This window comes from Mercurialis annua, linkage group LG1-X (genome assembly GCF_937616625.2).
Source record: "Mercurialis annua linkage group LG1-X, ddMerAnnu1.2, whole genome shotgun sequence".
Classification (NCBI taxonomy): Eukaryota; Viridiplantae; Streptophyta; class Magnoliopsida; order Malpighiales; family Euphorbiaceae; genus Mercurialis; species Mercurialis annua.
In genome coordinates, this window is record NC_065570.1 from 56948935 (window position 1) to 57225931 (window position 276997).

Below are 276997 nucleotides of genomic sequence, written 5' to 3' on the forward strand. Positions count from 1 at the left end.
TTCTTTTCATCGTTCGAAGTATTTTCGCAGCGGAACAAGTGGTTAATAGAACTTATGGGGTATGATTGGTGCTAATAATTCTTCACACTGGAATTCATCCTGTTTTTAGTAAATTTGTATTTAAATTTATATTTTTATTTTGTTTATTTTGTATATCGATATAGTCAGTTGTTTTTTTATTTTTTATATTTTGATCTATGATGTACTTCAACGGTAAAATATAATCTGTTAATCTATCAATATTACTACCTTTTGACAAAAAAAGAGAGAGTTAATGTTTTATTATTTAGTTTAATTTTTCTCAAAGATATCTCTCTAAAAAATTTCTAAAAATGAATATTTATAACTATATGGATTAATGCCTTAAAAAATCCTGACCTTTCATACCCTTTTCAATCCTACCCTGACGTTGAAAATTTGTCAATTTTATCCTATTTTGCATTTTTTCCTTTTTAATTGTACCCTAAAACATAAATTTGATCTTTATTTATTTGACAAAATTTCAAAATAATTCTTCAAAAATGGTCAATTTAATATAAAAAGTTAATTTACTTCAAAAAGGATCAATTTAGAGAATTTTTGCCAAATAAAAAAAATGTCAAAATTTTATGTTTTATGATACAATTGAAATGAAAAAAAATACAAAATAGGGTAAAATTGACTAATTTGCCACGTTAGGGTAGGATTGAAAATGGAATTAAAGGTCAGAGTTTTTTTAAGACATTAGGCCTAACTATATTATATATCCCTCCGTTTTTATTTAGTTGTCTATTTAGCCAAATAAATTTGTCTATAATTCGTTGTCCATTTAGAATTTCAAGATACCATTAGCTATTATTTTCTAAATCTATCTCTTTCTAATAAATGATTCTATAACTCAATTTATAATGCATTTGCTACATAATATAGTCATATTAGTACAATTTTAACTAAATGGACAACTAAACAAAAACGGAGATAGTAATATAATATACTATTACCTACACATACATCATTAATATTCAATTCTAACCAGGTAATTTATTACTTTTTAATTATAATAAATTTTGGAAAATTTTAATCCAAAATAATAATTTTTTTATCGAATTTCAACTCTGTTTAAAAATCACAATATAATTAATATATTATAATATTTTTTTATTTCTTTAAGTTGTCCATTCAAATAAAACTTGTTAATATTAAAAATATATCTTCTTTATTTTAGATTATAAGTGTAAAAATTAATGTAATCATATTAATTTTGATTTATTTTATGGAGTATATTTAGTATTTTCTAAAAATTTAAATTTAAAAAATATATTATTATAGTTATTAAAATTTAAAAATAAATATATTATTTAGAATAAATTACTATAATTTAGAGCTAACTGTATATTTTTTTATTTTCAGTTAAAATTATAGTATTGTAATTTATTGATATGATTTATCTCGAAATAATAATAGGACACTTTTATTACGGAGCATTACGGAGTATTATGTTGAAATCGTAGGTTAAATTTAAAAAAAAAATGAAAATTGGGTGTTTGGTAATTTTGAAAAGAAGATTTTGAAACTAAAAGCAACGGAGTTTGTTTTCTGGAGGGACATAGATCCGAAGGGCAAATTCTCTTTTTTTATTTTGGAACATAAACTGAGAAACAAATAAGGAAAGAGAAAGTAACGCTGCAGTCGGACCGTAACGGACATCCGAAAATCATCAGCGGGGTCCACGTGCTATATAATCCGCTAGCTGCCGTCGGTGTTGTCTTATCCCACTTTTGTATCTACCTCATTTCCGTTTCCTTTTTTCTTCTAAAATTTCAAAGTTAAAAGAATAAAATATCGCCGTTTTCTTATTTTCCCCCCATAAGTTCCCGCCATAATAGATCAACATTAACCGTCGATTGAGGATGATGAAATTTACATCCGTTTGATAGTTTCGGTGTCTTTGTAGCCATTAGATTGAAAAATCTTTATCTCAAACATAATAAATAAATAAAAGAAAAGGACATGTCACACACATCGAATCAAATAATGAAATTGTAATGATTTCATTTTCAAAGTTGGAAAAAGAGTGAGCATTTAATCAAGTTTTCTTTAAACTGGTCTGATGATCATCAATGCAGTCCTTTGATTTAAGAGTGCACCACGATAATAGATGGAAGAGCGCAGCAGGGTATAATTTCTCGAATACGGACAAAATAATAAACAGGTTTCAAAATGGCAAAAGCCAAAGCTGCAAGCAATATAATGAAAGACAGTGAGTATCCTGTGTTAGAGATTTAGCTGAATTTGCTGACTATTGTGGGCCGAGTCCAAACTTGTATATTCATTTTCATTTTTCATCAAATTTAACTGTTCCTCAAATTATATTTATGTAATTAATTATAGTAAGATTTAAATTAAAGCAAGAAATACTTAAAAGATGTCCCACATTGATTAAGGAAAATAAATACCAAGAATTTGTAAATTCTTATCGTATTATATATAAATTAAATTACTTTTAAGCTTGGTTTTGTTGCTATATTATGAACAGAGGAGACAACTAGTTGGTAGTTAAGAATGTTTAATCAAACTTTCGTTTGTTTTTACATGTATTTTTATCCATTGGCATGTGAGGTTGATGGTACAGTTGGTGGAAGTTTCCAAATTCCACGCCATTAAGCATCCACATCGCAACAAAATAAATCATAAATTTAATCAATTTTATTTTGAATTAATTGTTTTTCCAATGTTCTTGTTTAATTCTAATAAAAATGGGATACTAATATATTTATTGGCTCATGAGTTTCTCTAACATTTCTTATTAAAACGAAAGGAACAATTTGCATATAAAATTTAAATAGAATTGGGCAGGATAATTATAAAATTTAAATAGAATGCAAATTGTAGAATTGTAATTTTTTTTGGCGGCCTCTTATTAGATGAAAATTAATACTGAATATGCGGGAGCGGAAAGTCTGTGTAGAAAGAAATCATCGTAAATTTGTTCATGTATACTTTGCTATTCCTCTTGATGTTTGTTTTTCTTGCGAAGCATAAATGGCTACTATTTTTTATGTGATCCATGAGGCTTGGGTTAATAGGTATAATGACAATATAAGATAGGGCTAATTTAATAGGTAAAAGAATAAAGAGCATTTTAAATTTAGAGATTTATCTTTTTTAATTTTATTCCAATAAACTCTCTAATTTTAACTCTTTATTTTAGTTTTTTTCAATAAAAATTAATTAAATAAATTTTTTATTTTTATTTTTATATTAGATTAGTAAAAATTATATATATTTAATTTAATTTTAAAATTAAATACAATTGTAAAATACGAATTAGAGAGTGAAAATTGTATAGAAAGCCAAACTCACTCTCTTCTCTAAATATACACAATAACTAGTTCATTGGACTTGTAATTTATTGTTGCATTTTATAATTTATAGAGTTTGACTCTATTAGAAAATCCCTCGGAAATGCTCTAAGTAGACATGTGCATGAATAAATTAGGTAAATAGTCATATTCGAGTTTGCTTATTTCTGGTCATACAATAGTTTCATAATTAGTTGTTTGGTGCTGTTAGTTGGGTTATTAACGGAAATATTGTTGCTGCCTGCAAATTTTATTTGCATTGATATCTATCTATCTATCTGGTCCCATGAACTTTATAGTATACATCTTCATCATTGTCTACAACCCAAAAGATTTTAAAAGACTAATAATTTAAGCCCTGTATGTCACTCCACTAAGCTCTTCATGATGATATTTTTCACATAATATTTTTAATTTTTATATTGAAAATTAGAGTTTTAACTGATAGTTTTATCACACTTACATCCTTTTTATTTTATTTGAACTTTCATTTGATCTTGTGTGGTTCTTAAACGTTATGATACTAGTTTATTTGATTTCTAAATTTCTATTTGGTTTTATCTGATCCTTTAATTTTAATTTTTTTGTTTTTCCGGATTCTCAAACAGATGAAAGTTCAGGGATCAGATAAATTAAAAAATATAATGTTTAGAAATTAAATAAAATCAAATGGAAGTTTAAGGACCATATAAACTAAAAATATAAAGTTTAAAAATTAGATAAAACCAAATGAAAGTTCAGGGACTATATAAATAAAAAATGTGAAGTTGAGAGACCTTAAAATGGGGCAATCCTTTTAAAACTGAAACGACGCCGTATATCGGAGTACTGTGGCTCATTATCGAAAGAAGCAGCTATCAGTTATGATCATAGAAACCGAGCTTACGCTAATGGAGGACAGCAGTCGATTATCTGAATATTGGGAAACAGGGATTTACCGGTTCGAAAATTCAAAAGTTGTTTTTATGGATCCAGTTCGGGTACTCAACCGTTCATATACCCGGTTTAGGGTTTCACCATCTGGCTACTACACTCGATTCTTCGACTCCAAACCAGAAACTAAGCTCTCTTCAACTTCTAAGAAACGAAAGCGAAAACAGGAAAAACCTTATTCCTTGAACGAAAGAGAAAGAGCAGCTGATCAACGCCACCAGGTAATTATTCGACACCAATTTGGTTTACTTACTAATTTATATGCTTGATTCTAATTATAGTTAATAAAACGTGGCAGCAAGTTAAGCCTATGCTGTTGAAGGCATTGGAATGTCTAGCGGTGGATACTGATCTTTTGGCAACAATGAGAGATTTAAGGACTGATTTTTGTTCTCTGAAAGAATTGTTGCCGGTGTCTGATAATGATGAGCCGTGTTTTGTAGACCTAGGCCGTGTTTGGCAGGCTCCTCTTTATGAAATTACTCTTAATTTTCCTTATCCAAGGAAAGATTCAGGTTTGTGTTTGTATTATCTATAATAATTTACTACATTCTATTAAAAATGTGTTAGCTAAGGTAAAAAAACAGTTGTATTTTGTTGCTTAGGTTCCTCATTGGATCAATGCAGAGACCAGAGAATTATTCCTGTGTTTAATAATTTGGTTGTTAATGAGACGTGTGAGGATGTGGAGGCTGAACTTCTGAATATGAAATATTTACTACCTAGACAGAGTTGCTTCTACATGGTAAGTTATGTTGTAATTATTACTGATATCTTGTGTTATTCTATGTTTAGTTAAGATTATTTAGTATGCTCAACTAAGATATGCATGCATTTTTGCGTGTTTCTTTTCTTTTTCTTTAATCTCGAAGTCTGACCTGGGGCAAATTCGCAATCTTATTCCTGGTAATTATTTTTTCATTCATGTTCATGGACTTTTTTTTATATGCTTGAAAGAGCATCAGTGTGACTAGAATGAAAATCTGAAAATCTCAATAAATTTGGTTGTTTCCAATCAAGATATATGCTGTTTAAGCCACTGTTTGAGAAATGTCATGTTACTCTTGTGATCAATATTTGATTGCTGTTTAAATGCCTCCATTTTTTTAAACATTATATGATGTTTATGCTCCACAACTGATAGCTTCTACTGATTGTAGTTTATGTGAGAAAGTTCTTGTTACTCATACTCTGAGATGATATGATTTTTCACTTGATTTTAAATGCAGCTGAATCTGATTATGGCTTCAATCTAATAGTCATCGACCCACCATGGGAAAATGCCAGTGCTTCTCAAAAACTCCTGTATGTGATCTTCAAAATCATAACTGTGTGCCAATGAATCGTGTTGGTATACATGCCATTCATTTTTCTGTATTGAGATTCTCTATAGAAGATGTATACATAACTATGCTGTTGCTGTAATTAACATTTGACGTTTCATTTTATTAATCTAAGACACGCACTGGACGTTTAAAATTTCAATAAAAAACAAGCATTTGACATTTAAGTATTCATGTGCAACTGTACACAGTTAATAATTTTCTTGAGTGAATATCGAAAATGTTTATCATAAAATGACTAGCTTATGGAAGGTTTCTTTTTTTGCACGTGATAGTGAATGGTGTTTTTAACAAATGTCCATTTGACCTGTGTATGTGGCCTTTCTGTTATCTGCTATGAAGTCCTTAATCTGCATTAAGACAAGGTTTAAGCATTAACTGTATTTAATTAAATGACTCATTTTAAAAACTATGATTGAAGCGAAGTAATAGTCTATTGTAGATATAATAACTACAGTAGTGTTGATTTTCTCACTGACCGTTATAGGTACCCTACATTGCCAAACCGTTACTTTTTATCACTTCCCATCAAGCAACTTACGCACACAAATGGGGCACTTGTAGGCTTATGGGTTACCAATAGAGAGAAATTACGTATTTTTGTTGAGAAAGAGCTATTTCCTGCATGGGGAGTCAATTATGCAGCTAGTTTTTACTGGCTGAAGGTGATCTCTCTCTCTCTCTCTATTTATCGCACTTACAATGTTTGAAGATGACTGCTTTTAGAAGTTATTGGGTCATTAACTCAGTAATGCTCAGTGCTGCAGGTGAAAGCAGATGGTTCATTGGTTAGTGATATAGATCTCTTTCATCACAAACCTTATGAGTGCCTTTTGTTGGGCTACTGCCATCAGGAGGTGAGACTATGAGGATGTGGTGGACTTTATTTCACCATGATCCTATGGCTTTAGACTATTCTTCCCTTTGTCATATTGTGAAGCTTATCCTCCGTATTTTTTCAGGGCACTAATGTAAGACCTAATTCAAGCTTGAGAACTGTAGAACAAGATAAAGTCATCATAAGTATCCCTGGTGATTACTCAAGGAAACCCCCAATTGGAGGTAATGCTGCCAAATTTTCATTTGGGTTTCCTGCATGTGCACGAAGTACCCACTAGGGACTATTGCCAAGAATGAGGCTACAAAACTGGACGCATGTGTGCTGACTTACTAACAAATTCATGCTCTTCTTAACTCGTTTAGCAAAAAAGTATTGTTTTTTAAGAATGGGTTCTCTGATTTGTTCAAATTGAGAAGGCATGATAGTAGCCTTGGCATACGAGATTAATAAAAAGGTCTGTTTAACTTTTGATTTTTTGTTCTTCATTGTATTTGTAGAGTTACTGCTGGAGCATGTTCCAGGACCTAAACCGGCTCGATGTCTGGAACTTTTTGCCAGAGAGATGATGGGAGGATGGACTTCTTGGGGGAATGAACCTGTTCATTTTCAAAATTTGAGATATTTCAAAGAAAGATAAGGATAACGCATCCGTATGAAGGCCTTTTATCGTCGTGAATTACCAGAAGGAACTGAAAATATTTAGCTTGCCTATTTCCAGCGACATAATCCTGTAAGTTATTCCTGTCCTTTTCCAAGTGTTAAATGCTGTGAATGGGGGTGCATATGCATTCCACTTGCAGTATCATATTTGCATACGACATTAGTGAGGCTCTTGATTTTTTCTGCCAATGATCCTTCGATGGCTTCGGCCAATCGCTATAACCAGACATTATACTTATCTAAGGAAGTTCCTTAAATCTATAAGCTTCTTTATTCAAAGTAATTCGTGTGATTAATTGACATATCCATTTTCTCTTGCTCAAACTTTTGAATAACGTTTGACGTTTCTTTTGATTTTGCAGGTGATAACATAATGAACTAGTTGGTGACTGACTGACGACTGTCCAATTTGGACCTAAACAAACTAGTCCAACTCCAGTGGCCTACTTAATGAAGCTTGTGCTACTGGTGAAAGCTATTTTCAAGCTGAGCTAATTACAGCTTCAACATTCGTCAGGCAGCAGGTAGATAAAGAGGTGGTCATAAGTAGGGATTAGAAAATATTCCGAACTGGTTTAGTTTTTGTAGCAGTCTGTCGGAGGCTCTTAGTCTTAGTATTTGTCTTTTGAAGATTGAGCTTTGGTGCAAGATATTTGATGTTATGTGTAAACTATAACTGCAGAATTGCTATTTATCAGAAAAAGAAAAAGAAATGAATGCAAAACTGCTTTCATAAAATTTTCAACCTAATGAGAAATTACTAACAGAGAAACAACGGACGAGATTAGTTGGCTGCTGATACTTCAATGTTACACTTGTTCACAAAACGGATATTAAACTCTTTAAGTCACTGAGTTATTCCAATATTACAAAAAGGGTACCAAATTTCAAATTGTTAAAAAATGGTCATTAAAGACATCTCCAATCACATGCCATCACCTAATATTAATTAGGTGATTTATCACCAAATTCACTCCAATCACAATCACTTTTTCCTACACTAAAAAGAATATTCATTTTCATTTTTAATATTTTAATCATTTTTTTACTTTAACATTTATACATTTTTATCAATGATACCCACAAATTTATTTTTGTTACATATGTGTTTTATTTCAATGACATTTCACTAATATTGGCGGATCTGATACCGACCTACCAGATTATTGATGTAAAATGTGTTTTGTTTCGTTATCATGTAATGTTGTAGTATGTTTCGTTTCTAGATTATTGTCTAATTTATGTAATGTTTTTATATTACCGTATCATATAATTATTTATGTAATGTTTTTGTGTTCTCATCCCGTTAAATTATTGATGTAATAATATTTTTAAATTATTGTCTCATAAGATTATGTATATAATATTTTTATGTTAATTTTAATAATTTATGAAAAGTAGATGATTATTATATTTCACTTGTTTTAAAACAAGTGACCTGCATTGGAGATGAAATGTCACTTGTTTTAAAACAAGTGACTTGCATTGGAGATGGCCTAAGTTGTCAAATTATTTCACGAAATGTCACTCGAGGCAAAACGCACCAATTATTTTGGGTTTTATCCTACGTTACATGCCATAATTACAAAAAGGTGTATAATTCAGTATCATATTTTTAATAAAATGGTATAACTCACCCGTTTTATAATTTGTGATAAACTAATGACATGCTTTTAAGACGGTGACCTCCCTGAGAAATAATTCGATAACTTAATGACTATTTTTTAACGATTTGAAATTTAATACCCTTTCTATAATACTGGAATAATTCAGTGACTCAGGGAGTTTAATATCCTTCACAAAACTTATTGTTATTGCATGAGGTATCTGAAAATAGTTGCTGTGCTGTGCAATGGCAACGTTATGATGCTTAAAATGCACCAGTGCGGTGTGGTCGTTTATAGTTGAAGAAGCGAAAGATATTTATGTAATTGACTTGAGTTAGAAATATTATCAAGTTTCAATTTGACTCTATTGAATGCAATTTGTTTAAGATATTAATTAAGATAAACTATTTTTAAATAACAACTACTTTAATTATTATTTTATAATCTAAAAAGATAAACTATTTCAAATAAAGTAAGTACTATTTTAATCACTATTTGATAATTTATTAATAATTAATAAATTAAACTAATTAACAAAAAGTTTATCATTGTTTCGTCAAAGATAGAATCACAAAATAATCTATATATTGATTATAAATAAAATACAGTAATATAACTACAATAAATTTAACTATATTTATTTCTGACGAAAACACTAATTAATTTAATATTAATTATAAATAAAATAAATTAATATAGTTATAATAAATTTAATTAACCATACTACGAGCCATGTGCGTAGTACGTAATGCGAAACTAGTAAAAAATAAAAGATAAATCACGAGCCTATATCTAAACACTACAATTGACTAAACTAATTTGATGTTGGGTATTCTTTTAGACATATTAAAAAAATGATAGCTTACTGTCATCAAGTCGTTGTAGTATAGTGGTAAGTATTCCCGCCTGTCACGCGGGTGACCCGGGTTCGATCCCCGGCAACGGCGTTTTTCTAAATTTTAGACCCATAATTAAAAATGGGCCTAATTAATTTAGGCTGGCCCAACAACAGTAAGCGCAAACCCAACAAGAGAGATCCCTTTTTTTTGTTTTAAGAAACAAAATAGAGATGGGAAACAGGAGTAATAAGGGAAACCGAGTAGGAATGGAATTACCGAAAGCATAATGCTATATATGAGGTGGTACCTAATGGAGACCAATCGAAAATTATTAAATTTGATATCAACTTCCTCAAATTATTCTCTGCTTCTTTAATCGATCAGGTTAGCTTCTTACATAGATGACGATTTGCTTTTTATACTATGTCAGATTTTGTCTGCCTTGCCTCTTCTTTGCTATATGTAATTGATTATATGCTGGGATTTATTATTTGTTGCTAAACCTGTTTAATACCATCTAATTTGTTTATGGGATAGTCTTGAGGTTTAATTGGAGTTTGATTACTTTTTACTTGCTGTTTTTTTTAGTAGGAATAATGATAAGATTTAACAAGATAAAGCAGCAGCAAAAGGAAGTTGCTTCCAATGCAAACGGGAAGCCTATAGGGAAGAAGCAGAATGCCGGAGAATTACGTATTTTGAAAGGTTTTCTTTTTGATAATCATTATTTAATTGCATTTATAGTTCATGAATTTCTGATTACTTTGCTTTAGTAATAAGTAGCGCGGAGTATGTTGCCCTAAAACTTCTCGAGTCCTGTGTTCTGGTTTAATTTTCGTATTCGGGAACACTTCTAAAATGTGAAACTATATTTATTTAATATATATTCTTTAAGAAAATGTTGTTTTGCTGTTTTGGTGTTTTTCCGTTTCCGTTGCGAGCAATAACATTCAATAAAGCTCAACAATGCTAGCTAGCTGCTAATATCCTTCTTGGATTAACAATACTCACTTTAATTATTTAATTCAATATTGGGCTGCAGATATAAGTGAGTTGAACTTGGCAGAAGCATGTAGCATATCGTTCATCAATGGACCGGATGACCTGATGAATTTTGAGGTCACCATTAAGCCTAATGAAGGATATTATAAGTATGTATAAATAAATCCACGGAGCTTATTTTCTGCTGTCATATGATTTGTTTTTCTAGACTAGTTTAATAAATTTCTTACAGGGGTGGCAAATTTATCTTTTCCTTTCAAGTACCGGTCCTGTATCCTCACGAGGCACCAAAAGTCATGTGCAAGACAATGGTATGTATGGCAAATCTCTTTGTAATTTGTATTCCCAAGCGTATGAACATTTGGTGACCAAAATGGCCATTCTATTTGCAGGTTTACCACCCAAACATCAACTTGGAAGGGAATGTATGCCTCAACATTCTTCGCGAAGATTGGAAACCTGTCCTCAATATAAACACTATCATTTATGGGCTGCTTCATCTCTTCACGGTAATTAATCTCCTTTTGTCTTAGGTGATACACTATATTGCATGGAAACTTATTGAGTTATGATTTTTTTATAAAAATGCTTCCGAAACTCTAAAATTTATATTTAAAATATACTCTAGTAAAAAACATCGTTTTGCCATTGTTTTTTGTGTTTACTCAAAGCCCGTAAACGTCCATTGAGCACCTCGTAGCTATGTTAAAATAGATCCGAACACTTACCCATGGATTGACTTCTAGATCATAATGTCTCTATAGAAAGAGTCATTGGAAACAACAGTTTGTTTCGTTTTTATTGGTTGGTCTGGTCTATTGGTTTTTCGTTTAAGTATTCCCTTCTCAACGTTTCCTTTTCTATACAGTATTGGTAATACTACATGCGTGTCTATCTGTGAGTTAAGTTGGGGTATATAAATGCAGGAAACAAATCATGAGTCAAGTTTGGTCACCGATTGACACCCCTACTCATGAGCTTATCGAGCCGAGTATCATGATGTTTGAATTCAACTCAGAATTCAACTCGAATAGCTCGAATTTGAGCTTGATTTCATTAAAATTGAGTCAATTTTGATTTTTTTATCTGCATATAGCTCGCTAGTTAATTTGAATTGGTTACATCCCTTGTGATACTACATGTCTCTCTATGAATATGAATACAGGAACCAAATCATGAGGATCCTTTGAATGGTGAGGCAGCTGATGTGTTGAGAGATGATCCACAGAAGTTTGGTTCCAATGTAAAGAGGGCCATGGCTGGTGGTAAAATTGGAAATACCTATTTTGCTCGCTGCATTTAGCAATATATAGCAACTCTGCAAATTTACCTATTTTTCATCATTGTTTATATGTTTGTAAGCCTTTTTTTTTAAATACAATAAGGGTAAAGAGATTTAAACTTGACTAATAGTTGCATGTCAATTTCTTACATTTAGAATAAGCTATGGGATCAGTTCAGACGATTTAAACAATTTTGTTTCTTAAAAACACAAAAAAACTAAAGTGGAGTGTTGAATTTGATAGACCAAACTATTTTTTCAAATTTTTGCGTCTTTTATGAATTATGATCAAATTTTTTAGTTTTAATAATTGTGTTCCAATATGAAAGAATTGTTTTATAATTATTTTTAACATTTTGAAATTTATTTTTTATATCTAAATTTATGTGTCTTTTATCATTGTTATTAAGTTTTGTTATGAACTCTTTTTAAAAATTAAATAATATTTTTAAAATTGGATCGTAATTAATAGAAGATATAAAAGTTTAAATTTTAAAAATGAGATTCAATTTTTTGCATATAATTTGCAAAAAAAATCTTTTAAATTAGACAATTATAAAATTTAAAAGTAACTTTGAATTTAAAAATAATTATGCCAATTATGTATGCAAAAATGTATGGACCACTCTTGGAATAAATTATAGAACGAAACATAGCATCGGCTATGTCTTAACAACTTCATAATACAATGTGATGATCAAGAGTAGTGTTTTTATTCTGAATTGACTAGAATTTAATTTTATCTATATTATAAATAAAATAAATTATTTTAAGTGACTGCTGGATCAAGTTTATATGTTAAATTTATTAAATAATTTATTCTTTTTATAAACCGCACATTTAATCTTTTTTATTGTAAATAGTTAAATTTTAAAGTTGAGCCGAAAATCAACAATATTTAGTGTAGAGATGTAAATGAGCTGAGTTGAATTATGCCGAGTTCGAATTCGAATGCTTTGTACAAGTTCGACTTCGAATTTGGACATTCGAGTTACTAAAAAACTTGAATTTAATATTCCTTTTTTATTTTTAATTGTTTATTTTTAACAAAACACACATATTAGAATAGTCATTAGAATTTTATATAAATGACAAAAGAACCTTAAATAATGTACTATATTAATAATATTATCTCTATTTTATTAAGTGAAGTAAAAAATAACAATGAAAATATATTTAAAATTTACCATAAAATTTAGGCTTATTTACCAAAAAATGCCAAACCTTTGCGGCTTGTGTCAATTTTAGCAAAACCTTTAAAAATCACCATATTTAGCCAAATCTTATATGTTGTGTTTCTTTTTCAGCCATTTTTGAATCGAACCGGATTTTGTGCCTACATGTCATCCATATCACTGCCAACTCAGCAAAACTAGCTGATGTGGCACATTCTAAATCATTAACCCAAACCTAACCAAATCAAAAATAAAATCAAATCCAACTAAATCAAATCAATTCAATTTAAAAAAAATATATATTTAATTAAAAAAATATTAATTATCTCAACATTTTATTTTATTCCGATTAAAATTCACGCCGACTAATAATTTCTATATAAATTTTACTTAGTTAAATAAAAAATATAAATTAAATTATTTAAAATTAACATAAAAAAATCTTAATTACCCCTAACTTTCTCCCGAAACGACGATATTCCGCCCGCAAAAAAAAATGACACCGATCGCGACCGGCGGTCGTCTTCCTCAACCTGTTCTTCCCATGGAAGAACAGACTTCGATCTGTTCTTCCATAGGCATTTAAAAGAATACAGAAGGAGTATTGGTAAGAGTTTATCATTGTGTTTCTAAATTTTTGAATAAATCAGCGTGTAGTTAAACTCGTTTACGACGTACTAATTTCCGTTGCACCGTAATTAAGGTAAGATAATGGGCAGGTCAGTTTAAGTTACTAAAGCAGTGTGGGACCCAAATAGTCTAACTGACATGGAGCCCACAATAAGAAATTATTAGGTCATTACGAAGACAAGAACAATAAAGGCACACAAACTTACACGTGGTTTTTAATACAATTAAACCTTGTTCACAATATCAAATGATTGATTTCATTTTCCGTTTCTCTTCTTTAAAAAATAAACTAAACAAACAAAATCTCATCAAAATCAACAAACCAACGTTGATTAGGAAGTCCTTTCGGTGTACCTGCACACACCCTATCACTTCAAGAAACAGCCTTTTCTTTTTCTTTTTCTTTTTCCAATAAAACTCACACATTTTCTCTTTCTTTTCATTTCTTATACACTTCTCCTTCTTCTTCTTCTTCTTCTTCACCTAAAATAAAATAAAAAAGCTTGTTCCTCGTGACTTCTTATTTTTCCGGTTGGGGTTCAAATCCTCTGCTACAAGTTCTCCACCGGAAAATGACGTCAGACGGAGCTACATCGACGTCAGCTGTAGCGCCACCGAGAAGGAAGCCGTCGTGGAGAGAAAGAGAGAATAATAGGAGAAGAGAAAGGAGAAGAAGAGCCATAGCTGCTAAAATATTTACTGGATTAAGAGCTCAAGGTAGTTATAATTTGCCTAAACACTGCGATAATAATGAGGTTCTGAAAGCTCTTTGCTCTGAAGCTGGTTGGATTGTTGAAGAAGACGGTACTACTTATCGTAAGGTACTTTCGATCTGTTCAATTTGTTTTAGATTTCTGTTTGATTTTCTGGTTTCTGTCATTTATTTTGGAGATTAATGGCTGTTTTCAACTAGATCAAGCTTCTTTATCTTTAGTTTATGTTGTTGAGTAATTGATTTAGTTCTGTTCCTTGAGATTTTGCTTTAATTCAAGAAGAAGTTAGGTTTGATTTTTATGCAATTCAATTTGAAATAGATGAATAAAATCATAATCTGATTTGGTGCGGGAATATGTTTGATTTTTGTTGATCTCAGGGATGCAAGCCACCGCCGATTGATATAGTAGGTACTTCTACAAGAATTACTCCGTATTCCTCGCAAAATCCGAGTCCTATGTCTTCAGCATTTCCTAGTCCAATTCATTCTTATCAAGTCAGTCCTTCATCTTCTTCCTTCCCTAGCCCGACTCGAGGCGATAATAGTAATTTTAACATGAATGCTGCATCCAATTTCCTTCCTTTCCTTCAAAATGCTATACCTGCGTCTCTTCCGCCTCTCCGAATCTCCAGTAGTGCACCTGTTACTCCGCCTCTTTCGTCCCCAACCTCGAGAAACCCTAAACCGATTCCCAATTGGGAGTTTATCACGAAACAATCTATGGCTTCGTTTAATTATCCGTTTTATGCTGTTTCTGCCCCTGCTAGCCCAACTCACCGACAATTTCATGCTCCGGCTACAATACCCGAATGCGATGAGTCTGATTCGTCCACTGTTGAATCTGGTCAGTGGATAAGCTTTCAAAAATTTGGGCCTGCTTTGGTTGCTGCAATGCCGACCTCTCCGACTTATAATCTTGTGAAACCTGTGGCTGAGCAAATTCTTGCGAATAATGTGATTAAAGAGAATGGGAGAAGTATGGAGTTTGAGTTTGAGAATGGGAATGGAAATGGACAGCAAGTAAAGCCGTGGGAAGGAGAGAGGATTCATGAGGTAGGAATGGATGATCTAGAGCTAACGCTTGGAAATGGGAAAGCTCGGAGTTAGCATCTGTTAATGCCGCTGGATGAAATCATTGCGAGGAAGTATTAATTAGACTCCAAGTGAAGACATGGTGACGAGATGTTGCAACAGATGAATCGTTCTTGCTCGAATTTGCAGTTCTTCGAGAATGGTATTAGAAGAAGTTGGAACACTGCAGGTTATGGCTCTATTGCTTTGATGGGAAGAGCATACCCTGAACCAGTCTTTAGTTCTTAGGAGGAATCAATTTTTCATGTTTAATCTTATTATGTTTATCGAGTTTCATTTTATTGTTTTACCCATTTAACAGTCGTATTTGCCTGTTGAGTTGTTTGCATTGTTGTCACAATTATTACATGTAGATAGCATGGAATATTTCCAGGACTGAGAGGTTCAACATGAGCTGATAAAATGAAAATCATTTCTTGTTATTAACTCATCTAGTTTATTTGTCCTTGCCTTTTTTTCTTGTATGCCGATCGGCGTATCCTTGTGGAAGCAATGAGCATAATTTTTAGATGAATTTCATGGTTGTGGTGGTGGTGGTTATGGTGGTCGCATCACATAGAACCCCGGTGCATGGTGTGGTGGTGGTGGTCGAATCGCATATGGCACCGGTGCTCATCAAAGGGGGGCTGGCTTTGGACTTGCATTCCCCGACAACCCCCACGTTCGTTCATGGAGACATTGAATATAAAACAGGGGAATTTACCAATGTTTTTAAAACCGGACCGGAGATCGAACCGGCTTCGTCGGGGGTTCACGGTTCGACCGGTTCAACCGGGTTCAACCGGATTTTTTAATTATAATAAATATAAATTATTTAAATTAAAAATATGTATCATAACTATAAAATATGATAAAATATTTAAATAAAATTATCTTTAAATAGAATTTATTATCAAATGTGTGAAATATAATAATAATTGATCAATATTTATCTGTGTATAGAATAATTATATGTATGAGAAAAACTATAATTTTTAAAAAACATAACTTTTAATTTAACTTATCATTATATTTTAATTTTAAAATAATTTATTATGAATATAATTATATAATAATATTCAAGAGATAAATATATAATTTTTAAATTTTAATAATTAATAATATTTAAATAAAAAATATAATATAGTATGTTATAAATAAAAATATGATAATATGTAAAAAAAAACAATTATAATTTTTTTCATGTAATATAATTATAAATAATTAATATTTAAAAATATATTTTCTTGATTTATATTTAAGAGTATATAATAATATTAGAGAGAGTTGGTGTTTTTTTTAGTGAAAATTTTATTTCATAAAAGTTAAAATGACATGTGAGAGAGAAAATAGTAAGAGTAATTAATATGAGAGAGAAAAATCAATGCACATGGGTGAGAGAAAGAAAAGACACACATGGTAGGGGCCACAAATGTACTTTCTAGCCAAAAAAAGTGTTTTTTTGCCTATTTTATTAAAAACCGGATTTGTCCGATTTTTGGGCAAAATCCGGTTTTTCCGGTCAAATCCGGTTTTGACCGGTTTTGACCGGTTTTTTAATATTCCGATTTTAACAGAAAACCGAACCGGACATCCAGCCGGTTCCCGGTTAATCCGGTCCGACCGGCCGGTCCGGTCCGGTTTTCAAAACATTGGAATTTACAGAAAGGAAAAATATAACAGGGGATTTAATTATATAGATATGCTCTTTAATTATCCGTATCTCAATCTCATATTTCTACTCTGTCTATCGTTCCAGGCCACGTGGCCTTGGTCACCTTGTTGTCTGAAATGAAACTAAAAAAAAAAAAATTACTCCTTCCGTCTTAATATTTATCGCATTTAAAAAAATTTAATCCGTAATATTTATCATTTTAGAATATCAAAAGAGTATTGATTGTTATTTTCCATATTTGCCCTCCATTAATTTATTAAAATAATACAATCAACAAATAAAATAGTAGTAATAAATGCAAATAAGTTTCAATGCAGGGTTAATTTGGTAAAAGTATTTATAAATTAAAACATATTAATTATTTTTTTAATTCTTGTGTTAAAGTCAAATGCGATAAATATTATGAACATGAAGGAATACTAGTATCACAGACTCACAGAGTATTGTCAAAGGAAACTTTCATTACGTTAATATCTACTTAAGGTCAATGATACACATAGTGGAAGAAGAAAGTATGCAACTAAAAATTACAGAAGCAGTAAATACTAAGTTACCGAGAAGATCTACTACTCATCTCTTGTAATTATTGCAGAACCGTAATTAGTCTTGTGGGTCGGGTAAATAGTTACTGGGATAATAGGCATGTGCTTTCTAACGCTTTAGCTACTCTCGCAGCTGCTTCAACCTTAGGGTCGTTATTCTTTTTGACATTTGCATTGCAATCTTGGTATCTGAAGCATTTTACCAGATGGTCGTTAGCAATTCCAGCCACCTGCATGAATGAATAAACCACAGTAGGTCCGACGCAGCGGAACCCCCTTTGCATTAGATCCTTGCTTATTAATTCTGATTTTGGTGTCTTTACTGGTACTTGACGTGCATAGCGGAATCCATTTTTTAATGGTTTGTGGTTCATAAACCTCCAGATATAGTTGCTGAATGAACCAAACTCTTGCTGTACCTGCAAATAATAAGCAATAGGTGGAAATTAACTGTCTGAAAGAATTTTGATAACTATTTCTGAAACATGGTTTTATGCAAACCGAGGTGATTCCTCGAGCTATTCACTTCATATTCACCATATCGTAACTACTATACGATTAAATGTTACCTTGAGCAGGAGTTTAGCGTTCTCCACGATAGCACGAAGCTTTGGTTCAGATAACAAAAGAATCCCATTCACTTTCAGTGAGAGCAGCCTCTTCTCAGTGAACTGCGCAACAGATGATGGGTCGAAGTTGTTGAAAAGTTTCCTGAGATAAGTCGGAATGAGACGATATCAGATGAAGACAATTTTCGATTGATGTGGATTGACAGGAAGTGAAGAATGACATACCTGAAAACGTCTCTCATGTGAAGAATTGCTGGCCAGCTCATTTCTGCTAAAGCTTGTGAACATACTAGTAATTCAAATAACTTCCTATCGTCATGAACTGGAACTCCCCATTCTTCATCATGAAATGACATATAAAGTGGATCTGAAGTGAAAAGTACCGAAGATTGAGCCATAAAGATGGAACAAATTGGTTCTGTCTAAAACCTCAACCATAGACTAAGACACGGCATTTACTATGCCATTGTCAAAGGGTTAGCATAATTAGTGGTGATGGTCAATAGTTTCCTATCTTGTAAAGATCTCATAGTATAGCAACTCCTATAAATTAGGCTTATGATTTATTCATTTCCTAAACATCCCTGTATCTACTTGTATATATATCCTTCTCATTTACATATGAATGATATACAACTATTCAAATCCATTCTCTGACTTGGTATCAGAGCCTAACCTTTTTTCTTTTTTTCTCTACTGCAAATAATGACTTCTTCCTCTTCTTCAACAACATCAGCTTCTTCCCCATCAACCACCTCTGTACCCACAAATCCTATTCCGTCTCATCTATCTATGATAACAACCACTGCAACCCCTACCCACATTCAACAAACCTTTTCTATCAAACTCAATTCAAAAAATTATATTCCTTGGAAATTGCAGTTCACTCCTCTTCTTAATTTCTATAATCTACATGGAATTCTCAACGGCACGGATGTACCTCCGTCCAAATATATTCTCAATTCCGACTCAAATCAACAAGAAGTTAATCCAACATATCTAACATGGTTAAAAATTTCTTACCCGCTGCAATCAGGTACCTTATCAAATTCTTTTTCTCATATTCCTAACCTAAGTCAATCTGTTTCTCCAACTCAACTTAATTCCCCAACGTCTTATCCAGCCAATTCTTCATCTTTTCACACTCTCACACGCCCTTCAACTCCAATCCCTTCCGCTTCTAGTTCTTGTTCCCCAACCGAATCTCCTCCACAACCAGAACCTAATCGAACACATCCTATCTATTCTCTACGTCCTTGTCCAACAAAAAAAGTACCGTACGTTGGTTTGGTCACTTCTCCTTCTTCTTCATCTAACACTATGGAACCCAGAACTTTCTCTCAAGCAGTTAAACTCTCTGAATGGCGTATTGCTATGGATAATGAGATGGATGCCTTACTTAAAACAAATACATGGACCCTAGTGCCTCCTCCTCCTGGTGCTAATGTGGTCGGAAATCGCTGGATTTATAAAATCAAGCGCCATGCTGATGGTACAGTTGAACGGCACAAAGCCCGTTTAGTGGCTCAAGGATTTACACAAGAGTATGGTGTGGATTATATGGAGACATTTAGTCCTGTTGTGAAGCCTATTACGGTTCGTACGGTGATATCTGTAGCTGTCTCTAGAGACTGGGTTATCCGGCAATTGGATGTCAGTAATGCTTTTTTACATGGTAATCTAAATGAACAAATATACATGAGGCAGCCGCAGGGATTTGTTGATCCATTACATCCTAATTATGTTTGTCTTCTCCATAAGTCACTTTATGGACTTAAGCAGGCTCCTCGGGCATGGTATCAACGGCTGAGTAATTTTCTTTTTCAGGTTGGTTTCAAAGGTTCTCATACTGATTCCTCACTCTTCATCTACAACAAGGGATCTGATACATGTTTTCTTTTGGTCTATGTTGATGACGTCATTCTCACCGGTAATAATTCGACCATGATGAATAACTTAATTGCCAAATTGCATGCTGAATTTTCGTTGCGAGACCTTGGTACTTTGAATTTTTTTCTGGGTATTGAAGCTATTTCTTGTCCTGCTGGATTGATTTTGTCTCAAAAAGCATACATTCAAACCTTGCTCAACACTGCTGGTATGACATCTTGCAAACCCAGTTCCACGCCAATGGTTACTGGAACTACTTTGTCATCTCAACTTGGAAAGTTATTGCCTTCTGACGAAGCTCGACGCTATCGACAATTTTGTGGCAGCCTACAGTATGCTACCATTACTCGTCCTGATTTGTCATTTGCAGTCAACAAGTTGTGTCAATTTATGCATAAACCCACTGATGTCCATTTTCAAGCGCTTAAGCATGTCCTGCGGTATTTGAATGGTACTCTTTCAAAGGGTTTACTTATTACCAAAACGCCTTTGACAGATCTAGTTGCCTTCAGTGATTCAGATTGGGCTGGTTGTCCCGATGACAGGCGCAGTACTGGGGGTTTCTTAATTTACATTGGGAGCAACTTACTCGCCTGGACCTCCAAGAAACAGCAAACAGTGGCGAGGTCTTCGACGGAAGCAGAATTCAAAGCCATTGCAAATGTCTCTGTTGAGCTCAAATGGCTTAGCAAACTTTTAAATGAATTGGGTGTGCTTTTGGCTAATCCTCCACTGGTTTATTGTGATAATGTTGGAGCAGTTTTTTTATCTTCTAATCCTGTTTTTCATGCTCGTACTCGGCATGTGGAAGTTGACTATCATTTTGTTCGGGATCAAGTAATGGGCAAAGAGCTACAAATCATTCCGGTGTCTTCGAAGGATCAACTTGCTGACATTCTTACAAAACCTTTAGCTAAAGAACAATTTTATAAAATTTTTTCCAAGCTTCGGTTACACTCTCCTCCACCTTCAGCTTGTGGGGGAGTGTCAAAGGGTTAGCATAATTAGTGGTGATGGTCAATAGTTTCCTATCTTGTAAAGATCTCATAGTATAGCAACTCCTATAAATTAGGCTTATGATTTATTCATTTCCTAAACATCCCTGTATCTACTTGTATATATATCCTTCTCATTTACATATGAATGATATACAACTATTCAAATCCATTCTCTGACTGCCATCATCAAAATGATACTATATTAATTGAATTTAATCTAATCCAGCAGCATATCATTCTACTTCCATAGTGTAAATGCTAATATGCTGCACAGGCTAATTACATTTGCATGCTATTACTGAATTACGACCAAAATGTTAAATTAGCATAATCTGTTTTGTGGGCTAATCAAAAAAATCAAACAGCCTGAGGCAAATATTTTGCACATGCTATGTAGTTTGATGACCTGCCAATACAATTTGCTGATAAGAGCATTAGCTATCTTGAAAGAAGTTATTCTGTAAGCCTGTGTACTGGATTCTAGGATTTGAGTATGATACCAAAATCCTGAAGAGAGAAGAATCATTCGGTCAACCAACTTGTGCTGCGGAATAAAATAGATCTAATTTGATTAATCAAGGTCAAATTGATCCAATTCTTTCAAAGGGTGCAAATAGAGATGAAATAATGAGAAAATTAAAAGGTCGAATTCATAAACTTCCGAGTCGATTCGACCTTAATGGATGAAATTGGACCAAGTTGACCGAAATGACCCTTCTCTCAAATCCTGAACTGGCAATGTGAGAAAATATACCAGAACACTTCGAGAAGCCAGACAAGTGATGCTATCTCTGATAATGTAAAAGATGAAAGTAAAGTTTCCACATTGAGCACACAATATAAAAGCATCATTGAGCAATTATAGCACAAATTTATTTCAGGTTGTTAACTGTTACTACCATGTTAAAGCAATAAAGACTTGGCAACTAACTTCAAATACGTAGGTGGATAGTTTTTTCCTTTTTCCCCTTCAACTACCTTAATAACTTGACTATCTACATCATTTTTTTAATTTCCAAAAATAACAACTTTACTTAACGCAAAAATTACCCCAAAAAATGGCAAAATAATTTCGTAATGACTCACCAGAGTTGGAAGTGATCCAATCACATCTCTTCACCGGCATGTCCTGCTGGGTAAGTTCAACCTTGAAGGAACTTACTCCGTTACGCTTCGGCTTCAGAATGCGCCTTGAACTTGCCAATTTCGTAGAAGACCAAGTAGAGGAAGAAGAAGAATAATTGGAATCGGAAGAGCATGAGCTTTCAACGGACAGATTCTGCTCAACCGCTGCCTGAGGCATTTCCGAGAGCGCTGCAGCTGGTTTATTTGGCTTGCGTTGCTGCTGTGGCTTCTTGAACACCTCAACTTTGATTTCCATAGCCTTAACTTTGTTTCCACTTACTGCTCGCTGTTCAGGTACATGTTTGGTTGAGGATTGTACCTCAGTAGCAACAGACATTTGCAACTAACTGACGCTTTTGGGATTTGATAATTCAGTTAGAAAATGATGAAAAATTAGAGTTGAATGGTGAAATGCAGGTGTTAATTAAGAATTAGGGTGTGGAGGAGCAGAGCATGGCAGCGCAGAGGGAAAGAATGAGAAGAAAGGAAGAAACAAGAAAAACTGAATTCTGTTTTGGCAGTTTATGAGTAAGCCTACCGGCTATACCCGCTTTTCCCTTCCAGCTGTGGGTTTTCCTAGTACCCCTTTTTTCGGGTTTTTACAAGGACGATTGCTCATTTATTTCCAAATTTGTCCCCTTCCTTACTTTATAATCCCCCAAATCAATGATTGAACTAACAATTTGCCATTCCAATCAATATATAAATTAATTTTATAAAAGATTCGGTTATAAATTTTGTAATTATGAAAAATTAATCCTTCTTTAAAAAAATTACCTTACAAATTGAGAAGATAAACTGCCAATCTCGTAAACAATTAACTTACAAGTTAAGAGAAATTGCCGAAATAGGGTTAATTGCCCATAATCACCAAACTCGTGACTGATTTACCCACAAAGTGAATTTATATGTTAATTGATTATTACTTACAGGTTGAAGGAGCAAATTGCTAATTAAGTCCCAAATCAATTGTTTATTTTATATTGTAATAGATATTTAATTAACAAATGTATAAGAATGCAAGTTAATTTAAAATTATATAAAATATTTAAGATATACAAAATAAAAATAAAAATTATATAATAAAAATCTATATTAATATATTGTTAATCGCATTGACAAAAAAATTAAAATGTGCAATTTGATGATCCGCCCGCTTCACTCGATATTGTTTTAAATCATAAATCAACCATTAATTTTTAAATGAGTATCTGAAAGACCATCAAAGATATAATTCTCATTAATAACAATTTAAATCTTCGTTCCACCAATATATTCACAAAAAATAACAAAATCTACAGAATAAATATTCATATTAAAAGATTAAAAATCCATAAAACAAATTGAAATTTGTGTTTATTAAATGGAAATTAAATTGTAAATTGATGGAAAAAAGTAGTCTACCGCTGATCAATAAGCGATGGCCAAATTAATAAAGTAAAATAGAAAATTAAAAAAGGAAAGGAGGTGACTATCTTTTAAAAAAAAAAACAGTTATTTTTGTTACTATAAGAAAATGGGGATTTTATCATTTAAAAAAGTTCAATTAAAATATTAATAAATATTAGGAATTATTTTTCAAAATTTATTTAAATTTTTTTGAAAAAAATAAGTAAATTCTTTTCTCAACAAATTTACTTAAGTGATTTTATCAAATGTTAGGAGAACTTTTTTTATATTTTTCTAATGTGAAAAGAGAATAAATTGGCATAACCTCATGAGATTTTAGTAATTATTCTTATAGTTCATAATTTTATAAGGATCTGTAGATTTAAGTCAATCATTAGTTGTTAAAATAAAATGATAAAATCCATCTATTTTAAAAAAACAAGGTTATTTAAAATCTCACATATTAAGTAACAAATATAAAATTATTTTAAAATTTAAATATTTCAAAACTATTCTTATAATTTTTAAAATTTTATATCCAATTCAAAAGGTGGAATTTTAAATTCTTAAATTTAATAAAATCCACAGATTTTAAAAATAATAAATTCAAACAGGGTCGAAAATCAATAAATTTTTTTGAAGAAAAACGAACGAACTCTTAGAATCACTGTTAATTGATCTTTGAATAAATTTTAAGAAATCATGTGTCATAAATTTGTTTAATAATAACTTAAACTAATTTAAATCACAAGAAATAAAATAATATTTTGAAATCATAACAAGAGATATATAGGTGCTAATTTTGTTGGATGTTAGATGTTAGATTGTATATTTGAAACGCAGTTGAGCTAACAAGCTGTAGAGGCCGGGATGGAACCCGTAATCTCTAAATATACGGTTTGAGAGTCCATCGACTAGGTCGGACCTGACTTGCACATTTAAATATTCATTGCACGTTTATCTACCATATACTTTTAAACTATAATACACCTTATGATTGTATTTTAAAAATTGCATTATCACAATCACATATTCCAAATTATAAAAAAGATCACGACTATTAGGATCATAATATCACAATAATAATGAGTGATAGTTACCTTTTTGCTAAATAAAGATCAATAGAGAAATCACAAAATCAATATTGGAAATTGCAACATTATGAATCATGCAAGATTGTAAGAAAGAGGTTGCATCATTTTGCCAAAATAAAATTCAATAATAACACATCCACCTAAATCATCAAAAGCAACACCAAATTGACATGGTAAGGTTTATACGAAACCATACCTTTAAATCATAGACATTAATTGTAAGAAGTTGATGTAAATAATAAAAATAGGTGGGAAGGGCATAAAGGGAATTAGAAGGTTGCTAATGGAAGTTGGAGAAAAAAGAAGTGGCCGTTAAGAAGGAGCAAAAAGGACACAAAAGCTTAGGCTGAGTGTCGTATTCGGTTGGTAATAAGGAAATGGCAACAACAAAACAATAACGCTTTATTGTTACCGTTAAGATAAAGAATCCAAAGGAAGGAAGTAGGAACCATTCAAACCAAATAAAGCTGATTATGATGGTGGCCGGTAACTTTCACTTCGTCCATCCACAATGGGCTGCCCATATTCTCAAAATCTCGGCCCAGCCCTCCTTTTTGATAGGAATGAAAATCTAATAAACTTCTAAAATTTGATGGGCTTTTTACATAAACATCTAATATTTGCAAAAATATATCTTTTATACGGGTAAAAGTTTTCAATATGAAAACTACCATCCACGCTGGAGATTATTACTTTTATACGGAAAAAATATATTTTCTACTCCAAGTCAAATCCTCATAAACCAAATAATTTTCTCTTTCCTCAATTTTCTCTCTCCTTTCTCTCTCTCAACTCACTTTTTGTTCTTCGCACCAATCCGCCTCCGCCGTTACATTTCCATCGTTTCTCTTACATTGTTCCACCTCCGTCGTTCTACCTCCGTCGTTCCACCTCCATCGTTCCGCCTCCGCCGTTCCGTCTTCGTCTCGCCGTCATCTTTCTTTTATCGTTTTGATTTCAGATTTGAATTTTTTTGTTCTTTTTTTTATTTTCAGATCTGTAATTTGTTAATTTTTTACTGTTTTTTCACCATTAAACATGTATAAAAGAGTATCTTTATATAATCTAATACTCATTTCATGTTATGTAGAATAATTTTGTGATTTTATGGAATAAAATTATGTTATTTCTGCATTTTTCTTGTGTTTCTGCGTTTTTTTTAATTCTGCAAAACGATTTGTTGATGATGATTGATTGCTGAATTATTGTAATATCACAGCGTTTTTGATTTTATGTTGACTTTATGTTGATATTATGTTGCTATCAACTGATTTTTTTTTATTTTAACATTGGCAAATAAAATAATATTGTCTGTGAAATAAACTAAAAAATTAAATTAAATTAGATTGAGACTAGATAATGATATGGTATCATCATGGAAGAAGACAAATAACGAAGTTGAATTATTGTAATGATATAGTGTTGACATTGTGTTAATTTTCGGTTGATATTTTGTTAATTTTAGCATTTGTGAAAAAGAAAATAATGATGTTAAATTATTATAGTGTTACAATGTTAATCTTATGTTGATATTGCGTTAATATTATGTTGATATTTAGTTGATTTTATCATCAACGAAAAAAAACACATTATATGTGAAAATAAAATAAAAAAATTGAAATTAAATTGAAAAAATGTTGAAAAAATAAAAATTAGTATAAAAAAGATTGAAAAATTTGAATCAGTTAGTTTATTACATATGTTGATATCAACATAACATCAACACAATATCAACACAAGATCAACATTATAATATTATAATAATTCAATATCATTATTGTTTTTTTCACCAATGTTAAAATCAACAAAATATTAACCGAAAATCAACACAATTTAACCATTGTAACATTATAATAATTCAACATCTTTATTTGTCTTCTTTCCCAATGCTAACATATCATTATCTAGTCTCAGTTAAATTTTTATTTTTTTAGTTTATTTCACGGACATCATTATCTTATTTGTCAATGTTAAAATCAATAAATATCAACCGATTATCAACATAAAATTAACATAAAATCATCAACACTGAAACATTACAATAATTTTATCAATCTACCATCATCAACAAATCGTGCTGCAGAATTAAAAAAACGCAGAAATATAACCAAACATAGTAAAACTGCAGAAATAACATATTTTCATTACATAAAATCATAAAATTATTTTATGTACATGAAAATTATTATTACATTCCTTAAAGATAATCTTTACACATGTTTAATGGTAAAAGAATTATTGTGACTTAAAAACAGTTAATAAAACAATTTCTAGATCTGAAAATGAAAAAGAAGAATAAGAAGAACGGTGAATCTTTTCGTTTCAAAATCGGATCATATGCCTTTAAATTTTTTTTAAAATCGTTAAAAACTTTTGATATCTATTATTCCTTCCGACAATAAACTCTGGTTCAGATCTGAAAAAGAAAACACAAAAATAAGAAAACGGCGGCGGCACAACGAAGGCGGCAGTGGAGCGGCCCTGGGACTTGATGAAGAGCGACGACTATCAGAAGAAGAAATCGTGTGGAGAAGAAGAAAAGAAACCGCTATTTTCAGAGAAAAAAGAAAAAAAACCGCCAATTCAGAGCTAAGAGAAGGAAGTTCGTAAAAAAGAGAAGAATTTAAAATTCTAGGTCAACAAAGTAATAAAATCCGGTATGAAAAGTAAAGAAATTGTTTGGCCCGTATAAAAGATATTGGGCTGAAAAAACCCGTAAAACATATAAAAAGCCCAAATTTAATTGGTTGGGTATATGTATTTTTATTTCAAAAACTAAACCCGATAACCTGATTGATTCGTTAAACCCTTCAAGATGCTGCATGATTTGCATATCTTACTTACGAAAATAAAAAATAAATTACTAACTGTTTCGCTAATTAAGTATATTTTTCAATCAATCTTTGATCAAACTTGTCTAATTACATGCAAATTCATGTCATCTGATTCAACCATCGCCTTATAAGCCCCTCATAAAAAAAAAGGATAATCCACAATGGGCTATCCATATTCTCAAAATCTCGGCCAACCTTCCTTTTTGATAGGAATGAAAATCTAATAAATTTCTAAAATTTGATTGGTTTGATATATGTATTTTTTTTAATTCGTCAAATCTCACTAAATCGAATATGAAACAGTTACATTTGTAATAAGTTCAGGATAATTCAAAAACTAAACTCGATAACCTGACTAATTTGCTAAACCCTTCAAGATGCAGTCTGATTTGCATGTCTTACTTACAAAAATAAAAAAATAAATTATTAACTTTTTCGCTAATTAGGTGCATTTTTCAATTAATTTTTGATCAAATTTCTCCAATCACCCGCAAATTCATGTCATCTGATTCAACCATCACCTAATAAACTTTTTATAAAAAAAGGATAACAATCCTTTCATAAAAAACGGACAAAAAGAATTAAACTTCCAAAAAATAGACAAATAATGAGAAATAAAAAAACTAATATAGCTCGAAACGGTGATATTTTCTTGTTGAAAGATCTTCATTCGCTTCTCGATAATTAAATTTGATATGCGCTTTGTTGATATATTTTAATCCATAAAAAAAAAGTGAAACGAGTTGGACATATGTATTTTTATGTCCAACTCTAAATTTTTTTTCCTTGCTAAAAAACAAAGCTCAAAGCGTTAGGGTTTTTTAGCAAGGAAAAAAAATTTAGGGTTGCTACCCATCAGCTCGAATGTTGGAATTAAATCAACATAGACATATGTATTTTTATGAACTGAATTTGGATGGAAAAAAATTGCCAATTTATTTAATATAAAATGTTTTAGACTTACCGATAAAAGAGGTGAAACGACCTCGATAAACTTAAATGTCATTAAGTCCAACAATAGCAAAACTAGCTCAAAGATAAATGATCGATAAGAAAACCCAATTAGAATACTAAAGGAGCGTTGAAATACCCTAACTCGACAAAGTAAACTTAGGCCATAAATTAAACAAGCCCGATTAAGCACCTTTTCCAAACACTTTGAGATATGAATATCTTGAACACTACACACTAATTAAGACAGGAAGGAACCACCGAAAAATCTTTGACACACATAAAGTGTCTGATCCATCCTTCAAACAAATAGTAAAATATTCCAGTTGAGCAATCAACATGAAGATCAGAAAATAAACACCCAATAATTGACATATATACCATATAAATCACCTTATCGTCAAACTTAAAAAAATGCTTTTTTATATCCATTTCTCTCTTTTCTCTTATTATCTTTATTAAACTAATTTAAGTGCCGGGGTGAACTTCGAATTTTTTTGGCATTTTTTCTAACCTCATTGTTCTACAATCACCCTCCAATCGCCTTCTGAAAAATTCGAAACTTTGAGTCCAATGCATTCAGAAAATTTAACATCAATGTTCATATATATTTTATCTATTTATTAAGTTTGCAATATATATGTGAAATACTTAATAATATATTTATATTTGGGTTATTGGCAAAAAAAATCCAACGTTTCCATTTTGTAGGGATTTAATTCCAACATTTAAAATGTTACGAAATAAATCTCAATCTTTCTTATTTTTGCAATTTGTAGTCCCAATCAGTTTTCCGGCAGTTTTGTCTCCTTTTTAACCTACAAAGTGCAAAAACACGAAAAAATTTATTTAAAACTTTTTTGAAACGTTGAAATTTAATATGTCAATACATGTATCTACTACGACTGCTACGTAAGCACAAATTATCGGAAAACGGTTGGGGCTACAAATTGCACAAATAAGAAAGGTTGGGATTTGTTTCGTAACGTTTTAAACATTATGATTAAATCACTAAAAAGGTGAAATGTTGGAATTTATTTTATAAATATCCCTTTTATATTTTTCAAGTGTGCAAACAATAAAAATCGTTGTCATAAATTTAAGAGAAGAATACAAAATATTTATGTGCAAATGAAATCTAGTCAAGTTGGAAGGTTTTCCAGTTGCATTTTTAGAGGTCATCCAACTATGAATATCTAAAAAGATGCATTTTCTGGAGAAATTTTTATATGGATCAAATTCAACACGTACAATTATAAACCATACAGTTAATGTATGACATGTGACATGATTATTTATAATGACCCATTAATAAAAAACACATTAATTTTAAGTAAAATGCTTTATAACCCATCTTTTTAATCCAACTCTTTTAACCCACCTTACGTAGCAAATTTTCATTCGTCCAATCCCCACCCAAAAGTGTATATATCAAAAAACAGAATTTAATCAATTCACTCTTTGATTACCACGTCAGGCGGTACAAAAAAGTGGGTTAAAAGTGTTGGATTTATAACATTACTCTAATTTTAAATTAAACATATTAAAAAATCATTAATTAATGTGCCTTTCATTAATTGGTTGTTGTAAATAATCAAACCACGCGTCACACATTAAATGGATAGTTTATAATTTTACGTGGTGAACTTGGTTCACCTAACAATTTTTCCATTTTCAAAGGTCAGCCTACGAACAACAGAAAAAAGTAAAAAAATTATCATCTAAAAAAGGAACTTCATGTAGAAGCTAAGCAATGAAACTCAAATGCATTACAAATACATGTGCGTAGAATGAAGTAGCTCAATCACAAGACTTGGAGGCTCTATATAGATCTGTGTTAGAGCAAAATGTAAGCAGTGGGTGAAAGCATGAGAACACTAGAAATTATAGTCTAGAACCCGACAACTCAAAGCTCCACTTTTGTTTAATGGAAGAAAAAGCTATATCAATCAGCAACTACCTGCTAAATGATACCAAGCAAGAAGAATCAGCTTCTTATTCTAATTCTATGGCAAATTTAATTTACCATTATCAAAACGCATTATATATTATATTCTCTCTAGCACTACTACTACTTAAAGCATCGAACAATCTGGCAATGGTAGCTGCCTATATTTAGCATAAACCTCCACTCAACTTCTGCAAACTAAAATGGCAGTAGCATCTCAAACCTCAAAGTCTCACATTGCCATCCTACCAAATCCAGGCATGGGCCACAATATCCCTCTGCTTGAGCTAGCTAAACGACTTGTCGTGTGTCATGACATGCACGTAACTTTCCTCGTCATCACCACCAATGAACCCTCTCCCGCCCTCGACAACCTTCTCCGATCACCAAATCTTCCGGCTGGCCTCGATATCATTGAACTCCCTCCTGTTGACGTATACTCTGTCGCCACTGATGATATGCTTCTTACACGCATATGTGTCATTGTTGATGAGAGTCTAAAGTCTTTAAAATCTGTGCTTTTGGAGATAGGCAAGCCTAAAGCTCTTGTTGCTGACTTGTTCTGTACTCAAGCTTTTGATGTCTGCGAGGAATTATCAATTCCTGTTTACGTTTTCGATTCTTCGTCAATTTCTTTGCTTGCACTTTCTCTTTATCTTCCGGTTCTTGATCGTGAAGTTGAAGGAGAATTTGTTGATCTTCCTGAACCAGTTAAGGTCCCTGGATGTACTCCAATTCCAACTGGAGACCTGTTCGACCAGATGAGGGACCGAAATAACGATCAGTATAAATGGTATTTACTTCATGCAAGCCGGTGGTCTTCAGCTAAAGGGATAATTCTCAACTCTTGGAGAGACCTTGAACCAGTGGCTCTTAAAGCTGTAACAGAAAATCCATTCTTTAAGCAAATTCCTACACCACCTGTTTTCCCAGTCGGGCCTTTGATTAAACAGGAAGAAGCAATAACTCATGCAGATACAGAGTGCTTGAAATGGCTAGACAAGCAACCGAATAACTCTGTTCTCTATGTATCACTCGGCAGTGGAGGCACCTTGGGAGCTGAGCAACTGACTGAGCTGGCATACGGGCTAGAACTTAGCCGGCAGCGGTTTATATTGGTTGCTCGTGTTCCGACAAACAGTAGCGCCTGTGCTGCATTTTTTAAATCAGGAAGTGATGCTGTTAATGATCCAAAGGCTTATTTACCAGAAGGGTTTGTAGAGAGGACAAAAGAAAGAGGACTGGTTATGCCGTCATGGGCACCGCAGGTGGCTGTGCTTAAACATGGGGCGACAGGAGGATTTCTGTCTCATTGTGGATGGAATTCAGCACTTGAGAGCGTAAGTTATGGCGTGCCGATGATTGCGTGGCCGCTCTATGCAGAGCAGAGAATGAATGCTACCATATTAGCTGAGGAAGTTGGGGTGGCAATCAAACCGGGTATGGCAGAAGGAGATAATAATAATAATAATATAGTGAAACGCGAAGAGATAGAAAGAGTAGTGAAATGGGTGAGAAGGGAGAGGTTATGAGGCGGAAGGCTAGAGAGCTGAAGGAAAGTGCTGCAGAGGCTTTAGATGTTGGTGGCTGCTCTTATGAGGCTCTTGCTCTACTTGCCCACCAATGCAAACGTTAAGCCCATCACTACGGCTTCTCTATCAACATTTTTACGTATTTGTGTGTTTACTTACACTTTGGTGTTGGACTCTTGGGCTTATGCCTTTTAATTTTATTTAAAGTGTGAATTTACCTAATGAATTAGTTAACACGAAAATTATTTATCTTTATCAATTATTTCCTAAATTATGTTAATTTTCATCAACTAATCTCTTAAATCCGATATTTTTTATCAATAGTATATAATTGATAGATCTAGGACATATATGAGATATCTGATTAAGTGGAGATTCAATCATTGTTTCTTCTAAAATTTACGAAAGAAATGAGTTCATATTTTTAAACCTGAAATCCTTTCGGATGCTTATATCAACAAGGAATTTGATATAAGCAAACTAAATGAATTGATAAAGTATAAAAAGAAAAAGTGACATCGTTATCCTTTTTATAGACTTTTCTGTGTTGTTTTTTTTTTGTTTCTTTGGCGATGTGGAATTTTATCACATTCTATTAATAATAATTTATTTATTTTTAACATGTTAAATATATCAATTTCAAAAATAATTAATTAAAATTTAAAATAATTAATTAAATTTAAGCTATTTAACAAAAAAAATTTAATGAAATTCACGAAGCAAGTCAGTATGTAAAAATATTTCCAATACAGTGCTAAATTGGAGTGCTAATGTCATAATTTTGCATTAAATCTTATAACGCAACTCCAATGCAGTGCTATTATTTATGCTAAATTTAGTATATGCAATATTTTGTGCCAAATTTAGCACTAACTAGAGCATATACTAGACTAGTATAACATTCAATAGCAATTCATTATTAAATACAAGTTCACCACGATTTTTTTAAATTTTTTATTTTAACATATTTTTTCACGTTTCTTTTAAATTTTGTGCTTTTTTTTTAATTTTATGATTTCGATGGATTGTTTTTTATAATAGTAGACCATACACCAATATAATTATAAATATAATAATTTATTTTTTTAACCTTCACCAATACTTTTAATAATTTTTTTAAAAATCTCATTTTTATATTAAAAAAATGCATTTTTTTTGAAATATATAATTAAAAAGATTATCAAATAATAAAATTAAAAGATAATTATCATAGTAAATAATTATAAACACATTTTTTTAATTTTTTTGTATTGGAAAAAAAATTGGAATGCTATATTAAATATAATATTTTACTATTTTTTATCTTAAATTTAACATAAAAAATACCAATGCATTGGAGTTAATTTCATTTTACTTTTCGGGCTATATTTGAAAAGGCCGGCCGATGTATAGTATCCATCAGCCAAAGTTTTATGTATGGGCTTTCCCAGTAAAGATAAGATACATAGAGGTACTCCTGAACCCAACTAATAACTGAATACAGTTGTTGTTTCGTTCAACTTCCTATCATGATTGGGTATGGCACGCACAACAATGAAGAAGGCAGACTTCAATGTAAACGAAATAGAAGCACACGTCTCAAACTACTTGCAGTTTTTTTCGGTCGCAAACGCCTCCGTATAGAGCTAAAGCGACACCGTTTCCAATTCTGAATCCTCCTCTGCGCAGGCATCACCATGGATTCCGACACGTCAAAAACTGCCGCCGATTCACAAAAAGCTGCAATCCCTAAGATCCAAACGCCAATTTCACAATCACCGTCAAAAGACACAGATTTTCTCAACCACCTCGAAGCTTACCTCGCAAAACGAGACGGTGTTGATAAAATCCTGAAAATTTCCCGCTACGCTTCCAAAATCATACTATCATCCAATACGCTACCCGAAACCCTAATTTTAACACAGCGATTGAAAAGCTTCGAATCAAGCGTAGGATTGAGTCGCAAAGCATTCCGACTGGGAAAATTTGTTCAGGACATTAATTCTATTAGAAACTCTCACTTTGATACCAAACAAGAAATCTTACTGTCTGTAATTGCTTATGGAGGCGAGGGATTGTATTATTTTACCGAACAGCTTGTTTGGCTGGCTAAAGCTGGTTTGATCGATAGCAAACACTCAAAACAATTGGGGAAAATTAGTGCCTGGGCCGAGTTTATAGGATATATAGGGAGTATTTCTATAAAATTTAGGGATTTGAAGAAATTAAATGAAGAAGAGGCATGTTTGGCATCAAGTATTGAAGTTGCTGGTTTGAGAGGGAATGGAGTTGGAGAGGAAGAGAAAAGGATGGGGAAGTTAAGAGAGAAGCTTGTGATGAAGAAGCTTTCAATTGTGCAGGATTTTGCTGATGGATTAATGGCTTTAGCAGATATTAGAGATGGAAAAGGAAGGTTGTCGGCTCCGCTTTTGTTATCAAGTGCAGGGCTTTTATCTGCTTTGATTAGCACCCATAAGAATTGGATTTCTTGCTGAGTTTGAGCTATCGGTTTCAGAAGGTATATCCATTTTCTTTTCCAGGGGATGCTAGATAAAAGTACAAATAAAAAAGCTTTATACTGAAGATTAGAAAAGCTGAGATGTTTTTTTTTAATATACAATAATAATGCCAAAGATTGAATGAGGATCAATATAAATTTATGCTGTTTTCTTGCTTGGTTGTGCAGTTGTTCAAGTCATTTTTTGTATTTGATGTGTTCTAAATTTCCTAATGTTTAATTCAGAAAGTCATTTGTAAATGAGTTCTTGCAAGTAAAATGAATTTTAGGTTATAGTTTAACCAAATATTATAGTAGTAAAACACTAAGAGTAAAATTATCTTGTTTGCCATGGGACTCCTTTGCCCCTTCCGAGTTCTAGAGAAACGGGCATGCATATGGCCGTCTCTCCTTTGTAGAATAATAGAAATTGTTCAAATAAGCAGTAAAGATTTCAATTTTGTCATTGCTGTGGCGTCTCAGAACTTTCTTTGTTTCTTGAATCTGATGTAATTTATCGCTGCTTTGTTATGTGCCGATGTCCAACAAAATTCGAGTTGCATTCATGGTATCTTAATCTAGCTTAATTGCTGTAGATGTCTTCATTTTTTAGTAGTGTTTGTGCTAAGATCTTTACTCCTTCGAGTATTTGGAAATAAGAATACAATCCACGATCCAATAAATTTGTGTGATATTTTTGCACTCGTGTCAAATTGTTAACATCAGCCAAGTTCATGATTTATTAGCAATATGGCTGTGACTGAAAATATTCAAATCTGATAGTGGTGAGTTATTGTATCAGAACAGATCTTTATTTTGGCAGTCAGTGATAAACTTATGCCGAAGAGTAACCCGCATTTGTTTCATCTTGAACTATTAGTAAGAAATGAGGTGCTCATATTATACATGTACTTCAATCAATCAATCAATTAATGTGTATCTGGCTTTGAATTCCATGGCTGATAAAAGCTACATCGATTAATATAGCTGTAGAACTCCGACATGCTAATGCTGCTTTGTCAAGTTCTTTTTCTGGATTGCTTGTGGGACATGAAGACGGTAAAGTGAAGTATGAAAAAGTGAAGTATGAAAAAGTGAATACACAAGAGGATAGCCAATAGCATATTCATGGGCTCTCAACATGTATCCTTGTTTTTTTTGGGTCAACAATAGTAATCTACACTTTACAGTCTTAATTGTTAGTTGTTAGTTACGGAGGTGGAATATGAACTTACAACCTCTCAATGCATTTAGAGGTGTTTTAGCCATTTAAGTTAGTCCCACATTAGAACGTGTATCTTAGGTCGAGAGTTCGAATCTTGACTTTCAACTGGGGAGGGTTGCCTTTCATTGTGCAGTCCAATAATTTTTTCAAAATATTTAAGCTGAAATTCCAAATTTATTCTTTGTTAATTTTAATAATTTATATGTATATTTTTTTAGTTATTACTAATAGTCAGGTAATTGATTCTGAAGATCATTAAACTTTTAAATTTTTTCATTTCAGTCATTAAACTATTCTTTTTTCCTTTTTGATCACTGAATTTCAATTTTTTTCTTTTGGCATTTTCCGTCCAAAAATGCTTAGGTGGCAGTCGAAATTAATTGTTTTACTTAAAAACTTGCCATATATGCATAATTTGACTTAAAAAATCATTTTAAAGCGAAATTATGTATATGTGATAAATTTCAAAGTAAAACTAGCAAAATTTGGTTGCCATATGTTAATTTCCAGCTGTCACATAAGCATTTTAGTTATTACTAATAATCACTATAACTAATAAAAATCTTAATTGTGAATTTAATTTTTTAAAATTTATATTTAGTTTTAAACTAAAATAAAAAAACTAATTAATTTAACTATAATATTTCAATCTTCGTGTAAATTAAATTTTGTCTATATTTATAGGACGAAGTTATTAGATTGCATGGATTTGTCGAAAGATAATGTTATAAGCGCTAGAAGTTTCATGGAAAGTTGAGGAATGGGAAAAAAGTATTGCAGAATTATTGAAGTGCAATGCAAATTGAATTTAAGCTGTAAAAACATGACAGCGACTCCCCAAACTCTGCCCTAAATCCAAAATTGTGCATTTTAATTTAACTGAAACAGAGCAGTTTTCCTCTTTAAAAAAAAAAGAAAAAAGAAACAGAGCAGTTTTTGGTATTTAGTCAACTCCAGTGGTTGGGTCACATAATTTTGCTGTTTGCTGGCTTTCAAACCAATATCAGTTCGTTCATTTTCAATCCAACGGCTATAATCCGATCAATCCTACTGTAAATGTAATACAAACCACCTTAAATCCGAGCTCATCATAAAAAGAATAATTCAATTTTAAAGCAATTCCGTATCCGCAACATCCTTGAATGGAGCAAGAAACAGATAGAGACCATGACACTTAGCTCTATCCTACTCTTACTCAGATCTGCCATGTTTATTCCATTCAATCAAAATCCCTAATTAATACTTATCAGCCGCTAGTATATTCGAAATTATTAAGTTGAACAGCAAATGGAGACGGAGCTCAAGCCCATGAATCCAGAACCGCAACCCGAACTCGAACCAGTTCGCGGCAGTGACGACCGACCTCTCCTTAAATCCGATTCAAATAGAATGCAGACGGAGAGTATCGAAGAGCTGGAAAAGAAATTCGCTGCTTACGTTCGTAATGACGTGTACGGTCCCATGGGACGCGGCGAGTTGCCTTTGGCAGAGAAGATTTTGCTAGGGATATCGATGCTGACAGTGTTGCCGATAAGAGTGGTATTAGCGACCACAATTTTGTTCTTATATTACGCGATTTGTCGGATTTGTACGATGTTTTCCTCCCCCAATCGCAACGAAGAGGAAGAGCAGGAGGATTTCGCGCATATGGGAGGGTGGAGAAGAGGAGTAACCGTGTGGTGCGGGAGGTTATTGGCTAGAGCTATGCTTTTCGTGTTTGGATTTTATTGGATTCATGAGACTTATCGGGTTCTAGAGGACCAGGTATTTTTTCACTTCTTATTATTCCATAATAATTGTGAATATGTGAAGATTGAAACATTTAACTGACTTTTTAGATTGTGTATCTGTCAGCATTCAATCAAACTTTTGCTAGTTAATTTCCTTAACTCTTATAATTAATGCTATTTGGATTTTTTTTGTTGACAAAAATTTCAGAATGAACAATCAGAAGAAGAGGCAGAAAGACCAGGGGCCATTATATCTAATCATGTGTCGTATTTAGATATTCTGTATCACATGTCTTCTTCTTTTCCAAGTTTTGTTGCCAAGGTTTGTTCTACTTCTTTTTTTCTTTGTTTTACTTCTCTTGTTTAGTTCTTGCATGATTTTTTATTTTCCTGCGTCACTGATGCTTTTTCTGTTTTAAATTTTATTTATTTTTGATCCTGGATTTTATTGCTGAAGAGATCGGTGGGTAAACTTCCTCTTGTCGGTCTCATCAGGTTAGTTATCACATACTTCCAACATTCTCTAATTGTTATTTTATTGAATTGCACTTAATGAGGTTGTGCTGGGTTTTAATTGTTGTGGCTTCGTTGTGGCAGCAAGTGCCTTGGTTGTGTCTATGTTCAGCGGGAGTCAAAGTCATCTGACTTCAAGGGTGTTGCAGGTAAATGAAAGATACTTGCATTATGTCTTTTGACTTGGTCATTGCATATGCGATAGTTAATTGTCTAGATTGGCCCACATCAAACTAAGAACATAGTATTTAGATGATGGGCACTCATCACACCCTATCTCACTTCAAAGGTGTTGCAGGTAAATGCTAAAAGATACTTGCATTATGTCTTTTGACTTGGTCATTGAATATTTCCAGAGTGTGATGGGTGCCCATCATCTAAATATTATGTTCTTGGTTTGATTTGGGCCAATCTAGATACTTAACTATCTGCATCCTTACTCGTGTTTAATTGGGGATCAGAGAACAAACTTCAGATGCCTTCCTGGTAGCTTGGCAAGATGAATGGATAATTTTTTTCTAGAAATTTGATTTATGTTTGATCTGCATTAAAACGAAAAGAAAAGGTAAGCAGCATCAATACTAGATTCTGTGTTGCCTGGTTAATGACATACCAAAGGGTTGCAAGCATGTCAATCATCCAAACCATTTTTTTCTAAGATGAGAAAGGAATTTTATTAAACCATTTACTTTTTAGAAAAAAACTTACCTGCGGTTCCTTTTAGCTAATTAAACCCACATTTTGAGAAGTTCTTAGTATTTTGTATAAAATGAGCATGCTTTTTGCTGGCTAGTTTTTAATTCCATGGGCTCCTTACAGGTGTTGTAGTTGAAAGAGTTCGAGAAGCTCATCAGAATAGGTCTGCTCCTATCATGATGCTTTTTCCTGGTTAGTATCGAATACATTGCTCTCCTAGAGCATCCTCCAATTTACAACTGCATGTTTAATGAATTTGTTATCGGTAATATTTTTTTAAATTGTCCAAGTTGGTGGTAAAGTTTTGTTACTCAAGTATGTATCAGTATTGAAAATTCATTGCTTAGATAAAACTAGGGAAAAGTAAATCCATGTTCTATGTGAATCTTTAGCACCGTGCATATTTGGCAGTCAAACATACTTAAAGTTACTCCGTCGTCAATTTACTGCAGAAGGCACCACTACAAATGGAGACTTCCTTCTTCCATTTAAGACGGGTGCATTCTTGGCAGGAGCTCCTGTGCTTCCAGTCATTCTGAGGTATCCTTATCAGAGATTCAGTCCAGCCTGGGATTCAATATCTGGGGTGAGTTTTTTCCCCCCTGCACATTAAGATAATAAAGTCTGATTTATTTCTCAATCTAATTAGGTTTCGTGATATATTGTCATCTTCTAAACATTTAAAGGACCTTTTTTGTTCCCTCTGTTACGCGTAGTGGTTTAATTCTTGGAAATCCTTTCAATTTATTCTACTTAGTAAACAGGCCATCCTAGTGCTGGTGAGAAAAGTGTTCTGAAATGGCATAGAAACTCGCTCAACTGATTATGACATAATTTAAGCTGAGATAAATCAAAATTAGTTGTCTAAGATGCCACAAAGAAATATTTAATCTACATTAGGAAATGATCAAATTTAATGCTAAAGACACTTACTGGGAAGTCAAAAAAAAAAGCAGCTTGTTTTCTGGTGGTAATGAGCAAATAGTCAAAAGGTTTGCTTGAACTTTTCCCTGGAAATTTTTGCTATTTCTCATCTTGTTGCTGAAAGAAATGATGCTTAAGCAAAATCAGATTTGTCAATTTGCACAGCTGCACTTATGAATTTCATTTAATTTCTTTTATGCACCAACCATGCAGAGATAATGTCTTATTTCCATTTTGTACTTTTAGTTTTGGTCTGTGTCTCAGTTTGTATTTTTTGTTGCAGGCACGCCATGTGATTTTTCTCCTTTGTCAATTTATAAATTACATTGAAGTAACGCGGTTACCCATTTACTACCCATCACAAGAAGAGAAGGATGACCCAAAACTATATGCCTATAATGTCCGGAGATTGATGGCTCGTGAGGTATGCATCTCCAGTTACTGCATAATACTAGTTAAAACATATAGAGATGCATGTAAGAATTTGTATAGGGCTTGACTGACCAGTAGTATGAATAATAGTTACCTTCTAAGTAAAGGTTAAAATGGTATCACATTATGCAAGCGATAGAACTCAGATGACATGTCATCCTTGAGGCACTATTAATGTGTCATAGATATACTTGTATAGTTGTATAAACTTTGAAAGTTACCGTATGATTTGGTAAAAACTTTTGATAACCACACCTGAAAGATGTCAATACAAATGAATTCGGTGACATACTTGGATAATATATCAATACTTAAAAAGTTTGATGACACTTGATGATATCATTACTTCGAAGTAGGAGTCTTCCAAATGCGTAGTAGAATTTTGTTTTTGAAGTTTTGAACCTTCTGCTTATTTTCAAGTAGGAAGTCTCCCCTCAAATTCTTTTTGAACCGTGAGAAAGTTATATGCAGTTCTAACTTTTCGTATCTTAGATGTTGACTGTTATGTTATTCTCTATATTGACCTGAAGCACATCCAAATTTTGCTTTGTATCATTGGTTGAATCAAATTTTGGCAGTTATGACACCATTTGCTCGTGTTGTACTTGCAGGGTAATTTAGTGATGTCAGATATTGGATTAGCGGAGAAGCGAGTATACCATGCTGCTCTCAATGGTAATAATAGACTGCCTAGTGTTTTGCATCAGAAAGACGATTGATAATTACATGGACTCGCTCCCAAATGATAATCTAGTCTCAGTTGAGCTTCTTAGTTTCTGTTGTTATTTTTCCAAAAAAATAATGTCTTTGTAAATTCCAAAATGGGAGTTGTGGGCATTGGATACATTTTTAATGTGATGGTGTATAACTTTGTCATATAATCTGATTTCTGATTTTGAGAGCTTGGGATTTTTATTAATGGGTGTTGTATATGCATTTTCCAAAGAGTAGTAAATGCCTTGTAAACCTTTTAGAACATTGCATCTGTAAATCTGAAGCATCTCTTTCCTGTTTCTGCAGGTTTGTTTTGACAATGCTAATTCGGATACGCCGTCTGTAATATTTCCATTAATGATTCTATAATTTACAGAAAAAAAATTAGAAATATAGATAACCTGCAGAATCAGTGTTCATAGTTGGAAAATGTATCTGCCGACGTAGGCGTTTATGTGGTCTTTGCTGAGCTAGAGCAGCTTTTAATTTTATTTTTTTGAAGCAGGGAATCATAATTTCTCAGGCATTGTTATACTGCTTAAATTGAATGGAATTGCATACAATTTAGATCGTAACTTCGTGGGCAATATTTTCAACTGTTATGCCACAGAGTAATGCAAATATTAGCTTCTCCAGATGCACACTTGAAATATCATTAGCCATCAACTGTTACAGAATAAAATTACATAGCAATGAATCATGAAGCTGACAAAAACAATTCACTGGCGCATACAGACGTGTCATACTTTATACAATCATGTTAGTTCGACGGACAGAAGGATCCATAACTTCGATAGACTCAAAACATATCACCGAAGAAGATACTTGACATCGTTGATCGGGGAGTTCCTTCTCCTGCTAAGAAGAATCAATTAGCTTCTGAACAGTTTTCACAGCAGACCAGGGACTTCATCATGATGTACAAAAACCAGCGATTTTCATGGTTCCATCAGCCAATGGACATAATAATATCCATAGATGCTAAACAGCTTCTGCAAACAGAATTTCTGTGAAACACTATTTCATCTTTCTTTTAAGGACCCATTTAGAGACCTTTTCAATTCCCATGGTAGACACCCTTTCAAGGGTGATTGTAGAAACATTGAAGAAGTAGAAAGCTGCTTTTGTCTCGTTGAGATAGACGATAGGCAGCTGAAAGCACTTCTTAATTTTCTCCTTTCACTATCATATGGTTGGCCGTTGGGATTATGCTGCACAGCAGATACCTTGAGCGATTGCGGAAGAATGCAGTTGCAGATCGAACCTACAATACAACCACAGATAATCTGAGAATGATACACAAATATTATCGATGTTTTGGAGGTAACATCACTTGGCATCATCGCATTGAACTATATGAGTTATTAAAGAAAGTGGTACTGAAGTTATTCGTTACATTAGAATATAATAGGGAACATAATAGTGTGATTGCTTTCTGTTGCTTTTCATTTTCCAGCTTGCTAGCAGAACCAAATCATGTCAGCTAACGCCACGTATTTGTCTTAAATGGGATATTATTCCAAAAGAAATTGCAGGAATTGAAATTATATAATATTTATGAACTTCCGCAATTTTCCATGGGAAACTACAAAAAGTACTCTGGTTATTAAAATCTTCGTATATTGCAAAGAGATGTAGCAGTAGCAGAAGCAGCAGTGTCAAAAAATGGATATTGTGCGCATAATGTTCAAAATTATCACATAAATGAAATGCAGCAACTTGGTTATAAGAGAAGTACCTATTTTTGCTAGCCGATTTACCCATTTTGGAATCGGTTTCCCAGTAAGCTTGTAACTCATGTCTCTGCAGAAATGGTTGCAATTTTTGACAATCAAGTGATACGTATCACCATGGTAGCTTGCAGCATGTCGCTCCATGAACTCCCTGACCTGAATGGGATCCAAGCACGTGGTCCCTATGAATATTGACTTCCTGAACTTGAAGCCTGGACACTGCCGAGGTTCCACTTCAAAAACACCACTTGTTGGATAGTCGTGAGCTCCAAATGCATATTCTACACCATGAACTGTAAAGTGGAGACCAGACAATTAGAAAATATAATTTAACAAGAGTAGAAGGTCTTTTCTGAAAAACTATTTCGGATTGTAAACCAATGTCAACATCACAATTGATGTCTTTTGTGCTTCAAAAGACTTTAGCCCACAAAATTTATTTAGCGGACATTACCTTTAGAAGAAGAAAACTTTCCACTTATTGTAATTCAAAATAGTATAAACATTTAGTACTGAAGAGAAACTAGATTACAAAAGTGAAGCATTAATATTTTGCAAGCAAGAAACATATCTGGACAAGAAAATGAAAACATCATGTTAGAGATTACGCATTACCTTCCACACCGGAGTGAAAGATGCCAAGGCCAGCCCAATAGACATATCCATTCATGGGTGTCAGGTCATACACGTTGAGATAAACCGGTGCACTACCTGGTGCATAGCTAGATGACCTTGGTTTTGGAAATAAAGAGAAGCGGGTGGCTGATTTGCCTTTCAAACGAAGGGGCATTAAGGATTTCCATCCTTTCTTTGTCCCAAATTTCATATTTCCCAAAGCAGGATACCAGAATTCACCAAATGCCCGTCTCCAACCTACAAATATGACAAAACATAAAATATGAGCCCTCGAAAGACAAATGGAAAGGGATCGTTAATGGGCGCATAGTATGCATATGTTAAAATCATGACCCAATTATCCCACAATTTCAACAACATCAACAGGTATGAAATCCTCTGGATCTCTTTGAGCTGCTTACTGTTAGATTGACCACCAATTGCTCTAACTCAAGAAGTTCCAGAAATAAAAAAGAAGAAGATAATTTCAGATAAATATTGGTTTTTAAGAAATAGAGAATCTGCAGGCTGGAATTGCAAAAATGTCAGAAAGCATCTGCATCAGCTTGAGAATGTAATTATAAATAATTAGTGAAAGCAACTATGTTGAAGACTACTTTGCCAGGGGAAGTGATGACAGAGTCAAGTCAAAACTTCCAAAAAATTATCCAACTAGATACAGTTGGCAAACCAAAAAGAACAATAACCCAAAATATAAACAAAGCCTGATAAGCAAGACAGTAGTATTAAACAGAACACTCAATATCAAGTAGTTAAGCAATAAATCCCATCAAATCTACAGTCTAAAACTCAAGAGTGGTCCCTTTCAAGTAGTGAAATTTTGAGAAAATGACCAGAATTCTACACAGATAACAAGCTAATATACATCCCAAGTACTACTTCTTCTCAATATCATCTTATAAACTTTACAGAAACAAATTACTGAATTCAGCAACTTTTAACTCTAAGCCTCAACAATTAGTTACTGCATTTTTCATATGTTACTAAATAGTAAATACAAACAAATTAAACGTCAGGTAAAGTGAAATTGCAGAGTAGCTTTTAATATAAGAAGGAAAACTCTAATTGGGCCTTTAGTGACAGATTTAGAATTTAATAATATCACAAGTATTACCTCAGATCTACCTAAAATTACTACTTTTACAACACAAAAATGAAAAGATCAAATTGGGTAGCAGCAACAACTAAGAAGTGAGATAAAAAGCAAAGTGAATGAACTTGAGTTGTGTGTTGAAATTCAAGGGAAACAGGAAAACTGTGAGTTAAATGCAGCATATTCCGTTCTTTAACTTGAAAATTTGCAGACAACAGAAAAGCAAAAGAGAGTTCAAATAAAGAAGAAGAAGAAGCACTTACAGATTTAAAGGAAGCAGCGGGCATTAGAAGCCATGAAGCAACAAAATGCAAAAACTAAGAAAAGTGAAGGTTGAAAGCAATAATGGGAGCTACAAATTATAATTTAGAAGAAGGTTAGGGGCCTATCACTATGTCTATGTGATTCTGAAACACTCACTTACCATATCTGACACACAACAACACAAAATAAAAAAGAAATTCAGAGAGAAGCAATCCCACAATAACAATGCTACGGTAACACAAAGTTCTGAGTTTTTATTCTAATCAGAGAAAGACAAAAACTTTGTGGTAGTAGAGAAAATGGGGAATGTTAGTTTTCTGAGAAAATGAAGAGGCTTATGATCTTCTCTTCCTGCATTTGTACGTCTGCCACTCTCTCTCTCCTTCTTCTTCTAATACTAATAAAATTCACTCTGCTTTTTTACTGCACTTAGAAGCATCATTTTTTAAAGATCAATCCTTCAATAATCAACAAAACCACAATTCAGTACTTGTTACACCTCGCCTTTTTATAAAGCTTTCAAAGATATTCCTTACATAAAACTATAATTTATTTACTTTTGACCAATTTGCAAGGGGAGCACGATCTTAGTAAAATAATTTATATCATCAGTTGGTAAAAATTAAATATTAAACTAAAACCACTTTGCTCAATTTTATATTAAAAGCATTTTTAAAAAAACAGAGGTTATTCAACCAATTTATTTAAATACTAAAAATTAATCTGATTTAATTTTAAAAAATAAAATATATTTAATCTGTTTTCATTAGAATCAATAGATTCAATCTATTTTCATTAAAACTAATACTATATAAAATCTATTTTTACGGTAATTGATATTGAGAGTACTTAAAGCATCGTTTTTTTTTCTTCATCTTGCAACTAAGTTTTATTTTTTTATTTTGGTTACTCTATTTATTTAGTTTCTATTTAATTTTTTTTTCATACAAAAATATTTGAATGGCAGTTAAAATATATTTATTGTTTCATCTCAAAATTTATCACATATTCACATATGCATATTTTGATTTAACCACACTCAAGATTAATTACTCCTAATCTCACTACAATTGTCCTTAACCACTTGATTATAAATAAAATTTGATGGAGCAAAGAGAGGATGGTAATGATAATGAAGTAGTTAATAATGTAGGGTGTTAATTAGGAAGTTGTGGTGTCATTTCTCCAAAAATGGGTCAGCAAATGCACTAACCACCGTCGAAGTGGTTTCCGCAAATGAGTGTTGTTTGCTAATTGCTATACATTAACTCACTTTCTTTTCATTTGTAAAATTACTGCATGCCTCCCTTTACTTTCTTTTCATTCACTCTTTCCCCAAAATGGATGTACCTAATTTTGTATTATCTCAATACTCAACCTGCATAATTTCATCCTATCTCAATTACACTATACTCTTTTCTCATTTCAAATGATCTTTTTATTTTCTATTTGAAAATTTATTGTATATTTTTAGTATTTCTTTTTATTCTTTATTTTTCTGATGGCTAAAATATTTATAAAACAATTACTTAAACTATAGTAGTAATTGATAAGAACAGTGGGAGTACGACACTTTCTATTCAAAAGAATTCCTTCCATCTTTATTAAAGGTACATTTGTTATTTTACACACTGTCCCAAATTATCATACACTATTTTTTTTTCTAAATTATAAAAATTAAATTATTATTTTATTAATTAATTGTTAAATTTATCTTCATTAATTACAGGATGGTTAAATTTTACATTAAGATTAATAAACCATGACAATATTTGATTTTGATTTATTTATTCTTACTATTAATTATCACACCTAATAATAAACTACTTATATTATAAATTAAATTGCATTTAATACATATTTAAAATTACTAAAAAAATAAAAATGAAAGTTTAATATACATTGACGCATAAAATAAGATATGAATTTTTAAGATGGAACATGAAAAACTAAAATATATTTTTTATTAAACGGACTAAGGAGTGATATATAATCCTTTAAAACATCAATGAAATGAAGGGAACATATTATATGAGTAATTAATAATACTATTGTAATACAATTTTTAATTTTAGCTATTTTTTTTTATCAAAGATGGTAATCGACTCTTTCGAGTCTCATTTGTTAGTTGTTAGTTAACGAGGCGTGGTTCGAACCCACAACCTCTTGATGCACTTAAAGATGCCTTAACTATTCAAACTAGGTCCACATTGGCTAATTTTAGCTGTTAAAATAATAAAATATGTATAATTTGATATCGGACTTTAGTAGCAAGTTGCCCCTTCAACTTGTAAGTAATGAGCAATTAACACTTAAATTAATTTTGTTGGCAAATCAGTACACAAACTTGGTAATTATAGACAATTAGCCCATCTTGACAAGTAAACTTACAAGTTAAGGGGGCAAATTGCAATTTAAGAGACAATTAACTTATAAATTGAGAAGTAAATTATTAAAATGGGGCAAATTGTCCATAATCACCAAGTTCGTGTATAGATTTCCACAAAATTAATTTATGTGTTAATTGTCCATTGCTTATAAATTTAGGGGACATATTGCCATTTAAGTCTTTGATATTGTGTCTGTTTTTTTTTATTTTGGATGAAAATTTGATATTGTGTCTAGAAACGAATTAAATGCGAAAACTCAGGTCTACTGTATCATACGTTTCCGAGGAGTATTTTAATTTCCTTACGACACCTCCAAGTCAACGTTACCATATGATAGTACTCCTAAATGCAATAACACAGATACAGCTGTTTCTTTTTTTGGTCTACTGCCATAAAATTATCTACACTATTTCATCTTCTTCTCGTGTTTTTACTTATGTCTCTAACTTTATGTTGCTACAACAGAGTCTCTTTAATCTTATCTTACTTTCTAGAATATGGATCGGGCGGCTTATAAATCTACTCGAATAGAATTAAAATTAAAACTCTCGTACCAACGTTACTTTATTTATTGTTGTGTGCTAAGATAATATTTAACAGGATTTTTGGCTTAATTTTTCTTTCATTTCGATTGAGTATTTACTTGTATGTTTTGTTGTTTTATAATTATTGTTAGATTTGAGTTTGAAAAATTATATATTTGCAATAGTTATATGATTTTTGTGTTGAACTTTAATGATTTAATTATTTTTAATGAATTCTATCTCTTGTAAAATTAAAAAAAATCTTAACTTTTTAGCAAATGTTTTTTGGCAAAGGCAAATACTGTTGCTAAAAAGTTAATATTTGTTTCTACTCCCTCTGTCTCACTTTAGAAGTTTCATTTAACTTTACACACAGATTAAGAAAATATTAATTATTCTTGCCTTTTCATATTTTTTCATGTTTTGCCTTATTTAATGGAAAAATATTTTAAAAATAATAAAGGGACTTTCTAATGGGACATTCCAAACTGCAATATAGGACTTTTTAAACGAGATGGAGAGAATATTAATGATAATAAACTTAGAACGACAAAAAAATTCGTAGTTAAATATCTGTCACTAAATAATAGCAAAAGAATGCCATATTTGGCGGCCAAGATGTTGGAAAGACCAAAGATTTGCAGTTTTTGGTCTTCAGACCGGCCAAAAAAGCAAAAATGTAATCTCATCTTAGAGCAGAAGATTAATTGCACATATGTGGCTGTGTATATAGAATTATTTTCTTAAAAAAATGGATGGAAAAACTAAGTAATACTCCCTCCGTCCCAATAGAGTTGTCCACTTTGAGAATTTTTTTTGTCCCAAAACTCTTGTCCACTTTCAAAAAGTAACTAATTTTACACTTAATTTTTCTATATTACCCCTATTTAAAATCCACTAATAAAAGTAAAGTGCAAGTGTACCCTATATTAAATAGGGGTATGACAAAAAAAGTAAAGAAAATTTTACAAAAACTATAAATAATGATTACTTTTCTTAAACTGTGTAATAAAGGTAAAGTGGACAACTCTATTGGGACGGAGGGAGTACAATTTTGTGAGTCTGTCCAATTTTGAAGAATGCGATTCATACGATTTTTCGACTAATTTTATTGAAAAAAGGCTAACGGTCGATTTATGTTTATACTTAATCTAATTATTTTTGTCTAAAGTTTTTTATAATTCAGATTAAAATTCTGTTATTTTAATATTTATATGTTAATTTAAAACATTTTAGAAGAGTTTTTGTGTTTATTCCTAATTTCCTAATTTTTGAATTCAAAAACAAAAGGGAACTTTAAGTTAAAAGTTTTTTTTTTACATAAAACAACATTATTGAACAAAAAAAGAGTTCAAGTTCCATTAAACTTTTTTAAAATAATTTCATATATATAATTGGAAAGGAGGGTGCTGGAAGGAATTGAAATCACGATCTTAATATTCTACTGCCTAGCTTATAACATTTGAACTACAGCTCGTTGGTATATATAATTATATTAATACGTATATAAGTTTCAACATTGGTTCTCTAAATCTAAAGAGTTAGTTTAACTTTTCAAGTATTTTAAAATTTGATATGTTAGAACCATTTAATTTATAATATAAATATGAAGAGTAATAATATTTTAATTAATTAAATTATTTTATACAAATAAAAGAAGAAATTTAAGGACCATTCAGTCATTCACCCGGGTGGTACGTTGCAAAGTTGGAACATAGATCAAAATACTAATAGATATGTGGGACACATCTATTTGTCTGTTTTGCAAATTTCAGAAATCCAGACAAGGCAACGTGAGATCTGCATCGTAACCTGGAAATTTTAAATTTTCTCACGCCACCTATATATGTAATGTACCATAACTTTAGATGACAATGTTTTTTCCATTTCAAGCAAATGCCAAACCAAATACAGAAGCTCTACTGCTAGTCCAACGTAAACCTCATAATTTTAACACCATACAATTAAATGATATGATACCACACATAATGAAATAGTATTATTTAATTTAATATAAAAAGTTTTGAATTATAAACAAGTTAATTCGTTATGACACGACTAATTTTATATTTAAACGGACTATACACATCTAATTCGTTTATACACAATTAACTATTTTTGAGGTTTAATAGTGTCAAAAAAGTCCAACTTTTTTTACTTTTTAAAAATATCTAAACATTTCAAAAATTCTAAATTTTCCCCATTTGTCAAATTGGCCGGAAATCTTTATATTTTTTCAAAATCAATTTATCTGAACCATATGACATTTTTTTGATACAGGGTTCATAAGGTTTTTTGAACGAGTCCCAACTATGAAACGGCACCTTTAAGCCTTCCATATTCAGATTAATGCCCACTCAAGCCGTGTAGGTCCCTTGCGGGAGGCAAACTCTGATCCCGAATTTTAAACGGATGCATACATGAGTACGGTTCGAACCCGCGACCTCATTTAAGGTAGAAGAGCGCCTTACCAGCTCATCTACACCTTGGGGTTGAACCATATGACATTTCAATTTTTTCTTTTCAATTTAAAATTATACATTCAATTGCCACATAAGTATAATAAAATTAATTTTTAAAAGTTAGATAATATTCATATAATTAAATAAGTTTAAATATATTCTTTTGAGAAAATTACTACAAGACTCATATTTATCATAATTCACACTTTAATCCCTCCTATTTGAAAATCAAACGATATGGTCCCTCACTACTGTTTTCGTCAACAATTTAATCCCTCTATCCACTTTTGGTGTTAGTCAACGAAATTAAAAAACTTAGGGGTATATTAGTTTACATAATGGACGAATTCGTTGACAAAAACAACAATACAAAATAAAAATCGTTGATAAAAATAAAAGTGAAAGACCATATAGTTTCGTTGACTCGGTTGACTAGCATTTAACATAGACAAAAAGATTAAATTGTTGATAAAAATAAAAATGAGGGATTATATTACTTGATTTTTAAATGTGAAGGACTAAAATGTGAATTATAATAAATATATGAACAAAGGGTCAACGCGCCCCCTGAACTTGTGACACAGGGTCATCTAACCCAATTTATACTTTTTTGAGCAACTAACCCCAAAACTCTTCATTTTTGGGTCAAATGGCCCGATAATTGTATTTTTAAAACGCGTAAAATACAAATCGGATGTGAGGAATGAAAAAAATAATTAGATACTTTTCTAATTATTGCGATATAGTTATCCTAAATTTATTTTTTAAAATATAAATATAAATTATCGGGTTATTTGACCCAAAAATGAAGAGTTTTGGGGTTGGTTGCTCAAAAAAATATAAACTGGGTTAGATGACCCTGTGTCACAAGTTTAGGGGGCGCGTTGACCCTTTGTTCAATATATGGAGCCTCCTAAGAATATGTTCTTTTTTCTTTTCCGGTTGAAACATACGCCAAACGACAAGTGCATCCTTCTGCAGTCCGTCAGTGTTGCTACACCCCACTCTACTTTTTACCCGCACGCTCTACCTGCCGTCACTTTTTCTAATTTTGACCCATCAGTCAAATCAAATTGTCGCAGTAAATTTTTGTTTTTTTTTTCTCAAAGTAAATTTTTGTTACTCTTAACACAAAGAAAAAGAAAATATTGAGAAAAATTGAAGCGTGAAGTTGAGATGAGATGTTTTTGATGATTGCATTTGGGTTTTCACTTCACCTTTATATCCTTTTTATGCTGAATTCAAATATCAACAGTATTTTCGGTTTAATCCTTTTAAAAAACTAAAAATATGATTCAAACGCTTTAAAGGATAATTATACCAACGCAACGGTTGTGACACATCATTCGTGGAACAAACCAATATGTGCAAATATTTAATGATAGAAAGATAAGCAACAATTAAAGATTTCATATTGCAAATGCTCATTGATTTGTTATAAAAATGACGTGGCACAATGCTACATGAGAAAAACACTCCGCTTTAAATGCCAAAAAAATCATACAAACCGGTGAATCGTTGAAGCAGTTAAATAGTAATAACCCAACGATTTTTATAAGTTTGAAATAGAACCCAAACTCATCTTGAGTGTAACGGTAACACATAGAAGGCAAACAAGTATGTCCAACACAAAGCAGAACACCACACGAAAGAGGTATGTACAAACCAAAATGTAGTTCTCTTACAAAAAAAGGAAACTTCTAATTTCTATATTGGGTAGCTGTCTTCGTCCAAAATACATCAAATTGCAATTGCCATTAAGCATTCATATTGGTCACACTGAACCAAGTGAGTTGAAATGAGTCCATGCTTCCTGTCACACAATTTTCAGATTAATCCTTTTAACCAATATACAACATTATTTGAGTTATCATTTTCTAATTTCCTAACCAAAAATGAATAAATTACGCAATTATTGACTTCAGAAGCTTCGTGGTTTAGTTTGTTTCATTTTGTGACGCCATTTTTATTGACAGTCAAAATTTGTTATAAAGCCATCAAAAACATCAGCCTACCTGAAGAATATCAAAAACTCTCTCTGCCATGTACTTTTGCTGTGAGGTAGCGCCTTTTTGTTGTAGTTTATCTGGGTGTAGACTGAGTAAAGCTTTTTGATATGATCTTTTCACTGCATTTCCTTCTATTATATCAACCAGTGGCACCACTTTCCATCCACTTTCAGGCCAAAGAACCTGCATGCAGTGTTATCGATCAATGGTGCTTATTCCTGAATATATTATGGCTTAAATCATGATGAAATGCACTTTCACTTGCTAAAGAAGGAACAATTATAACTGAGATCACCAAATCTAACTCACATATTGTAAAGTTGACAGCAGAGAACGGATGTTCCCCTCCTTTCCATTTGACCACTTTCGAATTTTAGCATCGATGACCTACAAAATAATAAGATCTCTAGTTAGAATTTCGGCACAATCAAAATGGCGGATGAGGCTGAATTTGTGTATGTCTCGTATTACTTGGAAATCTTCTTGGTCACGGACAGCTTGTAGCAGTTCATCTTCATCTTGGGGCAGTTCTTCAATCTATGACGCAATCCAAATCTATATTAGCTTGTCAATCAAAAAGTGCAACTAAATAAAATTTAGACGATAGGCGTAAAAGAGTTCCTGTATAAGCTGTACTCCAAATTTATACCAGCTTGTTTCTTTTTGAAGCTTAAAGTCTACACATTCAGAAACCGAAAAAAGGTAGTAACAAATCACCAGAATATTCCCATGGAAGTAATCATCTGAATCTCCAACAATTGCTTCCGGGCCGTCAGGGATAGATGCTGAAAACAACACTTCAATGTATCATATATATCTTAACAGCATAGATTCTCTGTTCCAATTTTATTGGTAGCTAAAAGTACTTCAACTGCTCCAAATCAGTTATCAGAATGAAAATTGGCTCTGACACACATACCTGTACTTGATGATGTTCTATCCTTGAGTCCAGAAGAAAAATAGGCTGCCTTATTGGCTGGCTCAGAATGTTGTTTATCGAACTGCTTAAGAACTTCATCTTCCTGAAAGATTATAAGACTATTTCAGATAAGATCCACAAACACTCTTTTTCAGCATTCAAAAAAATTATCTGACTGTATGTATTCTTTATGGATTATAAACAAGGAGAGCAAAATTTTCTTTAAGCCAAGTACCCTGATGAAAGAGGCATCGGGTTTTCTGTTCTTGTTTCCATTAGACAAGTGCACTTCCTCATCTTCTTTCGGTGTTTTAACAGTTGGAATATCCTCTGCCATGAATTTTCCTTTCTCCTTCCATCTAGAACTCAGATTTTGAGCATCCACGGTCCTTGTGGGTTTATTTGAAGATTCATGGTTGAAAATCTTAACAAATTCTTTGACCTTTCCTCTAGCTCGATTCTTTGTGAGGCCATCTTGTGAATTTCTGGCCGAACCTGGCGATTTGTCCTTTTTATCTGTTTCTTTACTATTCAGTGTAGATATTTTCTCATCTTGTTTCTTTACTTTCTCGCTGATATTTAAAAGGGCTCTTGATTTTTTAACGCCATTCACGTTGATTTCTTTTGATTCCTTTTTGATAGTTATCTCATCAGTTCCTGCATAAGAAATTCATTTCATCGTTAGATACTTCACAGGAGGATCATTACTCTTCATTCAGAAATGTTTGTCCTTATGTACAGTACAATCATTACCTGATATAAGAGAACGTAGTGTTTTCGACTCAGCCTTAGGATTTTCATTTTTAACCACAGGAATTGTCTCCTCTACGGTTTTTAACTTGTGCGTGTCAGCAACGGAAACCGTTTTTCTGTCTCCTGAATCCTGGAAAATGATGTTACCCGGAATATCTTGCAAATTTTCTTGATATGCGATTTGATTTTGAGGTTCAAATTTAGGAATAACTGCCTCTCTAACAGACCGCCCTTGTTCTACTCTACCAGTAGTAGTGCCTGTACCGCATAGGGAATCATTCTCTTTATTATCGAGTTCAATCTCAAAGGACCTAGTGTCTGAAGAAATGCTGTTACTGAATAAGGCATTTTCAGTATCCTGTGAAGTTATTATAGGCAAATCCTTGGCCATACCTTCGCATGCTATACGAGAAGCACTCGAGCTTCTCTCGAATTTCATTCTCTCTTTCGATTTTGAACTATTTCCTCCTCTAAGAGGCAATGCTATGGGCACCCCTTTGCTTGCCCATTTATAAATAGAGAAATGGAAGTGCTTGCTATTGCTTTTAGCTTCAGGAGTATTCGAATCCTTCTTCAAATTGCTGCCTTTATCCATCTCATCAGGTTTAGTTAGTCCCGATGACTCTAAACCGCCAACAAACAGCTCTGTCGACAAAGAACTCTCCACACAAGCATCAATTCTTGATTCTTCCTGAACTTGATTTGAAAATCTGGACAGAGGAGACTGCACATAAAAGCTGAAATCATTTGAAGTAGCATCCTTCATTTTGTGATGATTACGGGAACTTGATGCAAATGTCGGCAAGTCTGTCCCTTTATTCATTTGGGCAGGAAGGCTGCAAAATTTAGTTTAGCTTATATAAGCCTTACAGAAATCACATAAGAATCTGCAACACATTATATACAAGAAAGGCGCAGAATTATATTATATCCATCTAGTCAAGTATTAGTCAAATATATGATGTAGATGTCATTGAAAGAGAAAACTACTGCAAACTGATGATCAAGTTTAGATTGATTTTTTTGATATTGACTAGAATTTAAGTATATACAGATAGAAATATAAGAACGATCATTTTAACAAAAATTAAAACCACTTAGATGATGTTGTTCAATCGAAACAAACTAAACTGGAAAACAAACAGTATATACGAATGAATCAAAGACCTGAATTGTGCTGGAAGTGAAGAACTTGCAAAGGGCTCAGCAGCTCTCGGAGGCGAGGGACGAACAGGACTTAAAGCTCTCGAACCAGGATTCAAAGAAAATGAATCTAAATCATTTTTTCTAGAAGAAAAACTTGAAGATTCATTGCCTCTAAAAATATCATCGAAAAAATCATGGCTTGGATATCGCTGTCTGTTAGCACTTTCATCTCCAAACACAGGCTTTTCGCTTAGAGCAGACCATGTATGGCGATGATTTGAAGTACTTGTTAAACCATACGAGTCTGCATCAGATTCTGCAAAACTATACCTTGTCTCCTGAGCTGAAGACCTTCTTGGAGGTCCACCAAAAACATCATTGAAGTCAATATCAGGACTATTTGAAGAAGAAGAAATTGGATGGTTATCTGTACAGGTTCTTTGAGGAGTATAACCTAAAAGGATACTTTCTCTCTGAGAAAAAGTTTCCATTTATTACTGTTGTTTATATACACATAAGAAACCAACGTCCTCTCTTTTCAAAAGATAAAAGAAAAGAAAAAATGGCGGGAAATATTTGTGCAGCTAATAATGATCTTGAAACCTGAAAATGGGTTAGTGGGTATCTCTTGATGAAGGAGAAATAGCAGAGGTTAATGGGATTTTGGCAATCTAATAGTTAATAAGAGAGGTTTTGTGGATGATGAGAGAATAAAACAATAACGTAGGAGTAACAGAGAGAGGTGGGGTGGGGCTAAGGTTGGGGTAGATGAGTGAGGATTGGAGGACACAGCATAAGAGATCTCTGTATGTGTAGATTATGGATAAGGAGAGTAATAAATTCCAAATGAAATTTGTAAATTTTGTCTTCAACTGGAATGTTTCGGAATTTCATTTCTCTTGGTGACCGTTAATTTTGATTTTTTGTGATACAAGGTTGGTTATGGGTCAGTTTCTTACTTATAATGACAGCCCGGCAAATGACTAAATAGCATACTTTACTTTTTGGACATAAGTGCTTACTTTGAGAAAGCCTTCCTCTATTTCTGTCCACCTAATTTATTTGGAAAACCAAAAGAATTGAGCCAAAAACACACACTAGAAACCCAAAAATCAAAGTAGGAAATTAAACTGTTTTACACAAAAATCTGCTCTTTTCAGCCAAAGATACAGAAATGAGAAATACCCTTCTCTTGCAACTTTAATTTTGTGAAGTAACATGTTTTAAACATGATAGCTCACTCAAAGCCAAAGTAGAGAAGATAACAATAGGCAGTAGTAGCTCAATTTGACATGCTAACGGCTCAACAACCGCAAGCTAGTTGAGGAGAAATTCTTATATAAACTCTGTTCACCACGTCATTTATGGATTACATTTTACAATTTTATTGACTCTAACCATAAATGACACAGTAGACAGAGTCTATGGAAGAATATCTCGGCACTCGGCAATTGAGAGCAACTAATCCCTCGTACAATCAGAAGTGTAAGGATTCGGTCCACATCCACCAATGTTAATTCGGTCCATGTTTAATGCATATTATCAGTCAATCTCTGATCACCAGCCAAAAATGATCTTATTTATGAAGTAGGAAGCAAAATCTTGACAAGGAAAGATGCGAAAACAAGATTCCTGTCCGCAGAATATACCACAAAAACATGCCAATGAAGTTGCAGAAGCAGTACAAAAATCAGACCTCAAAGCATCTCCTAGGAAACATATATAACATTGCCTTTTAAATGTAAATTCACATTAGCCTACCTGTATCATATAAAGTATAACAACAAATGGCACTACAAGGAAACGGAAATAATCTATAGCAAGTGAAATGATGAGCGTATCTGCGAGATGAACCTAATTGTTGCTGTGATCTTCTGAAGTTAATACCCCTACCAATCAGATCCATCAGGGAAAGTCTCCAACGCATCTTGCTTACCGTTAACATAGAATTCTACAACTGCTTGCATTCTTGGAAGTTTATCAGGATGGTAGTTTATATGAACGATTACTGGCTTTAGCTTCTTTAAGTTAACATCTTTCCTCACAGTCTTGAAGAGGATCTTACTGTTCATAAACATATAGAAATCCATAGTTCTTTTGGAAGCATGGAGACCATCATACCCGGGATGCGAAGGGTAAAACAACTCCTCATTAAAAACGGCTTGATCCCATGAGTTTGGTTGTCGAGACAAGCGATCAGCAACACGATCCAAAAGCTCAATTGAAGGAATTGTAGGTCTTATATAAAAGAAACCAGAGTTGTAGACCCATATCCTCATTGTATGAGCATATCGAGCCCAACCCATAGCAGGTTCATCGAAGACATCATTATATCCATAAGCTGTCATATTATCGTGCCCATCAGTCATAGATTCAACATCTGAATCTCTGTAAAGATGATCAAATGGGTTCTGCAAATATACTATATCAATATCCGAAAGCAGCACGCTGTATCCCAACTGCAAGAATTCTCTCAAAATATTAAACTTTAATCCAGAGACAGCATGATTGCCCCCAGTTCTCGCAACTGAATCAATACCTTCATCTGGATCTCGTTTGTAAACAGGAACATCGTTCGACTTACAAAAGTCAACGATGTGATCATCCAATGCTATAACAAGATAATTAGGAATACCAACTCTCTTGATGCTAGTGAACCATACCTCCAACATGCTTTTCACATTTGAATTCGCAAGCGCAACTATAAGCTCATTCTCAACAGCAATCTCCTCCAAGAGTTTTGCCAATCTCGAATTGACAGACGAATCGGGAAGAACAGTTGGGTTAGTCCTCATACTATTAACAGTACCAAAAGGTCCAGCTTTGAGCTGTTTACCCAGCACCAAAACCTGCTTCTGAGCATTATCTTTTCCTTGTTCAGCTTGCTGTAGCTTTTCATTGAGTTCCCTTGCTTGCTTCTTTAACTCCGCATTCTTTTCGGAGAGTGATATAATATCGGATTTAAGCATTTTAATTCGTTCAGCTGATTCACACGAAGACGCGCCAATCTGACACAAGACGGTATATAAGATAAGCATAAAATTCTCCTAATTCAAGTTTTAGAAAAAATATAATAAGTCCCAAGAATTATCACAAATTTTAACCTTAAAAGCAAATTAGACAATAAATATAGTCAAATAACAAAAGTCAACGTTGATCAGATAGATAAGACAGAGTTAAAACAGGGAATTAGGTTTAGGACCTGAAAATTGGATGTAGAAATTGTACGATGGACGGCAGCGGAATCGGAGGAGGAAAAGAATCCATGAGGATAAAAAACGGCAAAGACGCAACCCAGAAGAACTCCGATCAAAATGGCTACAGCAATTCGAGATCCGCGAAGCGGTTGGCCCTTTTCTTTACGACCCATACTCGCCATTGCCTACTCTCTCTATCTCAGACTCGCTCACTGTATTGCATAGACAGAGAGAGAGAGCAAGGAAATGTAATTTTGGATCTTATTCAAATTTGATGCTTCCGTACGCTCTCAACTACTACATGGATTTTTTGCCAAACTACTACATGGATTTTTTGTATAAAAAAACATATAGAAATTAGCGTATGGGTTTTTGCTGGTGTATAAAACAAATATAAAAAACATACTCCCTCCGTCCCAAATTGATAGGCATTATTTGCATTTTTTCTGTCCCAAATTATAGGCAGTAACTTATTGCTTGAATGTTTAATTGTCATATATACCCTCATTAATTATAGTTGAATGCATTGAAAATAACACAAAAAATGCTAAAAGACAAAATTGCTACTATAATAAATGAGGGTAAGTGTGGTATTTGTTTATAAACTGCCTATTAATTTGGGACGGAGGGAGTAAATTCCAAGAATGGTTTTCGTGCGGGGTAGTTGTCTTTCTAAATTTTCTATCTGAAAAAAAAAACCTTGATTTGTTAAGAGAAGGCATTAAAGTAAAGTACGGATTTTTAAAGTAAAGTAAAGTACCGTAAGGGACGGTAAATGAAGGTAAGAGTTGTGCATAACCCTTCCATGTTTAGAAAAATAATAAAATAAATGAAGGATTTATAAAAAAAATCAGTTAAAAATAATCCAACATCCCAATATAAGGGGTTGGCATATGAGGGTTGAGGGGGGTTGGAAAATATTTTTCAAACCCTCAAAACCTTTAAAAAAAATTTGCCAAACAAGAGTTGAAATTTTACAACCATTCCCTTCCCTTACTTTCCTTTCTCAACCCCTAATCCAAACAATATGTATTAAGGGTTGAATTTATATTTTCTTGAATCACTTTTTTTTTTTTAAGAATGTGAATAATATTAAAACATTACATATGCAATAGAAAAGGCATTTTCAAAAAAATAAGATGAACCACAATATGCGTTCATCTCCTAATAAACTTAATCTTTATCAGCATTTTCCTTTATTATTTAGGATCACACCTTCCAACAGTAATAACAAAGATGGTGATTAGGTATAACAAAGTTTGAGATTAATCACAAATCAAAATGAAATTAAAGAGTCATAAATTCATTCAGCTATCGATTGCAGTCGGAACTACATAGACCCTTAAGGCCCGGTTGAGGTATATCATAGCAAAACAAAGAAGTGCGTAACAGATGTAGCAAGAAATGGTTTATTTACATCAGCTAAAGATTTCCCAGTAACCGCACAACAAAATTATCTGAACAAAAATAACTGGATCAAATGCAATCCTTTTAAGGGTCCGTCTCTTACAAAGAAGACTTTTGATGTTCCTGCAAAATTTAGAACAAAATATCTTAGTTTAGATCCCCAGAAAAGAGAAAATGAGGAAGAGACGACTAAATAATAGGTTTAAACACAACTATTCATCAAAAAAAAATATAGACACAACTGATAATATGCATCAGAACATATCAACATACTGCATATTGCAAGACAGATCGAAAGAGAGAGACTTACGGTATGAGCACTGGTAATAAAAGAAACAACAACAGTAATGTCATCAAGTTTGCCACCATAATAGCGAAATCCAGCATCTTGAGCAGCAGTGGAAAAGGGGGTCTGCCGATTTTTATCTTGTGCTCGTTGACGTGCCAATGCTGCTATTTTCTGAGCTGTCACCTGTGGCTCTAAGCCAGCTCTAGTGGCATGTACCACCACCGCTGTAATCTCATTGTTGTACAAATTGTCAAACAACCCATCTGTTCCAGCAACTATAACATCCCCAGGAGCAACAGGAATTGTAAAAACCTGAGCCAATAAGAGCTCCATTAGTTTAGTCGTACCACAAATCAAACTGATTCGAATCATCAATGATAAATGGTACATATTCCCATTACCCTAACAATTTGGGTTGGATGTTTTTTTGGGTCAGCCTAATTTATAAGCAGAATTACGTGGGTGTTTTAGGGTCGGGTTGGTAGATCAAGACAAACTTTGCAATCTTTAAATTGGCAGTGCAACAAGAACATCCACAAACTAACCTGACCAGAGCTAGGTAGATCGCCATTTTCTCCACTCTCAAGTTGGTAAGTGAAATTAAAATCATGCTGCTGCACAGGAGAGCGAAATACAGTGCATCCATCTCGAACCACTATGAAACCACTATCCCCTAAATTGATTGCATGGAGACCCTAATCAGATCAAGAACATTATTACCAATAAGTCATTAAAATTTTGTATTTGTCTGAAAAGTAAAGAATTAAAAGTTTCATGATGTTGAAAAGTATAGTAGTTACTAGCTAGAAGAGTGCAAATTCATCATGTAATCAACTCAAACAGCCGGGGAAGAAAAATCATTACTAAATGCCCACATACCAAAAAGGTGAGAAATTATCAAGTTCTTGTTAAATAATGAGAATGTGAAATTAATAAATTTATGTATAATTACTTTATAGGGGATATGGTTTTCACATAGAAGATGTCATCTCAAATGACACATCACACATCAAATAATGATAAAAAAAATTCCAACAATATGAGCAACTATTGGGCAAAAGATTTCACAAAATATTGAGTGAAAAGAACGCAGCATTGGTTACTCCATGATGTAGGACAATAAAAACAATACTTACTCCGACCTGCTTTCACCAGCACCTGGCTGCAACTATGAATTTAACAAAGAAATATGTCTAAATGAAAGATTATCTCAAGTTAACTGCAAGTAGTATTTCAAAAAAAAAAAAGTGAACAACGAATCATAGTTTTCATAACAATTATGAACTAATATTTTCAGTCAGACCACAAAAGCATTGCAACATATTATGCCAAAATCTAAATGGCATACCTCTTCTGCCAGTGCTATGATACATGCTGTTGAGGAGCCTTTTGCTTTTGTACTAGAATGAGCTTTCTCCAAGACTCTAGCTGGGTCAATTGAACCCTTCGGTTCATCTTGAATTGCAGAGACTGAATTTGACATGAGTTCACGGGAATATTTCCCAGAATCCACACCAAGATCTGCCCAACCTCCCACACCATCAGCGACACCTACCGCTTGTTCATCTGTACATATAAAATGAGCATCCTCCCCGCCAGTTTCTTCTTTATCAGGATGAGGCAAGTAGCACGATCCTGATATTAGCTTAAGTTTTTTTCCAGCAGAAATCTTCCTGAAATCAGTTACAATCAGAAAAATAAGAATAGTGCCAAAAAAAATTATTGTATAACTTGAAAAATTAATGCCTCTTGGGTGTAGTATTTTCAAACACCTTATTAAATCAAGTGAGAAAAAGAATCGTATATTTCTAAATCAAGCTTCAGAGGACATCATAAAAATTTCAACAGCATAAAGGTCGAAACATTGAGGAACCTACTGTTCGGAAGAAACTGAAGAAGTTTCAAGCTGTTCTTCGCGACCAGAATTTTCAAAGGTTACATCTGGAGCAGTTCCAGCTGATAAACATGCAGGAGACGAGCTATGAATATACCTAGATCCTGACTCTATGTGTGGGGAAAAGCTACGCCATTTCTTCATGACATTAAAGACAAAATATCCATATTTTGGAGAATTGGTGGATTGCCCTTGGTTCTTCAAACTCATACTAATGTTTCTGCAACTCTGAGAAGTTTTGCTGCCATACGAGATGCTGGCATTGTTGCTTGAAAATGAAAGATGGCCACCCCTAGAGTTTAAATTCTCAAGAAAACACCCACCGACAGTAGCTTTAGGTGAACAAGCAGCCATAATTTTGTTCTGCAACTTCCCACTGTTTGATATTTGATAAGTATCACTAAGGGCACGATCGATGTGATACCCACAAACCTGAAATGAAGGGCCTGACACAGATGGTACAGAAAATGTGCGAGAAAGTGCTCCAACAACAGAGATATTCCTCTTACGGTGAACCGATAACGAATCAGACCGAGCAGCAAAAACAATATTAGTTCCCAAAAGTGCTTGTATACCTGCAAAGGATTCACTTCGTACAGAATGAAACAACCTATAACTGAAAAGTCGCGACTTCACTTGCGCAAATAGAAATTCAGTTGAATCTCGAAGCCCACCATCTTGACCGACAACTGACCGCCGAATTTCAATCTGTGCAGCAGCTCTTAGTCTTGTAAAATACGTAGATGGCATCTTACCCTTTTAAGCAAAAAAATGTTGATGGAACCCAGATGTCGCAAATAACACAACTGCTACCACTATATACAAAGTACAATTTCATAATTTTCAGCTCATCTATCTAAATACCCTCCAATTTATCTTCTTTCACACCTGAATATAAACATAAAAACAAGCAGATTACAATCATAAGCATATCAATAAACTAAATCTTTAAAAAAAGTCAAAGCCAGAAATACCTATTACCATTAGCATGATAACCACATCCCTTCAGCTCAAAGAAAAATTTAACAAATGAAATTCTCTTATAAAACTAAATCAATAATTCACTAAAGAGTAAATTGCATTTTCTGGTCACCATTTCCAATACAGTTAAGATTAATCAAGCTGAACAACAAATAATCACCAATTGAAGCAACCAAACACAAAAATACTTGAAGAATTCCAGATTGAATGAAAAAATTTCAAGAAAACCTAATAGTCAACATCAACAACAACAATAATAATAATGAGTAATAAAAGATAAATAAAAAATAAAAGAACCGAACATTTAAGTGGACCAACCGGAAGAAGGAACCGTGGAATCGGATCCTCTTACAATCAAATACGCGTCAATTAACCAAACCTCCAGAATGGCAGATAAAGTGTTGATTTACAAAGAATTTGTCCGGAGGTATTCTACTTCTTTGTCAGCTCTTTCCTTTTTTATACGGCAGAAATAAACGGATGATTCAGCAAACAATCTTCGTCCCCAAAATAATTGGGGGAATTTTCTTCTTCTTTTTGAAACCCTAACGACGCAGAAAGTGACCACTGTGGTTAATTATATGAGTAGTTTGAATGGGTGATAATGAAGGCGCAAAATGAATCATTTTGGACAAGTTCCTCACCGCCATGGAAGGCTATAAACGGTCCAAGTGAAGTCGTTTTTGCAATTCAGTTAGGGATAGATTAGTCTTTTTGAACATTAAACCACTAATGTCCAGGTAGATTATTACACCCCCATAAGTTTGACTTCGAGGTAGACGTTCGACTCCCCTGAATTTGGATGGTAAAAATAACGGTAGAGAATAATATGTCAGTTTAAAAATAAAATATTAGAAAATTTAATGTTATAACTTATAACCAATAAACTAACCCTTTGGTTTGATTATCATGTACTCCCTCCATCCCCATTAGGAAGGGACATATCCTTTTTACATATAAAATTAAAAAAAAAAAATTTTAAATTTTATCCTTATTGATAACGTAGCACATCTAGTAGGGGCGAAGCAACCTCGCCAGGAACGAACATCGCTAAGTCAAGCATTTCACCGACCTGGTAACAATGTCCGACCTGCTTGAAATCATAGAACGCATGACTTGGGGGGTCACCGGATCGATGGGAATTCAAACATCATCCGAGACAATCATGCCTGATAAGGTCGGACCAAGAATCCTACCCGAGCCCTGAAGTATGTTCAACTCAGACCTAAGCTGAGCTCCGAGCTCCTGAGCCCGAAAGACTGGACCATCTGGTTCGAGCTCTGAGCTACTCTCATATGCAAGAACCATGATAACTTGACTCCCAAGTTATCCGGGCTTCAAGGCTTGACCGGGCTCCGAGGTCCTGCCCAGGAGCGCTCACTCGTGTACCAAATCCTGGGACCACAGAAGATCTTCTGACAGGTACGTGAGGAATGTTCCCTCTGACACACCTAACAAACCGTGCCTCCCGCAGGGATATTCTACCACGTCAGCATAACTGATTTCTGGGACTACTGGGCTCACAGCCTGCCAGCAAGGCAGGTTTGTCCTTAAACCCTAACTATAAATAGAGGGTTTAAGGACAAACCCTAGGTAATTTCTTTTTCTCTACTGAAAACACACTCTTTTCTCTTCTTCTTCTTCCTCTACTTCAAAACCTTACTTGAGCGTCGGAGTGAACGTCCGGTGACCCCCACCGGAGTTCCTTCTTACCTCTGTTTGCTTGTGGTGTGCAGGTTGGTAAAGCTCGGATTCAGTTTGGTGATTCATCACTTGGCGCCGTCTGTGGGAAATCGTTTTGTATTCCCCTGTTCTACTCTGGTTCTCTTGACGTTGCTGATCAGATCTTGACAAGAAACAATGGCTGATGATCCTGTTTTGAACAGGGTAGACCCTCTGGGTACTACGGCTACGGACACCAACTTGGTTGGTGGAGTTTCTGCTAGTGGTCGGACCTCTGTGATCACTGGTTTAACTCCTCCGGCGAATGCTCAGGTGGGAGGATCCAGGGCCTCCGGCAGTGGAGCTGGATTCGTGCCTCTATATGGTTTGGAAAACTATCCAAGGGCAAACCCTTTTGCTTCAGATCCAAGTCACACCCACTTATCAACCCCAGGAACCACCGTGCCTCAGAATTTCCTCCACAATACCTTGTCTCCCACTCAACTCAACTTCCCGGTAGACGCTACACTGGTGGCTACGGGAACGGGAACAACTTCTGGGCAGGATATACCTCCGGCGGTCTTACAAGCTCAAGAATATTTAGAATACATGGCCCGCCAGCTGCACCAGGCCCAGCAGATGCACTTTGCAGTCATGTCCCAGTATTACCCAAGTTACAATCCCACGGCCACCCCCGTGGCCCCTCCACCCCAAGCTGCTGAGTTTCAGGATGGTCGTCCTCCGAGAGAAGAAGGTCGGAGCGATCACCCACGACCCAGACCTAGGGGTCCCACAGAGTATCAAGCACCAAGAGGCGAAGATCATCGTGACACCAATTTGCCGAGAGATGAAGGTCGGCATGATCGCCCTCTGCCGAGAGACGAAGGTCGGAATGATCCTCCTCCTCCTCGAAGGGAGGGGGTGCAAGACGAGAATCTACCACCGGGGACACAGCGCGGAGACGCTGGTTTGGGGAGGGGAGACCCAGACCCGGAGGCAGATCCTCTGCGGACCGCGAGAGCAGGAGCTCCACCGGTCAGGAGAAACGGGGCGGAAAGTGTTCATAGCTCGGGTGCAGCGTCACAGCATCAGAAAACTTTGCATGACGAGGTTACTCGTCTGGTCCAGGCCGAGCTAGATAGGCACAAAGGGCACAAGGCAGAGTCTCGACCTTTTACTACCTGTGGCATTGCTAGCCCCTTGTAAAAGGCTATATGGGATGACCCATTCCCAGATAAGTTTAAATATCCGCCCATTGACAGATATAACGGTAAATCCGACCCGATGACTCATTTAAGTTGCTTTCAGGTTGCCATGGGAGTTCAAAGTGTCTCGGACGCCACAGTGTGCAAAGTGTTCCCCTCAACGTTGAGTGATGCGGCGCAAAAGTGGTACCAGAACCTCAAGGAGGGCTCTATTACTAGTTTCAGGGAGCTTGCTATGGCTTTCAAAACTCATTTTGCCCCGAGCATCGAACGAAAGAAAAGATCCAGTGATTTGAAGAAGTGCTTTCAAAAACCGGGAGAAAGTTTAAAAGCTTACATTGCTCGGTTCAATGCCGAGGCGATCATGATAGAAGATTTGAATGATGATACCGCCATCGATGCTATGAAAGATAACACCAGCATGCAAGTCTTCCGAGACAGCCTGATCACCAACCCGGTTGACACTTACACCGAGTTGATGGACAGGGCTTGGAATTATATCAATCTTGACGAGGAAAGACAGAGGAAGTCTTATGGGACGGCTATCCCGGTTCCCAGTAAAACGCAGAATACTCAGGGATCTAACCGTAACCAAGATCGGTACCGACCTCTGAACGAGACTTCGGGGTACAGAGGTAACAAGCCATTCAATGCTCAGACCAGTCCGCCAAGTACGGGGCCTGGTACTAAGCCAAGTTTCAGTATTGGAGGAGGATCGGAAGGATATGTGGATCGAGCAGGAGTACCGAGACAATACGTGCCACTTAACACACCAAGGGAGCAGATTCTATCCTGGATCAAGCACAACAACGAAGAGATTCGTTATCCACCGAGGCTAGTGAAAGATGGAGACCGATCCAAGTTCTGTGATTTTCATGATGGTTATGGCCACGAAACGGAGGAATGTGGACGTTTGCGAAGCGAGATAGACAAATTAGTATGCCAGGGGCGATTACAACATTTTGTTGTGGCCAAGGAGGGCCAGGACCGAGGAAATACGAGGGTCAACTCGGTCAGGTCGGAGCCCGGGGGGAGTAGGGAAGCCCAATCCCCATCAAAGAAAACACAAGTCACGGGAGTAATCAACACTATCTCAGGAGGAACCTCAGAATCCGAGTATGGTCGCAAACGCAGAAAGAAAAAGCAAAAGATGGTCATGTCGGTATCTACTGGGTTGCCATGGCCTAACATTGTTTTCGGGCCAGAGGATGCGAAAGGAGTAGACTTTCCTCATGAAGACGCTTTGATTGTATCGGCCATCATTGGATCAAAATGGGTAAAACGATTGCTGGTGGACGATGGAAGCTCGGTTAACTTGTTGACTCTATCAGTTTTTTTGACAATGGGCGGATCCAAGACTGACCTCAAGCCTGTGAACATTCCTCTCCTGGGGCTGGGGGGAGCTCCAGTCACCCCAGAGGGCATGGTCGAGCTAGACTTAGAGCTCGGCATCGAAATACCTCAGGAGGACGGAACAGAGGGAATCCTGGCGGAACCAACACGGAAGGTACGTTCACTGTTCATGATAGTTGACATGCCTCTTGCTTATAATGGTATTCTTGGTAGACCTATGTTATATAGCACAGGTGCAGTGACTAGTATTCGTTACTTGATGATGAAAATCCCAGTGGAAAACGAGGTCATAACTATTAGGGGAAACCAAACCCTATCTAGGCAATGTTACATGGCCACTATGGGCAGCGCGGTGGAAACGATGAACATCGATACACCCGAGCTGCTCATCAGAGAGAAAAAAGCTCAGAAACCCCGAGAAAACTTAGAAACGATTGAACTTACAGAGGGATCCGAGATGTATGTAAAGCTGGGGGTAGACTGGCCAGACGAGCACCGGGAAGCTATCATAGCTCGGATAAAACAGTATGTGGAAGAGTTTACCAACAAACCAGAGGATATTGGGGGGGGGTAGACCCTAAGATCATCTCGCACAAGTTAAACGTGGATGCGAAATGCAAGCCTGTCAAGCAAAAGAAAAGAACTTTCTCTCTAGAGAAACAGATTGCTATCCGAGACGAAGTGGAGAAGCTATTGAAAGCCGGGTTCATCAGGAAAGTAGACTACCCTGAATGGCTGGCCAATGTAGTCTTGATCAAAAAGTCCAACGGTAGATGGAGGCTTTGCATAGATTTCACTGATCTAAACAATGCCTGCCCAAAGGACAGTTTTCCTCTGCCAAACATTGACCAACTGGTGGACGCGACGTGCGGATTTGCGGTCTATGCCTTCTTAGATGCTTCACAGGGATATCACCAGATCCCGATGAGTAAAGATGACGAAGAGAAAACAGCTTTCACAACGGATCTGGGGACCTATTGCTACAAGAAGATGCCTTTTGGTTTAAAAAATGCTGGGGCAACCTATCAAAGACTCATGAATCATGTTTTTAAGGATCAACTGGGCAAGAATGTCGAGGTTTATGTGGATGACATAGTCGTGAAATCTAAAGGGATCGAGGAACATGCAGAGGATCTGGCAGAAACTTTTGAAAAGCTGAAGGGTTTTAACCTCAAGCTAAATCCAGAAAAATGTGTTTTCGCAGTCCGCTCCGGGAAATTTCTAGGGCACCTCATCTCGGAGAAAGGCATTGAGGCCAACCCGGAGAAAATCGAGGCAGTAATGAGCATGAAAGCACCCAGCTCGGTGAAGGAGGTACAAAAGTTGAACGGGAGAGTAACGGCGTTGGGTAGATTCATGAGTTGCTCGGCCAAACGATGTTTGCCATTTTTCAAAATCCTGAAGAATACAAAGAATTTCAAGTGGACAGAGGAGTGTAACGCAGCTTTTGAAGAGCTGAAGGTTTACCTCAGCACACCCCCGGTGCTGGGTAGACCTGAGCCTGGGGAAATCTTATACTTGTATCTCTCGGTGAATGACGAGACAGCAGCGGCAGTCCTGGTGAAGGAGGATAAGGGTCTGCAAACCCCGGTTTACTATCTCAGCAGGGTCTTGAAAGGCCCGGAGGTCAGATACCCAAAAATTGAGAAATTTGCTTTGGCATTGAAGGTGGCGGCGGAAAAACTAAGGAGATATTTCGAGGCTCACATCATTGTAGTACGTACGAACCAACCTCTGAGAAAGGCGCTGCAGAGGCCAGAGATGTCGGGACGGCTGGTCAGCTGGTCGGTCCAGCTGGGAGGATATGACATCCGGTATGAACCAAGACCGGCTCTGAAAGCACAAGTATTGGCAGATTTCATAGCCGAGACCACAGCAAGCGACCAACCTGAAGAACCTGATGAACAACTTCTACGGTGGGTCTTAGAAGTCGACGGGGCATCGAATCTGGAAGGATCCGGGGCAGGCGTAGTCTTGAAAGGCCCTCACGGAGTCACACTCCGAAGCTCGGTAAAATTCGATTTCCCGGCATCCAACAATGCCGCGGAGTATGAGGCTTTGTTGATCGGTCTGAGAATGGTAAACGTGGTCAAGGCCGAGCACGTAACAATAAGGAGTGATTCTCAGTTAGTCGTTTGCCAAATCTTGGGTACTTTTGAAGCTCGGGATTCGGAAATGAGAAGATACGTGGACAGAGTCAAGTTCTTCTTGAACAAGATTCAGGAACTCGGAGGAAAATGGGCAATAGAGCAAGTTCCTCGTTTGGAAAATCAAGAGGCCGACGTACTAGCCAAAGCAGCAACAGTGAACGAGAAGATGCCGGGGGTCCATTTCTCTGTTCAAAAGCATTCCAGTATCGACAACCATGAAACCATTTTTCTAACTCAGCCTTTGGAAAATTGGATGCAAGGTATAGCCCACTACCTGATGGATGGAACTCTGCCAGAAAACAGAGATAAAGCCTACAAAATCTTGCGACAAGCCCCGTACTACGTGTTCCTCGACGGAGTCTTGTACAGAAAGTCATTCACCCACCCGTGGTCGAGATGCTTGACGGCAGAAGAAGGGGAGTATGTGTTGAGAGAAATACATGAAGGTATTTGCGGAGCACACATAGCTCCTCGCATGTTAGCAAAGAAAGCAGTGTTGCAGGGCTACTACTGGCCTCTAATGGTCAGACAAGCAGAGGAGATAGTAAAGAAATGTGAAAACTGTCAGAGGCATCAGAACATCCGACATGCTCCCACTACAGAGCAGTGTCCTATTACAAGTCCTTGGCCATTTGCAACGTGGGGAATTGACATCCTGGGTCCTTTCACGCCAACCACGGGGCAGAAAAAGTTCTTGATAGTGGCAGTAGATCATTTTACTAAGTGGCTCGAGGTAGAGGCAGTGAGCACCATCACAGAAGCTCGGATCCGGGATTTCTTCTGGAGACAAATTGTGTGTCGCTTCGGTATACCCAGAGCGTTGGTAACTGATAACGGAAAGCAGTTCAACTGCCGAGCCTTCAAGGAATTTTGCAGCGACTTGCACATTGACCTGCGCTTCACGTCAGTAGTTCACCCGCAGAGCAATGGGATGACTGAAGTAACCAACCGGACGATCCTAAAAGGGCTCAAGGCCAGGCTAGGGGAGTTCGATAGACAGTGGCTGGAAGAGCTACCGAAGGTCATTTGGGCTTACAGAACCACGCCAAGGGCAGGCACAGGAGACACCCCGTTTTCTCTAACATATGGGTGCGAGGCAATGATACCAGTGGAAATCGGGATGCCAACTCTAAGGGTCCAGTTCTTCGACGAGGCTAAGAACGAGGAAGAACAGAAATTATGCTTAGACCTGCTGGAAGAGCGAAGAGAACAGGCAGCGCTAAGAATCGAAGCATACAAGCAAAGAATGGCTAAGTATCATAACAAGAGAGTTAAACCCTTGAGTTTCCAAGTCGGCGATCTGGTCCTACGACGGGCAGACATTGCAAAGGGAAATGCTGGAGTGGGAAAGCTCGAACCTAACTGGGAAGGCCCCTATCGAGTCACTGAGGTCGGACGAGCAGGAGCTTATAAAATAGCACACATGTCGGGCAGAGTGCTCCCGAGAACTTGGAACTCCCAGGTTCTTCGGAAATACTATCAGTAGTTACTTGTTTTACTTTTCGAGGTACCTAGGGGTTTTTTCACTTATGTTTGAGTTAGGCCTTTGTAAAACTCAAACATAAGTTTTTCCCCTCAATGAATAAAAAAGATTAAAAAGAATTTATGTCTTTTCCAAAACCCGAGCACTCTACTCGGTAAAAAATCCACGGGCTATGTGCCATCCACGGGCTATGTGCCATCCACGGGCTATGTGCCATCTACGGGCTATGTGCCACCAGCGGGCTATGTGCCACCAGCGGGCTATGTGCCACCAGCGGGCTATGTGCCATCTACGGGCTATGTGCCATCTACGGGCTATGTGCCACCAGCGGGCTATGTGCCATCTACGGGCTATGTGCCACCAGCGGGCTATGTGCCGTCTACGGGCTATGTGCCATCTACGGGCTATGTGCCACCAGCGAGCTATAAGCCACCAGCGGGCTAGGTGCCACCAACGTACTACGAGCAATTCTCGACCCCGAGCAACAACAACTCCGGGTTGTCCCAAGACAATAGGCTATCCACGCCGAGCAACTTGCTTAAACTTGGTCTATGAACAACTAAAAACCTATCCTAGTATTTTTTAAATCCCACGCCTAAGTCAAGAACCAACATATGAAAACAAGAGGCTAGAAAAGAGTCCACACTACTGGAGCCTGCTCGGAAACTAGTTTGCGTTAAGCATGCAAACGTGTTGTCACATACTTAACCAAAATTTTCAAAGATAGAAAACAAAAACATCATTCAAAGAAATAACACGAGTGTAACAAAGAGAACATAGGCAAGTAAAAAACAAGATATATATAGTAAAGCCAAAGTGACCAAACTTTGCAAAAATATTCAAAGCATAACAAAGGAGCTCGGAGCTCAACATTACAAAAACAATGGAAAAATTCATTCAGAAAAAACAAGTATATACGGAAGAAAATATCCAAACTTACAAAAGAGAGCTCGAGGCTCAATATTCCAAAAAATACAAAAGAAAACATTGTTTGAAATTTACAAAATAAAACTATCTAAGTTAAAGCTATCTAGGGGGGTCGGAGCTCGGACCCTGATCATCGGCAAGGTAGTCCTCGATGTCGGCAGGCACATCATAATCTTCAGGCAGCTCCTTGGCCCGCCGACCCAACTCCTCGATGTCCAGCACGAAGTCGGAAACATCCAGCTCGGCTCCGAATCGACCTCGGACATATTCACCCGCCTGGACCTCGCTGACATAGAGGATGCGGCGAAAGTCGTCATAGATCTTCTCTTCCCGGCTTGTGACTTCCTTCACCTCGGCCTCCGCCCTCTCAGCCCGCTGGGTGATCTCATCGATCTGCTTCTTCTGGTCGGCCACGGTCACCCGAAGACCCTTAGAAGCCAGATCGTTCCGAGTTGTCAAGTCGGCCAGCTGCTTGGTGAAATCGTCCCGGGCCAGGACTCTGTCATTCTCGAGTTGAGTCACCTCAGCTCGCAGCTTCTCCAGTACACCGAGATCCTCAGCCCGGCGATCCTCGGAGCTCTTCAATTGAGACTCCAGCGTAGCAACCAGGGCAGCCCCCTCAGAAGCTTTCTTCTCTGCCTCGGAAGCCCTCCTCTCGGCTTCCCGGGCCCTCTTCTTCTCGGTCAGAAGAAGGTCCTTGGCCAGTGTCAGGTCGATCTCCACCTTGCTCTGGTTTTGATCGGCCATGTAGGCCATCTGCGAGGCCTGCAATAAACAAAAAACACAAGTCAAAATAAAAACAAAGACAAAACAAATAAAAAGAGGAGAATACAAGATATTTACCTGGAGGCAGAAGGAGGAAACTGCAGCCCACAAGTTCTCAGGCTTGTGGGACTTGTAGTGCTCCCGGTCAGCAGGAAGAGTGGTCACACGAGCAACGTCGCCCGCAATGACCAGATCATGCAAGGTCGCCCGCCGACCATCATTATGCCTGCTGACCCACTCGGCAAAGCTTGCTCGAGTGATGGTCTGAGGACCCGGAGCCGAAGCACTCGACCCCGACGAGATCTCTGGGAGGTCCGGCACCCTGGATGGAGGAGCTCGGGAACTCTGCCCGACGGGCACGGGAGTTTCTCCCTGGGGATCAGCTGGGCCCCGAACTGGACCGTCCACCGTCTCGGTGGAGTCCAGGTTCACAAACGGGATGTCCCCCACTGGTTCGGCACCCGCCGGCACCTCGATCCCCTCCGGCAAACGAACCCGGAGGGGGATAGCATCAACACCCCGTAGGGGCTCTTCAGGAACACCCTTGGCAGCAGGTGCCTCGGCAGCCGGCGACTTAGGCACCTCGGCAACTCGGGAAGGGGGAGGAGGGGCCGGTGTCACACCTCGGCTCGCCGGCCTCTTTCTTTTCTTGCCAGCCAACTTGCTCAAGTCAATATTGTTCACTGCGATAAAAACATACACAACAAAGTCAGTACTCACACAAGTAACAAAGTTCAAGGTAAAAAACAACAAGACAAGCTTCGGGCACGTAAAAAAAAAAAAAAAAAAAAAAACTACAGAGCAAATCACAAACCCCCAGCACCGGGCGCCGAATTCTTCCAGTAGTCAAAAGCAAGCTTCGGGCACAAGTCATCAGCTTGTGCTTTTTTCCCCGGGGGTGCATCATCCCGAAGGGCCGCGATGTCGTTATCCTCCAGAGGTCCCGGGATGTGGAACCACTTCTCCGGCTTGTAGCATTTGGTTACCCACGAGGTACCCATCCCATCAAAGGCCGAAGGATGGGAAATTAGAAAGTAATCTTCCTTGAAATCCCGGAGTGAATCAATCACTCCGGAGATCAACCCCCCGGGAACAGCTTTTCTTTCACTCCGGAACCGCAGGTACGCGAAGTGGTTCTGGTCCTTCAGAGACATGAGGTATAAACAGCAGAATAACCTCATGCTGGGAACCACCCCAGTCTTCTCGCAAAGCTTCAAAAAGCAACTGTAGTGTCGAACCCCATTGGGGTGAATCTGCGACAAGGGCACCTCGAAGTACCGGCTTAACTCCTTGTAATGCTCGAGCAGTGGAAACCGAATCCCGGACTGCAAGTGCTCCAGTGTCAGCATGATGGAATTGGCCGGGGGAACATCGTTCAGCCTCTTTCCTTCCGGGACCAGAGAGAGCTCGTATTCAGCAGGGATGCCAAAAGCTCCTCGTACAGCTTGCAAGAAACCCACGGTGCACCGCGAGGCCTTGATATCGCGATCACCGGCCTTCTCACCAGTGTCCGGGATGGTATCTTTACTTTTGCCTCTTCCGAGCTGAGGAGGTCGAGAAGGACCGGTCTCTTCTACATCCGGGGTATTACCTCGGAGAGGGCGGATAACCACGAACTCCAGGGATGGTTCGTCCGTGCCCATGTCTTGATCGTCATACCCCATCCCCTCTTCACGATCTAAGGTTTCACCCGACATACCTAAAAGACACAGAAACTAGCTCGGATGAGACGAGTTCCAAATGGAAAAACTAGACAAACGCGTAGAAAAATCAAAATTACAGATCAAAGACAGAATTCCTAAGGGGTGAAACCATCAGAACATGAAGAACATCGAAATGAATTCCCAGAAATTCTGGAAACTCATTCTTCAAACGAAAAACATAAAACTCAGAACACACAAAAGCAAATAAAATACTGGAAATCAAGAACATCACTTAGCAGTACATGTCATCACTCACAGACACTAAAACAAACAAAACGAGTTAATCCAAAACTCTAGAAAATCAAAAATCCCAAACACGAAGAACACAGAAGAATTTCCAGATTTCTGGAAATTCCTCTCCCAAACAGAAAACACAAAACAGAGAACAGAGGAAATCACAAAGAAAACTAAATCAAACACAGCCAAAATACCTAATCCAGAATCAAATACAGTAACGCAGAGAAATTCACAAGGAAAACAGAATCCAAAACATCATGCAACGGAATATCACCAAGAACACATACATCTAAACCAGAAATTACAACACAGAAACTAAAACAAAATCAGAAACGCTTACTTGTATATAGCACAGAAAAATCCTTAAGAATAAATCGAGAGAGCAGATAATCCCTTGGCAGAGGAAGCACACGCAGTAACAGAAACTTCGGTGAAACAGAGTCAGTCCCTTCAACGGTAAAGGATAAGAGCAGAAAACTTGACGGCTCAGGGAGATTATGAAATTTGGAGAAGACGAAGAACAGAGAAATTTCTTCAAAGCAAAATACAAAAGTGAAGAACTGAGAGAGAATGTAAAAAGTCTCTAAGTTTTTGAAAAATGCATTTTATAACTGAAAAGAGAGGGAAAATGAAAGGACACGCCTTTAATTTTTCTCTCTCTTTCCACTCATAACGTCTCCTAGAAAATTGCACTAGCAATAACTGTTAAACACGTGGCTGAGACGTGCGTTGAAGCACAACCGCCATTTAAGATACCCACCCAAACAGCTGTCAGGCACGCCAACTCGAAAGGACAGGTCTTTTCACATAGCCGTTTCAGCTCACCCATCTTCCTGACAAGCGGCTCGGTGTCAGAGATCACCCAAAAACAAAGTAAGCACGCCCAGAATCACGTGACCTAATAATCCGGATAAAATCACCATCTCGGACATAAATATCCGACGCACTGGGGGGGGACTAGTGATAACGTAGCACATCTAGTAGGGGCGAAGCAACCTCGCCAGGAACGAACATCGCTAAGTCAAGCATTTCACCGACCTGGTAACAATGTCCGACCTGCTTGAAATCATAGAACGCATGACTTGGGGGGTCACCGGATCGATGGGAATTCAAACATCATCCGAGACAATCATGCCTGATAAGGTCGGACCAAGAATCCTACCCGAGCCCTGAAGTATGTTCAACTCAGACCTAAGCTGAGCTCCGAGCTCCTGAGCCCGAAAGACTGGACCATCTGGTTCGAGCTCTGAGCTACTCTCATATGCAAGAACCATGATAACTTGACTCCCAAGTTATCCGGGCTTCAAGGCTTGACCGGGCTCCGAGGTCCTGCCCAGGAGCGCTCACTCGTGTACCAAATCCTGGGACCACAGAAGATCTTCTGACAGGTACGTGAGGAATGTTCCCTCTGACACACCTAACAAACCGTGCCTCCCGCAGGGATATTCTACCACGTCAGCATAACTGATTTCTGGGACCACTGGGCTCACAGCCTGCCAGCAAGGCAGGTTTGTCCTTAAACCCTAACTATAAATAGAGGGTTTAAGGACAAACCCTAGGTAATTTCTTTTTCTCTACTGAAAACACACTCTTTTCTCTTCTTCTTCTTCCACTTCAAAACCTTACTTGAGCGTCGGAGTGAACGTCCGGTGACCCCCACCGGAGTTCCTTCTTACCTCTGTTTGCTTGTGGTGTGCAGGTTGGTAAAGCTCGGATTCAGTTTGGTGATTCATCACTTATTAATTACTCTTCTCGTCTCAAAATAATAGTCAATTTTTCTCTTTTTTTGTCCAAAATAGTTGTTGACATTTTTATAATTAAAACTTAAAGTGGTGATTTTTCTATTTTACCCTTATTTAATATTTATTATTTATTGTTATCAACCTAAAAAATCAATTAACATAACATTTAATAAGGGTATGATAAGAAAAATAAAAATAAAATTATAGTATTAATTGCATTTTTTAAACTGTGTAAAAAGAAAAAGTGGAGTATTATTTTAGAACGGATAGAGTATTATCTTATAATTTGTATGTAGAGTATTAGCTTTAATTATATAAAGAGAAAATGAAGGCATAAGAGAGAATTTTTTGTAAAATGGCACAAACACTATAATTTGATCTTCTTATATGGAAAAGAAAACAATTGAGACATAATCCTTTCTTAAACGTGACGCAAGGAGTATAATTTTTTTCTCATAAATAAAATTCTTTTTGGTTTTTTTTAACTGATATGGTTAAAGGAAGTTAGTAGGATTAAATTAAAAATACAATTTTTTTTACTCAGCCTACTGACTGTAAAAAAAAAAGAGTCGAATCTACACCCTTAGAGAAATGCAACATGAATATTATAGCCAACCAGACTAAACCTGTTCATGGGCCGGGTTTGGACGGGCTCGGACCGGGTTTAGGCGGGCTTGAATTTTTTAAAGGCAAGCCCAAGCCTGCCCAAGCCTGGTTCGGGCTTTAAATATACTATCCAAACCTGGCCCTAATACACTATTTTTATGGCTCGGGCCGGGCTTGGGCGAGCTTGTGTTGATTTTTTAACGATATTGAAAGCCCGAGCCCGCCAATAAAAAACAGGCTTTTTTCGGGCTCGGACTGGACTTGGGACTAAATATTGGTGTCCAATCCCGGCCCTAAGAGGATGGGCTTGGACGGACGGGCCAGGTATCCAAACCCATAAACAGGTATAAACCACTTGATTGCTAATCCAATATCATATTTATTATTTAAAATTCAATTCAAATTTCATAAAATAAATTTATCTAAATTCTAATAGAATTGTACATTATATATATAAATTTTTTTGTCCTTTTATATAAATTGCAATATTTAATACAAGAGCATCCACAATCCATTGCTAAATTAGCATGTTAATGTTATAATTTAATATTAAGACATAAAAACCAACTTTAATGCAATGTTATACTCCATACTAAATTTAGTATATGCTATATTGCATGTTAAATTTAGCATCCATTATAACACATGTTAAATTTGAACAACCAATCAAAATTTATTTTTAATTATAATTCTACTATTATTTTCTTTATGTTATTTTTTATTTATTTTTATTTTAAATTTTATGCTCTTTTTTTATTTTTACGATTTCGATTGATTAAATTTTTTAATTGTAGACCACACGCCAACATATTAAAATATTTTATTTTAACTTACTGATTCATATAACAATTCTATTTTAAATAGCTCATCATTATATCAATTAAAAAATAATAATTATTTGTTCCATATTGCCAAGTCGAAGGATATCAATTCTGTACGTGATCGAAGTATATTGCAAAAGATTATAAAACATAGAATTGAATTTTTTATAATATAATAAAAAAAATTATCATAGTAAGCAATTATAAATACTTATTTTAACATTTTACATTGGAGATTAAATTTAAAAATTATACTAAATTTAACATTTTTTTCATTTTTTTTAATGCTAAATTTAGCATAAATAGCACTGGATGCTCTAACTTTTCTATATTATTCATGTTTAAAGTCCACTAATTAACAGTTTTATTGTTGATGTCCTAAAACAATCAAATTATTAATATATTTAAAAATAATAATAAAAAAGTTTTTGTTATTATACATCTTTATTTTAGCATTTTTTTCCGGTTTAAGTACAATCTAAAAAAAATCTTAAGTTGCATCCCAACTTTTCATCCTATAACTCAGTTTGTGTAATATACGTCATTTTTCGTAAAAATAATATCGTTTTGGCCGTGTGGATAACCAAAATAATACTCCGTCCCGTTTAAGAAGTCCCATATTCTATTTTATGATGTCCCATTTAAAAAGTCTTATTACTATTTTTAGAATATTTTTCCATTGAATACCCTATTTTACCCTTATTTTAGTTATCTTAAAAGAGCTCTATGGAAAATTCCACTATCATTAATAGGGGTAAAACATGAAAAAACATGAAAAGACAAAAATAATTAATGTTTTCTTAATCTGTGTGTAAAGTCAAATGGGACTTCTAAAGTGGGACGGAGGGAGTATCATATAAAGCACTTATGGTGTGTATGCACAAAATGAAAGGTTAAGACAAATGGTGCCATGCTTTCAAAATTTTGTTTAAATCCAAAAAAAAAGAACATAAAAAATGGAGATCTATTAACAATCACCTTGAAACAAATAAACAAGAATCTATTGGAATTACCAATACGAGTTCGTAATTGTAAATACCCATAAACTAAAGTAAAAATATTTCTATCAAAAATTTAAATAAAAACATTTAAAATATATTCAAAAAGAATTTGTTTACATATTTTAGAACAATCTAAATACCTTTCAATATTTATGAAGAGGGAGTATATAACAGTGAATTATATATTTTAAATCATTCATCCATAAAAGATTTATGTTTTAAAAAATTTAAAAATTAGAATAATTAGAATAATTTAACTATAATACTTAATTTTAAAATTTCAATAAAATTCAATTTTTTATTATTTAAATGAAAGAGAGAATAATATACATTTTCTAATATATATAATATATTCATAAATATAATATTATATCCTTTTTACAATTATTGTATTTATTATAAAATAAATATTATTTTATTTAGTTATCACATTCAATGAATTTTTTTTACTAATGAACTGTAGCTCACATAGTAGAAGCGCTGGACAACAAACTATTAGGTCATGGGTTCATTTTTCCCACAAGCCCCCTCCCCCCCTAAATCATATATAAAAAAAAAAATTCTTTTTTATTCAATGATAAAATGAAGGCTTAAATGCACCAAAAATCAATACGAGAAGAAAAAATTAGATAAAAAATGTTAATCAACCCTTATAGTTATGGTCTAGGAATATTTAAGTTTTTATAGTGAATGGAGTCTTATTTAAGTCCACGTATTGTGGTGCAAAAAACCATATCATTAACACCGTCCATGAAAACCGTTAAACCTATAAACTTTGCACAACGATCTGCTATTTTATATGGCAGCCTTACAAGCAAATAGCCCACTTGATCACATTTTGTGTGAACTTTGGAATTAAAGAACAATAATTTCAAGTTTCAAACTCAATAACTAATTATTTCAAGATAATCATAATACAACATTCAAATAGGACAGAAGCACGTCAACTTGAAATTCTATTGAAGATGATTTGCGCACCATGTTGAGGCATCAAGCTTATGAACTGCATTGGAGCATGAACATACGTTGGTGACAATCTAAAAGAGAATTGTTTGATGATCATAGCTAACACAATTTTGGCTTCAAAAAGGGCTAAATTTCGACCAGGACAAATTCTGGGTCCTATTCCAAATGGGAAAAGTGAAGCCAAGTGCCTTCGAGACTCGTTAAATCGCAAAGGATTGAACTCGTTAGCATCTTCACCCCATATATCAGGATCATGGTGGATTGCCGCCATTGGCAAATAGAGTTGTGTTCGCGCAGGAATATCAATATTTCCGAGTTGAGCACTTCTATTACCAACCTGCCTCACTAATAACGGAGCTGGTGGGTAGAGCCGAAGTGTTTCATCGATTACGGAGCTTACAATTTTAAGCGCGCTCAGATTTTCCGCAACCGGGAAGTTATTATTTCCGAAGGTTCGAGAAACTTCTTCGCGTGCCTTGTCTTGCCATTCGGGGTGTAATGCTAAAAGAAGAAGTGCCCATGTCATAAGGTTGGCAACAGTTTCTTTTCCTCCAAAATAGACCGTCTTGCATTCATCTATAATCTCCTCTTCTGATAATCTTTCTTCCTTTTCGTCTTGATTTTTGTACGGAGACATTAGCGAAGTAAGTAGATTTCTTGCATTCTCTTTTTCTCTAGTGTTAGTTCGGATCAAAGTCCTTATCGCTTCACGAGTTTCCTTGTTTATTCTCCACCTTTCTTTATTCTTATTGGTAGGCAAGAACCTGCATACACATGAACCATGAATTCACATATGAAAACTGAATGTTTCGACATTAATAAAAATCCTTCTAAAACTCCGGAACTTTAAATTTGTAAACTATTCTTATATGAAAATATCATTTCATCATTTTGTTCGTTTTAGCATATAGTATTTATGACTCTAGGCATATAGAAATTAAGAAAGAAGTAAATTTATGTATGGTCGCGGGTCACCTAAAACCAGGAATATAAACACTTCTAACAGCCAAAGAATGAAGGTGCGTAAGTCGATCTTGTGATGCAAATATATGTTTGCCTTGTTCAAAATTGCTACCAAAAGCAGTTCTTGAAATAACATCTGCCGAAAGTTCATGAAGTTCTTTATTCACTTCCATCTCAAATTCATCTTTGTCTCCCATTATTTTTTTCCATTTTCTAATCATCTCCCTGGTGCTAGCCACAATATCTGGCACCCATTCCTGCCATTTAGCCATAAAATTTGCATCAAATTTGAATAGCGTACAATCACATAGTAGTTTTTAGGACTATTTAACATTTGATCCTTTTCAAAATGGAATTAATTCATGTTGAGCACAATTGATCATTCTTTTTAATTCGGGTAATTGATCTGGCCATCATTGAACTTTCGAGTTTTTTCATTTCAGTCACTAAACTATTTTTTTTATTTTGATCACTGAACTTTCATTTTTTTTCATTTCGGTATTTCAGGCAAAAAATGCTTAACTGGCAGCCGAAAGTTGACATGTAACAACCAGATTTTATAAGTTTTACTTTGAAAATTTATCACACATATAATTTCACTTTGAAAATGACTTTTTAGATCAAATAATGCATATATGGCAAGTTTTCAGGTTAAAAAAAATTAATTCCGGCTGCCACCTAAGCATTTTTTGCCGGAAAATACTAAAATGAAAAAAATTGAAAGTTCAGTTATCAAAATAAAAAAAAATAGTTTAATGACTGAAATGAAAAAATTCAAAAGTTCAGTGATCTTCAGGATCAATTACCCTTTTAATTTATTAGAGGATAGCAATTTGATGTCTGCGGATATAGCATTTGAACTATATTTGGTTAAAAATGTTTGAGAGATATACCTTAACCCGCTCCATGTTAAAAGCCTGGTTTATATATTTTCTGTGAAAGGCCCACTTATCACCTTCAAGGCCCACAATTCCTTCACCAAACAGCAACTTAGCCTGAGGGTTTCGGTCGACCATATGAAAAGAGCCACCTGAGTTCATCAAAACATTCTTAACCAAGTCCGGGTCGAACACAGCTAACATTGGCCTGCACCCGAACCAGTAAACAAATGTCTTCCCATACACGCTCGACCATTTGTAGTAAAATGGAAGTATACGATCAACCACATCATGATTAAACAACGACGTCGGCTTTGAGTTTCCCTCGGCTTGTAAACGGCGCATCTCTGCCGTGTTTCCGAAGATCAGACGGTAGGCAGGGCCTCCGATGCCTTGCTTCTTGAAATGGTGTTGAATTCTTAAAGGGACCCATATGATTGAATAGATAAACTTGAGGGTGCAAATGAGTAGTAGAAAGATCCCAATTTGAAGCAGCATGATGACAGATGTAAACTAAAGACAAATGTTTTTTTCCTTTTGTTCATGAGATTTTCAGAAAGGTGATATTTATAATGGATAATAATTACTACATTCTAACTAAATGTCACGAATGGAGAGGCTGATTTCATGGTATAGTTTGGGAGACTAAAGATAAAGCTCCACGGCCACATCAATCAAATGAGAGCCACAGACCATTTTTGTATGAATATATATGAAGATGATAAATTCACATCAAATAACATAAACATTTAATCAGGCGTACAACGTGCTGCTTTAATTAACATAATGAGATAATTGATTATGAGAATCAATGAATTTTTATTTTTATTTATTTTAGTAGCTAAATTTTAATAAGTATTAACCCATTCTAAAACCTATAAAGTATACGTTTTTTATTTAAAAAATCCCTCAAATTTAAATTAACTCTTTCTAGCCCATATCTTTTCATTTTTTTTGTATTTATAAGCCCTTTGATGGAAATCCGTAAAAAAAATTACAATTGTTTGATAGACATCCATCGAAGAGCCTATAAATACGAAAAATGAAAGAATAGAGGCCAAAAAGAGCTATTTGAAGTTGAGGGGCGTTTTAAACAAAAAAACGTATACTTTAGGGTCTTAATGGGTTAATCATACTTTATTTACATAAACTAAATATATCTTTGATCCTTTCTTTTACATTATCTTCATGTCATTTAATATCTCAAATAAAATTTTGACGTGTCTCAACAAATTTTTAAAGTTCAAAAATCATTTTACTTTTTCAATAAAATTTTAGGGATCTTTTCAGACTTTTAAGAGCTTAATTGAGATCGAAAATTTAAAAAGAGACTATTTGCTCCACGTCCTAAATTATAGGGCATTATTTGCCCATTTTCCCTTTTAATTTTGTTTTTTTGAATTCTAAATTAAGCAAACTGAATCATTCAATTTTAATAAATTTCAGTAACTATATTTACCAAACCGACTTATTTAATTCAATATTTAAAAAAGTCAATAATTATTATTTTCAGCATTTAATTTTCAGTTTTATCAAACGCCACCAAAGTCTCTATACTTTTATCTTTTATTTTACTTGGTTTTTAATAAACTTTTTACATTTAAGTAGTCTCTTAACTATTTAGTTTGTACATTTCTGGTCCTTTGCTGATGAAATAATAAAAAGACGTCGTCGTTTTAATTACATGAAACGACTACGTTTTATAACTAAAAGGACCCAATATGTACAAAATAAATAGTTAAAAGATCACTTAAATGTAAAAAGTTTGTCAAGTACTAAGTGAAATAAAAAGTAATAGTACAAGGGTTTTAAGATGAGTTTAGCCTAATAAGTTTGCAAAGAAACATACATAAAAAATTATCAGGGTAATCAATTCTGAATGTTATTATGCTTTATAATTATTTTAAATAGGTGATTGTATTTTAATTTGTTTTAATTTGGTTACTAAATTGTAATTTTAGTGATATTGAGAGGGCTTTAAGTGATTTTTGACTAAATATGAATTTTAGATTATGTAAGCTAAATTACCTGGTATTGTATGTAAACATATCAACTGAAAATCAACCTGACATTTAACATTTATCCGTGGAATAAAGAAACCTCAAAATGATAACAAACAAAGAAATAAAAATAAAAACAGGAAATCACCAATTTCATATTTCTCTGAAGAAAATTGGTGCACCATGTTGAGGAAGTACCGTCAGGAATTGTATGGGAGCATGAATATAGGTCGGCGATAGCTCGAAAGTGAATTTCCTAATGATCATAGCCAAAACTATTTTCATTTCAGCCATGGCTAAGCTTTGCCCAACACATATTCTTGGTCCTAAACTCCATGGAAAAAATAAAGATGACAGTTTTCCATTTTCGCTAAATCTCCAAGGATTGAACTTGTCAGCATCTTCACCCTATATTTCGGTACTCCGATGAGCAGCATGGCCAAATAAAGTTCTGTATTAGCCGGAATCTCAAGATCTCCAAGATTTACATCTTTTCTTGCTTCCCTGATCAACCCCACAACTGGAGTGTAGAGTCGTAGAGTTTCATTGAGAATCATGTTTATCTATAAACAAGAAAATTCGGGTTAAATTTTTTTGCGATTACCAAACTAGTTGTTTTTACAGAACGATTACCCACTTTTAATTTCTTTTATTTGGGTAATCAAACTTTAATTCTATCAACAACAACATGTCACTAAAGAATTCATACGAAAAATGGCTAACATGGCCAACAAAGAGTACTGCCTTTCTAAAATTTTGCATTTAGAAATATATATCCTTTTTGAAATATAGCAACTAGTTTCATAACCTTAAAATAAATAAAATATGATGACTATTCGCCGACTAAATCATTTAGGGGCCGTTTGGTTTAAGGTTGGGAATGAGAATCGGAATGGGAATCGGAATGAGAAGAAATGGTAATGGGAATAATTGTTTTCATTTTTTATTGGTAAAACACTATCCATATCCATAAGTAAATCACTATAGTTCAATTATTAACCATAAAATTCACTTAGATATCCATATCCATAAGTAAATTCTCAACTTTCAACCTTAGGAAACAAAGAATAATGCTTTGAGAAGTTCAAAGTTGAACTTACAATTTTAAGATAAGCAAGAATATCTGCAGTTGGAATCTCTCTATCTCCGCAAACCCCAACTACTTCTTGTCTGGCTTTGACTTGCCATTCTTGATTGATGGATAAAACTTAAAAGAATGAGTGCCCAAGTTAAAGTTTTGGCACTCGTTTCCTTTCCTGCAAAGTAAAATGTCTTGCATTCATCAATAACTTCTTCCTTCTCTAACTTCTCGTCTTTATCATTGTTATGCTTGTAAGGAGACATCAACAGGCTAAGTAAATTTCTCGAGTTCTCTGTTTTTCTGCTGTTAGTCTCAATTACTGTCCGAATTGACTGCCGGATTTCCTTTTCTAGTCTCCGCCTCTCTTTGTTCATCTTCGTGGGCGAACATATGTTATATCGTCAAGAACGTAGAAGATCGAGATCACTGCACTTGCAATCGGAATTGTCTAAAATCATCAGTTTGGGAAGTTATAACTCACCGGAATCCTGGAATGCGGGCAGTTTTAAGCGGGAGAAAAGCAAAGTGCATTTGCTTTTCTTGTAAAATGAAGATGTTTCCTTCTTCGAAACTGCTTCTGAAAATCGTTCTGGAAATTATCTCTGCGGAGAGATCATGAAGTTGTTTATGCACTTCCATCTCAAAGTCATCTTTTCCTAATCCTCTTTTTTCCTCCCATTTCTCCAGCATTTTCACAGTACTTTCAACAATTTTTAGTACCCATCCCTTCCCAGTAAGAAAAAATATATCAAGTGACAATTGTTTGATCTAGTAAACATAAAGTGTAATTGCAAAACAAATATCACTTTCAGAGTGTTTTGCAATTTTAACAGGAACTATGAAACACCTAACAATTTTCATATATAAAAACGTGGACATGGATGCTGAAACAATGACACATGCTGATATATACTCCAGCATTCAAATCAGCATCTCTTGATCGGGAAATTTTTCGGCTTTCAAAATAATAGAATGGTTGCCCTAAACATACACAAGCCCCAATCAAGTGCTTACCTTGACTTGCTCCATACTTAAAGCAAGAGCAGCTATTCGCCTGTGAATCGCCCATTTCTCTCCTCTGATTGTAGCAAGTCCGTCTCCCAACTGTAGCTTGCCTAAAAAATTATCAGGCTTATCAAATATCCCACTTGTATCCATGAGAATTTTCTTGATCAAGCCTGGATCAGTGATGGCTAATCTTGGTTTTGTCCCATACCAGTACAAAAAAGTCTCACCATACATACTGGCTTGACCACTTGTGATGAACTGGAATCACTCGAGGTAATATGTTATGGTCTACTAACATCTTCAATGACCGGGCCTCTTCGGTCATACGGCAAATCTCCGACGTGTTGCCAGAGATCGGAAAGTAACCGGGCCCATAAACTCCTTGTTTCCTGAAATGAGCTTGAATCTTATAAGGAACCCAGAATCTTATAAGGAACCCAGAATATCAAGCGTGCGAGTTTCAGAAGAAGGATAAAAATAACTAAGAATATGATGAGAAGCATGATGATCTCAATAGAAGAAAATGCCATGGCAGGCCAGAGCTGGTGAACTAAGAGTATTTTACTCTTGACATTTTGTGCAAGACAATCATAATATAGCTTTCACATACCTAACCATGAGAACTTCGATAAATTATTTAATAATACAAGATTCCTTACAATTATTGAGTTCTTTTTTAATTAACAAAAAAATGTTTTCACAGTAAGTAAACTTCAAGTTGAAATTCTGCTAAAGATGATTTGCGCACCGTGTTGAGGCATCAAGCTTATGAATAGCATCGGAGCATGAACATACGTTGGCGATAATCGGAAACAAAACTGTCTGATGATCATAGCTAACATAATTTTGGCTTCAACAACGGCTAAATTTTGACCAGCACATATTCTGGGGCCTATCCCGAAAGGAAAAAATAATGCCAGGTGCTTTCGATTTTGAGACTCTTTAAATCTAAAGGGATTGAACTCATTAGCATCTTCTCCCCATATATCAGGATCATGTTGTATAGCCATTAATGGCAAATAGAGCTGCGTTCCTGCAGGAATCTCAAGATTTCCGAGCTTAACCCTTTTATTACCTACTTGCCTCATTAACATCACAGCTGGTGGATAGAGCCGAAGAGTTTCATTGATTATCAAGCTCACCTGTTACAAAATGCAAATAATCATAACAAGAAGAGGGAGGTAAACGCAAAGTTTTGCCACAGAAACTGCCGTCACAAAATTTTGTAGCAGCACTTTCTATCACAATCCATCACAAAAGTCCATCAATCCTCACAAAATTGTGAGGAAAATCCTACACAAAGACTGACAGTCACAAATTGACAGTTTTTTATATAGTGCAGAAATTTGGGCCTTACAATCTTAAGCTCACTCAGGTTTTCTGCAAGTGGGAATTCGTTCCTTCCGAAGATTCTAGAAACTTCTTCGCGTGCCTTGTCTTGCCATTCTTGATGTAATGCCAAAAGGAGAAGTGCCCAAGTCAAGAGACTAGCAGTAGTTTCTTTTCCAGCAAAGTAAAATGTTTTGCATTCATCTATAATATCCTCTTCCGATAATCTTTCTTCTTCCCCGTCTTGATTTTTATAGGAAGACATTAGCAAACTGAGTAGGTTTCTTGAATTTTCTTTTTCTCTAGTGTTAGCTCTTATCAAAGTCCTTATAGCTTCACGAGTTTCCTCGTTTAGTCTCCACCTTTCTCTGTTCTTCTTAGTAGGCAAAAACCTGCATGAAATGAAAATCAAAAGACCTAATCAAGAAACTAACAGTTTCCAAAAATAAAAATAAAGAAGAAACTAATAATCTTGATAGTGTCGACGAAGAAAAAGTAGGTGACCTAAAGCCAGGAATGTAGATACTTCTAACAGCCTGAGAAAAAAGGTTCATTTGTTGTTCTTGTAAGGAAAATATATTTTTGCCTTGTTCAAAATTGCTACCAAATGCAGTTCTTGATATAACATCTGCTGATAGTTCGTGAAGTTCTTTATTCACTTCCATCTCGAACTCATCTCTGTCTCCCATTATTTCTTCCCATTTCCTTATCGTCTTCATCGTGCTAGTCACAATCACTGGCACCCAAGCCTGTCATCATTAAACTTGAAAGCTATCAGATTCAAAACAATTTTTATTTAATTAGGTCCTGCATGTTAAATACACAAAGTGCAATTTACATACTATTTCTCAGAAGTCTTTATCAATTATCATCACAGTCATTGCATCAATTGAACCACTTTCAATTAATTAAATTAACTAAACTAAACATCAAACATTTGATCCATTTCAAACTGCAATTGATGCAGGTGGGGTCAATGATCTAATTATCACCACATGCACATTTTTTGAATACTTAAATATCAGTTTGCAGGGCTAAAATTATTTATTTATTAATCATAAACTCATTAATTTTTCTAAATTAATCTAAATATTTGATCAATTAGCCCTGTTTCTGAAATTGATGTTTTTGATCTAATAGATCAAAGTTGATAACTTTAATAGACTAATTGATTAAAAAGCTAATTTTAATATTAATTACCATTGCGTACAAGTTAAGGTGACAACTAGGTAAAGTTTTGAGAATTGAAGAAAGGCCAAATGTCGTAAAAAGGCCAAACCTTTCATAAAAGTTTCACAAAAGACCCGACCTTTCAATTTTGTCGATTTTGGCCAAAAACAAATTATTTGGTTTCAATTGTGACCAACTCTCAATTTGATTTCAATTTGCCTATGTGACGCCTATGTGGCGCCTATATGGCATGTCAAATATTGAAAGGTCGGGACTTTTGTGAAATCAAATAATCCATTTTTGGCCAAAATCGACACAATGGAAAGGTTAGGACTTTTGTGAAACCAAATAATCAGTTTTTGGCCAAAATCGATAAAATTAAAAGGTCAGGACTTTTGTGAAACTTTTGTGAAAGGTTTGGCCTTTTTACAACATTTGGCCTTGAAGAAATAACTTACCTTAACCCGCTCCATATTAAAAGCCTGGTTCGCAATTCTTCGGTGAAGGGCCCATTTGGCACCGTCAAGCCCCAATAGTCCTTCACCAAACAGCAACTTAGCTTGAGGGTTCTGCGTTACTCGACGAAAAGAGCCACCTGAGTTCATTAAGACATCCTTAATCATGTCCGGTTCGAACAAAGCCAGCCTCGGCCTCCAACCAAACCAGTAAACAAATGTCTTCCCATACATGCTCGACCATTTGTAGTAAAATGGAAGTACACGATCGACCACATCATGATTGAACGACGACGAAGACGTTGACTTCGATTTTCCCTCGGCGTATAAACGGCGGATCTCTGCTGAGTTTCCGAAGATCAGACGGTAGGTAGGGCCTCTGACGCCTTGCTTCTTGAAATGATATTGAATTCTTAAGGGGACCCATATGACTGAGTGGATAAATTTGAGGATGCAAATTAGCAATACGAATATCAAAATCTTGATAAGAAGAAGCAGAAACATGATGGTGATTTAAATTAATTAAGTTAAGTTTTTAGTGAGAGTTTATGAGAATAGTGACATATTTTTAATGTTTGGTTCATTGTAAAATTCAAAATTAATATATAGTACTTTTGTTTTTATCTATTATAGTATTATAATATGTACTAGCATGTTATCCGCGGGATGCCGCGGTAGATTATTATTTACTTCATCTGTCTTACTTTAAAGAATTATTTTATTTTATAGAAAAATATTAATTAAAATATATTTTCTTACTTCATTTTTATTAATGGTAGTATAATTTTTATAGCATTTATTTTCACATCGCTAAATAAGATAGATAAAAAAAGTAAATATAAAATATTTTATAAAAAATAGAACTTTCAAAATGGGACATCTTAAAATTAAAAGTGATACTTTTATAATAGAACGAAAAGAGACTGTATTAATATTATAGGTTTAATATTTTTTTATAATAGAAAAGGAGGAGCGCCTGTTGGAAAAATTGACTGCACAATCTAAAACATTGATGTTAAACGCTTATATTATTTCAGCTATAACTTATCGATAATTTTATAATAATTTTATTTGTCATATTTAACTATAATTTTATTATTCTATTTTCTTGATAGAAATATTCTAACATATTTTTAAAATTTTATATTTAATATAATTATTGAAAAGAACAAACATAATTTTATAAAATATGATGTCAATTTCATCAATATTATCTACCATAATTTGTTGCTTTTATTTTTGATATTTATGAATGTCGAAAATAGAATACTAAGTTAGTTATTTTAAACGTAACTTTTAAATAGGAATATGGTGAAGTTCTAATGGCTAGCTATAGATCAATGTTCTAAAATTAAATTTAAAACTAAAAAACATATTGGGTTGATAAATATTATTGTGGAAATTGTAGTATAAAAAAGTTAGAAAATAAATTTTTATAAAACTTTTAATATTATATACAATCTAATTCAATTGCCAGTATTCTGAGTTGTGATCTAAAATATAAATTTATACGATATGAAAATCTTTGGAAAAGTAGAAATTTACGTATTTTTCAAAGGAAGTGAACTTCAGTGGATGTAGTTTTTGATAGCTTTATTATTGCTTCAAAATTTCAAATTATTAAAAATATTCGAATCCGATTTTTGCTTATTTTAGTTTGGAGTTGTTTAAAAATTCAAATTGTATTTTATTTGGATGATTTCTAAGAAGCACGGAAACTTCGAGAAAGTTGCGTTTCCCGTTTCGGAAACGTTTCGGAAACCGGAAACTCTTGGACACCCGTACGAAACGTTTCGGGACGTTTCTGTAAATAATAAAAATTAAAATTTGTAAAAAATTTAAAATTATTACCCACAAATAAAAAAATCTAACTAGTTACCCATAAATTTTACATTCGCATTGCCCACAATATAACAAATATACTTATTTTGTGTTGAATTGTATTACATTTTTTATATATTTATAAAATTTTAAATATTTAGTACATTAAATTGAATTATTTTGTTAATTATCATAAATATTTAAATAATATTTTTATAAATATATCCCTAAATTTTTGTTATTTACACGTTTCCCCCGCGTTTCGTGTCCTTCATTTTGAAAAACTTTCGTTTCCCCGTGTCCGTTTCGTATCGTTTCCGTTTCCCGTTTCCGTTTCCGTGCTACTTAGGATGATTTTGCTTTATATTTGCCACACTCTTTAGTTGCATTTTTATATCTGAGTGTTGGTTAGTCATTTCTTTTGCCTTTTTAATACAACTTTCAGTCATTAAAAAATTAATTATATTTTATGAAAGTTAAATTAATTTTTTTGAGCTATTGCATATTTTATTTTTAATTTGATTTATTGATTTCATGTTATTTAATTTGTGTAATTGTTGATGTAAATTTGACTTTATATAAAAATTATTTTAAATAGAACAGTTTTTATATAGACTTTATCCATCAACTTATTTATGGATGGAATAGTTTACCACATTAATAAAATATTACTAATAATATAATTTAATTTTTTAATTTTTTTATATTTAATAATTAACATGATAAAATATTATTGATTATGTCTACACATAATTTGGTGGAAAAAGTTTATAAAAAAATTTCTCTACTTTTGTTTTATGAATTGTCTCTATTTAATAATTATATTTTAATCACTTGAAATAAAAAGACAATGATAAAAAATAATACAACAATACTTTCTCACAGCTCTTAGAGTAGTTAAACGGTTAATTAACCATCTTCTTTTGGCTTTATTGGGTTATGATAGATAAGTATTCTCTAAAAGTATTGTAACCTTTGTTGACCGTCCATTGTCGTTTCCTATCATTTTACATTTTCATCAATGCGTCCAAATCTGATAGTACTAAATAAGCGGTAATTTTGGCTCAACGACATTCCGTTTTTCCCATATAATTATAATTCTATTTTTTTCCGTCGTTTAGATTTTGATGTCGTTTTTCTTCTATTTTAATGTATAGTATAATATAATTCTTGCGAAACTTTAAGGTCACGCACTACGTATTAGTGCGTCAATCATGAAGACAAATTACAGAAAAGTCCACTCAACTGAGATTTCTTCTGAAAAATGTTATTATTGTCATCATCAAACTAGTATATTATCTGATCATGAGATTAAGTATTTCTTTTTTGAAATCCATCTGATGAGATTAACTTAATTTTTTTAATTTTTTTATGTCAAAGACTAAAATTTTCATTAATAATAATGAAATTACATAAATGAATAGTTTTTCATCAATTCGAAAGAAGCTATTCTAAAATAATAATGAGAGTTGTTTTAACACAGTCATCGAATATGACTTTTTCAACCATCAAAAGGTTACCCAAATACATAAATGGTTCAAATATTAAGACTATAATCTTGAAACCGCTTGATTCTTAAAGTTTCAAACTTTTCAAATCTAATCTTCAATACTGATCCAAAAGTTATCTTTAGATCGTTAGATCCATTGAAATATCATGTTTTCCGAACTTCATCTTCAAAGAGATTTTGAAAAAATAAACTTTCATCTTCAAACATACCTTTGATCTTTAAAATAAAAGACAAATAAACACTACAACAAAACTTAATAAAATCTAGATCAAAAAATTTCAAATAAATATCTTTAAAGATTTTTTTAAACAAGAGTGATAGATCTACAGTAAATATTATTATGGGCGGAGAGAAGATGATTTTCCGTTTAACCGGAAAAATCATCTTCTCCCACCCTCAAAAAATGATGAAGAAAAAAGACTTGTTTTTTTTGGTAGAGGGAGAAAGACTTGATTTTAGAGAGAATGGGGAGAACAATAGAGAATATCGCATTCGCATATATAGTGTATAATCTCATAAGACAGACATTATGATGGTTAACACTGCCAGTTAGATGTTAATGCAAAAAATTTAGTGTGTAGTGTTTGAAATTGAATGCGTACTTGTTTTTCAAATATCACATGAAGAACCGAATTTATCAAAAAAAAAAACATGAAGAACCAAATATATTAATAAATAAATAAATAGGCAAAACTTTGGTGGATGCACTAATTTTTGTAGTACATTTTCATAAATTAATTTTGAATTCTTGTTTATTAAGGTATAGAGTAGTGGACAAAATACTCGTTGTACATTTCAAATGTTAGAAATTCAAATTCTATGTTGCGCGATATAAAAATGTATGTCCTTTGTATGTATGTATCCATTGTATGTCGAAATAAAATTGAAAATGATAAAAATCTGCTATGTCAAGAGGCGTTTTTTTAAATGATTTAATACAGAGTAAATGTAATATACTTTACCTTTGTTAAAAAAAATGTAATATACTTTAGAAAAAAATCACACCAACAATGCCTAAGCTTTTTTAAATTTTCTATTTGGTGTTCGAACTTATATTCTTTTATACTAGCGTTTTAACTTTTAAAAAGCATATTAATGAATTGTTTTATCCATTTTCTTGTCATTATTGTGCTAAAAGATAATACAACCCTCGTTTAATATTGAATCATATAAGTACAAATAAGTGATGATTGTGTGTAAATAATACACCTGTATATGTGAAATTAAAATGGCAAACTATATTTATAATTGTTTTTAAAAATAGCTTTATTAACAGTCTGGTGACTAAAAAATTACTAAAAATACTCATTTGACATGCATTTAAAAAATCGAAACACTAATATAAAAACAATAAAAGTTCAGTGGTATAAATTTGATTATAAGGTATAAATTCCTATTAGTTTTTCTTTTTTCTGAAAATGACATTTTTCACTAGTTTACTAAAAATTTGTATTAAACTTTAATAATTAAAAAGAGTAAACACAAAAAATTAGATTATATATTAGTAAAAATTAGATTGAGATTCCCTCAATTTCATTTAAAATTGAGGGGATCATGTTCACGATTCATACCGTTTATTATAAAATGAATAGTATAAATTAATTTGATTAAAATTATATTTTTGTTTATCTATACCGTTTATCTCACAATGAGTATATCGTACACATGATCCCGCTAAGTTTAAAATGAACTTGAGGAAATTTCAATATGTAAAAATTAACTAGTGTAATAATTGATCAAGACAAGAAATAGAAATTAAAAAGTAAACAAGCATTTCAATTCTGATTCAGTGGGTAGGGTCTTACAAAAAATGGAGAATAAAATTAGAAACTTACCCCAATTGAGCTCAGATAAGCCCCTACACCATAAATGAAAGAGACCCACACGTGATGACACGTAGACAGTTGCCAACTCACACACCTATTCAATAAACCCTGCAAATAAGTTTGACCATCAAACGAACCCCTCTCACTCACTCACTCTTATGTACTGCACTCAGTTACCATATTTGAATAGTGACCCCACATTTAGCCATAAATTTATCCTCACCTACTAACAATTAACCCTCCATCCTCACCCATCATTCTCACTTCATTAAAACGCTTCTGCCCTAACATTTTTAATGCCCATTTCTTCATACCTAAATTTCTAATGTTTTTTCAGTCTATCCAGAGGTAATTTCCACTATTTCAAGTAGTAGTCTATTTACTTGAATACAAGTGTGCAAATATTCAGATATTATCTTAATACTATTAAAAAATTCAATATATTTTTTGTCGAACAAAGATTATGGAATAATTATAAAAATATCCATAACCTTTTATATGTTTTATACTTATGGCAAGAACAGTGTATAAAGACAAAGACCGCCAATTTTTTACTATTCAAAACTCCAAATATTTTCGGACAAATTAATGCAAATGTGTTGCGAAAACAATATATACTCTGATATCCAAATAAACATTATTTTCATCAAAAAATAGTTCATTCCCGAGCTTATAAAAATATAAAATTCATATAATAACTACCGAATAAAATACATGCTTTACTCAAAAATCAACCAAATGCACTAATTCAAGTCAAAAACAAAATAAGACCTTATAAATTCAGTTTGATTCATTCAATTTAACGGAATGCGCACCCTATACAATAGTTTTAGCACAACAGTTTTAGCAAGGTTAAAGATGAGCCTATAAGCAAAATTTGTATATTCATATTAAATATATATGAAAGAAAAACTATAAATAAAAATTATAGTCTTCTACCCTTTTAAGAGCTATACTATATCTTAGCCTTTCTATATTCAGCAACAAAATGTATACCAAAGACGACATAAATTCATGGGAGCAAGCGAGAGAGAGCTCAATCTGTTTTATCCGTCACTTAAAAACCTGGGGAAATCAGTACTAATTCTCTCTCTAATGCGTGCTAACCAGGCCCGTTCAGCTTTTTCTCCACCGCACCGTCCCATGTCTCTTCAGAGCCACCACCCCCTCCTCTTCCATAAGGAGCCACTGCTCCAACGGAGCTGAAGCTTCCACCGTAGGAGTTAAGTAAAGCTGAGCCACCGCCTATACCCAGTCCAAAAAGATCGAGCGTAGTTGGTTTACTGGCAAACAATGGCGAAGAACCCATCATAAAATCCCCAGAATGGAGTCCAAGACCGAGCCCGGCAGCCGCCATAGCATTTGCATTTGGCTTAACATCCCATTGATTGTTATCTTGACTACTGGAACTCGATACTGACAATCCTAAGCCACGGAGTAGCGACGTGTTTGATGATGTGGCTCCCATTTGTGCGGCTTTTTGAAGCAATGCGGTGGCTGACATGGCTGCAGGTTGAGTGGACTGAGTGTAGTGTCGATGCTCTTGGTCTTGGAATAGAGGAGGGACATTGTTGGAGAGATACAGAGAGGAGGAGAGTGAAAGTGATGGAGGCTCTAAAACTATATTTGTCGGAATTTTAGTGGGACAATCAGGCGGAGTTAAGGCGGATAGAAGATCGGAAAATGAAGACGGCGACGCTTGTTGTGAGATGGCTGGTGGTGTTGAAGATGCGAAAACACTCGCAAATACATTGCTGGTTGTGGCGCTTGTAGAGTTGGTGCTTGTGTCTGCCACAGTCAAGCACGTTGCTACTGCCGCTGGTGTTGCTGTTGAAACACCAGCTGGGTTCTCTGCTAATTCTGTGACCACGAGAAAAAGAAAATGAAAAGATTACACTTTTTTAATGAAGATTGCAAAAACCTAAAACAATAGAAAGAAAAGAAGTGTTAAAAAGATGGTTACTTTTTGAATGATAAAAAAAGACTGGGTGCATGAAAGCAATAATGGCGTCCTTTGTCTCATATTTCAAATTCTTTTATCAGCTTTTTGATCTTTGAGCTTTTTTGTACATTTTCTTTGAATCACAACCAAAAACTCCTTAACATACACGCACCCAACACATGTTTTGGTATTATTTTCTATAATATCAGCCTAAGATCCACACGAGAACAACGACTTCAACAAAAGACAAAATCATTTATTTAAAAATTAAGTCTATAACACATGATTTCAAATTCTTGTTTGACCTATATAAACTACTAATTAGCTAGGCAATGTACATATATAAAACAATCATAATACCATATCTACCAAACTAGCAACTTTACCTGAACTTTGAGCTGACACACCCGGAGACACCACAGTAGTAGAAGGTGTAAGAGGCGGCGGAGGCGGCGAAGCAACAGCAGCAGCAACCGCACTTTTCTCATTACTACCGTCCTTACCCACCACAATAGTTAGGGTTTGTGCTCTCGCACTCTCCTCGGCCAAAGCATCACAAAACGCACGATGGGTAATAAAGCTATCCCTCCTGAAATTCCAAAGAATACCAAATTTAACAATCACTATTGTTCAGTACTATATAAATATGTATTAAAAGAGAAGACCCGGAAAGAAGAATAACAACAATAATGGCAGAATCAAGAAATGATGAGGAAAAAAGTTCAAAAAAGGAACCTTGAAAACAAAGTGCCACAATCACATTTATACTCTCGAGTGCCACAAGTCTTCATGTGGGCTTTCCAATCAGATTGAACTGCATATTTCTTTGAGCACCTTTCACATTTCCATTTCTTTTCACCATGCTTTCTGCAAAAGTGTTTCTTGATTCCAGTTAAGTCACCGAGAGCTCTAGCTGGGTTATGATGAACGCATGTTGTTTCTGGGCAAACGTACACTCTCTTCCTCGGCTCTTTACTGGTTCGCTGCTTTAGTTTCCACGGCAAGTTATGTCCCCGCCGGTGAAGCTGCAGGTTCTGGTCTCTTTGGAAGCCTTTATTACAGATCTCACACACAAACCTGTTTGTGGCTAATAAAGCCTTTGGTGATAAAGCAATAACTTCAGCATCTGGATCTGAAACAAAAGATTTATTTATGACATTTCTTTTCTTATTATGGTAACAAATATGAAAACTCGGGTCTTTAAATTATTGGGTAGCTAATACCTGGCATTCCGGGAAGATTTCTCTTCTTTTTCGGCGGAGGTAGAGAAAGCGGCACCGTTTCATTCTCATGTAGACTAGCGGTGCCTTCTTCTCCCGGAGTATTAGCAGTAGAAAGTGTCATTTCTGAGCAATTTTCAACTTCTTCCATTATACCATTTTTGTTCAAAGGCGTATTCTTTTTTTCTTCAGAACCGCACCAAATTGCAAATTATCCTATCTTCAACCTTCTGTGGTTTTCTTCTATATGCTGAATTTTAAAAGAAAAGAGGGTTTTAGGGTTTCAAATAAAAAAGAAACAAACTGAACTACCCAGCAAGAAAATAATGGTGAAAAACCAGCAACACAATTCTAGGGAAACACGCACTAATTTGACTATAACTCGGAAAGATTCTGATTGTTTCTCAGCCAGTATAACGGATTAAAAAATACAAATGAAAGGAGGCCAGCTTTGTGCTGTAAGTTATGCATGAACGAAGCTAAGAAGGCCGAAAAAGAAAGCACCCATTCAAGTCTCAGTGAACGGAGCAGCTGCTATAGCTTGACAATTCCAAAAGGCGGCTGCTTCGATTCAAAACCCATTCTTTTTAGTCAGGAGAAAGAATGAGAGAGATGGGGTAGAAATGAGAGAGAAGATAATTTAAAATGGTAAGCGAGGAAGAAAGTAAATTAAAAAAACAAAGGAGTTAAAAGCGGCGGCAATCAACCATGGTTAAAAATCAAAAAAACTTCCTCAACTGTGGTTAAGCTGCCTCAATGACAAATCGGGTCTCTCTTCTTGCGGCTGTTCAATTAAAATCTGATCCTACACGTGTCATGATCTCCAACTTGCTGACATTTGTCGGAAGAAATCAGACTAGGCGGTGCTTGTCGTTTAGTGATAAAAAGAGGAAAAGGAATTTTTTCTTACTTTTTTATTTGTGCTACATATTTTTTAGTGAACTTCTGAAAGAATGTTAAAATGAAAAGACTAAAATGCCATGATTTGGACCTAGTGTGATGCAAAGAAGGCAGGGACAGCCTGGGGTTTTCGATAAGAACAGAACGTGTAAGCAACGAGGAAAATAGTGTACTGTATACTGTGGTCATTGCCTCGACTACTGATAAGCAGCGAACCGGACAATTTTTTACGGTTATTGAAATGATTTTCTTGTTTGTTAATTAAAAACATCTAAAATTTTACTTTAAGAATGATTAATTTATTGGAAAAAATCAAACTCTTAAAATATATTTAGTTATCATCTCATTTGTATAAGCTTTCAATTATACTATCAATTTTTCAGGAAAAAAAAATACTTAATCTTTTGAAATTTCAATCTAATTATCAAAATTACTCTTTCTAACTATACCAATCCAATTGAACTAAATTTTTTATAATCAACTTAAGAAAATAATCTATATATTACAATTAAAAATTATTAAATCACTTAAATTATATATATATATACAATTCAAAATTAAATATATATATATATATATGTATATAAAATAATTAAATATCATATTTTTATATAAATATTTTAGTACTATAATTTTCTAAAAAATTAACACTAATAATTTAGTTAAATAATTTATTTTCGAATGACCTCGTGAATTAATACATACTCCCTCCGGTCTATAATATTTGTCGCATTTGGAAAAAAAATTTGGTGCATAATATTTGGCATGTTAGAATATCTTCACTTGAAATGAAAGGGAGAGAAGGAACCCGAGCCAACAAGTCGTTCGGTTAGAAAGCGCGTGGACAATTCCTAAACCCAGGGAAAACTATGGGAACGAGACTCAGTCCCCCCCTTACTCTAGCCTTCCTTGCTATTTTTCCATATTTAACCCTCATTAATTTATTGAAAAAATACAATAAACAAATAAAAATAGTAGTCATAAATGTAAACAAGTTTCAATTTAGAATTAATTTAGTAAAAGTGTTTATAAATTAAGACATATTAATTATTTTCTTAGTTTTTATGTCAAAGCAAAATGCGATAAATATTATGGACCGGAGGGAGTAATTGATTTAAAAAAAATCAATTTAGATTAAGTGGCTTCCACATCACCAATTTTGCTACGAAAAATATGCTATATTTATTAATATTAATTACACTGAAAATATATAACATATTTTTGATGTAATTATTTTTAAAAGAATAAAAATACTAGTCTTAAAATTAGTTTTTAAAAGAATGGTAATTAGAAAGTCACAAAATTAGTTTTATAGTTAAAAATAACTAGAATATCTTAAATATGGTGATAAAATTAATTTACAAACTTTTGAAAAATTGAAATTTTTAATTAAATCTATTAAAAATAATGTCTTCATATGAAACTTTTTTTCTTGAGAGAGACTTCATATGAAACTTATTAGAATGCTTATTAATCTCTGCAATTGTAAATTTTATCATATTTATTCTTAACCTTATCGTCTTATGTTAAAAATTAATATAGGGACAGGATTATCCATGGCTAATTACAGCTTCGTGTGCAAGCAAAGGTTGCAAGGCGGTAGACTGGTAGCTGACCTCAGTGGCACTTTATGTAATAACGGTTGAATTTGAATGGTATTTTGGAGATACTAATACTATAGTAGTAGTATAGATTGTCTGTATATGACAGTGAGTACGTTGCAGTACTCTACTAATGACAAACGGTCCTTCAAGTCCTCATGTCCAACGTCTCCCTGAGAGTCCTGATTCCCTACAACCCTGCTCATTTGCAGCTTGATGGTATCGCCACTTGCACAACTCAAAACCAGATGCATTTTAAAGAAACTAGTTTCAGCTGTATAATAAAATTACTTCAAGCCTTTCTCCTTTTTACCTAAAATGATTATTTCACTTTTGTCCTTTTATAAATTTTACATCTCTGTTTATCCATTCCATTATGATCAAACTAAAGACAATGGCCATCCTACATACTAAAAAACTTTCAAGTTCAAAATGATTACTAAGTAGGGGCATTTTAGACTTTTGCACAACGATATATGCTACCAATCATCCCTAATCTGGCTTCCACCAACTTCCACAGTTCCACTTGACTTGGCCATGTGTGCAACATTAGGGGGGGCCACAATGGACTTTTAAAATAAAGAACAAGGTAAAACATTAATTAAGCACTTGATTAATTTAGAGAGTTTAAGCTAATGATAATTAGTAGTGGCATTTAATAAGGGGAATGAGAAGAATACATCAACAATTTAGCTTACTTTTATAAGCCACAAAATGTGAACATAAATCCCTTTTAAAGGTTACTCATTAATGAATAATACAATGTAAGGTGCCAAACTTAAAGAAGTGGCAAGCAAAGACTCATGAACCCATCATGGTCTTTGTGTGTAAAAGCTAAAGCTAATTGTAATCTAACCAAAAAGTCAAGTAATCTATATAACTTTTTTTATTTTGGTGTTCACCCTTTGTAACTTATATGATGATGATGATGATGATAATGATATTGAGCTCTAATCTTCTTGCTATGGAGTTATGATCATTAGATGGATGATAGAACAAGAAATCTAATTTAGGGTTAAAAAGGAGTTTGACAAAGGAATAATAGATGTAAAAATTTAAATCTTTTTTTTTTCAAATCTTACCCAAAAAAACATAATTTTTGATAATTTTAGCCTAAGTATTTTAAAAGTTGATGATAATTCTAATCTATTTTTTTAAAAAAATAACTGTGATAAATGCATTACAAAATAATTTTTTTACTAAAATTACATGAAAAATTAAACAATTTATATAATTTGTATAGATCACAATTTTTTTTTTTAAAATTGGGTTAAAATTATCAAAATGGACAGTTTTTGAATCACTTAGGGTAAGCAGAACTTTTAAGCACCCAAAATACTTCGAAGCTCATTTTGATTAGATTTATAAAAGAGAAAATGTTTAGATTTTTGAACTATTTTGATTATATTGTATTGCTAGGTGATTGATAAAACAGCAATGAAGAGTTCAAAATTAGGTTGATTACGTTCGAAGAAAGCTAATTGGATATAATGTAGGAATATGATTTGGAATGAGAAAATGTGACAGGAAGCAAAAGGTAAAGTTGGATGTGGCTAAAATTCAATTCCTTTTTCTTACTCATCAATAAACACATTGGATATTCCAGTGATGTCTTTTGGGTTCCGCGAATCAAATTAAAGTAGTGGAAAAAAATTCGAATGATTTTAATCTTATATTTCTATGGAAAGTGATTGAAATAATGACATCATACTATGTGGGTATTCGATTCAAATAATTCGAATCCAAATTTTACTTTTATTCAAAATCAAACTATATTGAATTTATTAAAAAATTAATTGCATATAAAATCATGACCTTTGCATCAAGTTTCAAAAATAACATTATCTTTAAAACGTGTCAATTATAGACACCACCTTTCATTTTTTTTTCAATTTCATCATGGGCATATTTTTTGGTGAAATTTTGCTGACTTGGACAGCCGATGGGTCTGCCACGTGTCATGCCACGTCAGCAAAATTACCACTAAAAATCGCCGATGTTATTTTTGAAAAAAAATGAAAAGTGGTGTCTATAATTGACACGTTTCAAAGGTTATGTTATTTTTAAAACTTGGCGCAAAGGTCATGATTTTATATGTAAATAATCCTTTATTAAACTGTAAAAAAAATAGTCAGTTCAATTAATTTTTGAATACACTACTTTTAGTTCACTTTATAACAAAAGTTAGAATATTTTTATATTATTAAGCTGAATTGAACTGATTGATTTAATTTGATTTTTTTATTTAGTGAGATCCTCACACATGCCTACCATCAAATTGTTTGGATATTTGTGTCTATTTACCTGAGAGAATCAGGTAAAAAAAAATTTACCTGAGAGAAACACAATGTCAAGGGACTATATGCATGAGCTACAAGTTTTTCTCTTAATTGATTCAAAGAGTGGCGTTTCACGGTACTTCACAGCCTTAACAATAACTTTGTTATCAACATAAATATAGGGCTAATAATCACCGACGGTCCTCGACCTTTACTCTAAGCTTCCGTAAACCCCCCGACCTTTCAAAAGCTTCCCTAAACCCCCCAACCTTTATGGCGGCGCTCATTCACGGTCCTTATGGACGAAAATACCCCTAAGCGCCGTCTTTTTTTGGCGGCTACAATTCTAAAAAAAAAAACGGCGCCACGTGTCATCTGACATGTGGCAAAATATCTAAAAAAAATTGAAAAACCCAAAACACCCTTACAACTATTAAAATTTAATTAAAACAAAAATAAAAAATCAAAGCAAATCAACCCATTCAAACCACTGAATTATTGAAACCGAACCGCCACAACCGAACCCGCCTCCGGTCATCTTCTCAGGTGAGAAAACGACCAAGCTCGTCGTCTTCTCACCTGAGAAGACGACCGTCTTCTCAGATCTGAGAAGACGAGATGCTGCTCGTCTTCTCAGATCTGAGAAGACGAGCATCAGCTCGTCTTCTCAGGGGAAGACGAGCTGCTGCTCGTCTTCTCCGGTTGTGAGAAGACGAGCTGCTGCTCGTCTTCTCCGGTTGGGAAGACGGGCTGCTGCTCGTCTTCTCTGTTTTTGAGAAGACGAGCAGCAGCTCGTCTTCTCTGAGAAGACGAGCTGCTGCTCGTCTTCTGCACATCTGTTCTTGGAGAACAGATGTGCATCTGTTCTTGGAGAACAGATGTGCATCTGTTCTCCCAGAACAGATGTGCATCTGTTCTCCCAGAACAGATTTCAGATCTGTTCTTGGAGAACAGATCTGAATCTGTTCTCCAAGAACAGATTTCAGATCTGTTCTTGGAGAACAGATCTGAATCTGCTCTCCAAGAGCAGATTCCGATGGGTCGGCGGCGGGCGGCGGGTGGTGGTCGGCGGCGGGTGCGGTGAGTGGTTCGGGTTGGCGGGCGGATTGACCGTGGGTTGGGTTTGATTAAGTAAATTTGATTTGGTTTAATTTTTTAGGGGGTATTTTGGGTGTTTCAATTTTGTTTTGACATTAAATGACGTGTCAATTAACATGTGGCGCCACTATTTATTTTTTTCCAAAAAAAAGGACAGCCGCCAAAAACAAAAGGGTAGTTTCGTCTATAAGGGCCGTGAATGGCGCCGCCACAAAGGTTGGGGGGTTTAGGGAAGCTTTTGAAAGGTCGGGGGGTTTACGGAAGGTTAGGGTAAAAGTCGAGGACCGTCGGTGATTATTAGCCTAAATATAGGGTGCTTTGCTTTCTACAACATAAATATACTCTCCATAGGCATAAAATCATGTTCACTAACTCAATTATCTAATTTTTTTATGAATTAGAAATTTGAGTATTACCAACTATATATTTCATACTAGAATTTCAATTTGTGTAATCAAAAATTTAATATTACTTTTAACAGAGATAACTAGTCATTTTCTGATCTAATAGGTCAACCGAGTGAAACATATTTTAAAGAAAAATGAATGAAACATATTTTTAGAATATACTGCTATATTAATCATCGTCAGTTGTTATCCAGCATAATATTTTAAGAAACAGTATCTGAATCTAGTGACACTTAGATTTATATTGTCCTAAAAACAAAGTAAGCTTTTAACCCATCAAAAGTTAAGTTATTAAAAATGCAGTTGCAGGCTATGAGAAAAGTAAAGTGAAAGATAAAGAAAAAAAACGAATGAGAGGTATGCAAGTAAGTAATGATCACCAATTTGATTATCTTTTGAGTAGCTTTATTTTTGTTTCTTTTTCTGAGTTTCCGATTGTAACAAAACCTCTCAGCAACTTCACTAGCTTAGAAAATGACCAGGCCATGTCAGCAATCCAAGTGAAGTCTGCACTAAGCAATCACAGTGCTTCATTGATACATCAGCAAGATAAACAGGATAGTGTGTTAGTTTGATGAGCTGGATTATGGCACGGGTTTTTGATGAGCTGGATTATGGCACGGGTTCAGTGTGTTAGTTTGTATGAGCTGGATTATGTCACGAGTTCAGTGTGTTATTTTGTATAGCTGGCATAAGAAAGTTAGTTATAGTAGAGCGGTTATTTTTTCTGCTTCTTGTATAAATACTGAGCTAGTGCTCCTTTGATCATTAATAAAGAATATGATTTTTGCTCTCAAATATTCTGTTTTCTATTATGGTATCAGAGCTTGAAATGCTCTCTGTTTTCTCAAATGCTTGTGAATGTTCTTGATTTCAATCATCTTCGTTGATTCTTATCATTTTTTGCTTCTAATTGATCCTTGATTCAGTTAACAATGGCAGAAGATCAGCCATCCAGTCCATATTACCTCCATCCTAGTGAAAATCCATCACTTTTGCTAGTTAGTAATGTTTTGACCGAAGGAAATTATCATTCATGGTGTAGAGCCATGAAGAAAGCTCTAATCTCGAAGAATAAGCTCAAGTTTGTTGATGGAAGCATTCCTATTCCTAACAGAAATGATCCTTCTTATTCAGCATGGGAGAGATGCAATACAATGGTGAGTTCTTGGATAGCTAGAGCTCTTAATCAATCTATAAGTGATAGTGTTTCCTGCATTGATAATGCTTTTGATATTTGGGAGGATTTGAGAGAAAGATTTTCTCAAATAGATGCTGTGAGAATCTCTGATTTACAGGAGGAAATTTATTTCTTTAAGCAGAACAATTTGTCAGTTACAGATTATTTCACACATTTGAAGATGTTGTGGGATGAATTGTCAAGTCTTAGACCTATACCAAGCTGTACCTGTGATCCAGTTTGTACATGTGCACTTGTTAGAACAATCAAGGATTATTTCTCAAATGACAAAGTTATTCGCTTTGTTAAAGGACTAAGTGACAATTTTGGGGCTATAAAACTTCAGATCATGATGAATGATCCATTACCACCAATAAACGGGGTGTTTTCAATGGTTATGCAACATGAAAGGCAGTTGGGAATGACTACTGCTGGTGTTGATTCACAAGCATTTCTGAGCAAAGGAAATTGTTACAATTCTGAGAATGCTTCTCAGTATGAATCAAGTGCTTGTTACAGCAAAGGAAATCAATACTATGGTAATTACTCAGCAGGTGGAAGCAATTCTGGTTATAAACCAAAGAAGTACAATTACAGTCAAGGAAAAAGGCCAATATGTTCATTTTGTGGAATGGAGGGGCACACAATTGATATATGCTATAGGAAGCATGGATTTCCACCAAATTACCAGTCAAAATACAAGAAGAATACTCAGAGTGCAGCTAATCAAGTTGAATTTCAGCAAGATGAGTACAATGATGATAATGCAGATGAAAACTTCTGCAAAAATGACAATTCCAACAGAAATGAACAATCAGAAGGGAATGATGTCATGCATTTCCCATTTACAAAAGATCAGTATTCAAAGCTACTAGCTATGATCCAACAAAGTGGAAATTCAGCACAGGTCAATCAAATTTCTACTCATTTTAAGCAGGAAGGGCAATAAGGTACCAATGTCTCTTTCTGTTTAATGTCAAAAGGTTTTAAATCCTCAGATTGGATTATTGACACAGGAGACACTGATCACATAACCTGCAAATCTGAATTGTTCAAAAATAGTAGAGCAGTAAATAACATGGTTGTTAAATTACCAAATGGTCATCAGGTTTCAGTTGAAAGTGTTGGAGATATACAACTTACTGACAATCTGTTACTCACTGATGTGCTATATGTTCCACTATTTAGTTTCAATCTCATCTCTGCAAGCAAATTGACTAACAATCCTCAATTATGCTTAATGTTATACCAAAACACATGTCTCATTCAGGATCTGGTTCTTTCGAAGAAGATTGGATCAGCTAGAAAGAAAGGTGGTTTATATGAGTTGCAACTAACTGAGGGCTCTAAGTGCAACTCATGCTCAATCCAGTCCATATCTTCTGCAGATTTATGGCATTTTAGAATGGGACATCCATCCACACAGAGATTGAAGAAGTTACATGAAGTGGATTCTGCTATTACTTTCTCAAATAAATCTGTTTGTGAAATTTGTCATTTCAGTAAACAGAAGAAACTCACCTTTCCTGTTAGTGAGTCTTCTACAAAATGTACTTTTGAGCTTATACATATGGACATATGGGGTCCAACTCAGAAATCCACTGTGAATGGCCATAGATATTTTTTAACAATTGTGGATGATCATAGTAGATACTCATGGGTATTTCTGATGCAAAACAAGTCTTAAACCAGAAGTTTCATCTATAACTTCTTTTCTTATGTTGAAACATAGTTTTCAAAAAGAATAAAGACTGTGAGAACAGATAATGGAAGTGAGTTCAATATGCAGGATTTTTTCAACTCCAAAGGGACTATACATCAGAAGTCTTGCACATACACTCCTGAACAGAACAGTGTTGTTGAGAGAAAGCAACAACACATATTGAATGTTGCAAGATCACTCAAGTATCAATCAGGTTTGCCCATCTCTCTCTGGCACCATTGCATTGAACATGCAGTTTATCTCATTAATAGGATTCCTTCTCCTGTTATTGATGATAACTCACCTTACTATATGCTGTTCAAAAGTCAACCCTCATATCAAAACATCAAAGCTTTTGGATGTTTATCATTTGCTGGTACAATTTCTGAACTAAGAACCAAATTTGATCCTAGAGCAATCAAATCTATCTTTATAGGCTATCCAGCTCATGTAAAGGGTTACAAACTATATGATAGTGCTTCTCACAAAGTTTTTGTTTCTAGAAATGTCATTTTCTATGAAACACAATTTCCCTTATTCAAATCATCATCTCTTACTGAAAAAGACCAACCTTCTTCCATACAGCCATCTTTTTCTTCAACCATCAATCCCATGTCAGATATACCATTATCTTTGCCACCACCACCACCACCACTATAACCTATACATCCACCAACTTTACCTCTTTTTACTGAGGCAGATTTTCCAGTATTAAGAAGAAGCACTAGAACTATTAATCCTCCTGCTAATCTCAAAGACTACCATTATAGTCTTCCTTCTTCTCACTCTAAATCTACAGCTCTCATTACATCCCCTCATTCCTTAAATTCTGTTCACACCTATTCTAATCTTTCTTCTCTTCATAAAGCCTTTTCAACTCAAATAACCCTCCTTCAAGAACCAAAATCATATAGTGAAGCTGTAAAACATAAGCACTGGCAGGATGCTATGAATACAGAACTTCAAGCTCTTACAAGAAATGGTACATGGGAGTTAACTACTTTACCTACTGACAAACATCCAATTGGATGTAAGTGGGTGTATAAAATAAAATACAGGGCTGATGGTCAAGTTGAAAGATTTAAAGCCAGGTTAGTGGCAAAAGGTTATACACAACAGCCAGGACTTGACTATTTAGAAACTTTCTCCCCTGTTGCAAAAATGAGTACAGTCAGAACACTTTTAGCAGTTGCATCCATCAAGAAATGGCATTTACATCAACTTGATGTCAACAATGCATTTCTGCATGGAGATCTTCAAGAAGAGGTTTACATGACTGTTCCTCCTGGTTTCAAGACAGATTCTGCACAAGTTTGCAGATTATTGAAATCCATTTATGGTCTGAAACAAGCCAGCAGACGTGGCATACAAAGTTGACCAATGCACTTCTTGTTAATGGTTTTTCATCTGCTGCTTCAGATCCATCCTTATTCATCAAGACTACTGCAGATTCATTTATAGCATTGCTGGTCTATGTTGATGACATTATCTTGGCCAGTAATTCAGAGACTGCTATTTCTGCAGTCAAGAGTTATCTTCATAATCTTTTTCAGATTAAGGATCTTGGTACTCTTAAATATTTTCTTGGTCTTGAAGTTGCAAGAAATAAATCAGGGATCAATCTTTCTCAGAGGAAGTATGTTCTGGATTTGCTTAGAGACACTGGTTTTTTGCAATCCAAACCAGTCCCAACTCCAATGATACATTCTCAGAAGTTAACATCCTCTGATGGTATCTCTCTTTCAGATGCTCTTCCTTATAGACAGCTCATTGGAAAACTTCTTTATCTGTGTACAACCAAGCCAGATATAAGTTTTGCAGTCCAGCAATTATCCCAATTTATGTCAAATCCAACTGATGTACATTTAAAAGCTGCTCATAGGATTTTGCGGTTTCTTAAGACATCTCCTGGCAAAGGTCTATTTTTCTCAGCATCGTCTTCTCTGTCTTTGCAAAGCTTTGCTGATTCAGACTGGGCTGCCTGTACAGAAACAAGGAGGTCTGTTACTGGTTTTTGTGTTTTTCTTGGTAATTCTCTGATTAGCTGGAAATCAAAGAAGCAAAGTACTGTTTCCAGATCCTCCTCAGAGGCTGAATATAGAGCATTAGCTACACTGACATGTGAGCTACAATGGCTGCTTTACTTGTTACATGACCTGCAAGTTTCTCACAATCAAGCTGCTACAATTTTTTGTGACAGTCAGTCAGCTATTCAATTAGCTCATAACCCAGTATTCCATGAAAGAACCAAGCACATTGACATTGATTGTCATGTGATAAGAGAGAAACTTCAACAGCAAGTTATCCATCTTCTTCCTGTCTCTTCCAACAATCAACTTGCAGACAATTTTACTAAAGCACTCCCTCCTGCATTGTTTTCTCCTGCTATTCTCAAGCTGAACCTACAAGACTTGTATGCTCCAGCTTGTGGGGGGATAATAAAACCTCTCAGCAACTTCACTAGCTTAGAAAATGACCAGGCCATGTCAGCAATCCAAGTGAAGTCTGCACTAAGCAATTACAGTGCTTCATTGATACATCAGCAAGATAAGCAGGATAGTGTGTTAGCTTGATGAGCTGGATTATGGCACGGGTTCAGTGTGTTAGTTTGTATGAGCTGGATTATGTCACGAGTTCAGTGTGTTATTTTGTATAGCTGGCATAAGAAAGTTAGTTAGAGTAGAGCAGTTATTTTTTCTGCTTCTTGTATAAATACTGAGCTAGTGCTCCTTTGATCATTAATAAAGAATATGATTTTTGCTCTCAAATATGCTGTTTTCTATTAGATTGGAATAGATAGGCACTTGCTCACCCTCACTCCCTTAAGCTTTTCTCTTTTGCCAAAAAGCATATCCTATTCCTATAAAAGCCAATCTTGCTATTCTGATAGTGGGCCGTAGGATGCCTTTTGAGTGCACAGGTCAATGCCTATTTCTACTATGTTTAGAGGCAAACCTTCTATGGCCATTAACAGCAAATGAATGCCATCTAAGTCCAGTACCACTTAACCAACATTCATATTTTGCTCAACAAACAGAACGAAAACATTCTTATCTCCTGTTTAAGACACTAAACATTGAAAACCCAGTGAATAAAAATTCAAGTATTCCTACAATTTAATTGGATTTTTGCGATTTTCAATTTTTAGAGGTGGATCGAACTTCACTGACCTTCGATTCACGATTGAACCAATTGAAACTGCTAATCCGGTTCAATTCTTAAAACAACTGACAAAAATAATATGGAACAAGCCACTTTTTAAATCCAAACCGGTCTTCTATAAATCACGACCAATTTTTTTAATTATGTCTCAATTTGAAAGCTTTGTTGCAATTGTATTCATTTTCGAACCAAACCACTTTTTTAAATTCAAACTTTTACATCATCTTTCAAAATGCAGTCCAAATTCGAAAAAGAATTACTATTGTGAAAATCTAATTAATATTCACATTTAAAATACAGTCAACCCTCTAATAATTAATACACATGATGGATTAATTTTTTATTAATTATTAGAATTATTAATTTATTGAATATTATATAAGACGTAATATTGAAGTTGGCTCCCTAAAATTTTATTAATTATTAGAATTATTAATTTATTGAGTATTAATTATTAGAGGATCTACTGTAGTAGGTTTGTTCGAAAATAAACGTAATTGCAACAAACCTTTTAAATTATGACATAGTTATAAAAATTAAAAGATTTGGCAATAATTGATAAGAAAATATCTCCCAGTCACAGAGAAAGGGTGATCTTAACAACTGAAGAGCCTGCTAAACAGGATGCCTCTCTAAAAGGAGCGAGACGCAATGATTCTCAAAATGTCCCATCTTTTTCTAATTACTTTTGCCTCTGCACTGCCACTATAGTACTATATGGAGATGAGCCTGGCTACGTATTAAAAGTCGAAAACAATTTCCGCAGCTATTTTTTACTTTTTTCATAATACAAATATTCCTACATATATTTATATGTACCATAAAAGAACCAAATGAACTCAGAGCAAAGGTAACAGCTACTCACTACCGGCATGGCATGACTTGTAAATCTCACCCCGCATCAGATCAATTGGCAGGTGCTCCAAGGTGTAACGTTCGGGACCTAGATACACACCGGTCTTCTCCAATAGAGCAATCCCTTCATCTCTCCCATGTCTTGAAGAATAGAACTTCAAGTACTCGATGTCCTAGCACAGCAAAAGGAGCTTAGAGAGTCGACCAGACATAAGCTATACTAAGTATAAAGCTAAAACCATGCAAATTGAAAATTCTGTTTCCAAATAGACATAACAACAAAGGATTGAGATTCTCTCAAGTTCAAAATAAACTTAAGGGGGTCATGTTCATGATCTACACCGTTCATTGTAATATGAATGGTGTAGATCAAAAAGGTACAATTTTAATCAAATTAATCTACACCATTCATTTTACAATGAACGGTATGAGGTTCCAAATTCAGTGCAGACAACATACGAACAAGAGCGATGTGCAGAAAGAATTATCGATGCAAACACGAATATGCACATCAGCAGATGTAAATCTGAATACAAATATGCCTAACAATTATATTGAAGGATAAACCTGTTGCAAATATAAGAAAAAAAGGCCTAATAACTCAAAAATACCCCATATTTTCGATTTTATTTTTTTCATTTATATCCCAACATTTCAAAGATGTCAATTTTGGCCTAATTTCGATAATTACATTTCAATTATAGCCAATTACTTATTTTTTTCCAGAAAAAAAACAAACCTTTTCGGCTTTTTAATTTACGAGCTGACTTTTCCTTATTCAATAGAAAAAACTTTTTAAAATTAGACTACGACTGATTAAATTAAAAGATTTGGTCATAAATGAAATTTTTGAAAGATTTGGCCTTTTATTAAAAAAAAATTGAGTAATGGAGTAATTGACTACAATTGAATGTAATTACCAAAATTAGGCCAAAACTGATGTTTTTAGAAGGCTGAAATAAAAATGAAAAGAGTCGAAAAGGTGAGGTATCTTTAAGTGATTATGCCAAAAAAAATCTGCATTTGTCCTTACAGTGAAATGCATTCACAAGAATCAATAATGTCTTAAATAAAGGTCAGTGAAGCACTTCAGAAAGACATAAAATACTTTCACCTCTTGTAAAGTATTCATAGTAACAAGGAGTCATGCTGTAGATGTAGGGTAAATAATCCGACTTACCTGCAGGCCACTGAGAATGCGCTCCAATCTAAGTGAAGCAATTGGTTGACGTGAAGACGAGAACACTTCACCAGGATAGAATAAAACACCATCACCAGGGGGTAGACCGCGCCTAAATCGTATCTGCTCATAGAAACCCCACCCTCCGTTATCAGGAAAATGAAATGGAGTACGAAAAATAATTAATAATTAAAGAGAATCATTCAAGATTGTAAGGGAATCAGAAGCTAAAGAAGTACCTCTGCGCTAGGAAATATAGCCTTCTCATAGCAGTTCGCACCCCAGTATAAAAATCCAGTTCCACCTTCTTTCCATGCACGCCACATGACAGCTCGGTGCTGGGTACCTCGCATCCCCAGATGCCAATTTGGATGAGGATCAGAGGGTCCAAGGCACACATATGGCCACCATTCCTATAGACGGAACAACCTCACTACCTTTTGCATGATATTTACTTGGAATCTTCATAAAACATCACATTTTACTATTTTTTAACCAAACATTTGGTAAATTTCATGATTAACAGAACATTCATAACAGTAATATAGTCACCAACAAAAGGTATTATCAACTAAAATAATCCATAAACTAATTAGTTGTTGAAATTTCAGAATTCCTGGATCACTTTGTTTAAATTAAACAATGAATACTATGAGTGGCAATTAATCTTAATCATCAGCTTATGAATTATGACACAATCCAGCCATCAAAGAGCTGAAAACAGAAATAATAGATTTAACAATCTACTATCAGTCACAAGCTATGTTTATGAGATTGTCCTGTCACAATCAAATATTCTCACCAAGTTATAAAACTATAGATAAGAAAAGGGCTAATGGAGTTATTTTACCTCACCATTCTCTGGCTGCAACTCGGAGATAATGTCTTTAACCAGATCGTCTCGATTACCAAGCACCCACTCACTGCAAAAATTACGAACATGCTTAAACTGAAAAGAAATAAAAAGGCATTTTAATATATACTTCAACTGTCATGTAAATAGACAAATGGCATTCTCAGATCACCATTTGTGACTAAGGGAATGGATTAGGTACACATTCTGCACATCACTGACTGAAGGAATAGTTGATCTTGCAATAGTATACAGACAAAAGAACCAGAAAGCCATCTTTCACTCTTTTCGGTATAACAAGTTCTGTACTTACGTTCAACCAATAATGTCTAAGCTTTAAAGAATCTCAATATCATATTCAGTCTTAGGGCGTGTTCTGTATAGGGCTAAAGGAGGTTAAAGCTTGACTTTTAACTTTGTTTGCACATCAGGAAAATGGGCAAGTATTCAAGAGTAAATATTCCCATCAAAATGGGGATTAAAATGTTACCCTCATTAGAGATGGTTAGAACTTAGAGATTAAAGGAGGCATATGGAAAGTGAATCCGGCAACTTTTTGCTTTAAAAAAAAGTGACTTCTATTGTTTTAATTTTTCTTTTTTCTTTTTTGCAAAAGCCAATAAGGATGTGGGTCCTGTTTATTTTTTATATTATTCCAATACTTTTAACCTCAAACTAAACAGAATTAGTTTTCATCCTCTACAATATTCTCTCACCTCCATAACAATTCTCCTTTACATCTTAATCTTATACCCTTAGTGGCTAATAATCATCGACGGTCCTCGACCTTTGCTCTAAGCTTCCGTAAACCCCCCAACCTTTCAAAAGCTTCCCTAAACCCCCCAACCTTTGTGGCGGCGCCATTCACGGTCCTTATGGACGAAAACACCCTTACAAAAAAAAAAAAAAATAGCGGCTGGCGGCGCCACGTCATCTGACATGTCATAATTTTTTAAAAAAAAATGAAAGTCCCAAAATACCCCTAAAATAAGCTAATCAAACCAAAATTCAATCATATTCGATCCAACCAAACCAAAAAAAAAATGAACCAAACTAACCAAACCACCATCCACCATCCACCCGCCGCCGGTACAGTCGCCGGTCGTCATCTCCGGCGACCATCTGTTCTAAGAACAGATCTGAAAACCCAGATCTGTTCTTAGAACAGATCTGGAACAGATCAACAGATCTGTTCTTAGCTCCCTGGTCTCCTAGGTTTTGGTTGAATCACCACCGCCGCACTGCCGTCATTTTTCACCGTGTAACCCTAAGAACAGATCTCCCTCGTGTAACCCTAACCCTAACAATCCTTTATCCTCATCTGAAACCCTAGCTGCTGCTACTAGTGGCGGTTGCGGTGCTTTCGGCGGCCTCCCTGGTCTCCAAGGTTTTGGTTGAATCACCACCGCCGCACTGCCGTCATTTTTCACCGCTGATATCTCCTGACCTTTTCGTCTCGGATTGCGTCTCAACTGAGACGGCTTCTCCTCGTCGGTCTCCTCTACCTGAGTAAAAAAGTGAACGAGAATAGAAGTTTCTTCGCCGAGCTTCAAAATGTCGCCGTGATGGATAGGGACGGGAGTGAAAGGAGGAACAGGCGTTGAGTTGATGGTTGTTCCGTTGGAAGACTTGAGATCTTCGACTAGCCATTTACCGGCCAATGAGGAGAATTTGATGATTAGGTGCTTGGAGGAGATGGCCAGTTCTTTAATGGTGAGATTGTTGCCTCTTATGAGAAGACGAACAGATCTGTTCTTAGAACAGATCTGATTTCCAGATCTGTTCTAAGAACAGATCACATCTGTTTCTGTTCTTCAAGAACAGATGTGAAATCTGTTCTTGAAGAACAGATCAGAACAGATTGTGGCGATCGGAGGTGGCGACCGGAAGTGGCGGCTGAGGTGGCGGCCGGAGGTGGTGGCCGGACCGGCGGCGGTTGTTGGCCATATGGTCTGATTAGGCTGTTTTTGGTTTGGTTAGATTAGACTAGGGTGTTTTGGTTTGATTTTGATTTGGTTAAATTAAGGGTGTTTTGGGGTTTTTGAATATTTTTGGACCTATGATGACGTGGCGCCGTCAATTTTTTTTTTTTTTTTGCGCCGCCAGCCGCCAAATTTTTTTGTAGGGATATTTTCGTCCATAAGGACCGTGAATGAGCGCCGCCATAAAGGTTGGGGGGTTTAGGGAAGCTTTTGAAAGGTTGGGGGGTTTACGGAAGCTTAGAGCAAAGGTCGAGGACCGTCGGTGATTATTAGCCACCCTTAGTTTTTAACCCTTACCCTTCAACCAAACAACCCCTTAGAAATGACAAAGAACAAATCGATTGTTCAAATGGATCTGAAATCTGAAGCGATTATCTGCAGAGTATGTATACTAGATAAATGACGCCCTTGGGTGAGCCAAAGACCCCATACATCATACAGAAACCCTCTTGGTTACTAAAAGAACCCAATAGGTTAAGACTATCCCAGTCCCAACTCAAATCAACGAAGCCTGCAATCAAGCATCAGCAATACCTTGTACAATAAATTTGAACATGAGGGCGCATGAACTTTGGAACTTTTACAAAAGCCTCAAAAGGGGTAGGCGCAAGCGGTGCATCACTAGGTCCTACGCAAAAACACATGAAAACAGCGACAATATAAGGGACAAATCAAACTAGGTAAAGAACAACAGTGGAGCATAATTGTCAGACTAAGGGTTCAAGTTCAAAAGCCAATCAGAGTACAAATAATAATAATAACAATAATAATAATAATAAGGAATCAAGGAAACGAAGTGAATCTATACCACAATAGTACGTAGTTAATATACGGGCATCAGGAGCATAAGCATGGATCTCACCAGCCATATTACGAACTGAATTATAATGATCCAAGTTCAGAGGCTGCCAGTAGGAAGATTAATTAGGAAGAACATTCATTATACTGGAAAGCAACACATAAAAGAACTAAACAAAGGTGATATTGCAAAGAAATTCATATTTATTATTGTGCTCCCATCACAGTTGCAAAACATAGAGAAAGTTTCTCTCCTGCACACAGCAATATTTTGATAAAGCTACTCCAGAATTGAATGGATTATGGGCTAAGTATCAGAGGCAAACTAAGAAATAATCTGACTTCAGTGGTAACTCTCTTATTTCATTTTTATTATTTCTTGTAAGTAAGAGAGTTTGTTAAAAGAAAGGAGGCAGCTAGCCATTAAATAAAGTTAGAAACAAGTACATGTTATAGAAAAGTCCTCCCTGACTGGAGTTAAAGATATTGTTCTTACCTCATCCCACAAGTACAGATAGGCTTTCTTCCAGTGAGACTTTGTTCTCAACATCTCAATTTCTTTCTGCAAGTAATCCTTCTCAGCATCATTACTGTTGCACATCAGAGTCCATCAGTTTTAAATGTAAAAGTACCTGATTAAACTGACTGCGGATAACTGACTGACCAAGAGACTGCTCGGCTATATGGTACAGCATATGCAGCTAATCTTGGGTCTGACAGGTATTCATCTGATTTCGGATGATCAGCTGCAATAAAGCAAATAAGAAGATACAAAAAGTCAAGTATACATTTGGTATTTTGCAAAGCAATTAGACAGCACGCACAAATATGCTAAACCAAGACCCTTAAGCATTTCTAAGCACTACCTACATGCTTTTCCTCTTTTAGTTACCTGGCCATGGGCAGGTGTATGCAAAGACACGCATGCTGTCTCCCCATCTGCAAAAGTATGGGCTTATTCTATACTGAAGAAGCCATTTAAAATGCTGTTCCAATGCGTCATACCATTCAGTAGTTCCATGTTCAACACCAAAACGATCTTCAATTACTGTATCAGATATCTAAAGTCATGATTAAAGAAGTAGACAGCTAAATCTTCTGACACTCCCCATGTGTATAACATGTCAATACATAAAGACTGATACATAAACATATGTCTCCAAAACGCATCCACGAATATGATGCCACCAAAAAGAGTAAGCAGCCAAACTCCACACACTGTAGAATCCATTTAGCTCTTTATCATGCCTGTTGCTTTATTTGGTGCAGTTAATCCTTCAGCACACTAAACAGTATGAACAAGGTGGGATAGAGAAAGGCACATCCTCCATCAGTGTAAAATAAAATTAGCCTTTGACTTTAGATCTACAGAGTATAGTTCTGTCTTAGGTTGGCGTAATGTTCAGATTTACTAGGCACCCAAATTTTTTCTGACCTTGCTTATCCTGCTTCTCTCAGAAATTCCTTTTTTGAAATTCTGAAAGGCATCTATAATGGCTTATATTAAGACCAAGACAAAGTAAACATTCAGAGAATATCACCAATTTGAATGTGATACATAAATAACTTCATAAGTAAAAGGATACACCAAATACAGTAGGAAATGAAGGAGTTATTGGAACTCTGAAATCCCATACGGTCAAACTAATCTTAATGCGAACTGAGAGATTTGAAACGGCATCTTCGTCCATCATATCAACTGGCCCATTATCTGAAAAGAACTCTGAAAATGATGGAGACAGAAGAACTCTTCTTAAAGATGTACTTGCAGATTTTACTCTTTCTACCTAAAAAAAATTGTCATATAAATGGTTTGTAGTAACCACGTCTTGACCTAAATGATGGAGGAAAAAAAGAGGAGAAAAAAAACTGGTCCATATATTTTACCACTTCATCCAATGCTCTTCCTTCAATAGGCTCCACAATGTCTAGACAATTCCTTAGTTCCATATATAATCCATGCTTCTCAGCTTTGTTGAAGCATTGTGACTGAGATCTGTAATCAAGGCGTTATTATATCAACTCGATGTCCAGTGCAATAAAAGTTAAAGAAGCACTGAGCTCATAAAACTAATGAACACTAAGGATAGTGGACTTTTATAGACTATAAACAAGCAACACATAATTGCTAATGAATGAATGTGAAAAGACAGGCATTACTCTGCCCCTGCTTTTATAGCAGTGATGATGAACTCTCCTTCATATTGCCCCGGTGGCTGTGCACTTGGAACGTCTATGGAAACCCATATTGCACTTGTTTCTCTGGAGCAAAGCCAACAACAAAACCACTTGACTTTAAGTCAACTATGAATCAACTGGTATTTTTTTCCAGACAAGTCAAAATACATACTATTTGAAAATGAATGAAAAAGACTATACCCAGGCACTAGGCTTATCTGACTAATTGGATGATCCAAAGGCACAAGTGCATCTGGGACACCTAGTATGGGCACAACTTTCCTCAATAATATCGACTGTCCAGCAACCAAGCTGCCAATAGATGATAACATTAAAATTAAGCTAAATGAGTAAATAACTGAACTGTAAACAGAATATGTAACTTCAAGAAGCTCACCGATCACCAGAGGTGGAGGATAAGTCGGTGCATTGAACCTGTACCGTACCTGCACCACCAGAACTGCTCCAAGAAACTTTTGGGCGTAGAGCAATTTGAACACTCTCTCTTTCATTTCTAGCTGCCAGAAGATTTACCTTCAAGATAGAAATTCACTGCCCATAAACAACAGAACTTGAAACACCTATTCAACTTTTAAATTTGATTCATGAAATATGTGACTCAGAACATCACGATTGCGGAAAAATAACCTACAATGACAATTTTAATCCCTTTTACAAAAGCATGAGAAGCCATGAGAAGCCCAAAAATAGAAACAGTTACTATTCATGTGACTATAAATTAATGGCAAGGCATTGAAACAAATTTAATGAGAAAAAAACATATTCATGTGCGCACCGCATGCTAGCAAACTAAATGTCAAATGACCAATCCATCCAAAAGTTTAAGCAATTAAGTGAAATTTCAACTGTGGTTTTATTAACTCTAACACGCACCCGCATGCGAATGCCCATTGCACTTGAAGCGTGAATAAGCACACTCGTTTTACCTTAATCTATTTAATTAATCAAGCAGGATTGCTAAACTCTAGACCTTTTAATTCTATAAGCTTTGATTACCATGTCAAATAACGAATCTATCCGAAAGCTCGGCCTATTAGGTGAGACTTCAACTATAATTTTATTAACTCTAACCCTTAAAACAGGCCTCCTTACGCAAACTGAAAGAAAAAGTAAAAAATGATCTAAGCTGAACGTACAGGCTCCAAATGTCGAGGCAACTCTTGTGCTCCAACATTTGCAGTGCTTGGCATGCACCATACATGCACTAGCTCAGCTGTTTGAACCTCTGACAGGTCACTTAATCCCTTGGGCAGATTGGAACTGTATAAGCCTCCATCAGTCCAGCCATATGCTGTCCCTCCCCCCGCAACACCCTCAACTGGTGGTGCAAAATCTTGAGAATTCCCTCCTGAAAATTTAAATGCACAGAGCAACATAAAGGATAATTCCAATAACTATAGTATGAAAATTCTCGACGTCATGGATGATAGAGGAGAAGAAAATAGTGATGCTAGGAACTACAAGACATGGAGGTGGTAAAACATTGTTCGGGATTCTATAAAATGAGATTGATTTAATGGAAAACCAAGCAATAATAATAAAAATTAGTATAGAGAAGCTTTATTTCATGGGCATTACATTTTTATTTCTTTTGAATGCTGCGGACGTATCAATAGCATGTAAATGCACAACCCTTGTAGTCAACAAGTTTAAAAATGAAAAGTATCTGGAGAAGGAGATAAACAAGAACACATATATGTAGTTAACAGTGATATGCATGCAATGATCCAACAAATAAACATCAATTGCCAGACCCCCCCAAACCACATCCCCTTTCTTTTTGCTACAGAAGAATCAAACTATATCCAAAATAATTTTAAAATAAAATTCCTTAATTTCAACATGACTTTTAATTCCAAAGCATACTAAATAGTTGCATAAGAGATAAATAGAAATGAATATAATATGATATTAATCTACCATGAAGATGAGCAGTGTGTGAGCACATAATTGGATGGAATCCATGCCTTCAAGCCCTCACAACATGCAGCTATCTCTTCCACGAAAAACAAAAACCTAACACATAAAACCCATTGAAACTCAAAGCTAGTTACCGTGTTCAAAGCTAAAATACCAAAATTGAAGATAAAATTGTAAAATGTATTTCCTCAGTCTCATTCTAATTGAGAAGATTCTTTTTGCACATTGTTTAAAAAAAACTTAGTAACTTTACTTTTATATCCTCAAATTACATTAAATTTATCACATCTTCCTAATATTTTTTTTTCTAAATGCATTAATTGAAGACGGTAAAAAAAGAATATTAGCGTAAAAGGTATTCTATAAATATAATTTTTTAATTAGATTGATACACTGAAAAAGGAAACTGTGTTCAATTATAACGGGGCGGAGGGAGTATAACCTAGTTTCTTTATATAGAATACGCAACCTCAAATAAAACTCCATCACTCAATTTAAGAAACAAGTCAATCAAATTAACATCCTAAAATTCACACATTCATAAACAACATGTTCTTGCAAAATCATGTCAGTCGGGGCATCATTTCATTAATAGAAGAAAATTGACTCAATATAATATAATTAAATTGAATTGTTACATTAGCAGATTTTACAAACACTAAGAATTACATGATCCTGTAGAAGAAGTAATATACAAATTCAAACCATACAATTGCAATAAAAATCAGTAATCAGTAATCAGTACCCAGCTTATAGCATAAAAGTTATTGCACTATATTCACTAAAAAAAACAAACAGAGAATGGAGTATTAAGATAAAGCAATTAATCTGATATGGATACTATAAGAGCAAAATTTCCAAAAAAAGTCTTGAGAAGCTAAAAAAAATTAGAAATGATAGAACGAAAATAAAAAAGTTCAGTGACTAACCGGTAATATCCATTCCGGCACGGTGGTTGTGACTACAAAGATCTCGATAGCGTTTGTTTTTTTCTGATTAAGGTAAAAGACTGAGAGTCGCTTGACACATATATATGATCGCTTTATAAGAGCAAAAGTGAGAAATGTTGTTTGTTTCGAATTTCACTTAATAATATTGAGAAGGGTAATTTTCATTAACATCCTCCACTTTCTTCCCTTTTCCAATTTTACTCTTCAAATAATGAGTTGGTAAATTTTACTAAACACACATGATAAATGGGTTAAAATTTTCCGACATTAAAAGACGTTTAATAACAAGTTAAATTACATGATGACCTGATGTTTTTCTATTTCCAGTTATTTTTAACCAAAAAACTTCAATAAAGGTTCATTTTACTCTCTATACTTACTCAAAAAATCAGTTAAGGCCGAGGTTATGGTTTCAAAGTAATACACACTAAACTTGATATTTTGGCTCGTTTTATCGTTTATGCGAGGTGTCAAAAAATAATTGGAGCATTATATACAAATTGAAGCTAAAATTGCAAAAGATTATTGAATAATTTGAAGTTGGAGAGGTAAAACAAACCATTAATCAAAGTTCATGGTGTTTTTATTCAAGCACATTGTGCAAAAAATTATTCGACAATTAATCTTTTTTGCTAAATTCAAAGGGTAAAATAATTTTTTGTTGAAAAAATCTCAAAACTGTAAATAGTGGGTAATTTTTATCGAGAAATTATTAGGTAGAAGACACGTCATTAAAATAATGGCACTACCGTAATATTACTATTAAAAAGTGTAAAAAAGTAATACGCAAATTCACAATAGTGCCACTATTTTAATGACGTGTCATAATGTGATAGGCTAGTCTGCGGATGACATGGTAGACTAAGAATCTCTCATTTTTATCTGCAATCCCTGAACCTTTTTATCAACAAAAAGATATATGTGTCATTCATTTAAACAAAAAAAATCATTAAGAACTGCCGACTTTATGGCTACAGATTGGAATGAAAAAATTTTGATGGAAAAGAGTAAAAAATCTGAGTGAAAATTACATGCAAATTGTATAATAGTTTCACTTATTTATTGATTTTTTCATATTTGTTGGCTTGAGCTGGGCTTTCTAGTGATCTCGGCCTGTTGTGCTATGAAGCTGAAAATGCAGTTTACCATCAGCAAAGGTGAAAGCCACCATTGTGTCATATCAAGTGAAATGTTGGAAATTTTGCAAAACACAAATGTGAACAACTTAGATTTAGTACAACAAAGTAGGATAAATTTTAGACAAGAATATTGCTAAAGATTATAGGATTGATTTAGTATGATCTAGGAAGAACTAACAAGAAGAAATTTTTCAAGCCAATGGACGAGACTTGCCCGGAGACGGTTCAAATATTCTGCTCCACCATAACACTTCTGATAATCTTTACTGCAGATACCTGAAATTGAATGAAATGTATCAGATAGGCAATCTCCGTGTATTATACAATACCTTGCTTAAGGTTATAGCAATCTCCAATTATTCAAAAAAGAGGAAATAACATCAACCCAAGAAACAGATCCAGACTCTAATAATTTAGCAGTGCAGTGGCAATATAGTATTGTAGCTCTTACAGCAATTAAACATGAAAACAAACACCGAGTTGCACAATAAAAGTGAATTTGCTAAGACAGAAGATTACTTAACATAAACCCAACAAATTCACGCATCCAAGCCAATTGAACTATTTAGCATTAATATTGTCCTAGGCAGGCCAAGTAGTACGAAAACGAAAACGCAGAAACAAAAAACTTTGGAACAACAGTTAAACGAAAAACATCGAAATAATATTTATTTTGTAAAATAAGTAGTGTATATAGAATTTTGGAAATTTTATAAATATTTCTGAAAACAAAAAGTAAAACACCGAAATGTGAAATTTGAGAAGTTCCCATTCAATGCAACATAGTAAACATGTAATGGTGCATGGCAGCTTGAGAAATCCAGAATACGGCGGGCTGTCCTGCATCAGAAATGATATGCCCAAAAGAAAAACAATAATGAGGCAATTCCAGCTTATGAGGCTATCAAACCAGTTTTTCCAGGCTTGGAACAATTAATAAGAGTTTCTGAAAATTGAGGTAAACAGGACTAGGAGAAAGAAGCTCAAGATCAAATGAAAAGGGGTAACATTCTAATAACTAACTAAAAATGATATGAAAGTTATACTGCGCCGGAACGGAATAAATGTTTAACTTTTTATAGGTTAAAAATATAAAATTTTCGAGTTCCAAAAACACGGAAATGAAAAGCCAATATATAAGACTCGACAAGTTTTCGTGCAACATAGTATGAAAGTCATAGAATGATCAATAAAATCCACTTGTACATGAATCCTACTAAGCTAATGAATTTCCTCAATCACATTGATGCTTATCAGTTATCAATCACACAAAAAACTTAGGATCCATCAAGAATTCTAACAATGAACACACGACCACAGGGAGCTATTAGGGATCAACTTAAATAATAGGTTTCACCATTAATTTTCTACAGATTATTCAAGCCTTACTGGAAAATTGAAGCAAGAAACTAAAAAAATTAAACTCCTGCTATTATGAAATTCTTAAACATGGTAACAAATGAAGATGTTTCTGAACACAAATAATAGCCCAATGAATAACAATAAAACAATATGCACCCATATTACCTCTTGTAGATATCAGTGACATATCTTGAAGTATTGTAAAAGATGAACCACATCAACACAACCATCAAAGTATCTGCCATATTAAGTTAAGGAGTGAACAAAAAGGCTAGCTATACAAATAATTGCAGATTAAAAGAAAACGGGAAAGTTTAAAATCTAGAGTCCAATTCTATGGTGATTCGAGAATAACAAATTGCGAAGGAAAAAAAAAAAAGGATACTGAAAAGGTAGCGCTCCCACCAATCCAACATAAAGAGACCAAAAGTGACATTATAGAGATAGATCTTGCGTTGGATCCAGTTCATGGCTATTTAAACCCAAGGGTAAAGATCTGAAAGACCCAGGGGAAAGTTGATAAGCAAACAGCGAATTAAATGCGGAAGAAAATTCAATATGAGGAAGAAGAAGAGAATAACAATCAACGATCTTCAAATTCTCGGCAACGGACAAGACAGTGCTTATAATCTACTTTTAACTGAGCGATCAATTTTAGTGATGTCTTATTTCGGGTTCACAACGGATGGCGGGTACAAATTCGGATCCAAATAATTATGATTTTCTTTTGTTGGGCTTTTCTAATTCGGCTGGCTGGGGCTGAGAGCGCGGGAATTAGTTTGCCCCTTTATCAAGCAGAGTAGCCAAGGGTCTAATCGGGTGAGGTTTTCTTTTCTTTTTTTAATCTATTATTATTGGATTAATTCCAAAAAAATAATAATTCCGGCCCTTACTATGCATATATGTGGAGCCGAGTTTTTTTAGGGTATGCATGAAAAATTATACTCCCTCTGCCAAAACAATAGTCCACTTTCCTTATTTTTTTTTCCAAAACAATAGTCTATTTTTCTCGTAAATTACAATTTAAAATATTTATTGTCCTTATTGTTAAAGTGTATCATTTATTACTATTAGCCTAAAGTCATAACATTTAATAAGGATATAATAGAAAAAATGAAGATAAATTTGTGAAAAGTTAGCGCATTAATTGTGTTTCTTAAACTATATGAAAAAGAAAAAGTGGACTATAGTTTTGGGACGGAGGGAGCAGTAAAAATGAAAGTCCGAGTCTCCTTATAAAATAGAAAAAATTATTTTGAACCTTGGACCAAATCAGAAATAAATAATTAGAGTTTAAATCCGCTCAAAGCATAGAGGTCTAGGCGGACCCGACCACTACACAAGTCTATGAACATGTTAAGTTTCGGGATTTAAGTCACGCGTTTGAGATATATTGATTGGAGATTATTTGACGTAAATTAAAAGAGTTTGAGATCTTATAAAAGAGTTAAACATGGCGTATTTGAACCGAAATATTGGAGATCTAATTGACTTTAAAAAAATTAAAAATGACTAATTTATTTCTTTTTGGCGAAAAAGAAAAATAAGTACACGTGTGGAGCATTAATTTGGTGGAAGAGAAACGCTATAGTAGGATGTAGCGTGTCAAATAAAATCGATTTGCAAGACACACACAGATCAGCACGACTTCACTCCCTACCGTACCCGAAGAAAAACAGCGGTAGCACTCAGCTAGCAGCAGAGGAAGCCGAAGAAGTTTCTCTCTGCAAATTATTTTAGGGTTTCGGTTTCGGAAAAAAATTAGAGAGACCACAGTGAAAAGGAAGAAGAGACTATTGCAAAAGACCTAATAGCCATGGAGAGTGCCTTCGCGAGTGCGTCTGCAATTACTGACCAGAGGCAAAAGATCGAACAGTATAAGCACATTCTCGCTTCTGTTATATCATCAGACGACATCGTCCAGGCCAAGAAGTTTATCGATCACAGTACGTTTATAATCGTTTCAATTCTTTTTTTTTTTTCTTCTTTTGTTATTATTTTCGCCTAGGGTTTTTGTTATTTGCTTTAGGAATTTTTAGTTGAACAACGAATAATAAAACAGAGTATGCATTTTGCAGTGTTATCGGATGATGTACCATTGGTAGTTTCGAGGCAATTATTACAGAGTTTTGCCCAAGAATTAGGGAGATTAGAAGCGGACACTCAAAAGGAGATTGCTCATTATACTCTTTCTCAGATTCAACCTCGTGTTGTTTCGTTCGAAGAACAGGTTAATTTTTTATTTGTTTTGGTAACATTAAACTTTGATTGTGTTTTAGGTCCTGTAAATGTTTAAATAATTTTATTTTGATTATTTAATTAATTTGTAGGTTTTGATCATCAGAGAGAAGCTTGCGGAGCTATATGAGTCGGAAGAAGAATGGTCTAAAGCAGCTCAGATGCTCAGTGGCATTGATTTAGATTCTGGAATGAGGTCTGAGTGTAAGATCCTTTTATTATTTTGCCATTTGAAATTGCATATTTTTTGTTTTTGTTTCCCGGCTTTGTTTCTTTTTGATGAATCATAAGTTTATTTGACAATAGTTTTAATTCTGTGATTTCTATTATCAGGGTTATTGATGATACATTTAGGTTATCAAAGTGTGTTCAAATTGCTCGCTTATATCTTGAGGTATTTTTTTTAATCTTTTAGTACCCATAATATTTCACAACTAGGTGCTTTTATTTTTATTTTTAAAATTATAAATGCATTAGAACCAAGTGAAGTTGTGTGATTCATACTAAAATGTTAATGGTAATAATTTGGCTGTTTACTATTAGGCTTTGCTTTATTGTACCAAGACCTCAGGCTTAGGTGATAATGCTTTTGATCCCCTCAACTCGTTCATATATTAATACACTGATATTGTAAAAAAGGACCAAATTGATTTAGTTTCTACTAAAATGCAAAGTAGAAGAAAATTTCTTGTAATGACTTCTTTTGTTTTTTTGCTTTTATATTTTCAGGATGATGATGCAGTTAATGCAGAAGCTTTCATTAATAAAGCTTCCTTTTTGGTTAGCAATAGTCAGCATGAAGTTTTGAACTTGCAGTACAAGGTGTAGCATGGCTCTAAATTCTATAAGGGTAACTTAAGTGCAAGGTCAAAAACTTATTATCTTATGTGCTGTTGTCAGGTTTGTTATGCAAGAATTTTGGATTTGAAGAGGAAGTTTTTGGAGGCTGCACTGCGTTATTATGATATATCTCAAATCGAGAAGAGACAGATAGGAGATGAGTATGTAGAACTGGATGCTCTCTGTTAACTTCTTCTCTTCTTCATATTATTGTATTGCTTTATGCTTTATCCTTTTTTGATGAAGCATCTGAACCTGTAAAGACTGTTAACATTTTAAATAATTTTGTTTGTATCTGCGATTTTATTTCACCTTCACTATATGCTATTGTGATAGGATAAATTCCAAAAAGGATATGATTTAACATCCAGGAGTTTGACTGGGAAACTATTAATCTACTACTTTTGCTAAATGTCATAAAAATGCATTCCACATCATGTTCTTCGACATTAATATGCACATATTGGAGTGCGTAGAATTTGCAAATTTGACGTTTGCTTTTATGCTTTGGTTCTTGTACAAATGTCTTTCCACTCATTTACTCCTCAACAATAGTTATTGGACTTGGAAAGACTATTTGCATCTGACTTCATGAAACAACTATTAGTTTGCATTATGTTACTCACAAAATGAAATATATTTTATTGTCTCACCTTCCTTCACTCATTTTTTTGTGCGGAAAGGTGCTTAGAAAAAAGTTATTTACCTCTCTGTTGTGTTCATTGAAGAACCATTGATGAAGAAGCACTGGAACAGGCACTCTCTGCTGCTGTGACTTGTACAATCTTGGCTGCTGCAGGTCCGCAACGTTCTCGTGTCCTTGCTACATTGTACAAGGTAGATGCATGTTCTGTATAGAAGATTCTTATCTTAGTGAGTTTGCTTTACATTTTTCTGTTGCAAGAGATATTGATCCTTTTGAAAAATGGTCCAGGATGAACGGTGCTCAAAACTAAAAATTTATCCAATATTGCAGAAGGTTCTCTCTCTCTCTCATGTGCATGCAGCATGCAGCATGCCTATACTGTCTTTCGTTTTACCTTTTCCTAAAATCTTATGATGTTTAATAATGATTACTAGGTCTATCTGGAGAGAATTTTGAGAAAACCAGAAATTGATGCATTTGCTGAAGAGCTAAAAGCACATCAGGTATTGTGTCTTTACAGCTTGTTTAGGGATAATATATTATTTGAACAGTGTATTGATGAATGCCTTCTCTTTGATGGCTTACCAGAAAGCTCGTCTGCCGGATAATTTTACTGTTTTGGACCGTGCTATGATTGAGCACAATCTTCTAAGTGCAAGTAAACTTTACACAAACATCAGGTTGGCATGCTGCTTTCAGATTTCTTTTTTTCTCTAGTCTCTTGTGATCTTGTACTAAGTTATTGATATGTGTTTTTGTGGAACTTTATCGTTTCCATAGTTTTGATGAGTTGGGCACCTTGCTTGGAATTCCTCCGCATAAGGTACAGCTACTCCTATGCTGATTTACTTATATTCTTAAAAGTGGTGTTCTACTTTTGTCTTGTGTCATGCTAGCTTTTGAAATAGTTGCACAGCTACTCTGCTAATTAATGTTGCATCTTCTTGTTTACAATTTGATTGGAATTGAAGATTCTTATGAACCTTTTGCTATATTTCTTAGTTACTCCATAGTATGTCAAGATTCTAAACTCTGCAGGGTTTATTAATATTAGTGCATCTCAAACCGTGATTTTAATAATTCTTACAATTCCCATGCTTACATCTATGTGATATCACTAATGTTACATAAAGAATGCATGCAGGAACGGGTCATGTCTTGGTTCATCTTCCCTAAAATTAGAATACTCTGTTGTTTTTTCTTGCAGGCAGAAAAGATAGCGTCAAGAATGATTTATGAAGACAGAATGAGAGGATCAATTGATCAGGTATGAACTTCAGCATTCTAATTTTTCTTACTAATTTAATTTTTTTTGTGGATCCAGTTATAACGAGTTCTTGTTACAAGGATAAAAAAACCTCGATCACAGTTTGCAACTTGTGGACAACTTTTGGCTTTTGGATTTCAAATTCTGTTTTCAGAATTTTCTTGCTGCATGCCCTCCTTTTTTTTGTCTTAGCACTTCTGTGTAGTGATGAATTGCGAAATTGGACAACTTGGTTCTATGTGCTTTCCTCATTCTACTACTAATCCAGTAATTTCATTTCACAACATCTAAAACATTCAACTAGCAAATTATACTAACAAATCAAATCGAGTTCTTGCTTTTGTTCACATCGGTTTCTGGCGGCATTGGTATTGTTTCACAAGTTGTGGAATTATGTACCTAAAAATGCTGATTCATTGACATTTTGTTGACGGGGATCAGGTGGAAGCTGTCATTCATTTTGAGGACGATACTGAAGAGCTGCAACACTGGGATCAACAGGTTAATATTTGCCCTGCCCTGCCTTTTAATTACATGGAAATTGTGTGTATTAGACGATTGAACTGAGATGATAGCTTAAGCTTTAGCCGATGGGGATCTGAAATTATCATTATCCGACTGTAATATTTCATCACCTCTTATCTTTTTTTGTCATGGACTGCAGATTGTAGGTTTGTGTCAGGCATTGAATGATGTATTGGATAGCATGGCAAAGAAGGGTTTGTCAATCCCCGTCTGATCTGTTTTTTTGGAAGACGGAAAGCTACTACTTTCAAATATTTATGCACAAAGCTTAATAGCCAAGTTGTCCGTGGTGAATAGCATTATTTTTGTGAAGTGAACTTTTGTAGCTTTTACCTTTTTTTCTTCTGAATAGTAAACGGAATCATTTACTCTCTTTTGCAACTCCATTTTTAGTCATTAAACATTTATTTATTTATTTACCAGCTTGCTTTCCTGGGTACCCATGTTTTAAGCTTTTCTGGTTCCTGCATATTGTTTTCTAATACAAAATAATCTGTTTGCTGCCCACTTTTTTTAATTAGAAAAAACTTTAATATGCAAAGTCCGGTTTAAGTCACCAAAGTAATAATAATACCAGTAGTAATGTAAGTTTATGGACCCCCAATTCATGAAAAATGTGACTGCATATTTTTACATTTTTCAAGGGTCCATTTCGATTTATAGGTCTTATCAGAAATTACTTAAATGAAAGATTCAGAGCAACAAAATGAGATTGAGTATTCTACTTTTTCTTTGATTTTATGTACAAAGAAAATTATTAATTACATGATCATAATTATGACCTCTAAAAGAAAAAAATACTATTTCTTTGTGTCCCTCTTTTGGGGTACTTATCAATTCTTTTTCTAACTTACTAGCACCTAATCCCTATGAACAAATTACCTGCAGAATATGTTTTATAGCTGATGATAAGCTATCTGTATGGAGCTCTAGATGGAGAATTCTTGGCTGATTCTTGTAAGAACAAGTCATGGTTAATGGATGCTAGCTGAGATAGATTCTGCAAACAAAACTTCAAGTTAAACCAAATGTAAAGATCATAATATTGCTTCATTTGTAAGGGTGGGTGGTGGCTCAATTGTTGGTTATGTGACGATAGTAGTCTGGTGGGAATGCAGAATCTGGGGATCCTTGACATATTAGACAAGATACAGATATTGTGCAGCATGCAGTTTTGGGAACTGAATGTGTGTATAAGAAATCATGTAAGTACTAGTTTCCATGTTCTCATTTCCATTTTGTCTACAGGCGTGGAAGACTGTGAAGCTGTTCCAGCCCCCTTTTATTATTTTTTTATATGATCTTTAAAAAATATATCGAGAGTCGGTGATTGAGCTAGCATAGAAATCCAAGAGGATTCAGTCCGAGTTGGTTCTAGGGTTTAAACTAACGTATTGTACATATGACAGCAAAACGAAAGGAGTTGTCACAACATTTTATCTGAGGCAAGTAGATATTATTACCTTGAAAGAGAAATTTATCAGGGAGAGATCAAGCGGAGAAGAATCAAACTCTGCCAAATCACCACATTCGTCCATCTGAACAGAAGGAAATAGATAGATGATAGGTAACTATATTAACATCAGAAACTTGAGTAAATAGTCGATTAACACAAATTTATAATATTGGATTCTCCGTCACCAATACCCCATCCTCTCCCTTTTTCCTGAGCTGAGTAAAGGAAGCAGATTCGTTACATCAATGTTGTACTCACTTCATTCCATTTTAGAAATTATCCTTTTCCTTTTATAATTCCCATTTAAGAAGTCCATTTTGTATTTAGAGTATTTTTTTTTTAATCTTAATCTCTCCTTTACCCCTTACTTTATTCTTTATATTTGAACACAATTTACAAGAAAATTAATGATTATAAAATGTTTAGTAATGGTAAAATAAGAATAGAAAAAACATTAATTAATGTCTTTCTTAAACCGTGTTTAAAACAAAAAGGTGACTTCTAAAATGTGACAGAGAGAGCAGCATTCAAGTAAGCCTACTAATGTCTATGAAGAATCTACTATGGTTGTATTTAGTGCACTTTTAGAAGAAAAATGATTGTAATAGGAAGAAATTATTTCATTGCCGTTGGCTGATTACACTAATACCTAGATAAAACTCCAAACTTAAGTGCTTGGAATATTAATAAGTGTACCTCTACTCCAGAATTGGAGGATGAGTCAGAAGCATCAATATCATAATGGCTACTGTTATGGTCATTTGGGATTCCACAAGATAGTTGAGAAAAGCGCGACACAAAGTAGCTCGTGTCATCTGCACTGTCAAGGCTTGGCACAAAAACAGCCTAGCAACAAAGTTAAGAAAAGGATCAATATTTATTTACTAAAGTCAAGAAAAGGGGGGAAAATAGATTTGTTAGAAACATGTATCAACTATAAACATTTTTGGAATTTAGACTAATAAAGCACTTTTATTACGCATATGTTAATGCCAAAACCCTAAACCCTAAACCCCAAAACTATTCAGGTAAATTCAGAACATCCTGTGACAGGAAAACCTCTGAGGGAAAATTTAACTGATTCAATAGTTTCTCATATCTTGAATTTGAGGTGCAGCAGGCCTTGTAAGCAATATTTTTCTCTAGATGTCCTATCTATCAACAAGATCCCGTTTCCTCCTCGGAAGAGCAGCATAAGAGAACATACATATTTGCTTGGCACAAAAGGACTTCATTCAATCACTCTCAGAATTATTTATTGATTATCCATATTCATACCGATAAGTCACGGAGGAACTGATGAAAATAGTGACTCTGATTTCTACTAAGAGAAGAACGAATTTATACCTTTTGCAATGCAAGATTGTCCCAATCTACTCCTCTAAAAAATGGATGGGACTTGACCTATAAGGTAATCAGGAAAACATGAAAGTCAGTTAGGGAAATAAGTAAATTCTCTTTAAATTCTCTTTCAAGTATTCATGATACACAAAGATGTTACTTTATCAATGAACAAAGTTTAGACACTGAACTACAACCTCCGACGACCCGTTTGCTCCCAAGCGTTGATCTGGATCGTGAGTGATCAACCTGTAAAATGGATTGAGGTTTAGTACCACCTTTTCAGACAAACACCGTACCAAATTAAAAAAAGATCAGACAACCTAAAAAAAAGCTCCACACTGAAGTGCTAACCATGTGCATTAATTGTGAATGCTAGCTGTAATATATTTGTGTAAATAGATTACCATGTTTGAATCAAATATTTGGATGTAATTTGTGTAAATAGATTACCATGTTTAGATTCACATTAATGACCCAAGTACAAGTTATTAGAAGACGAAAAGTATGTAAAATAAAATGATTATGGTTTAGAGAAACTCTGGTGTTTGCCAAAAAAGAAAAGTTATGCATGATGTCAGACATAAAATTAGGGAAAGCATGAGAAATTATGAAAATTTTATACTTTAGTTCACTTCAGGAGCTTTATCTACCCTGCGTGATATGCGAAAAGATGGATAAGTTAATTATTACCAGAACTTTTTACTGTAGCCATTAAAAAATATAGTAATTTGCTTAGATGGTAAGGCGATAAATTACAAGTTAATATGTTCACATTGTTTATGTAAATATTTTTGTCCCCCTAAAAGATAATTTGAGGATTACACAAGTGGGACACTACGTTCGCGGATCCAGCAGAGAGATTCAGATAATATTGCCGACCTGTTAATTAAGTCCTGGGCCTCATAAGACATGCTCTCTGGAACAGGCGGCCAAGGGATCTTTCTATTAAGAATGTTATCAAATATTATCTGCACAAAAAGAAATGTTAAATCTTAAAACAACTATAGGAGAAATAAAAGTTGTACTTCAAAGAAAACAAGCCAGGCACGTGAATGTGACTATAATTCTGCCAGAGTCACCATAAACACACTTTGAAAAATTGAAGGCGGAGTATATCTCTAATATCCATGATCTACTTGAGTGGATAATTCTTTCATCATGTTATAACTCTGCCCAATATAAAGTGAAGTAGGGAGAATTTTATACAACCGCTCATTTTCCTATTAAGATATTCATAATCCAAAACTCATATTCAGTTGCATTTCCAATGTAGAACGTGGTATAGAGAAGGTTATTATTCCAAAAGTAAAGGCAGGTCAATCATAACCAAGAAACCAATTGTAACATAAGGATCCAAGGGTCATTGCATGTAGAAGATTGAAATATTTGTCAAATAATGCAGAGAGTTAAGAGCAACTTAAAGTTTCTTTTATGCAATCGTGTACATGATAGGATCCACAGAGCTGTTTATATTGGACCTTAGCATGGAATTTTAAAAGAAATGATACTTATTAAATTGGTTAAATACTTATACCAGTAAACTTGCAAAGGATAGCTATCATTCCCAGTCACTGCTATATACACCATCAAGAAAAAGAGTTGAACATGAATGATACCTCAGGCCTTTCAGCAGTGAAAGGAGGAATTCCTGTTATAAGTTCAAACAAGATTATCCCTACAGACCACCAATCAGCAGCATAACCTGCATGAATGACCAAAAGGTTAATTCAACACCCTGGAAAACTTGGGAGAAATCAACATTCAGGTTTCAACCATACCATGTACAGTTCCAAGAAGAATTTCGGGGGCAAGATAATCCGGTGTTCCAACAGCTGATTGCCGATTTGTGTCTTCTATTTGTTGTGTCTGTGGATTGAAGACATCTGAGACTTCATTTCTATTTATCTCTGGTCCTGATAACTCAATAGTGCTGTTTAAAAGGCCAATTTTTGATAGCCCAAAGTCTGTAAGCTGATAATATGAGCAGTCATCAGTCATCAAAAGATGCACGTAACGAGATTGATATAGAAAGGAAACATATAGGGCTTGGTAATTATTTTTACTGGATTACATATTTAATAACAAGTATGTGGGTATGTAAAAATGGAAATATATTACTCCCAGACAGATTGTTCTACCCACTTAGTTCCTCCAAGAATTGGCAAAATTGTAGATTTTACCCTACAAGAGTGGGTGAATGGGGAGGGGAAGAAAGGGAGGAGCAGATGGAATCTTTTCTTGTTTGGCAGCACAGGAAAAAGAGGGGAGAAGAAAAAATAGGTGATTTTGAACCTCTGGCACCCAAAAAACTTTTCTCCTTATTTTGAGGTGAAAGTGATTGGAAAAATGAATGAAATCATTTTTTTAAGTTTTGATTTTATTCAAGAAAGTAAAACTCATTTAATTGAAGAACGACCCAAAGATTCAAATTTTTAAAAATCATTTTAGCGTTTATTGTAAATAAAATGTTTATTTCTTCTCACGATATCCCCCTCCAACTTCACCTCTTTCAAAAAAAAATTGAAGGAGTGCATATTTCCTATCCCTTCATTTTCTCCCTCATCCCTTTATCCCTTGCTTAAATAGCAATGATTGAACTCCAAACCTTGATATGCCCATCATGTGCGATCAATATGTTGTCTGGTTTCAGATCCCGGTGCACAATTCCAAGAGAATGGAGATACTCTAGAGCAAGAACCTGTGACAAATAGAATCAACATATATACAAATTGAAAGAAAATCTATTCTAACAAGCATACATGGGTCAAATATGAATTAAATTTAACTAACCAGTTCTGCTACATATATACGAGCTACGTCTTCCTCAAGGCAACCAACTTTTCTGAGCAAAGAATATAGATCACCTCCATTGAGATATTCCATAACCAAATAGAGGTTATCTCTACAAGTGAAGGAATAAAAAAATCGAACCTGTAAGGGAAAGACCGCATATTTATTTGCAAAGTCTTCAAATTTATAGCTTAGAAATAGTGGCAGTAAGCATACATTAACTTATTCAAAAAGGCTACAAATGATGATGTTGTCCTGGTTCAAGGAGAAACAAAGTGGTGAACACATGCAATAATTGGTAGCTCAAACAAACATTAAGAGTGTGACAGGGCCGGCCTTAGATGAACCGAGGCCCTAGGCGAAGTTTTTAATATTATTTTATAAAAATATTAATTTTTGTGAAATTGTTTGTAAAAATAAGCTTGTCACAATAATACATTGTTTGTCACTTTATTTTTACAAATGAACATTCTCAAAAATATATATAGAGAATTTAACCACTTTAGTTTATAGATTTTTGCAAAACGTTCTATAGAATTTAACCACTTTAGTTTACAATGGTGACGAAATTGTTGCAAAACGTTCTATAGATTTTTAGTAGATTTTTATAATATTTCTCTATAAAAAATATATATTTATAAATAAAATAAAGTAAAAATATACATAGAGTAATTTACTCTTTTTTTCTATTAGATAGATTAATAGATAGAAAAAAAAGATAGATTAGGCCCTAATATTATGTAAACTATATATTATTTTTATTTGTATTACTAGTTATTATTAAAGAGTCTAATTAATTTTTTTATTTAAATTACAACACTCATCACAATAAAAGCCTTCTAAAAGTTATTCCTAATTATTAAAAATCTGATTAAATTTTAAAAGAAAAATTACATCTATTATAATAAGAATTAATAAAACATTTAAAAAATTTAATATAACATTAGTTTTTCTAAAGGACCCCATATAAATATGGGGCCCTCTAATATTTGTGGCCCTAGGCATAGGCCACTAATGCCTAAGGCCGGGCATGAGTGTGCAGCATGATAAAATTGGTTATTTTGGAAATAATACACATGAAAAAGCAGGGTTTCACAGTTCACTCAAATCAAGAATGTCAACAGTTAGAAGTGAACTTGATTATTACCACAAATGGGTTTCTAACTGTTATTAATATGTTGCGCTCTGCTAAAATGCGCTGAACATCATTCTTCCGCAACATGTCCAGTTTCTTCAGAACCTGTAGAAGCAAACAACTGTATTATCATAGTATATGTATACAAAACCAATTAAATATCTATTAATCAAAAGGAGTTGCAAAAATAAGGAGGACAAATTTATTTAGAAATATATTGTTCGTATTTGCAGTAACATACAAATATCTTGCAAATAATCAGACAAAAATGTTGTGATAATCAATCAGACAACGGTCACTGGTGGGTAGAACCCTAATATTCTATTAAACCATTTATTTATTATTTATCCAAACTGTTCTAGCAGGAGAGCGCAAGAACTAACTGAACGCGACAATAATAACTTAAGCAAGAGAGGATTGTGGTGACATCGCATGCAGAGAGAAACACACATGTACAGAATGGCACAGTAAGTTCCTCAGAATTCTCCTCTAAGACCACCAATATAACATGGTCAGTGTGCCATTTAAACTTTCTTTCGTGATTTTGTTGTCAAATTTAACTTACAGTCACTTTATACAAATCCATGGTCAAAAAGAGTATTGGTAACGAACAAAGAGAAGCCTCAAGGTTCACTTTTTTTTCCGCAGAGCACATATTAACAAAAGATACTTGTTTACCTTAATTGCAAAAAAATCTCCTGTTATCCTTTTGCGTGCAAGAAAAACTTTTCCAAAGGCACCTCTACTAATTGGCTTAATGATTTCAAAATCAGCAATACTTGTCCGCTCTTTATGGGATGAATGTATAGGAGTTGACACAGCACTACTTTGAGATGCATTATCCAAAAGAATCCTAGAACTTTGCTTTGGCTTACCGTCACTTTTAGGACTTTTAGCATCCACTACGTCACAAGCAAGTATGTATTTTTCCCTGCAGATATGGTTAGGAAACGAGGATGAAAATATTCAACGGCTTTGGCAAGATGTATTTGTAGTAAGAAAAGTATTTGGCGAGTATAGAGTACCGCAGAAGATTTTCTATCCGGCTGCCAAAAGTGTCTATGACAAGAGCTTTGAGCTTGCTATGCTGTAGAACATCCTGAAGATCTTGCAAACAAGAAAGCAAAAGATCATATGACCCTTCCTTTGAGAGATCTGTACTTGCTACACAGCGGGCTATGTCTGCAAGATCAATCATCTGTTCAAGGAAAAGAAAACAAATAGATCAGGGACATATTCAGCATTACATTATAGAAAAATAACTTTAATGCAGATTCTCCAATTACTAAAAATACAATGAAAGACAAACAAACTTAGAACAGCAAAAATGTTAGACAGTTCCACCAGACAATGATAAAGTGCCATCATTAGAACTTAAGCAGAAAGCATAAGTTACCACATGTGGCCTAATTTGGGAGAAATGAATATGACCTCCTTCTCCACTAAAGCCTATTACTGGGTCAATACTGATGATCGGAAGCCTCAATTTATTAAAATTCAATAATAGAGAGACAGAAATAATGTAAACAAACTATATTACATCTACTACTAAAATTTAACCAGTAATTCTGTTATATAAGGCAGTATACCGTGACATACTATTAGATGCCAAGTCATCCTATGGAGACTCAGAAAAAATGAGTCATCCAACAAACCAATCGCTGGAGAAAGCAATGGAGCACATTGTTTTGAACCATGATCCTAAAGTAAACTTCATAATGCAACATCCTGTTTAAAGTTTGACTAACTAATCAGGGAAAGTTTGAGATGGTAGAAATCATACGAAAAAGCTTTGGAATCCAGATGCTTCTTGATCTGGTGTGAAATTTCACACAGACCAATGGATTTTACTGAATCTCAAGATGTCCAAGTAATTTCACTGGTACCATATCAACTCACAAAGCACCAACCCTAATAAATAACCTCCCAAATGCAAGATAGAAATGATTCAACTAATAGCATAGCTATTAAAAAAAATTATGGTTTATAAAATAAAATTCTTGCCAAAGTTATCAACGAGTTAATGCTGTCAGCGAAAAATGATTGTAGAAAAGAATATTATCAGCTATTAGATTTTCAAGTAAAAAGATCTCCCACAGGAGTGACTAACCTGTTGAACATCCTCTAGCTCTGAAGGATTATTGTGCTCTAACCAGAAAGAATCAAAATGGCCAGCATTAGGGGTATTTGTAGAGGAAACTGACGTCATACTCCCAGTTGAGGAAGGTGTTCCATAATTGCATAACTTTATACCAAGATGGGACTTTAAATTAACAGGGGGCAGGTGAGAATCATCTATAAAGGCAGTATCCATTTCATGTATATCCTCAAACATTCCTTCCACGCCTTTATTGCGCCATTCACTTATCTTGGGAGAGCAACCTTCAGTTGTGACATTTGCTATCTGTGCTCTTGAATTTTCTGGACTGTCATGTGCTTGATGAAAATTCATATTTCGTGACTCTACAATTTGTTCCAATATCTCTGCAAGGCTTGAAAGGCGTTCATCTACATCTAAACTATTTAGGTCACACTTATCTGCATATGCACATATATAAGAATGGGATTCTAGATGTGAAACAGGAACAATTTCTTCACATATCCTACACATAACTAAATCAGATCCATCTAACACTCGCTCTTGTTCATCAAGAGAATCACCTAAGATATTTTGCTGATCATGAAATGAACTAACTAAATTGTCTATGGAATTTCTAATGGGACTTTTATCGGTTTCACTAAACAGATTCAATTCTGAAAAGGACTCATTTCTGGACTTCTGAAAGGTCAACTTTTGTTCAAAATCCAGAGAGTCCTTCCCAGAAGTTGCTCTACTCTGATCATCGGAGTCTTGTGAAGCACAATTTGTTGCTTCAGGAAGAGAAGATAAATTATTCTGTTTCTGCAACTTTTGCTTAATATCACTTTTCTGGTTTAAACCAGGACATAGTTCAGAATCACCAATTACATGGTTGGCAACCCAGCTATCCACAGAAGGAACACTTTCTAGACATATTTTGAACTTACGAAGTGATTTCTCATCAATAGGTTCAGTATCTTTCTGAAACTGCAAAAGTCTGGTGCAGCGGGTCAATATAAAAAGCATACGAGTATAGAGCCACTTTAAAAGTCCTATTTGACACTGATGCCTTTTCTCAGTGAGATCTTGAACAATTAATTTGCACTTGGCACGAAACTGAGAACAGGTCATCTCCATACACTGATGAGCCAGAATAAGAAGATCCTCTGCCATTTTCAGCTCTTCTTGCAAGGAAGAGTCAATTTTCTCAAGTACCTCCATGGCATCCCCTGCAAAACTGGCCAGTTCTGCATTCACCACCTCTTTAGCTGCATCGAATCTTGAATGCAAAGAACCCAATAACTCCTATCATCAGCAAAAGAAACAAAAAAGGAGTAATAAGTTTACATCAAAAACTTTGACAGTGGGTTAAGTAGTGATCCCTTTCAAATACAGGCATATAAACATAGAAAGAGATGACAATTTGTTTGTCAGATGCTATAAGTTATTTGGTGAAAAGAAGTCTTGCAATGCTGCAGCCATTCTGTCTTATATCATACACCAATAGAGTCATATAGTATATGGCACACGCAATGACTTCAAAAATATTAAATATATGTTAGAATACACCTCAGACAACTAATGTATTAAGGAATTATACATACATTCATAAGAGGGAAATCAATAACCAACAGAACTTCAAGCTAAAAGCCCGATGTGGCAACCAAACATGAGATAGCATTGATCACGCCTACACCATGCTTATTTAGCAAATCCATTGTGACGTAACATACTGATTGTGCTAAAAAAATCTCAAGGTTTCTAAATATCTTGGATGTAATGGAAGTGGAACTCGTCTTTAATTTATCTTAGTATTGCCAGTGAATGAAAAGCAAGGTTCAAACAAAAATCTTCATTAATAAACTATCAAATGATACCTTCAAATCACTGTAACTATGAGCCCGAGGTTGAACAGGTGGTATGCCGCCCTTTGGTCCTAATTCATGTGAAAAGCTTTTTAATCCTTTTGACCCTTTACTCCGGCTTAGACTCTCCAAAGAAGGCTGTCCTCCATTAAGATGATTCTCCACGTTGGATATTTTTATTCCTCTTTCATCTGTTTTGTCAAATGTCCTAGCTTCCACCCTTCTCTCCTGTCAAATTAGCAGAGTGGCTTATTTATTCTTTAGGTGAAGTACAGAGTATTACCGTCAGTATAATTATTGCAAATCAGCAGATCATGCTTGCACAAGGCTCACCTCAACAGTTGCAGGAACATCACTGGTAGCTTGACTAGAATTCTTGGAAAAATATGACGTGAGCCATCGAGTTATCTTCTTTCCTTTATGAAATTCTTCTACAAAATGACATTAGTAAATTCATTGATTGTACATTCATTTTTCAATCGCTAATCGGAAACAAGAAAATTAAACAAAGAGAATGTATTTTGGATGAATTTTCATTTATTACTAATATAAATTCTTAGTATGGATAGAAGAAGAATGAGATATCAGTTCTAATAAATCAAATAATAAAACCTCAGAAAAAAAAGTCATGAGAGACGAATGAATCGAAACTTATATTTAACTTGCCGCGTGTCAATCTTTAGACTACATTTGATATTCAATTACCAGAACCAGTTATTCAGAAACTCAATTAAAAGAGTTATTCTTAGAAAGTCATTGCTAATGGTTCAGCAGAAAGAAATTACAACACTGTTAACACCAACAGTCAAAGAACATAACCTTGGAAATATAAAAGATTATCAAAACGATTTCAAACTTTGGGAAGTCTAAAATATTTTGGATGTATGAACAAGTAAACATGAACACTGCTGGTTCATCAAAAAGTCAAAGCATACCTTTATCACGTCCCATTAAAGACAGAACCGACAACTTTAATTTTGTTGGAGCCATAAGCCATGTTGAGATTTTGAGTTTTAGTATAACTTCTCATTTAGCTTAACCATTAAATCGATCAAGACATGAAAAAGATTGAGCAGGAATACTTTCATAAATGCTTGGTTGGTCATCAATTTTTCATCAGTCGAGAATCGTCTACATAAACATGAGGTAAGTCACCCTCATTGACAAGCATAACGTGATGAAAGATGATCATACAATCATGTTACCGTTGACCATATACAGCAACAAACCGAAAGAAACAAATAAAAAGTCAATCCAACTGTTTAAGGCTTATTTGTTAACCATAAGCAAGATCCCAATACCATTAACGTTTGATGTGGAAAACCGTTTGAAAGGGGGAAAAAAACACTAGGTTGAAATTGCTAAATTAATCAATCTTAAAGATTCTAAATGCAACTTAAATTATGCCAACCTTTATCTCTTCTGTCTCTACCTTTTTGTTATCTAACTAATTACTTTTAAAGCAGTGCCAGTCAACTAATTCCTATTTTGATATATCACACAGTTTAAAACCCTTATTTCACAGTTTGTACAGAAACAAAAATAGCTGGACTTATCAAAATTAAAACTCTAATTATAACTCTAAAATTGACTAATTACAATTTTAAACTACTTAACCACCAAAAAAAAAATCACGGCAACTAAAAATAAGCCAAAGCTAAATAGAGGATATAAGACAACCAAATAAAGGAATTTCGATAAATAAATAAAACAAAACAAGAAAATACTGAAAAAAGGCAAAAAGAATCAAAATCAAACCTCCTTTTGAAATTCTTTGTCCCTGAGAAACTGTACTAACGTGCTGCTTTCCCTTCACAGGCGGCCTTGAATTTATCGTCACATATTCTTCTTCATCAGTTCTTCTCTGAACTCCGCGAGTCTTTATCCGATTCAAAGACGACGGTATATCAATCGTCGACGACGATGATGAACCGGTTCGTTTCGGTTCGTTCATTTTCATTGATTTTACAAAATTGTTCGTGAAGAACGAAACCGAAACTGTTTTATTTTGAAGTTGTTCATTAGTCAGTAGTACATAGTTGCTTGCTGAACGAGAGAAACTATTTTTTATTTTTATTTTAATTTAATTTGAAGGTCAGGCGTTAACAGTTTTCAATTTAGTACTGGTATTAGTGGAACGAGTCTTTAATTTGTGGTGGTTGGTTGATCTAATCAGATACGCTTATTTAGGTCATCAGTTTAGTTTAATTATTTTATTAATATAGTTTTGACTTTCTTAAAAGTGGCCTCGAATTTTAGGAGTAGTATTATTATTTAGGTTGGGTCAATGGGGAGCCAATCTTGCTCCTCTCACTACTTTTGTTAAACTATGGAACGGGATCTTCAACTCCATTATTTTGGGTCTAATTTGATTTGTACACATATTAAAAAAATTAGTGCTAATATACATAAAATCATAATTTTTTATTGTTTTATTAAAAAACAAACCAGAAAATATAAAAAATATGGAATTCGTATCTTTTTAATATTATTAATTTTATTTGTGTCATATTAGGATACTCGATTATTTCATGTCATATATCACATAGTATTCATATCACCTATTTAAAATAGTCATATGTCATGCTGAAAATAAATAATAAAATAAAAAATTGCAGGCATTAGTATTACAACGAAAGAAAATATTACAAACATTTTATTCTAATTTAGAATGTTTTAAATGGTCTTATTTATCTAATGTGACATATGACGTGGAAAAATATAGAGAAAACATTCTTTAGTTGCCACATCAGAGAGGAGGGGGTCGAATTTTTTGATGTAAAATAAAAATAGAAGCAACAGTCTCAAAAAGAATATAAATTAAAATTACGGTAACAATTAAATAATCTATCTATTTAGAAGAAAGTTTATAATTACCATCTATATATTGAAGATAAGGAAATAAATTATTTCCAATTGTGCAGCTGGTATGACTTATTTTATAGCCTCCAAAGAATAAAAAATAAAGGAAAATGCTATTTAACCCACCATTTTGTACCTCTTTCATTGTCACTCTTTACGTGTCAGCATTTAATTTGTCCAATTCTCCTCCAAAAGTGTATATCTCAAAAAACAACTTTTAATGCATCCACTAGTTTGTTGTCACGTCAGGTGGGTTAAAGAAAGTGGGTTAAAAAGGAGGATTATATAGCATTATTTAAAAATAAAATAATGGAATGTTCATAAAGTTAGGGGTTTACTATTCGCCGCCCCAAATTACTACCCACCGCCCAAGTTTTGACTGAAATGCCCCTTATATAATTTCAATTCAAAAACAAAAATCCTCTCAACTCAAAAATCTCTCAAACTCAACCTAAAATCTCGACGATAACCGGAGCCGATTTATGTCGCAATCAACGGAAAATAAAAGACGGGAACCTCCGGTAATTAATTTTTTTCGTTTTTAACTGTTTTAATAAAAAAGAATTTTTTTTTATTTTTTTTAAGGGCCATCGCCCGGCGATGGCGATGGCCCTGTGCACCATCGCCTGGCGATGGCAATGGTGCACAGGGACAATCGTTCCCGAGGGACGATTGTCCCAGTGGACCATTGTCCATGAGGGACGATGGTCCCAGTGGACCATCGTCATCTTCTGGCGATGGTCCACTGGGACAATCGTATTCCTGGGACGATGGTCCACTGGGGCAATCGTCCCCCGAGGACGATGGTCCACTGGGGCAATCGTCCCCCGAGGACGATGGTCCACTGGAACAATCGTCCCCGAGGGACGATGGTCCCAGTGCACCATCGCCATCGCCAGGCGATGGTGCACAGGTCCATCGCCATCGCCGGGCGATGACCTTTAAAAAAAATAAAAAAAAATAAAAAAATTAAATAAATTAAATAAATAAAAATCGATTATTCACTGGAAGTTCCGTCTTTTATTTTTAGTCGATTTGACATTTTTATTATAAATTCACTCGGATATTCGTTGGGTTTTTAATTGAACTGAGAGAATTGAATATTTAAAAAAAAAAAACTGAAAATGGCTTAGGGATATTTTGGTAAAAAGTCGGGCGGTGGGTAGTAATTTGGGGCGGTAAATAGTAGTCCACTAAAGTTATTACTAAATTCACCTATGTGTTGTGATGCTCCATGAGAGTGGCTTTGAATGAAACAGTTTGGCCTTTGGGATATTGTTTTTTCAATTGGAAGATGGCAGCAGCCAGCAGCCAGCAGCCCTGCACTCGTTGTTCTAAAACAACGTGGAATTTAGTGGCGGTGACCGAGTAAGCATTCTAATCCAATTGCATTGTATTCAGTGACGGAGCCACTCATAGTCATAGGTATGCCCACCCTCATCGGAATTTATTGGAAGTGGAACACAATTTGTTTTAAAGAAAAAGTACAATTGAGCTTAGTATGAAAAAATTCTCAATCAGAATGCCTCCCTCACGCATTTTCTCTCTCATTGTATCTAAATATTGGCCCAGATTTATGTGCAGGATTTTGTGTTCAATCTCCTCTGCTTGCACGTGCGACTTTCAGGTCACTATTACAGGATTTTTGGCATTTCCTTTAGAAAAATATATTAATTCCAGTGCACAATGCAAAAAAAAAAAAAACTTGAAAGTTTTGAAAAGCATATGACTCATATTTGTCACAGTACAACAATATGCCTAGATGCAAGAATTTTATTAATGATTCATTTTCATGCAAGTTAAAATGATCAAAGTAGCTGCACATAACTTAACTGCTATCATCAACAGCTTGATTGTTTCCGTACAGATTCTCTCTTCTTTTAGTGAAACCTGCTGGTTCCAAATTCGAACCCCTGTATTTTATCTCAGAAGGTGGTCGATAATTAGAATCAATAGAAGCAGGTGGTCTAGGATTAGCATCTGCAGAGCTCGGCCTGAAGGACCCGCTTGCTCCTCCTTGATACCTCGAAGGAGAAACATACCTCCTCGTCGAACCTCTCAAACCACCGGATCTTAAGTCCATGTGATCATCTCTTCTCGAAGAAGAATCAACAAATGATCGGTCCGTAGAGCTTGATCCTACCGGAGGAGCTCCACCAGTTGTTGCAGATGCTGAGCTGAAGGGATCATCAGGTCCCCATGATGTAAGTGCTTCCTTCTTCTTTGCAAAGAACTGCCACGCTCCGAAAAGAAATAATATAAAGAACAACACAGGACTAGTCCACATCATTGTACTGAATTCTCCTTTAGATACCGGAAGATTCGAGCGGTACATTCCGACGTAACCACTCCCGAGACCAAGAACCACAAACTTTTCACGGTCACTAGCTATTAAGGGTACTAGCACCCTTTTCCTTACAGGTAGTGTATCAATAGCTTGATAATTTAGAAATGACGATCTTATCTCATTTATACCGGTAGAGAAAAGAAGCCGAGGGCCGCCTACTCTAACGTAGTGTTGAGTGGAAACATTATATGCGAAAACTTTCTCTGCATTGATGGCAAGCAAATACCCCTTAATTGCTTGAAATACGATAGGTTCATCCATGTCAACCTTTCTCTTGGATCTAACTCTGCATTTGAAGTTCATTATATCTCCCAACAACATTACATGAATTAAATCACCCTCCGATGTATAACCGTAGGCTTTAGACCGTTCAGTAGCATCAAAAGCGTAATTCCGAACAAGAGTATGGTTCAGTCCTTCGCATTCGGATTCCCTAACTTTCATGCTCCTTAAATCCAACGACCCTGCGCCCTTCTCAGTCAAAAATAAAAGCCTTTGCTTTAGGAATGCAACTGGTCTACTCGTCGGCACAACAGAACCATGAACCGTTCCATTTTCCCTAAGAACCCGAATCTTCCCACCAACATCTGTTGACAAGATATACCTTGACCTCCCGACATGATGCACTTCTAAAATAGTTAATGCTAAACCTTCTTCATTAAGGTCAGTGGGTGTAAATCTACCTACAGTTTCCATGGTTAACGTGCCCCATTCCTCTCCGTTCAACGCTTCAAGAATTTTGTGCACCATAACGACACCATTCTGATGACCCGTCGCCAAAACACTCTCATTCTTATAAACAGACAAGTATGAAACCATGGCAGTAACCGGAGAATCACATCCGGTATAAAAATCAATCAGAACATCCCCATTTCTCGATAACATATAAACTCTACCGTGATCATCCCCAACAGCAACATACTTAATAAAGCCTTCAAAATCTCGGAAAGGCAAAACATTGACACAAGTTGCATCTGAATCTAGTTTCACAGCAGACACAAATTGAAACCTCTCTGACCAAAATGGACTATATTTAGTAACAGGAACAGCTCTTATCTTATCTCCATCTCTAGGTTTACCATCAATTTCCTTATCTTGGATTTGAATAACTGGCCTTTCACCATCCAAATTGATTTGATCAACTCTATCCTGTACTTGATTAAGAAAAACATCTGAAGCTGTCACTATTTTTGTTGACTCGGACAATCTTTTTTCTAGTCTACCAACTACTTCACTGAGATTCCTCACTAATTGTTCAAGTTTATTCAACAAAAGTTCTTGAGGGTTGGTTTCAGTTCTAATTTCAGGTTCATGATAAGGACAGTGGTGTTCGTCTTGATCTTGTTGAATTTGAACTGAGCTAGAGTAGTTTATAGAAATTGCAAGCAAAATGAAAATAAAAGAAAGCAACTTGCCTTTCTGGGTATCTGCCATTGAAGAAGCTCGAATTAGTGTGTTGTTGCCATTCAGATCTTTATGCTTTTGGATCCAAATTTTGGAGAGAATTTAGGCGGAGATTATGCTGGGATTGCTGAATCTAGAAGAAGAGAAAAATAGGGATTTTAGATCAAAATGGAAAAGGATATATTCTTTTTATTTTCAATTCTTGACTTGGGTCTGCGTTGGGTGTATATGTTTAGGGCAAGAATTCAAGACTGAAAATACTCGATCGGACAAGTCAGTTACTGTGTAATTAGTAGTAATAAGATAAAGGAAATGATTCTCTCAGGTAGCTTTCACTAAACTTATTTTTTGATCTGCTAATAGTTGGACACGTGGCGAATCTTTTCCATAAAGATCAAGAAATTGGAAATATCTATTTATTTCCTTTATTGGAAACCCTCACCTTTCATATGCTGTCGCCTGTTGGCTAAAATCCATAAGAAAAATAAATCCGGATACAAATGAATTATTTGGTGATTCTAATTAATCACAGTGAATTCAGAAGATATTGAGATAGAAAAATTGGATCACGGGGTAATATTTAATTTAGATTCTACATCATCAGTATAAGGGTAATTTGAAGCCTTAGGATATAGCAGATTCAATTTCAACCATATATAAAGCCTACCATTCTAATTTGAGCCTCAGCATTTCTTAGGAAAATTTGAAAATTATAGTCAATACCCTTCATTTGTTAATACAAATAGCAGCTTAATTGCCTTTAATAGCTTTACAGATGCATTATTTTTGCCACATCCTTAACTGGAAAAACATAATGTAAGGAATTTTGGGGATACTGAACAAGTAATATCATAATAAGCCTACGCTGTTCTGATAGATGAGGCACGTTCTTTCTTCACCAGATTTGGGTCCAATTTAAAAGAAGCATATATCGCTTCGACTTGGCTAGCCATGCTACCACGAGAAATGTGGCTAGATTGCAGTGACTGGTACCTTAATATCTCATGTAGTGAAGGACCGGAACTCTTTTCTGCAATAGTTTCTGTGTTTTGAGAACTGGATCTAACTTGCGAGCTACTGTACTTGGCGGATGCAGATTTTTTCGGTCTGTTCTCTCTCTCTGCCTGCAGTAAAACAGATTACCATCAGCTTACAAGTAATTCTGAAGATGCAGCAGCATTAAGATATTGAATAAAAATGATTGACATAGCATATCCATTATTCAACCAGAATAAGATCAAAAATTAGTTGAACTTATTAAGCTAGCAAAAACAAATTCAGCATTGGCAAGTAAAATCTTCAAACTGATTGCAACCGAAAGTAGTGTGTAGTAAAATCATATGCTATTGACCCGCGCAAAATTAGAGTTAACTTGAATTATGAAAATCTCCTTTTTGTTTCACTTGCCCAGACAAAGAAACCGAGTTCCCCTAAACTAAAAGATAGAAACTAGCAAACTACTTGGGGGGAAAACCCCTCCAAATCCAACCAAATTATAAGACCCTAAAAACTCTCTTACTTGAGCTTTCTAAGACTTAGCAATAGAGCTTACCGAATCTAATGAATCCTTTGACATGGTGATTGCACTCCTGCTATTGCTGTCATCTCTTTCGAAAATAAAAGAACGAACTGTGCTTGATCCATTTTTCTGGAATGATGGCAAAGAACTTCTTGACCTCCGACTTACAAAAGACGACTGCAATATTTGTTCAAATAAGTTACAGTCAGTTTGACGAGATATAACTTTGCACTATTGACAGCACTGCTTCATTGTGATGTTTCTCTATTTGATGTGATCCATTACTGGTGTGCATTCAACGAACCAGACTAAATTTTTTATTTAATTCAAAATCACACTATAACAATTTTATAAGAATCTTAAATATTTCAAACTGAACCGAACCAGCCGGGTTTGGTTGATTTTTTCTGTTTGTTTGTATCAAAATTGAATTGATTTTTTTCCACCACCAAAACCGAACCAAACTTAAATTAACAGCTAAAATAGGTTAATAAATTTTTGCACACCGCTGTAACCTATTGCCAGCATTTACTATAATCATAAAATTTCATAACAAAGATCTAGAGATAATGAGACGGAAAAAAAATACAGACAGTATACTGGTACTTGATGTATTTCATTTTCACCATATATCTAAGCTCAAAACCAGTTATAGATAAAATAGTAAGACTGACTAAATTTCAAATTAAGGTATAATTTACCATTGATGATGCAGTCTTGTTTCCTCCTATTGTAAGTGCATGAAAATGGGCTGCAAAATAAATGAAGAAACATAATAAAAAGACATTAAAGTAAAAGTAAAACTCAGCTGCTCAAAAGCAATATGCAGCATATTCTTTTGAGTCTGTAAAGAAAGTGAAAAATATATGAAATCGTACATGTTATTTTGGCTCTCCTCCTAGTGTCCGGCTCACTATTCAACTTTTTTATGAGACCAAAGATATCTTTGGAGCCTTCATCCTCTGCTGGTGACAAGAATTTAGCCTGCTCTACCTGTTCCAAATTATAAATTTTGATCACCATCTTCCCATTTAAACCATTCAATACATGAAGTCGGGAATGAAATTATAAAATCAGAATTGAACACTAACTGAACAAAAAACAATAATTTAATTCAGATTGCTTAAAACACATGATAAACTAATGAAAACTCACAGTTTTGTCCGAAAGATGCTGCTTAGCAAACCTCTCTTCTGTTTCCTCATCATCAGAGGACACATACACATCATTATTATCTGTGAACATTTGGCAAATCATTTCCTTTGCTTTCCTCAAGTTCATTCGCACGGCATTTCTTGAAACAAAGTTTTCTGCAGGGTTGTCAAGAAACTCTTCGTCAACCTCCTCACTCTCTTCATCTTCTTCCTCATCAGTCAAGGACATTTCTATCTGTTTAGAATTGCATTTTAGTTTCTGCATAAGTTTTTCTGTTCCAGCAGCATCTTGCTGTTCAAGCCACTTTTGATGAAGTTGGTTGCGCATTTCATTGTCCATTGGCTTTTCTTCATATCCAGTTGCTATAATATCATTAAGTTCCTCAGGGTCCATAATATCCTCATCTTCGTCATCATCTTTGAAACGAGCAAGATCATTATCGCTATCATCTTCTTCCTCAGCTTCATCGTCAACAAAAGCTCTCATAGGATCAACTATTCGAGATGAGGGTGACTCAGCTAATCCTTGCAGGTAGGGATCAATGTTCTCCTTGTCATTGTCTTCTTCATCAGAAGAGCTGCAAAAAAGCAAAACAATAAATTTCAGCTCTACATGAGTGAGCTACAAAATGGAACTTCAGCATAGTTAGAGCAGAAATGTCAAACTGGTTTCACAGTTTCTGATTTGAATATTATGCACCAAACTGAAAGTAATGCACAAGCTCGAGAATAAATGATTATAGGCGTAAATGTTTTGAATGCATAGATAAAGGAGTTCTTTGTTAAAGAAATTAATGAACGAGTAAAAACTATTTGTGGACAGTCATTGGAAACCAAAGGCAAAAAGTTTAAAGTGAAAAATGAAGATATACTGAAAGAGAAAGACTGTATTTAGAGGACATACAAGTCATCAGGAGGAGCAGAATCAAGCTTCAAGTTCATTGCAAGTAATGAAGGTGCCATAACATCTTCCAGCGGACTGCTGGGCAAGTCATCTATCAGCTCATCTTTGGAGTCACTTGTTTGGGAATCAAAATCCAGATCCTACAAAATCATTTTGACTATCATTCAAAAACCGGTTAACAATTTATTGAAGATGGCTAGCTAAGGTGCGATATAAAACCTGAGTATCATCAACAGGAGCTCGAAATGTTTGTTTTGAACCTTCTCCCAAAGCCTGCAATACATAATTGTTATATCATTCAGTTCCTCTCCTAGTAGGTAATAAACCTTGTCACTTGTAAGCTTTTCAGAAGTGCAAGAATCAAATAAAATGAACAAAAATTGTTGACTTGACTAGAATATTCTATTTCCTCTTGCATCCAAATTGTTTCATTCTGCTTGAAATTGAAAGCGGGTAGTGATCACACATGAACTTTTAAAATAGGCTTAATCATCTAAAAATACCCCAACTTTTCAATCTTTCGTTTATAGCCACACCTTTCAAAATTTTGAATTTTAGCCCATTTTTCAATTTTCACTTTCAATTATAGTCATTTGTCAAAATTGAAGTGGAAAAAAAAAATTCAAATATTACGTTTATATTACTTCACATTGTTCCAATTTGCAATTTTGTCATATAAATTTCAAAAATGGAGCAATATAAGAGGTTTATTTGAACTTTTTTCCACTTCAATTTGAACAAATGGCTATAATTGAAAGTGAAAATTGGAAAATGGGCTAAAATTGAATATTTTGAAAGATGTGGCCATAAACAAAAAAATTTGAAAAGTTGGGATATTTTTTAGTGATTATGCCTTTAAATTGTTACAGTGATACATAGAGTTACTTAAAGAGATCAATATTAGAAAAACCGGCACATTCATAACACATGCTAAAATGAATCGATATTGAGTTATATTTTCAACTCACAGTTTGAGAAGTTGCATTTTTATGACTGTCATTAGAAGCCTCTTTCGATCCTAGTGCTGTCTGAGCACCCAAAATGCCCACCACCTCAACAGAACACATAGTTGTCTCTTCACTATCTGCGTCTATAACCCTGTGGCCTGTGTTCTTAGAAGGAAACTCTTCAAAGACGCTTAAACTAGCACCATTGCCATCAACAGAAGAATTTCTGTTTGTGAGGACAGATTGACATGCATAAAAGAATAATGTCATTAACTAACACATCAAAAGGAGGAACACTGAAATGAAGTGAATTTAAACCAAAAGGAACATCACTTACTTCATAGAAAGTTCATGCTTCCTTTTCCGAATCTTCTCCAAAACAGAAGATACCGACTTTTGAACAGAAGGCACAGGTTTAAATGATGCATCTCTACTTTCTAGCCAATTAAGAAAAAGAGTACAGTACAATATCAAGAAAATGGATACAAGAATCTGAATATAGTTATTAAAAACCGCTGAGAACTAAATTTAAAGAAAAGGAATTAAAAAAAAAGGAAGAATCCATACCTCTCAACAATCTCTGAGATTCACAACTTAGATTCTTTATTCGTTCTCTCCTTTCCTGTTTAATCAGAATCAGTTATAAACATAAAGAAATAAATCATGAGATATATAAATAAACGACACAAACAGCTTAAACAAATAATATAGATATGAAAATGAACAAAACCTTGTCTCTCATTTTTTTGGTGGAGGCAGCTGAATAAAGATTAATTCCATCAAAACCATCATCGCTGTTCTTCTTGGCTCTTTTCTTCTTCTTCCTCTCCTTCTTCTTCTCCTCAGATTCGCCTAAATTAGTTCTCCGCTTCTTCCCTGGCGCTAAATCCAATCCCAAATCCGCTCTCACTTCCTCATTTTGTATTTCCACATCATAAGCCGCCAGATCCTCATCCTCAGTGTCGAATTCTTCAGCAACAGGCTCAAACTCCAGAGTTCTCCTAGCGCCGGTTCGATTTTGCTCATCCAGACCGTCAATTCCCACTTTGAAACCCTCAAATTGAGACTCATCTAGCCCGGCATCCAGTTCCTCGATATTCTCCCCATCGCTCTTTGTTTCTTCTTCTAAATCTTCAGATTTGGATGAGTTTGAGTTCACATCGTGAAACGACGGCGATGACGGCTCATTGTCTTCAGATGATTGATTAGGGAGATTATGTTTCGGGATAATATGGGTAGATCTTCTAAGACGTTTGAGTTTTCTTTGAGGGAGAGGAGATGGCTGCTGATTTTCCGAGTCTGAGAATTGCAGAGTGAAGTCGTCTTCACTGTCCATCTCTGTCCAGAGTCGGAGAGCGATCCAGTGGATTAGGGTTTTGTTGCTTTGGAAAGTGGTAGTTAGTTGTATAATGATACTTGAGTCTTGTAATACAGCCTCAGGCGCCAAATGTTTTAAATAAATTCAAGAAATGCCGCTGTATCGTATTCACATTTTTCACCCCGCCATGATTTTTTATTCAATACGTGGCAACAGGGTAGGATCCCGCCCGCCCGCCCGCTACTTTGGAATATGGGCTTCCTATGGACTGTACTGTACTGTTGTCGATGGCAAAGAGTACAAGAGGAAATTATAACAAAACTTTTAAAATTTAATACTTTAAAGTAAACCTCTGCGAAATAGAATAAAATTTGTATTTTTTTATCAATATCAGAATAAAATCGTAAGGGGGCTAAAAGGTGAGACTTTTTTAAAATATTAGCCTGTATATTTTTGATGGAACTATGTGTTATTTTAACTTTCATTTATTAAAGAATGTTTCTAAAAATATCTATTAAAATTTTACAAGAACTGTATTTTTAAATATAAGTTGGAAAAGTCTTTTTTGTGATAAAAATTAAATAAGCGGATTTTTACAAACCGTTTGACAAAAAACATTTTTGTAAAAGTATTCAAAATATAATGGATGACGCCTATGTTCAAAGAGCTATGAGAGTTCAATATTCAATCAAACCCGATTAGACTGACCGAGCTGGATCAAATTAATTAAACTAAACATCTTAAATAAATTGTGTCCTTAAGATAGCAGTTATTAAATTGTTTGTTTAACTAAAATGATCAAAATGTTATAAAATATATATATATATTAAATTTGAATCAGTTTTAAAGATAGGTGTTAGTTTTGTCATCGGTTGGTTATGTTCAATTTGGTATGGAATCGGGAAAATATACCAATTGAAGTAATCATTTTTCAAATAGAATCACATCAAACAATAAGTTCATATTACATCAAACTGAACAAAAAAATTCAGTCTGATTCAGTTAAAACCAACTTTTAAATATATTTTATTTGTTATTTTTGTTATTTTAGAATTAAGTTGATCATTACAAAATTATTGTCTAATAATTATCTTTTTACATACATATATTTATTGGCATATTTATCTGCTCAGCTGTATGCAATTTATTAGTTTATATATTAATTATAATTAAAGAATAAATTACAAGGGCTAAACAAATATAAATTTATGTATCTGCATTGATCTTTTAAAAAACATTTTTTACATTTTTTGTTCAATTGTTCGGTTATTTCCGTTTTCAAATTTTTTACACCGAACCAAAAATCGAATACTAAACTTTATACAATTACAAGCCTAATTAAATCGTTAAATAACTAACAATAATTAATGGTATAAACGCTTGACAGCAATATGTTAGTTCGTGGGATCGATTCCCCTCACAAACGCTCCCCTCCCCTTAATTATATAAAAAAAGAAAAGCATAATTGCAATCTTTCGTTTGGTTCAATTTTTTCTAACCCCTATTGGGTGAGCTTCCTTTTTGTGTGATGTAAAAGTATCAACAGCTCTATATATTTATATCTGCAGTTTAAATACAGACATTAACTATTAGCAATACTCTAGTATTCAACCACCTACCTCTATCATTGATCAAAACGACAAATGATTTACATGATTCTATTGTTGTTAGTTTTATCACACATTTTGTCTCTTAGATTTCACCTTTGTATTTTGTTTTCTTCATTGTCCTTGTTTATGATAGTATTCGTTTTAGGTTGTAAATGGAATATAGCTTATTCTTTTGTATTGAACCAAATTATATTTGCTAAAAGAAACGAAAAAAAATGATTGTTGAAGAATATAGTAAAAAATAAAAATATATAAGTATACAAAATATTACTGAAGTAAACTTTCAAATGGATTGTAAAATTATGATTATTGTTAGCCTTCTGTTTGTTTTAAGTATTTCTTTCATTGCAATATCCATTCACTTGTAAGATTGCGAATATGAAAGTCCAAATGGCTAATACTCTCTAAGAATATCTCTAATACTATAATCTAAACTTGATTCTATAAGTGTACATTTTTTATGTCATGATAAAAATCTAATCATGTTTGTGATTTTATCGCAATTGATAAAAACACAAAAACTTATATTGGAAAACACGATGCAAAAATTTAAACAAAATTGCAATTTGCAACTAAAGATGGAGGCTATTTTCTTGAAGAATGAAGATGGAAGACTACAAACTCAAGCCACGGAACTTGAGGCTATGAACATCAGTTCCAACATCGTTCCATCAACATGAATCGTTAGGTGATCATATCTGGAGACGACGGGATAAATTGTAAATAATACTTATTGTAAATAGTGGATATCTTCCTTGTACTTTATCTCGGGGAAAAAATACCTTTCAAATTAGACATAATTATAAAATTAACAAGTTGGTCCCCAATTCACATAAACATAAATATTTGAATTTTAAAAATATTTTGGCCATAAATGATATTTTCGTCGGCCACTTATGAAAAATTCCGGGTTAATGTAACTCCTGCTTACTTTTTCTGCTGTCCTCGAGGTATATGTGCATCCAATCCATATAACTCCCCTCCCAAATCCATAGCCTTTGAAACTCTCTCCGCCATTGCAGAATAGGTAAGAAGAGAAGATTGTAATAAGATGGAACCAGTGGGATTAAGCTAAAAAACTGTAAAAAGAACGTTTTGACAGTTGACATCATGGAGCCAAAAATAATCAGCTCAGTTACTATTAAAAGCAATATTTCAGTTCAAGGGCAAAAAGAAGATCAAAGCTAATAGGAGCACAATCAATGGTGAACAGAACATTTCTCCAAATTTTAGAGATTTTGATTGAATATTATTACCATAAACTGGATTACATTTCAAAGTTCCATGTACTCTCAGCACTTAATTTTGGCACTTTGGATTCCTCAGCCATGTTGACAGATGCGGAAATCTAAAATAAACAATTTACCAATGTCAGAAAATAAATTTTGAATCTTGGGTTTCTACAGCCAACTAACACATTCAAATTGTTGATAGTTCAATACAATAAACATTTTGCAGTAGAATATAGATCTTTATCAAAATGCAAAGCAAAAAAGAAAAATAAAAAGACAGCAAATCACCCTTTTCCCTATTCTAGACTAGATAGGGAAAATTCTCTACTTCTATCACCTATTTGTGCACTAACTCCTTGGCAAAAGCCCTCGTCTCTGTAAGAAATTTCGCCACAGAAAAAAGCTTTAATGAAACAGCACTGAACTAGCTACTATACTATTCTCCCTCGCTTCCGCTTACCTATATGTTTTATTAGGTCAAATGTTGTGCATGGTTTATTTTATACATCTTATTTTCCCGGAAGTTGAGGGTCCAACTTCCCATTAAATAGGGAAATATCTTTCCTAGCAAAACTTAAATAAGTTGTACTTCTCTAATTAATATTATTAAATAGATAGTAAAATACAGTAATACTCTTAAATTTAGTTATTCTAATTCTTTAATAAAGACTTATTGTCTTCAACATTTAATGTATAAAAAGTGAAAATAAACTTTGTGGGAAGTTGAAAAGCAAACCAAGCAAAAAAAATTACAACTTCCTGAGTAATTTAACATCCTTAGTAATTAACATTACTTCCCCGGAGTATATATTTATGTACTAAGGGGGCCTAACTTCACTCCTTAGGTATACCTACTTAGAGGTGGCCATGGGCTGGATTGAACCGTGAACCGGTCTGGAACCGGCCGGTCAAACCCGGCCTGAAACCGGTCAAATCCTGAACTGTGTCTTAAAAAGCCAAGTTCGGGCCGATTCAATATTTTTTGGAACTGGAACCGGTTCCGGTTCCGAACCGTACATTTTCTAAAATATGTACTTTAAATTATTTATTTTATATATATACATATGATTGATTATTAATATAGCATACTATATTTATTTATAATATATAGTACTATATAAATTTTTTAATTTTTTATCTCTTTTAAGTACGAACCACTAATTTTGTTTTACTTTTACAGCAATATAATGATTATATCAACCATATAAAAATAATTAATTATCAAAATTTATGATAAATTAAATGTAGTTTTTAATTTTAATTTTAATTAATCATTTATATTAAGTAAAATTTCAATTTTCACTTGATTTAAAATATTTAAATTAATTTTTATGAAATTTTTTAATTTTTCAAACCGTCAAAACCGGAATCGTAAACCGGAACCAGTTCCGAACTAGCATGGAACCGCCCAAAGGGAAATTTAGGGTCGGTTCAAATATTCCTTGAACCGTGACCCGGCGGCTCCGAACCGAAACCGCCGGTTCATGAACCGTGGCCACCCCTATACCTACTCTTACGAATATGGTCACTATCAGAACAAACTTTAGACCTCTCTAATCTCAATCACCAACTAACCATTCTGAATATCACTACATTTCCTTTCACCCTATGGAATTCAGCAAAGCCAAACTCTTGAACCTACCCCAATGTCCGTTCACCAAGGTAAAACATTTTGTTCTTATTTAAAAAAATTGTCCCTCTCTCGCCGCTAACAAAAACGCGGACATACAACAGGACATCGAACTCGCATCTCTTGAAGTATGTCTGTACATGTCAAGTTTCACCCACCAACCGAAGAAAATTATTTCAAGAAAATTAAGGCTTCAATTGCTGTAAAACTTCTAACAAAGTACAATTTGACAGCTTAAGACATTGTATTGCATACACTATATCTTGTAACATTAACATTTTAAATTTTCCTCACATGTTAGTAATATTACAAGATTGTTCTTCCTTGAAACAAGATGCTGCATGATGAGAGACTACTCACATTACAATGTAGCGTTTCATGAACATATAAATCATGATCAGGTGAATTAATAGACCACTTCATATCCTATGGTCACTCCCTTATCATAAGCACTAAATAATTCAACATCTGATGCCTAGAATATTCAAATCCTCTATATCCTACTAAAACAAATGTCTGGTGAGTGCTAATTGGAAACCTCAATTTCCCTCGTTCATTTCTGTTACTTAGTTTCTCTATCATAAATGAAGAAATAAAATGAAAGAAATCAATTTCTTGTTATTCAGTTTCTAGAAATTCTAAGTGATATACGATGAAGACAGAAGTTATTGAAAGATTTAATCTTCCTTCATTCAACAAAATAAATTCCAATTTGGTGCTACTAGCAAAACTCTAGAATAAATCCAAATTTTATGGAAGTAACAGACTCTCTGGTATCAAGCACAAATGTGCCCATGCATACCATCAGCATTTATTCACACCATAATTTTGTTTCTAGAAATCTAAGTGATATAGAAAGAAGACAGAAGTTATTGAAAGATATAATCTTCCTTCATTCAACAAACTAATTCCAATTTGGTGCTACTAACAAACTCTAGAATAAATCCAAATTTTATGGAAGTAACAGACTCTGGTATCAAACACAAATGTGCGCATTTGCATACCATCAGCATTTATTGGCACCATAATTCAGTTATCTTGGCCCTACCTACTTTCATAATTTAAACAGAACCATTTTAACCAGTCAGCTTTGTGCTTACTATTAGATTTATGACAAGATCCTTTATAATTTACCTAAACAAAATAACAACGAGTAGTAGACTAGACAACAAATGGAAATCAAGTAACTGGCATGCTAAAGATTGCAAATCAGAGGGTTAGCTTCTCTTTCTGAAGCTCAAACATTAATTTAAGCAAATTATGAAATTCAAGTAAATAAGAATCTTGGATTCACCTTGAAATTCCCATTGAACTTTGAATTCCTCGACCATTCCATTACCAAGGCTTTGCTGGATGTTTGATATGTAGCCTTTAGCACATCATCAGCATAAACCTTTTGCGAGACGGCAAAATCCCAGGAATTCTTAGCCAAATCATAAGATGGTTCAAATGTGGTAAGCCCACCGTGCACATAGGTGTACTTCAACTTGCAATTCCCTGAACCAAGAACGTGATTGGCGGACACTTTATTAGCCGAATCAATCACAAGTGCACCATCTAATAACGTGCGGTTATCCCCTCTGCTATGAATATATGTCAATTTCAAGGGCTTATCCGCAACCTTTACTGTGCTCATAAACTGAAACCTAAAATCCTGCACAACACCACAGGAACCATAAGTACTATAAAATGAAACCCTAGACTCATTTCAACCATAATCAGTCATTGTTTTCAAGCTAATTACACTAATTTTAATTCTAACTTCAATTCGATTTTGCTCATAACAGTTTCTCAGCAACCAAAACAGATGACAATTATAAAACTCTATGTATTTGTCCCTACCTTTTTGGGGACGTTATAGTCGACCATAAAGAAACCGGGTTTCTCAACGGCTAAAACCAAGCCGTTTATGCTGGGGCCTTTGACGACGGTTGCGTCAGTCATAGAAGCACGGAACTTGACATCGCCGGCGTTGAAAGCTACAGTGGCAGCTGCGCTACTTTTGTCAGTTTCATACCTGCCTTTCAGAGATGCCTTCATCATTTTGTCTGCAGCGGTGGAGGAGTGAGAGGGGCAGCTCGAGAATTAAAGTTCCAATGTCGATGATTTTGATTCGCGAAATGTGTTTCTACTGTATTTATCGGTGCTTACTAAAATAAATTGTGCTAGTCTTCGCCTTCAAAACAAGACAACTTTGTGTCTTGCGTTGAATAAGACACGTCATAGGAATGTCTTAAACGTGGCTTGTGATATGGCATCTGAATCACTGACATGGCTTCGGCCGTTTATCCAGCCAATGTGGCATCCGCCACATCATACTAGTGATGAGGAAACTACTAGAACTCCCCAAGTTTTTGAATAATTATCAAATTAAAATCTATACTAAATTTTAGTACAAAAGATACCTTAATCTTTCAAAAAATATCCCAAACAATCCTATATGTCTCTCAAGGGCGTTTGAATACAGATTGATTTGAATTTGAGTTAATTTTTTTGTTTGGATTAAAAATATTAAGAATTTTTTTAATTTGAGTTAAATCCAAGCTAATCTTCACATGTTTGAAATATTTGTCCAATCAACATATAGTCTGACTCAAAATAAAAAAATTAATAGTGTCAATTTTGACCTATATGATAACAATTTAAACTGATAGAAAAAATATAAAAGATTATATAAAAAAATCAAGCATAAAAAGTACTTTAACAAATCGACCAATCTAATTCTTTAATCCGGACATGTATGTTTGATATTATCAAAAGTTATCTATTTTTGTTTAGTTCGATTCTAGACATAAAGGATTTACTTAAATTTTAATATAAATCAAGCCAAAATAACCGAGCAAAAAATTAATTGAGTCGAAACGATCAATTTGATTTGGTTTAAATTCAAAAATAAATAAAAAATTGGTAATATGGAGATGGATATATTGCCAAAATAAATTTACAAGTCTTTTTGCTTTGATCGTTCCAATTGGCTACAATCTCTAGGAATGGAATTCTCTCAAGTTCATTTTGAACTTGAGGGGGTTATGTTCATGATTTACACCACTCACTATATAATGAACGGTGTAGATAAAAAAAGATACAATTTTAATCAAATTAATCTACACCGTTCATTTTATAATGAACGGTGTAGATCGTGAACATGACCCCTCAAGTTCAAAATGAACTTGAAGGAATTCCAATCCCAATCTCTATTATATGTAGCTGTAAGAATATTCTTATTGCTGGTATGACATTTTCCTTTCAATCTTAAATTTATAACGATGGACTAAATAGTTAATTTTTTTCCTACAATGTGGTTAAATGTATATATCTTAATAATTTAAAAGTATATTAAAAAATTAGTATTTATTTTGTAAAGAGAAAGTAAAGTTATATAACTTTTAGGGTTAATTCTTAAAAAAATCACGAACTTTACACGAAGTTTCATTTTAACCATGATCTTTAAAAGTTGTCATTTAAAGACACGAACTTTCATATTGTTTCAAATTCATCATTTCAGTGTATTTTTATTAACTAAAATCTTCATTAAATTATTAATAAAAGCCCCAAATTATTAATTAACATCAAAACTTATTATCTTTCAGTTAGAGTATCTAGGATTATGAATTTTTAGTCAGATAAAATAAACCGAATTTTACTTTGGTGATAGATTTGAAATAAAATGAAAGTTCGTGCCTTTAAATGACAACTTTTAAAGGTCATGATTAAAATGAAATTACGTGTAAAGTTCGTGATTTTTTTAAGAATTAACCCTAATTTTTATATACTAATATTTTTATGAGAATTAGATTTGTAACTATATTCATGCTAGATTGAACTCACCTAGAGCAAGAGCTAACTAAATCGAGAAGAGCATTTCAATAAAGAAGAGTCAATTCTTGCACAGAAGGATAGAGCGGATCTCAAAACAATGTGATTGTTTTCAATTACAAACAATTATAAATCATATAAATTCTATCAAGTAATTTTTTATTTGAAACAAATTATAAATTTATTGTAATTAATATAATTTATAAATTATATACTGATAGAGATTAATATACAATAGATTTTTTAGTAATTAATATACATGATAAATTAAATATCATTAATTTTTTTAAAAATTAGTTTAACGAATATGACATAAAAAAATATAAAATATATGTTAAACCCTTTCTATTTGCAGGGCTACTGTTGATATGATATTATAAAAAAGTCAGGCGAATATACTTTACTATCTCTCTAAAACATAACCTTTATCTTCAGTCCAAAATTAATATTATATTTAACTCAAAAAATATCAAGTTGACATTCAATAAAAAAATAATCATCAAAAACAATATTCGCAAAACAAAATACTTTAATTTATAAATAGTACATAATACAACGAGCTGTAACTCAAATGTTATAAATTGGACAAAAAACTGTTAAGGTCGTGAGTTCAAATTATCCCACAAGCTCTCCTCTTTTCCAGTTATCAAGAAAAAAAAATTATAATACATAATAAAATAAGTATTAGATAAAATTACTTTGATTATGTTCAAAGTATAAATTAATTTATTTTTCGTGTGTGTGTTCTTTTAGAAAATATAAAAATGGATATTTGTATATAATATATTTTAAATTTTATAAATTGGTAAGTAATAGAATTATTAATTACTCGACATAGAACGAAGAGTCTCTAAAATTTTAATTAGTTATTAGAATTATCAATTTATTGAATATCAAATATTATAAGGTCTACTATAGCTACTTTTGAAAACTAAAAATGAGTAAAATGAGTAAAAATGATGATAAAAATCAATAAAATTAAATAGTTGGATGGATTTGATTATAAAATTTAAAATAGTCTATTTATACAATTTTAAGTTATTACTAATTTATTAAATATCAACTATTATAAGGTCTACTATGGCTACTTTTGAAAACTAAAAATTAGTAAAAGGAGTAAAAATGATAATAAAAATCAATTCAAATAATTGTATGGATTTGATTATAAAATTTATATTAATTTTATTTATAATTTTATAATATACACAATAAGTTTGTTTTTACTTTGTTTTAAAAAAAAATTGCAAAATTAAATTACACATACTAATACTTATATAAATAGAACTAGGTCCATTTTTAGTTATGATATAAATATAAATATGAAATATAATGAAAATACGAATGATTTATTCAACTTATTAGTCTAATTTTTTCAACAATCATCACTTTTATAAAATTTAAATTTTAAATATAAGATAAATATTAAATATATTAAACTTGTGTATTTGATTTTAAAAATTTAAAAATTTAAAATTTTAAAAACATACTTTTAGATTGACTTAATCACCAAAAAGAAATACCAATTTTTTGTGAGTTATGTCAATTATATCCAAGCCTACAAAAGGTACTAAATATGCTAAAACGGACTAATGTGACGATTTTTAAAAGTTTGAATAGAACTGATAAAACTTGTAAAGGTTCAATATTTTTTAGTGATAAAATCTTTTTAGTTTAAAAAATCAATTGGCTGGAGCTAGTATAATTTTATTTTATTTTAAAAAAAATTATATTACATTACAAATAAAAAATTTATTATATTTCTAAATAAAAAGACTGACCTATTTTATAAAAATATAAAAATTAATTATTTAGTTTATTGTTATAAATTGAGGATTTAAATTGGTTTTGTTTATTTGCTCATTTATCGTTGTTAGGGACAATTATTTTGATATATTTTGAGAGAAATTTTTATATAGATTCAGTCTATTACGTCATTTATGGGTTAAGCCAATCATATCATAACACCTCATTAAAATGGGGATATTTTTGTAATTTCATTTACTATTTGCATACACTTTTGAATAATGATATTATAAGAATATCCTCATTTTAATGAAGTGTTATGATATACTCCCTCCGTTCTAATAGAATTGTCCACTTTACCTTTATCACACAGTTTAAGAAAAGCAATTATTGTTTATGGGTTTTGTAAAATTTACCTTACTTTTCTTATCATACCCCTATTTAATATGGGATCCACTTACAATATACTTTCAATTTACTCATTAGTGGATTTTTAATAGGGGTGATGTAGAAAAATTAAATGTAAAAGTTAATTATTTTTTGAAGGCCAAATGTTGTAAAAAGGCCAAACCTTTTATAAAAGTTTCACAAAAGTCCTGACCTTTCAATTTTGTCGATTTTGGCCAAAAACAAATTATTTGGTCTCAATTGTGGCCAACTCTCAATTTGATTTCAATTTGCCTATGTGACGCCTATGTGGTGCCTATATGGCATGCCAAATATTGAAAGGTCGGGACTTTTGTGAAACCAAATAATCTATTTTTGGCCAAAATCGACAAAATTGAAAGGTCAGGACTTTTGTGAAACCAAATAATCAGTTTTTGGCTAAAATCGATAAAATTGAAAGGTCAGGACTTTTGTGAAAGGTTTGGCCTTTTTATAACATTTGGCCTTTTTTGAAAGTATACAAGAGTTTTGGGATAATTTTTTTTTCTCAAAGTGGATAATTCTATTGGAACGAATGGAGTAATTGATTTATTCCACAGATAACGTGAGTCTACCTAAGTATTTCTCCTATTTTGAACGATTATGATTTATTTTTTCTGTGTATAATTTAGTTTGTTCATATAATGAAAAGGCTAAATGTTATAAAAATGCCAAACCTTTCACAAAAGTTTCACAAAAGTCCTGACCTTTCAATTTTGTCGATTTTGGCCAAAAACTGATTATTTGGTTTCACAAAAGTCCCGACCTTTCAATTTTGTCGATTTTGGCCAAAAACAAATTATTTGATTTCACAAAAGTCCTGACCTTTCAATATTTAGCATGCCACATAGGCGTCACATAGGCAAATTGAAATCAAATTGAGAGTTGGCCACAATTAAAACCAAATAATTTGTTTTTGGCCAAAATCGACAAAATTGAAAGGCCAGGACTTTTGTGAAACTTTTATAAAAGGGTTGGCCTTTTTATAACACTTGGCCTAATGAAAATGATACTGTGGAGAAGGTATGTCATCGAGCAGGCAAATCACAACTGACCTACATGGCAGTAGCCTCATTATCAACAAAACCCACATGGCAGTAGCCGCATAATCAACATAACCCACATGGCTACGGCCATGTCATCCTTCTGATTCATAGGGCTATTGACACATCATCAACTCAGCACATGTGGCATGTACACATCCTCAATGGGGTGATGCGGTGTTCCCGTATGCGTTATCTGCAGCCACCTGATATCTCACGGCGGGTAACGCCACGTCAGATGTATTATGCGGTCACACAAATCTCGAATGTGCCAAATAGACGGTAGATACTAAGGCTTATACACTGCGCACAATACGAACGAAAACACTCAACCTTTTCCTTCAACCCAAATATGTCGCCTTTATTTAATGTTGAGAATAACTCAATTCGCGCCAATATCAATTTTGGCGCGCTAGTTATTCCCTCTTATTTCAGTAGCAAATCCCTAAATGGCTAAACCTATCGCACCACCCAATTTTCTTTTTGCCGGATTATTATCTCTCTTTCTCATAATCTCGATCGCATTACCCTCCAGTCTGTCCTCTCATTGAGACGGATTAGCTGAGCGGTGAATCTAAGGTGAGAGCCGCTAAATAGTCATTTATCTTTATTTGTTACTGCTAGATCTGCAGTTTTTTAATTTTATATTGCTTATTTGTTTGCTTCTTCGTAATTGTGTTTTTTTTCTTTCGCAAATGAGTTGTTCAGTTACAAGGAATCAGTGCTCTAAGCTGAGATTTGATGAGAACTTTGATTTGCCTCTTTGCCTGATTGTACTTGTTCGAATTATGGTTAATTCATTCAATTTTTAGCTGAAATACTTGATTTGCTGTGGTAGCTGTAAAACCCATAAGATAACATGTGAGTTCTTCGTGTTTTTTCTGTTTCTAATATTCTTAATTTGCTCAAAAATAGGGTTTTTCTTTTGTCAATATGCATACTCTTTTCTGTGAATGTGACTTAACATCCGATGAAACTATAGAATTCAGTTGCTGAACATCATTATGAATTTTGGAACTAGAATTGGAGTCACAACTGCAAATCTATATATATGCTTAATAAGTGTAGAATATGGTATGAAGACTTAAATCAGATTTGTTATCTACAATTTTCAGACCTCAATGACTTCATGCAATTACTCCCATTTTTATTATTGTTATTTTTGCTCCAAACTGTAGTCGATAGTTATGTAAAATGCAGTGGCTAAATGGTAGCAGATTTATTGCCTGTTTTTATAATTGAACATCTAGTGATTCTGGACAGTCCATCAGTTACAATTTTCTTGTGGCTAAATCAAAGCTGTCACAGAAGGTCATAACTTTAGCCACTGTGTATGCCTATTGCCTCCATTTTAAACTCTAAATAACATGGCTGTGTATGAAGTTCTACAAGCTCGATTATTTTCATCGGCAAGTGCAATATGAAAATTGACATTCTATATTAAAATCATAACCTGTTATGTTCTCCATTTTAGGCTTTTTTTTCTTCATGTTGTTGGATTATCTATACTTGATGATTAATTTTTCTCTTCTTGCAAGGTTGTCATTTTGCAACCATCTATGCAACAGTAGAGAAGTACTTTTATCCAATGAAGTTAAGGAGCTGCAGTCATTTACACTCTTTCCAGGCCATTAAAGGTGGTTTGGTGACAAAAGTCTTGAATGTCTGTCATGGGAAGCCAGCTCTTAAATTCAAGGCTGTCAAAGATATATATGAAACTGAAGATACAAAAGATTTTGATCTAATTTCAGTGATTAGCCGGAAACTTAAGTTTGTCGACACTACGGTTGAATGTGATAGGTCAATGGATGAAAGTCTAGATATACTTGGAGGAGAAAGAAAAGCAGTCAAAAGTGAAGAAGAAACTTCAGAATCTAGCTGCAAAGACTGTGATGGCCAAGCAGGAGATTTAGACGAGCTTAACCTTGCGAATATGACACTGAAGCAATTTAAGGATAGATGTAAAAAAGAGAGGAAATGTTCCAGACATGTTGATTCAAGTAAAAGAACAAAAACTTGTTCACTTGGAGGCCAAGACCATTTTAGCTCCCAACCCAAGAAGGACGAGTATGATATCTTGGAGCCTCTCAGCTGTTGGAAATCTAGAATTTTAAAGAAGAAAAAGATAGAGAAAAGGAAGAGAAGAAATAGTGTCTCCGGCTCATTTCAAAATGCACTATCAATTGTGAAGTTTGGAGACTTTCTCATTGATCAAGTTGTGTTTCAGTACAGTGAAAATTTTCCAGTACCTATTCCTATCAAAGTTGAAGTTCCAGAGCATAGTTATTCAGAATGCAAAGATATGATCACTTTTGGTTTGGATTCCTCTTGTAATTGTGATGAACAACTGACGTGTAGAGGAATGATATCTTACGAAGAGGGGACAGCTGATGATAATGATTGGGAGAGCGATCCTCTAACATCTCTAATAGCCATTGAAGATCTTGATACATCTAAAGATTGTGTTTCCGAAACTGGGATGACTGAGATATGCAGTGAAGAGTTGGAAACTGATGCCTGTGGGTTTGAAACTCAGATCCCAACTCTGCACAGTGATGAGCCTCAAAGCTCTACTGTTAATGAACAATCCTATGATAATATCGAGCATGCAGACCCTAAAACAATTATTGGCATTCAAGCTTCAGATGAGGAGATAAAGACGGAGGGTTCAGAAGTGGAGATAGTAAAAGAAGGTATTGCAGAACTGGTCAGTCAGTTTCCAGAATTGTCCATAGTACAAGGTGTAGATGATGAGTATTCTGCCATTGGTCAAATTCCAAAATCCAACTCCACTGGAACAGTTTCTCCTAGCAATGATCATAGCCCTGAGGCTGAAATGTACCATGACACCAAAAAATTTCCTTGTGTTCATGAGCAGTCTCAGAAAACTAGCAGTAATAGCCAAGTTCAAGCGCCTGAAATCAGATTTAATTTTGAATGTGTGGAATTCAGCGAAAGAAATGGGTCATGTCTTACAGATCATGACGCTAAAAATGATATATTTCATGCAGAAACCAGGATAATAAGCACACCTGCTAGAGATTGTAGCTCACCTCTTACTTCAAATCTATGTTTAAATTCACAAGACTCTTTTGTTTTTGTTCCTGATCATTCTACAACTGAGGCAAAAGGATCACATTCATCTCTTGGTGCTGATGCTGCTAGAGATGGATCTACAGAGATTCATTTTTACATTGATGAGCCTGTGATATCGAAAAGGTTTGAGGGGTGTCATCAGTCAAAGCTGCAAAATCATCCTGAAAGGCTCTTGTCAACTAGGACGGTGAGTAACATCTATCACAGATTTATTTACTTTGCATATTTTGTTAAAATTAATGAGTGTTGGTTGCATTTTCAGACGATATCCCCAACTTCCCAGAAGAGCCTGCGTGAAGCTCAAGAGTGCACCAAGTTAGATGCCGAACAATATTACAGTAAGTACATCCATATTTCATTTGGATTTCTGGGCGACTTGTCTATTCTTTATCAGTGAAGTGATAGAAACATTGATCATAAAACCAAATTAATTGGGGCTGTGTAAATTCTTCAAAAAAAAGAAATCAGTCGTGTAAAAGAGAAGAAGTCATATGAATTGGCAGAAAACATCTTTCTTTAGTATCCATATGCAAAAGGGTGCTTATGTATGTAGTTACACATTAAATTACTCTTATTTATTAATGTTCTGACTTTCCATTTGGGTGATGTTTCCGGTCACTGTATGATTTAGTGCTTGGGGTCAAGATTTTTTTTGTGTGTCCAGTAATCTTGATCTTATCTAATGATATAATTTGTGTTGATTCTGATGATTTCAGAGTATGCAAGGAAATTGTGCTACAGTAAACAAATTGAAAATAAGATTGGCAGACCTGAAGAAGGCAATCAGATCAAGAGAGCTGAAGTCATTTTTAGCCCTGATAAAGTTGTCAAAAAACCTAAGATTCATAAGAATGGATTTCATCAAAATGACAAGGTTCCTCGTCCCTCCCGTGCTGCACAGCGCTTTAGTACTGGGTGCACCTCCATCCAAAGTTGTTCAGAGAGTGCCATTTTATTCTCACAGCAGCAAATGCTTGACGTTACATCCATTACGAGCAAACTTGCAAGAGAGTTGCAGTCAATGAGGGAAATAGTTGAAGAAACATTACAGTCCAAGTTGTATCCAGATAAATGCGCAAAATTTAATGCAGAAGAGGTAATAAATATCCTACATCCTTAGTACCTTTTTCTCTTTCTTGTCACAATTTTTTGTCATACAATTATGCATATTAGGTAAATAGTCCTGCAAAATTTGCCTTGTTTCAATTTTATTTCTGACATATCTTAGTAGAATTTGGCAAATCTTATGAAGTATGTGCAATTAGTACATTTCACTTAGAAAACCAAAATTTAAGCATGCTAGATTTCAGGTTATGCAGGTTTTACTGAATATGGTGTTTTCTTTATGCCAGTTGCATAATCTTTTAGCATGTCTAAATGAATGCACTTGCAAATTATTATTGTGTATTGTTAATTTGGCAGATGAAGAATTCCGTACAGAATGCCACTAGAGTTGAAGAAAGTGCAAGAAGATCTCTTTCTATCATGGCAAGGGACTGCAATCGTTTCTGCAAAATCATGGTTTGTTTCTCATTTCTCTAGATCCTGGTTATGATTTCAAAGAAAATAAATAATTATTGACTAAGTCGGCACAAAGAAAAACAAATGACTAAATTTATTTGTTTGGCATTTCACTAATAGTCCAAACTGTCTCAGAAATTGGCCGAGAAGGGTTCTACTACTTCCCCAAATGCAGTTCGTAAGAAGAGGAAGATTGTGTTTGCTGATGAGGCTGGTGGAGATCTGTGTGATGTCAAGACTTTTGAGGAAGATATATTTTGTATGGAACCTAAGGGTGAGAATATAGTAACTGTAGATTAAATTAGGTTGAAGACTTTGCCAATTATGTATTTAATTTTTCTGTACAATAGCTAATTTGATTGTAGAATAGGTGGTTATTATGCGTGGGGCTGCTAAGACACGAGGCACGCCGGATGTGCAAATTGAATGTACTGAGTGTGCAAAATAAATCCCTTCACATTAGGCAAATCAAGCTCATCTCTGTTCTAAGCTAGCTCATTCTTTAAAGCTCCAATGTAAAATCTTTTCCTGCTTCTAAATATATGCTTCCAAAGTTGAGCCTAGTAGTTACTCTGTACCTGCTTTAAGACGATTGGTTCAATATATTGACACATCCATCATTTGATTCATTAGCTTGAGGAGGCTCTGCTGCTGTAAGAAATTCCACAACTTGGAAAAGCCAGTTAAAAAGAAACAAGCCTACTGCAGAAGGAAAAAAATCAAGAAAATATCTTGATATCCAACTTTCTTGTCGTCGTCAACAAAAGTTTAATTAATTTACTCCCAGTTTAGTTAAATATGTTTCTATATTCATTCTAGCTCTACTGTACGATTCTAACATGCCACATGATTTGGCGTTCCAAAATTTGAAGTCCCATTGACTGGAAGAGAGCTATTGAAATATGAAACTCTTCCACTGCTGAATAACAGCAGTTAAATCTGATTGGTTTCCGATGACTCAGTGCTGGTGAACTTATTGGTACTGATCTAAAAATCCACATTTCCATTTAGGATCCGTTTGGGAAACGGATTCCCTGGCCATATTACATCTGTATCCTAAAGTCCAAAAATGTTTTACTTTAGATTAGCACAAAAGCTTCAGAAGAAACTCTGATAGAATAGGTGCCTGGCTTAAAATGTGTCCCATAGAGGACTTCCAGTGATTATGAAGTTATATTCTAGCTTAAGTACATCTCCAAGAAACTCTTTTGTCCTCCGCATCATCCTGATAAAAGCTAAAGACATGAAGTAAATGCTCCTTGCTGTTGAAATCCACACCGTCAGTTTCGAGCTTGCAACAATGAACAAGAAAAAAAATACTTACCCCTGTGTTGGAGTGAATTCTAGCACTAGTGTTTCAGGATTGGAGTCATTTATGGTCATTCTATAAATCTTCTGGTATTTGCTACATGTTAATTTGATATTCATATTCATAATTTCATTATGGTTTAACCGTTTACTATTAAAATATAAAAGGATATATCAATCAGTAAGAAACTGAAATGGCACAAGTAAAAAATATACAGTTTTTCTGTTTTAACCATCTTCAAGCTTTAAGTTTCACAGAATTCTTCTTCTTCACAGGAGAATCACAGAACAAGATTTCCCAAATCTCTGAGAAAGCTTCAATAATAACACCATGATACTGCCTGGAATTCAATGACAGAAAACACTGCAACAGTTCTTCTAACTCATTTTCCTCAAACATTTGCTTCTCCAATATCATTTCTAACATTGACCTTTTAAAATCCTCATAAGGATTCTCCGATTTCTTCACCACCGCGACGCTCTCCTTCACTGTTCCATCGGTCTTGTTGTTCGTCATCATCATCTTTTTCAGAACTGATCTTCGCAATGGAGAACTAATTACGTTTTTCTCCTTTGATACCTGACGCCTGAGTTTCCGAATTCTTGTTTTACTTGGTAATTTTTTGCTTGCATGTTCTGATTTCTTGATTTTTGTTTTTACTGGATGACAAAAATCAAAAGAGGAATCGTACGAGAAGCTTCCTGATGGAAAGATTAAGGTTTCGGTTTCAATACTTTGATCTTCGGGTTCGCTGCTAAAACAGCAACCATCGTATTCTGATGAAACACAAACGCTAGTTTCATCATTGATTCTGTTCTTCTTTTCTCGAGTCTTGTTTTTCGGGTTTGCAGTTATTAAAACAGGCGAAAAACTGTCGAAACTGTCATCGGAAAATGAGACAGCACTCCGACTCTGCGAAAGCCTGTGAAGTGTGCTGGTTGGGAACTTCACAGTACTTCTGTCAGCTACTTTCTTGAATGCCAAGTAATCCGGAGATCCAATGCTGCAATCAGCTAAGTAATGTGCGAGAGGTCTTGTTTGGCGTCTGGTGCAGCCGAGTGATGATTTTTTCCGAGAAACACGGCGTTTGATGGATGCTAATTCCGGTGTGGTTGGCGGTGGGTCTGGAAGTTTAGGGTAACTGATGTCGTATGATTTACGATTGAAAGTTGAGATCCTGAAGATAGAAGGAACGGGTTTGTCGGAATCATTTTTGAGTCTACAGATTTGAAAAGAAGGCATGGCAAGAGAAAGCTTGAGTTTGAATCGCTTAGACATTTTGGAAAATGAAGTAGTTAGTATAATGCAGAGACAAAGCTTATATAATAGAAGGCCGGCCTTGAAGAAGAAGAAGCGTACAAGTATACCAAATTAAAGAATTATTTTAAAAGACCAAATCCACGTGATGATGAATAGTTTTACACCTGAAAGCTACTTGGAATTCCATAGTTCGAAAATGTGTTGAACAATTATTATAAAATTGAGTAACTCTTTGATAAAAGAAATTATATATGTTCAACACCAGCTCGAATTAGTTTGAATCGAGCATGAACAACAAGATCAAAGACCACAAAAACTCTTTGAAATACTCTTAAAAGCATAATTCAACATCAACATATGGATTGATGAGGAGAATTCTACAGGTCACTCGACCTCCTATGCCATGCGTACTATTTAAAAGATAGAATACTAAACACTGATTAGAGTGTGTAGCGAACTATCGAAATTCCTTTGCCGTGTTTTCAAACGTTTGTTCATTTTTAACAGAATTCATCAAATGCTAGAATAATATGAAGCAAATGATGATGACAGTAAAAACGGTTGAAATAGTTTAACTAATTATTGTATCACTGGGATTTAATATCCAGAAATTTGCATATATATAATTCACTGTACCACCATTTTGGAGATTTGTATGTCTTATTGTCCACCTCAGATCTAAAAGACAACAACACAATCAAAGCTGAGTAAAGCGACCATTCAGAGACTACATTTATAATGATACATACTAAATGACTAAGACCCTAAAGAATAAGTTAGTAATGCAAATTAAACATCAAACGAACCTCAGTTAAGTTTTCTAATTATAAGTTAAGTTCTAATTAATTAGAGTGACAACGACAAGGGTGTATCCAGCCATATACACCAATACATTGACGCAGTCCACAAAATCTCAAAATAGTATAGTTTGAAACTATAGTGTTCATCAGGTGATAACAAATTAAAAGAAGGAACAAGTAATTCTCATGGCAGCCATATAGTTGTCAACACGTGCACATGAACACAATCACTAAACTACAAACTGGAAATTTCCGCATCACTAACCACGCGTTTTGACATCTTCACTAATACTACTATACACTAAGCTCAGCTCGCTACTTGATTTATTTTGTTTTTATATCTAATGAATCTCCGAGTTACTACATAATTAGAGATTAATTGCAAATGCATAAACGAACTTTATTCTAATTTGTAATTATAACATAAACTTTAAAATTTGGCAATATCAGTAAACAACTTTCATTTTGTGGCAAATTGGTACACCGACCAATCACGCAACGACACATGACAGTATATTACAATGTCCACGTTAGTATTTTTCGTGTTTGTTGTATTAATTTGCCAAAAATGTAAAGTTAGTTATTAACATTGTCAAGTTTCAAAATTTATGTTGTAATTGCAAATTAGAGTAAAGTTAGTGTATGAATTTGCAATTAACCCTAATTAGAAATAACTAATTACTAGTATTTTATATTTACAACATCTTTTTTTTTTTGGATAAAAGGTAAGATTTTGTTCATGGATGAAAAATCGGTTGTACGGTTATAAAAATTAAGATTTTATACTAAAATCGAGATAATTACTTAGCAAATCTACCTATTTGAAAAAGATACTGAAACCATACAAGACAAATAAAACCTATAAAAAATATATAAAATTCATAAAGAGAAGATGAACCTAATAAAGTAGATGAAAACAACAATAACTAATAATCTAATACAGAAAGTTAACTAATTTGCTGGAAAATGAAAACAATTTAGGAAAAATTATTAAATAGACTTAGTACACCATGTCATTCGTGGACTGGGGCAATTACATTATAATACGTCATTAAAATGATGATATTATGTGATATTATTATTAAAAAGTGTAAAAAAAATAATAAATAAAATTACAATAATGCCTTCATTTTTAATGACGTGTTATAATATGATTAACTCAGTTCACAAATGACGTGTAAAATTAAATTTATCTCCAATTTGGGGGTTTGAGCAGTGTTTTAAAACCGGACCGGCCGGTCAAACCGAGATTCGGCCGGTGGTCCGGTCTAAAACATCAAAAAATCGGATTTTTTGGTTAAACCGGATTGAACTAGATTAAAACGGTAAAAGCCGGTGTTGAACCGATAAAAACCAGTGGACCCAACTTTTTTTATATTTTTAAAAAAATTATTAAAGCGGTTGACCGGGAACCGGATGTTGAACCGATAAAAACCAGTGGACCCAACTTTTTTTATATTTTTAAAAAAATTATTAAAGCGGTTGAACCGGGAACCGGTGGCCTCTTTGGTTCAGTTTTTAAAACACTGGGTGTGAGGTAATTTTTAGCCAGAAAATTGTCAAAAAACATCCCATCCCACAAGAGAGCATGCGGCTAGAGTTTGGTAAGTACGGTCAACTAAATTATCTAAATATCTTATATTCTTATTTTTATATTAATTTTAACCGATAAAAAATACTGAGTCGGCTCGGTTTTGTATTTAAATTCAATTAAATGAAGTTCAGTTAAAATTGACAATTTAATCAATTCTATTAAAAAGGTAAATAAATTTATTAGTTTACCTTTAATTTTTAACCAAACCACCCTTCCTTCATCGCGAAAATGATACCCCAATGGACATTGTTTCTGCCCAAACTATCATCTACTACTACTAATTAGCTGCATCTGCTAATTGATACTGAAATTTCTTTTTTCAGAAGCTAGCGAATTCGAATTCGAATTCTGATTAACTGAAGCTATTACTGATTAGGGATAACCTTAAAATAATCACAAACTCATCAGTGTCATCTCATTACTCAATCACCACAAAAAAGATACGTAACCAATTATGAATCAAACTAAACTATCTACTTCCAATTACACCCTTTTCCTTAAGTTAATGTGTCATGCTGCAATTGCAATTTGTTAGGATATATATATGGGTACATATATATCTTAATTTGTGATATATAAATAATTTTGTGTGTAAATAAAAAATAAAAAGGAAAGAAACCCTAAAATCGTGCATACACGTATAATATTATACAACACCTACAGATAGGGATAACCTTAAACAATATCATTGATTTTCCATTTTTCATTTTCCCAAAAGCTCCATTTAATTAATTTATCTCCATTCAAAACGAAAAAAAAATCACATTAGAGGGAAAGAGGAAGAAGGATTTGATTAATCCTTTAATTTCCTCTTTCCTCATTTTAATTTCTCCATTTTTTAATTCTTTTTCTTGATTATAAAATTTTATAATTTCCTATGAGGAAACTGTGTCCAAATTTTGACCGGGAAGATGCGCTCGATACGGTGTTGGAAGTTCCGATACCGGAGGAGATGTTTACGAATATGGGTCACAGCGGTGCTTCACGATGGGCTAATATGCGGGCATTAATGAAAGCTCAATCGGCTGATAAATCGTCTCATTTACAAGCTAAATCTAATAACGAATTTATGGCATTGCTCAAGCTTGTTGGCTCTCCTCTTGTTCCCTTTCAAGTTCATCCTGATCAGTCTGTTGCGTCTCGCCCTATGATCAAAGATTGTTCCATCGTATGTATTTTAAATTCTTCTTAATTTTTATGTATTCTTAATCAATATTTCATTGGATTGGGTAATAGCTAATTAATGTTCATTTACGTGATTCAATTTCTCAACAACATTACATAATAATTAGAATTAATTACTATTACCCGTAAGATTAGGTCAAAAGCGACTAAAGAACATCAAATTACCAATAAGATGTAAACTCATGAGAGCTTTAACATTTTCTATCGTACTTTGTCGATAAAAAAAGCGCCAATCAAGCACTACAATTTATGATGAATCCTTAAATAAGGTAAATGTGGCGCGGTAAGTGTGCCAAAAAAATTACTATAAGGGTAGAATTTAAATCTGAATCTGCAAACATCAAAACATATTGAATTGAAGCTTTAATTATTGGATGAATAAATGATCAGGAGGCTTCGACGGCTCAATATATAGTAAACCAATATGTAGCAGCGACAGGTGGGCCAATGGCGTTAAATGGGGTGAGCAGCATGTACGCAGTGGGTCAGGTTAAAATGGTCGGGTCAGAAATGCACGAAGGCAATGGCAACGTCCAGACCAGAGGGAATTCTGAAGTTGGTGGGTTTGTGGTTTGGCAGAAAAACCCAGACCTTTGGTACCTTGAATTAGTTGTTTCTGGTTACAAAGTTAGTGCAGGCAGTGACGGTAAGGTTGCTTGGAATCAATCTTCTTCTCAACCCTCTCATGCCAATAGAGGACCGCCCCGACCCCTGAGACGATTCTTTCAGGTATCTAATCTTTTCCTAAGAGTTTAACTTTTGATTGCTATTTAGGATTTTAGTCTAGCTCGAATTTATTGGACATTTTTCCTGTTAGTATTTTCATTAATACTTTCACCATTATCTCACCTCAGCTTGACAATTCATAATTTTAATTGTCAAATGCATATGATCAGGGATTGGACCCTAGGTGTACGGCCAATTTGTTCGTGGATGCAATTTGCATAGGAGAAAAGAACGTCGACACAGAAGAATGTTTCGTGCTCAAGTTAGAGTCAGACGCCGTCACCTTGAAAACACAATGTTCACCCAACACAGAAATTCTTCACCATACAATATGGGGATATTTCAGCCAAAGGACAGGATTACTTGTGAAATTTGAAGATACAAAACTTGTGAAAATGAAACCTATAAAAGGAAACGACAGCGTGTTTTGGGAAACAAGTATGGAGTCAGTAATTGGGGAATACAAATATATAGAAGGCATTAATATAGCACACAGTGGAAAAACAATTGCAACATTATATAGGTATGGAGGGGCAAATAATCATAAGAGGAAGATTGAAGAAAATTGGAGAATTGAAGAAGTTGATTTTAATATTTGTGGATTGTCAAGAGATTGGTTTTTGCCTCCTGCTGATCTAAAGAAAGATCAAGAAGGTGTAGAGTAATGACAATGCTAATTATATTTATGCATTTTTTGCTTATAATTTAGTTTTTATTGGTAGGGAAGAATTGAAACTTGAGGCGATTTGATTGTATATATATAGGTGAAGGTAAACTTGAATTTTGCTTTGTTCAATCTACAATATATTTTTTTGGTTATTAGAAATGTCTTTACAAGCCTTTCAAAAAATGTAGTTTACAAAAGCAAGAACTTTCTAACTCGTATTTTATATGTTTATGTGAAAATGAAGATTTAAACCAATGACTTTGATTCTCTTTTTCTAACTTGTATCTCATTTTTGTAGCAATTGAACTATTGGTATTGGTCGTGGATAAAATAAACATTCCAGCATATGAGTTTTTTTTTAATAGAATTTAGAGCTATTAACATATTTTTCATCATAGAATGAGATTTTAAGTCAATATAAAATAAATTGAAGAGTATCAAATTAAAAGAAGACAAGTGCTGCTTATTTTTTGATTACTTTTCTCATGTATGTATAAGACCGAACTCGCTCGATTTTTTATTTTTCAAAGAATGTTTATTGTTTTTATTTTAATTGAATGCATGATAAAAACATATTTTTCCATTTAATCAAGATTACTCTCCCTTTATGTTCAACAAAAAGAATAGATGAATTTAGATTTTTTGAAAATATATACAGTAAATAAAATGACTTTTTAGTTGAGTACATATTTTCATACACAAGAACTTAAGGGAGAATTTTATTTACATACCTCGCTATCTGGCAGGAAATATGTATAAGATAGACACCATATATAATTATATTAAAATTATCAATTATGAAAACCACAACAATATTAAGATAACAAATAATAATTAATTATTAATAAATGGGGTTTCCATCTTTTGGTGATTTTAACTCAATTATATCACGTGTTTATAATTTTATATAGTGAATTTAAGGCATGTAATTATTTTTTTTATGTTTGATATATTTAGTTTTTTTTTGTCATAGGCTAAATTTCCATTAATAATAATGAAAATACAATAAACGAACAGTTTTTCAACAGATTGAAAGAACTATTCTACAATAATGATGAGTGCTGTAAATACAACTGTAAATACAGTCATCGATTAGGGCTTTTCAAACCACCAAATGGGTCGCCCAATACATTTATGGTTCCAACGTTAAAAATACGATCTTGAAGCCGCTCTATCCGTGAAACTTCAAGCCTTATCTTCAACATGAATCCACAAATTAGATCTAATAAAACACAAATACAACACTAAAAAATATTAGGAAAAAGCAACCATAAAGACTTTATTTTTCAAGTTGAGGATTTAGATCCGATCAAAAAAGTTTTAAACTTTTATGATTCGAGTAAAGATCCGTCAAATAGACTAAAGAAAAAGAGAAGAAAAATTTCATTAATAGATTTTTGAAGAAAACCACTAGTTAAAATGAGAAGGTGGTTTTCCGGCCACCAAAACCACCTTCAAACTATGGTTCTTCATCCATTTATAATAAAAGGATCTTCTTTATTCAACAATCACTAAAGATCACTAAAAAAAGAGAGTAAAATGATGGAGGAGGTGGTTTTCCGGCCAAAGGCCAAAACCACCTCCTCAAAACTATGGTTTTTGATTTGGGTTTTTTAGAGAGAAGGGAGAGGATTTTTCCGATATATTTAGTTGATGGTATAATATATTTTAGATATAAATATTTCATGTTTTAATATGAGTTTTTCCAATAAAAGAAGTTTGGACTAGACAAACTAAACTGGCCACAAAGGTTCGGTACAATATACTTTGTAGCTAGGTTTTAGGCCCAATTGCCTCCACTACGATTAAACCCTACTTCATGCAAGTTCTATATAATGCCCGCTCCCGATTCTTCTACTCATATCGCCGTCTGTGGTTTGTTTTTAGTTGACGATCACCCATGGGTTTCCTTTATTATTCAACAGATGATTTATCTTATTATTTGAACTGATTTTTGTTTAAATTTTTCAAAGTTTTATTTTCAGTTGTTTAATTTCACTGTCGAATTTGTAAATTTGAACATTGCATCTGATTTATCCATTCCTTACATTGCCATAAATAATGAAAATGGCGGAGGAGATAAAACAGATGCATAAATCGAAGGTTGGCTTACCAGCCCATCGTATCTTTCCTTATTGCTATGGTGTCAAAAGCTTTACCAATATTCTTTTCGATTTGTATTTTGCGAGCTTTTGAAATTAGGGTTTTTGTGTGAAAATGGCAAGTGATGAATAAGTTCTTATCCTACACACTGAATTTCTTGTGTTGAATATATACTCCGCTTATTATCTGATGCTGTATAGTGATTCCATATCTTTGATTTTGTTTTTGTTTTTGTGTGTTTTCGTATAGTGATTCCATATCTGATGCTGTATAGTGATTCCATATAATTTTTTCTAGATGTGAATAAGGTAAAGTGATGGAATAAATTCTTATCCTACACACTGAATTAAATGTGGACTCAAGAACTCCGCTTATTATCTGATTCCTTGTTCATAACTGTATCTTTTTAATTTTGAAACAGATTTGTATATATTGTGTTCTTAAATGGGTTTTAGAATTTAATGTGAGAAATAAGAAGTGAACTATGATGAGAATAAGCGGACGGGCGGTCAGAACCTGATGCCGTGTTGAATGTCTGCAATTTCCATTAATCTAATGGAGCTTCTCTGAGTCTCATTGCTTACTTATATTTTTTATTGATTATTATTGAATTTTCTCTAGATTCGAAAAGAATTGAGTATTTTCTTTTCTAGTATTTGATTGCAATGATGAATATGCTAAAATATGTCTGGACTTATGAGAATTCTATGATATGATATGCATCTTCTGAGCAGATAACTGTTGTTTTTGAAGAGTTTTAAGAATTTTTTTGAAGGCTGAAACTTTTACAGAAAATGATATTGTAAAATTTTAGAATGAAATTGGAACCAAATAACACAGTCAATTGATCCCCTTACGTTTAATACTGTGGCTATCGAGATTGGATTTTTGAATTTAAACCTCGGTACTGATCAATATAAATACCAAGAGTAAAATCATATCTTAAAAATGAATACAAGTTCACTGTGCAATCTTGTTTAAGGAACCAGATATTGTGTTTGCCATGTGAGAGGGTGGGCGGACTGTAACCAGAACAAGTTGCTTATGACCTATTGAATCAAATAGGGCTTAATACATAGTTTAACCCTTGAACTTGTACCCTTTTACCCATCTAACCTATGAACTTAACGGTTAACCTATCGAACCTCTAAACTTGTTAAAATAATCCTTTTTGACCCCTGAATTTAATAATTTATAAACGTTTAACCCCTATTCATCCACCTGGCTTTGGCGCGTGTGTTCAAACAAAAATTGGCGCGTCAGTGCAGAAAAGCAAAGTTTAGGTGGACAAAATAAATTTGTTTAATACATCGCTTGACCCTTGAATTTATACTAATTTATCTATTTGACCTCTAAACTTTTTCTTCAGCCCATCAGACCTCTAAACTTGTTATATTATCTTTTTTAACCCCTAAACTTGAATGTTTTAAATATATTTTAATTTATATTTTATTTTTAATATATATTTTATTTAATTAATAAGTATTAATAAAATAATTTTATATAAAATAATTATTCATTTTCCACACTTTATATAATATTTTTTTAACATACATCGTTTATTTTGCATTTATTTTGTATACATTATCAGTTCTAATAAACTTTTAATGAAAAATAGTTATACTTTATATAGTAATTATTTTCATTTAATTTAATAGTTATTTTAGTTTTTTTTTTATATAATATTTATTTAACAAGTCTCACCTGATCATTCAAATTTCATCCCGTCAGTTAAAAAATAAATTAAAATAACTAAAAATAAATATTTAATTAAGTGAAAATAATTATTTAATAAATTATAACTATTTTTTGTTGGAGTTTTATTAGAATTGATAATATATACAAAATAAACGGTATCATTTAAGTATGGAAAAATAATATATTTTATTATTAATTATTAATTAAACTAAATATATATTAAAATAAATTTTAAACTCTCAAGTTCATGGGTTAAGAATGATAATTTCATAAGTTTAGAGGTGTGATGGGTTAAACAAAATATTTAGGGGTCAAATAGGTAAATTAGTATAAATTCAGGGATCAAATAATATATTAAGCGTTATATATTTGGTGATGTGGCAAACGAGCTGGCAGCCCGGTCAAAGGTCATTTGCCACGTCAGCGCGTCTGAGACCCAATCTCCGTATTAGGGGTTAAAAAGAATTACTCCCTCCGTCCCACTCTAATTGACAAAATAACTATATTTCAATAACCAAGATAAGTTAATAAATGACATAGAAAATTATTTATATACCCTTCTATTGATAATGGAGCTAATTAATGCTATTAGTATATATTAGTCAAATTTTCATTAAATACTCACCATTTTCCATAAAAGATATGATTTTAAATGAGGGTAAAGATGGAAAATTAAAGAATAAAATTATAGTTATGTTAGTTTTGTCAATTAGAATGGGACACCAAAAACTCTATATTTTGTCAATTAGAGTGGGACGGAGGGAGTATTTAACAAGTTCAGAGATTTAATAGGATACACGTTAAGTTTAAAAATTAGATGGGTAAAAGGGTACAAGTTCAGAGGTCAAACTATGTATTAAGCCAATCAAATAGTGTCGGTGAGTACCGAATGTGGACCTATTTTCCAATTCCATTCAATTCATTATTAGCTCATGTGGTGCTCATCAATGTGAATGCATGATGTCTCCTCAAAATAAGGCTAAAGCAAGAGTACCCTTATTTATTTTTCATCTTGGTTTACCGAATTTCTGTATGAATACATAATTCGTCACAAGTAATCAAACTGAGGACATTTAAAAAAATCATTCAATAATTAATTTACATACAATATAAAAATAATTTTTATTTATAATAAAAATAATAATTTACCAAATATAAACTAATAGACTAATTCAATTGCTAATTGTTGACAGTAAGGGTATAACCATTTGGAAATTGTGGTTCGATAAAAAATCAATAAACACCTAACTTCTATCTTCATAAAAGAAAAGTTACTACTTACACTTAAATATTTGTCATATTTCATTTCATGCTCCATAGCCTATTAGGCTCCATTTCTGCTTAGCAGCATGTGGAAAGAAAGACAAAGTTCAAATATGAAAACATAATAGTCAAAAAGGGTACGTAGGAACATTAATTGCGCGTAACAAAACCCACTTCGTCGGTCCCCAATTGAAAACAAAATTCGATACAAATAATGAAATACTTCTGTAATCCATAGTGCAATAACCCACACTACCCACCACCACCAGCCCCCAGTGAGTGGCACATTTACCAAAATACTTGTCTCGATCCTTTTCGATTTCTTACACCCAAAATTCTTTTACAGTACGGCACTACTGGTACTGATTTGAATTTTCTGCACCTGAAAATGAAGGACGATGCTCCCACAGTTATATCAATACCATCTTCAACTTCAAGCACCGCAGCAACAACAACATTAAGCAAGAAAGATAGCTCTGATCTTGGTCCTTTTAGCAAAATTAAATATAAGTTCTGGGTCTTTACTGCAATTCTCCTTCTTGCATTTTGGTCCATGTTTACCGGCTCTGTTACTCTCAAATGGTCCACCGGCCATCTTTCCCATATCTCTGATGATCTTGGTTCTCCAATTCTTGATGAAGATCTCGACATCCTCGTAATTAAATATTACTATTTCATCTGTTTTTTCTTTTTAAAAAAAAATTAAACTAATTTTTACATATTAATTGGGTTGAGCTGGTTTGTAGGAAGTGGAGGAGAAAGAGAAGACGGTGAAACATATGTGGGATATATACACACACAGTAGTAGCAGTAAATTGCCTCGTTTTTGGCGAGAGGCTTTCGAAGCTGCTTATGAAGCTTTGGTTAGTGATGTTTCTGGTGTTAGAGACGCTGCTGTTTCTGAGATCGCTAAAATGTCTCTTATTAGATCTTTCAATACTGACCCACTTCCTCTTCATTCTACTACACCAGTTAAGTTTTTTCTTCTCTTTTCCCTAAACATGATTCTTTAGATTTGGACTTAATTGAATATAATTCAGATTCCTGGGCCTTTTTGCATAAATCTTATAGGTTGCGCTTTCTATGTTTTGCAGAACTCGAGTCAAGGGAAGAAGAGACTTATGCTGGGCAATAGCATTCCAGCTAGTGGAAACGCGTAATGCCTACTTCAAGTAACTATATTGATCTAAAAGATTGATTCCTAGGGAAAAAAATTAGTATTCTGTAGGATTGATCCCTGTGAATTGAACTGATTGTATATTTTATCAAATTATGAGTTGTTTAATTGGGTATCTCAAGTATATGCACATTAAGGCTGTGCATTTTGCATTATTACAGAAATAATAGCTATGTTGTTTAATTTTCTATACTGGAGATTAAGTAATGGATGTGGATTTCCTCTTTTTGCTTCATTACCGAGCAGTGAGACTGACAAGTTTGATAACTTTAAACAAACAGTTGCAACTAAAATGCATTTACAAAATCAATGGAGTACTTCTATGTCAGTCTTGTAAGCTTTAATTTTTATTGAAAACAAAATCAATTAGAACATGAAAAAGAAAGGATGTTATAGATATACCATTACCAGCCTATGTTCCTTTGGGTACAACAATGCTTAGATCTGTTGGGATTAGAGCTTTTCCTCAAGCAGGAACTTTAGTCTGGGTTGCACTGCAGCACAATATTACTAGAAACTCAAGAGTTATCAACTTTTTTAAGAAATCAGAAAGGGTAAAGAAAATGCAATAATGCGGATAAATTACCTTGAAAGATCAAAGCCAGCGGAGAAAGAACCTCTAGTTAGCAAAACAGTTTTATCAGAGAGCTTTTTAACCCTAAAAAGGAGTCGGTGGGCAGACAATTGCCGTTCATGTTTTCTGACTAATTTTTACAAGCTAGAGGGCTGAAATGGCTTTAAAATCAGCAGTAATATAAATCTGCAATGACAGGGCGAACATATGTCATATTACATCTAAATTCCTTCAGGCTTCCAGACCAGCAGTAATATAGTTGAGAATTATCTGAATAGCAAGCATGTAACAAATTTTATGCTTTAACAAACTTTATTTCAGCAAGAAAATTGCACATCACATATCACTTTTTGAACATGAGTCACATTTCTTACTTGCAAAAAAAGAAGCAGCAAAATTAATGAGTAAAATGCAAAAACAAACCAACTGCAACATTGAAAATCAAGTGATATTTTCTCTTCTTATAATCTTTTCAGCTCAGGTACCCAAAATTTTCAGCATTAATAGTATAGCCACGAAGGTTTTTAACTTTTTATACAAACACATAATTAGAGTAAAGATCATCAATGTCTACATTAATAACGAAAAAACTCCCCCCAAAAACAAATCAACATAAAAAAAACAATTGAAAGTAATCTTATCATCATCATCATCATCATCATCATAGGTCTCATTAATAAGCAGATAAAATGTTAAAACAAATAACAGGTCAAAAAACTAAAATAAAAGAGGTCTTCAGTAAGTCGGTTAGATTCTGCACGGTAAATTTTTCAGAAGAAAAACATCATCACAGACATCAATAACAATCGACCTAAAGATATATAATGATGAAATAAATTAGAACATCAAATATATCACAGAAACAGCAGTGTGTATAAATAAAGGTAAACAATGAACAGAGAGAAGATGCGGGAGAAGTATACCTGAGATTAAGTGGCGGCTTTTAGATCCGGCTATTAATCGGTAACGGCAGCTTTATACTTTCTTCTCTATTTCTAAATTTTCTAGGGTACTGTTTCTCTTTGTTTGGTTTAAACAATCTAAATTAATTTAATTTTTTAATTTTATATAAATTATTTTCTTTTCAATAGTTTTATCTTTAATGACGAAATAAGAAAGGAACACGCAATGGCGGGAAGATTTGGCGCCATAAAATGAAAACACCCTCACTTCTTTCTCTATTGAATAACCCTTCAGCATCGCATTCTTCGATTATCTTCCTCCACATAAAACCAATTTTATTTCCTTCATCGCCCTCTAATTTAATCCTTCGCTTCTCCAAAATGGCTCAGAACAACAGCCCTGAGATTAAGGAGCCATCATCCAAGATCCCAAAGCTTGAACAAAATGGCCATCCTCTACCGGCTGACTCCTTCTTCAAGGTTAAAAAGCTCTCTGACAAGGCTGTTTTGCCAACTAGAGGTTCTCCTCTCTCCGCTGGCTATGATCTTGCAAGGTAATTTCATCTCAAAATTCCACTTTTTTACCCTTTCCGATTTCTTAAAACAGTCGATAACTCTTGGGTTTTTGGTAATATTGGATTTCAGTGCAACTGAGGCTAAAGTTCCTGCTAGAGGAAAAGCTCTAATCCCAACAGATCTAAGCATTGCTGTACCTGAAGGAACATATGCTCGCATTGGTATTTTTCTACCATCCTTTTTTCATCTTCTTAGTTGATTTTGTTTTTCATCAAAATTGAACTTCTGCTTTTGTTAACTGCAGCGCCTAGATCGGGACTGGCGTGGAAGCATTCAATCGACGTGGGAGCAGGAGTGATAGATGCAGATTACAGAGGACCTGTTGGGGTCATATTGTTTAATCATTCAGATGTTGATTTTGAAGTGAAATCTGGAGATAGAGTCGCCCAGTTGATTATTGAGAAGATAATTACTCCTAATGTTCTGGAAGTTGAGGATTTGGATGACACAGTTAGAGGCGAAGGAGGATTTGGGTCCACAGGTGTTTGATATTTTTAACTACTTATTTGTTGTTTCTAATTTCTATTTCTATGGTCTAATTATTAGTTGAGTAATTTCAGTGAACAGTTGGTTGGCAAATATAAAACAGTAAATTTTATGTTTTAGCAGTAACAATGAAATGAAAGAAATTCAAATCTGGAATTTTATGGACTGATTGATATTGCAGTTAAGATTTTATAATGCTTTCCTGTAAATGCTTGTATCCAAGTGCAGTTTATTGAAAGCAAATGTAATCCTGACTAAATTGATAGACGGTTAGGGGCGAGCAAATGGTAGCTCCGGTTAAAATCGACCAATTTAACCAAAACTGAATTAGTGGAATTATTTCGTCAATTCAACTGAAATTGAATTATGTAAACAAGATTGAATAATTTAATCAAAATTGAATTAACCAAATAAACCAAAATCTTAAAAATACTGACTGAATTAGTGGTTTAATCCTGTTAAACTGCTATAAATATAAATAATAATTAAAAAATGGGTTAATTCGGTTTGGTTACTCCTATTGATCGTTAACTTTAGCACAACATCATTCGGTAACTAAGATTATTAGCAACGAGAATGGCAATGAATTTGAAATATTAACATTTGACCATAGGCACTGAATTATCATACACTGTTTGAGTTAGATGCAAATTGCATGAATAAATGAAATTAGACAGCATTCAATCTCACTTTGATTTTCAATGGGGACCGGCAAGTTGGGCAAGTAAGTTTTCTTACCAACCAAAGGTCAATACAATGAGCATGAAATATGTGATTGCAAATTGGGAGTTTCTTGCATCTGTCACCTTTCCAAAAGCAATCCAAGCAAATAACGCAGCTCATGGTTGATGTAATCCCCTCGTAGTCGAACCATGGAATTGCTTCTGTATCCTGCATCGATAAGCCGTGTTCTATGTCGAAAGATACACGGTGCTCGTTGTCATCTATGAATTCAATGATTAGGTAGGAAATTGCTACATATATCAAAATAAGAGCAATAATACTCACAAAAGGTAAAGAGGCAGTTGGAGGTTGTAAAGGAGGAAATGGAGGAGAAGATTGCATCTTTCTTGAAGATTTTGAAGAAGTTTGATACGAAATTCTGTTTCCACCAAATGAAGTTGTTAAGTTATGCCTGCAAGAATTGAGCATTGACTTGTGAAAAGTAATCTTCTTTTTCTTGTGAACTACTTCAAAAGACATTTCAATATTCATTCATCTCATGGCTCATGACCAGGCCAACAATCAATAATACTATACATTAATAAGAGCTTTCTTTTTTATTATAATGGCTCTAACTTTTTTTTTTTTAAATATCATTATTTATAAATTAATCAAATAGATTACAGCCTATCCCCTTGAGATATTCCATCCTCGAGTTCCATGTTAGCTTTAATAAATTCCAAAAATCAAATAAACCCCATATTTAAAATTAAATAGCAACATATGTCAATATAAGAACTTGAGCCGTCAGTTGCACCTCCGAAACACTCTAATAAAGCACCTTAACTTCATTGCTGATCATTGCCTGTGATTTTCAATTATCTGTACACCAAAGAGACCGTTATAAAGAAAATCTGTGTATGTTAGTCATGGTTATACTGTTGACGAAGGGTATTTGCAAAGTCTTGCTGCTGGAATGGCTTCTGCATCCCTTGTGGTCAATATCTGAGGTACTGACATGCCTCCAGATATTATGATTTCTGCACCACATCAAAAACAACACTTATTTAGGTTGCACGAAAAATGCAAATGCTAAAAAAGTACGAAAAACCCAAATTTTTTTATAGCAATAGGTTATAAATATAAAGTAATGGAAAGAAATTACAAATCTCAGTACTCCATAAGGTTAATAATTTTGAGTTGGAATCTCATACCAATTCCTTCTCGAACAGACAAATTAGGCCTCATAATGTCCTTGGCACTTATAAGAAATATATCTCCAACATAGAGATGATTAGTGGGCACATAGACACAGCAGAGTTCTTCTTCACCCATCCTCCTCTGTAGAATCACTGTTGAAGTTATGAATCCAAATGCATATTCCCCAGCTCGAGGGTGTCTTATAATGGCCACTTCCTTGAAGGCATTACTGGTCTGATCTGTAAATATTGCATATTTAGTTTTTAATTGTATAAAAATGAAGCTAGCTGCTAGGTGCATGGCAGTGACACACACACACACATATATATACCTGGAGATATTGCAGCACTGATTTGCTTGGAAGCAGAATATATATAGCTTATGAACGGCATTTTCTTGATAAACCATTCTCCAATGGTGAGAACAGAAGCTCCTAACCAAGATGACATGAAAATGCCGACTAAAAATATAAAAGTGATAGATGTTGCAAACCCAAGACCTGCATTGGTTATTGCTGCATCAGTAAGCTTATACTGCAACCGTAACATGACATGTAAGACGTGGTTAAACCCTTCGAGAAACCTTAAATGCCACTACTCACCGAAAATATTGATCCCAAGATGATTATAGACCGGAGAGAAAAAACCATCCACAAAGTGTACAAAACCCCAAGTTATGTAGAAAGTGACAGCAATTGGAAGAAGAATGACACTGTAAAAAAAATTGTCATAGAAACACTCCTGGAACCACCAATCACTAGTCTATCTTGCACGGAAACTTAGCGAGTATTATGTTTGGGCGTTTCATTTCCATTTCTAAAAAAGTTTCTAAAACTCGTAAACATTATATTTACAACTTATTCTCAACAAAAATATGATTTCACCATCTTACTTTCCTTACAACATAGTTACACAGTAAGACCCTGCTTAATTTAGTCATACATATGATCAGAACACACACAAACTATTTCCTGAATTTAATTTAATTTTGTCGAAGATTACTGTCAAGTGAGAAAAATTAATCTTAGGTATTATATAAGTGATAAGCCTAATCGAGATTACTGAAACGTAACACTCACCATCCCGTCATAAACTTTTTAGAAGCCCAGCTGCGAATGACGGTGGATAATGTCTATATATAAATAATAAAACAATACCATTGATGATTAGTGTAAGATTATATGAATGAAAATTAGAAGAAAATGTGCAGAAATTCAATAACCTCGATGCCAGAAAGACGGTGGGAAGCGGAGACGGCAGGAGAAGATGAAGGCGACGACGTTTTGGACTTCAAGTTATCCGGTTCAGCAACTGGTATCAAGAATTGTAGATCTCCCTCAATTTCCACTTCTCTTGTCGCCATTTTATCTCGATATCGAATCCCCAGTTTTAATTCTGTATTCACTCTTTGTTTCTCGCGTTAATGAGCAATGGGAATGTTATGAGTTCGTTACAGGTACTGTAAAAGCGTTATGCTAATGAGAACCAAACGGCGTAGTTTTCTTTTTTTTGCTTCCCCGTATTTCGGAACTGAAAAAACAATTCGTGTTTGAGATCTTACGCGACAAGTCGTTTCACTTTTGCAAATCTTATAGTGGACATTATTTCTGCTGATTTGCGTTATAAACTTGCAAACTTTAAGAGAATTTCAGACAAAATATAATTGAGATAGTGGATTTTTTTAAAAGTTAATCGTCATTAGTCAATCAAAAAAGTTTTTCCATTACACATAAAACATAAGCTTCTAATTTCACATACATATATGAATACATTAATTAGACCTCTCTTCAGAAGCAAGCAAAATATTTGTATCTAACATTTATACAAGGTCTTTTCTCAGCTTTTCAGGCGCTTCCCCCAGAGTAAGTGCAAGCATTGTAGCCTACAACAGAGAATAAAAAGTAAGAGAGACATTTCAATTTAAATAGCTATTTTCAAAAGAAATGTGGAGCTTAATGTAAAAGAAGCAAAATTATAATAAAACGTACTCGGGTTTTTAGATGAAAGAGTGGCTGTTTGTGAAAAATCACAATTGTCTGCGATTCTTTCAGAATTTTGATAGAGTAGATTCATGGCATAAGCAGCGTGTGATGCTACTGTATTTGGTTCAAAGCAAGCCCCACCTGGTTGAATTGGACTGCAATCAATCCCATGTCCACAAGCATAATCAAGATTAGCCTGCAATTGGGCATCTGAAACACCGTCTTTTGGCACACACCATCCTGCTTTATTTGGTTTTGTTGATGGTGATGTTGATGGTGATGGATTCGCTGGAGTTTTTGGAGTCGTCGGAGTCTTCAATCATTAAAACACATTGTGTTACCGATAAAATAAGTAAAAAGATTGTCTCTTGAAACTTGAAATGAAGAAGATATTCCGTGTCTCACCTGGCTGTCCTTGGAGAGTCCGGCATCATAAGTCATGGTGAGATCGGACTTATAAAGTCCAAATGCTCGCTCGGAACCAGGTCCTGGTTTCAAATTTTCATCATATAAAGCAAACAGAAATGTATCCACTGATTTTCCTGGCATCAATGGAGTACCCACATTTGATCTAAGGTGGGCAATCAAATTGCCATTGTAAGCTTTAGCATTTTCGATACTTGGCCCTACTTCATTGCTGTCTCCCTTATATGGCCATCCAGTCTCAGCAACCACTATCTCAACATTCTTAAAACCCATAGAATTCAAAGCAGAATAAACAGCATCAACCTGCAAAATAATGAACCCCAAAAAGAGACAAACTCGAAAATTCTAGTCATTCGATCAAATAGGGTTTGGATAACTAACTCACCTGAGCATCAAACATGTTCATATAATTAATCTTGGTGTTTCCATCTAAACGTCCTGAATTCGGCTGGAAGAGGCAAAAAGCTAATGTCTCAGGCCTTGGATCGCTCTGGTAAGCAAAATACGGGTAAGGGTTGATCGCAAAAGGAGAACCAGTTGCATTGTTAAAACTCAACAATCCCTTCAACAAATCTACAAAACTTGGATCAAAGCTTCCAGCAGAAGGTGGCTCTGAATTCTTAAGCACGGCCATCGCGTGAACTGTGGATACTTTAATCTTACCACCAAGAGATGCTTCATTCAGAGCATTCTGAACATTTTGCATTGCCGGCAGAAGCTTCGACATGAGATTCTGGTCACCAGATATTATAACCTCATTGCCTACAGTGATGAGTGTGATTTGGCTGGCTGGATAAAATGGAAGCACGTTGGTACTGACCCAGTTCTTGGCGAAATTTGGATCAGAGGCTAATGCAGGAATGTCCCCATTGGAAGCACCAATAGTGATTCCAACTCCGGTATTGGCTAAGGCTTTGATTATAGCAGGGTCCGACCCGTATAACCTAACCTTCTGAATTGACGTAGATTGGAGAAGTTTTGCAGTGGCTGACGGCGGTGGCAGGTTGTCTGCAACTTGGCCATAATTTATACCTATGAACGATTCCGAGTCTGCATGGAGGAACAATTTTGAAATAAGTACTTGTTATTAATTACTCAACAGAACAGGCAAGAAAATTAGTGTGTTCAAACTCGCGCTAGCCGTTACTATTCAGTCTTTCTGTGCTTAGATTAGAATAATAAATCTATAATTGAAAAAAACAAAAACTAAACAAGAATATTAATCATCGCCAGCTTAGTACAAAAGCTTATAGAACATGACATCAACTAAGTTGTCGGGAACATATATAGTACAGAAGTTTGTTGAATTAAATAACTGTAGATTAAAAAAAAGGGAGAAACTTACTGGCGATGCTTACAGTCTGTGAGAGAAGAAGAAGTAACAGAGGAACAGTATAATCGTAAAGAAGCACCGCCATGATTGTGTAAGCTCTCTCTGTTTCACAAGTAAACTCCCAGTCGTGGTGTGATCATTTTTGAAGGTGAAATGACACAATAAATAATACAAAATGGGGGCAGAACCGTAAATAAAACTTTCGGTGGGGATTCTTTACCCTTATGGGACCGCGAAAATAGTCTTCCTGGGAGAATGTAATGCGTCGCTATTAATTTTGCAAATCAAGAGTGACATTAATGCCCTTCAATTTTGACCGTTATAGCTATATTTAATACTCACTCTGTCCCATTCTAATTTAGAAAATTTCGATTGCACATTATTTAAGAAATTTTAGTAACATTACTTTTATATCCTTATATTACATTAAATGCATCACAATTTTTCAAAAATATGCTTTCTAAATGCATTAATTGAAGAGGGTATAAAGAGAAAAGTAGTAGAAAAAGTATTTTATAAATAGAAAGTGTCAATTAGAACATGACACCCAAAAAATAAATAGTGTTCAATTAGAATGGGATGGAGGGAGTACGTTAGTCTTTTAGTTTTGCATTCAATCTGCATTAATCTAAATAAACCCAGCAATAAACTCTTAATTAGTCTATTTTTTTAACTCAAATTATTGTTGAAAGGCAGCCGTCAATACCAAGGGGTGTGCAAATTATTTGTCCAATTCGGTTTGATATTTACTAAAAATATCAGTCTCTCAATTCATTTTTAGAAAATAAGTCTATTTAAATTTAATAAAATAAATCGAAATGAAATAATCAAACAAAGTGAAAAATTAATTAAATTGATTAGTTCAATTTGGTTAGATTTAATAAAACTAACTTTCTTAAACTTTCAATTAAACTTAATTTTTTAAAATAACCTAATTAGATTCAGTCTGATTCAATTTAAATCGATTTCATATCCCCAGTTACTATAAACTGTATTGTTCAGTTTTGCTTCTCTACTAAGCAATGGCACTGCTTTTGTAAAAAAGAATTAAAAAAGTGAACATAGTTTCAAAAACACAAAAGAATTTTTTGCAAAGAAATTGAATAAAGCAAAGCATATTCAATTCAATTAAAGTTGCTATAAAGAAAGAGCTTCTTGAATAATTGTAGCATATTGATACCGGAGGGAAAGGAGCCCCTAGTTTCACTTACTTTAGCAATGTGTATGCATCTGATTGGAGCACAAATACAGCACAGAGCAATCTTCACATGCATAATGCATATTTAGGTCCATACATTTTTCTAATTTTTTATATAAGATATATATACTTCTATTTATTAATATTGAATTCTTATATTTTATTTATGTAGATATTAGGTTTTTTTGTTATAAAAGTAACATTCAAATCGAAAAAATATAATTTTAAAACTTAATGTCAATAAAAATAAAAGTATAAAAACTGAATTTTAATAAAGTTTAAATATGAAAATAAATATAAATTTGCCTCGATTCCACTAATGCACATGAAGTGTGCATATTTTATTTTCATGACGGCGGGATCTAATACAATAAAAATAAAAATATAGAGATTAAGTGTTGACAAATGAAAGTGTAGGGATTCAAAATGAAAAAGTGGAAAAGTACAGTGATCTAAATGTGCATTCTGTCATCTTTAAGGTGTTGAGAAAAAAGGAAAGCTTAAAAAGACATAAATTCAAATCTTTCTACTTGTACATTCTCATTGATCACCATGTTTTATGTGGGCTTATATTCAGTCTTTGTCTTTTTATAACCATTTATTTATAGAAATAAGGACACTCCAATAAATTTTTAAAATCTATCTTATTTAATGTTTGAATTAATGTCTTTTAGGTTTATTATTTGCTTAAATTTTTAAAAGTGTTTATAAAGTGTTTCTAAGTGATCTGCATACAAAGTTTAGTTCTAAAATATTTAATTTTAAAATATTTTACTAATCTAAAAAGTTCAAATATTTTACTAATCTAGAAAGTTCATGCCATACAAATAATTCTTACTAAATCAAGATCATCTAAAATTGATTGAACATGACATATTACGTTCAATCAACAATCTATATTTTTTATTATAAAATGAATGATTCAAATTAAAAATAAATTTATTTAATTTATATTAATTTTATAATATAGGGTGTAGATTAACTGAACATAATAGGTCATATTTTGATCCACTTGAAAAAAAATTGATTTGTAGAGAATTTTATACACAAATTAGAGATGCAACAAAAATAAATATAAAAAATGATTCAAATATTTGAATAGTGAAACATTTTGCGGAAGCTATATAATACTATATTCGCACACATAAATATAGACAAAGTTTGATTTGCACAAACTTTAAAAATTAATAATTAAATTAGTTGTTTTTAATTCTACCTTTAATTTAAACATATTGATATTTTTATTATCATTAATTGCATATTTTATAAATTACTTTCTTAGATTAATAATATATTTTGAAAAATTAAATTTGTTGTTCATTATTTTTATTGGACATAGTAATATTAACAATAACTAAAATATATAAAATAAATGATTAGAATTAATGAAAAATAAACATAATTGTTAATTTAACTATTTAAATTAAAATAGTAAGTTTGAATGTATTTTTGCAATGCCCAAAATAAGTGGTAGCATTTGTAGCATTCATTTTTTTTATGGGTTAATTACATATAAAATCACCACTTTTACACAAATTTTCAAAAATAACACGACCTTTAAAACGTGTCAATTCAGGGCATCACCTTTCATTTCTTTTCAAAAACAACATGGGCACGTTTTTTAATAAAATTTTGCTGACTTGGATACCCAATGAGAGTGCCACGTGTCACGCCACATCAGCAAAAATGCCACTAAAAATGTGTCCGTGTTATTTTTGAAAAGAAATGAAAGGTGGTGCCCTGAATTGCCACGTTTTAAAGGTCGTGTTATTTTTGCAATTTCGTGTAAAGGTGGTGATTTTATATGTAATTAACCCTTTTTTTATTCAAACTACAAACCGTGAAGGGAAATTAAATGACACTAAATTTTGGTCGTTTCAAGAGGGCATATGAGCATCTCAATCAAAACACATTGTTTACATGGTCTCAGGACCCACTAAATTGATACTTGATCAACAGACTCAAAAGACACCACCATCCTGTTCCCAACTATTCTTTTTTTTTTCACTAAATTGATGCTTGATCAACAGATTCAAAAGACACCACCATCCTGATCCCGACTATTCTTTTTTTTATTCTCCATCCGTTTCCCGCCAACCAAAAAGAGGATCAAGTGATTCATTGAAAATAATGGACGTTCAACAAGTATGCTTCCCATATGGAATGTGATTCATCTTTATCGATTGTGTTTACAATTACTAATGAATTATGAGCTTTTAATTACAATTTAGACACTGTGTTGTTTTTACTTATACATCTGAGTAAAAAAATAACGAGAAGCATTGCAATTTATCAACAAAATAAATATTATAATTCAAGCTCATTTTAGATGATATTACACAAAAAAAATCTTTTAATTTGATGAAAATACGAGCATAAGATCTCTGGCAACCTCATCAAGCAATCCATTGAGCAAATGCTTCTCCAAATCCCTTATAACACCATCTTTTCATGCCAGCCGAAATCTCATGTACAATTCATATCTAGATTCTTTTTATATATATCAATTTCAAGCATTTTTTGGTAGGTAGTCGTCCACGATATATTTTGCTTTACCATTTATGCAGTATAATTTTAATTTTTCCAAGTCTTTATGCAATTGCTTAATCAGTTTATCCAATAATCAGTTTATCCAATGATTTTGGAGTGGATTGAGTAGCTTAGAATATTTTTGGGTGTCAAGGATAATGCAAAGTGAGGAAATTTGTTGGGCTTTTTATATAAAATACTGTTTTTTCTCTAACATTTACTTTTTTACTACCCTTTCTAAATCTTTACTTTTCATACCAACTTTCTTTTCTTTTTTATACTACTTTTTGAAAAACTTTACTTTCTATATTAACCTTTATTTTTTAATATTTTCTTTTATTATTTTTAATTTATTTTTTCACCATTATATTCCTGCATTTAATATATATGACATATTTTAATTTTAATTTTTTTTATTTTTTATTTATTTTTGACTTTTTTGAATTTTTGACTTTTTTTAACTGTTGATATTTTTCGTCATTTTTTATATCAACACAAAATCAACACAATATCAACAACATTTAATAAACTAACTAATTTAAATTTTTAAATTTTTTTATACTTATTTTTATTTTTTTCATCATTTTTTCAATTTAATTTTTATTTTTTTATTTTATTTCACGTACAATGTGGTCTTTTTTGTTAATGCTAAAATCAACTAAATATCAACATAACATCAACAGGATATCAACACAATATCAACATTGTAACATTACAATAATTCAACATTATTATTTGTTTTTCACCAACGCTAAAATCAACAAAATATCAACCGAAAATCAACACAATATCAACACTGCAATATTACAATAATTTAACATGATTATTTGTCTTATTCCTCAATGTTAACATATCATTATCCAGTCTCAGTTTAATTTTTATATTTTTAGTTTATTTCACGAAAAGTATTATCTTATTTGTTAATGTCAAAATCAAAAAAAAATATCAACAAATTATCAACACAATATCAACATAAAATCAACAACACCGTAACATTACAATAATTTATCAATCAACAATCATCAACAAATCGTACTGCAGAATTAAAAAAAATGCAGAAATACAACCAAACACAGTAAAAATGCAGAAATAACAGATTTTTCTTCCATAAAACCATAAAATCATTTTATATAACATGAAAAGATAATCTTTATACATGTTTAATGATGAAAACTTACTATTATATAAATAAAGTAAACAGAAAAAAAAAAATTGCAGGTCTGAAACGAAGAAGAAGAATAGAAACGTTGAACTTCAGATCTGATGAAATCGAAATAAAAAAACGGAGATAGTAAAAACGAGCAGAGAAAATGACTTCGATGACGAGGTAAATGTGTAACGACGGAGATGGAGCGCGAAGAACAGATCTGAAGATGCCGATCTACTAAATTAAAGATGCACAAAGATGATTATGGAGAAGAAGAAGAAACTTCGTAAAAATTTGAGTTGAGAGAGAGCTGAGAGAGAAATATGAGGAGAGAGAAAATAATTGTAATTATGAGGGTTTGTTTGAGAGGAGAGGTATATATTTGAACTGTATAAAAGATATTATTTCACCCGTGTACCGTATTTTAGAGATACAAAAGTTGGACCTGTATAAAAGTAAAATATTAGAGAAAGTTGGTTGTTTGTGTAAAAAGCCCAAATTTGTTTGTCAATGGGGTAATTTTGTGCGTGGAGGTGGAGCCATGGATGAAATTGTGAAATTTAGATGATAAGCATCAATTAGTGGGTGGTGGATTAATGTCAAGTCATAAAATAAAAGTAATTTAGTGTGGCAAAACAATCCTAATTTGGTAATTTTGTCAGGTTCATTGTCGGTCTGTTGTGGGCATTTCATAACTCCATTAAGGCCTAACTTGACCTGCCATGGACTTCCGAACAATAGTAAAAATATAGAGCATTTCCTGTTGGAATAATTGCAAGAAAATTATCATAATGAAATAAATTAATACTAATAATAATAAATCAATCACGCCAAAAATTCAATTTGGTATTTATTCATTAATACCTTATTGGTGTACCACTATGAATTACACTATCTTTTATCCAAAATAAATTACAAATACCTTTTGTCTAAAATAAAATTAAAAATTGTGTAGAACACAGAGTGAATAGATATAAAATAAAAATTTAAATTAAAGAGTTAACAATAAAATATAAATTTAATAGATATAAAAAAGATAGTGAGTCTGACCATCTATATATGAAGAGCTAATTTTCGAGTATTAAACTCTTTGAGTCATTAGAGCATCCCCAATGTACTCTCTAAAATTGTCAAACTCTTTAAATTAAAGAGTTTGACAATAAATTAAGAGTCCAATGGACTTTCTATTCTTTATATTTAGAGTAGAGAGTGAAAATGGCTCTTCACATGTAGAGAGCCATTTTCACTCTCTACTTCATTTTTTAAATAGTAAACTTTTAAATTTTAAAAAATAAGGTGGTTATTTTTACTTTTAAATATTATATTTTTACTTTTAGTAAAAAAACTGAATAAATAAATGAATAAAAAATAATTTTATTAATATTTAATATTTTATTAATATATTTTATGAAAACAAAATAAAATAAAATTTAATATTAGAGAGGTAATTAATTTAATATTTTTATTATTTAATATTTTTATTTTATTATTAATTATTAAAATTATATACAATAAAAAACTGATATTAAAGAGTACATTAGAGTAAAATTTTAAATATCACTCTTTATCTTTATAATGCTCTTTATTTTACAAAAAATGCTCTTTATTTTAAAGAATATCATTGGAGATGCTCTTAGGGGTACCCTGAATTATAAAATGATCACTAAACTTCATTTTGCTATAAAATAGTCATTGAACCATATCTTTTGTTACAAGTGGGTGTTATCATATAAAACGCAACGTTTTTATTTACATGGCAAGTCAAAATGATAAAAAAAAAAGACATAACTCAGTGACCTTATTGTAATAAAAAGTATACTCAATGAATTTTTTATAATTCATGAAAAGTTTTGTGTTATTTTTGTAACAACTTTTAGTGTGAAAACAGTGCGTTTTATATAGGTGATCCTTTATAACAAAAGGTATAGTTCAATAATCATTTTGTAACAAAATGAAGTTTAGTGATCATTTTGTAATTTAAGATAACCCTAATGACTCAGAGAGTTTAATATCCGCTACTTTTCATTCTCTATCCAATGTTTCACCAATTATATTTATTTTTAAGCTAAATTAAATATTTTTTTCTAAAAAAGTATTTTTTCTTTTCTATTATAAAAAAATAAATTAAAATATTATTTAATTAATACGTATAGAAAATAAAATAAAATTTAAAATGAGAGAGTATCAAACTAAACTAAACTAAAATAAAATAATTTTAATTTAAAATGCTTTTTATTTGGGAAAAATGTTCTATATTATAAAGAACACGATATTCTTAATAAATATAAATAAAAAGTGAAGTTTAGTTTTTTTTTTGAAACTCATAAATTTTTACTAATCAAAAAGCCATTTGATCGGCTATAACATGTTTTTAAAACTTTTAGGGGACATAGTCTCTCCAAAAGTGCTCCTAACAATGGTTGCTAAAGCCGCTCTAGTTAAAAAATGAACAAGCATATTAGTAACCCTATTACAATAAGAGGTGCTAATACATTCATCACTACTAACTGGACGTAAGCTGTCTTCTGCTATTAAGCTCACATCGATACACAACACATTGTAGTTAGTGGATACCTCTATTACAGCTTTTAAGTCTGATTTTACCTCAAAAGGAATTAGATTGGTTTCCTTTGCTATGATGATGCCTTCTCGGATTGCAATGTGAATTTTGAAACCAGCGTCTTGAACCTTTACTGTGGAGTCTCTGAACGGTTGAACACGCCATAAAAGACCCCATAGATGGTTGAAACCGTCAGACAAGGCAGGAACCGTCAGAACGGACACCACAAACTGTCGGATTGTTGGAATCTGATTCTCTCGAACCGCAAAAACTACTCCATAAGGTGGAGACAAACTAACCTTAAGTTAGATTAGAATAAATCTAACCCAATTAAGGCATAATTAGAAAACTTCTAGATCTAAACCAAGATTGGTTGAGAGAGAAAAAAAAAACTGAAAGCACAAAAAAACTAAGATAATTTTGAAGAAAACAAAAAGACAAGCTAAATTATGGATCTAGGGAGGTGATTTTTAGTCTAGGAAGACTAAAAAATCACCTCTTATGGCAATAAAGAAGCTGATAGCTAGGTTAGAAGTTGGGAGAGTCTTGTTTTTGTCAATTTTTTCTTTTCAATTAATGATTAATTACTAGTAGGTTATGAAATTCAGTTTGTTTGGATCGAGAGATTTTGAATGATTTCAATTTATTAATATTACATAAATTATAAATTTAAATATAATTCATCATTTGATATTAATAAAAAGCTATAAGAATCACAAATTTCTAACAATTTCATCTTTTAATATCTTATTTAAATTCCCACCTTTTAAATACAAAAAATGAAATTTATTTATAAAAGAGGATTGATTGTTTTAAAATTTAATCTATACTATATATAAAAGCACGGATGGGGGGGGACATGCAAATTTACCGAATAATCCTTTTCAGTTTAGTATTAAATAAAGGTTTTATAGTCATTATCTAATTAGTTATTTAATTAATCACTATTGTAATTAAAGTCCTAATTAGAATAGGTAGCTAACTTATCTCCAATTTAGTTTTAATATGTAAAAAATAACTAAATTATCTCCAAATTAGTAGGAATACCTATCTTTTAGTTTAATTAAACTACAAAATTAAAATACTGTATTTGGTCAATATATTATTATTTAAATTTCTATCTTATTATTATTTTTAAAAATATTATTAATAAAATTAAATTAATTATTTAATTATGGTTATTATAAAACCAAAAGAAGAATAAATTCAGTATGGAATAAATTTAATAACCGAATATATTATATTTACTTTTATAAAAATTCTTATCTAATTTAATATTAATTATAAATAAAAAATTGATATAATTATAATAAATTTACTAATATATTCATTGACGTGTTACGTTACGAGCCACGTGCATAGCACGTATGCGAAACTAGTATTTAAAAAGTGCTTTATAAATTTATATTTAATTAAACAAAAAAATTTATTAATTTCACGTTATATGAGTTTTAAATCAATATAGTGAGTAATTTAATGTGGTGTGAGATCATGACGGTAAATGTCTGAGGGTGAAGGTTCGTTCGATGCTAAAGGCTACAATAGCCTCTTATGACGGAAGCCATCAGTTTTAAAGAATTTTTATTCCCGGTTAAGGATTTGCATTGCATAATATTCATTTTGAAACACATGCACTATTTCTTGTTCAAGCATTCTATTCATCGCTGGAAGATCGTTTTTCTGTTAGTTTGTGATAAATTACCAAAAAGGAATCCGATCTCCAGATGCCTGCACAAACAGCAAACAGAGGTCAGAAAAAACTTCTGGTGGGGGTCACCGGACGTTCACTCCGACGCTCAAGTAAGATTTCTGAGTGAGGAAGAAGAAGAAGAGAAATGAGAAAGGTTTTTCAGAGAATAAAAAGAATTACCTAGGGTTTAAGGGCAAATTTTGCCTTGCTGGCAGGCTGTCCTTCGTGTGGTCCCTAGAATCAGTTATGCTTGCGTGGAGAATATCCCCCGTATGGGACGCAGGTTGTTAGGTGTGTCAGGTGGAGGGAACATTTCTCACGCACCTGTCAGAGGATCTTCTGTACTCCCAAAATCTCGTACACGTGAGTGTGTTTGCTAGCTAGATCTTGGAGCTCGGTCAAAGCTTGAAGTCCGGATTGCCTGGACCAAACTCACATGCTTCTAGTTCTTGGAGCTTGAGTGTATCTCGAAGCTCGGGTTGTCTATACCGAGCTTTCATGTCTCTAGTTAAGAAGCTCGGTCAGGATCTTCAATCCGACCTTGTTAAAAGCACGCGTCTCGGATGATGCTCGAATGTTCATTGATCCGGTGATCCCCCATGTCGCGTGGTCTATGATCTAAGAGATGGTCGGAAGTTGACACCAGGTCGGTAAAATGCTTGACCCAGCGATGTTCGTTCTTGGCGAAGTTGTTTCGCCCCTACTAAATGTATTAAGTTATCAGTTTGATCCTTGAAGAGTGTAAGAGTCTTTTTAAGGATTATGTTAATAGTTCGTTGTGTTTGTGAAGAGATCAACAAATATGGTTCCTCATATTCTTACTCGGACGTCCAATTATATATTTGATGTTTTAATTTGGAGGTCGGATATTCCATATTTTTCCATTTGGAGTAGCTATTTTTAAAAAAATATTTGATCCTTGCCGACAATATTTGTAATATGAAGTTGGTGCAATGGAAACCTTAGAACGATACGAGATTGGGAATTTCTTAATAACCAAACAACTCCTTTTCTACCTCCAATTCCGTGTCCCCGTGAACCACGATTATTAAAAAAAAGGCGCGGCGTTAAAAATATAAGCCGGTCAAAACACTAGAAAACGAATCGAGAACCTTCCCGCTGAATATTAGCCGTAGATTAATGTCACAATCTTTTATTATCTGTCAAGCCAACTGTTTCTTAAATAATATCGCGCACATCTCACCGTTGATTAGTCCTCGCAGTCAAATGATCACAGCCGTGGGATAGTTTCCGTTACCCCTTAAAACAGGGTTTCTATTAATAAAAGTTTAGATATCTCTTTGAAGGCGGTTATCATTCTATATTTATAGATGGCTCGCGCCTTATTTCTCAGATCCAATCGTCTACGATCAGCTCCTGCCTTAGCTCTTTTGATAATCGAATAGATCGTTTTCTGATCTATGTTTTGAGCATGGTTTCTCTCATGTTGGATTCATGCGATATCTCTGCTATTTCGGCTATGAGTTTGCTTGCTGTTAGAGCTGTAGAAAATTTTGAAGCAAAATTAAGCTCAAATCAGCTGGATCTATGGAGGCTGATACGCAGATCTGCTGAATTTCTAGCTACACGAGCTCAAAATAGCTGAATTATTGAAGTCAAGGTACGTTTATCATGTTTCTAGATTATGGTTCGGTATTTTCTTTATAGATCTTATATAGTCATGTTTTTGCTGTCGTTAATAACTTTTCTGTGCTGTGTCTTTGTGTTCCTTCAGGTTGAAATCTCTTTACCTGGCCGATGTTTTGATTTTTTGGATTCGTTTATTTTACCAGCTAGCTGAGGTATGATTTTTGAATCTGTTATTTTTGAGTTATGTTGTTGAGGATTAGATTTGGTATTAGTTTGAATCGGCTGGTATCTGATAATTTATATTCGGTTTTTGTTTATAGATGGTTAATTCAATGGTTTTGTAATGGACGGATTCGAACTCAGACCTTGTCGTACTTGATCTGTTGATAATGGATATACCTGCTCCGCCATTTAGTCTGATGATGGATCACGAGGTGTTGGCTTTCCTGAAGATTATTAGGCAGTGGATGAAAGGATTGAAGTGGTTAATTTAATATATCTGAGGTTTGTTCTGTTGATTATATTGATGTCTTTGCTGCTGTTATCCTGATCTATGTTTGAGGTTAAATATTATATTATTGCGATAGCGGTAGTAGGATTGATGTGGTGGTGAGGCTGATGAGAAGATGGAAGAGAGTGCGGTGGTTAGATGTATGTGAATATGATGTTGCTGTGTGTTGTTTATGTCTCTCGGCCTTTGCCATGTCAGGTGCGCTTGCTTGGCAGGTCAAAAAAACTAATAAAATTTTATTTTTGTGTCTAAGGGGGGAGATGGCACGGGGATAATTTATTTTTTATTTATTTGCCCGGCTCTCCCCCCTGTCTGTGTCTGTGCGTCTGGTCTCTTTTTTTTTTCTGTTCTCTCTCCCTGCTCTCTGCTCTCATATATATATATACACACACATATAAACACATATATATATCTACCTATCCTTGCTGGACGGCATATCAATTCAACCAAGACAATTGAGGCAACATCAGCGACTCTGCAGGAATGAATTCTGATCTTCATCATTCATCATTGGGAGGTATAATACTTGGACAATGTCTTTTAAATATTCGTAACAGTTAAAACAACCTGATCTTCAATATCTAACTTGACGAGAAGGCAAGTTGATAGCCTTCTATACCTTATGCCGCATTAGCCTCATATACACTTGCACACTGCACAACTTGGTTTATTAAAGTTTCAATGGAATATTAAATGCTCTGGATCGATGGACTAAGAAAAGATTCGGAAATTCGTTAAAATTTTATAGCCTCTTCCACTTGCACACAACACAACACAGCCTGCTTTGTTTGAGTTTTAATAATATTATACATGCCGACTACAAAAGATGTAGATTCTGGTTTGTATTTTAGTGTCTCATATACACTTGCACGGCACAACATAGCACTACATTTGTTAATAGTTTCATTAACATATTGCATGCTGTCTAACAAAAAATTCAGATACTGGTTTAAATTTTATGTGATGTGCATTATTAATCCAACAGATTAATAGATCATATGAATAATGTTATATAGAACACCACCTGCAAGTTATACCTGGAATCACTCATACTTGAGATCCCAAGTCACATAGCCATCTTTTTTATAGTGATGAAACAATAACATTTTGGTAAAAGTTAAACTGATTGTGGTCGTATAATAGTTCACAGTTTGTGGATGTATGTGGGATAATGCTCTTTCTTGATTTCTTTTCAAAAATAAAGGTTTTTGAAACTGTGACTGTGTTACTAAATAACCAGTGCCAAGGATATTATAGACCCAAAACGTAGGCATGGTTCGTATTGAAATACTTCCATATTTTTCATTATCAACACAGATCTCTTCATTACTCATTACGCCACCATTTAATGATCAATAAAGATCCTTTTAAGAATATAAACCGTGCAACTTAAAGAAAACTAAGAGTTCAAATGTTTAATCTGTAGATCACGGTATCTAATTTTTATCAGCATCGCAATTTCATTTGCTTCGTCTTCTATTATTTAATTCCTTACTTGAATTTTTATTGCAAATTTGTCGTGATAAAAGTATTTCACTTTTAGTTGCAATGGTTTGGTTTCTCAAGCTATCGTTCCCTCTATTTTCAGTATGTTTATGTAGCTGAGGGAATGATAGTGTTTGAAGAGGTCCATTGTGATATTGTTGTAGCATTTATAGTTGCTACTCTTGTATAGAGTATCATCATGTATTTAGGAAAACAGAATGGCATTTTTAGTGTACCAGCTTCTGCTGGTATTGCTGGTGATTGTGCTTCAAGTTGATGCAAGCCTGCGGCTCTTCTATTTTGGCTCTGGTTTGTGGACGCTGCTTGGTCGCTTGGGATTTTGTGTTTGCTTTGAATGCAAGAGGTGAATGTTTTTTCTAATTCCTCAATATTTGCAATTAACTAGCTTCTTTATATTTTCTAACATAAATGCTCAAATGCAGAGATGCATACTTTGTGGCGTTGCTATGTCTGGCCTTTTATAGAGGGTTTCAGTGCCGCTGTTGCATCTGCAGTGGTGGTCTCTCATAATTGAACTGGTAAGTTTTGGAGCCTAGAGGGGATTTGATTTTTTGGAGTATTTGTTGGTCTTGTTGGTTTTCAAGAGCATTACTGATTTATTTCTGGAATTCTTTTGCAGGTGTGTTTTTGTGATTCTCATTTGTTATCATAGTCGGTTCTACTTCCTTGGAACAAGATCAAGAAGTTTTTTGCAAGTGTCATATATGTACTCTCTTAACATGCTAGTCTGTGCAATCAGTACGTTGTGTGGACAGCCAAGTCATTAATGGTTGTAGAAGCTTTAAGGTGATTAATCTGATCATGTTGTGGAGCCATGCTCTTCTAGAAAAGAGAACATCAGCTATGCACGTTGTCTGACATCAATCTTAAAGAATGGTCCATCTGATGGTGTTTGTCTGCTACAATTTAACATCTCTACTCGGGTTCCATGTTCATCTATCCGGCATTGTTGTCTACTCTTGTTACAGGAAGTGTTTTATCTTTGCATCAGTCATTCTGTTGATAATTTAATTTATTAGTTTCTACAGCTACTGTTATCAGTCCGTCTTTTATACGCTCCCCTCGAAGAATGTTTATTTTTGCATAGTGCCTGTCTACCTGTTGATTAATGTTGGGATGTCGCATATTACATACATTGTTTTTTGTTTTTTCTATAAAATTCTCTTTGAAGTACCACTCCACTCCAGTTATGAAGTGAATTATCCGTATGTCTTTTCTGCCCCATATAGTCTTGAACCGATTGCGTATGTCTTTTCTGCCCCTTAATTAGTCTTGAACCGATTGCGTATGTCTTCTCTGCCCCTTAATTAGTCTTGAACCGATTTTGCCTTTGCTTGAGCTGCAGAAAATTCCTATGGCCACTGCTAATGCAGGCACAATTTGAGGTATGAATTTTCAGATGGGTGCTAGTATATTGTGCTTTCTTTTTTCTTATCTTTGTAGGTTCAGCTTTGTTGATTTTTTTTTTCGAGTTTCGATTTACACATTAATATCTGGGTTATTGGTTCGCATGACAATTTGTGCAATTTGCCTATAAGGTTGATTCTTTGCAGCATAATGAAGACTTGCTGTGCATTTTAAGTCTCAAGTTGGTATCTGGAGGTTTTCGTCTGCAAAAGACAAACTAGAGTGGAGCATTTTAAAGTCAGGCTACTCCCCTTTTTTTGGTGATTGAGGGTTCTTAGTTTTCACTGTTCCTTAATATTTATTTTATTTACTCTTCTAACTAGGTATTTGGATCTCCAATTAATATCTGCTATTAACTTGAGTTCATTTTTATTTTTCTATTGACTTGGCTTCTTAGTTTTCTGACTAATAAATACTCGAGTTTAATTTTTTTGTTGATCTGGAAACTTTAAATTTAGGCCTTTAATTATTTTTTAGTCTGAATTTTTTTTATCTTATCTTGTTTGGCCCACTGATAAAATTGTTTATAATTTATAATAGGTGTAGTAATATTTATAATATGAGGATTGTTTTTAGTTACATTTTTTTATCTTGATAATTTGAAATTTAAAATAAACGTCCGTTGAAAATGGTTATAATTTTTGTATCGAAGTCAAATGAGACATTGGGCTTAAACTATGATGGAAGTTTCTTAAACTGATTCAGAAGTGTTCATTTTTTAATTATAAAAATAAACGGTAGTTTTTGTTTCAATATAAATTTAAAATTCATTGCTGAAAATAATAATATTAATTTTAGATAATTATGTTTAGAATATTGTTATTTTGAGTTTAAATACATTGCAACCGGAATTTTTAACGAAATTTGCCGCCAGTGGCTCATATGTGCTCTAATGTATAGATCTATTAGCTCAAAACGGCTAGAGCGCTCAAGTCGGTCGGCTTGGGAGGATGGTGGTTCGAATCCGCCTGGATCTCTTTATAATAAAGAAATGTGACCTCTGTTGGACATAATATTTTCATTTAATTAATTAATTAAATGTTTTTCCTATCATTTTACAATTTTCTTTGTTCTAATATTATTATTTTCATTGCATAACTGATCATATTTTATTAATTATTTTCTAACCAAATTGATGCAAGAGGATTGCAGTAATAAACATTTCAAATAAAAGTATTATATATATGCTTTTATTAATATTGGAAAAAATATGAGTTTATTTGTTTTAATTATATTATAGAAAATAAAAGTATTGGCCTTAATTAAGTTTTGATTTACCCTAAGAGACCTGCTATTAAAAATAAATAAATAAATTCTTTATCTAATTTAGTGAAATTAATAAGTAAATAATGTTTTATATTTTAAAAATGAACATAAATATTTCAATATATAAAAATTATTTGTCTATATTAAAATAATTGAATTTCTTACATTTCTATATGTAATTATGGGAGTTTCAGTTTAAATAATACTCAATTTGTTTTGTAAAATAAAAACAGAAAATAATAACAAAGAAATGGAGTGCTGTTACAGCAAGGGGATTGCGAAAATCCTCACCCTTGGTTGATTCCATTCATCTTTTGTGCTCGGGTCAGGTAGTAATCTGTTCGAGATGGACAGGAAAATGAAGTTGAATATATTCACTGAAAGATTTTTAGGTAGATTCAGTCTACCATGTCATCCGATCTATCACATTGTAACACGTTATTAAACTAATGACATGTAGTAATTTTGTTATTTAATTTTTTACACTTTTAAATTGTAATATTACGATATTGTCATTATTTTAATAATGTGTCATAATGTGATAAGTTTAGTTCATAAATACGTGATGGACTGAGTCTAATTAACTTTTTTTTATATTCACAACTAAAGATCTCTTTTAAAAAAAATAGACATTTCTTACTATTATGCGGATTTTTACCTATGGAATGGATGAATAATAAATTCTCTTTTTTATCGGTTTTACTTGTGGATTTCCAGGTCATTGCTGCACCTTTCATCCAGAATGAGACAAATATGTAATGTGTTAGTGGATCCAAAAATGCCGGGCAAAGATTTCCTTTTTTTTTTTGAATAAAAAGATTTCCTTCTTTATTTGATTCTTCTTTGTTAATGGATTTCAAGGTCATTGCTTAATTGCGAATCCACTTCCACAATATGTTGTTGCCTTCCTAACAAATGTGTTCTACTCTATAACGATGATATGCAATTTTGATATTTTCTATAACATTTTTTTAATTTAATGCCAATTTTATATTTAATTATTATAGCTGAAGATGGAAATTTATAATATGGAAAATTAAAGACATACAAATTGAATATTTTCTAATAAAAAATTGAAAGTAATTATTAAAATTATTTAAATTAAAAAAATGAATTTCAGTTTAATTTAGTGAATTAATAATTACTTTCTAGCCTTTTTTAAGTAACTTCATATTATTATTTAGTCTTAGTACACAGAACATTATTTTTTAAAAATAATTGAGACAATATAATATGTATACAAAAAATAATTGTGAATATTGTGGATTATTTTGGACCATTACTTTTTGTGACCAAAGAGGGAGACATCATTATACAGTGGCACCCAACAAATTTAAATGCTAACAGGTTTTTGTATATTCCAACCAAATTTACTTTATCTATTTTAATTAAATTTTCATTAGCTATAGTAGAGCTTTTAAAGTTTATTTTAATTACAGCTACATTTATTCAATTAAATTAAATCAAATTTATTTATTTCATATATTTATGTGTTGTCCAATCAAAGCATTTTAAACTATTTCTAATATTTTTCATGCTTAATTTTTAATTATAGCTATTTATTCAATGTCAAATTAAAGACTCATTTTAGTCAGAAAGTTGAGCTTTTTGATATTTTTTCAATTGAAAAATATTTATCAAAACTAAGATATAATTAACAAAATTAATAAAAAAAAGTATAATTTCTTCAAAGAAATCAATTTTCAAAAATGATTAATTGGCTATAATTGAAATTTATATATTTAAAAGTTAAAAACTGAGAATTTTAAAATTAAAAATTCATAAGAAGTTATCTTTTTTTAGATAATTAAGTTTATATTTTTTATTGAATCAGGTGGATTATTCTTAATAGACTACTATTCAGCAACTCTTACGTAAGGAAATAACTAATTAATTTTTTTTGACTATAATTAGAATAAAAACTAAAAAATCTACTGTATTTAATAAAATTTTAATTTTAATTTAAATAGATAAATATATCATAAATAAATTAGAGGCGTAATGACATGAGGATGCAGCAAAGATCACGTTTTGAAGAATTAGATCAACAGACTTCCCCTATCTAACCTTTCTAGAATGCTGAATTTGAAGGAATGGCTACGCACATTGACTCATAACTTGTTGAAGCAGTTGGAAAATTTACTATTTTTATCCTTTTTTAAAAAAAGTTGCTTGTTAAAACAATATATAAAAATAGCATCAAAAATATATTTATCTACTATAATCCGTATGACAAATATCCTATAATTTTAAAATTATATCAATTATTATTATTTTAATTTTTTTTATTAAATACACATACAACGTTTATAAAATGGTATAGTACAATATTATATATCCACATATATAAACTTTAGCATACTTATCATATATACGCCACGCCACGCCACGCCACGTCAAATACAAATTACAATACTCGAAAATGATGGAGTAAAGTGAATTTTATAAAATTATTGTATATATGACGAATAAAGTATAATAATAAACATGTAAATATATTTCGAGCTATATTAAAATATATATAAACTAACTATTTAAAAATATAATAATATTAGAAAAAATAAAAAATTCAAATGGACTGCCTAACCATACATATGAATACGAGGGTACATGCACATGTGTCCTTGTCGAACGCAAAATGTTGGGTTCGTTTTTTCCTTTAAAAGATTCTTCCATTTGACACTAGTTTTGCCCTTTTTAATCAAGGGTGGCGCTATTTCCAGAGCTAAAATTGTTAGGGAAAGAACAATATTTTTTAATTTGACAATACTATCCTTGTTTTAATATGACCCTACCTTTTCTTTTTTATTTTTTATTTTTCCTTTTAAAAACTACAACTAATTTAATAGAATAATTCAGAATCCTTTAATTTGTAACTTTTTTGCAAGCCTCACTGTACTATTAATTTATAATTTCTAGAAATTGATTGACTTCATCTTTATAGAATTTTTAAAACTGGGTTGATCACTTTTTTTTTATCAAAAAGAATAATTTTTGTGTTGCATTTTTCACTACAACTGTGTTTAATTCTTTATTGGCTTCTTGAAATGTATAAAAATCTAAATATATTTGATAAATTTATGTAAAGGTGCAAGGGCGAATCATGTGCTTATGATTAACACCTGCGAAATAATTAATTGAGTTAGCAGCAAAATCATAATGAGCAATTTGGATTGATGAACAATTGGAATTTTGATGGTCTATGCAAACTTAAAACTTTATAACAAAAAAGAAAAATCAATCGAATTTAAGAAAAGGATAGAACATAGAGGTCTGAGAAAAAAATTGCAGAAAAATATGAGTTATTCTATTTAGATTAGTTAGGGTTTTTGAAAGGAACAAAATAGAATAAAAAAGAAAAGGTAGAGTCATATTTATACAGGGATATTATTGTCAAATTAAGAAATATTGCTCTGTCTTTAGTAATTTTAGCTCTGGAAGTAGCGCCACCCTTAATCAAAACCAAACAATTCAATTAAGAGAAGGCGACGGTGCTAATTTGCAAATTACAGGTGAAAAATCGTTGTCGCCCTTTACTCTCTACTATACAGCTGAGCTTCCCATTTATCCCTCATTCCGTACGCCTTCGTGTCGATAACATATCATCAGTTGTCTCCTTCTCTTTGTTAGAAGAAATTGTTTTGAGTCTATTTTGCAGACTACCCAAAGAGAGATTGTTTTATTTTTATTCTTTATATTTTCTCACTAGTTGGGTATGTCCAGTTCGGAGTAAACAGTATCTCTGTTATTTGCTGATTTTTTTTTATTTGATAGCTGAATTTTGGCTGAATTGTTTATTGAGGTATGTGAGTTCTTGTGGGTCTATCTCGATTTCTTTTTAGTCCGGTTTTTAATTGGGTGGTTTGTAACAGGATTTCCGTGAAAGGGAACGGAGAAAAAGCATAAAACTTTGATCCTTTTAGCTTCTGATAGACTGATAAACTCCTTAAGAGTTATTCTCCTACTTAGGTGGCTTTCACCATTATTATTATTATGTTGATCTGTTTGCCTGGTTATTTTTGTGCATTTATTTATTTATTTATTTTATTCTCTGTTTGGTAAGATCAGGAGTCTTGAATGATCTCATATTAATGATTTGAAACCAGTCACTTTATGTTGTTTGTGACCCAAAAAATCTTCTCACTATGCTCCAGTTTGTGTCAATTGTTTGATCTGCTAATATCTTTTAATGGTTGTAAGTTTTACTGCTGATTCTTAGTTAATGTGGTTATAATTAAACATCTAGGCATTCTTATGTGATGTTTGCTGTTATAGGCTGAATTAGAGTGAGTTTTCATCGCAATGTTTCATCGTTGGAGTAATTCCCATAAGGATCACGAGGATGAAGCTATGCAGCAGAAGTCTAAGGTAGTAATATAGAAGCCTCGGCAGTATATTGTTGGCTACTCAGAAGTGATTTCAACATTTTGTTTTCAGTTTACTTTGTGGATGTGTTAAAACAGTACTTAACTTCACTACTAATTCAGGTGAATGAGCTTAGGAACGCAATTGGACCCCTATCTGGTCGCAGTTTACAATATTGCAATGATGCATGTTTGAGAAGATACCTGGAAGCCCGGAGTTGGAATGTAGACAAGTCGAAGAAAATGCTGCAGGAGACACTTAAGTGGAGATCAACTTATAAGCCTGAAGAAATCCGTTGGGTAAATGTTAATTTCCCGCTTGGCAGTCATTAAAAAAAGCCTAAAATGTCTATGTTTATTATCTTGTATTGCTAAATGTTTCCCTGACCATAAAATCTGATGTTCCCTTAGCATGAAGTTGCTAACGAAAGCGAGACTGGTAAACTGTATAAAGCAAATTTTTGCGACAGGCAAGGTAGGCCGGTACTTATACTGAGGCCAGGAATGCAGGTACTATGTTTGGATGATTCTTTAACTAAATTCCTGTAACCTTCTAATATATGGAAATTAACACTATTGGCTACTGCTGCAGAATACAAAATCAATGGACAATCAGCTACGGCATTTGGTGTATATTTTAGAGAATGCTATACTTAATCTTCCAGAGGATCAACAAGAAATGTCATGGTTGATAGACTTCACTGGGTGGTCGATAACCAACAGTGTGCCCGTTAAAACAGCTCGTGAAACTATTAACATACTACAAAACCATTATCCTGAGAGACTAGCTGTATCGTTTCTCTACAATCCACCTCGGATTTTTGAAGCATTTTGGAAGGTTTGAGTTCTTTTTCCCTTGATTGCATATGGCTTTGAAAATGAACAATTGAATATTATATAATACTTCAGCTGTAATCAGACATCATCCTAATAAGTGGTCTGTAGGAACTAGCCACTATAGTAAGTGCAGACAGCTGCTCTAACATTATGATAGAGCAATAAACAATATATTATAGTCCTAATGGCATAATCCTATGTTGCACAACAAAATCTTGTGGAGTCCTATGTTTCAGTGTTTCGTTTCTGGAAATGCTTCCGGAAATCCGAAACTTTATATTTATATTTTTTTGTTGTAAATTATGTCCTCTAGAATTAATTTTGAGTGCAGTTCCTCAGGCTAGAAAGCACAATACGCATATGAACTTTTAGTTAAGCTTTATTTTGCTGCTTTCTTGCTTTCTTTCATTAGTCTCGTAGCTAATGGGGAGGAACTTTTTGATTATCAAACATGATTTTTCTCGGCTGTCTTGGTCCTTTGTTATACGTGCAGATAGTCAAGTATTTCTTGGATACCAAAACATTTCAGAAGGTGAAGTTTGTGTATCCTAAAAATGTAAGTAGCATAGAGCTCATGAGATCATATTTCGATGACGAGAATCTTCCAATTGAGTTAGGAGAAAAAGTCATACTGAAGTATGACCATCAAGAGTTCTCAAAATTTATGGCTGAAGATGATTCCAAGACTATCTCATTCTGGGGAATCGATAACAAGCAACATGCTACGAATGAGCATCACGGAGCTGAAGTTGTTCCGGAGCCAATGTTGGTGCCTCCAGCTATCTAAGCTTCCCACTGTCTGGCGGAGAGGTTTAACTTTTTATAATGAGAGCAAATATCAACTGTAGTATGTAATGCATATTTTCTTGAACAGAAGCCACCAAGTAGATGGTATCAAAATCTTAAAGTTCACTAACAATATCTATCAGCACTATCCTAGCCAGATGACATAAATCTAGCTTATGTTTCGAACCCAACTTGTCTCTGATATTCGCTATTTGGGTGATTTTAGTGATATGAATTAATGCCATCTCTCATGAATTCAGATCGTCTTCTTTCTTCTCCGTGCTTTATGTATATATTGTGCTCTTTTTCATTTAGCAAAACAAATCATGAATTTTAGCGTAATTACAAAACAAAATTTAATTTTTGGTGATATTATATATGAGTTCTTTTTTAAAGTTCTTTTGTTTTGAACTTACTTTGTAAACTGGTGAATGAAAGTGATAATAATTCATCCAACGTGAACAAAGTAAATTTTACTCCAAAAAGAAAACAAAATAATTGTAAGCCCCCTTTTATATATGAACTATCAATTATTTGCAATTCGGAACACCGAGCATCAAGAATAGGTTTGTGTATGATATTATTAAGACTTAGAATTTGAATTTTAATTACAAAACACGCTAGAATTCTTGCATTTTACCACACCACCGACATTTTTATTAATATAGTAGACCCTTTTTTAAAAAATCTAGTCTAGACTCTATAGCCTGCAAAGATCAAACTGGACCCTTTCTTTTAGGCCAAATGTATTTAAAAGGCCAGTCTTGACCTTTCAATTTTGTCGATTTTGGCCAAAAACAAATTATTTGGTTTCAATTGTGGCCAACTCTCAATTTGATTTCAATTTGCTTATGTGGAGCCTATGTGACGCCTATGTGGCATGCCAAATATTGAAAGGTCAGGATTGTTGTGAAACCAAATAATCCATTTTTGGCCAAAATCGACAAAATTAAAAGGTCAGGACTTTTGTGAAACCAAATAATCAGTTTTTGGCCAAAATCGAAAAAATTGAAAGGTCAGGATTTTTGTGAAACTTTTGTGAAAGGTTTGGCCTTTTTACAACATTTGGCCTTTCTTTTATTAAAATAGTAAGAAATATTGATTTCAATGTGAATATACAGAAAATTTGATTTTCAATTTTGATTTAATTTCTATTATCAGTCAAACTGACTGATCAAAAAAATTAAATCTAACAAGAATATACATATGCGGGTATAAATTTAGTTACTGTATCAATCAACCAGCTGTTGCTAAGAAACCACATCCAGTCTTGGCTTTGTTCAAAATCAGATTTTATTTACATGGAAATACAAGTCATACAAACTTACAAATGTATAAACTTGAGATCAATGTTAAGGACTCTGACTCCTTCCCATTTGTACAATCTAACTAGCCGTTGTACCCTTCTAAACAACAACATTTTATCAGAAGTTCATATAGAGAGACAAAACACACAGAAATTCCCCCCAAAAAAACATACATTCACGCATAGAACTAACTCTATCAAAATCTTGCAGTCAGACCAGTCATGTAAACATTGAGAAAGTTAGCCAGCTTCTGGAATAGAGTGAACCGAGTATAACGGTTCACGAATAGGAATCATAGAAGCCGTCTTTTAAAGTTTCGAGAAGTTGATTGGTATGTACGAACCAGTAAACCTACTCCTATACCAAGTCCAAGACAAATCCCAAGTCCAATGCCTACTCCAACTCTTACACCAGCATTAAACCATGATAGTTCACCGTCTTCACCGTCCAAATACTCGGTTCTCCTCCAGTACATGTCACCGTAATCTTCTTCATTTTCTGGCTTGTAACTTCTATACTCTGATACCTGCAATTAGAATTTATACGAGGGATGAAATCCTTTAAAGAAATATGAAAGTGTTTAATATTGAATAGTCAATACTAATATTTGCATAATTGATGGCTTCCGTTGAGCAAGATTTAGCATTTTCATTCCGAAATTTTACGTCATATCGACTCTAAAATGTCCTAATGAAGGAAAACATAGTATTTCATGGGTTACTGAGTATGACATAATTGTCTACAAAGAGAGAGAGGAAGCAAACAGGTAGGACAGCTGACATCCATCCAAAACATGATATGCAACAATAAAACAGAAGAGTAATCTTTTTCGTTATGTCTCTCAAAACATGATATGCAAATTATATAAAAAAATAGAAACTTTGTTCTTGGATGAGCAACCAAGCAATTAGACCATCATATAAAGCAAACTAGTTATGGGAAGAGTACTTCTTTGTGTACTAGGAAGAAAATTAACAAATAGCCATTAGCTTGTTTGCCCATCAATGAATACTTTTCTAAATGATAACCTTGTGCACCCATCAAGTGTAATATCACCGTGGTCATCTAAGCTACATTTGTCGAGCAAGTTCATCTTCTATGACATATCTTCCATTACAAGCTCAATCATAACAATTGTATAAGAAGAAAGCCATAAAAGCATTAACAAAACCATAAATAATCGGCCCAATTTAATTACAGCATTAATTTTTTCACCATTTAGAGTCATATCCTATCACCTAGTTTCTATGACAATGTTAACTTAATACTAAAAAAAACCACACCATGACATTAGAAGGTGAATATCATTATTTGCTGGCATGTCTCTGATTGCACCTACCCTGGTGATTTCGAAAGTTAAACAATGAACAACTGTACTAAAATCAATTACACAAGCAAATGATGAAGAAGCAGAGGTCAACAATGAAATGCACAGAATGCCTAAGAGATGGTGGGACCCAAGTGTGGACACCAGCCAGCCCTCACAGGGCTTCCCATTCCGTCAGGATTTGGCAGAGGAAGGATATTGAAAATAATACAACAGAACAAGGAGAAAACGAGGAAACATAATAATATCTTATCAATTGAAAATGGAGCCTGCCCATGCCCATGTCACATCTAGGATAAGATGCCTTTTGCCATTCCAAGCATGTGATGTTCAACAAGTAAGAGCACTAAACACATGTTTTGAGACAGGAAGCACATTTGAATTCATATTCCATCACACATAACAAGAAAAAAGATAATCTTGCCCAAATCAAATTCCAAAACAGCTCATACAATCATACTAATAACTATTCTAACACAAAGATAAGCTTGTCAATGCACACTATCAAATTATATTACCAATGTATTAAAGTCTAATACGAAAATGCTCAGATGCATACCTGCAGATCTTGTTCAGATGAAACGATTTTCTCTGATTCTGTGGTCTCATACTCCGGAATTGCATCCAACATGCCTTTCCTAATATGCTTCTTCCGATAACCAAGCTGCAACGTCTTGGTTAATATGATGGGCATACCGGCAAAACAGCCCGTAACATAGACCTCAATAGTTGGTAATTCAGTACCAGCAATGTGTTTCCCTTTCAAAAAGCCAGTAACGGCTGTGACATCTGATTCACAATTCATACTCCACTTCTTCGTATTGCTGTTTGATTCCGCGATAAAACCATTGCTGGAACACATCTCCAAAACTCCGGATAGAATAAGATCATCAGAGTCAAAAACTTCAAATTTCACACTCCCTGTGAATCTAACACTATCCGTGCTAACAAAAGTAGCTTCTTCAGATTTCTTATCGACTCGATCCCTTCTTAGGAAGGAAGAAACACCGTCGGAATTCATGCTACATCGAACACCATTAACTTCTAAAAGGGTATCAGGGCTTAAAGGGATATGATTGAGAGTGAGAAACTCCGGGGTCGAATCATCAACCTTGAAATTACTAATTCTAACATAAAACACTCTCAAATCAAACCATGGTGAAGAAAACTTGGTACAAAGTTGGAATGGAGAATATCTAACGATCTGTAGATTGGAATTCCTTGCTTCATCACCATTGCTTGATGTTTCATAAGGATCCTCCATGATGATGATTCAGAAACCTTAAAATTAATCCTCAGTGAAATTCAAATTCCCCCAATTTGAATTGGATTGAAAGCATCTAGATGAAAAAAAGTAAAAATTTAAATCAGACAATTATGTATTATTTTATTAAGGAAAAAAAAACAAGATGAAGAAACCAGAATGGTCAGAGTCACATGAATCCATACAAATAGATTAGGGAGAGCTAACATTTAGGAAACAGAAACCCTTGAATTAAGGATTAAAGAATAGATTTGATCCAATTGCTGTAGCTGACAGATTGAGAGATAGATCACTTCTTCTAATAACATAAACCAAACAAATAGAACTTCAAATAATCATTTTCAAGCTATTTTATCAGAGCATCCAAAAATAGAAAAAGAGATAATCTCTGATTAGTTATTTCTTGCCCGAATCCTTAAAATTAAAATAATAGTATGTTACAGTCCAATTTATTGAAAAAAAAAGTACCCCATATAAAGAATTAGCAAGAAACAAGAACAGAGGATCCATATAGAAAACAGAGCAACCTACCAGTACTAATTATTCAATTTCACTAATTTCAATTCACTCAATCAAAACATCAAACCCAACACTACGTAAAAGTTGTTTATTAGTTTTTGAACAGTGCCAACAATTAAGATTTGGAGAAATGAGAACCACAGAAAAGAAAAGGAAAAAGCTTACCACAAAATGTTGAAGCCACAGAAAGAATAGAGAAAGAGAGGGGCATTCATAATAAGGACTAATTCCATCAAAATCTATCTAAAAGACAGACACAGCCGACTTGTGAAATCGCTTTCAAGCCATAAGAATTAGATAATTTGATATAATTTACCTTAATCACCAAAACTGGTGGCTCTAATGGATTAGACGATGAGACCTTTTGGTCTTCACCAAACAGTATCTCTGACCCACTCAAATACATGTATAGCATATAGTATATGAATTGTAATATGGTATACCAAAGTATATATATAGAGAAAAATGGGCAAATTCAAGTGATTTGTGGCAGATGCCTCTTGACGGACAATATTTGTTTTTTGTTTTCTATAAATTTGTGAGACAATGGGCTTTTGTCTGAATCTGAAGTTTCGTGTGCTGTAATAACATTTCTTTAATTATTGTTTATATTATAGTAATATAAGATTATCATGAATTTATGGTCTTATCCGATTGAGAGACCTATGGAAATTGCATTGAGTTCTTGAAAAGGATGTATTTTTTTATTCCTTCCTCCATTATTCTGCAGGTTAAGACCTCAGTTTACATTAAAGCACCGTTATAATCGGTGAATCTCAGTGGATCAAAATTTATGAATTTCATATAATTTATAAAAATTGATAAAAATTTATGAATTTATAAGAATTGATAAACATGCTTCATTTATAAAAATAAAGTATTACTCCCTCCGTTCTTTTTTAGTTGTCCATTTAGCCAATTTTATTTGTCTACAAATAGTTGTCCATTTAGAAATCCCATGCGATATTAACTACTTATGTTCCAAGTTTACCCATCCCTAATAAATGACTCTATGTTTTAATTTAAAAGGCATTTATTAACTAATAGGGCTATATTAGTATTTTTCTTTATAAATTAAGACAAAATAAGCACTACCTTGGTATGTGCAATATTGGCTAAATGGACAATTAAAAAAGAACGGAGGTGGTAATTTTTATCTCATGCTAAAAGTTAGAACGAGATTAAAACTTCTTACATTTTACAGATATTAAACTTGTCACAAAAAAAGAGTACTATATTTCAAATCTTAAAAAAAAAATCACTCAGTTATCGTTACAACGTGAGGTCATCGTCATAAAACAGAGTCATTGCGTTTATCACAAATCTATACTATGTATAAAAGCACGGAGGGGGGGAGGGGGGAACATGCACTTTTACCTAATAACCCTTTCTAATTTATTAGTTAATTAGATATTTTAGTAATGGCCTAATTACTTAAAAACCACCCACCTTATAACTTTTTTCATTTATACCATGACCTAGAAAAATTTTCAATTGTACCCTATTTTTGATTTTTATGTTTCATCTTTACCCTAATGAGTTGAATTGACCTATTTTCTTTTGAAAAAGAGTTTAAATTAGTCCTTCATTTTTAACCTATACTCTAATAAAATGTTAATGTTAATCATTTATGTATCTTATTTTTAATATTTTCATCTTTAAATTAATTAAATTATCAAAAAATTACTTTTGGGGTACAAACGAAACATAAAAATCGAAAATAGGGTACAATCGAAAATTTTCCTAGGTCATGGTATAAATGAAAAAAAATTACAAGGTGAGTGGTTTTTAAGTAATTAGGCCTTTAGTAATTTGCTAATTGTCTATAATTAAATTAGATATTTAACTAAAAAGTAGCTATTTTTAAGTAATGTACAATTGTTATAAATTAAACTAACAACTTAATCTCTTCCACTACCATTCTAAGGAGAATTTAAAAATTCCAAACTCAAAGCCGACCATAGTGAATGGAAAGTAAATTGTTCTAAGTTGGAAGTTTAAATTCTTGTAAAACTCTACCTTTTATAGTTTAAAACGAATGTTTACCATCATTGTTAAAGTACTCACCTTGTCTACTATATCTTACAGGAGAGATTCTTAGGTAGACTCAGTCTACCACGTCATCCGTAAACTAGCCTATCATATAATGACACGTCATTAAAATGATGGCAATCTTGTAAATTTGTTTATTACTTATTTACAATTTTGAATAGTAATATTACAAGATTGCCATCATTTTAATGACGTGTTATTATGTGATAGGCTTAGTTCACGGATGACGTGGTGGACTGAGTCTACCTAAGAATTTCTCTATCTTACAGTATTAGCTAGGCACGAGTCAGGACACTTGACATTAGAGATGATGGAAATAAACGAAAATAATGGGCACTTATAAAAAATATTTTTCACAAAACTTGATAATGCATATCTAAAATTTCAAATTGCTAAATCAAAATATATAAAAACATGGTCAGAAATTGCAATTAAACTACAGCTGCAACCTAATTTTAAATGTTTTTAAATAAAATTTAGATTAAGATTTTATGTTTTTATTTTCTTAAACTGCAATTTTAATTATTTATTATAATTAATAGTCTTAAATAAACTCATAAAAATATTTCCTAATTCAACAAAAACTCTACATAATTTAATATTAGTTATATGTAAAATAAATTATTATAATTATGATAAATAAATGTTATTGATGTTAATTAATTTTAAAAATTAAAAATTGAAATACTATATTTATTTCTAGCGAAAATTCTAACTAATTTAATATTAATTATAAATAAAACAAATTGTTATAACTATAATAAATTTAATATATAATTTGACGAGTTCTATTACGAGCCACGTGCGTAGCACGTAATGCAAAACTAGTTATTATAAATAGGGGTAATTGGTTGTGTTTGTTTTAATAATGCCAACATGTCACGTCACATAAGCAAAAACATTGTTGTTTTTGCATTTGTCGACGACGGTGACCTTTGTTGTAATGAAATGACAATTGAGTGATTTTTTTAACTTAAGAAACACTCATAATAAGAGTCCACAAAATCAAATATACACAAAAAACAACACCGAAAATACATCAAAAACATCAAAAAACATCAAAAAAAACACTTAATATACACCTAAAAAACAATTATAAAACACTCATACAATACAATCAACAAAGTCAACAGTCCAATGGTAAACGATGAGCATACCACGAGTTGAACGTATGTCGATTGTCGTCAACCGGAAACCTTTCCTGCCAAAAATCGGCGACCGATCACCGGACTCCAACGATGTATTTTGATGTACTTTTGGTGTTTGTTAAATTTTTTGTATTATATAAATAAAAATTAAAATAAACTGAAACTGTTTAAGTGGTTAAGTACAAAGTGTAATTTTTTAAATTTTACAATATTTTAATAAAAAAGTTTAAAAATATGATAAATGATGTATTTTCATCAATTCGAAAATTAAAAAAGTTAAATTCATCATTTTTTGTACACAACAGATTGTTGTAATATGTAAACTAAATTAATTTGAACTAATAAAATAAGAAAAGGAAAAAGAACTTACCAAATTGGAGGGGGTTAATTTTAAAAGAGAAAAGATAAGAGAATTACTAAAATTAGATAAATGTTTAGGTAGATTCAGTCTATCACGTCATCTATAGACTAAACATATTATATTATAACACGTCATTAAAATAGTGGCATTCTTATAATATCACCATAAAAAAGTGTAAACAAGCAACAACCAAAATTATGATAATGTCAATATTTTAATGACACATTATAATTTTATAGATTAGTCTATGGATAACGTGGTAAACTGAGTCTATTTAAAAATTTCTCCTAAAATTAATACTTTTTGGTTGAAGATATTAGAAATGTTTAGGTTAAACAAATTAAGGATTATGTTTAAAAATAGGTTAGTAAAAAAATAGGAAAATTAATTAAATGTTGCTAGAATTAACACAAATTAATTGTTAAGTTTGAGAATTATTTGTTTGGTATTATAATTTGAGAATCGAAATGTAAATAATGTATGACAATTAATAGCATAGTAATTGGTTAGAAAATTCGACAAAATAAAGTGATAATTTCCTGAAATATACTATTCGCCAATTTATTTACAACATTACCTTTTAAATTTTGACTTTTTTTTCTGACTTTTTTTATTTACAAAAAAATACCATTTTTTTTTTATTTTCACAAATACCTTTTTCGGTTTTCAATTTTGGTTTTTGGTTTTTCAGTTCGGTCGACTAAACCGACCAAACCGACCGACATTTTTTAATAACTTTCTTTTTATAGATTTTTTTCCTTGATTTTTTTTATAGTGTAACAATAGTGTATATATAGTGTTTTTATAGTATAAGATTAGTGTATATAAAGTGTATATATAGTATTAATTTTTATTTTGGGTTAATGTCAAAAAAAATCACGAACTTTACATGTTTTCTCATTTTAATCACGCAGTTTAAATTTTCTCATATTCATGCACGAACTACCACTTTTTCTCAAATTCATGCACGGTGCTTAGGTGTCACTCATTTATTGGTGTAAAATGACCTCCACGTCAGCTAATTACACCAATGAAGCCGTGACACCTCAGCACCGTGCATGAATTTGAGAAAATGTGGTAGTTCGTGCATGAAAATGAAAAAATTTAACCTACGTGATTAAAATGAGAAAACGTGTAAAGTTGGTGAATTTTTATGACATTAACCCTTTTATTTTTTATAGATTTTTTTTTCTTGGAGTTTATTTTTTATAGTGTAACAATAGTGTTTTTATAGTATATATATAATGTAGTTTTAGTGTATTTATGGCATTTTGTAGTGTTTTTTGTGGTCTACACCATGAAACACTGCAAATACACCATAAACACTACAAATACACCATAAACACTGTAAATGCACCATAGATATACTAAAAAACGGCAGAAATACATTATAAATACACCAAAAATACACTAAAACGTAAATATATTATAAAATTACTACAAATGCACCATAAATCAATTTGTTCTTTACAAAATCAATAGCAATAAACAAATATATGAATAAGAGAAGATAAAATAAATAATTATATGAATAATAGAACAATTTTATAAACAAAAAATTATAGATGTACAATAATTTATTTACAAAATATTTAAATCATTACAAAAAACCTAAAAAATTACACAAATCTAAAAACGAGTCGAGAAATCTATAGCGCGAACGAAAGAGACGAACAGACTAGCGCGAACGGAAAAGACGAACGGAAAAACGACCGGAAATGATGAGAAATCCATCGGAAGCAGAAGAATGGAAGTGCGACCGGAAAAACGAACAGAAAAGTAATCGGAGGGGACAAACTGAAAATCAAATAAAAAAGAAGAAGAAAAAAGAGAAAAGAGAAAAAAAAAGAGAGGACTTTTAGAGAGAAAAGAGAGAAAAAAGAGTGGCTATGTAAAAGTTTAACCTGAAATGAGATAAGACTTTTTCATATAGTAGGTATTTTCGGTAAATAAGTTAGAGAAATAGGTAGCGTAAGAAAAGAAAAGATGTGCTAAAATAGTGTAAATACTTTGCCAAAAACATGTATTTGGAAAATAATCCCTAAAATAAAACGGAACTGATTAAAGCCCTTTAAATATTTAAAAGAAAAGGACCAAAAGATACGAGTTAATACATAAAAGAACACTTTTTTCCTTTGTTTTCTATACTTTCTTCCTCAGCAGACATATTCCAACGCCGTCAGCCATGGCTGAAGCTCAGCAACTTCAGGCCGACCTTCATCGCACACAATTCCAACTCTCGATTTTCCGACGGCATCCCGGGCTCAAACCTACTCTAGTCTGAATACAGTGTATAAGAGTAGATCTAGGTAGCACGGAAACGGAAACGGAAAACGGAAACGACACGAAACAGACACGGAAAAACGGCAACGACACGAAACAGACACGGAAAAACGGTAAATTTTTAAAATGAAGGACACGAAACGTGGGAGAAACGTGTAAATAATAAAATAATATAGGGATATATTTATAATATTAGGAATTGTAAAACATTATATATATTAAATTTTATTTATATATTTATGCCAATTAATAAAATAAATTAAACATAATTACATCCAATAAAAATAAGAAGATAAATTTTATTGTAAATAAAGTAAACAATTAAAATTGTGAGTAATTGATTCAAAAAAATTATTAGTTGAGAATTTTTTTAGGTTTTTTTTCTAAATATATAATTTTTTTTATTTACAGAAACGGCCCGAAACGTTTACTTATGAGTTTCTGAGAGTTTTCGGTTTTCGAAACGTTTCCGAAACGGAACACGCAAGTTTGTCGAAGTTTCCGAGCTTCTTAGGAGTAGATCAAGAGATAAACTAATTTATTTACAATAAATATATAAAACTTATAGTAAAAAGTAAAATTGGTATTTGAAATTGTATTGACGGAACAGTGAAAACTCACATTTTTATATAAGTTGCACAGTCAACAATTTCAACACACGTGGTCAGATTTAGAGAAAGAGTCTGACATGTAAAGGGGCAATCAATATATGTACCCACGTAAAATCTATATTTCCATGCTCTTATTTTCTCACTAAAATAATTGTAAGCCTTGGTCCAACCTTAATGGTGATTAAACTATGAGTGAAGGTTCAAAAACCCCCCTGTACTTGGCACGAAGGATCAAATAAGCCCAACCTCGTGAAACTGGATCAAACCACCCCAGAAGTATGCCAAACCGGATCAATTCGCACCCTCCTCCTCTGTTTGTGTAACACGCGGTGGTTTTCTATTGTTGTAACAGGTTTTTGTCATAAAATTTACATAAAATAGAAGATCAAATCCCTCCCTAATTTTCTATGACCTGTATCTTCTCTTCCCAATTTTGTACGAACCCTAATTTTTTCTTTCTCTAATCCCTAATATTGAAAATCCCTAATTCTTGCAATGTCAACTGCTTCCAGCTCGCACGGATCAACAGGTCGATCTTCAAGATACCGTCGCAACAAACGTGGGCGTTTCAACAAACCCATCTTTAATTATCATGGAAGGGCTTATTACTGTCACTGTGCTGGGTATGTCAAAGCTCCGATTTGGGTATCATGGACAGAAGAAAACCCAGGTAGGAGGTTTTATGGGTGCAAGAAGGCTGAGTTTGGTTGTGGATTTTTTGACTGGGTTGATGATCCTTTCACCCATCGTTCGAAGCAAATAATCAATGAACTGTTAGATGAAATTGAAGAAATGGGTAGACATAACGTGAATTTTGGTATGCACGATGAAGAAGACAAGAGAAGTGTAGCTGATGTTGAGAAAATGTACAAGGCAAGGCTGAAGTTAGTTAGAGAAGAGGGAAAAATGTACAAGAGCAGATTCTTATTTGTATGTTGTGCTTTTTGTGTAGTGTTGATTCTAATAGTCGTATTTACTGCAGTCATAAGCATTGCTTAATGACATGCATTGTTGTTGTAATGGAATGTAATGGAAGTTTATCTAATTAATGGAAGTTTGTTTTATTTATAACATTTTTCATTATCATTTGTATTGTTGTTTTGTGTGATTGCAAGAAGTAGTGTAATCAAAAGTGGACTCTATTTGCATAAGACATAATAACATAACAAGGGTACAAAAAAAAGGTACACAACAGAAGAAGTTGGAAAAAAACCAGAAATATGGAGCTCATAATCAAACTGTTTGTACATACCAAGCCACATAAGGGCTTACAAAACCTAAAAAGTTAGTGCACATGCACATTGTTTTCACAAAAAGCAAACCAAAATGACACTATAATTACAGTAGGATTCCAAAAACAAAAAGCTTTCCTAGTTTCTTCATGGCTTCCAGTCTGGTCTTGCACCTGGGGGCTTGAAAGGGATATTGACCCTCTTCCTTGGCTTTTCTTTTTCTCTTCCAGCAGGGCCTCTTGCACTAGGACCACCTCTGCCACTAGGTCCCCCTCTGCCACTAGGTCCCCCTCTGCCACTAGGTCTACCTCCCCCAGGCATCTCTTGCAGTCCACTGAGTTGTGATCCAGATTGGGAGACTTGTGATCCCATTGCTGTAGATTGCTGCATGTTACCCAATGGTGTGGTAACTGAATTGGAATCAGTTTGGGAAAGGGATTGGCCAGAAACAGCCCCAGTGAATGGTGGTGGACCCACACTGTAAAAGGTGGGTGGTGTTGGGATTCCAAAACTGTTGTAGGCTGGATTGGGTGCTGAGGCAACAGTTGACCTTGTGTTGTGCAACTGTCCAATCCTCCTCTGAACTTCAGATTCCAATTGTGTTGTTGAGATGCTTTCACTGCCATTCCATTGGGGTCCAGGTGCTCTGAATCTTCCATAAAAGGGCCTTCCTTCATACTGGACAGTGGTTGGTTTGTGATGTATCTTTCTCTGCAGTTCTTTTGGGATTGGATTTGTTGATGGATTTGCCATCTTTTCTCCTAGCATACCAGGCTGTAAAACAACATAATAACATAGTTGTATTAGATGGAACCAAATCAAATGTGTTAGACTGTATTAAATGGAACCATCTCACTTACATTAAATGTCACTTCCCCTGTGTTTGGATCACGAACCAATCCAGCTCCCACTGTGTTTGTTTGATTTTTCTTGCTTTGGTAATTTGGAAGCTTTCCTTTCCCTTTATCCCTACTATTAGCTGGAATGTGTTGCCTTGGTGCATCAGTTTGTGGAGTACCAATATGTACTCCACCTGGTGTCCTCCTCACCTGAAACAGAAAAATTCAAATTTTAAATTGAGATCAAAAACCCCCCTGTACTTTACTACTTAAGATCAAAAACCCCCCTGTACTTTACTACTTAAGATCAAAAACCCCCCTAAAGTCAAAACAGACCTTATTAGCTGCTGATGTGGGTGTGTCTTCTTCTTCTTCTTCAGAATCCTCCAAGGCCACTGCTTTGCCCTTGCCCTTGTCAGAATCAGGAACTGGGATGCCCTTTTTCTTTTTATCACAGCCTCTTGCATTGTGGCCTCTGCCATGACAGTAACTGCATGTCACCACAGTCCCTTGCCTAGAAAGTTTTCCAGCTGGCTTTGGCTCTTCCTTATCCTTTCTTCTTGCTCTTTTTGGCCTTCCAGCAGACTTGAAGGCCTGAGGTGGTAAGAGAGGCTCCTTGTTGGTCTTGGGCCACATTGCCTTACCCTTAATAGGCATCATCACAAATCCATAACTAGCCCTATATTTCTCCTTAGAATACCATCCATCAATGTAGTCTATCAAATCTTTGTCTCCATGATGCAAGGCACAAATGGCATGGGGGCAGGGAATCCCTGTCAATTCCCATGATCTACAAGTGCAGGTCCTCTTATCAATCTTCACTGTATGCCCATTTTCAGCTTCAGTGATTTCATAATCAAACTCCCCATTGTAACCTACATGGCAGTTGCATGCTCTGTTCATGTTTCTCTCCAGCATTTGTATAGACTTAGGACTAACTTTAGTAAACCATTTCTCACTCTCAAGCCTCTTCTTGTAAATCCTAGCCATAGCATCTTTCCTAATCCATTCTAGGAGGGACAAGACATGCATTTTCCTAGCATGGAGTAAATCACCATTAAATGATTCGCACATGTTGTTGTCCACCGCATCACACTTAGAATGGAAAGCAAAGTAAGCCTTGCACCATGTGTGAGGTGGATAAGTTAACAAATGCTCAACTGAACCCTGGCCTAGGGCATCCAATTTCTCTAGCTGATCATGAAAATACTCCTCAAATGAACTCCTAGCACACACCCAAAATTGCTTCCTAAAGTCACTCCCATTCCACCTCTTCTGCCACCTCATAAATATATGTTGTGCACACCAACGATGTTCTGCCTCAGGAAATATATCCTTAATAGCAGGAAGGAGGCCCTGAATGTGAAAACAATAATTGTCACATTGTATCGAAAACCCCCCTGTACTATAAACATTAAGATCAAAAACCCCCCTGTACTTTACTACTTAAGATCAAAAACCCCCCTGTACTATGTACATTAAGATCAAAAACCCCAATATTAATACAAACACAAGGAAAAAAGAAGGAGTAGTACCTTTTGCATATCAGTGATGAGAGTCAGATTTGTCCCATCCTTCAAGTCTAGATCCTCCCTCAGGTGCTTCAAAAACCATAGCCAGGTGGCCTTGCTTTCAGACTTCACTACTGCCCATGCAATTGGGAAACGCTGGTTGTTAGCATCCCTCCCAATGGCAGTCAGCAACTCCCCTTTGCATATAGTCTTCAAAAAACAACCATCTAGGCCAATGATGGGTCTGCAACCAGCCTTCCAACCTCTTCTTAATGCAGCAAAACACACATAAATGGCACCAAATATCTTAGGGTCTGCTCCATCAGCCAGTACCTCAACTGTGCTACCTGGATTAGTAGCTAGCAGTTCCTCTCTATAGTCCCATAGCAGACCATACTCTTCTAGGTAATCACCTTCCATCTCTGCAAGCAACTCTCTCTTAACTCTTTTGCATTTAATTTCAGTTACATCCACCTTCAGTTCCTTCATTGCCCTTGCCCTCAACTCATCAGTTTTAAGGTGACTGAAGTTGGTTATCCTATCTCTAAAGTAGTCCACTAAAATTTTTTGAGTTGCCTGCCTTATCTTAAACTCTCTGAAGCATGCATGCTGTGGATGATAAGTTTTGACCAAAAACTCACCAGTGCTGGGCTGCTTGCTTGCCAATACTGTCCATGGACATTTTTCCTTCTTGCATTTAGCCCTCACCCTAGTTGGCTCATTCTTAACAAGCTTCAACTCTACTCCTCTATTGACAGCATATTTGTTCAATGCCTCCCTAAACTCCTGAACATTGGAAAAATGCATGCCCACCACAAAGGTTGGATTGGGATTTCTAGGGTCATGAACCACCTTTATTTCATTGTTGGCAGGTTTATGAGCCACCACATCATCTCCTACTAGGACAGGTTCAGCCCCCTGATCACCAAGTTCCATCCCATCTTGGGCCCTCTGCATCCTCTCCCTCTTGGATCTCATATTCTCCCTCAAGTTATTTCTGGCCTCTATTAACTCTTCATCATCTACATCAGAAAAGTAGTCCCATTCATTTGTCATCTCAAAATCTTCATCACCACTACTGCTCACCTCTTCCATGTCATCTACATTTTCAGTAATTTCTCTCCTCTGGCACAAACTTGCCCATTTGCAGACCTTCCTCCTACCATTCTCAGTCAGCTTTGCCTTGCCTCTTTTCTGATGCTTGGGTTTTGCCTTTCTTTTTCCCTTTGACTTTGAACCTTCTGCTGCTTTGTTAACACTGGCAGTTGGAGTATTTTTTTCTACTGCTGGATCATCTACTGCCTCTTGAACAAAACCTTCTAGCCAGTCTGTATCAAAGAGGTGGTCACTGCTGGCATCAACCTCTACCCCAGCCATAACCTCCTTTGGTACTGGTTCTAAAACCTCCCCTGGTACTTGATCAAAAACCTCCCCTGGTACTGGTTCTAAAACCTCCCCTGGTACTGGTTCTAAAACCTCACCCTCCTCTTCTGACCCCCCCCACTCCTCAACCACAGGTTCAAACCCCACACCCTCTTCTTCTACTCCCACTTCTCCAGCCTCAACTTCCACTCCCACTTCTCCTTCTATTCCCTTACTTCCCTCACCCACAACTTCTCTTTCTACTGCCTTAGTTCCCTCAATTTCTCCTACTACTCCCTTACTTCCCTCAGTTTCTCCTTCTACACCCCTACTTCCCTCACCCTCAACTTGTACTCCCTTACTTCCCTCACCCTCAACTTCCCCTTCTAAATCACTCTCATAATCAAAGTCCCCTGATAACTCAGTCCATTCAATTTCTGGTTCTATCCCCTCAGTCCCCTTAACCTCATCATCTTTCCATGTTAAATATAAAATTTCCTTAGCAGGCTCACACATCAACTTTGGATTATCTATTCTGTGATCTAAAAATAGGGCTAGAGTCACACATAAGCTCTCCTCCCCTTGTATCTGCAAAAACTTCACAAAGGTGTCATCTGTTATTTCCCTAAGATCATCATTCATCACACCCCCAGTTGGTAACCAAAAAATTTTTGGCATATGCCCATAGCCTAAACTCTTCACTATATGAATAATCATTCTTAAATCTAGCTTATCACAGTCATCAATATCCTGTCTATAATACTTGCCCCCATAATATCTGAACTCAGGGTCAAACACAAATACACCACCATGTTTAATTTTTAAACAAACTTTAATGTACGAATCTGTCATTTTTAATCTGTCATGAGCAGTAAACAAAAAAAATTAATACCCTAAAAACAGAAACAATAAAAACAGACAACCCTAAAAATCACAACCTAATCATACTACTCATACACAGGGAACACACAATTATACCCTAACCTAATCAAACCCAATACACATTTACAGAAAAAAATCAAAACTCATAAACAAGGATCATACAATTATACCATAAACTAATAAAACCAAACACACATTTATAGAAACAAGATCAAAACCAACAAAATAAAACAACCTACCCCTATTTCAACAACAACAAGCATTACCAACCATGAAAAAGATGAAAAATCAGGAAACACTAACCTCTTTAATTTTTTCGGTGGAGACATTGTTAACCAGGCCTTCAAATCATCCCACAAATGCAATGCTTCCTCTTCGTTATACTGCTACTGTCACTCTATGACCTTCGCCTGTCCCAATTCCTCCTTCAATCGAACGAATTTTCAAGGATCAGGATTTCCCCCAATTTTAACCTAGGAGAGAGAGTCTAATTTTAGATAATCTGAAGAAGTAAACAACGGTTACTTTTTTCTAATTTTTTGGGTTTCATTATTTTAAGTTTTTGTTAACTGACAAGTTAAGCTCCACGTGTAAGTTGGTTCCCGCCCACAATAAATGACTCGCCTAAATACGCGCGTTTTGCACAAACAGATGATGAGGGGGGTTTTTGATCCGGTTTGGCATACTTCTGGGGTGGTTTGATCCGGTTTCACGAGGTTGGGCTTATTTGATCCTTCGTGCCAAGTACAGGGGGGTTTTTGAACCTTCACTCATTAAACTATATCCTTTCATCCTAAATTAGTACACAATGTAAGACGAGTATAAATATTAAAATTTAAATTATCTAAATAAAATGAATTAATTAAGAAAAAATGATCATTTATGTCTTTAAAGTTTACCTCCATGATAAGTAAGCTTTCATTATCCATAAATGTTCAAATATGTCCGTAACGTCTTAAAAAATGAACAATCAGGCCCTCCAATTTTGACAATCAGGCTCCCAATGTCTCATTTATAAGTCAAAATCGGGGCCTGACTGTTCATTTTTTAAGACGTTGGGGGCGTATTTGAATCTTTTCAGACGTTGAGGGCTTGTTTGACCCTCAAGTCAAACTCTAAAGGTATAAATAACCCTTTTTTCATTAATTAATTTATACAAACTATCACACTTATTTCTATTTAATATAGTTCTAACTTTTTATTTTTAGTAATTTGTATTTTCTATGTATTCTAATATAATTAATAAAACTATATACAATAATTAATCATAAAAGTAATAATTGAGTGTTTAAAATTTAAAATGAATAAATTTCAGTGTCAATTCTAATTAGTATTTTTAAAATTGTCTTAGTTAGTCCAATTTAATACTTATTATGTTAATTATAGTTATTTTTTAAAATATTTTGAAATTTTTCCATGTCATTCATGTCACGTGTTACTCGATATTTTTTTAATAAAAAATACTAACATATCACCAAAACCAAACCAAACCATCTCTCAATTTTAACCTCAAAATAAATTAATCAAACCGAACGTTTCTCAACATACGTATAAAAGTATAAAAAACTTTTAGCGATGTGTCAATATTTTTTTTATAATATAAACGACAAACGATTTTCATCATATTATATCAAATCATAATGATTATAAATAAAAGGGTTAATTTCATGTAAAAATCACAATCTTTACACGCTTTTTTAATTTTAATCACGACCTTTATAAAGTGTCAAATCAAACCACCACCTTTTATTTTTTTGCAAATTTATCACGAATGTGAAAATTCGGTGTATGTTTGTTGCCTCGACAGTCAGAATCAACAAGAAAAGAGTAAGAATAAGGTATTTTTTTGTGTTAATCAGGACATTAGTCAAAATAGGATATTTATTTGGGAGGAAAAAGAAACCGAATTTTTTCGTCGGTGATAAATTTGCAAAAAAAAAAGGTGATGGTTTTATTTAACACTTTTTAAAGGACGTGATTAAAATAAAAAAAACGTGTAAAGATGGTGATTTTATATCGAATTAACTCTAGATTAAAAAAAAAGTTTGGAGGAGAAAAGAGAGAAAAGTTATTGAACGATGGTGGAAAAGTATCCTCAAAACGAGACTCTTCATAATTGTGATAAGTCATATTTTAATTTCTTCTTTTGGTGGCATCACCTTTTGGCCCCATTTACTCCAACTTGTCAATTATTTTCTTGTGCTACAAATACCCTAAATCTACCCTTACATGGATGAGATGAGATAATAACAAAGAAAAGAAAAGATTGTGTTTTCTGTTTTTGGAGCTTTTAGTCATTCTTAATCTTAATTATATTTGAATCAAACTAAACTAACAATAACAACTAAAACAAAGAGATTGCAACAGATGGCGGTATTAATTGGTCTTCAGAATCTGGATTTTTTTTCTAAAAAGAAAATACGACTCATAGAGTCTCAGTTTGTTAGTAGTTGTTAGTTACGGAAGCAGGATTCGAACTCATTACCTCTTGGTGCATTTGAAGACGCCTTAACCATCGGTCAAAGATTTTAAGTCATAGGCATAGCTGCCCTAGTGTTTCTGTGTTGTGTGTACATATATAATTATTTTAGAGAGAGAATATATAGAGTACCTTCAATAGCTAAAGGCAATAAAAAAATTCCTGCTGTTTCTTTTGGTTTGTTGAATCAAGACACAAGCACAAGAGAGGAATTTTAGTTATTGTTATCTGGTTTTGTTACCTTGTTTCAGGATAAAAAAAAGAGAGCGATGGGGAAGAAGAAGGGTCAGAAGACAAAGGAACTTTCTGTAGCAATAGCAGAAGCTTCATCAAAAGAGAATGAAGAAACTCAGCAGATACAGACACAAACCCAGCCAGAGACACCAAGAAAAAGAGGAAGGCCCCGGAAGATAATTATGGAAGACAAAAAACCAGTAGAAGAAGTCACAGAGAATCAATTCAAGAAAGCTAAAAACAGTGAAGAAGAAGAAGAAGCTTCGGTTACTATTAGAGGTAAGAAGAAAGAAGAAGGACAGTCTGAAATTAAGGAACCTCCGAGAAGAAGCAGCCGGAGAAAAAGCAAACCCAGAAAGAGCAGTTAATCATCATCAGGTACTTAATTAATTAGTGATTAATCAACCAAGAAGATGCATGAAATTCAAAAGAACAAAAAATATAATCAGATAAATATTTCTCTCTCTCACTTGCTTTTGTTCATCATGAAGTTTCTTCATTTATTTACTCTTCCGATCCAACTAAAAGAAAATAACACACCATCAAAGAAAGAAAGAAAATGACTTTAAGCGTATATTGATTATTGTTTTGATTGTGTTTAGCAATAATATATTACTCTAATCTTATTTCATATATAGGGTTAACCATTTTGCGGTTATTGAACTATAATCCTAACTATAAAATGGTTACTAATGTTTCATGATTATCATTTTTATAACAGTCGGATATCATTCGATCATTTTATGTCGATTGGTATCTATATGAATGATGGAAAATTGTATGGTTAACCCAACTATATGATCTAATATTTTTTATTTAGCTATTAGTTGAGTAATCATATAAGTTTTCGCCATTCATATACTGGGGCGGAACTAGGAATTCTACTATGGGGTGACTAATTTGTATAAAATAAATTTTGAGGGGGCTAATTGTATAAAATTGAAAATTAAATAACCATATTTAAAAAAAATACTTGAAGGAGTAATTTTGCAAAAAAAAATAAATTGCGGGGGTGGTCGCTACCTCAGCCATAAGGCTGGTTCCGCCCTGTCCATATAGATAAAAATTGGCCTAAAATAATATGATAACTCCGACCGTGGTAATAGTTTGGTTAATAAAATGTCTATGACCATTTTATAAAAATATTATTGTTTAACAAATATAAAAATATTTTGCTCAAATATATATTATTTGTTGTTCAGCTTTTTTATTATTATATACATATATTTTCAACCTAATGTCCATGGAGTTGGTTATTCATTAACTATAATATAGAGGGCTGAGAAGGAATTTTTTATGTAAACTTAATTTGCAACTATGAATCATCTATTATAATCAATATCGTTGAATGTAATTAAATAATTAATGAGTATTATATTAATTTATAATATTTTGTGAAATATATTTATTTATTAATTAGTTTAATTATATCCAATATATTATCTACCATATAATTAATAGATAGCTCATACTCTTGCGAGCCTAAATTCATGTGAGTGCTTGGGATTGAGAAGGTTATATGTTCGTTAGGAGAGGCTATGGTTTATAAAAATTAGATGAGTAAAGGTTCATAATGATCCTTAAATTTATACATTGAGAAAAAATATTTTTATATTTATTCATTTTAGTTAAAAATATTTTCTATTTTATTGTCAATTAACTTTTAAACTGTATAAAATCAAAGACTGTGATGATTAAATTTTAAAATTAATTAATTTAAAAATAAAAAATATTGTTCTTAGACCTTAGTAGACTTAAAAATGAAAAGCACTATTATGAATTGCTTAAAAAAATTAAAGACCCTTTCTCTAAAATTATACTCCCTCCGTTCTTTTTTAGCTGTTCATTTAGCAAATTTTATTTGTCTACAAATAGTTGTCCATTTAAAAATCTCATGTGATATTAGCTACTTATCTTCCAAATTTACCCATCCCTAATAAATGACTCTATGTTTTAATTTAAAAGGCATTTATTAACTAATAGGGCTATATTCGTATTTTTCTTATAAATTAAGACGAAAAAAACATTATCTTGGTATGTGCAATATTGGCTAAATAGACAATTAAAAAAGAACGGAGGGAGTAGTATAGATTATTATGGACAACGTACCAAAATGGATGCCAACTCATTAACTTGTAATCACCACGTGAAATTCACGGCCTCCAACCAAACGCCATTGGCTTTAGCCGCCTAAGCTAACCAATCACTAACGTTGATAGTTGGAATTTACTGGACCTGACTGATCGTATCGTGTACACATTCAAAATAGCGCGTGAAGGGGTCCACTCGTGCCAACCTGAACCAGTGAAGTGAAAGCAAATGAGAAAGCAGGGTACAACAGGGCTGACCAAATACCAGATCAATTTATTTTGACTTGACTAAAAAAATTAAGTTAATTAATATACTTAAATATTTAATATTCGTATTAATTTAATTTTTATTACTAATAAAATCACTATATTTATAAATATATATGGATTTGATTATCATATGAATCAACATCAACTACATCAAATTAATGCAAACTAAAACAATAATATATTAATTAATCAAATAAAACTATTTAATACAATAAAATGTTAGTTTCATTCCGGCACAGTTTGATTCAGATGATTCAAAGAGATTAAAATAAAATTAAAATCAAAATCAAAATAACATTAGGTGTAAATTTTTTAAAAATTAATTAATAAAAATAAAAAAGGACTGCCATATAATTTTCTTATAAAAAACACTTAACTCATCTCAACTTTTTATTTCTCTGATATTTTTTCGGAATTTGTTGTACAATAGTTCCTACTATTCGTTTTTTATTTAATGGTGGGCGGAAATTGCGAGCATGTGGTTTTGTCACCATTAAGTGATTTACAATTGCCATGTTGAAAACGATAAAATATTTTTATATTTTTTATTTATCTGGACTTTCTCAAATGTTTTTATTCAATAGGATCTTGCATTTATGAATTTTTACTTGATCCATCTCCAAATTTGATGACGTGACCCTTTTTTTCCAATATCGACTTATATGAATATTTAAATTCAGTCTCATATGCATTTCACAACGAGTGTAATATACATTATTTCTATCAAAAATCTGAAAAAATCAAAATAAAATAAGTACAAAAACTAGATAAATATAAATTTTGAAAAACCAGATAGAAAAAACTAAAAAAATAGTGTCTCAAAATGAATTTAGCCAATCAAAATCATGCTGTATATGTACTCTTATAAAATTACTAGTTTCGCATTGCATACTACGACGTGGTTCGTAACGTGACTTATTAATTTATATATAAATTAAATTTATTTGCAATGGATATTATAGTAGTTAGAGTTTTGTTAAAAATATATATAGTATTTCAATTTATTAACTTTTTTAAATTGATACTAATAATATTTATTTTTAATTTATTATAACTATATCAATATATTTTATGTATAATTAATATTAAAGTCTTTGTTGGATTAGTGAGTTATACTAATAATTAAAATAGTAATAAGTGTAATATTATATATTTATATTAGTTATAGGACAAACCCTAAAAAAATACCAAATCTTTGCAATTTTTGTCAGTTATGACCAAATCTTTCAAAATTTACACATATAATCCGGTTTGGAAAATTATGTTACTTTTACAGCCAAATTCGAATCAAACCGGTTTTCTTGCCAACATGACAACCATGTATATAAGATTTAAATCACAATAAAATACCAAACATTTGCGTGTTGCAATATAATAAACAGTTTAATCATAATAAAAAAAACCAAACAGATTCAAAAATGTCTATAAAAAGGAACATAATTAGCCGAAAACGGGTTATATTTGCAAATTTTGAAAGGTTTAGTTATAACTGACAAAAATCGTAAAGGTTTGGTATTTTTTGAGGGTTTGACCTTAATTATATTAATTTAATTATACTAACATATTTTAAAATTCTAATCAATGTTAATTAGTTACATCGATTAGTTAGAATTTATGTTGAATTATAAAATATCTTATGAGTAAGATTAAAATTATTATATTAATTAAATTTATTATAAACTAAATTTAAACTATTTATTATATTACTATACTAATGATTCAAATAGTAATAAGTGTAATATAATAATATCAAATTCAGGCCTCGCTTGGTTGGGGGTAAATAGACTAGAGAAGTTGTACTTTCCGAGAAGTAGCAAATTTTTTTTGCTTGGTTCGATTTATACGTTATACTTTTCGGGAAGTTGGATGTTTGACTTCTCTTTGACCAGGGAAGTAACTTCCCTAGTAAAATCCAAGGAAGTAGAACTTCCCTAACACTTTTATTTTCCTAATTTAACCTTATTTTTTTTTCTTTTAAAATTCATATAAAAAATATTTTTATTTATTGCAAAAAATATACCTATATTATTTTATAATTATTTATAATAAAAATAAATATTTTTATTTAATATTTTATATTATGTAAAATTAAAATAATTTTTTTAAAATTTTAATATTTAAAAACTTTTTCAAATAGTACTTGAATCATAAAATAAGAATTAATATGTAAAAATTAAATTATTTATTGCTCGATTTAAAAAAATATTTATTTGTTTAATAATAGAAAAATTATCAAAGGATATTTTTATCTTTTAATTAAAAATCAATTTTGTACTTCCCGGAGAGTAAAACTCAAAACAAGCAATATTTATCCCGGTAGTGGTTACGGTAAGACTGCTTTGAAAAGAAAAAAAACTCCTTGCTTCATTCTTTTTTGTATAAGTTGGCTTAGGGAAATGTAATTGCTATAAAACGAACCAAGCGAGGCCTCATATTAAATATATATTAAAAGCATCCTCTATATTTTTAGGCATTGCTATTAAAGTAAATTAACAAATTACCAAATGTATAAAATAATTGTATAGTTTTTGTTTTGAGACTCTTTTAGTATTAAGCAACATATATTAACCAAATTTATTAACGTTTTCTCAGAGAAAAGCATATTATATATAATTATGTTTTCTTTAGTAAGTGTAATATCTGAATATCAAATTCATATATAGATATCAAAGTATCCTCAAAATTTTTTCAAGCCATTGCCATCTTTTTTGGTCCACGTTGGTATCAAGGTAAATTAATAAATTGCCAAAAAAACAATTGTAGTGTTTGTTTTGAACATGATAATGAACCAAATTTAATCAATAATTTAATTTAAAAAGATAAAAATTTACTTAAATTAAGAATTGAATTAGAATTATCATAATATTAGGAGTATTAACGTGTCCCCACGCCTCCCACCCATCCGTACTCTTATATATAATATATAAATGAAGAATCAAACCCTATATAATTTTTGAAAAGAACCGAAACAATCGGTTAGGAATCGGAACCTGCAGTTGCAGTTCCACCAAATGAGAAACTGCCCCGAAAGTGGTTTCCCTCTGATTTTTGGTTTGAGAACGGCTCCAAATTTGACAAATTGTGCGACTTTAACCGGTCTGATTCATGGCCAAACAGGTCTGCGGCCCAGTCTAGATGAAAAAGGGACAATGAGACCAACGTATTTCCGATACATCCAGAAAAAGACCGAGTACAAACTTATTGAAGCACTAAAAAATAGCACAAGAGAATAGACGGTGGAAATCACGAGCTAATCCAGAAGTAGAAGGGACCCAGTCACCCAGCCAACACAAATAAAAAGGTTTGGTGTCCACCATCCATCAAAATCTAGAAAAAACTAATGTTTGATTGGCCTGTGCTATTATTATGGGAGGGTTTAAGATTTGATATCAATTACTAAAAACTTTGATCTGTTTACATTTAATTTAAGCTTCAGCACCACGAGATATGTATAGGACAGTTAACTTTGAATTAACCATTTTTTTTTTTTATTTCAAGCAAATTTCGCTTTAGTCACCCAACTAAAGTCATTACCGACTTCATCCTTACTGTTTGACTAAAATTAAAACTTGCACATTGCTAAGAAACTACAGAAATTTAAACAGCTTGCTATGGATAATAACTTGCTGGAATCTGTCCATGACGAGGACCAGAATATTATGACCATGCTCCCCCAAAAACATTTTCAGGTTTTGTAAATTCTCAATTCAATTGAGCTAACTACATAATTGACCTCTAATGAAATACAGAACTACAACCTTTAATCAATTTATGAAACTCGGACAACCTTTTAAAACAAAGATAATTTAAACTACTAATCATCTATAGCTATGTAATGCAAAATTGTTATACAGGTGTGAAGTTTGCCTAAAAATTGGCCAAGAATGAAAGCTTTCAACATCTTTGGTATTCATTCAAAACTCTAACCTGGTCTGTCAACGGCTTGATTTATGATGTCGCTCCTTTCTATAGCGAGACTGATCAGGATCAAATCCACCTTCTGTTGCTCCATAAACAGCCCAAGAAGGTGTAGCAGCCATGTAATCCTTGCTATTGAATGGTTTTCCAGAAGCAACCTGAATTTTCATGAGATAAAAATATGTTACTGTTAGCTGCGTACTATTACCGTGAAAGACGCATTGAGAAAAGATATTGTAGCTGTTACCGACCAGATTATGAAACTTTTCATAGTCTATCCATGTGAACCATTGGCCATCAACTTTGAATTTCTCAGTTTTTGCTAAGAGGACGCAGCATGAATGGACATGCTCACAAGCAACCTCATATTCCCCTTTACTTTTAAGAGATAAAGCCTCTGAAAAAGCTTTGACGTCAGCATGCCACGGCACATTCTCCATTGTCAACTTTGATGTAGCAGACCTATAGAGAGAAAAGGATTTTCCATCAACCTACTCACTAATTGACAACAAAATTTTAATGGCAAAATTAACTTACGTTCCACAGTATGTAACGCCTTTAATTTCAATGAAATCAGGTTGTCCAATGCTAAAGAGGTTAAAATAAGCATCTACTTCCTCAGTATTCCATCCTTTCACCAGTGTCAATCGATACACAGTTCGCTGCTGTTTATCCCTAAGAGCTGTCAAGGAGTCCTGGCAGCATTTTTCAGAATAAGTTAACAAAACAAACCTCCCCTCAGAAAAAACAAATTAAAAATGCAAGCACAAATTTATTCCTAAGATTTATAAGAAAGAAAATATGATCAGGATCCATGAGTGGATGATTCGTAAAGGGCTTTTATACCAAATAAAACCCAGAAACTGAAAGTTTCAAAAACCTCTCACTCAGGCAAAATGAGGCTAGCCTGAGCCTATGAAGTACCAAGGGAACATTTTGCCCTTGAAGAAAAAAATGTAAAGGATAAAAGAGAGATTTTTCATCAGTCCATGTTGGATAAAAGGTTAAAAGACCAATTAAGATAATAGACCACCCAAGGATGTGCAATGGCAATAACACTCACAATAAAGCGCTCCCAGAAGTCCCCAAATAATGGCCGATCAATTGCCTTCAAGCTCTCCTTTGTTGCAGCATCAACACTGACATATAACTGCACTTATCAAAATAAATGATAGATTCAGTAAAATGTTGCGAATCCAGAATCATCTTCATCAAAATCTTAAGTGATTGCCTTTAGACCTGGGTAATAGGCTTTAGCATTTTGATCTTTTCTGGGAACTGAGCATTTGTCACTAGAAAAGTTGATATCCTTCTTTTGTGCAACTCATTCACAAGTGTATTAATTTCAGGATACATGATAGGTTCACCAACAAGTGACAAAGCACAATGCCTTGGAGACAACCCTTCATTCAGTCGCTCCAGTGTAACACCTGCAGCAACAGAACTCGGAAGTCATGTAGTGGGCATGCCATTATTGACAATTAAATACCATGAAAGAAATAAAACAACATGAATCATGCCAATATTATTAGAAAAGGAAACTACAAAAGATAGATGATCCACTTCTAAGTTACAGAAAAACTATTCAAATGAAGAAATGATTTTTTCAAAAGTTATGTGACAAGTTTCAAGATGGATATTATATACATGCATGACTAATTAAAATTTAGAGAACATACAGTATATATGGTAGAATGAGTTGTATGTCACATAACCAAAGCAAGTATGATAAGATGGTAACTTTGAGTTTTTAACTTAGTAAGTTGAAATCAATTAAAATTATATGTAAGCTAAACTAGAAACTGCATTTCTAATCAAACTCAGGTCCCAATATGAGGAGTCTCTTAGATTGATATGTTTGGACTCATTGAAAGTCATATGGATGTCTTATACTGAGACTATCTGAAGTATATATTTTTTGCATGATAGTAAACCTAGGATCAATTTCATAACCCCCAAGGACCATATACACCAGAAATATTAACAAAGGAAGTACCAGGAACCCCTTTCATTTGTTTAATCATCTTCATATGCTGATCAATGGCAGAGTTCACAATTTCTAGAGGGTCATCCATCTTCCACTGCCAGCTCTTTCCTACAGGATTTGTATGATGCCTCCAACAAAACACACATTTATTGGCACAAGCCAAACTAGGTGTTGCTTCCATGCACCTGTTTTAATCTAGACACTTCAGATTTCAAGACAAGCAAATGACCAATACCAAGCAGATGATCTATTAAGTGACAATTACCTGTGACTTTCAATTCCATAAAATGAGTGCTTGTAGCAACCTCCTCTACCTCTAAGTTGGGATTTGGTCCATCTACAAATTTTAACGCCACTATGTGAACCAATAATCTTATACCCCTGCAAAATCCAATTGATGATAGCTATACAATGTAAACATATAGAGCGTATAGAAGTCCGATTGCCATGGAAATGGAAGCAATAATAGCCATAAATACCTGCTTTTCCAAGCTGGCTCTGATAACAGGAGTCACCATTTCTTTTGGGCCATTTAACTTCCCATTAGCTTCACTAACTACTTTACTAGACGCCCTCCTTGAAGGCGCTTTACCTGCAATATCCTCAAGATCAACAATTCCTGACTCCACCTCACCATTCTCCTCATCATCATAATCACTTTCAAAATCAACAACATCATCCTCGTTATCACTCTCACAGCCAATAAACCCATTCTCCAAACTCCCTCCTTTCAGAACTTTAACTACATTTCCACTCCACTCATCAAAAACCGCATCCAGCTCACCTCCATCCACATCACCCTCCCCAATTGCAACAATCTCTTTAGCTCCCAATGCCTTCAATCGCCCAGAAAAATCTTTCGCGACAGCGTTAAAATTGTCGCCATAAGCTCGACTCCCAACACCAAAAACTGCAAATTTACAATTAGAAAGCAACAAAGAACCAACTCTAAAATCTTCAGCACTCTCCGCAAGCCAATTCGCTAAAAAATCACCATTCAAAGGCGGTTTCCCGTCTTCCCACGTAGAAGCGACAATTATCACTAAATTCTCTTTGCAAAGGTCTTCAGGTTCATAGCCTTTGGCATCAATTAGGTCAAATGAAACATCATTTAACTCAAACAAAATATGTAGGCGTTGCGCTAGGGTTTTAGAGGTTCCTGTTTGTGAAATAAATAAGAGCTTACCTTTATTATGCGTGTTAGAAGAAGTAACGACGTTAGTATTAGCGTTAGGGTTTAAGGAGGTTTTGAGTTTGAGGCGTTTGAGACGGCGTGATTTGTAGAAGCAGTAGAGAGTGGAGGCGGAGAGGAGAGCGAGGAGAGCTAAGCGAGCGCGGTAAGATGATAGAAACATGTTTAGGATCGTGGTGTAATTTAGCTGATTCACTTCATTGTTGAAGCTTTCTATTGAGAAGGAAGAAGAAGAAGAGACATGGGCTTTGCAATTTTATTGTGGTGGGAACTGAGCAGCCCAATGGGTTTTATGGGCCTATATCTTCAAAAAGTAAGGTTACGGCCCATATTACCTTGCTGTGATACAAAAACGACATAAAATCCTAACGTTTAAACGTCTTAACAAATTTTAAATATGTTGCTCCCTGACTTTTCTTGTCATTGGACTATTGGTTCCTCTCTGCAACTAAATTATCTGATAGACCAATTAAATTTCAAATTAGGTTTCTATTTTAAAAGAAGAAGAAAAACATAATACACAGTTTTAGTACAAACTTTTACATCGACTAAAGAGAAAGTCTTACCTAAACCCGGTGTATGAAAAATTCATGGACCCATTCAATAAGGTGTTAGAAAAATGAAAAAAAAGAAAAAATAATGAGAAGAGAGAGAAAATTATGTTAGATTTTTCTAACACCTCATTGGGTAGGTGCATGGAAAATTCATGGAACAGGTCTAGGTAAGAATTTCCCTCGACTAAATATGTAGTTGTGAAAGTAGGGATGTGCATTCCATTCGAATTGAACCTAACAAAAATAGAAAACTCAGAATAAATGCGAACCAATTTTACAAGGATTTTTAATATTTCAAACCAAACCGAACTAAATCAAATAAGGCAATATGATTGATTTTTTGATTCAGTTCAAATTTTCAAATGGATTTGTACCAATCTGAGCTGAGTTTGTTGTTTTATTTCCAACTTCAAACATAATTAATAAAAAAAAATGTATCAACTGAACTTGACCAATTTTTTGATTAAGTAAAAAAGTAGGACATGAAAGTGAGTGAATTTATTACTCCCTCCGGTCCATAATATTTGTCGCATTTGAGAAATTTTTTTTGTCCATAATATTTGTCATGTTATAATATCAAGAGAGCATTAATTACTATTTTTCCATGTTTGCCCCCCATTAATTTATTGAAAGAATACAACAAACAAATGAAAATGATAGTAATAAATGTAATCAAGTTTCAATGTAGGGTTAATTTAGTAAAAGTGTTTATAAATTAAGACATATTAATTATTTTCTTAGTTCTTGTGTTAAAGACAAATGCGACAAATATTATGGACCGGAGGGAGTACCTAAAGAGAAAAAGTGGAGAGATGAGCTAAAATGATGGATATGTTACAAACCAACAGCTGAAAACAAGGTAAGTATCCAGTTAGTTGGGGGTTTAAGATCACCTACATAGCTCAAAAAATGAAGAATCCATATATTTTGCCGCTAGGAAGGCAGCTTAAGTAAAAAAGGAAAAAAAAAAAAGCTTAACCTTCGCTTCCTACTTCCATTTTGAAGTGATATCAATCATAATAAAAACAAAACTTGATATATACAGAGATTCAAGGTCGCCACATGGTTTTCTGTGCACATAATATACCCTCTTTATCTTGAGCATAAGTCATACGAATATCCCAATGCAAACTCTTCAGTATTCCCTCTACTGATTCCAATATCTCTACCTTTTCACGTATAATTGCCCAGCCACCAGGCCTTAATATCCTGTCCATTTCCACTATAATTGACACTGCCTGCTTGCACCTGCACAACATGTTTCTATGAGCAAACACCAAATTTGAAGATATGAACAGAGCTTGAGGTAATTGTAATGAAGGGAGTAGGTAAAATGTGATATTAACCTGTTCTTAAGCCGCGAAAATAGATGATCAGCATGCAAAAGATCATATGATCTCGGGTATGTGCCGAAGGATTCACACCAATCGTGGTAGACGCCAGCCAGTCCACGTTCGTATATGATAGGAAGTGTGTCTGGTGCATGGACAGGGACAACATTCATCACCCAAACCTTCTGTTGCGAAAGAGCAGCAGCAAACCTGATTTCCGCGTCAAGACTACACTTTTAGTATGTTTATATGAAAGTTGACTATATAAACAAGCAATGCAACATTGAACAAGAAAATGAAATTCTTCAAATATTTTGTTTGCATACCCTCCATTGATGGATTTCATGTCCATAACATTACGGATATTTGACCAGTCAATACCAATTCCGGACAGATAAGACTTTTCAACTATAGCTCTCCAGTGGTTAGTGTCCGCTATCAACTTGTCTTTATTGTTCATCCAGTCCGGATAAGTTTCCAGCCTCTTTGGCCATTCCTCAGGCCACTCTGTCCCCTGCTGTTCAATAGATGATGGAATTGTGTGCAAACAAGTCTTCATAGGAACGTACCTAATGAATGAGAAAGTTTCAATTATCAAATACATGGGCATCAGAATTAGAAGTGGCAATTAGCAAAGCAAACATCAGCAAAATGGAGCTGCTTATATAACAAAATTATAGAGTACTGAAAATGCTCATCTTAATGGAATTTGTGTCTGCTCCAATCTTTAATTGCTTTGGTCAATGATAAAGAAAATATATGTTGGTGGTTTGAAAAATCTATCAATAGCCAGTCAGGATCATTAGACTAGAAAAAAAAGGCATTAATTAGGTTGAAAAGACTCAACTTCTGCATAAGTGCCACTAAGTTTTTAAAGACCTTCAATTCAAATGAGAAACTAAATTAATAGCTGTGACCAGAGATGAGGTTGCTAAAGTGATTTATTTTAGATACATAAAATAATACTTATAAGCCGACTTCGATGGGGATTTGGCTTTGGTCGCATAAACCATGGAGAAAGAAGGACGAGGGAGTCTTATACTCATAATAATATGTGCAAATATAAGCTTAAAATGCATCTGTAATTTTGAAGCAATTGATGATCTTAGATTAAGGCAAAAAAAAAAAAGATGAATCAAGGTTTAAAGTGAAGAAACTCAGCATAGTTGTTGACTGCCATTTTTATGCCAAAACAAGATGATGTATGTGTAAGACGAGATTGCCTAGGCTTACCAGGCTGCATCGGGATTTTCGTTTTCCTTGCACAGAGGTGGGTTTTTCTTTCTTCTCAACTGATATATGTCATTTGACTCAGGCTTCTGGTATATTTTAACACCCACTTCACTAATTTCATCAGTTTTATGAGCTAATATATTCCAACAGATAGATGCTGTCAAGGTGATCATGGCTGGAAAGCAAACAAGTATTAGGGTAAATATGGGAGAAAAGTTTTCTTCAATTACGAACAGGAAAAAAAGGAGCACACAAAAATAATACAGGGGACAGCTAAATTGCATACAAGTAATTGATCGCTTTATATTTAGTAGTGTCTAGCATATGATTATTAGTATGTTAGCACACACCAAAGAATTCTTTTTGAGAAAGTAAACTATGCATGCGTCAAAATAATTTCGATAAAGCTTGCAAGAGCATTCTTAAGCAAATTATAGTTTGACTACATTGTTGACATATAGCTAGTATCAGATACAACTCGATAAAGATAATAGAGATGGCCTACTAGCCATTTTAAATGCAACAAGGCCAGTCTACAATCTACAGACCATAGGCTACTTGAGCCAGCTCATCCATCATAAGAGGCTTATAAGTTAGCAAATTAATGAGCTAAAGAATGTATAGAAGGCATAATTGCCAAACTTTCCTGAGAGTTATTTGCACTGCAGGATTCACAAAAAATAGGGGATCAAAGGAAATATAGACAAACCTTCTTCTTCTTCAATGTTGTCGTGTTTAGTTGACAGAATAAAGTAACCACCCGGCCTTAAAATTCTGTTCATCTCTAGAAGAAGCTTACCGCCTAAAAACGCAGTTGAGAAGTTCATAAGATAAAATCCCAACAGGACATAATCAGGACTCCAACATCGCAAGAAAGAAAAGAAAATTGAATAAATGACGAACCATGGGAATGCCAAGGAATACTGCACTCGCCACAGTGAATAGCATCAAAAGCACCACTTGGGAAAGGAAGCCTTCTAGTTCCAAAAGGGCTGACAATTGCTGGAAACCCCCGCTCCAGAGCGACTTGTGCTAGATCAACCAGGTCGTCCTTCAAGCCCAGTGATAATGTTAACACATCCTTATCAAGGAGAGAATCCCCAAATTTTGAATCTGTACACCCAATGTCCAATACTACACGTATATTCTTTCCCCATTCAATGTCTGGTACCATCTATTAACCGACACCGATAAAAGGTTTTAGATGTGTTCATCTTTTTATCAGCTTTTATAATATCATTGTTATACGGGATGAATAAAGAAATGCTAACGGCAATGCTTAGCTGAAATGTTATTGCAAAAATGGAATAAGTGCAAACATATGCTAAGCAAAGAGTTTCTGATTTAAATGTTCATACAATTGCAAGTTAAAGAAGTATACAAATAAATCCAACTTAAGATGAGATATAAAGAGAACTCGCCTCTTCAATGGATTCAAGATAATGCTGAACTCCACCCTTGAATTCGGATTGATTTGCGGGAAACGTAAGATAATCCCCTGACTGGACTAACCAACTATGCTTCTTAATAAATGAATCAAGTTTTGGATGAGCAACATTTTTATACAATATCTGCAAACAAATAACAGAACATAGCTATATCAAAACATCAAGCACACCTCACTATTCCACATACTCAAAATTTATGGCATAAACATACTAGACTTCCGGTGTATGAACTTTATACCTTCGATTTTCTCTCAGGCCAGGGCTTGGGAGAGTCATAACCATCACGAGGGAGCGGAACAAGACATGTTGGAGATGTTCTGGGGCAACTTCTTTCAGTATGCCTATAACTTTGCAGCCTTCCACTGCTACTCTCAATGTCAATACAAGGAATGTATTTGTGCTTACTTCTTGTGCTACATAATCTCCAATTATAATGTGCTTTTGGATCAAACAGAGGACCTTTAAATTTTCTTTTTTTCTTCCCTGTATTAAGTGACTCCCCACTCTCATCATCTTCCACCATCTTCACCAGATCTTCTTGATCCATAGTTTCAGTCAAACCGACATCTTCTCCTTCCGCGTCACCATTTCCTTCAATTTGACCATCAGTAGCCTCTTCTCTACCATCAACTACAACTTCTCCCTCCTCTTCTTTTTCCGATTCGTCACTCTCAGACTCCTCTTGAACATCATTATCACCATCTTTTGCCACCCCATTAGGCTTGTTCCTAATACCATCTTTACCCTTCTTCCTTTTCTCATTTAATGCTTCTTTACTTTCCTTTTGCAAAGACTTATGCTCATTGACAGACAAAGAAACAGAAGTATTTATACTTTTCTCATCTGTACTTAATTCTAAACCGGGTTCAGTTTTCACCTTGTGATCTTCATGCTTTTCTGGTTCATCCGCTTTAGACAGGGTCTTTGAATTGCTGCTTGCCCTATTGCCCGAAGCAGCTACCGGTTCAGCAATGTCATCAAAGCTTTCTCGTTGAGTAGTAACAGAAGAGGAAGAATAAGAGAAGAAAGACCAAACAAATATAAAGCACAAACCCATTACTGCTACTGCCGTCATCTTTGCACAAAACCCATATGGGCGTTTGGCGTGGCGAACAAGCCTAGCTATAGCCATCTCTAAAACCTAGATTAAAGCAAGTAACGAACAAAGAAGTATACTATATTTTCTTTAATCTATCAAGAAAATGCAATGAACAGAAACAAATCCCGCCAAAAATAGAGAGAGGAGGATTTATGTAAGAAGTGTAGTGGATTTAGATCCGAATCTGGATAAGTCATAAATAAAATGTTAGATTAAAGAGGAAAAAAAGTTGACTACCCTTGTAGACTAAGCAAAGCAAATTTGAAGTAAGTGTAGTGTAAAAATGAGTAAATACAGCCAATGATGATGTCCTTTTTCCTATAAGCTTGGAATTCCAGTACAGGGAACAACACACCAGCAATTCTCAAAAAAAATCGATTTAGGATCAAATAATTGTGGGTAGCAAATTTGGAGTTGTTAAAGTTTTTTCTTTTATTTTTGTCTTTTGGTGCTTTTGAAATGCAGATTTTATAATGCGTAAAGACCAGATAGCGTTGTTAGCGGAAAAGACTGAATACCTGTGCTTGCTACTGACTGCCTAATTGATCCATCATGTGGATCCTAACATATACCAATCAACATTTCACATACCCAACAATTCCTGCGCCTCAATTTGGCATTTAACTTATTGATTTTGTAAAAAAATTATATTATTTTTAAAACTCCAAAATTACCTCTGTAAGAAACTGAAATTTGTAGTTTTTCTTCCTAAAATTCAATTGCCAAAAGCATATTCTGAATTTTAAAAATTATATATAATAAACTAATCCGAAAAAAGTGCGATAAAGGTGAATCGTTGATGTTTCAGTGATTTTGTTATCTGTAATGAAACTATCAATTGCAGAACTACTTAAGTTCGGATTCGTCCCCATCTAAATCGAAGCTGAGTCGGGTAGCAAGGAACAAAACATTCTTGTAACTGTAATTATTTTAAGATAAAGTTAATTAATATCTGCCAGGCATTACCGTCTAGATGAATTCTTATGTATTGTTTCCTCCACGTAGCAACCAAATCTATGTAATTACAGTCGATTAGTAGCTTCCCGAGCTCGTTCCTATCTATGTCCTTCGATTTTGATCTATGTTAAATGTTCATAGTAATGAATTCAGAAACTTGGTTTGTAGTTGCTGGTGAGCCGGCCAAGGAAGTGCTGGTTGAGATGGAAAGAGTTGGCGTGGGACCTGTGGATAACGTGGATGGTGTTCCGGTGCCAGCAATAGATGTGCCGGCAATAGAGGTGCCATACACCAAAGGATGTGATGTTGAGTTGGAAGGTTTTTCTTGAGATGCATTCATGTTAATCCTGATCCTGCATTATGAAACACAAATCATCATTTTGGGTAGACAATGACATGCACGATTATACGATACCCACATATAAATTACACTGATCAATACAAAGTTAAGCAGGTTTGGAACTGATATAAACAAGTTTGTGTCATAAATGGGTCAATTCATTTACGACGCAATTAATTTCATGTTGAAACAAATAAAACATGCCTAACCCGTGTAAACATGATCAAATATGAATAAATATTATTATGTAAAATTATTATGCTATTTATAATAGATATTAATAAATTAATTTGTGTTATATTAAATAAATTCATAAATTATTCAAATAATTAAATAGATTTATAAGTCACTGTAAATAAATTGATCCAATAATACATTTAATTCAACGAGTTTATGTGTGTTGCCGTGTAACTCGTGTTACAAGAGGTTCGGGTTTGACTTTGATTATCAAACACGATTATTAATTGGGTCATGTTCATGTATAGACTAATGATTCTTCGAGTCTAGATAAACACAATATAGATGACTCGGAAAAAAATGATAGGTCTATTTTCGGTGTGCTGCCAGATATTCCGACATCTTACTGCAGCAAATTAAGGAACCGATAGCAGAGGTTACATAAGAGAATGAATGCAGGAGGTATTAGGATTGAACGAATACTAACCGGTTGTGAATATTGACATACTCATCAGTTTCATCCAATATTTCCTCCTGACAAGACAAAAAATTACAGACAACGATCAGCAAGAATAGAAAAATCAAAAATCACAACAACAAAAATCCAATGTAAACTGGAAAGCAGTTTTAGCTACTTATGTACAGTATACAGTGTTACAACAAGCAACACTGTATAAAATTTAGTTTAAGCATAATGAATTATAGCATCATCCTGGAAAACTAAACTAGAAGCACCACCGAGCCCATAACCAGAAAGTCCAAAACCTATCAAAGATGGTATTGTATCATGAAAAGGTCACAGTCACATCATTGCTGCAAGAAAGGTTTCAACAGGATCGATAAATATGCAGATATAATCTTTACCTGAAGAAGTTCTTCAATCACATCCTCCATAGTAATTACACCAACTACTTCTTCATTGGAAGGGAACTGAGGAATTGGGGAATTCTCAACGTCCAGAATGCAATATGAACACCCTTTATGCCGTTTCTTAAAGGAAGGAGTTGGCGGTGGACTCTTTTTTCTCTTTTGACCTTCATCATTCTTTTCATAAGCAGTCTGAGGATCATGGGACTTGAAACCAGCACTTACTTTTTCAGCAGCAGCAGCGGGCCCAACTGCGCTATCATCTGGTAATAACCAACTAAAAGATAGTATCAGCAATGACAAATCACAAATCGTACAAAAAAAAAGAGCTGGGATATGCTAGATTCATGTTATAGTATTGATTACAGAATCATAAGTAAGCAATGAAGAGACATTAGTTGTATTACCAGTGAGAAAAATGTAAGTTCAAGATGATAAAATGCACGAGGAAGTTAAACTTTATCCATATTACAAAGAGATTTTTAATGATTCAGCAGTGAGGAATGCAGTCACATAAGCACGAAATGAGATAAGGTCAGGAGATTACCAACAGCAACAAATTATTTCTTACAATTTTGGATATGCAGAAGTCATTTGAGAGTTAGCAAACCATGAAGTTAGGCATAATTTCAACTCTAAACTACAGTTGAAACTCCATTAATTAATACTCGATTATTTAATAATCTCTCTTGGATAATATTTTTGGTCGGCCTCGACTCAGGGATAACGTGCCAAATTAATAATTCGATAAAATTATAAGATAATACATTTTTGATTACTTATATAGACCCCAGGTAAAATATAAATTATTAATTCTATATATATTACATAAGACATGAATGATTAAAAAAGACTCCATTGTCATGCAAAGGAACTAATTGCACCTTGGGTTTACTTTGACAACAGCAATATAAAAATACATTGAACAATGAAGCATAATAAATAAAGTGGAAGATTGAAGGGTGCTTTGTAAATTGGGTACTTCATTTAAAAAATAATTACTTGATCATAAATTTATCTATACTAATATAGTATTAAGTAACTATATAAATTGATACTAATCATTAATTTATCGGTTAATTAATATCTCGCTTAATTAATAGATTTTGGTGGTTCCAAGGGCATTAATTGATAGAGTTTTAACTGTATATGACAAAATGGTGATCGCGTAAAAAGCATTTACAGCTTTTCTGTTATCTTATCTTATCTTACATTCTCACCTTTCTTAGATGATATCTCTTTGCCCCTCTGCTTCCTGCAACTATCCTTGAATTCGAACTGCTGACGACTTTTATCTCTATTTGATGTCTCTGTTTTTGCATTTAAATCTTTATATACAACTGCAAGGTGACTGTGGCCCTTCTGAAATTCATTTAGAATATCATATAAAGGCATGTCTTCTGAAACCCTACAGAACAAATGCAAGAGACCGAAAAGAGTAAGGAAACCCCTTGCTAGTAGCACAGGACAACTAAAAACACATTCAAACAATTGGCTTCAAGCTACAACCATATTTCATATCATATGTTATGTCTCACTTGTAGCACAGATTCTTTTATTATTATTAAGAAATAGAAATTAGAAGAAAAATTATAACAGGCCTACCGAGGTATTTTCCGTACGATCATTTTTCTTAGTGGAACAGCATCTTCTGGATCAACTGTTAAGAGATTTTTAATCTGAAGAAAAAAAGGTGTCAATTATAGCTAGTAAACCAAAGCTACAATTTATGTTAGTGTTTCTGATGTGCTTAACCTCAAAAAGACAAAAATAAGTGACAAAAGATGTAAAAGGTTTGAATTTAAATTGAATCACTTAAGTTCAATACACTCTGCTCTTTGTTAGGTTGCAAATATCATAATCTTATCTTATTTTATTGCTGTCTTAAGTTTAGATCAAAACTGGAATCATAACCTCGGAACATCATTGTTAGTTGTTGTTTGTGTAAAGTAAACTAAGGTCAGCACAGAAGTTATTATGTAACCTGTGCTTCTACAGCTAGTACAGCAGCTAGCGGCATCACTAGCATAAATGCAAATGGCACTAAAAGAACCTAAATCAATAAGATCAACACTGATGAACTTAAAAAATGTCCTATGATAAAACGTGGTAAAAAGATAAGTTCTGTCCTACCATTCTATGTGATTCGCAGGAGAAGCAATTATGAGATGGCGAAAACACGGAAAACAAAGTAAATCCACAAAGAGAATATAAGATTACCAGAATAAGTCCAATAATATTATTTGGGTTTCCTGCATAAACTGGGACTCTACTATGACCCATAGTCATTATTGAATTCAATGTGTCCCTATATTGCACAAATAGAGAAACATGGCAGGGTTAACAACACTAGTATAATTAAAAGATTAAATGTAATTAACAAGTTCACAAACCCACAAATTAAGAGTTGCATCCAGATCAAGAGCAAATGCCTTCGATATGGGAGTCATGGCATCTTTTGCTGTCTTTTCGGTCAACTCAAGTGCCCCAGCAATTATAGTAGTCTCATCATGCGTCAAATCTCCTCCTTTCCCTGCCTATATGATGGAAAAATATATGCACTAGTTCAGCAGAAAAACAATTAAGCTCTTGGACTGCCATTTGTGAGGGCTTGCTAGAGTATGGAACATATTCCCTAGGGTGGATAGCCGCTTAACATCACCCGCTACTACATATTTCAAACTTGAAAACTTGGAAGTAGCTCAAGTTAAATTTAATACCTCATTGCCATGAAAATTAACAAATGTTTTAAGCTCTGCTCTTCGCAAGAGGGCAGCATGTCCCTTGCCCAGCATCCAATCCAGGAACTGCACCAGACATGGCATTTAATATCCCATAAAATATAAATGCAAGAGAACTAAAAATGAAAGAGGCAACCAAGTTACCCAGCTGACCACACCTTGCTAATTGGATAAGAAATCGGGAAGAACAGTATAAGAAGAGCACGGACAAATGGGGCCATTGTCGCTCCAACTTTCAAACCATAACGAGTACATACTGCTTGTGGCAATATCTGATCAACATAGCATAAACAAGCAAATAAATATAATATACGGTACAAAATTATTAATTTGACCATATATTGCCCTCGGTATCTAACAAATGAAGTTTACCTCTCCAAACATTAGTATAAGAGTGACAGATATCAGAATAGCAGCCCAAGGAGGCACAATCTTGTCCAAGAATATAGGAAGGGTCTAAATGAGAAAAAACAAATAATTGGTCCAAACAATTCAGAGAAACAATTAACAGTAAGTAGCAGTTAAAACAGTGTTTAATTAAGTTGAAAACAAAACACTTGTTACCTCCATGGCTAAAGAATTGCCTATCAAAAGAGTACATAGGAGAAGGTGCTGATTCTTTACAACTGGCAATATTTTTGCTGCCCACAGAAAATCTCAAATCGCTTTAAAGTAAAAACAGCAAAAATCCATTCATACCCATAAACTTCAAAATTTTGCTTTTGCATAATCCAATAGTAAAAAAGTAAGTAACCAGCTAATCTGATATTGCTAACGAAAAGAAATGGATAATTCAGAATGTTTCCCATGAAACCAAAAGAATAGAAGCAATTCTTAAAAAAATGATGATGATGACTATGATAAGAAACACACAAAGAATGAAAATAAATGAAATGAAAATAATGGAAATCAGAAACTGAATTGCAGGAGATAAAAATAGAAAGAGTACAGGCATAGATACGATCTTGAGGACGGCCAGCTTTATTAAGAACTTCAAGGTCTACTAAACCTAAAGACATGAGACCAAGCGTTAAACCAGCCATGAGGCCAGCAAATGTGACCAGCCCTGCTATTACCACCAAAAACACCCAGAATTCTGTCCCACAGCATCCCACGTCACCGTCACCCGCCATCTACCTCTCACTCTAAAAATACCAATCAAATCAAATTGAATTGGAACCTGAAATTGTTAAATCTGCCTTGGGAGCTTCGTTTCTCTTTTTCTGACTGTGTGTGTTCTTTATTGTGTACCTAACGAAATGACGCAATAATATCCATAACGGAACTGTCAAAAATCAAAATAGTTGGATTGGTCCCACTTTATCATCTGCAAAATTCTCTTTGCTGTCTCTGATACTCTGTTTTTCAATTCCAATACCGAATCTCCTCCTTCTATTCCACCGATCCTAATTCTATTGATAAACAAATTAAAAATAATAATAAAATATTTATGTCTTCTACTCGATCTGCCAAACTAAATTATATGGAGAATATAGAGATTCTTTATGATAATGAAGAGCATGTAATGATGTGAATTAATTTGAGTGAGATCTGATGTCAAGACATCCTGCGAATTTTCGCTCAACTTTTCCTTTTATCTTATTTGGGTAATAATGAAGCGTAACATGTGTATTTAGCTGTTAGCCATTGGCGAGTGGTGAACCCATTGGTTTGGCGGCGGATAGGGACGTTTCTGTAAACTATAGAAACCACTATTTTAAACCCAACTAGGATAAGGAATACGAATATACTCCTCTTTTATATAGGTCTAACTGCTAATAAAACATGCTCTTTTTATTCATGTTGATTGAAAATTTAATATTTTTTTGAGATAATTACTTTTTTTTTTCCAAACATATAATTTCATAGGTTAATGTCATAATAATTCACCAACTTTATACGTTTTCTCATTTTAATCACGAAATTTAAATTTTCTCATTTTCATGCATGAACTACCACTTTTTCTCAAATTCATGCACGATACTGAGGTGTCACAGCCCCATTGGTGTAATTCGCTGAGGTGGAGGTCATTATACACCAATGAATGAGTGTCACCTCAACACCGTGCATGAATTTGAGAAAAAATGGTAGCTCGTGCATGAAAATGAGAAAATTTAAACTGCGTGATTAAAATGAGAAAACGTGTAAAATTCGTGATTTTTTTTTACATTAACCCTAATTTCATTAATAGATGAAAATTCGACTACAAGAATCTCAGTTCTAACCACAATAAACGGGTCAGAAATTATAGAATATTAGGGTTACTCGACAATAACTGTGTCACCCAAAAAACAACTCCACAAAAACTAGATCTAAAAATAAACCTAAATAAAGTGGGCACAATTTACGAATATAAAATTACAACAAAAATAATAAAAACTTCAAATCTATAACAAATATAAGGATATATTATTTAAGCCGTAAAAATTAATTTGTAAACTAATCTTCCAAAGGAGATGCTAGAAATTCCGAATTTCAACGACGCACCTATTCTGGCCGATTTCTATACGAAAAATCACCAAGTGATCTTGGAACGCGAAATATCGGAGTAGAAAACCTTGCATAACTCTCTATAAAAAGGAAAAAGCCCATAAAGGGTAGAAATCAAAAAAGGCAAAAAATATTATAATGACTAATAATATACAACAAAACCACCATTTATTTAAGGCCTAATTACTTAAAAAAATCCCACCTTGCAACATTTTTTCGTTTATACCCCGACCTAGGAAAAAATTCATTTGTACCCTTTTTTTGATTTTTCGTTTTCAACTGTACCCCAAAATTTATTTTTTTGACAATTTAATTAATTAAAGGATGCAACTATTAAACACAATTAAATAGAAGGATTATATTATACTTTTTTCTATTTGAAAAATTCAAAAAAATCCTTAAACTTTAAAAATATTCAAATAAATCCTAAAAATTAATAATTTTAAAATTTTTTATTTAAAAAATTCTGACCCAATATTTTACTCTTTCGATTTATGGATCCGATAAAAAATCCGATAAAAATATTTTTTTAAATTTTTTTTTTTATTTTCCGGATTTCAGGCGAGGAGGTCCTCCTCCTCGCCTGAAAAAAGGAGCTGCTGCTCCTCTTCTCAGGGAGGAGCAGCAGCTCCTCGGAACTGTTGCTCCTTAGATGAGGAGCAGATCTGCTTCTCGGAAAAACAAGGAGCAACTGCTCCTCGTTTTTTCGACGAGTAGTGATGTGCTACTCGTCGGAAAAACGAGGAGCAGTTGCTCCTCGCCTGAAGCGAGGAGCAACAGCTCCTCGCCTGGAGCTGCTGCTCCTCCCTGAGAAGAGGAGCAACATCTCCTCTTCTCATCCTCCTCCTCTTCGCCTGAGATCCGGGAAAAAAATTAAAAAAATTAGCGTAAATTGTTTTTTTTAAGTAAAAGGCATTTATTTTTACGTTTTTTAATTTGAAAAAGTTATTGATAATTAATATAAAATAAATTATTATTATAAGGTTAATTTTTCAAAGAAGAATGTATTTTTGTATTATTAATAACATTAAAATCTAATTAGAATATAGGTTAAAAAATGAAGGACTATTTTATATGTTTTTCTAAATGAAAAAAGTTTAATTTAATACTTTGGGGTACAGTTGAAAACGAAAAATCAAAAAAAGAGTACAAATGAATTTTTTTTCTAGGTTAGGGTATAAACGAAAAAATATTATAAGGTGAGTTTTTTTTTAAGTAATTAAGCCTTTATTTAAAGTAAAAGTAGAGAAAATGGAGGATAGGGAGGTGATTTTGACCAAAAATTAGCCAAAATCACCTCCTAATTAAGATAGACGGCGCTGGACTAGGGTTTGCTAAGGGAGATGTTGGAGAGATTTGTTTGGAAGTAGAACTACAAAAAAAAAATTAATCAAAATCAAAATACAATTTAGATAATTACTTTTAATATATGAGATTTGATATATTTCACTAGTTAGATTTTCACATTTAAAAATTACACTGAAGCACCTCTCATTTTTATAATAGTATACTAGAACACTCCTCTGAAGGCGGCGGGTGGGTACCGGTTAGGGGGTTGGATGGTGTTTTTGGGTTTACTTTGATTAAATTTAATTGGCTTTGATTGAATTTGGTTTTATATTTTTGATGATTAATGATTTTTGGAGGTATTTTAGTCGTTTTTGTGCAAAAGGGTTTAGTGATAAAAGGCCCTAAAATAAAGTGTAATGGTTGATTATTGGGCTTTTTATATAAAATACTGATTTTAGCAGCCCATTTACTTTTATACAGGACAAGTTAAATCTTTACTTTACCTACCTTATTTTCTTACTTTGATAACTTGTACTTCAAATTTCTTTCTTTTATACGATTTTTCTTATTTCTCTCAATTATTCTTCTTCTCCACGATTTCTTTTAACTTGTGAAAGAAAATTTTCACGATTTCTGCTCCTTCGATTCCGCCGTTCCGCCTTCTCCGTTCCGCCGTTTTGCCTTCGCCGTTCCACCTCCTCTGTTCCGCCGTTCTGCCTTCGCCGTTCCGCCTTTGTCTCGCCGCGTCATCTTTCTTTTATCTTTTTAATTTTAGATCTGAAATTTTTTGTTCTTTTTTTTTTATTTTCAGATCTGTAATTTGTTTATCTTTTACTGTTGATTCACCATTAAACATGTATAAAGAGTATCTTTAAATAATCTAATACTTATTTCATGTTATATAGAATAATTTTGTGATTTTATATAATAAAATTCTGTTATTTCTGCATTTTTTTGTGTTTTGTTGTATTTCTGCGTTTTTCTATTCTGCAGAATGATTTGTTGATGATGATTGATTGCTGAATTATTGTAATGTTACAGTGTTGTTGATTTTATGTTGACTTTATGTTGATATTATGTTGATATCTACTGATTTTTTTTATTTTAACATTGACAAATAAGATAATATTGTCTGTGAAATAAACTTTCGTTAGATGAAATGAAACTGTATCATAACCGTCTTTGTCGAAATTTAGTTAGGTATGAGAGGTGGAACGCAAAACAGTTATACAAGTGATTTTGAAGAAACTGTGCAGCTGCAAAGAGAATTGAGGAAAAAAAATATTTTTAAATAGATTTCTTTAATTTGTGAACTGTTGTGTTGGTGTATATTTAATATATTTTTATTTTTATATGTAAGAATTATTTTATTTTTTCATTTGAATTATTGTTGTTGTTTTTTCATATTATTTTGATTACTTACTATGCTAATATCTTTATCTGATTTATTTATTTTAAACATTTTTTTACCTTTGTTGTTCTTTAGTAGAATTACTACTATCATATTAACAAATTATCAACATAATGTCAACATGATATCAACAATTAATGCTAATTTAGTTGTAAAATGAGAACATGGATTGATTTAAGCAAAAAACAATCAACATATTATCAAAAACATGTCAACATGTCATCAATACAGCAATTTAACACTAACTTTACTTTTCTTTTAATGATTGAAAAATCAACATGTTATCAACAGTATATCAACAACATGTCAACATAAAATTGAAAATCAAAAAAAGTAGAAATACTTATCAACATAATGTCAACAATTAATCAACAACGAATCAACAATTAATGCTAATTTAGTCAAGATGTTTTTAAAATGAGAATATTGATTGATTTAAGTCAAAAACGATCAACATATTATCAAAAACATATCAATAGTTCATTAATACATCAATTTAAGACTAACTTTATTTTTCTTTCAATGATTGAAAAATCAACATGTTATCAACAGTATATCAACAACATGTCAACATAAAATTGAAAATCAAAAAAAGTTGAAATACATATCAACATAATGTCAACAATAAATCAACAACGAATCAACATAAGGAATAAAATAAAACATAATTTTTTGAAAAATTGTGACAATTTATAAAATATTAACAAGAAATCAACAACATGTCAACATGATAATGCTAACATATCCTTATCTAATATCATTTAAATTTTGTTTTTTAGTTTATTTCACGCACAAAATTATCTAATTTGCTAATGTTTTTTTTTAGAATAAATTTTTTCAATGTTAAAATTAAGGAAATACCAACTGATTATCAACATAAAATCAACATAAAATCAACAACACTGTAATATTATAATATTTCAGCAATCAACCATCATCAATAAATCGAACTGCAGAATAAAAAAACACAGAAATACAACCAACCACAAAAAATGCAGAAATAACAAAAATTTATTCCATATAACCATAAATTTATATTACATAACATGAAATTAGCATTATATTCTTAAAATATAATCTCTATACATGTTTAATGGTGAAATAACAGTAAAAAAATTGTAGACCTGAAAATAAAAAAGAAAAAGAAGAAGAACAATGAATAAATTATAGATCTGAATCAAATAGATGACGACGATGAGCAGAGGAGATGATGGCGTTAACAAAGATGACAACGGAGGCGATGATGAGAACGATGACGGAGGAGCGGAGGAACAGAGGACGGCTCAACAGAAAGAGGAAGATAAACTGAGAGGAAGAGAGAATTGAATGATGAAGAGAGAGAAAATAAATGAAATTATGATTTGTATGCTGTCAGGGTTTAATATATAGAGTCCGTATAAAAGTAATAAAATAGGCCGCACATGGTAGTTTAGAAAAGGCAAACTTGGACCCGTATAAAAGATAAGAAATTGACAAAGTAGGTTGTTTGTGTAAAAAGCCCTTCATTATTAGCCAACTAATGTAATATGTCCCAGTTGAAAGTAAATATATTTTTTTAGTATTGCATGAGGTGTCATAAATGGATCTCATGATTGAGATGACACTTCTAAACCTTTCATATTCAGATTAGTTTTCACTGGAATTGTGTAAGTTTTTTGCACGAGACAAACTATAACTCCAAGTTTAAAACGGGTGGATAATTTACAACACAACCGTTGCGCCATGTCGTTCGTGCTATAAATCAATAGTGCGCTACTCATGTGGAATATTTCAGACAAAAAAAAAATTAAAAATTTTTATATTACAAGATATTTATTGTCTTATTGTAACAATGACATGTCACAACAGTTGCATGAGATAAACACTCTTAAACGGTTGCAAAACAAGTACAATTTAAAACTCGTGGAAAAATCTTACCAACTCATTTGCGCCTTGAACAAAACATTACTAGATTATTTTCATATTATCTTGCATAATAGTATTTTATAATATTATATACATGTAGTAATATTTATTAATATTCATGTCTTCAAAAAAATAGGAAAGTGTAATATTTTTTTTAAATTATTTACATAAAATGCTGCAAGTTTTAAACACACTCATACTTTAAAAAGTTTACTTTTGACTTTATTTTAATTTTTATTTATGAAAACACTGCATCTAAAAAATACCTGAAAATACCATAAAATTTATAGCTGGCGGCGGAAAGTCCACCATTTACCGTCTTGTCAGAAAAAATTTTGATCGCCCAAATTTGGCCGAAAAAATCTCCGATAGGCGGCAGTCAACACGTACTATGTGCATTATTGACCAACTCATCGCCTTTGCTAACTTTTTACGTATTGAGTATTTTTAATGGTGTTTTAGGTGTATTTTAAGTGTTTCCTCCATGTTTTTTAGGCATTTCTTTTAAGTGTTTTTAATATTCTTTGATTTTTGTTGACCATTATTTATAAGCGCTTTTTAAGTATTCATTAGGTATATCTTGATTTTTGTAGGGTTTAATTTTGCTTTACTGAATTATTGAAATGAACCAAAATTAAATCCACTCAACAATCTTGTTCAAGTTCGGTTTATTTTTCATCTTTTTCCAATTTTGTGTTTTGAATTCTTGCCCAGTATGTTTTGTCAATGTTTTTTTCCAATAGTTTTGAAAAAAATCCTTTAAACAAATAAAGTCTAAATATTAAAATGTAAATTTTAGAAATATTAAAAAGGTAAAAACACAAGACAAAAAATATATCTAACTGGATTTGATTAAAAAATACTTTAATTGCCAAACCATAATCAGATTTTATTAACTGGATTTGATTAAAATCAAAATTAAATTTTATAAATTAAATTATAGTTAATATTATTAAGATGTTGATTACACTAAATAAAAGTGAAAAATATTCAATTTGTTTGACTTGTGATGATCATTAAAATTGAATTAGACTCTATATAGGGGCTGTAAACAAGGTTACATTGTTCATCAACACTGTTCATCAACACTGTTTCAAAGACCGTTTTGTTACTTTGTGAATTCAGAGTTTTAGATATATGTATGGGAAAAGGGTCATTTATACCCCTAAAGTTTGGCTATAAGATCAAACGAGTAGACCTGTTCATGGGCCGGGCTTGGGCGGGCTCGGGCCGGGCTTAGGCGGGCTTGACTTTTTTAAAGGCAAGCCCAAGCCCGCCCAAGCCCGGTTCGGACTTTAAATTTACTACCCGAGCCCGACCCTAATTTACTATTTTTACGGGCTCGGGCCGGGTTTGGGCGGGCTTACGTTGTTTTTTTACAATATTAGAAGCCCGAGCCCGCCCATAAAAAATCGGACTTTTTTCGGGTTCGAGCTCGGGCCGGGCTTGGAACCAAAAATTGATGTCCAAGCCCGGCCCTAAGAGGACGGGCCTGGGCGGGCGGGCCAGGTACCCAAGCCCATGAATAGGTCTACAAACGAGCCATCAACGTTTGGAAAGATTCAAATATACCCCAACGTCTTAAAAAGTAAACAATCAGGCTCTCATTTTAACTTATAAATAAGACGTTGATGGCTTGGTTGTCGAAATTAAAGGACCTGGTTGTTCATTTTTCAAGACGTTGGGGTGTATTTGAACTTTTCCGAACGTTAAGGGCGTATTTGATCCTGAAGTCAAATACTAGAGGCATAAATGACCCTTTTTTCTATATATAGGCAAAAAGTATAAAACCCTCATAGTTTTTAAAAGTACTAATCAACTCCTTTATTTTTTTGGGGTATAATTAGGCCCTTATTGTTTTTAAATTGAACAAGTAACTCTTTTCGTCCAACACCATTAGAAACACTCGTTAATAACTGACATATCTCTCATAATCATATAGAAAAAAAATTCAAAAAAAAATTTAATATCTAAAATATTTATCAAAAAATTGAGGAGATAAGTGTTCCAAAAATAAACTATAAAGGTTTATTTATTCGATTTAAAACGAGGATTTAATTGTTCAATTTTAAAAATATGAGGATTTAATCATGCCCAAAAAATTAAAAGAATTTATCTATAGTTTAGAGAGAGAAAAATCGAGGATTTTTTTATACCTTCTGGCTTCTGCCATATATTTTTTTTGAAAACTATATATATATATATATATATATATGTTCATGAGCCGAACTTCGGTTGGACCTGACTATTTTATACCTGATCCCAGACCTGCCCAAGTACAGAAGAATCATCATCCCCGATAAATACAAAAGAGTAGCATGTGATTATATCCAGAAAATAACCCAAAGATCAATTCAAATAGATTTAGTCCCTATTCACTATAAATTTTAAATCGGGTCCTTGTCTCAATTAGAACCACTCAATTCTTTGGGGCCTTTCCTTTCACTAGCTCCTTAATGGAGTTACTATACCTGACCAAAAAGACAAGCGAGTACTTGTTTGGACAGTGCAATGTGATTCCATTATACTTTCCAAAACCGCATCCTGATAAATTACGATGGGATCATTTCGCAATACTTTGCTGTTTCTTTAATCAAACGGGACAGCACAAAACGGGTCACGCAAAAAGAAATATGGTGGGATTCGTGGACTCAATTACTGCCTTCATTTTTTTTTAATTTCCCTAGGCAGAGAAGCTGGATACGGTTTTTGCTTAATTCTCGAGCGTCAGTTACTTGTGTGGCTCTCTTTTCTTATCTCTACAAACAATGCCTGATTCTTCCCTTTATATTTTAAGTTCTCTCCTACTTAATTATCTTTATTAATCTTCAACCTCTCGTGAAACATGTCAGAACAAGAGAATGGTATGCAGGAAAAACCGCAATGGATAGAACTCGAGCTTCCGGGTTTGTTTTCTACTGATAAAGTTCGAGAACTCCATGCAACAATCCAACACGATTGGGATCCATTGAGACGATCAGCATGCCAAACGGCAGCTGGAAGAGCTCTATGGAAACATGTGATTGACGATCCACTTGCAGATTTGCTAGCAGGAGAAACATACCTCAGAAACCTCCACGACAAGATAAAGAATGATCAACTTAACAATGCCCGAGAAATTTCAGGGGTGCTTCTTGCAGTTCGAACCCTCTGGTTCGATTCAAATCTGGAAGCTGCTCTCAACTCTTTCAGTGGAGATGCACAGGTTGTTTTCCTTGGCGCAGGTTGGTTCTCTCCACCCAATTCTTTACATTTTCTAATTGATAATGCAGCTTGAGACGATGAAACTGATAAAAAGTTAACCTGCTTTCAACTTTTAGCATCTAAGTCCGGTGTAGATGTATCTTCATCAATGCTTTTCCATAAATGCCTAACCAGAATCTGCCAAGCACAGCATGTAACCTTTAAAAGAAAACTTAAATTTGATTTTATATATGCCAGCATAAAAAGTCTTCAGAATTAAGAAGCATCACTGTCAATTGGAGAATATGCATGTACAAAGAGAACCATAACATTTTATCTGTCCTGGCTAATCAAACATATAAATCAGTTGCAACAAATACTCAAAAGGGAAATTAAGTCTAGCACATAAATGTGTTTGTCCTAAAATTACACGGCTTGGAATAAACTAGATAATCGAATGTGCATTAACAACTTCGTCTCACTCTTTTCCAACAAAGGTTCATTTCACCATCCAATTTGGTATAAAAAAATCCAAAGAGTCCATGTTCGTGATTTTAGACAAAAAAAACACATCTTGTCAATTTTGGATCAGTTTACACTGTAATCTGCCGCTGGTCTCGATGGTCAAAGGTGTAAAGTAATTCAAAATTGACAATTTGTGGGTGTTTTTGTCCAAAAATACAAAGTTAAACTCTTCTAATCTTTTGTGCCAAGTTGTAGGGGCGAAATGAGCCTATATTGCACTCGTTTCTGTTCAAAGTTCATTTGCATTAGTATTTAATATAATGCTTTGTGCATAACGAAACATGCAAATTATACTCTAGGAATGGATACAAGAGCATACCGCCTAAGCTGCTTGAAGGAAAGCAGTGTCTTTGAAGTTGATTTTCCAGAAGTCTTAGATGTGAAAACAACTCTTCTACAGGCAGCCATGGAATCAATGGATGAACTTAAATGTCCAAAAATGATGGCAAAATCCCTACACAGAGTAGCAGCCGACATCAGAATTAATGACTGGCCCGAAAAGCTTCAGACATCAGGGTTCGTGCCACAGAAGAACACAGTATGGGTGCTAGAAGGCATCCTCTACTATCTCTCTCATACTCAAGCCATGCAGGTGCTGAAGAGCATAGCTGACAAGTGTGCCCTTGCCCACACAGTTCTGCTGGCAGATTTCATGAACAAACCATCCACCACAATGTCGAGTTCCATCTTTCATTTCTACAGTGATTGGCCTGATCATCTTTTGCCTCCTCTAGGATTTTCCAATGTAAGGCTTTCACAAATTGGTGATCCTGATGCTCATTTTGGTCTCATGGATGACCCATTAAATCTGTTCAACAGGCTCCGCAGCTTGCCCAGATCAATGCAGACCTACCCTGAAGATGGAAAGCCTTGTTGTCGTTTGTATTTGGTGCAGGCATCTGGTTTGCCTGATCAAACTAACCAACAGTAAGAACAATTCGGCTGTATAGTTGAAATAATACGCATAAAGCATTGCACCCCATTTATAGCATAAGTGTAAGAATCACTCTTTTCAGTATTTGCACCTGTGTGTTCGATTCTCCAAGTAATTCACCAGTATATTGCAGCATCCATCAAGTACATAGAAGTACTCAGGTTACGGAAGTTTATTTGTAGTATCATTTCAAACAAAAGACTATTTGTAGTAAGCATACAGGAGGGTGAAAAGACCCAGTTCAGCATGAACTAACTGAAAGAAGGAAGAAAACGTATCTAACCCACCCACCAGCCATCATATTCCCTACCTCAGAAAAATAGAAGCTCTAATGTTATGCAAGCTGTAATCCAGCAGAACTGCTCTTTTCTGTGTTTATATAGAAAGAGAGAACCACGGAGCACATGAACTCCAGTTGTCCACCCAGCTTGGACTTCACTTTAAAGTGACTCGACCTGGGTCTGATGCTGTATTGACTTGTGTGGAGAAACACAATCTTTGGTGTAAAGAATGAGGAAAAAAAGGATCAAACTCTAAGTGTTTGATTTTACTGTTCATATTACCATACTTGCAACGAAAATGATACACAAGTTTCTTGTTCTCGATCTTGTGCAATATAGTTTCCGAATCGTTTTCAGTTATAAACCTGGTTGACAAGCTTACTTTGTTATCCTTAAACTGTTTTAATACACCCACAAAACTGATGTACAAGCTGCCCTACATCAAAGTGGAAACATAAAAATATTAAATTCATACAAATATGGACATGCAATACAGAAAGATAAAAAATAGAGAAGCATGAGGTTAACAAATGACTCATTTTTCATATGAGATGCATACTTGGACGACAAAACCCAAGGTTACAATCTCGAACGATTAGTGAAATTAAATTAGCAACATTGCAGCTAATTTTGGTTTATGTTTTATATGCTAGAAGAGCAATTCTCTAAAAGTGTAGCCGTATTTGTATTCTACAATAAGGACTTCACATATTCTGAAAGAATGGGAAATTTAGTTAACAGAATAGTTGGATAAAAATATGGAATGCATGTTAAATTGTTAATCTAGAAAAACCATAAGGTTACCTTTTTGTAAAGAGAAACATGGACTGCCTCTTGGGCGTAAACATGGACTGCCTCTTGGGCATAAACATGGACTGCCTCTTGGGCATAAACATGGACTGCCTCTTGGGCATCCAGTCCATGATTAGCATAATTAAGAACCTAACCCAACAAGCGAACTAAGAAACAAGACTATGCTTAACCTCACTTTACTCCACTGCAGTCAACTTCTAGAATTCAGAATGTTATAAGCCAAAAAATATGCGAAGGCGTTTGAGAGAATGGGCCAGTAATGAGATCAAGTTGGAAAACTGAAGTATACAAACAACATCAAGTCAAGGAATTATACTTTACAAGTTCTAACTCAAAAAGATAAATCATCTGCGAGATCCTCAAACGAAGTGTACACCTCAATATAGAAACGCGAAATGATCAAACTTCAAGGCAGTCCTTCACACCCTGCTCAAACTTATTTAGGGAAGATAGAGTATTCGTAAGTGCATCAGCTAACTTCTTTCTGCAAAGCAGGGATGTGTAGGTTATTGTCAACGTATATATGGAACAGACTCGTCTATATGAATCAATCTCCCAATTAAAATCAGAATCAAGTTTACAGTGAAAATATTAATATAGCTCTGAAAATAAATCTAATTGGACACCAAATTGCAAATAAGAGCCAACTGGCTTATTGTGTAAATAAATTCACGAATAAAAGCGATTCTTATACATCTGATAAGAGATATATACCTATCAGAAGCAACTTGAATATCACTTTCATTTGCAAGACCATTAAGAGAAGTAAAAGATCTGCAGAACGAGAATCATATAAAAGTTAGACAATGTTTATGAGATAGTACAATGGGGTTATAATTTTCAATCTCTGGCCCAGCAGTCCTTGGTAAGTTTCAGATTATTTGAATTCTAAGAGTGAATGAAAATTGACTATGAAATCAGCAAAACAACCTGAACACTTTCCTTCAATTATTTCCAAAATCCTCCAAGAAGTTCATTATAATAGAAAGACTGAACAGTAATTTGCCATTTGAAAAATGCAGATACTGTTCCCACAAGCATAGCCTATGTGGTAGAAACATAGCCTGAGTGGTAGGAACATAGCCTAAGTGACAGGAACATTGTATTACGGCCTAGGAGTCCAAGGTTCGATTCCCGCTCCCCATTATAATAAAAACAGTGCAGTTACCTTATGAGATCATTAAGCATAGCATCAGCTTCCAACTTTACAGAATCCTTTTTACCAAGCAAGGAAGCCGCATTCTTCACAATTAACTGAAATGTGCAAACCTGTATATCGGCGTGATATATATATGAGTTCATAAATTAAGTTATGAACTCTAGTTGCCAAAACAGAGGACATGAAAGAAAAACATTTAAAACTCATAAAACCTCGACTCCAGTACTAGCTTGAAAAGCAACGAAAGAATTCCTATCTTGTGGAACACAATCCCTAGCAGCAGATCTTAACAGCTCCTGCACTTCCTCTAATTCCTTATTTGTATATCCCGATTCGCTAGCCGCTGTCGACAAAATAACAAATAATTTTCTCCAATTAAAAAACAAACACAAGGAACATGAAACGACAAAGAGATAAATTGCGTAAGAACTGACTCAATATGAGATAGGCAGAGCGAAGAATTTCTCTTGAAGCATCAATAGGCGCCAATAGAAACTTCGATGACTTCTTCTTTTGCTCTTTAAGCCAGTCCTTCGGTCCTGCTGTGTAACCACAAAAAAAAAATAGGTTTCAGGGTAAATTGTTCTAATAGCAAACCTGAAAAGAGGAGGGTGTGCAGCATACAAATGCCAAAGGCGGAAGCAGGAGCGGGATGGGAAAAGGAAGAGACGAGGGAGAGGAATGAGAGTAAAGCAGCGTCTCTGCGCAATATCTTCATCGGAGATGGAAGATTGGGGCGTTTGGTTAATAGGTTTTGATTTAAGTTCGGTGATTTTGGAGGGAACGTAAAGAGGGAAGTGATAAAGGAGAGGGAGCTCGATGTGGGGCGGTGTGACGGTGTCGTCATGGTTGATGTTTTTCTTTCTTTACAGCGGTCACTGGAAAATGGCTCGCGCGTTCGTTACCGTTACTAAATGGTTAGGGCTTTGGGCCTTTAGGCCTTTGACCGTTTTGGGACCTTCTCGTCCTTTGGTTGGTATCATTGAAAATTAACCGAATGTCTGAGGGTAACAAGGGAATTAAATATTAAGTAACCAAGATGGGTGGCCACAAAAATAGAATTTAACCATAGGAACTTAGGAAGTTTAACCTTGGAAAGATTAAAAACCGGCCAACCCAAATCAAAGCTTCACTTGATTCGTTTTATGGCAATTCTCGAGAAGTTAACTTTCCAATAAGTATAGTTCTTAGGACGTTAACTTATCATAAAGTTTGATAAATATTACTACTTGTTTCGACTTTTACTTTCTGAGAAGTACGAAACTAATTTTAATATAATATACTATATTTTTAATTAGAAAACATAAATATTTTTTGATAATTTTTATACTGTTAAACAAATAAGTATTTCTTTTTTAAATCGAGTAATAAATAATTTAATTTTTTTATTAACTCTTATTTAATGATTCAAGTACTATTTGAGAGAGTTTTTAAATATTAAAATTTAAAAATTATATTCTTTAGTTTAATTTTACATAATATAAAATTTTTGATAAAAATATTTAATTTTATTATGAATAGTAATTATAAAATAATATAGGTATATTTTTTGAAGTAAATGAAAAAAATTATGTGAATTTTAGGGGAAAAAAAGGAAGAGTTAAGGTTAAATTAGAAAAATCCATCAAAAATATTAGGGAAGTTCTTCCTTGATTTTGCAACGAAAGTTACTTCTCTATTAAAGGGAAGTCAAACATCTAACTTTCCGGAAAATAAATTGTATAAATTGAATCAAATAAAAAGGTTATTATTTTTCGAAAAGTATAATGTTTCTAGCCTATTTATTCCCAATTAAGCGAGACTTAAATTAAATCCAACTGAAATTATAAAAATGGTTCAGTCATTGAAGAAATGTGACGTGGTTAAGTTAATGTTTAGATAAATAGGAGTAATTATTAAAAAAATACTATGAGATAAACCCTATCAATATTCTTAGGATAAATATTTTTGCACTCCCTCATTTATAATTGCACTCCAATTTTAACTGCAAATTACTTTGTTATCCTTTATTAAAAATCATTTATCTTTTGATATTTCATATTACTTTCTGCAATTAACGTTCAAGCTAGTTCCATTGCATTTGTTTTTGCCTAAAATTTCTTACTAATCATTATATTTACAACAAAACAATTCACAAGCAAAAATAGCAATTATAGTTCAATATGGAAAAAAGTAATTTGAAAAATTTAAAATTAATTTTTTATAGAGTTATTTAAAACTTTCGTATCATTTAGGTATTTTATAGATATTTGCGGTTCATATATGAATTACATTTTTGGAATTGCTTTTAAAATTTAATAGATACTTATATTTATTTATACATATTTTTGTATTTTTTATTGTCGAAAATATATTTCTGTACAGTTTTCTTAATTTATATAATTTTATAATGTACATATATATATATATATATATATATATATATATATATATATATATATATATATATATATATATATATATATATTTTAATTTTTAATTTCTAATTTGAAATTTGCACTCTTACCATGCTGATGCGACAATTTTAAATTCGTAAAAGGAATAATTTTTTTCTTATTTCAATTAACAAAAGTATATTAAATTGTTTAATGTATAAATGAGATAGATAATAGATTTTGTTATTTTATATGATGAATTTAATAAAGAAAATCATTCAAATTCATTTAGGTATTTTTTATTAAAAAATTATGACCCTATTATACTAGATATGTGGATTATAATAAATATAATATATAGGTAATATATTAATTAATCTCATATATATACCTGAAAATATATAAAATACGTGTTTTTAAAGAAATAATAAATATATTACATTTTAGTATACAAAGTAGTTAAATATATCATATAATGTTATATATAAAGTATAAAAGTGAATAATTTATTTTTACTAAATTGTCAATATTTTCTAAAACAACACTTTAAAATAGATAGATAAATTAAAATCAGAAAATAAATAAAATTATTGAAAACTAAAAGTTACTTAGAAGAATAATTATAAAATTAAAGAGTTTAAAAAATAAACAGTGCTAAAAAAATTGAAAAATGAACAATTTTAGAATTATAAAGATGAAAGCTAAGTACTATTGAAAAATGAAAGATAAGTGATTATTAAGAGTAATAGAGTAATTTATAAATTTAAAAGGTGAAAGTAGAGTTCAATTATCAATTTGTGGAGTGCGAAAATCTCCACCCATATTAATGTAGTGTTTTAGGAATAACGTATCCAAATTAGCTTTTTCTTTCTTAAAATTTTATGAAATTAACTTAAGTTTTTTTTTTTAACAAAGGCTAAAATTTTCATTAATAATAACGAAAATTACATGAACGGTTTCTCAATATACTGCGTCAACTATTCTACAAAAGATGATAAGAGCTGTAAAAATACAGTCATCGACTAGGGCTAAACTAACCACTAAGGTATATATTCGTTTGGCAAATACGTAATGTTTAATAAATTGGAGAGAATTTTAATTACTGGATTCCTTAATATGAGGTCATGCCAATATTCTCCAAGGGAACACAACCGATTATTCCATCCCATCCACTTTACTTTCGATTACAGGGAGAGTTAATCTATACCTTCTATTTATTGCGCATCTGATACCCTTATCTAATGTCTAGCACCCTCTTAGTAGTAGTATGTAATTTACTAGTATTAAATTATCACCCTCTTATCTAATGTTCCGATTATAATTGCTTTAATGAGTACAGATGCTTAAAAGAAATTTTTAATTTGAATAACATGGAATTGTTTTAATTAAATTAACTATTACTTCGATATGAATTTAGTGCTACTTTTTTCATCCCGAACCAATAAGTCACTTTTTAATGTTTGACGTTTCAATTATAATTTCATCTTTTATTATTGGCAAATAATTTTAAAATTTGTTCACCCCTAATACTTATATATAGTTATCTTTAAATAATTGATAGAACGGAAAAAATAAGATTTTATTAGTATTCGAATTCAATAGAATTGACTTGAATTTCATTTACATGGATTTAAATTCTCTCAGTCCAATTTATTCTTATTACCCATCGGGAGGGTCTCTGTTTCTTTGCCCTACCATAGGTCTATTTCTGTGAAATTTAAATATGGCATTTTGCTATAATTTTGTAGAATATGCTTAATATTTTGGAACTTTCGCAATGCTGATGCGAAAGTAAGTAGTAGTAGTAATTACAATTACTGTGACTGGAGCGGATTCGCGTGGATATATTTGAGTGATGTGATGATAATCATGATACGATAGTCGATAGTGGAGAGGAATGGCTCAAGAATCGCACCCACTCCATCTTCGAAAATGACTCCTTTCTACTCTCCCTATCTTAACTTTATTATTCCATATTCCAATCCAATTAACAAAAGAAAAACTAAACATTTAAGAAATAAAGTACTAGTACATTAATTGTATTTCATATATTTTTTAAATATTTCATATTTTATTAAAAATAAATTCTCAAATATATTAATTCAAAGTTATACTCTATGAATCCTATAAAATACAGCAAATTGCTATTTTTAATATTCCATAAAGTTACGAAAAATGGTTGGTTTCAATATTAATTGTTGAGGAAATTATTAAAACAACTTTATAATGTTATCATATGCATTAAAAAACCTTAAAATATTATCATATGCACTAAATATAGCGTCTTTAATTTTTAAAATCGTTAATCTATACTTTTTTACTTCAAAAATTTTAAATTATATTTTAGAAATATTTATAATCTAACTATAGTTAGTTATTTTTTAATTATCATACAAGTATAATTTTTATTATTTTTATAAGACAAAGTAGGTATTAAAAATAAAAGTTCTATAATGAATATTTTTTCGGTTTATCACCACATCTCTACACAAAGAAAAGCAGTAACAAATGAATGTTTACATTGTGGGCACGGGTATACATTAATCGAATCAAACTCGAATTATACTAAACTCGTACTGAAGTTTGATGTTAAATAAGTCGTACAGGTTTGATCTTAAATGACTTAAATTTTAGAAGTTTGAATTCAAACTCCACTCGAGTTTAAGAAAACGAATTATCAAAATATTATCATATTTAATACATTTTCTAAAAAAAATCACAATAAAATAACCAATTAACGTAACCGACGTTCATGATGTAATTTTATTTTTTTGAAAATTGGAGAGGGAGAGCATTTGTGGAAGGATTTGAGCTCACGACTTAGCAGTTTGCTACTAGGCACTTATACTTTTCGATTTACAACTCATTGATATAAAAAAAATAATATAATACAAAATATTATTTTATATGCATAAGAGGCTTGTTTAGACTCGCAAACCTCATGAATCTCTTTAATTGATATTCAAGTTAGTATTTAAAATTAAACTCAAATAGCTCGAATCGATCTCGATTAACTTGCCAGCAGTTCAACTAATACTAGAAGCGTAGTCGTGTGGAGTCGAAACATTGCCAAGTTTGAGCTGGATTCGACTCTACAATCTAAAATTCGAAACTTGACTTAAATTTGCTCGAGTTTTATTTCAGGAGTTCAAATTTCAACTCGTTTTAGTATTTGAGATTCTAACTCGACTTAATTATTCATATAAATATTTAAAAATAAAATTGTTGTAAATATATATAAAACTACAAAAGATTAAAAGAATAAATAAATCATTTTGATTAAACTCACAACTTGAGTGCAACTCGATATAATTAATCGAGCTAATATGTCTATACTTTTTGAATTAATTTTGAATAGCTCTTGAGTTGGTTGATATATGATGCACACCATATATTTACACCCCTAGATGTGCGTGTGATTGCCATTTCCATGCATATGATTCGTATCATTTCAGTTCGCAGCAATATATTCCTAACAAATCACAATCCCACCAATACCGATTCGATGCCTCACAATTATTTTCATTATAAATTTCTTCTTGTTCATCTGGGGTGGTTTTTTGCCATTTTCTCTCAAATTTAGTTTTTTTCATAATTTTTATCTTTAGTTTTTGAATAAAGTTTCTTTTTTGGCCAATTTTGATCTAGATCTAAAAATTACTTTTTACCATAGTATTTTAATTGAGATTAGATCTAATCTAATCGAAATTAAGAGTAGTTTTTTTCATCTTTGAAGATGAAATTGTTTTTTGCGGTGCAAACGACTTGGATCTCTGAAACAATTATAGGCAGCATCTTACAATGGATTTCATCAAGTACATGTATGTTTTGCGTCAATATCGATGTTATTGTTAATCTTCAAAGGAACATATGTATCACATAAGATTTGATCAGTCGTGCATTCGAAGTTAGATTTCCTTAGAACGTTCAATAAATCTAGATTTTATTATTAGATCTAGTTTTAGTCTACAAATTTGGGTGACACTTGGTGGTTAGTTTAGCCATAGTCGATGACTGTATTTTTACAGCTCTCATCATTTTTTCTAGATTAGTTGACTCAGTATGTTGAGAAACCGTTCATGTAATTTTCGTTATTATTAATGGAAATTTTAGCCTTTGTTAAAAAAAATAGTAAAATTTAATGTTGACAAAATTTTATTTATTTTTAAAATGTATCTAATTTTTTTATATTTTTATTCAAATTTAACCCGCTTGTTGAAAATCTAATAAATTTTTAAAATTGATTTAACTGTACCTACATGACAATTGAATGTATGTTTTTTTATAATCTTATTAGAAAGAAGAAAAGTTGCCAATTGAAATATCGCGTGGTTCAAATAAATTATAATTTTATATTTATATCAACTCGGCATGTGCTTAGACATAATTAAATCGATTTTGGAAAATTAAATAGACTTTTGGCGCATTGGTTAGATTGAGATAAATTTACAAATTTATAAATTTTGTGATATTTTTAAAAAAATTAAAAATATGCGACTCTTTGATATATTGTTAGGCTTGAGAATCAAATTTTAGTTGTCATTTTTCATAATTGATTTTATTTGAGACCGAGATTTAAGAAGAAACTACTATTTAAAAACTATATGACTGCATCGTTAAGCGGTGCTTTCCTTCTTTGTTCCCAACACTCAGTTTTCTTCCTTCAAATTGAAGGGGAAGAGGCGATGATCTCATGTTTAATTGATAGATCATCGTTTTCTGTCCATATGTCTATATGTTATCCGTTTTGTTTCAATAAAAATACTCAAATTTTGAGTTTTGATGTGTTTTTTTTTGTGTTTCACGTTTTGATGTTTCTATGTTAATTGTTATGCGTTGTAGTTTTTATGGATTCGGAAATCTTATCGTTTTGGCCGATCACATGTCTTGATTTTTGGTGAATCTTGTTTTATTCAGCTTTTTTAATTTATTCAAAAGTTTCTTATTATGATTTGAACTTATTTATTGCAGAATTGCGTTGCTTTCATCAATTTTTGCGACGTTTCAAGTTTACCATATGCATATTTCTTGAAGAATCAAACTTGTATGCAACTTTAGCGCAGTTATTTGATTTCACCTTTTTATAGTTTTGTAAGGCAAATTTGCGACTAAATCGATTATGTCTATAACATATGTCATTTTTTCTTTATCAAATCTACAGGTTTTCCCTGAACCTTACAATATAACTGCTTTTGTTCCTAATTAACACAAAGATCCTTATGTTGTTTAAAAAAAAATCTGAATATTTGTTATTTTTAAAAATACATACTAAAAAAATAAAATTAAAAAAATTAATAAAATTGAAAATAAATTTTTATAGTATGGGTGCTAAAGGATTGGAATCTTCCCAAATTCACTTTAATTTAAGACGTCAAGTTCAAAAACCACTTCGTCCTTTATAAAATGAAAGGTATAGATCGAAAGAGTTTAATCCGAACTAAATTTATCTACACTATTTATTTCAATATTAATATTATATAAATTCACCAACTATACACATTTTTTCAATTAAATCATAATTTACAAAGCGTCTCAAATATATACACCAACTTTTATTGTGTGTCGAACTGATACACTGGTTATAATTCGGCGTAATTCGCTGAGGTAACACTCACTCTCGCTGAGGCGGAAGTTATTTTTCGATTGTCACCTCAACAAATTATATCGGGTTATTGCGGAAGTTGTTTTTCGACTGTCACCTCAACAAATTATATCGTGTTATGTACTAGTGTATCGATTTGACAGAAAATAAAAGTTGGTGTATATATTTAAGACGTTTTTTAAATTATATTTAAATTAAAAAAATATATAATTGGTGAATCTATATAAGAATATTTTTTTACTTTATAAAAAATGGTGTAGATTGTTGAATTTATTCCTTCAAAGTCAAATTAGAGTAAATCTTGGAAGTTGAAATAACCTTATCCATTTTTTTTTGTGAGGTGTCTTGAACGGATTCCAACTATGAAACAGCACCTTTAAACCTTCTACATTCAGATCAATCCCCATTCAATCTGGATAGATTTCTTACGGAAGGCAAAATTCTATCCCCAAATTTTAAACGGCTGTATATATGAGTACAGTTCGAACCCGCGACCTCACTTCAGCCAAAAGAGCGCTTTATTAAATCATCTGCGCCTTGGGTTTGAAACAATCTTATCCATTGATATAACGTAAGTATTACTTTCTACTTTTGTAAGTAGTAGTATAATTTTGTATTGACAATTGCATAGTAAATTTGTAGGCTCAGATAAATAATTATTTATAAAGAAAATTATTGCAAACCGAAATTTAAATCAAATACTAAAAGAATTTGACAGTGGCGATCCTAACCGCAAAAAAATTAGAGTGACAGTGTAAGCTAATGCTCATCCAGCAGCACCATTGCAAACTCCAGATGGCAACAGGCAGCAGTTCATCCCAAAACTGAAAACTTCAAATTACTTTCTCTCTCCACCTCAATCACATTCGTGCCTCTTCCTCTCTCCCGCGCGCAAAACAAGAACTGTAACAGAAAAAACACCCACGCACGCTGCCAAACTTCTTTTTTCATTTGTTAGGAATCGCAGCAGGAGTTAAATTTGTTTTTATTCGCAGTTATGGATAATCCAATTCTGGATTGGAATAATAAAATTGCTTTATTTCCATTACTACTAATTTATTGCTGTTAGTAGATGTCTAGTATTCCGCACACAACTTCATTGCCTAGTTGTAATTACGCAATTCTTCTTGTTCCGGTATCAGATTCTTCTTCTTATAGCTCTTCATATTCCTCTCATCAATTCACAATCTCGAGATGTTTTCTATATAAATCCACAATGCGATTTCCCAAGAGACCTGCTTCTGTTTCTTTTTGTCTCTCTCTCTTCTCTTCTCCTGCCTTTTCACCTCCTCATTTCTTCTCTTCCTCTCGTCGGATTTCGCTTTTTAATCCCGCTTTTTTCGCCACACACTACCGGACTTTCTCCTACTCCAAAGGAATTCACCTCGCAGGTTATAATTTCTCTATTTCTCTGTTTCTTCTTCCGTTTTCAACTGCTCCACATGCATTTTACGTTTAGCTACTGAAGTATGTGCAATTTTTTGCTTGTTTTTCTCATTTTCGGTGTGAAATTAGGGTTTGATGTGGAATTAGATTTGCTAGGCTTGTTTTGGGGGATAAGGAGTCTGTTGTTTTAATGAAGGAATTGAATTTCTAGGTATTACTTGGAGCATTTCTTGGAAGATTCTTAGACTCGGACTCACTGTGTTCTCTTCTTTTGATTGACGTTTGCAGGTAAGACTATAGTCGAGATTTTGTTTGGTTTGTCATTTGTCATTTGTCAAGAACAATTGCCTTCTTTTTATCCATTTTAACTGTTCGACCACGAAACGGTTATTGTTTTTTACATAGAAAATAATGACTACTCTGAGGCCTGTCAGTCACTTTCATTGATCACTTTCTTGTATGTTGCGTATCATGTAGATTGGTCTACATGATCAGAGAGCCTTTAAAACTACGATTTTTTTTATCAATTTATGCTACGCATGAAGTCTTCAAATGAAGGAAAAAACTTGCTACTTTGGGCTTTGATGCACTTTGTAGACATTTTCACTCGGGCGGAAATGAAGATCGCATTCTTTTTTTGTGTAGTTTTGAAGTATGATAGTTAGCAAGTTAAATTATGCAAGGTGTGGATTCTATGTTAATTGAATATGTAATTATGAATCTTATGTGTTAAATTATTCCTTTTTTTTTTGCCCTGGCATTTTGCAAGGTGTGTGTTTTTTGCCCTGGCCTTGGCTGCAAGTCAATTTGAATCTTACCTTTATTAACAACAGTGGTTAATTCTTCCTCCTGTGTTTTATACAAATCTATCAGGATTTGATCAGTTGCGTGCTAGCTATACAATGGACGAGATTCAAAAGACATCACAATTTCAGCTAGGGACTGGCACAGACGGTGTTCAAAAACCATGCATATGGTCATCACCTGAAGGAGGCTGTGATATTAAAATAGGAAAACAGATCTTCTGCAACAGGTCATTGAATATGAAGAACATTTTAGCTGTTGGCTTTGATATGGATTATACATTGGCACAATACAAACCTGAAACCTTTGAGACTCTCGCATATAATGGCACGATCAGAAAGTTGGTTCACGATCTTGGTTATCCTAAAGAGGTTTGTCTGTTTTAGCACTATTGCCTAGCTGTTCCAATTTCGATAGCATTATAGTTAAATCGATTTCTCTCTGTAGCTTTTAGAATGGTCATTTGATTGGAAGTACATGGTCAGAGGCTTAGTTCTTGATAAAAGGAGAGGCAACATCTTGAAGGTTTGCCGTAGTCCTTCTTTTTAACCATCTATTTGTTGTTCATGTTCAATTTTCTGTCAAATCTATTTCTTATGGCTTATGAGAACTGTTGTGGTGGTAATTTTGCACTGTGCACAGATGGATCGTCATAAATATGTGAAAGTGGCTTACCATGGGTTTAAAGAGATGTCCAAGGAACAAAAAGTTCATACATATGGGAATACTTTGATAAGGGATTCTTTTGATGAGCCGGACTACGCACTCATTGATACTCTTTTTTCATTAGCCGAGGCATACATGTTTGCTCAACTCGTTGATTTCAAGGACAATAATCCGGACAAAATTCCAGAGGCAGTTGGGTATGCATATTACTCAGTACTTATATTCAGTTGTTTAGTCGTTCCTTTGTTGCCTTGTGAGATTTTCTATTAGTTGTAAAAGCACAGTGCCATTTAATTTTACTATGTATGGCCTCTTGCTATGTTACTAATTGCGGTGGGTAAAAACCTTACCAAACTGACCGACAAAGTTGATTTGATTTGGTTAGGTTTAATTAAAAAAAGTCAGTTTTTTGTTCAGTTCCATTTTGGAAGTAAAAATCTTCAATTTACTTTTGATACAAATTGAACTGACTGATTTGTTTCGGTTTAGTTCTATATAAATTCAGTTTGGTTTGGTTTGAAAAAAGTTATAATTGTCGTTCAATTTGACTTGGTTTTGTTTGAACCGATTGCACGCTCCTAGTTGTCTATCCTTCTAGTGGTAAACTTAGTTAAGAAGATTAGCACAACTTTTATTTGACAAATAACTATTTAATTATCAAAAGATCAAATTTCTGGTGCAACTGATGCTTTAGAATGCATATCACTATAAAATATTAATTAATCATCATTTTTTGCTAATGTCACCCTTATTCTTAGGGGTGGGCAAAAAACCCGGCCAAACCGATTAACCGAACCGAAACCGGAAAACCGAACCGGAAAATATGGTTAACCGGTCCAACGGTTTAGGTTTAGGTTTTGATTTTTAGTTTTCATGGTTAATGGTTTAGGTTTAGGTTTTGGATTTCTAAAAACCGTGGTTAATCGGTTAACCGGTTTATATATATATATTCATATATTTTTAATAATTAATAAGATATATTTTATGATCTATAAAATAATATTGATTTTATAATATACACAATAAAATCTAAATATAAAAATATATTGACATATATTTTATTTAGGAATATTTATACATTTTAGGAGATTTTATATATGAAAATATTGTAAAAGAAATTTGTTTTCCTTATTAAAATATTTACTTAACAAAATAGGAATATTTAAGTCTATAAATAGTAGAAAGTGGACGTGAACAACACTACAAACAATTCAAAAAATACAAACCTAGCTTTAATATTACTCATAAATTATTTGTAAATAATAATAGTTTTAAATATTTGCATTGATTTAACTATTTATAAGATAGTTTAGATTTATATTTTTTTAATATAATTTGAATTTTTATAGTTTTTTTTTGTTTGCTAAAAAATCAAATAGAATTAAAAATATATCTTTTTTTATCTTTAATTTTTCTAATGGTTATATGGTTAAAAACCGCAAAACCGAAAAATCGAACCGTTTTTTATGGTTAACCAATTTACCGGTTAACCGTTTAAAATTTTAGGTTTAGGTTTTTAATTTTAAAAACCGTATTACAATGGACCGGTTTACAAATTACCCTCATGGACCGGTTAACCGGTCCATGCCCACCCGCTGTTATTCTATTCTTGCCACATGCGAGTTATCAATATATAACTGCCCCTGAAACAGTAATGGCTATTTACTTCATTGTATTATTGAACTCTGTTTATTTATTCACTGATGCGACTATTTATGATTTGCATTATTTACTACCAATTCTTCAGTTATGCTCGTATGTATAAAGATGTTCGAGCTGCAGTTGATTTGTGCCATCGTGATGGAACTTTAAAGAAAATGGTTGCAGAAGATCCAGGAAGGTAATATTTTTTTTGTAAATTATATGTAGCCAATGTTTGTCGCAGTTTTACCCTTGGGGCATGTTAGAATTGGAAGGTTTTGCTTAGTTTTAAACTTATTTAATAAATATGTCATTGTACTTTCAGGTATATCAATGAGGATACTACTATAGTTCCCTTGCTCAAAATGCTCAGAGATTCTGGCCGTTTAACATTCTTGGTTACAAATAGGTAGTGAAGCCTTTTTGTTATTTTTAAATTTTCTGATATTAGTCTTTTTGTTATTAAAGTTAATATAAATAATAATCAGTGAATGTATATTAATGTTTTGATGAAGAACGTAGAAGGCTAATATCGTAGTAGAGTTTTCTATTTCTTTCCCATCTGATGCTTTTAAGCTCTAACTTTCAGCATTTTAAGAAAAATTGTTCAACTTTTACAGTTTATGGGACTATTCGAATGTTGTGATGAATTTTCTGTGCAAACCCCATGTCCTGGAAGGCAACAGAACTTCCAATTTTGATTGGCTCAAGTACTTTGACGTTGTCATCACTGGGAGGTTGGTTTTTTATTCAAGGGTTCACCTCAACATACATACATCTTTTAAAAAGTTTGATACACTTTGCAGTGGCATATAATCTGATGTCAATTCTGTAGTATTTCTATTGTATGTTCATTGTTATACTTTTTAGAAACTTCTAAAAGTTCCAAACAGTATGTCCGTATCATTATTGAATTTAAAGTTGAAAAGTGCTGTTGATTTTTTCTTTGAGATTCAAACTTGATACAAAATGCTAGGAAACCGATTTGCTTGAAAGGCTGCTAATATTATAAATTTCTTCAGGATTGTTTGTGTATTAATAATTTTGTTTCAAGTACTCAA

General features: G+C 33.5%; 37 protein-coding genes, 2 long non-coding RNA genes, 3 other non-coding genes and 2 pseudogenes across 75 annotated transcripts in view; 18 read left to right on the top strand and 26 right to left on the bottom strand.

Moving 5' to 3' along the window:
• The first annotated feature begins 4128 nt into the window (after positions 1-4128).
• On the top strand, positions 4129-7856 carry LOC126665964 (methyltransferase-like protein 2). 2 transcript variants are annotated; one of them, XM_050358911.2, is made up of 10 exons: positions 4129-4495; positions 4573-4789; positions 4862-5019; positions 5147-5180; positions 5504-5579; positions 6105-6282; positions 6385-6474; positions 6580-6679; positions 6956-7188; positions 7481-7856. In XM_050358911.2, exons 1-9 carry the CDS (start codon positions 4205-4207, stop codon positions 7093-7095), a joined length of 1284 nt encoding a protein of 427 aa, XP_050214868.1. In that variant the 5' UTR covers positions 4129-4204; the 3' UTR covers positions 7096-7188; positions 7481-7856. The 2 variants fall into 2 exon arrangements, with proteins under 2 accessions (XP_050214868.1, XP_050214869.1); XM_050358912.2 differs by having other exon boundaries at positions 4130-4495; positions 4880-5019.
• A 1744-nt stretch (positions 7857-9600) lies between these two features.
• TRNAD-GUC (transfer RNA aspartic acid (anticodon GUC)) lies at positions 9601-9672 on the top strand. Its single transcript has one exon. It is a non-coding gene; the product is annotated as a tRNA-Asp (tRNA).
• Positions 9673-9801: 129 nt separating this feature from the next.
• LOC126669596 (NEDD8-conjugating enzyme Ubc12-like) lies at positions 9802-11976 on the top strand. 2 transcript variants are annotated; one of them, XM_050363103.1, is made up of 6 exons: positions 9802-9948; positions 10153-10269; positions 10607-10715; positions 10799-10877; positions 10959-11075; positions 11732-11976. In XM_050363103.1, exons 2-6 carry the CDS (start codon positions 10161-10163, stop codon positions 11867-11869), a joined length of 552 nt encoding a protein of 183 aa, XP_050219060.1. In that variant the 5' UTR covers positions 9802-9948; positions 10153-10160; the 3' UTR covers positions 11870-11976. The 2 variants fall into 2 exon arrangements, with proteins under 2 accessions (XP_050219060.1, XP_050219067.1); XM_050363110.1 differs by having other exon boundaries at positions 10156-10269.
• A 2121-nt stretch (positions 11977-14097) lies between these two features.
• Positions 14098-15886, top strand: LOC126665445 (protein BRASSINAZOLE-RESISTANT 1). Its single transcript, XM_050358271.1, has 2 exons — positions 14098-14474; positions 14747-15886. Exons 1-2 carry the CDS (start codon positions 14226-14228, stop codon positions 15473-15475), a joined length of 978 nt encoding a protein of 325 aa, XP_050214228.1. The 5' UTR covers positions 14098-14225; the 3' UTR covers positions 15476-15886.
• Positions 15887-17557: 1671 nt separating this feature from the next.
• LOC126664246 (uncharacterized) lies at positions 17558-22952 on the bottom strand. The gene is made up of 4 exons (XM_050356542.2): positions 22200-22952; positions 18451-18592; positions 18226-18367; positions 17558-18075 (listed from the first exon to the last, which is right to left on the bottom strand). The coding sequence occupies exons 1-4, from the start codon at positions 22573-22575 to the stop codon at positions 17740-17742; spliced, it is 996 nt and encodes a 331-aa protein (XP_050212499.1). The 5' UTR covers positions 22576-22952; the 3' UTR covers positions 17558-17739.
• A 7466-nt stretch (positions 22953-30418) lies between these two features.
• On the top strand, positions 30419-32245 carry LOC126666084 (UDP-glycosyltransferase 72B1-like; annotated as a pseudogene).
• Positions 32246-33446: 1201 nt separating this feature from the next.
• On the top strand, positions 33447-35875 carry LOC126660792 (peroxisomal membrane protein 11A). Of its 3 annotated transcripts, none has more exons than XM_050354472.2 (2): positions 33447-34483; positions 35450-35875. In XM_050354472.2, the coding sequence occupies exon 1, from the start codon at positions 33663-33665 to the stop codon at positions 34458-34460; it is 798 nt and encodes a 265-aa protein (XP_050210429.1). In that variant the 5' UTR covers positions 33447-33662; the 3' UTR covers positions 34461-34483; positions 35450-35875. The 3 variants fall into 3 exon arrangements, with proteins under 3 accessions (XP_050210429.1, XP_050210444.1, XP_050210436.1); XM_050354487.2 differs by having other exon boundaries at positions 35456-35875; XM_050354479.2 differs by having other exon boundaries at positions 35467-35875.
• Positions 35876-36630: 755 nt separating this feature from the next.
• On the top strand, positions 36631-41271 carry LOC126660780 (lysophospholipid acyltransferase LPEAT1). Of its 2 annotated transcripts, XM_050354459.2 has the most exons (9): positions 36631-37451; positions 37626-37739; positions 37875-37912; positions 38015-38079; positions 38750-38818; positions 39079-39212; positions 39834-39974; positions 40594-40657; positions 41003-41271. In XM_050354459.2, the coding sequence occupies exons 1-9, from the start codon at positions 36975-36977 to the stop codon at positions 41011-41013; spliced, it is 1113 nt and encodes a 370-aa protein (XP_050210416.1). In that variant the 5' UTR covers positions 36631-36974; the 3' UTR covers positions 41014-41271. The 2 variants fall into 2 exon arrangements, with proteins under 2 accessions (XP_050210416.1, XP_050210408.1); XM_050354451.2 differs by lacking the exon at positions 41003-41271 and having other exon boundaries at positions 36632-37451; positions 40594-40883.
• Positions 41272-41308: 37 nt separating this feature from the next.
• Positions 41309-44927, bottom strand: LOC126660813 (deSI-like protein At4g17486). 4 transcript variants are annotated; one of them, XM_050354516.2, is made up of 5 exons: positions 44422-44927; positions 43399-43489; positions 43045-43302; positions 42435-42722; positions 41309-41960 (listed from the first exon to the last, which is right to left on the bottom strand). In XM_050354516.2, exons 3-5 carry the CDS (start codon positions 43253-43255, stop codon positions 41719-41721), a joined length of 741 nt encoding a protein of 246 aa, XP_050210473.1. In that variant the 5' UTR covers positions 43256-43302; positions 43399-43489; positions 44422-44927; the 3' UTR covers positions 41309-41718. The 4 variants fall into 4 exon arrangements, with proteins under 4 accessions (XP_050210473.1, XP_050210465.1, XP_050210481.1 ...); XM_050354508.2 differs by lacking the exon at positions 43399-43489 and having other exon boundaries at positions 44422-44926; XM_050354524.1 differs by lacking the exon at positions 44422-44927 and having other exon boundaries at positions 43467-44399.
• Positions 44928-51330: 6403 nt separating this feature from the next.
• On the bottom strand, positions 51331-55562 carry LOC126660763 (J domain-containing protein required for chloroplast accumulation response 1). Its single transcript, XM_050354428.2, has 9 exons — positions 54647-55562; positions 53480-54315; positions 52962-53383; positions 52727-52829; positions 52525-52592; positions 52279-52344; positions 52117-52194; positions 51814-51990; positions 51331-51611 (listed from the first exon to the last, which is right to left on the bottom strand). The coding sequence occupies exons 1-9, from the start codon at positions 55114-55116 to the stop codon at positions 51573-51575; spliced, it is 2259 nt and encodes a 752-aa protein (XP_050210385.1). The 5' UTR covers positions 55117-55562; the 3' UTR covers positions 51331-51572.
• Positions 55563-56241: 679 nt separating this feature from the next.
• Positions 56242-58168, bottom strand: LOC126660772 (arabinosyltransferase RRA3-like). The gene is made up of 2 exons (XM_050354439.2): positions 57828-58168; positions 56242-57633 (listed from the first exon to the last, which is right to left on the bottom strand). Exons 1-2 carry the CDS (start codon positions 58002-58004, stop codon positions 56515-56517), a joined length of 1296 nt encoding a protein of 431 aa, XP_050210396.1. The 5' UTR covers positions 58005-58168; the 3' UTR covers positions 56242-56514.
• Positions 58169-59104: 936 nt separating this feature from the next.
• LOC126660994 (probable protein phosphatase 2C 55) lies at positions 59105-63053 on the bottom strand. 3 transcript variants are annotated; one of them, XM_050354736.2, is made up of 6 exons: positions 62712-63053; positions 61396-62300; positions 60867-61191; positions 60064-60213; positions 59540-59830; positions 59105-59352 (listed from the first exon to the last, which is right to left on the bottom strand). In XM_050354736.2, the coding sequence occupies exons 2-6, from the start codon at positions 62160-62162 to the stop codon at positions 59329-59331; spliced, it is 1557 nt and encodes a 518-aa protein (XP_050210693.1). In that variant the 5' UTR covers positions 62163-62300; positions 62712-63053; the 3' UTR covers positions 59105-59328. The 3 variants fall into 3 exon arrangements, with proteins under 3 accessions (XP_050210693.1, XP_050210700.1, XP_050210709.1); XM_050354743.2 differs by having other exon boundaries at positions 62696-63053; XM_050354752.2 differs by lacking the exon at positions 62712-63053 and adding an exon at positions 62394-62597.
• A 15730-nt stretch (positions 63054-78783) lies between these two features.
• Positions 78784-81529, bottom strand: LOC126681755 (cytochrome P450 734A1-like). Its single transcript, XM_050377307.2, has 3 exons — positions 80871-81529; positions 79990-80234; positions 78784-79778 (listed from the first exon to the last, which is right to left on the bottom strand). The coding sequence occupies exons 1-3, from the start codon at positions 81351-81353 to the stop codon at positions 78992-78994; spliced, it is 1515 nt and encodes a 504-aa protein (XP_050233264.1). The 5' UTR covers positions 81354-81529; the 3' UTR covers positions 78784-78991.
• Positions 81530-82904: 1375 nt separating this feature from the next.
• On the bottom strand, positions 82905-85389 carry LOC126673630 (cytochrome P450 734A1-like; annotated as a pseudogene).
• A 162-nt stretch (positions 85390-85551) lies between these two features.
• LOC126681753 (cytochrome P450 734A1-like) lies at positions 85552-88457 on the bottom strand. The gene is made up of 4 exons (XM_050377303.2): positions 87902-88457; positions 86778-87022; positions 86302-86665; positions 85552-86086 (listed from the first exon to the last, which is right to left on the bottom strand). Exons 1-4 carry the CDS (start codon positions 88400-88402, stop codon positions 85658-85660), a joined length of 1539 nt encoding a protein of 512 aa, XP_050233260.1. The 5' UTR covers positions 88403-88457; the 3' UTR covers positions 85552-85657.
• A 5363-nt stretch (positions 88458-93820) lies between these two features.
• LOC126681760 (zinc finger protein GAI-ASSOCIATED FACTOR 1-like) lies at positions 93821-96884 on the bottom strand. Of its 3 annotated transcripts, XM_050377316.2 has the most exons (5): positions 96585-96884; positions 96221-96467; positions 95733-96129; positions 95384-95586; positions 93821-94915 (listed from the first exon to the last, which is right to left on the bottom strand). In XM_050377316.2, exons 2-5 carry the CDS (start codon positions 96366-96368, stop codon positions 94158-94160), a joined length of 1506 nt encoding a protein of 501 aa, XP_050233273.1. In that variant the 5' UTR covers positions 96369-96467; positions 96585-96884; the 3' UTR covers positions 93821-94157. The 3 variants fall into 3 exon arrangements, with proteins under 3 accessions (XP_050233273.1, XP_050233276.1, XP_050233268.1); XM_050377319.2 differs by having other exon boundaries at positions 95733-96094; positions 96221-96884; XM_050377311.2 differs by having other exon boundaries at positions 96221-96884.
• A 12317-nt stretch (positions 96885-109201) lies between these two features.
• LOC126681731 (uncharacterized) lies at positions 109202-119753 on the bottom strand. Of its 4 annotated transcripts, XM_050377282.2 has the most exons (17): positions 119263-119654; positions 118334-118429; positions 117550-117761; positions 116790-116926; positions 116594-116704; positions 116375-116476; positions 116102-116210; positions 115801-116001; positions 115107-115275; positions 114879-114960; positions 114711-114804; positions 114225-114321; positions 113951-114044; positions 111432-111504; positions 110821-110994; positions 110582-110704; positions 109202-109574 (listed from the first exon to the last, which is right to left on the bottom strand). In XM_050377282.2, exons 2-17 carry the CDS (start codon positions 118359-118361, stop codon positions 109404-109406), a joined length of 1977 nt encoding a protein of 658 aa, XP_050233239.1. In that variant the 5' UTR covers positions 118362-118429; positions 119263-119654; the 3' UTR covers positions 109202-109403. The 4 variants fall into 4 exon arrangements, with proteins under 4 accessions (XP_050233239.1, XP_055960217.1, XP_050233245.1 ...); XM_056104242.1 differs by lacking the exon at positions 113951-114044 and having other exon boundaries at positions 111437-111504; positions 119263-119753; XM_050377288.2 differs by lacking the exon at positions 118334-118429 and having other exon boundaries at positions 119263-119643.
• A 2192-nt stretch (positions 119754-121945) lies between these two features.
• Positions 121946-122536, bottom strand: LOC126681834 (uncharacterized). The gene is made up of 2 exons (XM_050377392.2): positions 122170-122536; positions 121946-122022 (listed from the first exon to the last, which is right to left on the bottom strand). The coding sequence occupies exons 1-2, from the start codon at positions 122252-122254 to the stop codon at positions 121946-121948; spliced, it is 162 nt and encodes a 53-aa protein (XP_050233349.1). The 5' UTR covers positions 122255-122536.
• An 852-nt stretch (positions 122537-123388) lies between these two features.
• On the top strand, positions 123389-127739 carry LOC126681774 (COP9 signalosome complex subunit 4). Its single transcript, XM_050377326.2, has 14 exons — positions 123389-123730; positions 123863-124014; positions 124115-124218; positions 124356-124416; positions 124752-124844; positions 124923-125023; positions 125591-125699; positions 125797-125841; positions 125943-126011; positions 126097-126188; positions 126289-126331; positions 126716-126775; positions 127217-127276; positions 127440-127739. Exons 1-14 carry the CDS (start codon positions 123601-123603, stop codon positions 127512-127514), a joined length of 1194 nt encoding a protein of 397 aa, XP_050233283.1. The 5' UTR covers positions 123389-123600; the 3' UTR covers positions 127515-127739.
• Positions 127740-128007: 268 nt separating this feature from the next.
• On the bottom strand, positions 128008-140103 carry LOC126681709 (probable serine/threonine protein kinase IRE4). 2 transcript variants are annotated; one of them, XM_050377267.2, is made up of 18 exons: positions 139729-140103; positions 138906-139101; positions 138304-138401; positions 137983-138198; positions 136136-137410; positions 135051-135223; positions 134704-134956; positions 134038-134130; positions 132891-133031; positions 132706-132798; positions 131879-132071; positions 131717-131802; positions 130980-131068; positions 130295-130346; positions 130104-130160; positions 129453-129602; positions 128764-128838; positions 128008-128300 (listed from the first exon to the last, which is right to left on the bottom strand). In XM_050377267.2, exons 2-18 carry the CDS (start codon positions 138958-138960, stop codon positions 128214-128216), a joined length of 3186 nt encoding a protein of 1061 aa, XP_050233224.1. In that variant the 5' UTR covers positions 138961-139101; positions 139729-140103; the 3' UTR covers positions 128008-128213. The 2 variants fall into 2 exon arrangements, with proteins under 2 accessions (XP_050233224.1, XP_050233221.1); XM_050377264.2 differs by lacking the exon at positions 138906-139101.
• A 2424-nt stretch (positions 140104-142527) lies between these two features.
• LOC126681744 (uncharacterized membrane protein At1g75140) lies at positions 142528-144849 on the bottom strand. Its single transcript, XM_050377296.2, has one exon. It carries the CDS (start codon positions 144611-144613, stop codon positions 142661-142663), a length of 1953 nt encoding a protein of 650 aa, XP_050233253.1. The 5' UTR covers positions 144614-144849; the 3' UTR covers positions 142528-142660.
• A 423-nt stretch (positions 144850-145272) lies between these two features.
• On the bottom strand, positions 145273-150567 carry LOC126681727 (uncharacterized). Its single transcript, XM_050377278.2, has 11 exons — positions 149838-150567; positions 149675-149729; positions 149445-149544; positions 149129-149333; positions 148380-148433; positions 148161-148300; positions 147258-147834; positions 146981-147095; positions 146804-146853; positions 146136-146279; positions 145273-145707 (listed from the first exon to the last, which is right to left on the bottom strand). Exons 1-11 carry the CDS (start codon positions 150441-150443, stop codon positions 145444-145446), a joined length of 2310 nt encoding a protein of 769 aa, XP_050233235.1. The 5' UTR covers positions 150444-150567; the 3' UTR covers positions 145273-145443.
• Positions 150568-153101: 2534 nt separating this feature from the next.
• On the bottom strand, positions 153102-157061 carry LOC126681823 (outer envelope pore protein 24B, chloroplastic-like). Its single transcript, XM_050377380.2, has 3 exons — positions 156740-157061; positions 156192-156551; positions 153102-153383 (listed from the first exon to the last, which is right to left on the bottom strand). The coding sequence occupies exons 1-3, from the start codon at positions 156938-156940 to the stop codon at positions 153303-153305; spliced, it is 642 nt and encodes a 213-aa protein (XP_050233337.1). The 5' UTR covers positions 156941-157061; the 3' UTR covers positions 153102-153302.
• A 5196-nt stretch (positions 157062-162257) lies between these two features.
• Positions 162258-167105, top strand: LOC126681720 (uncharacterized). The gene is made up of 6 exons (XM_050377273.1): positions 162258-162504; positions 163464-165208; positions 165284-165359; positions 165738-166117; positions 166444-166542; positions 166678-167105. The coding sequence occupies exons 2-6, from the start codon at positions 163514-163516 to the stop codon at positions 166840-166842; spliced, it is 2415 nt and encodes an 804-aa protein (XP_050233230.1). The 5' UTR covers positions 162258-162504; positions 163464-163513; the 3' UTR covers positions 166843-167105.
• Positions 167106-167978: 873 nt separating this feature from the next.
• LOC126681787 (transcription repressor OFP7-like) lies at positions 167979-169252 on the bottom strand. The gene has a single exon (XM_050377341.2). It carries the CDS (start codon positions 169127-169129, stop codon positions 168089-168091), a length of 1041 nt encoding a protein of 346 aa, XP_050233298.1. The 5' UTR covers positions 169130-169252; the 3' UTR covers positions 167979-168088.
• Positions 169253-172198: 2946 nt separating this feature from the next.
• Positions 172199-174338, top strand: LOC126681779 (uncharacterized). Its single transcript, XM_050377333.2, has 3 exons — positions 172199-172673; positions 173081-173419; positions 173587-174338. Exons 1-3 carry the CDS (start codon positions 172383-172385, stop codon positions 174079-174081), a joined length of 1125 nt encoding a protein of 374 aa, XP_050233290.1. The 5' UTR covers positions 172199-172382; the 3' UTR covers positions 174082-174338.
• Positions 174339-176299: 1961 nt separating this feature from the next.
• LOC126666382 (small nucleolar RNA R16) lies at positions 176300-176383 on the top strand. The gene has a single exon (XR_007637885.1). It is a non-coding gene; the product is annotated as a small nucleolar RNA R16 (small nucleolar RNA).
• Positions 176384-176490: 107 nt separating this feature from the next.
• On the top strand, positions 176491-176575 carry LOC126666383 (small nucleolar RNA R16). Its single transcript, XR_007637886.1, has one exon. It is a non-coding gene; the product is annotated as a small nucleolar RNA R16 (small nucleolar RNA).
• A 2661-nt stretch (positions 176576-179236) lies between these two features.
• Positions 179237-181995, bottom strand: LOC126681847 (uncharacterized). 2 transcript variants are annotated; one of them, XR_007641391.2, is made up of 3 exons: positions 181822-181995; positions 180911-181084; positions 179237-180818 (listed from the first exon to the last, which is right to left on the bottom strand). It is a non-coding gene; the product is annotated as an uncharacterized LOC126681847 (long non-coding RNA). The 2 variants fall into 2 exon arrangements; XR_007641390.2 differs by having other exon boundaries at positions 179237-180834.
• A 12-nt stretch (positions 181996-182007) lies between these two features.
• Positions 182008-183029, top strand: LOC126681827 (deoxyuridine 5'-triphosphate nucleotidohydrolase-like). Its single transcript, XM_050377386.2, has 3 exons — positions 182008-182354; positions 182446-182537; positions 182621-183029. The coding sequence occupies exons 1-3, from the start codon at positions 182053-182055 to the stop codon at positions 182863-182865; spliced, it is 639 nt and encodes a 212-aa protein (XP_050233343.1). The 5' UTR covers positions 182008-182052; the 3' UTR covers positions 182866-183029.
• Positions 183030-183439: 410 nt separating this feature from the next.
• Positions 183440-186189, bottom strand: LOC126681808 (protein LIKE COV 1-like). Of its 3 annotated transcripts, none has more exons than XR_007641386.2 (8): positions 185947-186189; positions 185804-185856; positions 185327-185436; positions 185057-185224; positions 184740-184964; positions 184343-184565; positions 183871-183997; positions 183440-183773 (listed from the first exon to the last, which is right to left on the bottom strand). XR_007641386.2 is itself a non-coding variant. In XM_050377367.2 (6 exons), exons 1-6 carry the CDS (start codon positions 186085-186087, stop codon positions 184459-184461), a joined length of 804 nt encoding a protein of 267 aa, XP_050233324.1. In that variant the 5' UTR covers positions 186088-186189; the 3' UTR covers positions 184051-184458. The 3 variants fall into 3 exon arrangements, 1 of the variants encoding a protein (XP_050233324.1); XR_008789791.1 differs by having other exon boundaries at positions 183440-183806; XM_050377367.2 differs by lacking the exons at positions 183440-183773; positions 183871-183997 and having other exon boundaries at positions 184051-184565.
• Positions 183532-184065, bottom strand: LOC126673652 (RING-H2 finger protein ATL14-like). The gene has a single exon (XM_050367882.1). It carries the CDS (start codon positions 184063-184065, stop codon positions 183532-183534), a length of 534 nt encoding a protein of 177 aa, XP_050223839.1.
• Positions 186190-186422: 233 nt separating the features above from the next.
• Positions 186423-188617, bottom strand: LOC126681770 (glucan endo-1,3-beta-glucosidase 7). Its single transcript, XM_050377322.2, has 5 exons — positions 188478-188617; positions 187518-188182; positions 187112-187435; positions 186713-187019; positions 186423-186606 (listed from the first exon to the last, which is right to left on the bottom strand). The coding sequence occupies exons 1-5, from the start codon at positions 188548-188550 to the stop codon at positions 186569-186571; spliced, it is 1407 nt and encodes a 468-aa protein (XP_050233279.1). The 5' UTR covers positions 188551-188617; the 3' UTR covers positions 186423-186568.
• A 10252-nt stretch (positions 188618-198869) lies between these two features.
• LOC126681841 (uncharacterized) lies at positions 198870-203039 on the top strand. The gene is made up of 6 exons (XR_007641389.2): positions 198870-199210; positions 199325-199391; positions 199500-201539; positions 201619-201714; positions 201816-202581; positions 202750-203039. It is a non-coding gene; the product is annotated as an uncharacterized LOC126681841 (long non-coding RNA).
• A 4282-nt stretch (positions 203040-207321) lies between these two features.
• On the top strand, positions 207322-210115 carry LOC126681795 (uncharacterized). Of its 5 annotated transcripts, none has more exons than XM_050377348.2 (6): positions 207322-207381; positions 208145-208237; positions 208357-208533; positions 208645-208743; positions 208826-209071; positions 209564-210115. In XM_050377348.2, the coding sequence occupies exons 2-6, from the start codon at positions 208172-208174 to the stop codon at positions 209855-209857; spliced, it is 882 nt and encodes a 293-aa protein (XP_050233305.1). In that variant the 5' UTR covers positions 207322-207381; positions 208145-208171; the 3' UTR covers positions 209858-210115. The 5 variants fall into 5 exon arrangements, with proteins under 5 accessions (XP_050233305.1, XP_050233308.1, XP_050233310.1 ...); XM_050377351.2 differs by lacking the exon at positions 207322-207381 and adding an exon at positions 207425-207447; XM_050377353.2 differs by lacking the exon at positions 207322-207381 and adding an exon at positions 207479-207582.
• Positions 210116-211131: 1016 nt separating this feature from the next.
• On the bottom strand, positions 211132-214770 carry LOC126665351 (uncharacterized protein At1g01500). 4 transcript variants are annotated; one of them, XM_050358121.2, is made up of 3 exons: positions 214590-214770; positions 213050-213830; positions 211132-211689 (listed from the first exon to the last, which is right to left on the bottom strand). In XM_050358121.2, the coding sequence occupies exons 2-3, from the start codon at positions 213752-213754 to the stop codon at positions 211456-211458; spliced, it is 939 nt and encodes a 312-aa protein (XP_050214078.1). In that variant the 5' UTR covers positions 213755-213830; positions 214590-214770; the 3' UTR covers positions 211132-211455. The 4 variants fall into 4 exon arrangements, with proteins under 4 accessions (XP_050214078.1, XP_050214079.1, XP_050214081.1 ...); XM_050358122.2 differs by lacking the exon at positions 214590-214770 and adding an exon at positions 214439-214572; XM_050358124.2 differs by lacking the exon at positions 214590-214770 and adding an exon at positions 214286-214392.
• A 7054-nt stretch (positions 214771-221824) lies between these two features.
• On the bottom strand, positions 221825-224100 carry LOC126664331 (uncharacterized). Its single transcript, XM_050356679.2, has 3 exons — positions 223136-224100; positions 222821-223009; positions 221825-222734 (listed from the first exon to the last, which is right to left on the bottom strand). The coding sequence occupies exons 1-3, from the start codon at positions 224084-224086 to the stop codon at positions 222108-222110; spliced, it is 1767 nt and encodes a 588-aa protein (XP_050212636.2). The 5' UTR covers positions 224087-224100; the 3' UTR covers positions 221825-222107.
• A 4687-nt stretch (positions 224101-228787) lies between these two features.
• Positions 228788-229736, top strand: LOC126664343 (uncharacterized). The gene has a single exon (XM_050356699.2). It carries the CDS (start codon positions 229303-229305, stop codon positions 229633-229635), a length of 333 nt encoding a protein of 110 aa, XP_050212656.1. The 5' UTR covers positions 228788-229302; the 3' UTR covers positions 229636-229736.
• A 4810-nt stretch (positions 229737-234546) lies between these two features.
• LOC126664335 (S-adenosyl-L-methionine-dependent tRNA 4-demethylwyosine synthase) lies at positions 234547-238958 on the bottom strand. 2 transcript variants are annotated; one of them, XM_050356686.2, is made up of 9 exons: positions 238012-238958; positions 237798-237913; positions 237542-237717; positions 236785-236975; positions 236609-236695; positions 236083-236240; positions 235797-236007; positions 235555-235703; positions 234547-234758 (listed from the first exon to the last, which is right to left on the bottom strand). In XM_050356686.2, the coding sequence occupies exons 1-8, from the start codon at positions 238885-238887 to the stop codon at positions 235563-235565; spliced, it is 1956 nt and encodes a 651-aa protein (XP_050212643.1). In that variant the 5' UTR covers positions 238888-238958; the 3' UTR covers positions 234547-234758; positions 235555-235562. The 2 variants fall into 2 exon arrangements, with proteins under 2 accessions (XP_050212643.1, XP_050212642.1); XM_050356685.2 differs by lacking the exon at positions 234547-234758 and having other exon boundaries at positions 235251-235703.
• Positions 238959-240091: 1133 nt separating this feature from the next.
• Positions 240092-245186, bottom strand: LOC126664333 (probable methyltransferase PMT28). Its single transcript, XM_050356681.2, has 8 exons — positions 243529-245186; positions 243264-243413; positions 242746-243016; positions 242552-242644; positions 241843-242017; positions 240936-241178; positions 240625-240819; positions 240092-240526 (listed from the first exon to the last, which is right to left on the bottom strand). Exons 1-8 carry the CDS (start codon positions 244420-244422, stop codon positions 240328-240330), a joined length of 2220 nt encoding a protein of 739 aa, XP_050212638.1. The 5' UTR covers positions 244423-245186; the 3' UTR covers positions 240092-240327.
• A 96-nt stretch (positions 245187-245282) lies between these two features.
• Positions 245283-251124, bottom strand: LOC126664336 (DUF21 domain-containing protein At1g47330). 2 transcript variants are annotated; one of them, XM_050356687.2, is made up of 12 exons: positions 250421-251111; positions 250036-250112; positions 249844-249927; positions 249630-249743; positions 249451-249537; positions 249128-249267; positions 248951-249038; positions 248336-248409; positions 247951-248138; positions 246728-246993; positions 246351-246397; positions 245283-245699 (listed from the first exon to the last, which is right to left on the bottom strand). In XM_050356687.2, exons 1-12 carry the CDS (start codon positions 250602-250604, stop codon positions 245474-245476), a joined length of 1575 nt encoding a protein of 524 aa, XP_050212644.1. In that variant the 5' UTR covers positions 250605-251111; the 3' UTR covers positions 245283-245473. The 2 variants fall into 2 exon arrangements, with proteins under 2 accessions (XP_050212644.1, XP_050212645.1); XM_050356688.2 differs by lacking the exons at positions 245283-245699; positions 246351-246397 and having other exon boundaries at positions 246809-247007; positions 250421-251124.
• Positions 251125-258867: 7743 nt separating this feature from the next.
• Positions 258868-264375, bottom strand: LOC126664339 (uncharacterized). Of its 4 annotated transcripts, none has more exons than XR_007637392.2 (8): positions 264087-264375; positions 263897-264004; positions 263675-263805; positions 263472-263572; positions 263018-263077; positions 262680-262787; positions 260595-261921; positions 258868-259948 (listed from the first exon to the last, which is right to left on the bottom strand). XR_007637392.2 is itself a non-coding variant. In XM_050356692.2 (7 exons), exons 1-6 carry the CDS (start codon positions 264307-264309, stop codon positions 262703-262705), a joined length of 708 nt encoding a protein of 235 aa, XP_050212649.1. In that variant the 5' UTR covers positions 264310-264375; the 3' UTR covers positions 262543-262581; positions 262680-262702. The 4 variants fall into 4 exon arrangements, 2 of the variants coding, with proteins under 2 accessions (XP_050212649.1, XP_050212648.1); XR_007637393.2 differs by having other exon boundaries at positions 260595-261926; XM_050356692.2 differs by lacking the exons at positions 258868-259948; positions 260595-261921 and adding an exon at positions 262543-262581.
• Positions 259413-261344, top strand: LOC126664337 (uncharacterized). 2 transcript variants are annotated; one of them, XM_050356690.1, is made up of 3 exons: positions 259413-259791; positions 260575-261020; positions 261095-261344. In XM_050356690.1, the coding sequence occupies exons 1-3, from the start codon at positions 259413-259415 to the stop codon at positions 261131-261133; spliced, it is 864 nt and encodes a 287-aa protein (XP_050212647.1). In that variant the 3' UTR covers positions 261134-261344. The 2 variants fall into 2 exon arrangements, with proteins under 2 accessions (XP_050212647.1, XP_050212646.1); XM_050356689.1 differs by having other exon boundaries at positions 260575-261344.
• A 7785-nt stretch (positions 264376-272160) lies between the features above and the next one.
• LOC126664334 (uncharacterized) overlaps positions 272161-276997 on the top strand; it is a 7772-nt gene continuing 2935 nt past the window's right edge. The window contains exons 1-8 of one of the 2 annotated variants that reach the window (XM_050356684.2): positions 272729-272830; positions 273037-273113; positions 273699-274000; positions 274077-274154; positions 274272-274492; positions 276043-276135; positions 276262-276345; positions 276557-276673. In XM_050356684.2, coding sequence (XP_050212641.1) covers positions 273728-274000; positions 274077-274154; positions 274272-274492; positions 276043-276135; positions 276262-276345; positions 276557-276673 — 866 coding nt within the window. In that variant the 5' untranslated portion in view covers positions 272729-272830; positions 273037-273113; positions 273699-273727. Of the gene's footprint in view, positions 272831-273036; positions 273114-273698; positions 274001-274076; positions 274155-274271; positions 274493-276042; positions 276136-276261; positions 276346-276556; positions 276674-276997 lie in introns of both variants that reach the window. The other variant, XM_050356683.2, reaches the window with a different exon arrangement.

Coding starts and splice junctions, on each gene's coding strand:
- LOC126660763 (XM_050354428.2), bottom strand. CDS start 55,116: ATGGAAACTTTTTCTCAGAGAGAAAGTATCCTTTTAGGTTATACTCCT. Junction 54,316..54,646: donor TCACTTCCAGCACAATTCAG/GTCTTTGATTCA, acceptor TAAATTTTGCAG/CCTTCCTGCCCAAATGAATA. Junction 52,345..52,524: donor ACTTCCATGGGAATATTCTG/GTGATTTGTTAC, acceptor ATTGCGTCATAG/ATTGAAGAACTGCCCCAAGA.
- LOC126681755 (XM_050377307.2), bottom strand. CDS start 81,353: ATGCTGCTTCAAATTGGGATCTTTCTACTACTCATTTGCACCCTCAAG. Junction 80,235..80,870: donor TTAACATGGAGCGGGTTAAG/GTATATCTCTCA, acceptor GCTAAATGGCAG/GAATGGGTGCCAGATATTGT. Junction 79,779..79,989: donor GTTTATATTCCTGGTTTTAG/GTGACCCGCGAC, acceptor ATGTGTATGCAG/GTTCTTGCCTACCAATAAGA.
- LOC126665351 (XM_050358121.2), bottom strand. CDS start 213,754: ATGGAGGATCCTTATGAAACATCAAGCAATGGTGATGAAGCAAGGAAT. Junction 211,690..213,049: donor CATCTGAACAAGATCTGCAG/GTATGCATCTGA, acceptor TTCTAATTGCAG/GTATCAGAGTATAGAAGTTA.
- LOC126669596 (XM_050363103.1), top strand. CDS start 10,161: ATGATAAGATTTAACAAGATAAAGCAGCAGCAAAAGGAAGTTGCTTCC. Junction 10,716..10,798: donor CCTAATGAAGGATATTATAA/GTATGTATAAAT, acceptor AATTTCTTACAG/GGGTGGCAAATTTATCTTTT. Junction 11,076..11,731: donor GGCTGCTTCATCTCTTCACG/GTAATTAATCTC, acceptor ATATGAATACAG/GAACCAAATCATGAGGATCC.
- LOC126681827 (XM_050377386.2), top strand. CDS start 182,053: ATGAAAACACCCTCACTTCTTTCTCTATTGAATAACCCTTCAGCATCG. Junction 182,355..182,445: donor GCTGGCTATGATCTTGCAAG/GTAATTTCATCT, acceptor ATTGGATTTCAG/TGCAACTGAGGCTAAAGTTC. Junction 182,538..182,620: donor AGGAACATATGCTCGCATTG/GTATTTTTCTAC, acceptor TGTTAACTGCAG/CGCCTAGATCGGGACTGGCG.
- LOC126681770 (XM_050377322.2), bottom strand. CDS start 188,550: ATGGCGGTGCTTCTTTACGATTATACTGTTCCTCTGTTACTTCTTCTT. Junction 188,183..188,477: donor ACAGACTGTAAGCATCGCCA/GTAAGTTTCTCC, acceptor TCCTCCATGCAG/ACTCGGAATCGTTCATAGGT. Junction 187,436..187,517: donor TGAACATGTTTGATGCTCAG/GTGAGTTAGTTA, acceptor ATTATTTTGCAG/GTTGATGCTGTTTATTCTGC.
- LOC126665445 (XM_050358271.1), top strand. CDS start 14,226: ATGACGTCAGACGGAGCTACATCGACGTCAGCTGTAGCGCCACCGAGA. Junction 14,475..14,746: donor ACGGTACTACTTATCGTAAG/GTACTTTCGATC, acceptor TGTTGATCTCAG/GGATGCAAGCCACCGCCGAT.
- LOC126664333 (XM_050356681.2), bottom strand. CDS start 244,422: ATGGCTATAGCTAGGCTTGTTCGCCACGCCAAACGCCCATATGGGTTT. Junction 242,645..242,745: donor TATTCCTTGGCATTCCCATG/GTTCGTCATTTA, acceptor CTGCGTTTTTAG/GCGGTAAGCTTCTTCTAGAG. Junction 242,018..242,551: donor CAACATTGAAGAAGAAGAAG/GTTTGTCTATAT, acceptor TTTGCTTTCCAG/CCATGATCACCTTGACAGCA.
- LOC126660813 (XM_050354516.2), bottom strand. CDS start 43,255: ATGAAATTTGGGACAAAGAAAGGATGGAAATCCTTAATGCCCCTTCGT. Junction 42,723..43,044: donor CTTTCACTCCGGTGTGGAAG/GTAATGCGTAAT, acceptor TCCACTTTACAG/TTCATGGTGTAGAATATGCA. Junction 41,961..42,434: donor AAATCGGCTAGCAAAAATAG/GTACTTCTCTTA, acceptor GTTGTATTGTAG/GTTCGATCTGCAACTGCATT.
- LOC126660772 (XM_050354439.2), bottom strand. CDS start 58,004: ATGGCGAGTATGGGTCGTAAAGAAAAGGGCCAACCGCTTCGCGGATCT. Junction 57,634..57,827: donor TTTCTACATCCAATTTTCAG/GTCCTAAACCTA, acceptor GTCTTGTGTCAG/ATTGGCGCGTCTTCGTGTGA.
- LOC126664246 (XM_050356542.2), bottom strand. CDS start 22,575: ATGTCTGTTGCTACTGAGGTACAATCCTCAACCAAACATGTACCTGAA. Junction 18,593..22,199: donor TTGGATCACTTCCAACTCTG/GTGAGTCATTAC, acceptor TTTTCACTTCAG/ATCCACTTTATATGTCATTT. Junction 18,368..18,450: donor CACATGAGAGACGTTTTCAG/GTATGTCATTCT, acceptor GACTTATCTCAG/GAAACTTTTCAACAACTTCG.
- LOC126660780 (XM_050354451.2), top strand. CDS start 36,975: ATGGAGACGGAGCTCAAGCCCATGAATCCAGAACCGCAACCCGAACTC. Junction 37,740..37,874: donor TTCCAAGTTTTGTTGCCAAG/GTTTGTTCTACT, acceptor TTATTGCTGAAG/AGATCGGTGGGTAAACTTCC. Junction 39,975..40,593: donor GGAGATTGATGGCTCGTGAG/GTATGCATCTCC, acceptor TTGTACTTGCAG/GGTAATTTAGTGATGTCAGA.
- LOC126664337 (XM_050356689.1), top strand. CDS start 259,413: ATGTCAGAACAAGAGAATGGTATGCAGGAAAAACCGCAATGGATAGAA. Junction 259,792..260,574: donor GGTTGTTTTCCTTGGCGCAG/GTTGGTTCTCTC, acceptor ATTATACTCTAG/GAATGGATACAAGAGCATAC.
- LOC126681760 (XM_050377316.2), bottom strand. CDS start 96,368: ATGGAAGAAGTTGAAAATTGCTCAGAAATGACACTTTCTACTGCTAAT. Junction 95,587..95,732: donor TGTGGCACTTTGTTTTCAAG/GTTCCTTTTTTG, acceptor TTGGAATTTCAG/GAGGGATAGCTTTATTACCC. Junction 94,916..95,383: donor TGTGTCAGCTCAAAGTTCAG/GTAAAGTTGCTA, acceptor TCGTGGTCACAG/AATTAGCAGAGAACCCAGCT.
- LOC126681774 (XM_050377326.2), top strand. CDS start 123,601: ATGGAGAGTGCCTTCGCGAGTGCGTCTGCAATTACTGACCAGAGGCAA. Junction 125,842..125,942: donor TTTATCCAATATTGCAGAAG/GTTCTCTCTCTC, acceptor AATGATTACTAG/GTCTATCTGGAGAGAATTTT. Junction 126,012..126,096: donor AAGAGCTAAAAGCACATCAG/GTATTGTGTCTT, acceptor ATGGCTTACCAG/AAAGCTCGTCTGCCGGATAA.
- LOC126681753 (XM_050377303.2), bottom strand. CDS start 88,402: ATGTTTCTGCTTCTTCTTATCAAGATTTTGATATTCGTATTGCTAATT. Junction 87,023..87,901: donor TTAATATGGAGCGGGTTAAG/GTAAGTTATTTC, acceptor TAATGATGACAG/GCTTGGGTGCCAGTGATTGT. Junction 86,666..86,777: donor ATCTACATTCCTGGCTTTAG/GTCACCTACTTT, acceptor CATTTCATGCAG/GTTTTTGCCTACTAAGAAGA.
- LOC126660792 (XM_050354472.2), top strand. CDS start 33,663: ATGGATTCCGACACGTCAAAAACTGCCGCCGATTCACAAAAAGCTGCA.
- LOC126664339 (XM_050356692.2), bottom strand. CDS start 264,309: ATGACGACACCGTCACACCGCCCCACATCGAGCTCCCTCTCCTTTATC. Junction 263,078..263,471: donor ATGCTTAATGATCTCATAAG/GTAACTGCACTG, acceptor CTCGTTCTGCAG/ATCTTTTACTTCTCTTAATG. Junction 262,788..263,017: donor ATTCAAGTTGCTTCTGATAG/GTATATATCTCT, acceptor CCTGCTTTGCAG/AAAGAAGTTAGCTGATGCAC.
- LOC126660994 (XM_050354736.2), bottom strand. CDS start 62,162: ATGCCATCTACGTATTTTACAAGACTAAGAGCTGCTGCACAGATTGAA. Junction 61,192..61,395: donor TCTTCAGTTTCTTCCGAACA/GTAGGTTCCTCA, acceptor AACTGATTTCAG/GAAGATTTCTGCTGGAAAAA. Junction 59,831..60,063: donor ATCTACCTAGCTCTGGTCAG/GTTAGTTTGTGG, acceptor TTATTGGCTCAG/GTTTTTACAATTCCTGTTGC.
- LOC126665964 (XM_050358911.2), top strand. CDS start 4,205: ATGATCATAGAAACCGAGCTTACGCTAATGGAGGACAGCAGTCGATTA. Junction 4,496..4,572: donor CAGCTGATCAACGCCACCAG/GTAATTATTCGA, acceptor AAAACGTGGCAG/CAAGTTAAGCCTATGCTGTT. Junction 5,020..5,146: donor GACAGAGTTGCTTCTACATG/GTAAGTTATGTT, acceptor TTAATCTCGAAG/TCTGACCTGGGGCAAATTCG.
- LOC126681744 (XM_050377296.2), bottom strand. CDS start 144,613: ATGGCAGATACCCAGAAAGGCAAGTTGCTTTCTTTTATTTTCATTTTG.
- LOC126681779 (XM_050377333.2), top strand. CDS start 172,383: ATGAGGAAACTGTGTCCAAATTTTGACCGGGAAGATGCGCTCGATACG. Junction 172,674..173,080: donor TGATCAAAGATTGTTCCATC/GTATGTATTTTA, acceptor ATAAATGATCAG/GAGGCTTCGACGGCTCAATA. Junction 173,420..173,586: donor CCCTGAGACGATTCTTTCAG/GTATCTAATCTT, acceptor GCATATGATCAG/GGATTGGACCCTAGGTGTAC.
- LOC126664336 (XM_050356687.2), bottom strand. CDS start 250,604: ATGGCGGGTGACGGTGACGTGGGATGCTGTGGGACAGAATTCTGGGTG. Junction 248,139..248,335: donor ATCGTACGGAAAATACCTCG/GTAGGCCTGTTA, acceptor TTTGTTCTGTAG/GGTTTCAGAAGACATGCCTT. Junction 246,398..246,727: donor TGATTGAAGAACTTCTTCAG/GTAAAGATTATA, acceptor TTGTCTTGTCAG/GAGGAAATATTGGATGAAAC.
- LOC126681808 (XM_050377367.2), bottom strand. CDS start 186,087: ATGGCGACAAGAGAAGTGGAAATTGAGGGAGATCTACAATTCTTGATA. Junction 185,857..185,946: donor ACCGTCTTTCTGGCATCGAG/GTTATTGAATTT, acceptor ATTTATATATAG/ACATTATCCACCGTCATTCG. Junction 184,566..184,739: donor GTCTGTTCGAGAAGGAATTG/GTATGAGATTCC, acceptor GATGTGGTGCAG/AAATCATAATATCTGGAGGC.
- LOC126681795 (XM_050377348.2), top strand. CDS start 208,172: ATGTTTCATCGTTGGAGTAATTCCCATAAGGATCACGAGGATGAAGCT. Junction 208,534..208,644: donor AGCCTGAAGAAATCCGTTGG/GTAAATGTTAAT, acceptor ATGTTCCCTTAG/CATGAAGTTGCTAACGAAAG. Junction 208,744..208,825: donor TACTGAGGCCAGGAATGCAG/GTACTATGTTTG, acceptor CTACTGCTGCAG/AATACAAAATCAATGGACAA.
- LOC126681731 (XM_050377282.2), bottom strand. CDS start 118,361: ATGTGCTCACACACTGCTCATCTTCATG. Junction 116,002..116,101: donor GAAGAGCATTGGATGAAGTG/GTAAAATATATG, acceptor AATTTTTTTTAG/GTAGAAAGAGTAAAATCTGC. Junction 109,575..110,581: donor GCATTCTCAGTGGCCTGCAG/GTAAGTCGGATT, acceptor TTGCTGTGCTAG/GACATCGAGTACTTGAAGTT.
- LOC126664335 (XM_050356686.2), bottom strand. CDS start 238,887: ATGTTTCTATCATCTTACCGCGCTCGCTTAGCTCTCCTCGCTCTCCTC. Junction 236,976..237,541: donor ACAAATGAAAGGGGTTCCTG/GTACTTCCTTTG, acceptor CTGTTGCTGCAG/GTGTTACACTGGAGCGACTG. Junction 235,704..235,796: donor ATGAAAAGTTTCATAATCTG/GTCGGTAACAGC, acceptor ATGAAAATTCAG/GTTGCTTCTGGAAAACCATT.
- LOC126681787 (XM_050377341.2), bottom strand. CDS start 169,129: ATGTCTAAGCGATTCAAACTCAAGCTTTCTCTTGCCATGCCTTCTTTT.
- LOC126681709 (XM_050377264.2), bottom strand. CDS start 139,930: ATGAAAATGAACGAACCGAAACGAACCGGTTCATCATCGTCGTCGACG. Junction 135,224..136,135: donor AGCTAGAGGATGTTCAACAG/GTTAGTCACTCC, acceptor TTCCTTGAACAG/ATGATTGATCTTGCAGACAT. Junction 130,161..130,294: donor GAGCAAACGGGTCGTCGGAG/GTTGTAGTTCAG, acceptor ATTACCTTATAG/GTCAAGTCCCATCCATTTTT.
- LOC126681720 (XM_050377273.1), top strand. CDS start 163,514: ATGAAGTTAAGGAGCTGCAGTCATTTACACTCTTTCCAGGCCATTAAA. Junction 166,118..166,443: donor CAAAATTTAATGCAGAAGAG/GTAATAAATATC, acceptor TTAATTTGGCAG/ATGAAGAATTCCGTACAGAA. Junction 166,543..166,677: donor ATCGTTTCTGCAAAATCATG/GTTTGTTTCTCA, acceptor AAACTGTCTCAG/AAATTGGCCGAGAAGGGTTC.
- LOC126664343 (XM_050356699.2), top strand. CDS start 229,303: ATGGGGAAGAAGAAGGGTCAGAAGACAAAGGAACTTTCTGTAGCAATA.
- LOC126681834 (XM_050377392.2), bottom strand. CDS start 122,254: ATGAACTGGATCCAACGCAAGATCTATCTCTATAATGTCACTTTTGGT. Junction 122,023..122,169: donor GTGGGAGCGCTACCTTTTCA/GTATCCTTTTTT, acceptor TTAATATGGCAG/ATACTTTGATGGTTGTGTTG.
- LOC126664331 (XM_050356679.2), bottom strand. CDS start 224,086: ATGAGGTGGCAGAAGAGGTGGAATGGGAGTGACTTTAGGAAGCAATTT. Junction 223,010..223,135: donor CCACATCAGCAGCTAATAAG/GTCTGTTTTGAC, acceptor TTTCTGTTTCAG/GTGAGGAGGACACCAGGTGG. Junction 222,735..222,820: donor CAGGGGAAGTGACATTTAAT/GTAAGTGAGATG, acceptor GTTGTTTTACAG/CCTGGTATGCTAGGAGAAAA.
- LOC126681727 (XM_050377278.2), bottom strand. CDS start 150,443: ATGGACAGTGAAGACGACTTCACTCTGCAATTCTCAGACTCGGAAAAT. Junction 149,545..149,674: donor ATCTCAGAGATTGTTGAGAG/GTATGGATTCTT, acceptor TTAATTGGCTAG/AAAGTAGAGATGCATCATTT. Junction 147,835..148,160: donor TCTGCTCCTCCTGATGACTT/GTATGTCCTCTA, acceptor GCTTTTTTGCAG/CTCTTCTGATGAAGAAGACA.
- LOC126681823 (XM_050377380.2), bottom strand. CDS start 156,940: ATGATGAAGGCATCTCTGAAAGGCAGGTATGAAACTGACAAAAGTAGC. Junction 156,552..156,739: donor ACTATAACGTCCCCAAAAAG/GTAGGGACAAAT, acceptor GGTGTTGTGCAG/GATTTTAGGTTTCAGTTTAT. Junction 153,384..156,191: donor AGTTCAATGGGAATTTCAAG/GTGAATCCAAGA, acceptor TGTTTATTTTAG/ATTTCCGCATCTGTCAACAT.
- LOC126673652 (XM_050367882.1), bottom strand. CDS start 184,065: ATGTCTTTTGAAGTAGTTCACAAGAAAAAGAAGATTACTTTTCACAAG.